The following is a 243,793-nucleotide window of genomic DNA, read 5'->3' on the forward strand; positions in this document are numbered from 1 at the left end:
TAACCCCGAGGCCTTCAGTGATCTGAGGAGCGCGACGGACTTAGCCTTACGAGCTACAAAGGCTACAGCACAGGCCATAGGGAAAAGCATGGCGAGCTTGGTTGTGTTAGAGCGCCACCTCTGGCTTAATCTAACGGAAATCAAGGAGACGGACAAGACGCGATTTCTCGACGCCCCCGTATCCAGCGCCGGCCTCTTCGGCCCTGCGGTTAAGGGATTTTCAGAGAGATTCACCGAGGCACAGAAGGCGTCCCAGGCCATACGACACTTCTTGCCAAAGCACTCCAGCTCTATGTCCAACAAGGCCAAGCCAGCTTCTTCGCTGCAACCAGCCCGACCAGTGAAGCAGGTATCTCAGCCCCACCCCGCGGCAGATACCTTCCGCCAGCCGAGATCGGCTAAACGCTACCCGATGCCCTGACGCCAAGGCCCGCGGCCCAGCGGTGTAAGCGACCCGGTGCCACCGAAGTCGTCCCAGCAAGGATGAAGAGAGAGGGTTCGTGTCTCGCGCTAGCTGGACCGCCCTTGAAAAAACCCGCACTACTTCCCGCAGCTCCCTGTTTAGCTCAGGCGGCTGGGGATTTTATTATTGTAAACAGGCCCGCAGCAGTGAGTGCGCCTCTACAAACAAACGCCGTTTTCACGGCGACCCAAATAAAGCACAAAAAGAGTATGTTTCACAATCACAACTCATGGTTTCACGGTCCCCCTACATTAGGTGGCCCCCTCCATGTTGTAACACTGTCTCCCCCACAGGCAAAAGCTTGTGCAGTCAGTCAAACACTCAATATGTGCACAAATCACAAAATAAGGGTAATAAGTCCCCTCACGGTAGGCGACTCATCCCAAACAGTGGTTCAATCCTTAGCCACAAGGGTGCAGGCCTGGCAAGCCATCCCCGAAGTGTCGAGTTGGGTCTTAAACATTATAAAGCGAGGCTACTCGCTCCAATTTGCTAGCAGACCCCCAAAGTTTCAGGCGGTTGTTGAGTCTTTATATTCAGATAGACCCTCGTCACAGGCCATACTTGAGATTCGCCTTCGAGGGGCAAGCTTATCAGTACACGGTCCTGCCTTTCGGTCTGGCCCTGGCACCCCGTACATTCACGAAATGTATGGATGCAGCGCTTTCTCCTCTGAGACATCAGGGAGTTCGCGTGATGAACTATCTCGACGACTGGCTGGTGTTGGCGCAATCGAGAACAGAGCTAATAGCTCACAGGGATTTGATTCTCGGCCATTTGAAATGCCTGGGTCTCACAATCAATGTTACCAAGAGCAAACTAACACCCAGCCAGAGTATAGTCTTTCTGGGCACAGTTTTAGACTCTATGACGATGACAGCGCGGCTCACACCAGAGCACGCGCTCTCAGTGCGGACGCTGGCAGCCTCGTTCAGAGCGCGCGAACCCTGAAAAAATTTCAGAAACTTCTGGGTCTCATGGCAGCGGCATCGTCAGTACTCTGTTTGGGACTACTGCGCATGCGCCCGCTGCAGCACTGGCTGAAGCGTCGTGTGCCAACCCATGCGTGGCAGTCCGGCAGCCTGCGCATCATGGTGAATCACGGTTGTTTGAAAGCCCTGGTTCCCTGGCGAGCTCAGGACTGGTACCTCAAGGGTGTGACTATGGGAGTAGTTTCCAGAAGGAAAGTGGTGTTTACAGACGCATCCAACCTGGGTTGGGGTGCTCTGCACGAGGGCAAGCCTGTCTCCGGCCTCTGGTCGAGCACGGAGCAGAGCTTACATATCAACTGTCTGGAAATGAAAGCGGTTGGTTTGGCCCTAAAAGCCTTTCTCCCAAACCTAAAAAGTCACCATGTCCTGGTCCGCACGGACAACATGTCAGTGGTGGCTTATATAAATCGCCAGGGCGGCATTTGGTCGAGCAGCCTGTGTGCCATTGCGAGAGACCTCCTCCTCTCTGAGGGCAATGCATATCCCGGGTGTTCAAAATCTGGGCGCGGATATGCTGTTACGGGGCAACACTCCCCCAGGCGAGTGGTCCCTGAACTCACAGACGGTTCGTCTGATATGGAGTGTGTTCGGAGAGGCCGAAATAGACCTTTTCGCCTCGAGATCCAACACTCATTGCAAAATGTTCTTCTCGAAAAGCAGGGATGCGTTGACCCATCTTTGGCCCAACTGCCCCCTTTATGCTTTTCCCCCTGTATTGATGATTCCACAAGTCATAAAGAGGGTCAGGGAGAGCGGGCGCCCAGTCCTACTGGTGACCCCTCTCTGGAGATCCAGACCGTGGTTTCCGGAGCTGATTCAGCTGTCAGATACAGCCCCATGGCCTGTTCCTATGAGGAAAGACCTCCTCTCTCAGGCCAAGGGAACGATATGGCATCCGCGACCCGATTTGTGGGCCCTCCATGTATGGCTCCTAAACGGGTACCCGGGGATCTCCCCGGAAAAATTCTAAACACTATCTCAGAAGCTAGGGCTCCGTCTACTAGGCGCCTATATGCTTTGAAATGGTCAGTTTTTTCCAGCTGGTGCTTGAAAAACTGTGTGGACCCAGAGTCATGTGAGATAGCTGTGGTACTCTCCTTCCTGCAGGAGCTGTTGGACGCGGGTCGCTCCCCGTCCACGCTCAAAGTGTATGTGGCAGCTATTGCAGCGCATCATGCTCTGGTGGCTGGCCAGTCGATAGGAAGAGATGAGCTGGTGGTGCGTTTTCTGAAGGGCGCGAGGAGAATGAACCCCTCCAGACCCCCTTCTGTGCCCATCTGGGACCTGTCTCTGGTCCTGAGGGCCTTAAAGGGCCCGCCATTTGAGTCGCTTCAGTCGGTTGATCTGAAACCTCTCTCGCTAAAGACTGCCCTCCTGTTGGCACTGGCATCTATCAAGCGAGTAGGTGATCTGCAGGCGCTCTCTATGAGCCCTTCATGTTTAGAGTTTGGTCCAGGTGACACTAAGATCATCCTCAAACCCAGACATGGTTATGTTCCTAAAGTGCTCTCAATGCCGTTCAGAGCACAGGTCATTACATTATTAGCTCTTCCCCCTTATGAGGAGGATGGGGAGATTAATCTTCTCTGCCCTGTCAGAGCACTGAGAATCTATCTGGAGCGTTCTGCTTCTTTCAGACAGTCAGAACAGCTTTTTGTCTGCTTTGGTGGCCGATCCAAGGGCGATCCAGTCACTAAGCAAAGATTATCTAGATGGATTGTGGATGCTATATCTATGGCTTATACCTCTCTGGGCCAGGTTTGTCCCATAGATATTAAAGCCCATTCGACTAGAGGCATGGCTTCGTCGTGGGCTTGGTCATCTGGTTTTCCCATTCAAGATATTTGTGATGTGGCTGGCTGGTCCTCGCCTTCCACATTTATGAAATTTTATAACATGGAAGTGTCTTCGCTGCATGCAAAGGTATTGGCGATATGATGAAGGCCCGGCGGGTGCCCGGTCTCGTCTGCATTGTACTGTGCATAATCACACACACATATATAAAACCCACTTGCTGGTTATATTTTTATTATACTGATAGCCCCGACGGTGTCCGGGTTCATTGGTATTATATTAACATATATTTCATAAGACCCGACGGTGTCTGGTCTAATATATATATTTATATAAATGGTTTCGGGCTAGTTTTGGGCTCAGGTATCCTGAGTTCATTTTGGTGACCGGTTACTTTGTGTGCGGCGTTTTGCAGGGCGTCCCCACTGCGTATAGCTACGCAATACGAAGTGACCGTTCGAAAGGGAACTACTCGGTTACTGTCGTAACCTCACTTCCCTGAGATAGGGAACGAGTATTGCGTTGCCAGCCGCACTATAGTAACCAGGTGAGTTGTCGCTTCAGTTGTTGAAACCTGCTATAATGGCGAATTCGGGGCTCTGATATAGGCTAAGGCCACGCCCCCTTGGGGAGCTCTGACGTGCAATGATGCTCATTGGCTGCAGGTCAGAGGTGCCCGCGCCATTGGTTTGTGCAGTTGCTGCAGCACAGCCTATGAGCGAACTGGACGCTCAATGTGCTAGCTGTGCAGCTGCAAATGCGTTTTAAACAAAAGCTTCAGTAAATCGAGGAAAAGGAGTTTCCCCACTGCGTATAGCTACACAATACTCATTCCCTATCTCAGGGAACTGAGGTTACGACAGTAACCGAGTAGTTTGGCAGAATTTTCTTTTTTTTTTTTTACAGTCTGTGGCTCCGAACCATATAGCTCCGAACCACTGATTCGAAACGCCCATCACTATCAGTAATTATTCGGTACAGCAGGTGGCAGTAAGTCTCAATGAAACTAACGACAAGCTCAGAGAAGAAGAATCATCGTTGTGGGGATAGAGAGCCTAAGTCCCTCCCCTTCCGGTCGACCACCATGGGACCTTATTTCGGAAAAATATTGTATGGGAGTCAATGGCGAGAGACAACAAATATTTTGATCTTGTTTGAATTGTGCCCTGATTTACACATATGATGTTTGTCAATTTAAAAGATAAATTTTAAAGTCAAGAAAGTCGCAGCTTGATGTAAAACTGCTGAGGTATAAGACTGTGAAAATACGTAATTACAAAGACTACAAACCCAGAAGGCGCACATGCGACGTCATACCTTTTCTCTCAATGAATGAAGCTAACTTTACTGAAGCTAACGTCTGTCATTTTTTCTATAGTCTTACATTATAATCGTAATGTTACGCCGTCATGCCTGAGTGTTTTGAGCCAGAATACACACATACGAGCAACGGATCTTGTGACGTACATAGTGCGAGACGAGAGATGTAGTTCATTGAGCGATTTTCACATAAAACTAAACGTTACTCTTCTGTTTTATGACAAACTGCGACTTTCTTGACTTTCATAATTACCTTTTAAATTGACAAACATCATATGTGTAGTTCAGGGCACAGTTCAGACGGAATAAAAAGATAAGTTATCTCTCGCCATTGACTTCCATACATATTTTTTCCGAAATAAGGTCCCATGAGCCGGAAGCGGAGGGGCGGGACTTAGGCTCTCTATTGTGTTGTGTCTTTAGCCGTTTCTCAATACCAAGTACGCAAAGTTCGGACTTGAGTCCTTGGTAGTTCGGACTTGACAAGTTCGACTCAGGAGAACGAACTCCCGAGGACGAGAGGACGCAAGTCCGATAATTCTGAAATGGAACAGCGGCGTACTTGATAGTGTCACTCGCTCTGGCTACTCCGGTTATCTCTTTATGTATATCTAGGCTACAAATAAAACAAAATATGTTATAAACCACCACTTTGCCTCTTTTCATTTTCATTTAAAAAAATCTTTAACATAATGGCCACACAAATGTGGTTCAGGCAACGCAATTGATTATCTTCACTGCATATTTATAACAACATGAAATATAAAGCACAACCCTGACTCTTTTTGTTTTCATTTAAAAAATATGATGAATAAAAAACATTATAATATTGATCATTAAAACTAACATTTAGCAAAAAGAGACAGGGTTGTGTCATTTAATTTTATGTACATACAGTGAAGAGAATGTAGGCAACATGTAGGCTATAATAAAATATTTTATGTTTTAAATATATAAAATAAAATGATTTTTTTTTGTTAAATGTCAGTTTTAATGATCAATAATAGCCATTCTAAAAGTATAAGTAGCCTAAAAGGTATAAGAAGCTATACAATAATAAAGCCAACGATTCAGTCAAAGATAAGTCAGCTCTCTAGGCTACAACGTTAAAGTTAAATAGACAAAAGTTAAATAAAGCTATGAAACTTCACTTTGCCCTCAGCTAAAACGTTTTGCCAGGGAACAAATTATAGATTAATGAGACAAATAAAATAAATAAATCGCCCGTTAGATATACACAAGACGAATGTTAAACCACTAGACTAGAGACATCCGAGCCAGCGGCAAGTCAGCAGCACTAGCCGAGGAAAGGCTGTTCTCGGCGGGGTACGAGCGCCGAGCGTCCGATTGCCTGGTTCTCACAACTCCGAAAACGTCAGATCAAATTTTCAAATAGGCGCTATCTTTATAAATAAACCAAAGATTTGAGCTTTAAACAACTACATTCTCGCCTGAAATACTCTTAAAACTACATTTCGTGAGGTGGAGTGATGGAGGGTCTCGTAAGGGCAGGTGGAGTGAAGGGCAGGTGGAGTGATGGAGGGACTCATCCATGGCACCATCTCCAGGATTCAGCTCTGGGCTCCTCATCCTCAGTGCTTACACCAGCCTGCTGACATTTCAGATCCTACAAAAATGCACAAACATAACACAAAAGCAGTCATTTTAACCGTACAATGTCATTTGATTTCAGTATTATTTAGAAGACAAAAACGCTTTTTTTCACAAATGCCGCCATCATCTTTCCTTGCAGGTCCTGCTCCACCACAAAAGCTGTGCAGCAAATGCACAGAAATCAAGAATCAGAAAAGTGCTGTGATAGCTCTGTTTGAAATTACGATAATTAAACTACAAATTAATATTTAAATAGTTGTTGTTATTCATTTCTGTAGTATACTCACTCAAAGCCTTTGTTGGCAGCATTCAGCTTCATGAGCCACTCTCCACCGGATAAACACACATCTGTTCATCTGTCCCTGTAACATCCAGACAAGATTCACATTACCTCTGTGATGAGCTCAACACTACATTTTAGGGATGCACTGATGTGAAAATTGTGGCCGATACCGATAACCGATATTAATATTGCTGTTATGGCCGATACCGATAACCGATATTAATATTGCTGTTATGGCCGATACCGATATTTACCGATGTCGATATCTCTCTATAGAAAACAATTTTTAATGATTATCAAATAAAGAGCTATTTTCCAAAACACTTTTTTTTTTTTACTTTAGAAATGACTGATATTGGGCACCTTTACCTGTATGCAAAATATGTCACACATACGACACACATGCATTATATTGCATTGCATATAATGTGTGCTGGTCAACTTGTCTAAAATTAAGAAACCCTTAGAAAACAGGAAAAAAAAAAACAGGAACATTGTGTACAATTAAGATAGGCTACTTAATTTATTATTCCAATATCCAAATATGATACTAAATACCACAGGGAAAAGGGCTTCTATTTGTGACATGCTGTCTTTGCCTTTGAACATTGCACATTTTAAACAGGACACGCATTAGCTGAATAAATGTTAGCCAATACAAACATATTTATAGAAAACAGTTGACAATGAATAGACAGGAGTCCAATAATAGCATAACGAATCACTTATTCTAAAAAAAATAATAACAAGTAGCCTATAGGCTATAGCCTAAGACGAATCCGACATGGGCTGTGTTAACAGTAAAACGTCCGTCATTTAACGAATTTTAAAAACACAGATGGATAATACAAAATGCTTTCTGACATTTTGATAGAAAAAAAACAAAACAAGCAAGAACAAAATTTAAACTTAGCCCGTCAATTTTTCATTTTACAATTATCTTCTCTCTCTGTGTGCGCGCGTCCGTGTTTGTGAGGGAGAGCTCGCGCAGCTCTGATACAACGGTAGCCTACTTTTTAATCCATAAGTAACGAACACGCTAGTTTTCATACAAAATAAATATGTAACATAATTAGGTAGGCTACTTTAGTTATTATTAACACAATAACGTAACACGGCTACGTTTCTCAACACTGAGAATGAATAAATAAACGCCTGTTTCTCCACTCGCGCTTATCAGTAGGCTAATCCACAAATCACACGTGCTGTCACTTTTGAGAAAAATCAAATTCGAACGGGTATCAAATATCAAGCAATAGGCTATATTCAAATATCTACGAGTCAAACAAGTAATAAAAACTCAGTGAGTGTTTTAGCGCAATTTTCTCACCTCATGGGATCACAACACTAAGAGATAGTAAATCTTTTCCTGGATTTTTTTTGTGCGTTCCCGAGATTAGACCTTCCTTAACATAATGCCGAAAACCCGAAGTCTCTAGGTGGTCTGGTTGAGGAGTAGATAGAAGTGCAAGATTGGTGCGCACAGACGCACAGAACAGAAATCATGAGTTAACAATCACAATTTGTCCGGTGGAAAATTGCGCTAAAAACGATCAATCAAAAATGTGTCATGAAGAGGGAAAAAACATAAGTCGCACTGGACTGCGTTAACAATGTTACTGACGGGACAGTTCTCTGTTACGCACCTCTGAAAGCGGCATTAAAAGATCGCTTTAAAACTTTCACAGAGACCTCAAACAGAAAGCATAAAGCCTGTCTTTAAATTTAATTTCGTTTTGTATTAATTGTATCTTAATTTTGATCAATGTTTCATCAAAAATAAATAAGTAAATATTAGAAAATATTTAATCAGGACATGGAGGCGACGGCGCGTGAACTGAAGCGTGTCTCAAATGAACCGAAACCTACCTGCCTCACAGACCTGAGACATATATAGAAAGCTTGAAACATCTATTTTTAAACAGAACAATTCAAAACGAAAGAAAACAGACTGTTCTCTGCTTATGCCATCTGTATGAAATGTGTATTTCTCTCAGGCGCCTTCACTACTGCTAAGATCGCGAGTCAGCATCGTCAACTTCATCTTCAACTTCACACGTCAAATATCGGCCTGTTCACATCGGCCCTATTTCGACATCGGAACGATACCGATGTGTAAAAAAAATGAATATATCGGCCGATATTATATCGGCGGCCGATATCGTGCACCCCTACATTTACATGTTGAGGTTGTTTTAACTTTTTATCCAACATAAATGTTCCTCAATTTATCAACAGTAGGCTAATGGACAAATAAAATAGATAACTTATGTTTAGTTACTTTATTTGTTCTACAGGGTGGGCCATTTATATGGATACACCGTAATAACATGGGAATGGTTGGTGATATTAAAGTCCTGTTTGTGGCACATTAGTATATGTGAGGGGGCAAACTCCTCAAGATGGGTGGTGACCATGGTGGCCATTTAGAAGTCCACAAACAGGACTTTAATATCACCAAGACACCAACCATTCCCATGTTATTACGGTGTATCCATATGGCCCACCCTGTACATAATAGCACACATACATCATCACTCAGATGTCTATTTCATGTTGTGATGTGCTCTTCTGCAATACTTATTGAAGATTTTCCTGTCAGATGTAAATAGACATTTAAAATAAGCGTCTTTAAGATGTAGGGGAGCGCGGCCGGGGCACAATAAGGCGGGGTTCGTTGTAACACGCTTGTTTTAAATACTTCCGCACATGCTTGGATGACGGAACTTTGTTTATTTACTAGTTGCCATATCAACACTATATAGAAAAAAAAAAATCCGCCAAAATATTTTTTTTTTGGAAGATATCCATAGACATTTATTAAACCATAGCAAAAGTAAATTTCTTACTTAAGTTAATTTTTCATCTCTATTTTTTGTGTTTATTTAAAATAAGACAAATCTGATATTATTTTAATCTCCAAGATGTTATTTAACAGTTGAGATAGTTCTTTAATGCTTCGCTAACTAGCAGAAGACACTAGCAGGGTTTAAATCCCAGTTGTGCAGGCGAGGGAATGTTGTAACACTGCTTTACAATGTGCCCCTATTAGAAATATGCTATTATATTCTATACTTTTATTAATTTTATTGAGAAAACGTGAGAAAAAGGTGAATAAAGAGTCAATGTCCAGAAATTACTAATTATTTATTTGTTTTGAACTATGTTGTATAGCTGTGTTTTCATGTGTTCGTAGTCAAAACTCAAAAATGAGTTTCTATTTAATTATTAAAAATTGCCATTATTTTATATGAAAAAGTTTTTTAATTGTATTTTATTTAGAAAATATTTTAGTTTGTTTTGTATATTTTTTTCATTAGATCAGATAACATTTTAAGCTGCCATATGTCATGTTACAATGTGCCCCACACATGTTACAATGTACCCCACCTATGGGGCATGTTGTCACATTTCACTTCCATTCTTTCGGGGTATATCAAGAAAAAAGTATATACTGTATTAATAAAACAAAAACACATAATTGTACTAGACATGTGGGAAATTAATGTGGGAAAAAATAAATACTCTGAACCAAGTAGATTTACACAAACTGAGAAAGTCAAAAAGCGTTAGGTTGTGCCCCGCTCTCCCCTATATGGCTTATGTAAATCCACTTTAGAGACGTAACTTACGTGTCCTACTGGAGCTCCCCTGTAGCTAACGTTATACATAATAAAACGTGTTTTTACAGCAAAATCACAACTATACTGTACTGTGTAACGTCTTTACACCTTCAACAATTCAACAGTTTACTCTACAGTAGTTCAACACATGCAATTTTAACACAAGGAACGTGTTTACTCACATTTGAAATCACCCGCGTCGCTGATCTCTGCGATGTTTGATAATGCGACGTATCCTCTCGCGTGGCCTCCTGGGATAGAAGAGTGTCCATCGGTTGAGCACTCGAAAATCTGGCCGAAAGCAGTAAGCCATCCGGGAACTTCTCGCCTACTCTTTTATGAATACTGATGTTTCGAACGTACTGCTTTGACCTTCCTTCACGTACTGTTTTCGACTACTAGTAGGAAAGTAGGCATATTCGAACGCACTTAAGTCCGAATCTCGCGATAATACGTCATCCAGGTAATTCTCGCCTAATCTTTTGGATTCGTACTTTTAGCTCGCCTACTCTTTTTCCCATACTGAATAGTAGGGAAGAGGAAGTATGCGGTTTCGGACGCAGTATATGAGTGATCTGCTTCCATCTTATCCCTAATTTTGTGTGTACCTTTTTAAAGAGAGTTTACTATATCTAGGCTATTTATCGAATACCCAAATAAGAAACGATATCAGCAGCCAGACGAGGTGCTACAAGTATTGTTAAGTGAAGTGGATCATCGGACCTTCTCTATTTGTCCGGTTGAAGGTAACGTTACATACATCCGTTCATATATACATCAACATAGCATGTACAACTAAAGATTTTATGGTGAGTTTTGCGCGTTGTCTACCTTAAATGCATACTCTGTCTTAATGTTAAATGAATAAAATCAATGTCGGCGAATTCATCCACTGTATGTGCTGTCCACTGCCATTGTCTTTTAAATCAAGACTTTATTAAAGCGTGAATCTATCTAACAATAACAACGTAAGGGAGCCAGCCTGTCATTAATGGGTTCATTTACCCATGACCTGCTGACTGTTCATTTCCATTTTTAACGTTACATGGCTAACGTTACTTAATTTTTTTTGTTTGTTTTTTAAATCATACCACCGTAACGTTAGAACCATTGCAATGCACATCACAATGTATCATGCGAAAATGACTAATCTGAAATTCAAGTTACGTTCAAGTTTTTGTATGGACTAGGTAGGCTAAGTAAAAAAAAATATTAAAAAAAAGGAAATGAAATATGAAAAAAATATGTGGACCAACATGTTGATCACATGACCAGAATTCGGAGGCCCGTTTCAAAGAACTTGTTATATGTTCTTGCAGGTTATTTAGGGTGCTTCTTGCTCTGCAGTGATGACGTCACTGGTAAGTGCCTCAGCATCTAGTTATAATCATGTCCAACACCAGTCAGATTTGGCAGAATGCAAATTGTGTCATTTTAGAAGTGATGTATAAATTTTTATCTATAATATCATCAAACTGTACAGTTCAGCAGTACAAACTCTTAGAAGTATAATTGTCTCTCAGCCCTAAGAGATTGTTCTTGTTTGCAGGGGAGCAGCAGTTCCTCCACAACGGAGTATGTAGTACGAGTTCCTAAGTAAGATTTAAATTATTTATATATATATTTTATAGAGTGATCTATAAATATGATATGATATATCTTAAAGGTGCTCTAAGTGATGCGACGCGTTTTTTAGGCCAAAACATTTTTTGTCACATACAGCAAACATCTCCTCACTATCCGCTAGCTGCCTGTCCCCTGAACACACTGTAAAAAAACGCGGTCTCTCTAGACACCACACGACTGACAGACAAGAAGTTTGACCTAAAAATATCAAAATTGAAACTACTGCGGAAACAAAGACACCTACATCTTGGATGCCCTTAAGGTATGTTAAAACATACCAAAATTTAATTTCAAAGTGAACTATCCCTTTAAAGCCTGCACAAAATATTATAGCACTATACCAACATATGTAAAGATAAAGCTTTCAGTGTCTTCATTCATTAAAAAAAAAAAAAAAGCAAAACTCGCCTAATGCACATTTCTTTGATCTTAATTTTCTTAAAGTGAACCTTGCTGTATTTTTGTGTAATTACACCGCAGTCTTACTCCAACGAAACGTGCCTGCCGCCGTAAACACAACTTCCCACTTCGTAAATATGAACTTCCCAGTAGGACTTGAATTGATGATAGGCTATATGACAGTCTTGCGAACTTCCTTCCTGTCGCCTGACCGCACTCTCGAGTGGCCAAGACCGCAAGTGTGGGTATTTGGACAGGGCATTGATGAGCCTTTCTTGTCCACGAAACAGAGAGGAAACCTATACGTAACATCAAACGAAAGCTATCGAAACATTCACTGAGCAAGACGAATTAAAGTGTTTTTACTCTTTAGTTTTACACAATTTAAAAGGATTTAAAATGTTTTCATGACTCATGCTAATAGCTTTATTAGCAGTCTGGCTTTTAGGGAGCATTAATTTGCCTCCTATAGAATTTAGGCTTCTATGTGTTTTCAGGTCATTGGTTAAATAGAATTCAGTAGGCCTAATTATATGTTGTTTATTCTTTGTCTGGTACAGTCTACTGTATATTTGACTGTGCTTATTTGACATTTCAAGTTGGCTATTTGAAAGGATAGTAAAAATCTTAAGCGGCCCATGAATAATTATAAGTATTTGATATGGTTTGGACCATTGTGCAATACAGCGGCCACAGTAATAAAAGTTATGACAAAAACCGCAAGACACAAAAATTGGTTAACCGTAAAAAAGGTTAACCTTTTCATCTGTAATGGTCCACAGCTTAATATAGTCTATTGGCTACATTTCTAGTTTAAATAAATTCATGGCATATTAATGGCATTGCACTTTAAACATTTTAAATGCTTATAGCTTTATTAAAATGAGTCCATCAAGAGGTTGTTGTAAAGCCTGTTGCATGAGGAGAATTTGAGGTGGCATGCATCACTGTGCATGGAGTGGCCACAGTGAAACGTTTCATTTCATAAACCCCTTACAATTAACAATGACCTCTTAAAACAGTCCTCAACAAATTAGTGTATAATTGTTTTATGGCGTCTGAAAGAATTCTAGGACGGTAGAATATGACAGAAGGATTTCTTTGTTCTCTAAGAAGGTACTGGCAACATCTGTTCCTCATTATGTGGACCTCTAGGTTAGGATGGGGAATGGTCTCCTATTCTCCCTATAACACAGTGTAGGGTCCTCTTGGCTGCAGATGTGCTTGTGGTTACCAGAAACTGACCATATATGGACTTGTTATTCAATGTATTCGCATATGATGGAAGGTATGTACTCTTATTGGTTAACTCTGTGTAACTCGCCTCATATTCTTACTATATATATTCAGACAAAAGTGCCAATAAAGTGAGATGAGATAACTTTCTCCCTCAGCACTGGGTCATTGAAATAATCTAATCATTTTAGATTATTATCTAAAAAATCTCAAAATTTTTCTTAAAAAATCTCTTACATTTTTAAGTTATACCCACATTTTATATAAACATTCAAACTAGCTCTTTCTGGTATATTAATAAGTAGTGGCATTGGCATATGAAAATTTAATGGTCGCTAATCTTAAAGATAAATGTTTATTTCCTGATACCAGGATCTGACTGAATAGCTCTGTTGTGAGAGGTCTGTTTTTGTGATGGACTGTCTCTCTGTGTATGACGGGGGCACAGTATTTCAGTCAAATACAAAAATATCAGAAGCATCTGTAAATGAATTATCACTATAGTGCATCCATTTGTTAAAATAACATTATGCTCTCACTTCCATTTGGTTTCCAACAATAACCTTGTTATTTTATATATTAACAATCAAAAATAATATTTACTTTGTTTAAACCACACTCAGCAAGCAGACTCAAAATATAGACTGGAACTTAAACACCTGGGGCCTGTTTCAGAAAGGAGGTTAAGTGAAAACTCTGAGTATGTTAACCCTGAAATGAGGGAAACTCTGTGTTTTCTGTTTCAGAATGGGAGGTATGTTAAACCTGAGAAAGCAGAGTAAGTCAAGCCCGTTTCTGAAAGAGAGGTAACTTATACTCAGAGTCAGTTACCATGGTAACTTACTCTGTGAACCTAACCTGGACGGGAGCAGGTTTTCTTCGGTAAACCCCGAGTTTCTATCGGTCTCCTCCCCTTTTTTAAAGAGGAAGTGGTGTTTAAACACCTTATTCATTCTTTCAGTACATTTTTATTAATCACATTAATCTTTTATTAATAAATAAAATATTGCTATTTTTACTGCAGTTTTTTTCTATTTTTTTTAAATAAGATGAAGTCTATATAACTCCTTAACTGGCAACTGAAAATACAGTAGTAGATTAGAGTTACATAATGTAGTTCTAAACAAATTTATACAGAATTAAACTGTGGCATTTACTGAAAATCATTGAACTGTGTTAATCTGTGCACCAGAAGTTGATGGACCCTCCTCCTGCTGTTCTTCCACACTGTGGGGGCGGGGGGAGAGATAAGAATACCCGTTTATACTTAGATTTAAACTTAGATTCTATAGGCTACTCCACATAAAAATGTGAAATAATCAGAATGTGTAGATTGTTTGATGTGTAGACACATAATATTAACATTACCTCTGTAGGCCTCTCTGTGGCAGCAGAAACTCTTTATCCCCATCATCCTGTCAAGATGAGCATTTGGTTGAGTACACTTTATAACACTATTTGTCATAATTTCTGGTGTATTGAGTAGGCGACTTACAACTGCCTAGGGTTCTGTTGGGACAGGAGGCTCCAAAAGACAGATATTACCATCAGAATCTGTTGGGACCAACAAAAAACCCAACCCAAAGTAAAATAAATGGAAATATCAAAAATAACACATATGTAAACCTCTTACATTTTATGAAGGCCCTTGGATCTTTGGGACTGGCTCTGAAGTTCCTCCAGAAATTCCCTCAGCCAAAAATCCTGTTGCACTGCTAGACACTGGATGCTTTAGTTATTTAATATGTCAAATGTTTGTAAAGTCAGGTAGCCTATACACCAGTGGTCTCAAACTCAATTCCTGGAGGGCCACAGCTCTGCACAGTTTTGCTCCAACCCTAATCAAACACACCTGATCCAGCTAATCAAGTCTTCAGGATTACTAGAAACTTCCTTGCAGGTGTGAGTTGGAGCTGGTTGGAGCTAAACTGTGCAGAGCTGTGGCCCTCCAGGAATTGAGTTTGAGACCACTGCTATACACCCATGATGTGCTCAAGCCTTACTTGATTGAATTATGTTTTTATATTTCATTTTCAGCTGCTGCCATGTTCTTTTAATACCTGCAGGATTGTCCCTACATGAAAATTAAAATTAGGTTGAATAACATAGGCCTACTGTTCTTCCAGTTTCACCTCTGATATTATAACAGTTGGGTAAGTTACTTGTATTACTAACTACAAATGACATCTTCTAGCCTGACGTCGTCATACTCAGATTCTAGTCAGAATGTGAGTCTGATACTGCTCCATTGAGCTTTGATTATGGGGCGTGTTTCAACCGAACCAGGAAAAAAAATGCCTCTGCACTCAATTGGATAGACCTACAACCAATCAGAGCAACGGAGTAAGTGACGTATGTTTTTCATTCATGTTTCCGATCGCGGTTCTCTGTTCCTCTTTTAAAATTAATGCGCTGTCGATATCTTCTATAACAGACGCGATGGCGGAATCTACACATGATGTTTTATAAACAAAGTTCAGGAGGAGCACATTCAAATAATCAATCCAATCAACCGTCTACGGTCTACCCTATCAGCATGAGAGGAAACATATATTTATTCACTCTGTCAACTCACCTAACATTCCTTGACAGTTTTCAGCATCCCTCCACTCACTCTCGGCTTGTTCTTCCACAGCCAGGAATATGGGGGAGTACTTTGGGTTCGGGCCGAATACCGAGCCCGAAGCCTCTCCTCGGACAGCACGCCAAATATGTATTTATTCTGACTTATTTGTAAGTGTGAACTCGTGAAATCTCAATTCTTCAGCGGCAGTCATTTGAATTCAACCCAAGCGCTCGTTGATGACGTGGATGATTACGTTACCGTTGCTCATCTGTCCATCATCGTATAAAGCCCGCCCCTGACAATTTGATTGGTCCGAACAATTTTTGTTCGGGCATAATAGCTCCTCAACGGAACGAGTCCAGACCGAACTTCCCGACCTAAAAATTTTGTGGGCGGGGCTAAGTTCGGCTGGCATCCAGGCTAGACATCTTCAGCAGTGTAATTAGATTAATGTAATAATGACTATCTTTATAAAGTATTGGTCTAATTATTGCTAATTACTAAATCCCATATCAACCTCAACCACTTGAACAATACAAGGAGAGACAAGAAACTGCACTTTTAATGCTTTCAAATAAACAATATACAATTTGCATGAATTATTCTTGAATTGACCAAAGTGTGTAGAGGGAGAAGGTTACATTAAAAATATTCCTTTTAAAAATGTATGTTAAATATACAGAATTGTTCTATAGTCTAATGCAATTACATCAGATTTAATTACAGAAGAATTAAGAGTAATCCCTTTAATTAAATTACAGTATTAATGTTCTAATACTGTAAAATTACAGTAATAATGTTCGTACTGGTGAGAAATATGAAGACCTCTTTTTGTCTGGCGCTGTTGCCATGGTGACTCATAATATCTGTGCTCCACTGATAATGGCTTTTATAGTTGTGGTGCACATGCTTAACTCAGAGTCAGTCAACTCAGAGTTGATTGAACTAACTCAATTCAGCTGTTCTGTAACCGAAAACTCAGAGTTTCCCATCTCAGGGTAAGTCAACTCAGAGTTCAAGTTTTAACTCAGAGTTGGTTGAACCTCCTTATTGAAACAGGGCCCAGGATCTGATTAAAAGCTTTCTTGTGAGAGGTCTGTTTTTGTTATGGACTGTCACTCTGTGTATACAGTGGGTGGCTGGGGCACAGTATTTTAGTTCACAACAAAAATGTCAGAAACATCTGTAAATTAATGATCACTTTATCCATGATGTGTTTCTCTTTTTCATCATCATGTTTCACCTTAAGGCTTCACACAGAGAATCTACAAGAAAATTAAAAAGGTATTATTTTTATTTTTATTTTTGAAATTTTTGATTTTTTTTTATTACTTGACCATGTACAGTGTACACCAACTGGCATCACAGTTCAATTAGTTTTAGATCCTAAATGATATATACATTCTGAAATAGAACAGAAATAAATAAAGAGATCTTTAATCATTCCGCTTTTCTTACAATTTTTATTTTTTTTATTAAATAAAAAAGAAATGAAGAAGGGCTTTATAATAGAGTTTGGCTCCAAATGTTCTACATCTTGTACAACAATGTTAAGGGGCAAACCTCAATATGAAATGATCTATGTATGGAGATGCACCTTTTTGTACAGCACTCTACAGCACATCTCCGTTGAATTTACTGCATGTCATGACTCCTGAATATTATCGTTTTGAGTGTGTGTATTTTGATGCCTCTTTCCCTAATATGCCATAATTATTATTTTCCTGCTATATAACCTTTTCAGTTTCACTAAAACCTTTACATCTCCATTTACAATTACACTATTACACTAATAATTTTGTTTGGTTTATTTCGTAAACTTAAATTACTGTGTTTATCATTATTTACATTGAGCAAAAAATATATATATATATCTCAACTTTTGGGAGTAGGCTAAGTAAAACTCAAAAAAAGCCCATTCAAAAAAGAAACAAAATATGAGACAGACACACAGTTTAGTTGGAGTAAATGAGATTGTTCTGTTGATAATCTTAGAGCTGTTGGTATTTAAAATCCAATCTTTATATTGTATTTGCTGAACTAAATATCACAATTAAAATTGAAACTGAAATGGCTAACTGTGACTGTTTATGTAATATGTTTTTAACAGACCGGATAGATTCTTCCCACAAATATGCAGGTGTTTCCTGGTGATACTGTGAAAATGAAACCTCTCTGAGCTCCTGACTGAACTGTTAGAATAACCTTATCCTTTTCTTAGATGCACACTGTCATTTGGGGGCGGTTTCCCGGACAGGGTTTAAATTAAGCCAGGAGTAGGCCTTAATCTAGAATAGTTAATCGTGTCTTAAAAACTGGCTTTCTGTAACACAGATTAAGTACGGATTAGTTACACCTGGATGGAGTCCTGAGGGTTGTTCCATAAAACAAGATTAGAATACAAGCCAGGCTTATTTTGGTTAGTCAGACTTATTGTCGGTGGATTCTGTTTCATAAAGCAAACTTAAAATAGTTCAAACTCAGTTACCCTGGCAACTTATGCTGGGAAACTAGCCTGGTCCAGGGCAGGCTAATTGTCAGGCTAAGCCTCAGTTGTTACACAGATCCTCTAACACTGACCAATAGGAACACAATGATATTACCACTGACACTCTCTCATGCCATTGTTGGACTTTATTAACCACTATTAGTCCAAAAATAAATACACAGTATACAGAAAATCAACTTAAATAAGGCTACAATGATAAATTAGACAATATAGACCTATATATATATAGATAGATAGATAGATAGGCCTAAATACAATATATATACTACAGGTTTTCTTTTTTTACTGGCTGAATGTTTTGTGCCCAAGATTTAATTAGATTGTTTTAAAGATTTATGAATACATTTCTCTCTGGTTTTGTTTGGCAGCTGTAGTACATGTTTATGATTAGAAGAACATTAGAACACAATCTGAAAAAAGCTTTGTAAAGCAGAAGTTAAAATCACAAAATTAAAAATAAATAATTACAAAAGCAGAGCTGTTAAGATGAATCTGAGCTTAGTAATTGACAGTGTATTAGCCTACATTTGATTTACCCCATTACAATAGTCCCTTTACAGTTATTGCTATCATAAAAATACACTTGTAGGTTTAAAATTCTAAATAAGGCACATCTAATGTCCAAATAACAAATATTTTAGTATATATATATATTCTATTATATTCTATTCTATTATATTAATATATATATATATATATATATATATATATATATATATATATATAAAAAATGTACTTTATTATGTCTTTCAATTCAAACACATTTAACACAATTATACAAATTGACATGTTCCTTTAAAGACATAATATTTCCCCCCATTAAATAGTCCTTGTTTTTCCTTCTACTTTTTTTCTTTTGTGATAATACCCACCAACACATAGCCTAAAAACACACATGATTAGAACAATAACCAAAAAGTACATAATTAGACACTTTTACATATGATTTAAGGGGGAAAAGACAAAAAAAATAAAAATAAATAAATAGTAATAAAAATGTAACATTAACATATTTATATCAAACTCTTATAATGACACATAATTCCTAATAGTTATTCAAGTAAAATTATTTGAATATCAAATATTCAATATTAAATAAGTAAATAAATAAAATAACAAATAACTAGAAATAAAAAGGGAGGGAGGGTTATATAAAAATGTAGTTAATGTAGGCTAATATTCCTTTATTTTATGGAATATTCTTTGATTTTAGAGTTGCACATATCTTTTCAAAATGTATACATTTGCTCTTAATTTAATGTTATCCTCTCCATAATGTACTTTAGAAACTAAATCTACTCATTTAAAACTGGGGATTCTTGCTTTCTCCAAAAAATTATTGCATTAAAAGCTGTAATTCTCAGCATTCTAAATAAGTATCATCTTTATTAAGTAGCATAGGTCCTATACCCAAAACTATATTTTGTATCTTTATATATTTAGTTTCTTAAAAAAATCTTCCCTGAATTAGGCTACTTCTGTTCACTGAAGTACTTCTGTTTGCTAGAAGTTCACTGCAACTTATCCAACATCCTAAAGATAAATTATTATAATTAGAAGATATTTCTAGTGTTATAAAATATCGCATATTAATTTTCCAAGCAAAATGTATATTTTAGTCAGAATTATTGCGCTCCTATTTGGCGCGCATGCGCGCAGCAGCACTCGTTCAATATGAAAATTAGCAGCAAAATGGATACATTTGCATGACTTTCTTACATTTACAGATGGAGAATATAACTGTAAAATGTAAGTTTTGCACTGAGGGGGGAAAAAAAACATGTCACAAACGCATAAAACAGCACAAAATATGATGGTGGATCGATTTGATCCACGATCGACCTCTAGGGCTGCTTAAGAAACGCGTGCACACGCAATTATCTAGACTATATAAACCTGGATCAAATTAGTGAGATTGCGTGAGCTTCAATTACCTTTTATGGAACCACTTTAGCCCCAACTTATTTGTTAGGCTCATTCAAGTCCGGTTTTGGAGTTTAATCCCCGCTTTTCTAAGCGTCTTTTTAGTCAGGGGGCCAATTCTGAAAAGGGCTTCCGTTAAGACTTTTGCGGACATGTTTTGGTACAAGCTGTCACCCTATTTTTTTAGTTAGAAGACACCCATAGGTAAGATATTAGGGTGGTTGTCAAGCTGAATTTTTTTTTGTGTGACTTGTACAAGCAATTTCAGGCCAATTTTTTGGTTTCCTGCTCAACACGACATGCCAACAGTAAATGTTAAATATCTCCACAACCACAAGGACCATATTCATAAAAATGGTATCAAATGAAAGCCAACACTCATGGGATGTCTGCTGAAGTGTCAGAATGAACATTTATTGTACAATGTAAGAGACAACAGAACTAGAACATGAAAAAAACTATCTCCGCCTAAAGAGAACCAGTTTTCAAAGTGAATATCAGCTTGGAAACATAACCTAGTATCCCAAAACCTTTATCAATCAGTACCCATATCTATGGGAATGAGTCAAGCCAAGTTTAAAGCTTATAGGGAGAGACAGTGCAATGCTGCACAAGTTATAATACTTTAATGTCAAGGCGGAAATTTAGAACTGTAGATGATGGTCTATGGTGCTATTTGACTTAATTAGTGTACCAGGTTGTAACACAAATTATATTACATTCACATATCACTATAGTTATTAATTCCATCCTAACAAAACTGCTCTCTCACTTCTTTAGGGTTGGGGGTTAGTAACTAGTTAGTAGTAATAACTATGTAATAGTCGTATGGCAAAGGTATGTTTTTCCCCATCAAAGCAGTGGCTCTCAGGTTGGTAGAGGTTGGCTCTCAGGTTGTCAGTCTCATCCCTTTGAGACTGAATGGATTGAATAAGCAAGGTCAAGCTAAGCGCAATGCAAATAATGGTGTGTGTCTATTATATTGCAAAAATATTGCACAATATTATACTACAATAATCTCCAGAAAGAGCACAAAGACACCACTTCCTGAAAAATCACTTCAATCAAAGGGCTTTATCTTGGCTGTATTTTCCATATTTGTCTTGACAAATGAAACATTGTTCCCAATCAATATCTCTTCCTATTTGTTTTTCTTTGGACGCTAGGCTTACAGCTTCCTCTGGATCCATGTTATCTCATCTGAAGGCAAATACATTTTTCACTACACTAGTCTGATTGGTTTCTGAGTGGATCACTACAATGTCCTCTGACATAAGCTGAGGGCTTTGCTATCTAACAAACTTATTAATGCTTTTAGCTATAGCAGACTGTAAAATAGGCTGCTGTGCAGCAAATAAATTAAAAACAATATTTCCATTACACATCTGCACAAAACTTAATTTACCTATTAGTAAGTAAGCTAGTAATTATGAAAGTAAATTAGCCTAGCTATACACTCACCTAAAGGATTATTAGGAACACCTGTTCAATTTCTCATTAACGCAATTATCTAATCAACCAATCACATGGCAGTTGCTTCAATGCATTTAGGGGTGTGGTCCTGGTCAAGACAATCTCCTGAACTCCAAACTGAATGTCAGAATGGGAAAGAAAGGTGATTTAAGCAATTTTGAGCGTGGCATGGTTGTTGGTGCCAGATGGGCCGGTCTGAGTATTTCACAATCTGCTCAGTTACTGGGATTTTCACGCACAACCATTTCTAGGGTTTACAAAGAATGGTGTGAAAAGGGAAAAACATCCAGTATGTGACAGTCCTGTGGGCGAAAATGCCTTGTTGATGCTAGAGGTCAGAGGAGAATGGGCCGACTGATTCAAGCTGATAGAAGAGCAACTTTGACTGAAATAACCACTTGTTACAACCGAGGTATGCAGCAAAGCATTTGTGAAGCCACAACACGCACAACCTTGAGGCGGATGGGCTACAACAGCAGAAGACCCCACCGGGTACCACTCATCTCCACTACAAATAGGAAAAAGAGGCTACAATTTGCACAAGCTCACCAAAATTGGACAGTTAAAGACTGGAAAAATGTTGCCTGGTCTGATGAGTCTCGATTTCTGTTGAGACATTCAGATGGTAGAGTCAGAATTTGGCGTAAACAGAATGAGAACATGGATCCATCATGCCTTGTTACCACTGTGCAGGCTGGTGGTGGTGGTGTAATGGTGTGGGGGATGTTTTCTTGGCACACTTTAGGCCCCTTAGTGCCAAGTGGGCATCGTTTAAATGCCATGGCCTACCTGAGCATTGTTTCTGACCATGTCCATCCCTTTATGACCACCATGTACCCATCCTCTGATGGCTACTTCCAGCAGGATAATGCACCATGTCACAAAGCTCGAATCATTTCAAATTGGTTTCTTGAACATGACAATGAGTTCACTGTACTAAAATGGCCCCCACAGTCACCAGATCTCAACCCAATAGAGCATCTTTGGGATGTGGTGGAACGGGAGCTTCGTGCCCTGGATGTGCATCCCACAAATCTCCATCAACTGCAAGATGCTATCCTATCAATATGGGCCAACATTTCTAAAGAATAAGGGTTTTAAAGATTTTAAATCGAAATCAATCGAAATTAATGCTCAATCTCGATTATCGAATCAAAAAATGGAATCGTCAATGCTGCCACGCCCCCATGTCACGGCAGCTCGGCTTGCCTGTAATAGGTAAAACTCCTTTTCTCGAGAATATTGAAGCCTTTATTTTAAAACGCATTGCTGCTGCACAGCGAGAGCATCATATCTCGTCTGAGCGAGCTGATTGTCTGTGCTGCGGCAACTGCACGAACCAATGGCGAGTTAGCAGTGGCGTACGGTCCAATGGGAGCGCATGGCGCCCTGCCAACCTCGAGCGCGCCAATTTGGACGTGGCTGGAGAGTATAATTCACAAAAAACTAGCCAAAGGATTTTAGATTTAAATCGACTGAAGCGAAGTACCAGATATGAGCGAAATAGCACGGCAAGGCAAAGCAGTACTCGTTCCCTTATCTCTAAGGGAACCGAGGTTACGCAAGTAACCAAGTAGCCTACGTTCCCTTACGAGAACGTTCTGTCGTACTGCGTTGCACACGCTGTGGGAACCCAATTTAAAACACTGTGCTATTCGCCTGTGACTGCTCTGAGGAGTCCAGGGAGCCCCGGGACTATGATAGCCAGGTAATCGGTTATATTGTTTAAGTTTCCAATTGACTGAAAATATAAGTTATTGTTACATTATGTTGTTAATAAACATTTTAAATTTGACAATGTAGTGTGTGGTATTGCGAACAAAGGTCAGATATTATTATATTGCATAAAAGTCTTAAAATGGCATAGCTTGTGCTTTCAATTTATTTTTTTTAAATCGAGAATCGAATCGAACCGTGACTTTAGAATCGAAAATGTAATCGAATCGAGGATTTGGAGAATCGTGACACCCTTACTAAAGAATGCTTTCAGCACCTTGTTGAATCAATGCCACGTAGAATAAAGGCAGTTCTGAAGGCGAAAGGGGGTCAAACACAGTATTAGTATGGTGTTCCTAATAATCCTTTAGGTGAGTGTATGTCTGGTAAGTTTATAGCTAGTTGGAAAACAGTTTAGCTTACCTGTTTCTGGCAACATTTGATGGTAGAATGGTAGAATCTTGAGGTAAATGTTTGTGTAGACAAATATATCAAGTTAATCTGTTGTGTGATTGTGTGATTCACTCCTTTATAAAGTTTTGTTCAGACTGTACTGTTGACACCTGCTGTGATCATCTTCTCTGGATCTGCTGCCTCAATCTACTGCCAAATCACAGCTGCGCTGACACAACAGTGCCCCTTGTGGTGTGATACTCTTGTGGTATTTATTGATTATTATTTTTTAATGATCATGCTTGCACATAAGTTGGATTATATTGCACATTTGCCCAAAATTACAATAGGTAACATGGAAGAAAATGGAAGCACTTTGGGGAAAAAAATCCGCTTTTACCACTTTTAAGAATATAGTGTTAAAATGGACAAAAAAACATTTTCTAAGCTGACAACCTGGCTAGAACACATGTTGAGGGGATAAATATTAATACTGGATAGGTTGTATACTTGTACCAAAAAGTGTCCGACAAAGTTTTAATATCAGTTTTGGCCCCCTGACTATTTGGAACAACCCTCCGAACTAAAATAAACCAGATTAATTTAAAACCAACTGTGCTAATCTGAATTAGCATGATAGAGGTTGCCTATAAAACATGGAATGAACCAAGAAAAACTTAAAATTGCATGGAACTGAGAAGCAAATCCAAGGAAACAATGGAATCAGAAAAAGACTGCAATCAAAAAAAAAAAATTTACTAAACAAGAGCAAATTATTTTTAAGCAAGCTAAATAAACTGCACACACCAGCTATGGAATAAAAGAAAATAAATGCTGGAAGTCTGTTTGTAATGTGTATATATATATATATTTCTTTTTTTTTTTATATATATATATATATGTATATGTATATATATATATTACTTGACATTACTATAATATATCTAATTATAGTTGACATTACTATAATATAGAATATATAATATTACTATTGATATACATTAATAGATGCAACAAACGATTATTTTGATAATCGATTAATCTAACGATTATTAGAACGATTAATCGACTAATCGTCGATTATTCGTTGGCTAATCAGTACGTTTGGAATGATTATTCAGCTTTTTCAATTAGTTAAAACACTGAGTTAAACATATTCTAACTATAATATAAAAAAAGAAAATCACTTCAGCTTTTGAAATGGTTGTTTTACAGTTTTTCTCAGTCGCTTTGGTGCATTTCTCACATCACTATTTACATTTGCACAACAGTTAGTTCAACCTCCACAACATTTAGTCATTTGTGCACATCATAGTAGCAGTTTCTCATTCCTTCCAACAAATTGCAAATGCTTTTGGACATGCATCCATTGCTTTCATACAACTCTCTGCTGTTTTATAACATTATCATTTGCTTATGTCATGTCAGTCAAAATTAACTATACTTGTGAATGATGAATAGTCATTCCATATAAAACTAATAGTCCTCATTTCATTGCTTGAGTCATTACATACAAAAATGTTGAACTAGTTGTCAAAATCTGTCATTTAAAAAAACAACAACAACAAAAAAAATGCTGAAAAAGTCTCCTAAATTGAACAATTTGCAATTGAGCAAGAGATGATATTCGCTGGGATGTAGATGAAATTATGTGACCAGACAGAGAGGAACGTCTGGATGTGCATGAATGATTAGAGTCCTATGTATGTTGTATGTTCAGTTCCAATACAGTATATAGGCCTACTGCAATATTGTTTACAGTTGTGCACAGCTCTACCCAAAGGGGGTTTATGTTTGTTGTAAATAAGGGTGTATTTTTTCTTTTGCACAATGCTGTGAACAAATTAGAATTGCAAAGAGCATATGCAGTAAAAATGTGAAACATACATATTCAGTGTCTTGTACTCCGTTACCTCATACATACAGTAATGTGTAACTTTACTGTATTTTTCAAATGGCTGTGCAAATAGTATTTAGTGCTGTATTGAGCATTTTCAGGTAGTGTCACCAAGATCTGACTTTTATCATTGGAAAACATTTACAGAGTAAACTGTCATAATGAAAACATGACTAAGCCATTTGACTATCTTGTTCATAAACGATGGTGTCAGGACTTTTCATTTTGATGACACTGACACATTCATTGACATAAATACTTGCTTTTGAGGAATGATCTATCCATTTTGAGCAAGTGACACGCTTTTGCAGGTTATCAACTAGGTTTTGCAGTTTGTACTAATTGTTTTGAGAACTGCATTAACTGTTGTGCAAATGTAAATAGTGTTATGAGAAATGCACCAAAGCGACTGAGAAAAACTGTAATGAACTTTGAGCCAACTAAACAGGTCATTCTCTTTAAGTTATCAGATTTCTGTCCAACTCAAATCACACACAAATGCTCTCTAAGCATTGGTTAAATATTCTGTTCTCTTTCAATAGAAAAAAATAATAATAAAAAAAATAATCAGCTGCATTACAGACAAACTTAAACTGCAAACAATTATTATAAGAATAAAATTGAGCTGAGCTAACAGAGACATTCTCATTCACCTTTTAATTTACAGTATAAAAAATTAACTGACATGATATTCTTCATAACATCTCCTTTTGTAAGTCTTCATGAATATGGAACAAAATACAGGCAAGTGATAAGACTGTAATACCTAATAGTGTTATAATAATAAAACAGCCCTGACTCCTAAGCTCGATCAAGCTTTATTCTATGCAAAAATAAATCATCACATTACTGTAATTATATTATTATTGTTAATATCATTGCTGTTATTAGTAGTATTGCATTATCTAATAAAGAGATAATGAATTTAATAAATTCTAATAAATTTACTGCTAGTTATTTAGCTCCAGCTGGAGAACATTCACCTCTCACTGGCTCGTCTTGTGCCGGGGTGTTTCCTCTTTAAGTGCTTTAACATGCATGTTGCGCTCCCGTGAAAAGCAAGTTCCACCTAGCATGTATTGCACACGACAGTATTCTTGGTTTGAAGTTTTGTGAAACTTTCACACACCTTGCTAGTTCGGATTCGTTTGCACTCGTCATAATTCACGCCGTGTTTTCTTCTACCGCAATAGCATTTGTAACGGCTGCATTACACTCTAGCGCAGGGATGGGCAACTTCCGTCCTGGAGGGCCACTGTCCTACAGAGTTTAGCTTCAACCCTAATCAAACACACCTGAACAAGCTAATCAAGGTCCTCAGGATTACTAGAAAATTACAGGCAGGTGATTTTTTCAGGGTTGGAGCTAAACTCTTTAGGACAGTGGCCCTCCAGGACCGAAGTTGCCCATCCCTGCTCTAGCGCTACAGCGCCGTAGCGGTCAAATCGCGATATTGCAGGCTCTTACATTAGGTCACGTGAGATCAAACTACGTTGTCGACAATGTCGACTAATCGTCTCAGCCCTAAAGTCGTTGTGGTGTTCACACTATGTGACATTACGTAAATTATCTGCAACAGGGGGTTACACACTACACGAGCTGACAACAACTGTCACCCAACAACTCTATCTGGTCCCAAAACCACATTTTGTCAAGAAAACATGCGCCAGAAGTGGAATGGGAAATGGCACATTGTCTATTTGAAAATGGACGGCGGGACAAAATTGGCGGTAAAAAAATAATTATATATATATAATTATAATATAAAATATATAATATAATATATACATATATATATACACTCACCTAAAGGATTATTAGGAACACCATACTAATACTGTGTTTGACCCCCTTTCGCCTTCAGAACTGCCTTAAAGGGGACATATCATGCTAAATCCACTTTTTTAGCCCTTAAATCAGGGGTCGGCAATAGGCGGCCCGCGGGCCAAAACTGGCCCGCCAGCAATATTTTCTGGCCCGCCGGATTATTTTGGAAGTCCGTTTTTTTTTTTTTTTTTTTTTTTTTTTTTTTCAGCTTATTTTTATTTTACAATAACGGTTTACAAATAGGCCCCGTGTATCATTCGTTACTTATTATTTACTCGGGTAGCCTATAACACACTGATAAATAATATGTATTAGCCTACCTGATAAAAAATATTTGCACTAAATGCTGCACAAAACTCTTCCACTAGGCTACTTGAGAAAAGCCGTAGCCGCGCGGCGATTTCACCGCCGCATACTGTGTAAAACGCGCATGAATCATGCGGCGCGGGATTCAATTTTAAAATATAAAGACGGTAGCGGTCGGAACTCTGTAGCCTACCTATACTTTGGACGGAGCGGGCGGTCTGACTGACAATAGCCCACTCCCGACATCTTTTGACAGCGTATCCGCACTTCATTCTGACCACCAGGCTGTTTGGTACTGAAACCATTGTTAATAAATAATAAACAACATTATTTTTTTGCAAGGATGTTTGAAATAGTTGGCAGAAAATAGCATGCTTCATTTGTCAGTAGGGCAATATGGTTTTCGTTTATGTTGCTTAACAATTTGAGTGATAGGCTTTGTCCTATTTAATTTATGTTATTTATATTTCATTATTTTTTTCTGTGACATTTTTTACTCTGCTGACAGTAGCCTACAATGTTAAAATAATATTTTATGTTGACACGAACACAAAGCATTTATAATTGTTATAGGCTGCTACTTAATCTCTCAAATTTCTGTTAGAGACATTTGAATGTGAGATTCTGGAAACTAGATCTAAATTTTGCGGACTCGTCAGGTCGGGAAATAATGCGGGTGAACACAGAGTGTATTTTAATTGCTGAATTGAACCTTGTGGGAGCGCGACGAAAAGAAGAGAAAAAAAAACAGTCCCGCGCAGACCTCCTTAAACCATAGGTGTGTATGTGTGTGTCCCGAATAAATAATAATAATAAAAAAGGAATAAAGTTCAAAAGTCGGACTGTAAGCAAATTAGGCATTGCTATTCACACCTTTATTAAAATAGCTGTAATATGTTAACACAATAGTACTTGATCTGTTTAAAATGATTTCATTGATATGCAATGTAGACGTTAAGAGTATAATAATTAATAATTAATAGTTAAGAGTATTTAATTTGTACCCATATAGGGCTACTCCGTGTAGCTGGCCCGCCATCTACTGGCTAAAAGAAAAATTGGCCCGCGGCCAAAGTTAATTGCCGACCCCTGCCTTAAATGCATTTTGTGGTATATTTGGAGTGTTTAGAAGTACAGAAAAGTTGAAATTATTCTCTTCAGGTGCTTCGTTGATATCTTTATATTCTGTTTTGGCCTTATTTTTCAACCTGTTCCGATTTTTCTGTTATCTATGACGTTTGTGAACTATTACGTCACAGTATTTGCAGCGGAACTGCCAAATAAGGACATTGACTTCCAGCCCAACACTTCGAGCAATCCGCCATTTTTATTTCTCGCTGCAATTTTGTAGTCCAAGCTAAAAGATGCAGAAGTAACGAGAGGGTAAGTTAAAATGTTCGGTTGTTGGATGTAGTAACCCACACGCTTGTGACAGGGCGCATGTTTAACTGAAAGAACGAGCAGAGAGAGAGAGACCCTGTCGCGCGCACGCACTCTCTCTCTCTTCGGAGCCAGGCGAAAATGTAAACAAGACACCGTCTCCAAACTAGACGCTGTCTTGCTCTCTCTCCCTCGCACATATTAATCAAAATAAATCGACACGGTGGTAAAAGGTCGGAAGACCAAAGTTTCATGTGTAAATACAGTAACACACCATTGCGATACATCCATATGAAGACGTTGTTCTGCAGGATCGTCGTCTTCATTTTCATCTCGCTCCGGCTCCGACTCTGGCTCGAACATGTAAGGCTGGCTGGACAAGTCTTCCGTTGTTGACATTTTGTTAATAACGTGTGAATAAAAAGTTTCTGTGCCGCTAGATAATCGTATCTCTGCTATCAAACTACAAAAATGGCCGAACGGGGTGGAGTTTCACCTCTGCAAACTGGAGAGGGGGCGGGGTATGAAGTGTCTCAATTGTATTTAAAGAGACCGCACCAAAACGAGTTGCTCTCAGACGCACATCAGAAAAGGGGCCTGTGGAGCTATAATAATGAGGAATTCAGACCCAAGCATTGCAGTTCCGATTTATATAGACTACAAATGTATGATTTATATGTAAAAAGGAACGATTTAAAAGCATGATATGTCTCCTTTAATTCTACGTGGCATTGATTCAACAAAGTGCTGAAAGCATTCTTTAGAAATGTTGGCCCATATTGATAGGATAGCATCTTGCAGTTGATGGAGATTTGTGGGATGCACATCCAGGGCACGAAGCTCCCGTTCCACCACATCCCAAAGATGCTCTATTGGGTTGAGATCTGGTGACTGTGGGGGCCATTTTAGTACAGTGAACTCATTGTCATGTTCAAGAAACCAATTTGAAATGATTCGAGCTTTGTGACATGGTGCATTATCCTGCTGGAAGTAGCCATCAGAGGATGGGTACATGGTGGTCATAAAGGGATGGACATGGTCAGAAACAATGCTCAGGTAGGCCGTGGCATTTAAACGATGCCCAGTTGGCACTAAGGGGCCTAAAGTGTGCCAAGAAAACATCCCCCACACCATTACACCACCACCACCAGCCTGCACAGTGGTAACAAGGCATGATGGATCCATGTTCTGTTTACGCCAAATTCTGACTCTACCATCTGAATGTCTCAACAGAAAGCGAGACTCATCAGACCAGGCAACATTTTTCCAGTCTTCAACTGTCCAATTTTGGTGAGCTCATGCAAATTGTAGCCTCTTTTTCCTATTTGTAGTGGAGATGAGTGGTACCCGGTGGGGTCTTCTGCTGTTGTAGCCCATCCGCCTCAAGGTTGTGCGTGTTGTGGCTTCACAAATGCTTTGCTGCATACCTCGGTTGTAACAAGTGGTTATTTCAGTCAAAGTTGCTCTTCTATCAGCTTGAATGAGTCGGCCCATTCTCCTCTGACCTGTAGCATCAACAAGGCATTTTCGCCCACAGGACTGCCGCATACTGGATGTTTTTCCCTTTTCACACCATTCTTTGTAAACCCTAGAAATGGTTGTGCGTGAAAATCCCAGTAACTGAGCAGATTGTGAAATACTCAGACCGGCCCGTCTGGCACCAACAACCATGCCACGCTCAAAATTGCTTAAATCACCTTTCTTTCCCATTCTGACATTCAGTTTGGAGTTCAGGAGATTGTCTTGACCAGGACCACACCCCTAAATGCATTGAAGCAACTGCCATGTGATTGGTTGATTAGATAATTGCATTAATGAGAAATTGAACAGGTGTTCCTAATAATCCTTTAGGTGAGTGCGTGTATATTGTTTGCGCAATGATCTGTTTAGAAAAAAAAAAGATTATGGGTGAAAGGATGGATAAGCACACGCTGTCAGAGAGAGTTGGAGGTGAGTAAAACATTGTAATGAAAAAGCAGCTGTCTGTTGTGGTTTGGCAACAATGGTTACAAATACAAAAGGCTTTTGTAATATCATAACAAGCTGATCATTGGCTGTTGCTCGTCGCGACACGTGACACCACAGGCTATGGAGTCGGCCAACAGCTCCAGATATTTGGCATGCTAGATATTTGTCTGGCGTTGGCGATGTGTCAGCGAGCGTTTTTGATGCGTCAAGCATTTCACACTTAAAGATTGGCGAGCCCGCAGATTTGCACGCGATTAAAGCCCGACCTGTCGGCGAGCTCGTTAACTTGCAAATCGGGCTTAAAATCCTGTAGTGTGAAAGCCATTATTAAACTCTGGACTAAACTAAATCTAGGACTATTTAAAGCCTTGACCTAGAAAGCAGTTCTCTTACGAGAGGTTCTCTCGTATTGCGTAGTTACTACGCTACGGGAAAGCCTTTCTTTCTCGAGATACTGAAGCCAAAAATTATCCTTAATTTTTATAATCTTGTCAACGCAGTGCGGCAGCCTGCAGACCTAGGGCAGGCTTACTAGCGTGCCCATTGGCTGCCCTGCGGCAACTGCAGCAGCCTACCGCTGAGCCCTTGGCGTGACGTCACGACCAATGAGCGCGCTTGGCGCGCTTAATGCGTCACAGCCCGCGAAAAGGGGTGTGGCTTAGCGTATAAAAGCGGGGCTCGGAGGCTGCTTCTCTGATTTCTGTCTTTTCAGCGAAGCTCTACGCATCGCTGCTCTCTGAGGAAGCCGCCGTCGAAACAAGCGACCAGCACGCCGAGGATCTCAGCCTGAGGACGCCGGCCGCCTTCGCCGCCTTCAGCTTTCCCTGCCTGCTTCGCTATCCGGCGAATATATCCTTTTACTGCTCTGTGTTGTATGTGTTTGTGTGTTCGCCCCGCGACACACTTTGCATCTAAAAGAGCGCGAGGCGTTGTTGCAAATGCCTCGCTCATCCTGTGGCTCGTGCAGAGCCGCGCTCAGCGACGGAGACCGCCACGTGATCTGCGCTCTCTGCCTGGGTTTCGACACGCAGCCCGCGCCCTTCACGGGCGGCTGCGAACAGTGTGAGGACTTGCCGATGTCGACCCTGCGGGCTCGACTCGCCATGTTTCACGATCCTCCACCTTCTCCGGCTGCCTCTTCCGGGCCGCGTAAGAAAAAACGCCGCTCTCAAAGGCCTTCCGAGCCGGTGGTTATAGCTGAGCGCTCGCCGGAGCCCCTCCCGCGAGCCTCGCTCTCTCCTTCTCCCCCGCCCTTCACCGACGCGCAGCGGCCGGCCTCTGCCCGCACTGCCGTCGCATCAGGGGGTGAAGCAGACCAGCTGGTTACTCCCCTCTGTCAAGCCGCGCAAACGGCGCCGCTCACAAGGGATGTCAGAACGGACGGTCACGGGCTATAGCTTCCTTTACGTTACAAGGAAGCTACCCCCCCCCCGGATGACGCACGCCCTCTCCCCCTCTGTTCGAGCCGCGCAAGGCGCCGCTCACAAGGGATGTCAGAAGTAGACGGTCACGGGCTGGCTTCCTTTACGTTATAAGAAAGCTACCCCACGTCTCGGTCGCGCGCGTCACTCTCCGGCCACCTCCGTTTCTCACACATTTCTCAGTCCCCTCCTAGCTCAGGCGACTAGAAATATCTATATTGCAGTAAACGAGCCTGTTGTTATACACGCACGCCTGCAAACAAACGATGTCACAGCACATAATGACATCTTCCCGCTCTCTCTCCCTTTGTTCGAGCCGCGCAACTGCGGCGTTCTCAAGGGATATCAGAGCGGACGTCACGAGCACCGGCGAAAGGAGGAAGAGAGAGTGATTTCGTCCCGCTTAGGCCGGACTTCCTCCAATCCTCGCATATTTCTCAGTCCCCTCTAAGTTCAGGCGGCTGGAAATACTAATACTGCAGTAAACGAGCCTGTTTTAATACACGCGCGCCTGCAAACAAACGCTCGGTCATATGCTCGCACTGACTGGAAGCTCATGTGTGCCCCTGTGGCTCAGTGGCAGAACATTAGGCTTCCGCACCAGAGATCCGTGTTCGAATCCGGCTCTGGCAGCAGAAAAACTTTTTTCTGCTTGCTTCTCCGAGTTCGCGGCCAGCTTTCTTACATACAGAAAGCAAACCCGCATCTCACGGGATACATATTTCTCAGTCCCCTCTAAGCTCAGGCGGCTGGAAATACTAATACTGCAGTAAACGAGCCTGTTTTAATACACGCGCGCCTGCAAACAAACGCTCGGTCATATGCTCGCACTGACTGGAAGCTCATGTGTGCCCCTGTGGCTCAGTGGCAGAACATTAGGCTTCCGCACCAGAGATCCGTGTTCGAATCCGGCTCTGGCAGCAGAAAAACTTTTTTTCTGCTTGCTTCTCCGAGCTCGCGGCCAGCTTTCTTACATACAGAAAGCAAACCCGCGTCTCACGGGTTAAATATTTCTCAGTCCCCTCTAAGTTCAGGCGGCTGGAAATACTAATGCTGCAGTAAACGGGCCTGTTTTAATACACGCGCGCCTGCAAACAAACGCCGAAACACGACGCTCGGTCATATGCTCGCACCAACTGGAAGCTCATGTGTGCCCCTGTGGCTCAGTGGCAGAATATTACGCTTCTGCACTGGAGAACCGTGTTCAAATCCGGCTCTGGCGGCAGAAAAATATTTTTTTCTGCTGGCTTCTCCGAGCTCGCGGCCAGCTTTCTTACATTCAGAAAGCGAACCCGCATCTCACAGGATGGTGCTTGAGTATTTATGAGCGTCTAAACATATGAGCCATCAAAGCATTTGCTCTATAACGCCGATGGTGTTACAAGTGTAGAAAATGTGCCCACTCCCATGTGCTCACTGCTACACACAAAACACGGTCTCCCCGGTAACGCTCACAGAGCGCACTCTCATAAAGCGGACACATGCCGCTTGAGTACTAAGTGTAGTAAATGTGCCCACAACTCTGTGCTCACACCTAGCTGCTGCCCGCTCTATCACACAGTTACCCGGGTTGCAGATCCTCTAAAGCTCACAAACATTCCGGCTCTGGCCGAAGGTGTCATAAGTGTAGAAAATGTGCCCACTCCCATGTGCTCACTGCTTCACACAAACATGGTCCCCATGGTAACGCGCATAGAGCGCTCTCTCATAAAGCGGACACAAGCCGCTCGAGTACTAAGTGTAGTAAATGTGCCCACAACTTTGTGCTCACACCTACCCGCTGCTCGCTCTGCCATTCAGTTACCTCGGGTCGCACACCCTCTAAGCTCCCAAACACTGGCCGTGTCATAAGTGTAAACTCTGCGCCCGCTCACGTGCACGCGCACTCACTTTTAGACATTACAATCCCCACGCCGCTTTCGCGCCAGGGGTGTTTGTCAGCAAATCGCGCTCCATCCTCTGGGACCGAGCTACCGAACGCTGTACAGCCGGCCAATACTGTTTACCAGCCCCCGTGTTCGAGCACCAGCGGCGCGCACGCCGCTCCATCCTCTCTGATACAGGTTCCCCAATCCCGCGCAGCGCGGCGATCTGAACCCAGAGACCATTCGACCCCTAGCTATGCATGCGGAAGCATGGGAAGCTATTCAGGGCGCGTCAGAATGGGTGCTGAGTACTATAAAACACGGCTATTCGCTTCAATTCGCTCGTCGCCCTCCGCGCTTTCAAGCACAGACGGAGACGAAAGTGAGTTCAGAAGCTGCGCACCTGCTTCAAGCTGAAATAGCGAAGCTGCTGCGCAAAAGGGCTATAGAACAGGTTCATCCTTCTCTGAGCGAGTCGAGCTTTTACAGCCGCTACTTCCTCGTACCCAAGAAGGACGGAGCGTTAAGACCTATTTTAGATCTGAGACATCTGAACAAAGCCCTCATGAGACGGCCGTTCAAAATGATCACAACCAGAAAAATCCTCGCGCAGATTCGCCCAGGAGACTGGTTTATCTCTCTCGATCTAAAAGACGCATATTTTCAGATCCAGATAACTCCCCGTCACAGGCCATTCTTGAGATTCGCCTTCAACGGTTGAGTATATCAGTACACAATCCTGCCCTTCGGCCTGTCTTTGGCACCCCGTACATTACGAAATGCATGGACACGGCTCTCGCTCCCCTGAGAAAACAGGGAATGCGAATACTGAATTATCTGGATGATTGGCTTATTCTAGCGCTGTCAGAGACGGAACTTGTGTCTCACAGAACAGCGCTTCTCAGCCATCTGGAGGATCTGGGTCTCTCGGTCACTGGACCAAGAGCTCGCTATCGCCCCGTCAGTCAATTTCCTTCTTGGAATAGAACTGGACTCGGTGGCTATGACGGCCAGACTGTCGGAGCAGCGCGCGCGCCGCATCCGCCTCCTCGCCGCATCCCTCCAAATAGGCAGCCGGGTTCCGCTGAGGACATTCCAGCGTATCCTGGGGCATATTGCCTCAGCTGCAGCAGCGCTCCAGCTGGGCTTACTGCGCATGCGCCCGCTTCAACGCTGGCTGAAAGCGCGCGTGCCCCACCGAGCCTGGGCGGCCGGCGGCTTGCGAGTCAAAGTGAATCAGAGCTGCATTTCAGCCCTGCAGCCCTGGCTGGCAGCCGTATGGTATCACACAGGAGTGTCTATGGGAGTGATTTCACACCGGAAAGTTGTCTCGACAGACGCTTCCAACCTAGGTTGGGGAGCGCTCTTCGAAGGCAGACCGGTCTATGGCCGCTGGTCAGACCAGGAGAATCTCCTACACATAAACTGTCTAGAGATGCTCGCGGTCGAGAAAGCGCTCAAACACTTCCTCCCATTCCTCCACGGTCACCATGTTCTAGTCCGCACGGACAATACATCGGTAGTGGCCTATGTGAATCGCCAGGGCGGTGTCAGATCAAAGACGCTCTGCACCCTGGCGGAACGCCTCCTCGTGTGGGCTCAGCACTCTGCGCTCGCTGAGAGCCGCGCATGTGCCTGGCCACCTGAACGAGGGCCCCGACAGACTGTCCAGGGACAACGTTCCCCCTGGGGAGTGGTCTCTACACCCCCAAACAGTCCAGTCACTGTGGCGCCGTTTCGGCAAAGCGAAAGTCGACCTTTTTTGCGTCAAAAGACAACGCTCATTGCCCAGAGTTCTTCTCGAAGAACGAGGACGCGCTGGCCCAGACCTGGCCCAGCGGCCCGCTGTATGCTTTTCCCCCGGTCTCTCTGCTGCCTCAGGTCATCAAGAGAATCAGGGAAGCGCGCCACACAGTGCTCCTCTTAGCCCCATACTGGGAGAACCAAGCTTGGTTCCCGGATCTAATACAGCTGGCAGACTCAACCCCCTGGCCGATACCGGTGAAGAGAGACCTTCTCTCTCAAGCCCGCGGCTCGATATGGCATCCCCATCCAGAGCGCTGTCTCTGCATGCGTGGAGCCTCAACGATTACACGCTGATCTGCCAGACGGGGTCATGAACACGATCATACAATCTAGAGCCCCCTCTACGAGGCGGCTCTACATGTCGAAATGGTCAGTGTTTAACAGATGGTGCACTGCTAAGGGGCTCGATCCACAGACATGTGGGGTATCGCGAGTACTGTGTTTCCTTCAAGAGTTACTGGACGCGGGCAGGTCCCCCTCCACGCTCAAAGTCTATGTCACGGCCATTTCAGCGCTCTCTGTTCAGAGCTGGGCCGCGCATTAGGAAGGAACGAGTTCGTCATCCGCTTCCTTAGAGGAGCCAGGAGGATGAACCCCCCGCGACCCCCCTCGGTTCCTATGTGGGATCTTTCACTGGTCTTGGAGGCCCTGAAAGCGCATCCCTTCGAACCCTTGGAAACTGTGGATATGAAATACCTCACGCTCAAAACCGTTTTTCTGATAGCACTGTCTTCAGTCAAACGAGTGGTGGAACAGCTCTTTGTTTCGTTTGGCGGGCGCACCAAGGGTCTCGCCGCCTCGAAACACAGCCTGTCCAGATGGATAGTGGACGCTATTGCTGCTGCTTATGCGTCTAAAGACCTGCAGTGCCCATTGGGCATTCAAGCTCACTCCACCAGAGGCATGGCCTCGTCGTGGGCGTGGTCCAGCGGGATTCCCATTCATGACATTTGTGCAGCGGCAGGCTGGGCCTCCCCCTCCACATTTGTTAGGTTTTACAACCTGGATGTTCCCGCCTTGCAGGCGAAAGTGTTATCAGTCTAAGTCTCGCGTATGCCAGCCCACTATCTGTGCGCGGGCTACGTTGTGTGATTTAGCTCTACTGGTTGAGCTGCACTATACAGGGAATTGTCAGTTCGGACCGGCCGTGCCGCTCCTAACCCCCTAGTGTGTGCTTATGTACGGCGCTATCCCTCTGTGGGCCGCCCGGCTCTCTGCTATCACGTTCCCCGGGCTCTCCCTGGGACTCATTCAGTGGATGCTGGGCGCGCACGGCGTTGACAAGGGTGTTCCCGTAGCGTAGTAACTACGCAATACGAGAGAACCTCTCGTAAGAGAACGTTTCGGTTACTAACGTAACCTCTGTTCTCTCTAGAAGAGGGAACGAGTATTGCGTAGCCCGCCGTGCTCGCGCCACGAGCTCATTCGCTTCATGCGACAGAAACCAGAGAAGCAGCCTCCGAGCCCCGCTTTTATACGCTAAGCCACACCCCTTTTCGCGGGCTGTGACGCATTAAGCGCGCCAAGCGCGCTCATTGGTCGTGACGTCACGCCAAGGGCTCAGCGGTAGGCTGCTGCAGTTGCCGCAGGGCAGCCAATGGGCACGCTAGTAAGCCTGCCCTAGGTCTGCAGGCTGCCGCACTGCGTTGACAAGATTATAAAAATTAAGGATAATTTTTGGCTTCAGTATCTCGAGAAAGAAAGGCTTTCCCGTAGCGTAGTAACTACGCAATACTCGTTCCCTCTTCTAGAGAGAACAGAGGTTACGTTAGTAACCGAAACGATTTCTGTTAATCTGGTTTAAAGGGCAATTTTAGTCTAGGATTAGGCTTAATCTCTGTTCGGGAAACCACCCCTTGATGTTTAACAGTAGGGTTACGTTCCTCCAGATGGTAAGTGCAGGGGGAGGAGGAGCAACAATATTTAAAATAAACCAGGGCAAAAGAGGACAGGAAGTCAGGTTAATGTGCAAACTGAAAAGTGTATTTATTACAATATTGGCAAAAGAAAACCACTAAAAAACTACTTTCTCAGAAGAAGACAGCAAGCAAACAAAATAAGGCAACAATAGACAGACTAAGTAATTGAAGGAGCAAGGTTCAACACTAACTAACCAACAATGAACAGTCCTCTCTCGACTGAGGAGGTTAAAAGCCAGACACTGTTCTGGACTCACAAAAGATCTAAGTCGGTATTCAACCCACTGGTTGACTGGACTCACAAAAGATCTAAGTCGGTATTATATTATATCCTGTGCCTACTCACTTAAAAATGTTGGGTTAAAAATAACCCAACGAATAACCCAACTGTGGATTGGTATAGCACCTTCCCAACTGTGGGTTATTTTAACCCAATGCATTGGGTTAAAATACAGTTGGGTTAAAATAACCCAACAGTTGAGTTAAATATTTATTTTTATTTATGACCTTATTTTAATAAATAAAATACACATTGTTTTCAAATACAGATTGTTTATTTGTATAAACAACACATATGTTTCAACAAATATATTTTTCAATTACAAACTATATATTGTGGAGTCTAGGATTTAATGTAAATATACATAATTGTGTACATAAATTCAAAATGCTCAAGTGTACATACAACACACATAATAAATTCAAAACCTATGCAAATATGTACAAACAGAACACATTCAAAACCTACACAAAAATACACATAGCATACATACAATTGTACAGCATACAGCACACAAAAATTCAAAATGAACACTAAATTAAGAACTACACATTAATAACCTATTTAATTCAATAACCCATACAAATATGGAAAGAATACACAAATTAATAACAATAAATCCTAATCACAACTTTATTAAAAGTTCTTCACTGTACACTGAATGCATTGATGTGTTAGTGTAAACATACCTTGAGTAATAAAACTACAAATACATATGTTGACTACTGGACCTAATGATGATGATGATCAAAGTTCTTAATGAGGCAGGAACTCCTCCAGATATATCTCTAGATATATTAAAGTTTGCGTGCTACAAAAACTCCCAAAATGGGTGCAGAGGTCTTGAAGTAGTTTGTCATAGATGTAAAACATTTTTGAAACACATCCATTGCTTGAAATAAAGTCTTCTGTTCAACTGCTTCCACACTGAATATGATAAAAACTTGTGAGTTCTCTTCGTCCCCAATTAAGCATCAAGCCATGTGGATCCGGGCTTGTCTCACTGTTTCTCACTTGTCTCCATCCTTAAAAGAATAAATAATGTTCAGTTGGGCATGCACTGTGACAACATCAACAGTGTTAAATTATGAAAAAGTTACATCAAAGCAGTGCTGTATTGAATTAAATTATGGTCACTCTAATTAGTCATTACACCTGCCGTTAAAGGATTAGTTCACCCAAAAATGTAAATTCTGTCATTAATTACTCGCCCTCTTGTCATTCCAAACCTGTAAGACTTTTGTTCATCTTCGAAACACAAATAAAGATCTTTTTGATGAGTCTGAGAGATTTCTGTCCCTCCATTGACAGCTACACAACTATCACTTATAATCCCCAGAAAGGTAGCAAACACATCATAAAGGTAATACATGTTACTCCAGTGGTTTAACCTCAATTTTATGAAGTGACATGAGTATATTCTATCCCTTAAACATAATTTAAAATTTAAAATTAAGATTAAACCACTGGAGTCACTTGGATTACTTTAATGAAGTCTTTACTACCTTTCTGGGGCTTGAAAGTGGTACTTGTGTAGATTGTCAATGGAGGGACAGAAATCTCTCAGATTTCATCTAAAAGATCTTCTTTTGTGATCCTAAGATGAGAGAAAGTCTTACAGGTTTAGAACGACATGAGGGCGAGCAATCATGACAGAATTTTCTTTTTTTGGATGAACAATCCCATTAACAAGCGGAATCATTGAAGAAAAGAAGAAGTGGACGAACATAAGCCGAAGAGCAGTGTAATTTATCAAACTTGATTTGATAGTGTTGCTTTTACTTACAGGCTTAATGTCATTTAAGCTGCACTTCATTTCAGCATATGTTGGACACACCATTTTTCCATTTGTGAGGTATGGCGATGATGGCAGGATGTCAGGCCATTTCTCCGGGATCATCTTTGAAAGACAAGAAAAAAAATAAAATAAAAAAATATTCCAGTTTTCAACTATACCACACGTGTGTCAACCTAAATTCATATGCACTTAGACACAGCCAAAACAATTTTCCAAAATAAGACACTCCTTCCCTATAGACTATAGAGGGTATGCACTGACGTCACTTTCCCGCCGAAGAGCTGCTGCATGACTGGATTTAATAGGGGTAACTGCGAAAACGTGAGTAAAACAAATGATTATCAGTTTAAACTAAAGGTTGGACTCGATATAGTGTTCCTTACAACTTACCAAAGATCCAGTGATCATGGATATTCATATTTCGTTCTTCCTGTCAGTCCCATAGAGGCTATGCTGTCAGTACCGGAAAGAGAATGGATTAGTTCACCTCTCGAGTCTTCGGGTCTGATTCTTCTGAGTCTTTCATTCTTTTGTCACATGACAGCGCTGGACCATAAATGAGTTACTAATGTTTTAACGGCTTAGATTGGGAGTTGAGGTAAACTAACAGACTGCATAGCCTGAAGACCCAGATAAATCAATTAAAGGTCCCGTTTTTCCTGTGTTTTTGAAGCTTTGATTGTGTTTACAGTGTGCAATATAACATGTGTTCATGTTTCGCGTGTAAAAAAAAAAAACTGTATTTTTCACACAATTTCCTTATCTGTATACCGCTGTTTTCACTGTCCTAAAAACGGGCTGATAACTTCCTTGTTCTATGAAGTCCCTCCTTCAGAAATACGTAACGAGTTCTGATTGTGCCAGCGGTTCCTGTGTTGTGATTCAACAGCAGCTTAGCGCACGTTGCCCGGAAAGGTCACGCCTCTAACCATAACGTGGAGATGCATGCTCTCAGTGTTATTGTAAACATGTCTTTAATTTCAATTCAATTTGAGCCGGAATCAGACCCAGAGAACATAGATGATCTCATTGATCTCTAAGTACAGCGCCCCTGGGAAGGCCAAACAAAGGTGATTTGACTCCGGGAAGAAAATATCAGCGTCTCGACAACATGGCGACAAACACACTCTACAAACGCAACTCTTCCTCTTCTCCGTGGGAGCGCAACAAGACCACGCCCCCTTTTTTTGTGTATTCCTGTAGGCGGAGGTTAGTCAAAAAACTGTTCTAGTGACGTCATTAAAGCAGGAAGTAGAGGGAAGTAGTCCAAACCGGCCGTTCTATGTAGGCTTTGAAAGGGGACTTCTGTTAAATAAAATATCTCACTTGGCACTGAACTTTGAGCTTTATCATTTTACAGGTATTATTTATGCTCTAACAGCAACATTACACTAACTAAAGTTTGAAAAATGGGATCACGAAGAACAGGACCTTTAATCGTTTCTGTTTCTCATAATTTGGCCTCTTCCTTGCATTGCAATTTTTTTCTTATTCTAAATGTGATCAACATTTGATGTGTTTGGGGAATTTGGCTATTGACATAACATTTAAATAAATATGAAATGAACGAAATGACTTGAAAAAAGATTTGTTCATTTTTATGAACGAGATTTAAAGATCCAAGTCAGTAAAATTATCCGAACTTCCCACTACTACGTCACGCGCATACCCTCTGTACTGAACTTCATTAAACTCACCATTCCAAGAAAATTGTGAAGTCTAGGATGTTCTCTAATGATTTCTTCGGTAGTTTTTGTTCCAGAGGATCAATTCCATGCACTGCAGTTTGTTGAGGTGTTGTGTGTCTCTCATGAACTCCTCGACTTGGCTGTGAGGACTTCTTGCTTTTCTTTTGCCACTCAAACATTGTCAGTCATCAGACAGCTCAGACTCTATTGAAATTAAAACATACTGTATTAAAATAAGTGAAGACAGCTGGAAAAAAAAAACATAAGTAATTATCTGTACCTGGATCTGTAGTAGCCCCAGCACTGCACATCTGGTCTCTAATCATTATTCAACTTACCAGCTTGTTAGTAGAGGGACTCCAAGAGCGGTGCCAGATAAGGAAGACATCCAAAATGTGTACTATTGTACACTGTCCAGGACCAAAGTTGAGAACCATTGTCATCCAGTAGCGTAAAACTTTAATTTACTCCTTCCTGTGTTAGAATGAATCAGAAAAAAAGAAATATTTTCAAAAAAGTAAACTAGTCCTTAAAAACTTGTTACTACAGTAAATCAAGGTAATCTGTGTATTGGAAAACATAACAAACTTTCTTTAACTAATCATGAACTAATAGTTTATTTGTTACAAAGTGTTTCTCATGTTTTCCACTTCAATTTTGTTAGGAATATCTGCACTTTTTCATCTTTCTTTCATCGCGGAGATTTCAGCGAATTCAAAGGCTTCTCACCGCATCTCACAGCACTGTTGTGGTGTCGTGTGACCGATGTCTGAGCTCGCGCCGCGAGGCCGAGCTGATAAATGGTCCGTGCACTACGGTTCAGAGCTCTTTCGTTCCGCATTTAGTGACAATTGTAGTCGCACCTGTACGAAAAAAGTACATTACCAGTCTGGAGCACTGCTTCAGCTGTGACAGACCATCACTAAAGTCCCTTAAATTTGCTATCACGAATACCGTAAAACAGGCGTAATGCTAGATAGTGATTTCAGACTAGATATAACTTACTTAGTATAATATTGTAGTAGGTAACTCAGTAGTAGCAACGTACATCTCTAAATGGTTTTACTAGTATAATTTTTAATTAATTATTTTATTTCTGCTTGCGAGCTAACGGGGATAGCTAGGATTAATTTCCAATCCCAGCAAGCAATAGCCGTCATTTCAACGTCTCGGTTAAATATAGACCCGATATAGTCCGGCTATGTGTAACCCACTTTTAGCCCAAATAACATTTAATCTGGATAAATGTATTTTTTTTCCAAAATAACTTGTGAGATGTATGATATTCCATCATGTAAGCAAAGTCTACTGTGATTACAAGTTGTTTGGTTTGCGTTATTTTACATGTTATATAGGTAGGCTGTGCGTAGCCACGATTTAGCTCGTATTCAGACCCGGCTATTGTAGACCACTTTTAGTCAAAACTGATTAATTGTAGTTTTTTGCCAGGCAGTGCATGAAATGGTTGATATTGCATCATGTTCGCATTGGTAATGATATCTACAAGGTGCAATGTGTCATTTCAAGACATGGTCGATCTGTAGTCACGATTTAGCTCCGAATTGGACGGGCTATATGGGGTCTGCTTTAGCCCACCTGGCGAAATCAAGGCAATCTGGTCTACGTACGGCTTGGCTATAGCCCTGATTCAGACCAGCGATATAGTAGGCCTATAAGAGTATTAGTCTTAAAAATGTTTTCGCTCACACAGCTTAATGTTTGCTGTCACACATAAACATAACATTCATACATAACCTACGATATGACTGTCTATCATTTCAAATTAAATCAAATGCATTTGCATTTCTCAACCGCTAGATGGCACAATCGAAACACTACTGAGACATGACTACTGGGACTACTGGCATTGCGCGACTAAGATCACTTTAGCCAGATCTCGCAATAAACATTTCCGCCATTTTCAATTTTATTTTACACGAGGCTGCTGTCAGAGAGCAACGGGCGAGCAACACTCTGAAAACCTTCAAATTTCTACTTCGATGTAAGTATGCGTGTTATTTTTGTTATGTTCATTGTTTAAATTAGTTAGTTGTTATAATGTGTAGAAACCGTGACATTTTAACATTACCATTGCAGAGTAGGCCTACTATTTTTCTCCAACAAGTTAACGTTACCTGCACGTGTTATTGCAACTGTGCCCTTAATCTAAAATGTATCTAAATTCAGGTGGTAAGCATGAAACTATGAAACTTATCATTTTATTATTAAAATGATAAGTTTCATGAAACTATGAAACTTATCATTTTATTATTAAAGATACCAATATATTTTTGTTTTTATATTAGATTAGAGTAAGTAATAATAGTTTTTGATTTAATGCAAATTTTCAAAGTACTTTACATAAAACTTAACAGCAACATAGTGCAACATGAAAAGAAATTATAAAAATATATTTGTTCCTTTCCAATTAATAAAAGGTAGTGGCAAACAGTAAAGTCTTTAAACTTGATTTAAAAGAATTAAAATATGCAGCATACATTCAGTTTTCAGTGAATTTGTTTCAGATATATGGTGCATAAAAACTGAATGCTGCTTCTTCATGTTTTGTTTTGACTTTGGGGATATAAAAGTAGCTGGCTACTGTCCCAGATGACCTGAGAGGTCTGCTCAGGATGGTTCATAATGCATCAGAAGATTAGAAATTTACTTTGGCCTTAAAATGTTAATTTAATAACTAACTGTAGTATTTTGATATGAATTCTTTGACAGACAGATAGCCAGTGTAAAAACCTCAGAACTGGAGTGATGTAATCCACTTTATTTGATTTAAAGACACTGTTTATTGCAAATTATCCAGCAATCAGTCAACAAAGTACAGCAATTGAATATACAGAACATTGTCAATGACTACCATTAAATGTCTTGTTACCAACATTCTTCATAATATATATTTTTTGTGTGTGTTCAACAGAAGAAAGCCATACAGGTTTGGAACCAAGTGAAAGTGAGTAAATGATTACATGATTTTTTTTTTTTTTTTAAGTGAACTACCCCTATAAGTATCTTTTTATGTTCATTAGAGTTAAATGAGTAAGTGATAGAATGATTTATAGGGAAAGTTCACTTTAAAATTAAATTTTGGTATGTTTTAGCTTACCTTAAGGGCATCCAAGATGTAGGTGTCTTTGTTTCCGCAGTAGTTTCAATTTTGATATTTTTAGGTCAAACTGTTCTTGTCTGTCAGTCAGTCATATAATGCAGGTCTATATGGTCACTACCTGAAAGAGCACGATTGTTGTCACGATTTGTTATGATTTCTCTTACATTATGAGCGCGCTTTTTGACGTGCCTACATTTGTAATTAAAAAATTTTGGTCAGCAGGAAAAATTGTCTAATGAACAGTTCTGTTTAAAAATCCATACTGAAATCGAACCAAAAGCCTCGTACAGAATGGTTCAATACGTGTATCGTTACACCCCTAAAATATATGTATGTGTGTATATATATATATATATATATAATTAGTGCATCACCATTATGCAGGCAAAAATTTTCAATTATTGATATTAATTTATTAATAATATTGATATAAATTATATAGTCTCAATCTATATTCCGTTAACTCTATATTGGCCAGCTCTAGTGTGCAACCTAGCAAAAGTGAATGACTGTAATTAGTTAAAAATGATTGTCAACAATGCTTTTCTTGAGCAATAATATTTTTCTTTTTCTTATTTGACAGACGCAGTGATGACCAACTTTCCTTCGGCGAATGGGAAATAAATGAATGGGAAATAAAAAAAATCAATTTCTGGTCATTTTAAACAAGCACCAGGGAGAGCAGGGGGTGGTGGTTATGAATATAAAGCTAACAATTAATTCTTAAATTTTAGTATCTTAAGTTGTTTTACATATTTTCCAATATTTTATGTGTTCATTTTTATGTTTGAATGTTGTCTAAGTTGTTAATATAATTGTTCTAAATAAATCCTTTATATTCAATTAGTTTGGATGGATTTTCATTTATGAGAACCTGTTATATTTGAGTGAAAAGAATCCTTATGCCTCATTATGTTGTCTATTACATGTATATGTAGTGTAATTGATGATTAGTCTATTCTTGGGCTATGGTTAGACGTCTATTAGATTTTCACTGACAGCCCAAAATCAGCCTTGTTTTAGCCTAGACCCATATTGCCTGTCTATTAGACGGATATATGTAGTCGTTTAATAGCTGTCTAATTGATGACTAGTCTATTCTTGGGCTATGGTTAGACGTCTATTAGACGTATAAATATAGTCATTCAATAGCTGTCTAATTGTCTATTCTTGGGCTATGGTTAGACGTCTATTAGACGTATATATGTAGTCATTCAATAGCTGTCTATTCTTGGGCTATGTTTAGACGTCTATTAGATTTTCACTGACAGCCCAAAATTAGCCTCGTTTTAGCCTAGACGTCTGGGCTGTGTTTTGACGGCTATTAGACGTCTATTAGACGCAAAATTGCTTGCTGGGATCGATCTCACTTCCCGGAGATCATTAAAACGGACTAAGGGGAACTTCGTTTTTTTTAAATATAAAATTCAGTTTTAGAGTAATTATATTCAACGTCTCAGTATACAATACTTAATGTTATACATATATAAAAACGATATGACTTACCTTTTATAATCAAGATGCAGCAGCAGCTTCTGTGTTGACTGTCTGTCACTGGACCGTTAAAATTTGAACTGTCGCTGCGGAAACCGTAGGTTATTTAACCCAACGGTTAGGTTATAACTAAAAATAAACCAACGACATAAACAAATGACCCAATAAATTTTAAGATAACCCAACATATTGACCCAATATGTGTAACCCAACGGTTGGGTTACACAAATAACCCAACGTTTTTTACTGTGTAAGATTCAAACTCCTAAGACCCTCAATGACTTCAGACCAGTGGCACTTACATCTCTTGTCATGAAAGCTTTTGAAAGGCTAGTGAAGGATGTACTTTTGGACACTGTACAGGACAAGTTAGACCCTCTTCAGTTTGCCTATAGATCGGGCAGAGGTGTGGACGACGCAATAGGGACATTTTTAAACATGGTTTTTAAACATCTTGAGGGGGCCAAGTCCCTTGTCCGTCTATTTATTGACTTTCCCTCCGCATTTAACTGTATACAGCCCCATGTTTTAGCAGACAGGTTGAATAATACTTATAACATTGATACTGGACTGATCTGCTGGCTAATGGATATTTTAACAGTGAGGTCACAAAGGGTGAGAGTGAACAGTGTCTTATCAGATGTACTTTTTCTTCTACTGGGTCCCCCCAGGGCTGTGCCCTCTCCCCTCTCTTATTTGTTTTATACACAAATGAATGCCAAAGCCATCATGAACGGCGCCATATTATTAAATTACAATGTCCCCGAACATGGTCCTGTAGCGCAGGATTTCATGGATTGGTGCAAATCCTCCTTTTTAAACATTAATGTGGAAAAAACGAAAGAAATGTGCATCGACTTTAGAAGAAATCACACTGTTATTTCCCGTTTTGATGGACAACCAGCCAGTTGAACTAGTGCAGCAGTATAAATATCATACTAAAATAAATACTGTAATCGACAGTAAACTGTGCTTTGAGTCCCAGGTTGATGCTGTGTTTAAAAAAGCACATCAGCGCATGCACTTTCTTCATAAGCTTCGCAGTTTTAATGTTGACACTGTTTTTATGGAAATGTTTTATTCCTGTTTTATTGAATCAGTTCTCACTTTTTCTTTTATCTGTTGGCACGGGTCACTGTCCATCCAGCTAGATTCATCATCAATCACCCCATCAAGGTCGGTCAGAAACCTTGGAGTAACGTTTGATGACCAGCTGACCTTCACAGATCACATTTCAAAGACAGCTCGATCATGCAGGTTTGCACTGCACAACATCAGGAAGATCAGGTCTTTCCTAACTGAGCATGCAACACAACTTCTCGTCCAGGCCCTGGTCATTTCTAGGCTTGACTACTGTAATGCTCTTCTGGCCGGACTTCCAGCATGTGCAACCAAACCCCTACAGTTGATCCAGAATGCTGCAGCTCGCCTTGTCTTCAACGAGCCCAAGAGGGCACACGTCACTCCACTGTTCATCTCTCTGCACTGGCTACCTCTCGCTGCTCGCATCAAGTTCAAGGCATTGACGCTTGCTTACAGATCTGTCACAGGCTCAGCTCCCTCCTACTTTCACTCACTCCTACGAGTCTACATCCCTACCAGACGCCTACGATCGGTCAACGAGCGACGCCTCGTGGTTCCATCACAGAAAGCCACAAAATCACTTTCCAGAACATTCTCATTCACAGTTCCATGCTGGTGGAACGCTCTCCCCACCCTCATCCGGAACGCAAAATCCCTGACAACATTCAAAAAACAGCTGAAAACCAATCTATTCCGTGAACACTTAACCTCTTAAAAACATTTTTTTTTAAAAATCCTTTCCCTTTGAAACATCACTTATCAGGCTTATGTTACTCTGAATAATGCCTGAACTTCGTATTTTGAGCACTCCTTGCGTTGTTGTTGTTTTTGCCTCTTCATGATGACTCGCTTAATTTAGTCCTAATTTGTAAGTCGCTTTGGATAAAAGCGTCTGCTAAATGACTAAATGTAAATGTAAATGTATTAAACAGAAAAATCGCATGCAAGGTATCGTAAAGGTATGCAGCAAAATTGTTGGCACACCCTTAAATGACCTACATGACCTGTATAAGGTCAGATCCCTGAAGAATGCGAGAGCCATTCTGGCTGACCATAGTCATCCCTTGTGGGATGAATTTATGCTGCTGCCATCTGGGCGCAGATACAGTTTGTCGCGATGCAGAACAAACAGATTAAAAAGGTCATTTATCCCGACTGCCATCACCATTGTTAACAATACCCTGTAAATTCAAATTTAAATTATGTTCTTTGGTGGTTATGTTCATTGTTGTTGTTTCATTGTTGTTGTTTGATTGTTATACTGTTACTGCTGGCTGCAATCTAATAAAGTTACCTTGAACCTTGAACCTTGATTTATATAAATATTCCTATGACATAAAATCCATATAGCCTATAAATGTACTGTATGAATGAAAATGAATATTTCAAAAGTATATTTTACATTACACTATAGAAAAATTACAATACTTTTGTCCTAATTTCTTCACTTGCAAGAAATAAACCCTTGAGCTTTTATTTTGGAGAAAACACCAGATCACCATGCTGATCGTGTGAGCAAAGTGCACACTTCTTTTTAAATCACGCAGCACAAACAGAATGACATATTATATAGGCTATATAGGATACTTAATTAAAGTCGTTTGCTGTTTTATAAAGTCACAAAGCCATTTCATGGTTTCGATTTTAGTTCGTTGGCAAAATATAACGCTACATTTATGCTAGGCTATACATTTTACATCTCATGTGTTGGGAAAAGGTAGAAGAGCGAGTTCGGCAAAAGGCGGATTCGAACTCGGGTCGAACGCGTCAAAAGCTACTTTCAAGGACCTCACGCCCTATGCCACTGTAGATATTTAGAGGCGGGTGTCTTTTTGCCAAAAAGACAGGCACTTAGTGCAAATATAATATAATAGAAATAATAATAATAAAATACATATAAATAAAAAACATCTCTTGGTGGGGTGGGGGCTCTCACTGCTGCCCCCAAGCTGTTTACGCCCTGGGCGAGCGCCTAGTTTGCCTATGCTTGAAACGGCCCTGGTGGAGGAGTCCCAGTTGGAATGGAGGAGAAGGCAGGCCGAGGTGGAGCCGGAGGGAGCGAGGACCAAGGCAATGCTGGAAGAAAGAAGGAGCCTGACAAAGGCAGAGGTATGGAGAGACAAAGCACAGCCAGAGGAGTGGAAGACCGTGGTGTAGTAGGGTCAACACCTGACTGACGAACCCCGGCGGAGCAAGTGAGGGCTCGGAACGTTGACGTGGAGCCCAGGGATTCTCTTGCCAGGATGGAGCTGATGACTGGAAGCTAGATTGTGCATCCATGCAGCGCAGTGGGGTGGATAGATGAGTTGGGGTGCTGAAAGGGACCAGCGGAGGCGGGGTCGACACACTAGCTTGCTGTGGTAGAGGAGGTAGGAGAGGGAGGCTGCACTCTTAACCCGAATTAGTTGACTTTACTCGCAAATCGCGTGGAAACCCGTTGCCCTATACCACTTTAGTTTTTACACAAGCTGAAACTAAACATGTTGAGTTGTATTAACATGAAATCCTAACTTTTTACACAAGCTGAAACTAAACATGTTGAGTGGTATTAACATTCATATCAATCATATGGAAAGACCCAGACAATAAGAGATTAAACAGATGAAATGAGGTATATCAATTGTGCCTTTTAAACACACAGGTAAAGCAGCCAGAGAAAAACTAATGTTCAATTGTCAAGGGCAAGAGCCCAACTAAAGCCAACACTTATCACCATTATGGTGACTACAAATTAAACAATCATTCATCAACATCTAAACCTCTGTTAATCCTCAATACCGTCTGCTTCTCAATACTCAATACAATTCTCAATACTCGTCCCGCCAGGTGTAGAGCCCCTTGGACGCACGTTAGACGCGGGTCTTTTCACGTGACCAGGCAGGTTTTTGATTTGGCCCAGGGCCGTGCACAGACATTTTGAGGGGCAGTGGCCTAAACCAAAAAAAGGGGCACTAAGGGGGTGGTTGCTTGTTAACACAAATTATCCAGTTATTACAAAATATACAATTAAAAGAGAAGACAGCACACGCTCAAATACATTTTAGACTTCATTGTAGATGTTTTGATAGAACATCACAATTACACACATGCTGATAATAACAGAAACTATTTGCTGTTTTACATTTTTATATTTACCTGTTCCATTTACAGCAATACTTTTTTATTTGGTACCATGTCCTGAAAGATCTTGATAACCTAATTTTTTATGATTCCCAATTACACATTGGTGATAATAACAGAAACTTTTTACCGTTTTACATTTTGGTATTTACCTTTTCCTTTTACAGCAAAACCTTTCTATTTGGTTCCATGTCCTGAAAGATCTTAATAACCTAATCTTTTATGATTGCGATGTCTTTTTCAATGGCCAGATTTGATTAGACAAGCAGCTAATTCTAAGAACGTGGATATGTTGTACAAGTTGTTAGCACTAGTAGAAGACCAAGAGCAAAACATTACCGACATAAATAAAATAAAAAAATACCAAATGACTAATTTCGCAGATTCAACCATTGTCTTCCATAGCCTACCTGTTATTAATGCGACAGCTTTCGTGAACTGTTGTGTTCACTCTCAGTTTCAAGAGAGCGCCGCAGACACATATAGGGCCCTATTTTAACGATCTGAAACACAAGTATCAAGCGCGAAACGCAAGTAACTTTGTGGGCGGGTCTCGGGCGCTGTTGCTATTATACCGGCGGGATAAATGACTCTTGCACCCGACGCAAATCTAAAATGTGTTGGTCTTCAGTAGCTTCATTACTCATAGGTGAGGTTTGGACGTAACGTGAAATAAACCAATCAGAGCGTTATCTCACATTCCCTTTAAGAGCAGGCACGCTTGTTCCATGGCGGATTGCTATTATAACAGCGGATTTGCCAGACGCGCGCCAGGAGCGGTTCACAGCCGAGGAGACCGACGTTCTCGTCAGGGCCGTAAAACACAGAGAAGTGACATTGGGGATGGAGAAAAACACCCAAATTAGCTTCGGTTTAAACAGGCGTATAATCATTTGGGTAAATGTGTAAGCTAGATTTATGCCTATTTTTTCACATCTTCATGGACACAACAATGATTTCCCTCGTGTGTTAATATTTTTCCTTGTAATAATGTATGGTTTTCAAAGATCTCAGAAACTGCAAAATAGCACCAGGGAACGTTTGCGCCGGAACACGCCTCCTCTTTTCGCTGTGCGTCTGTGGAGGGAAGAGGCCGCTGTGCGTCGGGAGCAAAATAGGAATGATGCATGTGTCGGTGTACGAAGTCAATTGCGCTGGGTGCGAGATAGGGCCCATACTGTGAGTGATGCTCCGGAGCGAGCGGGAAAACTTGGAGAGGATTAGCAGAATCAGCGGAATGCTTTGAGCGGAGCGGTGGGGGTGGGGAAGAGGGGCACCTCAGTCGATGAGGGCAGAGGGGCAGTGGCTCTAGCCACCGGGCCACCCCCCTGTGCACGGCCCTTTGGCCCCTCCCCTTCCTTAAGAAACTAAACATACCAAGTTATCTCTGCTAAACCTGATTAGTTCAATGAATCTTTCAGCTATATAGTACAAACAACTAATGTTGTTTAGTAATGATAGCAGGTTTTTACTAAACATAAAATAATAAGTAATGATCACTCGTAAGTTTAATTAGAAACAAAATCTGGGTTTACAGTGTGGGCGGGAATTCTGGAGACACAGAAAAGTCTGAGCTGGGCGGGACCAGTGGGGATTGGAGAAAAAGGGATACATCCTTTATAAACTCATTCACACCATAACTGTCCACAGAGATCGGATCTAGCATCACCTCGACTGTGGACATGTGGGCAGGGTTTCCACTCCATCCCCTCAAACTCCACGAGCAGCCCCACAGGAACGGTCGATGTAGCCGACACACAAACCTGGTAAGACTCTGGCTCTGGTTTGTCTCTCGCAACAGGCTCAGGTTCTCCGTCTGCGGTGGGCTCATAATCTTCGTCCTGATCATGGCTGGTGGCTGGCTGGTCTCTGGGTGCGGAGTGGGGCTAGCGGTGTCCTCCTCGGCTGGGCAGATGGTAAATGGAGATCCGTTACATACCAGCACCCACTCCAATCTTCCCGTGGACTATCCACTGGTGTGCCTTGGACTGCTCGCTATAAGGCTGGTGTAAAAAAAGACACGGAGCGAGTGGTCTGGGTAGTGACTTTGGCACGACAGGTTGATTAGGTCCCGGGTATGGTCATCCAGTTGGACAGGCAGGTCCATAGGGCAAAGAGCAATAAAAAATGACAAAAATATGGACGTAGTGTCCGTGATGTCATTCGTAGGTTTCTGAAGAGAATTTTTGAAGCCCAAAGTGGGCGGAGCCTGCTGTCGCCATCTTGGCAGAGCGTCACTCCCGGGTAACTGAAAATGGGCAAAGGAGCGGGATTAGCTAAGGTGACCAGACAGCAGACAAATGGCTAGCAAGCAGGCAAATTTTATTTATATAGCAAATAGATCAATGCAGTTCAAAGTGCTTTACAGGCAAAAAAGATACAATAGTAGACAAAATACAATAATAAGAATAAAGTTAAGGATAAGGATTAACTAAGGCATAAAATAACAAAAAATTAAGAAAAACATATGAAATATATAAAATGTATTATAAGATTGTAGAATTGAAATAATCCAAGATATTTGAAATGAACAAAGACATTTGCTTGACTGTTTTTCTACCCCAAGGACCATTTGGAGTTCCTAAAGGCACAGATGGGCTGAGTGATCTTGGCCTGTAGGCCAAAATGTTTGTATTTTGAGGGTCAATTAATTGTCACACCTTTGGTGGGGGAAGTTCGAATTATCTGATTGGTCAGTTTAAACGTCTCACAGTTGGGTTAAAGTCACATGGTCAGGAAAGAATAAAAGAAGATTGAGAAAAAGTTAAACCAAGCATTGGGAAGGCGTTGTATGCGGATGATGGTGCTATATGGAAAAGAGGTAGGAATATAGGAAATGTAATTAAAGGAGTACAAGAAACTATAAATGAAGTTGAAAGATGGTCAGTAGACTGGGGGATGAAGTTTTCAGTATCAAAAACTCAATATATGGTTTTCTCAAGGAAAAAGAAAATTGAACAGATTACATTGAAATGATATGATCAACTGTTAGAAAGAGTGACAGAGTTTAATTATCTTGGTTTAATCTTTGATGAGAAGATGACTTGGAAACAACATATTAAGAAAATTGAAAATAAATGCAAAAGTGTAATAAATTGTATGACCTCAATAACTAAATATGAATGGGGAGCAAGGAAAAGTGCAATGTTATGTATCAAGCCCTAGTACGTTCTAGCATAGATTACGGATGTGCAGTGTATGGTGATGCAGCTAAATCTCAGTTAAAGAAACTGGAGAACATACAATCTAGAGCACTTAGAATCTGCTGTGGAGCTATAAGATCAACTCCTCTAGATGCTGTCAGGGTTGAAATGGGGGAAATGCCATTAGACCTGAGAAGAGAAAAGCTTGCAATGATGTATTGGGCTAACTTAAAAGGTGGTAAGAATCATTGTCCACGCGTAATACTAAATGACTGTTGGGAATACAAAAAGAATGGAGGAAATAGCCTTGGCTGGAAATATGGACAGTGGGTCAAGGATTATGGTATAGAGGATGAAGCAATCTGTCCTAACATGCCATTAAGTGGTGTGGCAGTGTGGAATATTCCTGAACCTGTTGTTGAAATGAGATTATTGGAGGCACGGGAAAAAGCAGAAGAAATATGCAGTAATAGTTATAGAGTTAAGGTTTTTATGAGAGAAAACTTTAATTCTTTTGTGCAGATTTACACAGATGGATCTAAGGATCCAATTGAGCAAAAAGTGGGCATAGGAGTATATTCCAAATTTTAAGACAGAAATAAGCTTGAGGCTAAGTAACAAACTGTCTGTGTACTCTACTGAGCTAACTGCAATTATAGTAGGACTACAATGGACTGAACAGGTTAGGCCAAACAGGATTTTAATTTGCTCAGATTCTTCATCAGCTCTTAAAAGTATAAAATCTACAAAAAGTGATAGAGAAGATTTGTTAGTGGAAATTTATACTTTATTGTACAGACTGAAAATGGAAGGTATAACTGTATATTTTTGTTGGGTGCCAGCACATATCGGGATAATAGGGAATGAAATAGCTGATAAATTAGCAAAAGAGGCATTAAAGAAAAACGTGGTGGAAGTTAAAGTCCCTTTGGGTAGAAGTGAAATAAAATCTGTGATTAAAAGGAAATTAATACAAAAATGGTAACAAGTTTTTTGGAAGATATAGAAAAGAAGAAGTAATGATATCTAGATTAAGAATGGGACATACAGGATTAAATTCAACATTAGCATTAATGGGGAAGCATGAAAGTGGGATGTGTAACGAATGTAATATGTTAGAAACAGTTGAGCATGTGCTTTTTAACTGTGGTAAATATGATGGTCAGCGTGACAGTCTTTTTAATAGTTTTAAAAATAGGCCAGTGAGCGTTGTGGATCTTCTGGGGAAGGGTTTAAGTGACAATCAGATATATAGGGCTGTTTTAACCTTTTTGGAGGTTACAGGTCTATGTTACAGGATATAGAAATATAGGGTCTGAGGGTGAGATGTATGGTGCCTCTTCCTGCCTTAAAGGCTGAGGAGCCCAGTGTGGAAGTTGGAGTCAGCTGAAGCCTGGGCTCTGATCCTTTGGGGTGGGTGGGGTATTAGGCATGGATTGAAATGCACATCTGATGATTCAATATCTGTGGAAGATGTGGTGGTTGAAGTCAGCGAACAGGTTGGGTAACTTGGGTTTAATATCAAGTCAGCTTCAAGGATGAACAAAGCTGTTGTTGTTTTCTTGCCGATGTTCAGATGGTTGATGGTTTGGTTGAACGTGGAATTACGATTAATGATACGTTTGTGCCAGTACTGCCGTTATCGAGAAAATATCGTACTTTAGAACGTTCCTCCGTTCATTAAGTCTTGAAAGATGTGGCAGATTAACAGCTATAAAAATGATTCCGATGGGTCTGAAAAATCCGAATATCAAGCACGTTATGTCTTTTAGACGCTTTATGATATTGAAGGAACAACAAGATCCGCTCAACTTAGTTGTGAAACTTACAAACGAAGGCAAAGATTATACAATATTTATTAGCTCGGATCACATGCGGTGTTTCTTGTGCGGAGAACACGGGCATGTTAGACAAACATGTCCAAATAAACAAACAGATAAGCCGTCTAATTCGCAAACAAAATAATGTTCTTGTTCCTGTTGTTGAAACAGCACAGGAAAACACTGATGTAACCTTAAGAGATGTAGAAAATCATGATATGGCTGAGGAGATTGTAAATCTGGCAAGTAGTGGAGAAAAATCTACTCTGACAATAAATGAAGAGGACAAACAATCAGAAAAAGAGCAAACAGTTATAGAAGATGATAAAGCCGAAGGTGAAAGAGAGGCAGCTGAGGAAGCGGTTTGGAGGAAGAAAGCTATACTCAGATGTCCATTGTGAGTTCAGGATATGCTAATTCTGAAAATGATTCAGATAATGACCTTGGGAGCATAGATAGTCTTTCTGGTGTAGATGATGCTGAAAGATCAGAGTATTTTGGCTCTCGATTGTAAAACAAATCAATGACTTTCTAGATAGTAAAGGAACTCGCAAACCACAAATTGAGACGTTTTCCCTGATTTGAAGCGCTTTTTGGTGTCGTGTAAAATGGCAATGAACAAAGCAACCTTTGAAGAACTAAGCAGACAGAAGTGTTATTGCCTTAAGAAAATTATAACAAAGGTTAAAAAAAACACGGTAAACCATAAATGTAAAGAAGGTTTGAATATTCTTTTCTTTTTTAATGGAGAGAAAAGAATCATGAGCCTGTGTTCAAATGCCTTTTGTCTCTTTATTAATAGTCAGCATCATGGCATCCTTAAACTTTGGATCTTTGAATGTTAATGGGTGTCGGAAAAATTGGAAAAAATCGGGTATAGTTTTTCTGCAAGAAACACACAGATTTGAATAATCAGGTGCAATGGCAAAGTGAGTGGAAAGGCAAATCTTTCCTTAGCCATGGTTCAAATGTTAGTGCTGGTGTAGCAGTTCTTATTTCTTCAGATATACAAATACAAGATAGCAGAGCTGAAGAAATAATACGTGGCAGAATGCAAATTATAGAATTTAAGTTATATGAGTTATTTGTTTCTCTTATTAACATTTATGCTCCTAATGATGGTGTAGAAAGAGTTTCTTTTGTTAAAAAAATAAAAATGTTATTTCAAAAATACCAAATAATAGAATAATAATTTTAGCTGGTGATTTTAATTGTACTCTTGATTACACTATGGATCGGAATCATGTTGAACCTAATCACAATTTGTCTGAAACTCTCAAAACCGTTGTTCAGTTTCACAATCTTGTAGACGTTTGGAGAGAAGCCTTCCCTAGAGATAAACAATACACATGGTTGAAAATTAATTCTAACACAGTCTCTGGTGCAAGACTTGATAGATTTTACGTTCAAAGGAATAATAGAGGAAGGTTTCTTAATAGTAAAATTTTGCCAACATCATTTTCTTATCATCATTATATTGCGGTAGCTATGAGCATAACACAGAGCACTTCATATCTGGCGTTTTAACAATAGATTATTGCAAGATAAGTATTTTTTACAAATTTTTTTTACTCTGTTTTGGAGAGAGTGGAGAGAGAGAAAGTTAAAGTATAAAACTTTAGGCCAGTGGTGGGATATTGGAAAAGTACAGATCCAGCTCTTTTGTCTGCAATATACAAGAAGTCGTATGATGGAACTGAAAGAAAAGGTCCAGTTCTTGGAAGAGCAAATTCTCAAGCTAAGCAGCTCCATCATTGATGGTGAAGAGACAGAAACTGCAAAAATGCTTAAAGTGTACAATTTGATTTTAAAGAATTTGTATGAAGAATGAAGTCATTGTGCATCCATACGAGGAAAATATCTTAATTTAAACAGCATGGATTCTTCTACAACTTTCTTTTTTTCATTGGAGAGGAATATTAGAGAGAAGAAAAATATAGGCTAAATTATCTTAAATTGCCAAATAGAAAAGAGATAATGGAAAAGAAAGAAATAATTTCACAAACTTAAATTTTTTATGAAGATTTATATACAGCACAACCTTGTGACCTTGAAACAACTAATTAGCTTTTATATGGACTTCCACACCTTAAAAAAAAAAGAAGATAAAGCTGAGTTAGACAAAGCCTTTTCATTTCACGAGTTAACTGAGGCTGTTCAGCAGCAATCCTCAGGAAAACCACCAGGGTTGGATGGTTTGACTTCGCATTTCTACAAAGCCTTCAGGTCCCTCGTCGGACAGGATCTGTATGATGTGTTTTGTGAAAGTTTTGAATCAAAAAACTTACCCCTGAGTTGCAAAAGAGCTGTAATCATTCTTTTACCCAAGAAAGGAGCTCTTGGCCTATTAAAGAACTGGCGACCAGTTTCTCTTTTGGGAACTGACTATAAAATATTATCTTAAGCTCTGACAAATCGTCTCAAGGAATTTTTAGCATCCATTATTCACGAAGATCAGTCCTATTGTGTACCAAAGCGGTCTATATTTGACACGGGACATGTTGTATTTAACCGAACTGCATAAGTTTGATCTTGGTCTTGTTTTTTTGGACCAGGAAAAAGCCTTCGATAAAGTTGACCATGAATATCTGTTCAAATACTTGAAGGCTTTGGCTTTGGAAAACAGTTTACTTCATGGATAAGACTTCTGTATAAAGATGTTTATATATGCTGAAAATTAATGGAATTCTGACAAGACCTTTTTTTTCTGGCCTCTTGTACACAATTTCCATTGAACCAATGTTGAGGATGTTGAGAGAGAAGCTGCAAGGATTGTCGGTTCCATCATCTTGCCTCTCAAATACTCCATAAGTGAAATTAACAGCTTATGCCGACGACATCACAGTGATCATTAGATCTGAAGATGATGTTAAACATCTAATCTCCTGCCTCAACATTTATGAGAGTGCTTCTTCGGCACATGTCAATTTGGAAAAAACAGACACTTTATTATTAGGTCATTGGTCGAATCAGAATCTACCACAACTTCCACATCAGTGCCTTTGGAATAAAGAAGGTGTAAAGATACTTGGACTGTTCTTTGGGACTGAACAGTTTATGAAAAAGAATTGGGAAGGACTTCTAGAAAAAGTGACAGGCAAGCTCCAGAGATGGAAATGGATTCAAGCCCAGCTTTCTTACAGAGGCAGAGTGCTAGTAGTGAACAATCTAGCCGCCTCGATGCTGTGGCTTCGTCTTTCAGTGTTAGACCCTCCGAAAGAGCTTTTATCGCAACTTCAAAAAGCCTTTGTTGACTTTTTTTGGGGGGGCCATTATTGGCTTCTTCCAGGGGTTCTTTGTCTTCCTGTTATTGAGGGCGGTCAAGGACTATACTTCATCTAGCCTCTAAGGTGAAAGCCATGAGGTACAAACTGCCCAAAAACTGCTTTATTCTTCGGACTCTGTACCGTGGATCAGTTTTGGTCTTGCCATTCTATGGGGAAAAAACAAGATGGGTTTTGATAAGCAAATGTTTCTGATCTCAGAAAATGTTGTAAAGGACATGTTTAAGATCAAGTTTTATGGATCTGTGTTTGAAGCTTGGAGTTATTTTAAGCCGGAGCGAAAAGAACATTTCGGCTTTAATGAACCACTTTTTCACAATCCCTGATTTTCCCATACTTTATTATGTCTAGCGTTGATATTTCTAGCTTTGGTTTAGCTGGTGTAACTAAAGTTGGAGATTTGATTGATTTGACAAATAGAGAGTGGGTTTCAGTACAACATTTTACTACAAATATTGGAGGCAGACCAGAGTTGATCCAGATCATTGTTGGAAATATATTAAAGAATTTGAAAACATCTTTTCCTACATCTTTGTGGGAATATATAACAAATTGTATGTCTGGTAATAATCATTCAGAAGTTATTTTTCCAGAAGTGTATAACACCACAGGTAGACCAACATGGGAATGATAATGATGATAATGTGAACTTGTTGCTCTCTTTTAAAGGTTTACAAAGCCTTCCTTTTTCTATAGTGAACAAACAAAATGTATATACTGTTTGTGTAAAGTCTTTCTTTGCTGGACAGTTAAGAGAGAGAAGAGATATAAAATGGAGATCTCATCTCTCAGTGACAGAGAATAAATCACCTTCATGGCGGTTATTGTATAAAAACCCCTACCAAAAAGGTCTGGTGATTTACAGTGGCGGATTTTACATTGTGCATTACCAACAAAAGTTTTTCTGTTTAAATGTGAATATTCAGATTCTTCGTTTTGTACTTTGTGTAATGAACTTGACACAGTCTTTCATGTTTTCTGCGAATGTTGTAAATGATCTCCGAATTTTGAGTAGTTTAGGGATAATCTTTTCAAAAACAGTATTTATTTTTGGGTGTAAGTGTTCTCGCGATAAGTGGGACATCTGTACTTTTTCAAATTTTTTGGTTGGTCAAGCAAAATTGGCCATTTGGAAGGCTTATAAAATTGAAATGGAAGGACAAAAAGTTAATATGGTTAATTTATTCAAGGCCTTGGTTGAATCTAGGATAAGATTAGAATATGAATTTAATAAAACGAATTGTAATCTAATGTTTGAGAAGAAATGGTGTGTAAACAAAAGTTTAATTTGTATAGAAGGTGAAGATCTCTTTTTTAAATGGTAATGTTTTGATAAAAAATTATGTTTTTTAGATGTTAAAAAGTCTTTTAATGGTGGAATAAATCACTTTAAAAAAGTCAAAAGTCTCTCTCTCTCTCTCTCTCTCTCTCAAATTTAAATTCAAATGAGCTTTATTGGCATGACTTGTACAGTATTGCCAAAGCATTGGCCATTACATAAGCAATGAACAAATAATCAATAAAGTCAATAAATCAATCAGTAAACAATTGCATGAATACATTTATATAAACAAGAGGAAAAAAAAGAAAGAAAAAAAAACACCTTTGTACATTTGTACCAACATTCAGACAAGATAAGAATGATTCTGACTTTAGTTTTGTCCACTGGCTGACTCTCATAGTTTGTGGCAGGCTGTTACATATTTTGCTGCTGTTGTGATTGAGCTAGAGTTTTCTCCCAAAATATGATTTAATATTTCTGAATTTGGTAATGCCATAAAATTTGGTTCTAGTTGTTGGAATCTAGTGAAATAGTCTGATCTAATGCTGTGATAGTGATCACAGTGTATCAGGAAGTGTTCTTCTGTCTCCACCTCTCTCTGAGAGCATAGTGAACACAGTCTCTGCTCTCTCGGCTGCCATATCTGCCTGTGTCGTCCTCTCTCTACAGCCAGACTGTGGTCACTCAGCCTGTACTTGGTTAGGGTCTTTCTCACTTTATGCTCTTTCACACAGCTCAAGTATTCTGCTGGTTTATAATCTCTTTTCAGGTGTAAATAGAGTTCCATCTTCTTTTGTGATTTAGTAGCATCTTTCCAATAGGTAATGTAATTTTGTTTTTGTAATTTTATAATTTGGTTGGGCCAGATAGTGCTGTGCTGGTCTGGCTGTAGTTTCAGCATCAGCTGTGAGAGTGCGCCCCGGTGCCGGTTCTGCCCTTGACACCGCAGGGCTTCAGCCTGGTATGAGCTCGGGTCACTGCGCTTCAGGTGCTGGTAGATTTTCACAGCTCTTTTTTGGATAGTGATCAACAAGGGGTATTGTCCTAATTCAGCTCTGCACGAGTTGTTTGGTGTCACTCTGTTTACTTTTAGGATGCTTTTACAAATTTGGGTATGCAGAGTTTCGATTTCCTCTTTTTCCCATTTTGAAAAATCTTGGGTTTTGAGAGGTCCCCATATCTCGCTGCCATACAGAGCAATGGGTTCAATTATTGATTTTAGGATTTTTAGCCAGGTTTGAATTGGAATTTCATGTCGAATAGTATTTTTAATCATGTTGAAGACTCTCATTGCTTTTGCTTTCAGTTCATTCACAGCCAGATTAAAGTTCCCTGTTGAGCTCAGTTTTAGTCCCAGATATGCTCTGAATACGTATTTATTTGATCTATTTTGAAAAATCATTTTTTTTTTCTTTGCAAAGTTCATTTCGAGAGCCCACGTTTGATTGAATGTCTCTACGACGTCGAGGAGCTGTTGTAGTCCCTCTTTTGTTTTTGACAGAATGACTAAATCATCTGCAAAGAGGAGACATTTAATCTCTGATTCCGTCAGGGTTGGGCTGGGGGCAGTGGAATTATTTAAGGCTTTGGCTAATTCGTTTATATAAATGTTAAATAGAGTGGGCCTCAATGGGCAACCTTGTCTGACTCCTTGATGTTGGGAGAAAAATTCTGTTCGCTTATTTCCTATTTTTACAGCACATGTATTGTTTTTATACATGGTGCTTATCAAATCAAATGTTTTCCCTCCAATCCCTTTTTCCAGTAGTTTTAGGAAGAGTCCTTCGTGCCAGATCGAATCGAAAGCCTTCTCAAAGTCAATAAAGCAAGTGAAGACTTTGGATTTATTTTGGTATACATGTTTATCGATCATCGTGTGAAGTAAATGTGGTCAGATGTTCTGTGTTTGGGCAGAAATCCAACTTGACTTTTGTCCAGAATTTTGTGAGTTTTGAGAAAGTTCTGCAATCTTATATTAATAATTGAACAGAATATTTCCCCCAGTTTAAATAAGAGGAAACACAAAGGCCAAATTCCCTTAATCATACATCACAACAAATGCAAAATATAAACCTGACAGCCTCTGCTAGAAATCTTATAATGGGCTGTGGTTGGATCTTCCATCAGGACAACGGTCCAAAACAAACATCAAAATCAACACAAAAATGGGTAACTGAGCACAAAATGAAGCTTCTGCCATGACCGTCCCAATCCCCTAAACTGAACCATATAGAAAATGAATGGGGTGAACTGAACAGAAGAAGCACCAACATGAACTTGTGAATCTGAAGGATCTGGAGAGATTCTGTATGGAGGAATGGTCTCTGATCTCTTCTCAGTTATTCTCCAAACTCATCAGGCATTATAGGAGAAAACTCAGATCTGTTATCTTTGGAAATGGAGGTTGCCAAAAGTATTTAATAACAGGGAGCCAATAATTATGACCAGCGTCTTTTGGAGAAAAGCATTTATTTTATAATGTGATTAACCCCCGCTTTCAATTCTTTTACTTCAATGAAAGGTTAGCTTTTTGTGATTTTTTTGAATGAAAGATCAAAAGGATAAACAATGCAGATTTATTTATTTTTTGATCATTTACCAGGGGTGCCATTAATTCTGACCACAACTGTATTATGATTTTTCTTTCAAAATATGTTTTATTCTATTTAATTAGGCCTATTAGTAAATACAAGCACACATCTGTACTGAGGGCAGAAGCAGGAAGAGTTTGGTTCAGATTATTAGCCTACTAAAAATTGCTTTCTAATTTCAGAGTCATCATGGTTTGAATATATAAAGGCTAATGCAACATAAGTGCGGCAAATATTTCTGACCTATAGATCAGCTGTGAACAATAAAGGCGAGATAAGTTTTTACTTGATCCATTTATTCTGACCAAAGTTCTTGATCACATGAACATCGCTGCTTCGTGTGGGTTTTTTGGTCAGTAACTCAAAGGCATCAGTCACTGTGTCAGTTACTTCGACTACTGGGGGAAAGGGACCAAAGTCACCGTTTCCTCAGGTAAGTTATTGCCGTTATTTTCTGTTATTTACTTTTTTTGTTTGTTTGTTTGTTTGTTTGTTTGTTTGTTTGTTTGTTTTAACTTATTTTGAAAGATCAGGTAGTCTTTATTGTCACAAAACTAACATGCAGACGTATTTACAATGTTTACCTCGGTTAACAGTGGAAAGATGCGTTGGTAACGGTAACTAAATAACGCGTAGCTAAAACTCTCCGATTAAAGAAAGTGCGAACTAACGTATCAAATTAAATCGTTTTGAGAACGTCGGCCTAGACAAAATATTGCCTATGAAAATGTATTATTGTGGTTATGGTATGGCTCTTATCGTGAACCTTCCCGCTGTGACGGTGCCTTTGACTACTGGGGAAAGGGAACAGCGGTCACTGTAACATCAGGTAAGAAGTCAAATTAATGAAACAGCTTACGAACCAAACAGCAAAATATGAATCGTTATGCATAGCTATGAAACATATTTCTAGAGCCGATTATTAACTTATTAACAACACTTTTTAGTCAGAGAAAAAAATATCATGGATATTTTGACAATAAATTACGAATGAAATCAGGTTTTAAGGTTGGCTAATATGGAAAAGATCGTTTGTGTTTTTGTGCACTGAAGAAATTAAAAGTATCACTGTGATGCTGCCTTTGACTACTGGGGGAAAGGCACGTCTGTCACAGTGACATCTGGTAAGAAAGAATCCTCTCAATAATCTTGGCACGTTTTAAACATTTGGCTAAATGTAATTTTCCGTTTAGTCCGTTTTGGCTAAGGCTAAATAAAAGTCTAAATAGTTCAATCTGTGGGTTATATAATCATAAATGAAAGCTACTGGTTAAGAGGTAAACATATGATATAGCTGCTATTTTTGTACAATATCCCCTGGTAAAATGTCAGTGTGACAATGCTTTTGACTACTGGGGGAAAGGAACAATGGTCACTGTCTCGTCAGGTAAGAAAAATATCCACCTACCAAATCAAAATCTAATTTAAGTAGCCTACGATAAATGTGTGCGCAGTTATTTTGTCGAAAAAAAAGAAGTTTTTTTACATTAAAGAAACATTTCAATGTCGAGATTTTCTTGTTATGCGATTAGACAATTAAAGTACAATCTGAAGTAATTTAGAAACGCAAATATTCAGATTATGAATAATTAAATTCGAAATAATTGTATTTGTGCATTCAAATAAAACAAGGAATTGACTACAGGTCGTTCAACAGACTCTGAGCGTTGTATTTTTATACTGCACTGTAACATTAAAAAGATATTGTGTAACTGGGCTTTCGACTACTGGGGAAGCGGCACCAAAGTCACCGTAACAAACAGTAAGATTGTATGATTAGTTGCAAGGACATTTGTATCGTAAAAAAGACACAATTTCACGTGTGTTTTATTATTTATTTATTTTTATTATATCTTTAACATAGTTTTCCATTGCAAACTGTCTTAATTTAGCTGTTGTCCATTTCATTAGATTTAAGACTAGGCTACATCATTTTATAATATTGTTCATGTTAAAAACGAACAAAAATACAACAGTAGTTATTCTTAAACGACTCCTTTCGTTGTACATTATTCTCTCATGTGTTGCCTTAAACTGCTCAATAGACGCTGAAAACAGCCGGAGCAAATATAAGACTAAAAATCCTAAATAAACTCTAACGTCTCGTTTTAACTTTATGCACTGATATCCACTAATATAATGTGTATATTTTAAGTTGTTGATTGCATCCCGATATTATTAAATAATATTAATATAATAATAATAATAATAATAATAAACTGGCGTAGCTTACTGATTTAGAAAGGTAGCCTTTATCTGTCAATGCATGAAGAGGACAATTGGAGATTTAAAAGAATGTTTTTTGTTTAACAACCGCTATTCAAGAAATTATTTCTAGCACAATGAAAATAAAATAATAAAATAAAAAACGGAACTTTTAGAAGTGCGAGGGGTGTTTATTTGCAGTATTTTGGGGGCTTTTTTTTTTAATGATACATTTTTCGTTTTTTTTTTTTTTTTTTAATATGATTTCATAGTTCAAAGTTACAAACTGCTATGCAATGCTTTTATTTAAAATTATCTAATGGTTGGAATTTTTATTACATTTGTTTTTTAATTTACACTTCATAAGTTACAAGAACTGTTTAATTTGAAACAAAATGAAAAGTCATTATGCAGTTATTATCCAGTAGCCTAATAAATTATTATTCGTTTAGATAATCTTTTATTTATTAGCCTATGGGCCTATGTCTGATAATAAATATGACTGTACATATAGGCCTATGCTATATGACATACAGCATCTACACTGTTAAAAACAAAGGTTCTTAAATTACATTGATGTTTCCATGGATAACTTTTAACGTCCATGGATCTTTTCCGTTGCACAAAAGGTTCTTTAGATTAGCTATTAAAATGTTCTTCACACTAAGAAAAAAAAAGTTTCTTTTAAGAACTGTTCACTAAGGTTCTTTGAGGAACCCAAAATAGTTATTCAAGGCTATCACTGTGAAAACTCCCTTTTGGAACCTTTATTTTTAAGAGTGTAAGAAAAAAAAATGTTTCCACTAATTTTCTGAAATTCCGAAATTTTATGTTTTTTCGCTACCGACTAAGACTGAACAACAGAGGGGTAGCCTAATCAGTCTTTTTATTCAGATTAGACCAATTTACTTGTTAAAGTAACTTACTTTAAAAAAAAAGTTATGACCAGTCTTAAAGAAGAAGAAAAGATGACTTACTTTCAAGGTAGCCTTAAGCAGTTTATCAACATGGCCACAGGACTCTGATGTAAAGCGAAGATAGCGATGTAATCTCAATCGATTTATTTTTTATTTTTTATTCATTCATTCATTCATTCATTTATTCATTGGTTCATTCGTTCTTTTGACATGGCCTAATAGTGTTGCATATGAAGTCCTATGTTGCGTTATGTTGTAGTTTATTGTCTGAGAAAGATGTAATGTCTCTACAGCTCAACCAGCTCAACCATCTCCGCCGAAGTCAATCTTCGCCCTGTCTCAGTGTTCTGCTGATTCTGCTGGGTTCCTCACCGTCGGCTGCTTGGCCAGAGGTTTCTCACCTGCAGACTCACTCACTTTCAAGTGGAAGGATACCACGAAAGACCTGAATACTTTCGTGCAGTATCCAGCGTTTGGGAGTGACGGAGACTACACCAAAATCAGCCATATGCGTGTGAAGAAAAGCGACTGGAATCCTCAAAACAATTACACATGTGAAGCTTCAAATTCAAATGGCACTTTAACAGCTGAATTAGCTGGTAAGTCACATCTCTGAAATGTCTAACATTTTACATGTTACATTTTAGCTACTTCATGTGTCTCTTTGTTATTGCTGTTGGGTTCAGTGTTTTGTATATTGCTGGATATTGTTTCTTCGTGGAGGCTCATGTTTGAATAGACATTTTAGCACACTCTTATAGTTTTGTCAAATCATTGATTGGATTTTTTTAATACCAATGAACCTGCTTTTATATTTGTGTGCATGTCAAGCAGTTGTCCTTTATCAAAGTCTAATGACAGTAAATGTTTTACACTAGCTGAGAACAGCAAGGCTAAAGATCTAAAAAACATTAGAACAGAAAAGTACATAATATGCTTAGTCCTTTAGAAATACTTTTCTCTGACCTCATGCCAGGGAAAACAATGGCATATGAGATTTCTTCTTGTTTTATAAACAAAAGATAAAGGAAAAAGAAAAGAAAATAATAAGTTAAATATAAATATAGGCTACAACATTTAACATTGACGTTCAAGCTCAAGAGCATCTGTGTGCTTTGCCTAATAAAGCATGTTGCACCAATTGTTTTTTTTTTTTATTTGTTTTTTATTTAGTTTGACAGGGACATTGTACATTAATAAAAACATTCCTGTAAATGTACCAGAATTAGCCAAAGGCTATTTTTCATCCGTAGTCCCTGGACAAGATGTTACAATTCACCCTAAAGAAAATATGATTAAAAATACATAATAGAAAATTGAATCATTACATTTTGAGAAAAAGCAAGCATTTTCTTGCTTTTCATGTCCTCTCTGCTTTCTCCTGTATGTTGCCAGCTCCACCGCCAGATCATCCTGCAACTGTCTTCTTAACAGTATCTACAGAAAAGGAGTTAGAGAGTGGGACAGCAACCTTCTCGTGTTCAGCCCGGCAGTTTTCGCCTAAAAAATACTCGTTAAAGTGGTTTCAGGATGATGAGGTGAAAAATGCGATAGACACCTATGACACAAGTGAGAAGAAGGCCTCAGTAACCTTGTATAATGCCACAAGCATTTTTCAAATCAGTGCCGACACATGGACGAACACAGACGTAAAAGTTAAGTGCGAGTTCGACCACGAGACGGGAAAGCAAGTCAGAGAGGCCCAATATACAGGTATGTTTTCTCTTGAGGATTGTGAATGTTTCTTTATTCATAAGATGTTTACCTCTCTCTAAATCTGTTGCATGTCTGATTTTTGTACATAGATTCTATGCAAGACTGCAGCAATATTGCTGTTGATATAGTCCAAGTTACATCCCTGAAATGTCTAACATTTTACATTTGACAATGTAGCTACTTCATGTGTCCCTCTATTGTATTGCTGTTGGGTCAAGATTGATGATTTTCTTTGAGGAGGCTCATGTTTGAATAGACATTTTAGCACACTCTTATAGTTTTGTCAAATCATTGATTGAACTTTTTTTAATGAACCTGCTTTTATATTTTTGTGCATGTCAAGCAGTTGTCCTTTATCAAAGTCTAATGACAGTAAATGTTTTACACTAGCTGAGAACAGCAAGGCTAAAGATCTAAAAAACATTAGAACAGAAAAGTACATAATATGCTTAGTCCTTTAGAAATACTTTTCTCTGACCTCATGCCAGGGAATACAATGGCATATGAGATTTCTTCTTGTTTTATAAACAAAATTTAAAGGAAAAAGAAAAGAATAATAAGTTAAATATAAATATAGGCTACAACATTTAACATTTACGTTCAAACTCAAGAGCATCTGTGTGCTTTGCCTAATAAAGCATGTTGCACTATTTTTTATTTTTTTTATTTTTTTTATTTAGTTTGACAGGGACATTGTACATTAATAAAAACATTCCTGTAAATGTACCAGAATTAGCCAAAGGCTATTTTTCATCCGTAGTCCCTGGACAAGATGTTACAAGTCACCCTAAAGAAAATGTGATTAAAAATACATAATAGAAAATTGAATCATTACATTTTGAGAAAAAGCAAGCATTTTCTTGCTTTTCATGTCCTCTCTGCTTTCTCCTGTATGTTGCCAGGTCCAGATCATCCTGCAACTGTCGTCTTAACAGTACCTACAGAAAAGGAGTTAGAGAATGGGACAGCAACCTTCTCGTGTTCAGCCCGGCAGTTTTCGCCTAAAACATACTCGTTTAAGTGGTTTCTGGATGATGAGGTGAAAAATGCGATAGACACCTATGACACAAGTGAGAAGAAGGCCTCAGTAACCTTGTATAATGCCACAAGCATTTTTCAAATCAGTGCCGACAAATGGAAGAACACAGACGTCAAAGTTAAGTGCGAGTTCGACCACAAGACGGGAAAGCAAGTCAGAGAGGCCCAATATACAGGTATGTTTTCTCTTGAGGATTGTGAATGTTTCTATATTCATAAGATGTTTACCTCTCTCTAAATCTGTTGCATGTCTGATTTTTGTACATAGATTCTATGCAAGACTGCAGCAAATTTGCTGTTGATATAGTCCAAGTTACATCCCTGAAATGTCTAACATTTTACATTTGACAATGTAGCTACTTCATGTGTCCTCTCTATTGTATTGCTGTTGGGTCAAGATTGATGATTTTCTTTGAGGAGGCTCATGTTTGAAGATACATTTTAGAACAATCTTTTAGTTTTGTCAAATCATTGATTGAACTTTTTTAATGAACCTGCTTTTATATTTTTGTGCATGTCAAGCAGTTGTCCTTTATCAAAGTCTAATGACAGTAAATGTTTTACACTAGCTGAGAACAGCAAGGCTAAAGATCTAAAAAACATTAGAACAGAAAAGTACATAATATGCTTAGTCCTTTAGAAATACTTTTCTCTGACCTCATGCCAGGGAATACAATGGCATATGAGATTTCTTCTTGTTTTATAAACAAAAGATAAAGGAAAAAGAAAAAAATAATAAGTTAAATATAAGTATAGGCTACAACATTTAACATTGACGTTCAAACTCAAGAGCATCTGTGTGCTTTGCCTAATAAAGCATGTTGCACTATTTTTTTTAATATATTTTTTTTTTTATTTAGTTTGACAGGGACATTGTACATTAATAAAAACATCCTGTAAATGTACCAGAATTAGCCAAAGGCTATTTTTCATCCGTAGTCCCTGGACAAGATGTTACAAGTCACCCTAAAGAAAATGTGATTAAAAATACATAATAGAAAATTGAATCATTACATTTTGAGAAAAAGCAAGCATTTTCTTGCTTTTCATGTCCTCTCTGCTTTCTCCTGTATGTTGCCAGCTCCACCGCCAGATCATCCTGCAACTGTCGTCTTAACAGTATCTACAAAAAAGGAGTTAGAGAGTGGGACAGCAACCTTCTCGTGTTTAGCCCGGCAGTTTTCGCCTAAAGCATACTCGTTTAAGTGGTTTCAGGATGGTAAGGAGGTGAAAAATGCGATAGACACCTATGACACAAGTGAGAAGAATGCCTCAGTAACCTTGTATAGTGCCACAAGCATTTTTCAAATCAGTGCCGACAAATGGACGGACACAGACGTCAAAGTTAAGTGCGAGTTCGACCACAAGACGGGAAAGCAAGTCAGAGAGGCCCAATATACAGGTATGTTTTCTCTTGAGGACTGTGAATGTTTCTATATTCATAAGATGTTTACCTCTCTCTAACTCTGTTGCATGTCTGATTTTTGTACATAGATTCTATGCAAGACTGCAGCAATATTGCTGTTGATATAGTCCAAGTTACATCCCTGAAATGTCTAACATTTTACATTTGACAATGTAGCTACTTCATGTGTCCTCTCTATTGTATTGCTGTTGGGTCAAGATTGATGATTTTCTTTGAGGAGGCTCATGTTTGAAGAGACATTTTAGAACAATCTTTTAGTTTTGTCAAATCATTGATTGAACTTTTTTAATGAACCTGCTTTTATATTTTTGTGCATGTCAAGCAGTTGTCCTTTATCAAAGTCTAATGACAGTAAATGTTTTACACTAGCTGAGAACAGCAAGGCTAAAGATCTAAAAAACATTAGAACAGAAAAGTACATAATATGCTTAGTCCTTTAGAAATACTTTTCTCTGACCTCATGCCAGGGAATACAATGGCATATGAGATTTCTTCTTGTTTTATAAACAAAATTTAAAGGAAAAAGAAAAGAATAATAAGTTAAATATAAATATAGGCTACAACATTTAACATTTACGTTCAAACTCAAGAGCATCTGTGTGCTTTGCCTAATAAAGCATGTTGCACTATTTTTTATTTTTTTTATTTTTTTTATTTAGTTTGACAGGGATATTGTACATTAATAAAAACATTACTGTAAATGTACCAGAATTAGCCAAAGGCTATTTTTCATCCGTAGTCCCTGGACAAGATGTTACAAGTCACCCTAAAGAAAATGTGATTAAAAATACATAATAGAAAATTGAATCATTACATTTTGAGAAAAAGCAAGCATTTTTTTGCTTTAAATGTCCTCTCTGCTTTCTCCTGTATGTTGCCAGGTCCAGATCATCCTGCAACTGTCGTCTTAACAGTACCTACAGAAAAGGAGTTAGAGAATGGGACAGCAACCTTCTCGTGTTCAGCCCGGCAGTTTTCGCCTAAAACATACTCGTTTAAGTGGTTTCTGGATGATGAGGTGAAAAATGCGATAGACACCTATGACACAAGTGAGAAGAAGGCCTCAGTAACCTTGTATAATGCCACAAGCATTTTTCAAATCAGTGCCGACAAATGGAAGAACACAGACGTCAATATTAAGTGCGAGTTCGACCACAAGACGGGAAAGCAAGTCAGAGAGGCCCAATATACAGGTATGTTTTCTCTTGAGGATAGTGAATGTTTCTATATTCATAAGATGTTTACCTCTCTCTAAATCTGTTGCATGTCTGATTTTTGTACATAGATTCTATGCAAGACTGCAGCAAATTTGCTGTTGATATAGTCCAAGTTACATCCCTGAAATGTCTAACATTTTACATTTGACAATGTAGCTACTTCATGTGTCCCTCTCTATTGTATTGCTGTTGGGTCAAGATTGATGATTTTCTTTGAGGAGGCTCATGTTTGAAGAGACATTTTAGAACAATCTTTTAGTTTTGTCAAATCATTGATTGAACTTTTTTAATGAACCTGCTTTTATATTTTTGTGCATGTCAAGCAGTTGTCCTTTATCAAAGTCTAATGACAGTAAATGTTTTACACTAGCTGAGAACAGCAAGGCTAAAGATCTAAAAAACATTAGAACAGAAAAGTACATAATATGCTTAGTCCTTTAGAAATACTTTTCTCTGACCTCATGCCAGGGAATACAATGGCATATGAGATTTCTTCTTGTTTTATAAACAAAAGATAAAGGAAAAAGAAAAAAATAATAAGTTAAATATAAGTATAGGCTACAACATTTAACATTGACGTTCAAACTCAAGAGCATCTGTGTGCTTTGCCTAATAAAGCATGTTGCACTATTTTTTTTAATATATATTTTTTTTTATTTAGTTTGACAGGGACATTGTACATTAATAAAAACATTCCTGTAAATGTACCAGAATTAGCCAAAGGCTATTTTTCATCCGTAGTCCCTGGACAAGATGTTACAAGTCACCCTAAAGAAAATATGATTAAAAATACATAATAGAAAATTTAATCATTACATTTTGAGAAAAAGCAAGCATTTTTTTGCTTTTCATGTCCTCTCTGCTTTCTCCTGTATGTTGCCAGCTCCACCGCCAGATCAGTCTGCAACTGTCGTCTTAACAGTACCTACAAAAAAGGAGTTAGAGAGTGGGACAGCAACCTTCTCGTGTTTAGCCCGGCAGTTTTCGCCTAAAGCATACTCGTTTAAGTGGTTTCAGGATGGTAAGGAGGTGAAAAATGCGATAGACACCTATGACACAAGTGAGAAGAAGGCCTCAGTAACCTTGTATAGTGCAACAAGCATTTTTCAAATCAGTGCCGACAAATGGACGGACACAGACGTCAAAGTTAAGTGCGAGTTCGACCACAAGACGGGAAAGCAAGTCAGAGAGGCCCAATATACAGGTATGTTTTCTCTTGAGGACTGTGAATGTTTCTATATTCATAAGATGTTTACCTCTCTCTAACTCTGTTGCATGTCTGATTTTTGTACATAGATTCTATGCAAGACTGCAGCAATATTGCTGTTGATATAGTCCAAGTTACATCCCTGAAATGTCTAACATTTTACATTTGACAATGTAGCTACTTCATGTGTCCTCTCTATTGTATTGCTGTTGGGTCAAGATTGATGATTTTCTTTGAGGAGGCTCATGTTTGAAGAGACATTTTAGCACACTCTTATAGTTTTGTCAAATCATTGATTGAACTTTTTTAATGAACCTGCTTTTATATTTTTGTGCATGTCAAGCAGTTGTCCTTTATCAAAGTCTAATGACAGTAAATGTTTTACACTAGCTGAGAACAGCAAGGCTAAAGATCTAAAAAAACATTAGAACAGAAAAGTACATAATATGCTTAGTCCTTTAGAAATACTTTTCTCTGACCTCATGCCAGGGAATACAATGGCATATGAGATTTCTTCTTGTTTTATAAACAAAATTTAAAGGAAAAAGAAAAGAATAATAAGTTAAATATAAATATAGGCTACAACATTTAACATTTACGTTCAAACTCAAGAGCATCTGTGTGCTTTGCCTAATAAAGCATGTTGCACTATTTTTTTTAATATATTTTTTTATTTTATTTAGTTTGACAGGGACATTGTACATTAATAAAAACATTCCTGTAAATGTACCATAATTAGCCAAAGGCTATTTTTCATCCGTAGTCCCTGGACAAGATGTTACAAGTCACCCTAAAGAAAATGTGATTAAAAATACATAATAGAAAATTGAATCATTACATTTTGAGAAAAAGCAAGCATTTTTTTGCTTTTCATGTCCTCTCTGCTTTCTCCTGTATGTTGCCAGGTCCAGATCATCCTGCAACTGTCGTCTTAACAGTACCTACAGAAAAGGAGTTAGAGAATGGGACAGCAACCTTCTCGTGTTCAGCCCGGCAGTTTTCGCCTAAAACATACTCGTTTAAGTGGTTTCTGGATGATGAGGTGAAAAATGCGATAGACACCTATGACACAAGTGAGAAGAAGGCCTCAGTAACCTTGTATAATGCCACAAGCATTTTTCAAATCAGTGCCGACAAATGGAAGAACACAGACGTCAAAGTTAAGTGCGAGTTCGAGCACAAGACGGGAAAGCAAGTCAGAGAGGCCCAATATACAGGTATGTTTTCTCTTGAGGATAGTGAATGTTTCTATATTCATAAGATGTTTACCTCTCTCTAAATCTGTTGCATGTCTGGTTTTTGTACATAGATTCTATGCAAGACTGCAGCAAATTTGCTGTTGATATAGTCCAAGTTACATCCCTGAAATGTCTAACATTTTACATTTGACAATGTAGCTACTTCATGTGTCCCTCTCTATTGTATTGCTGTTGGGTCAAGATTGATGATTTTCTTTGAGGAGGCTCATGTTTGAAGAGACATTTTAGAACAATCTTTTAGTTTTGTCAAATCATTGATTGAACTTTTTTAATGAACCTGCTTTTATATTTTTGTGCATGTCAAGCAGTTGTCCTTTATCAAAGTCTAATGACAGTAAATGTTTTACACTAGCTGAGAACAGCAAGGCTAAAGATCTAAAAAACATTAGAACAGAAAAGTACATAATATGCTTAGTCCTTTAGAAATACTTTTCTCTGACCTCATGCCAGGGAATACAATGGCATATGAGATTTCTTCTTGTTTTATAAACAAAAGATAAAGGAAAAAGAAAAAAATAATAAGTTAAATATAAGTAGGCTACAACATTTAACATTGACGTTCAAACTCAAGAGCATCTGTGTGCTTTGCCTACTAAATGTTGCACTATTTTCTTGCTTTTCATGTCCTCTCTGCTTTCTCCTGTATGTTGCCAGCTCCACCGCCAGATCAGTCTGCAACTGTCTTCTTAACAGTACCTACAAAAAAGGAGTTAGAGAATGGGACAGCAACCTTCTTGTGTTTAGCCCGGCAGTTTTCGCCTAAAGCATACTCGTTTAAGTGGTTTCTGGATGGTAAGGAGACAAATGCGATAGACACCTATGACACAAGTGAGAAGAATGCCTCAGTAACCTTGTATAGTGCCACAAGCATTTTTCAAATCAGTGCCGACACATTGAAGAACAAAGACGTCAAAATTAAGTGCGAGTTCGACCACAAGGCGGGAAATCAGTCAGAAGAGGCCCAATATACAGGTATGTTTTCTCTTGAGGACTGTGAATGTTTCTTTATTCATAATATGTTTACTTCTCTCTAACCTGTTGCATGTCTGATTTTTGTAAATATTTTCTATGCAAGACTGCAGCAATATTGCTGTTGATATAGTCCCCCCCTCCCTTGAAGACATGCTGAAAAATAGACGAGGAGAGCTGAAGTGCATAGCTTCTGGAGAAAATCTAGGATTCACAAAAATAGAGATTAAAGCAAATGATTTCATCATCGCTGAGGCATCAGAGGAAGATGTCAAGAACAGTAAAAAAGTGGAACTTAAAGTCCCTATAGGCTATGAAGAATGGAGCAATGGCACAATATTTACGTGCACAGTTGAACACTCAGTCCTGCAGCCCAAGGAGAAGACGTTCTCCAGAGAAAATGGTATGTTTTACTCTTTTTGTAAAATATTGCACAGTTCTTGCTTCCATAAGGTCTCTTAATAGGCCTATATACAGTCTTCATTACAATTGACAATGAAGTTTATCAAAAAATAATAACAAGAAGAAAATGAGTGACTCAGTATTCTGGTCTTAATTGTGATCTTGTCTTACTAGGTAAAGAACGCAAGAGACCCTCTGTTTACCTGTTAGCACCGCCAGAGTACAAAGAGGGGGAAATGGTGACCCTGACATGTTATGTGAAGGATTTCTACCCCAAGGAGGTGTTTGTGTCTTGGCTTGTTGATGATGAACCTGCGAATGGGTACAAGCACATAACTAGCCAGCCAATGCAGAATGATGAATACTTCTCGGTCTACAGTCAGATCACAGTGGATACTTCCGAATGGAAGAGTGGTACAGTCTACAGTTGTGTAGTGTACCATGAAACCATTGATGAAAAAATGCGCGTACTGACAAGATCTATTGCTGATTATACTGATAAGCCAGTTGTAATTAATCTGAATACCCCTGCATCCTGGAATAGATCGTTATGCATGTGATGTCTTCCTGTGATGCTTGTTGAGTGTCTATCTTGTTCATCTTGTGTTTCTTTTTGTTTTTGAGTTACATGTCCATAATTGTAAGTGTGTTCGTCTTTAATGTTTGTGGCTTCTTGCTTTGTGAGAGATTTTCATGCATATCACATTTAGTAAAAGACTAATAAAAAAAGAAACTAAGCATATTTCCTGTGCACTTAATTTATGTTATCATGCCAGTTTTACATGTGTCTGTCCCTGTGTATATGTGAGCATATAAGGTCACAAAGACATCATACCATAACATCACTCCAAATAAATTGAAATTTAAAAAATGAAAACATTAAACAGTTCAAATAATAATACATCGAAGTGAGACATTTTAAGAGTAGGCTACTTTAAAATATATATACTTACAATTTTTAAAATAATTTTATTCAGAAGACAAAGTACCATTAGCAGGCACATAAAACTCTAAATAATGAGAGTAAATGCTTATTGGTCGGTGTGTGTATATTGTATGTCATTTGAACTGCTTGATATTATGATTACTCAGACACATAATGCTCTCCATTTTTTATAGTTCAGGGCATAGAGAATGATAATTCTTAGTCTCATCGGTTCATCTACAGCATGCCAATACACATTCACAACTTCTTTGCCGTTTTGATTGATACATTCATGGTCACCTTTTTTTAAATATTTGATTTAATTATGTAGTAAGCAGGTTAAGATAAATAAATAAAAATCATAAATTTTCAGAAACGATATGGTTCATTAAAGGTTCTTTGTCCCTCACAAGATTCTAATTGGTTCAATTTGACTGCATATTCCTGCCTTTAGTCCACCTGTCTAATTTTAAATAAGGATGGACAGGTGAATTGATTAAAATCTTCAAAATCCTGCCTTTAGTCTATTATTTTTTTAATAGTTTAAAATCATCACAGACACAAGGAATATGCCAGACTCTTATACTCAGCTTGTGTTGGACAGTGTCTGAATGTGAATGTGTTCTTGTTGGTTTCCGCAGCGTGGATCGTGTGGATAGAGCATCCCCTGTCTGAACCCATTGATACAGATGACAGTGGCAATTCAAACACTGCTGTAACCTTTGTTTTCCTTTTCCTCATCACCTTGTTCTACAGCATAGGAGCTACTTTTGTTAAGGTATACACTTTTATACACTTTTTCTAGCTAATTTTCAATTGAGGATAAACATGAGACAAGATTTTATAGGAGCATTTGAGTTGGTTATCATTTGGAGAAAGATTGGCTTTGTGTTTTTATTGACATTTATTTTATTGATATGTCATGATTCTGCCTTCATGTCCTAGATCTCCCTTGTTTTGAGGCAGGATCATGACAGACCCATGTTTTATGTGTAAGCACATGGCCATTTGTTTTGGCTGTGTGCTTGCGTTGTCTTGTCACCTTACCCCGCCCCCTTGTTATCTCATCTTGTAATCATTAGATTGTTGCTTTCACCTGTTCCTGATTAGTTTGCTCCCTATTTATTCCCCTCATGTTCTCTGTCCTGTGTCGGTACATTGTCTAACTTTGCATGTTATTCATTGTGAAACCTTGTGAGTATCCTGTCAAGAGTATTGTCTAGAGAAAGTTCTGTTTTTGCTGTTTGTTTGTAGTCTAGTTAATTGTCTGAGTCATAGTCTAGTTTAGTCCCTCGTAGTCCTGTCTTGTCTTGTTTTGCCCCCTCGTGGGCTTTGTTTTTCCTGTTATTTGTACAATAAACTGTGTTGCTGTGACTACTGTCTGCAAGTGGGTTCATCTCCACACACCCCCATGACATGATCTATGCATGTTAAACAGAAATTGTTTTCATTGCTGTAATTGGTGTCAAATTATACTTTCAGGTGAAATGAAAGATCCCTTTAAGGACATGATGCAAGGCCTTTCAGAAGAACAGCTTTAAGACTATGACAGTTATTCTTTTTCTTTTTTTTTGTAAATATGTGATTGTGCAGCTTGTTTGTTTTTAGATTTTACTTTAATAAAAGAAAGAAACGATTTGACTTCTCTTGTTTTTTTTTTTGTTTTTTTTTTGACATCTCAAGGAAAAAACTGATTTGCATGATAAACTAATGTAGCTCTAAAAATGTTTATATACACTGCCACTAGGTTTTGAATTATTTTCCTCATTTCTGAATATATAATAAACTGCACATTTCTTAAATCCAATCCTTAATTTTCTCCAAATCTGCAAGACTTTGTTCATTGGGTGACTGAAGCACGGCATCTTTGTGTGACTATTTGTAAGTGTGAAATTTCATGCTGCAAAGTATATTAAAACATAAATCGCATAACAGGAGAGTAATTTTATGTAAATGGAAAGGTGTCTTTCCTGTGCAGATGTGCTAAACCCTGTCTCAAAGATGCAGATGGGTTTCAGTTCTGCTTTTGGTTGCTATTTCAGCTTGACTGTTACTTAACGCTTCCATCTGCTATTCGCTATGTTTTCTGAAGCATGTTTTTTCATCTCCTTTTCTGTCCATCTTTTTTTTCTATTCCAGTATCTGCAACTTTAAAAACTCTCATGATGTAAATAACCACCCACTGAAGCATGAACAGGGCGTATCATATTGCCTATTTGAATCTATTGAAAAAGACTAGTATTCGTATGATTGATTAAGATTTTCATAAACTTTGTACCTCTTATATGTTCTGTTTAAACCACATTGCAATTGATTCTTTCTTTGTTTCAATAGTACAACGTGTCACTCCTCCCACTATTGCTCTGCTGAGTAGAGAGGAAGGTGATAGCATCGTGTTGCAGTGCCAGTTGAAGGATTATTACCCAAACAATATTACTGTACAATGGCTTAGAGGAGATCAGCCTGTCAGGGCTTCTGAAAATAAAACGTTGCAGACCACTGATAAAGGGGCAAACACCTTTACTTACATAAGTCAAATATCTATCGGTGCTCAATCTGAAGACAAAAATTACACTTGTAAAGCCAGCCATAACTATAAAGATTTCAAGCTAGAATATGACATGTGCATGGGTAAGTTGAAAAACAAAAAAGAAGATTAATCATATATGACAGTATAATTATTATATAAGCATCATCATTCTATGAATCTAACTTTATTAATTTCACATTTACAGCAAAGTCTGTGTGCAAACCTTCAGTCCAAGTAAAGAGAGCCCCTCTCAGAGACATTTTGAAGGAGAACAAAGTCACAATTTCTTGTATTGTTGAAGCGCCACACAACACTGAAGTGTCATGGTTGGCAGACGGCACCAGTAAAAACGGCACCAGGGCTTCTAAAGACCTTCTCAATACAACTGTGAGCAACTTGACTTTGTCGAGAGACGAGTGGTTGAAACTGAAGACCATTGTTTGTACTGCTAAACATCCATGTTTCACAGAGAACAAAACAATTCAAGCTGGTAAGTTGTTGTTTTTTTTGCACTGATCAAGTGTGACAATTTAGGTTGTGTATTAAAATGTATGTTTGATCTTCAGATGATATGAAGAAGGATCCTGTAGTGATGATCAGGAGGAAATCATCTCAGTCAGGCACTGCTTTGCTGGAGTGTGTTGTAAAAGATCTCCCCTCTGGTGAGGTCTGCATCAACTTCCAGGCCAACAGTACTGCTATCTCAGATTTCACTTGTGTGGACTGGACCCCTTCTGAAAACATTTGGTCCCTGACCACACATTCTGCAATCCCTAGTGAGCACCAGAAGAAGGGAAACAGTTTTACCTGCGAAGTTCACAGACTCTTCAAAAACTGGACATCAGATCCTGCTGGTAACCTTTTTGGTAGGGAACATTTAATCGGTAACACTTTACAAAAAAGGTCTTGTTTGTTAACATTTGACATTAAAAAAAATACATTAGCACTGGTCCGGGTGTGTGTGTGTGTGTGTGTGTGTGTGTGTGTGTGTGTGTGTGTGTGTGTGTGTGTGTGTGTGTGTGTGTTCACAACTCACTGCTCCTAATGTGTGTGCACTAACTTGGATGGGTTAAATGCAGAGGACAATTTCCGAGTATGAATCACCTAGAGTTGGCCTTACATTCACTACACTATGTTTTAACTTTTTACAAAACGTATTCACCTTTGTTTATTTTAGTTAATAACATGTCCATGATAGTTCACAGTGCATAATGTTAACAGATACAACTTTTGATCTTAAAAAATGTATAAGTAAATGTTGAGATTAGCATAAACTAATATTAGCAAATGCTGTATACTTATTCTTTATTGTTAGTTCATGTTAACTAATGTAAGCAATTAAAACCTTCTTGTAATTGTGTTATCATTAATTATATCGGAGACATTAATTCATGGATTGAAATTAATTTTACTAATATATGGATGTATTATGTTTTCTTCACTGGACATTTGATAACTTGTGTTCCCCTTAGATGATCCTACCATAGAGCTTGTTGTTGTTCCCAGTGTGGGTCAATCTAGTTCAGAGCCACAAAGACTGCTGTGTTCTGGAAAAGGATTTGACCTGAAGATCAAGTGGCTTTCAAAATCTACGGAGAAACCTGACAAAGCTTTAGAGGTCTCAGTGATGGAAAATGGCTCTGTGAAAGTGGACAGTGAGATATTGGTGCCACAGCAAGAGTGGGATCAAGGGGTCACTTACACCTGTCAAATTATCGATGAACCCAGTGGGAAAACTGCTAATAAAAGCACCAGTATTTGTGCAGGTAAACACGCCTCATTTGCTCTCTCTCTCTGTCTCTCTCTCTCTCTCTCTCTCTCTGTCTCTCTCTCTCTCTCTCTCTCTCTCTCTATTTCTCTCTCTCTCCCCCTCTCTCTCTGTCTCTCTCTCTCCCCCTCTCTCTCTCTCTCTCTCTCTCTCTCTCTCTCCCCCCCTCTCTCTCTCCCCTTCTCTCTCTCTGTCTCTCTCTCCCCCCCTCTCTCTCTTTCTCTCTCTGTCTCCCCCCCCTTCTCTCTCTCTCTCTCTCAATATGAGGTCAAAAAAAAAAACTTGTAAAGCCTAGAATATGACATGTGCATGGGTAAGTTGAAAAAAAAATGAAGATGAATCATATATGACAGTATAATTAGTATATAAGCATCATCATTCTATGAATCCAACTTTATTAATTTCACATTTACAGCAAAGTCTGTGTGCAAACCTTCAGTCCAAGTAAAGAGAGCCCCTCTCAGAAACATTTTGAAGGAGAACAAAGTCACAATTTCTTGTATTGTTGAAGCGCCACACAACACTGAAGTGTTATGGTTGGCAGACGGCACCAGTAAAAACGGCACCAGGGCTTCTAAAGACCTTCTCAATACAATTGTGAGCAACTTGACTTTGTCGAGAGACGAGTGGTTGAATCTGAAGACCATTGTTTGTACTGCTAAACATCCATGTTTCCCAGAAGAGAGCAAAACAATTCAAGCTGGTAAGTTTTTTTTTTTTTTTTTCACTGATCAAGTGTGACAATTTAGGTTCTGAAAACCACATATTGTGTATTAAAATGTATGTTTGATCTTCAGATGATATGAAGAAGGATCCTGTAGTGATGATCAGGAGGAAATCAGCTCAGTCAGGCACTGCTTTGCTGGAGTGTGTTGTAAAAGATCTCCCCTCTGGTGAGGTCTGCATCAACTTCCAGGCCAACAGTACTGATATCTCAAATTTCACTTGTGTGGACTGGACCCCTTCTGAAAACAGTTGGTTCCTGACCACACATTCTGCAATCCCTAGTGAGCACCAGAAGAAGGGAAACAGTTTTACCTGCAAAGTTCACAGACTCTTCAAAAACTGGACATCAGATCCTGCTGGAAACCTTTTTGGTAGGAAACATTTAATCGGTAACACTTTACAAAAAAGGTCTTGTTTGTTAACATTTGACATTTAAAAAAAATACATTAGCACTGGTCCGGGTGTGTGTGTGTGTGTGTGTGTGTGTGTGTGTGTGTGTGTGTGTGTTCACAACTCACTGCTCTTAATGTGTGTGCACTAACTTGGATGGGTTAAATGCAGAGGACAATTTCCTAGAATGAGTCACCTTGGCCTTACGTTCACTACACTATGTTTTTACAAAACGTATTCACCTTTGTTTATTTTAGTCAGTAACATATTCATGATAGTTCACAGTGCATAATGTTAACAGATACAACTTTTGATCTTAAAAAATGTATAAGTAAATGTTGAGATTAGCATAAACTAATATTAGCAAATGCTGTATACTTATTCTTTATTGTTAGTTCATGTTAACTAATGTAAGCAATTGAAACCTTCTTGTAATATGTTATCATTAATTATATCGGAGACATTAATTCATGGATTGAAATGAATTTTACTAATATATGGATGTATTATGTTTTCTTCACTGGACATTTGATAACTTTTGTTCCCCTTAGATGATCCTACCATAGAGCTTGTTGTTGTTCCCAGTGTGGGTCAATCTAGTTCAGAGCCACAAAGACTGCTGTGTTCTGGAAAAGGATTTGACCTGAAGATCAAGTGGTTTTCAAAATCTACGGAGAAAAATTACACAGTTTTAGAGGTCTCAGTGATGGAAAATGGCTGTGTGAAAGTGGACAGTGAGATATTGGTGCCACAGCAAGAGTGGGATCAAGGGGTCACTTACACCTGTCAAATTATCGATGAACCCAGTGGGAAAACTGCTAATAAAAGCACCAGTATTTGTGCAGGTAAACACGCCATATGTGACTCTCTCTCTCTCTCTCTCTCTCTCTCTCTCTCTCTCTCTCTCTCTCTCTCTCTCCCCCTCTCTCTCTCTGTCTCTCTCTCTCCCCCTCTCAAATTCAAATTCAAATGAGCTTTATTGGCATGACTTGTACAGTATTGCCAAAGCATTGGCCATTACATAAATGGACATTACATACACAAATAATCAATAAATTCAATAAATCAATCAGTAAACAAATGTATGAATACATTTATATAAACAAGAAAAAAAACAAAAAAAAAACACCTTTGTACATTTGTACCAACATTCAGACAAGATAAGAATGATTCTGACTTTAGTTTTGTCCACTGGCTGACTCTCATAGTTTGTGGCAGGCTGTTACATATTTTGCTGCTGTTGTGATTGAGCTAGAGTTCTCTCCCAGAATATGCTTTAATTTTTCTGAATTTGGTAATGCCATAAAATTTGGTTCTAGTTGTTGGAATCTAGTGAAATAGTCTGATCTAATGCTGTGATAGTGATCACAGTGTATCAGGAAGTGTTCCTCTGTCTCCACCTCTCTCTGAGAGCACAGTGAACACAGTCTCTGCTCTCTCGGCTGCCATATCTGCCTGTGTCGTCCTCTCTCTACAGCCAGACAGTGGTCACTCAGCCTGTACTTGGTTAGGGTCCTTCTCACTTTATGCTCTTTCACACAGCTCAGGTATTCTGCTGGTTTATAATCTCTTTTCAGGTGTAAATAGAGTTCCATCTTCTTTTGTGATTTAGTAGCATCTTTCCAATAGGTAATGTAATTTTGTTTTTGTAATTTTATAATTTGGTTGGGCCAGATAGTGCTGTGCTGGTCTGGTTGTAGTTTCAGCATCAGCTGTGAGAGTGCGCCCCGGTGCCGGTTCTGCCCTTGACACCGCAGGGCTTCAGCCTGGTATGAGCTCGGGTCACTGCGCTTCAGGTGCTGGTAGAACTTCACAGCTCTTTTTTGGATAGTGATCAGCAGGGGGTATTGTCCTAATTCAGCTCTGCACGAGTTGTTTGGTGTCACTCTGTTTACTTTTAGGATGCTTGTACAAATTTGGGTATGCAGAGTTTCGATTTCCTCTTTTTCCCATTTTGAGAAATCTTGGGTTTTCAGAGGTCCCCATATCTCACTGCCATACAGAGCAATGGATTCAATTATTGCTTTTAGGATTTTTAGCCAGGTTTGAATTGGAATTTCATGCCGAATAGTGTTTTATTAGAAACGATATGGTTTCTCTCTCTCTCTCTCTCTCTCTCTCTCTCTCTCTCTCTCTCTCTCGGGATTGTGGGTAGCGGGAAGATTGCAGGTGCTTGAGCACGCGTGCGAAAACTTTTCTGTTTTTCCTTTTTCAACTTTCATTGTTTATAGTCATTCATAAATTGAACGAAAGGATTGTTATAGTATTTACCCGCAGACTGCGCATAGTGCAGGGTTGCGAGTAATAATGGAGTCAAACGACGCTTTCTCACGGCTGACTCTCAAACACGGATTCAAGTGCATGCCGCAGGAGAACATGAACATTGAAGACGTTCTGCTAGCCGTCAGCCAGAAGGTTAGTGGTTCAAACATTTAGGGTGTACTCACACTAGCCAGTTTGAACCGTGCCCGAGTGCGTTTGACCACCAAAGCGCGGTTCGTTTGACTAGTGTGAGTGCTCCGAACCGTGCCCGGGCGCGGCTCGATTAGCCGGCCCTGGCCCGGTTGGAAGAGGTGGGCCAGAGCACGGTTCAGTTGGACTCGGGCGCGGTTCGCATGCAGTGTGAGCGCTAACCGTGCTGGAGCACGGAACAGGACGCGTGACGCAAACCTCCTCATACGAGCAGCACGATTACGTGAAAATTTTCGTGCCACAAAGGCGATAGATCTGTTTAACAACAGGCTGTGAGAGGGCTGTGGACCAAACGACTCAAAATTATCCACAAAGTAAACAGAGCGATGGACTCAGAGCGATGCGCCGCTCTTCCTGTTTATCCCGAAACCGTCACACCATAATGACGTAAGCGTGCTCCGGCACGAATGCTGAAACCCTAAGCCGTTTCTCAATATGCGAACTTGTCTGTACTTGTGTTCTTGTGGACTTGTGAAACGTCATCAGTCGCTGCCCTAGTACTGTTCCAATTCAAAGTTCACATCTAGCCAAGTCCAGTTCGAATCCCCGGATGTGTTCTTGATCCGCCCCTTTTACCGAGGATGCATCGAGAGGTGACTTGTGCGGACTTCAGACAGCCAGGTATCCCAGAATGCATCTCACACCAACCAGCAAGCGTCAATAGCAGAGGAGAAACCCCGCGTAATTTAAAAATACTGCTATAATTGTGTCACAAAATGTAGTTTTAAGAGTATTTCAGGCGAGAATGTAGTTGTTAAAAGCTCGAATCTTTGGTTTATTTATAAAGATAGCGCCTATTTGAAAATTTGATCTGACGTTTTCGGAGTTTTGAGAACCAGGCAATCGGACGCTCGGCGCTCGTACCCCGCCGAGAACAGCCTCTCTCGGCTAGTGCTGCTGACTTGCCGGTGGCTCGGATGTCTCTAGTCTAGTGGTTTAACATGAGATATAAATCGTCTTGTGTATATCCAACAGGCGATTTATTTATTTTATTTGTCTCATTAATGTATAATTTGTTCCCTGGCAAAACGTTTTAGCTGAGAGCAAAGTGAAGTTTCATAGCTTTATTTAACGTTAGTCTATTTAAATTTAACGTTTTAGAGAGCTGACTTATGTTTGACTGAATCGTTGGATTTATTGTTGTATACCTTTTAGGCTACTTATACTTTTAGAATGGCTATTATTGATCATTAAAACTGACATTTAACAAAAAAGGTTATGTCATTCTATTTTATATATTTAAAACATAGCCTATACAATATTTTATTATAGTCTGCATGTTGCCTATTCTCTTCACTGTATATACATATATGACACAACCCTGTCTCTTTTTGCTAAATATTCGTTTTAATGATCAATATTATAATGTTTTTTATTCATCATATTTTTAAAATGAAAACAAAAAGAGTCAGGGTTGTGCTTTATATTTCGTGTTGTTGTAAATATGCAGTGAAGATAATCAATTGCGTTTCCTGAACCACATTTGTGTGGCCATTATGTTAAAGATTTTTTTTTAAATGAAAATGAAAAGAGGCAAAGTGGTGGTTTATAACATATTTCGTTTTATTTGTAGCCTATAAAGAGATAACCGGAGTAGCCAGAGCAAGCTGAGTGACGCTATCAAGTACGCCGCTGTTCCATTTGTAGAATTATCGGACTCGCGTCCTCCCGTCCTCGGGAGTTCGTTCTCCTGAGTCGAACTTGTCAGTCCGAACTACCAAGGACTCAAGTCCGAACTTTGCGTACTTGGTATTGAGAAACGGCTCATGTGAGTGCAGGCCAGTGGGGGAGTGGGGAGGGGGGACAATCGTACTCGGGCCCGGTTCATGGCAACCGTACCTAGTGTGAGTACACCCTAAGTCAGCTGCCAGGATGAACAAAGCACTTGTTGTTTTTCTTACTGAAGTTGATATGGTTGATGAACTAATCGAGACAGGGCTTGAGGTAAACAATATGTTTTTACAATTACTGCCACTATCTAGTCCCTCCAAAAAAGTAGTTCTTTCCAATGTACCGCCATTTATAAAAGATGAAACTTTGAAAGAAATACTTCAGCGTTACGGTAAAATAATTGCGCCGATCAGAATGATCCCTTTAGGACTCAAAAATCCTGACATAAAGCACATTATGTCCTTTCGACGTTTCACTTATATAATACCGAACGCACAATATGACCCGCTTGAAGTAGCGATAAAGATATCAATCGAGGGTAAAGATTACACAATCTTTATCAGCACGGAACAAATGCGCTGTTATGTTTGCGGTGACCATGGTCATGTTCGGCAGACGTGCCCCAGATCTCATAACAGTGCAGGAGAGAACAGCTCTAATGTGCGTGAAGAGACAAACTCAAAGCCTCAAAACCGAGAGGAAAATACAAATGATGGCAAACAATCAGAACAGAGAGCTGAGATTTCTGATGTAAGTCAGTCAGAAAACGCATGTTCTCAGTCTAAAAGTAAGGAAAATACGAGTTTACCGCAAAAAGACACAGAAAAACAAAGTGTTGTGACAAATGAAAATGAATCTGAAGAAGGGAAAAGTAGTCAGTGGTCAAATGTAAGTACAGATAATATCCTGTCAGATGATGATTCAGATGATGGAAGTGAAAGTGAAGGGAGTTTTTTTGACATGGAAGAAACCGGTTCACAAGCAGGGTCTTTAGAAACGAGTGATACAAACTCCAGACTATATTCTGTAAAACAAATTAGTGTCTTCCTTGATAAAACTAAAGGTACCAGGAATCCCCAGATGGAAATGTTTTTTTCCAGATTTGAAAGGCTTTCTTGCCTCCTCCAGATATGTAATGACAAATGCAACTCTTGAAGAATTCAATAGACAAAAACGATATCGCCTCAAGAAAATAATGACTAAAGTGAAAAAGACGATCCAACGTAGCAATAAAAAGGTGTAACAGGTTAGGATGAAGCTTGCAATAATGGTACTCAGCTGCATTATTTTTTCCCTGTTAATAATTATGGCATCCCTGAGCATTGGTTCTTTAAATGTTAATGGATGCCGTAGTGTAAGGAAAAGATTTGCTCTTTTTAATTTTTTAACTTTAAAGAAGACAGGTGTAATTTTTTTACAGGAAACTCACACTGATAAATATAACCAGCCAGAATGGCTTAGTGAGTGGAAAGGGCAAGTTTTTCTCAATCATGGGTCAAATGTCAGTGCTGGTGTTGCTATTCTGATATCTGCTAAACTCCAAGGGCAGGATTTCAGTATGATAGATATTATACCTGGTAGAATGCAACAAGTAGATATTATTTAGCAAGGTTTATCTTTTTCTTTTATTAATGTTTACGCCCCTAATGTTGGTTCTGACAGAATTGAATGCTTTAGAAAATTACAAGAAGTGATTAAAGGAATTCCCCAAGAAAGAGTAATCGTTGTAGCCGGAGATTTTAATTGCACTGTTAATCATACAGTTGATAGGAATCACGATGAACCTCACCCAAAATCAGCAGAAGCACTTAGAAATGTTTTAAAATATCATGCACTTGTTGATGTGTGGAGAGAATCGTTTCCTAAAGAAAAACAATATACATGGTTAAAGATGAGTTCAAAAATTATATTTGGAGCCAGGTTAGATAGGATTTATGTTCAAAAAACTAAGAGACAGTATTTTCTTAATAGCAGTATTAGTCCCACACCCCTATCTGATCATCACTACATATCTGTCACGGTCACAACATTGAATACTCATAACAAATCTTACTGGCACTTTAATAATAGATTGTTAAAAGATCACTCTTTCGTGCACTCTTTTACTCTTTTCTGGAGAGCTTGGAGAGAGAGAATGTCACAGTTTAAATCCTTAAGCCAATGGTGGGACATTGGAAAAATCCAGATGAAGTCTTTCTGCCAACAGTATACACAAAATAATACGAATGAAACTAAAAAGAAGATCAAACGTTTGGAAGATGACATTTTAAAGCTAAGTAGCTCTATAAGTGGAGAAGATGGGGAAAGTGAAGATCTGCTTGAACAGAATACATTTATTTAAAAAAATCTGTATGAAGAAAGAGACCAAGGAGCAATAGTTCGAGCAAAAATTGCTCAACTTCACAACATGGACACTTCCTCAAAATTCTTTTTTGCCTTGGAAAGGAAAGTTCGAGAGAGAAAATCAATTGATCATCTTAAACTACCCGATGGGAGAGAGACAACAGATAAAAAGGAGATTATCCTACAAGCCTTGTCATTCTACGAAAATCTTGTCATTCTACGAAACGTATTCTTAATGATGTCCCTAAATTAAGCGACGATAACAAGAAAGAACTAGAACTTTCACTGTCATTTGAAGAATTAAGTACAGCTTGTGAACAACAATCTGCTGGACGATCCCCAGGGTTGGACGGTTTAACATCTGAATTTTACAGAGTTTTTTGGTCACTTATTGGACCAGATTTACATTCTGTTTTTACTGAAAGTGAAAAATTGAAAGTTTTACCTCTTAGTTGCAGAAGAGCCGTAATAACTCTATTACCTAAAAAAGGTGACTTAAGGTCCTTAAAAAACTGGCGCCCCATCTCAATTTTAAACACAGACTACAAGATACTCTCGAAGGCATTGACGAATCGGCTGAAAGAATGCTTGGCTTCCATAGTCCATGAAGATCAATCATACTGTGTTCCGAAACGCTCCATCTTTGATAACTTGTTTCTGGTGCGTGATCTACTACAGTTAACTGACATACACAAGCTTGATGTTGGTCTTCTGTCACTTGACCAAGAGAAGGCATTCGACAGAGTCGACCATCACTACCTCTTTAAAACTTTGACTGCCTTCGGGTTCGGAGAGAAATTCATTTCACAAGTTCAGCTACTATACACTGATGTATACAGTATGTTGAAGATTAATGGAGTTTTAACAAGAACTTTTCCAGTGTGCAGAGGTGTCAGACAAGGCTGCAGCCTTTCTGGACTTTTATATACCTTGTCCATAGAACCCTTGCTGAGACTTTTGAGGAAAAATCTACATGGCATTTCAGTTCTTAATCCTGATATCTCAGAAGTAACTACCGTAAGCCTTACAGCTTACGCGGACGACATCACCGTGATAATACGATCTCAAGAAGATATTGAGCACTTGAATATGAGTCTTGACCTGTATCAGGAAGCGTCTTCAGCACAGGTGAACTGGAATAAAACCAATGCACTACTTCTGGGCCATTGGCAGGAAGAAAGTCCACCTCATCTTTCTCAAATGTGTCAGTGGAAAACAGATGGTTTTAAAATTCTTGGAGTCTTCTTTGGTACTGATCAATACATGACAAAGAACTGGGATGGAATAGCAGAAAAAGTGTTGGGGAAACTTCAGAAATGGAAGTGGATTCAACCTCAGCTGTCCTATAGAGGAAGGGTATTAGTTATTAATAATTTGGCTGCTTCGATGTTGTGGCATCGTCTGTCCGTTTTAGACCCTCCAACAGACCTTTTACAACTACTCCAGAAACACTTTGTGGATTTCTTTTGGGGAGGATATCACTGGCTGAATTCAGGAGTCTTGTGTTTGCCAGTATTTGAGGGCGGTCAAAGCCTTATCCATCTAGTCTCAAAAGTGAAAGCAATGAGATTACAGATAGCTCAAAGACTGCTTTATGATCGAAACCCTCAGCCATGGATTATGTTCAGTTTAGCCATTTTACGGAACACTGGTGGAAGAGGACTTGACAGACAGTTATTTCTGATGTCAAACGAAATGTTTAAAAATGTATCTTTTACTAGTTTCCATAAGAATGTTCTAAGTGTCTGGAATCAATTTAAAACGGACAGAGAAGAGCATTTTGGTCTTGACGAACCACTTTTTTATAATTCATGGGTTTGCTAAAAAGATATGTCAGATACCGAAATTAAGAATTTTGTTTCAGGAGGTATTTCAAAAGTAGAAGATTTAATTGATTTAGAAGAAAGAAAATGGAATTCAGTACAAGAAATTTGTAGACAAGTTGGGGGAAAATCTGAGAGAATTGTTGGAAACATCTTAAACAAGCTGAAAGAATCCTTTCCAGTGTTACTTAGACAGTTTATTGAGAGGTTTTTGTCTACTGGGTTAAAGCAATGCCTCTTCCCTGAGGTGTTTATTACTCCACATAGTTATCAAGATGTTAAAGAAGAAAGACCGCTCCTTTCCTTTCGAGAGCTAGAACATGAATCATTTCTGGAAATAAATAAAAAACAATTGTATATTGTATGTGTTAAAATTACATTTTCTAAACAACTAATAGAGAAGAAAGATACAAAATGGAGAAGTTTCTTATCTGTATCTCAAGAACAGTCACCTTCTTGGCGGTTGTTTTATAAAAGTCCTTTACCGAAGCGCTCAGGAGACCTGCAGTGGCGTATTTTGCACTGTGCAATGCCAACAAAAACCTTTCTGTTTAAATGTAATCCTGAAATATTACTAGTTTGTAGTTTTTGCAATGTATTAGAAACAGTTTTTCATACTTTTTGCGAATGTCAAAGACTGTGTGCTCTCTTTAGTTTTTTAGAGGGTATGTTATCAAGTCTTGGTTGGGTTTTTTCAAAAACAATATTTATTTTTGGGTGTAAATATTCATGTTCTCAAAGAGAAAACTGTACTCTCTCAAATTTTTTGATTGGTCAAGCAAAACTATCTATTTGGAAGGCATATAAAATTGAAAATGAAGGAAAAACTATTAATATATTAGCCTTGTTTAAAGCTTTGGTTAAATCTAGAATTAAATTAGAATATGAATATTATAAAATGAATGATGATATGTTAAGTTTTGGAATGAAGTGGTGCTTAAGCACAAATTTGTTTTCTTTGGAGGATGGAGAGTTACTTTTCCCGTGGTAGTATACGGAGCCCCCCTAGTCCCACTTTGGCAAAAAAAAATTATTATAACTATCTTGTGGCCTCAAGATAGTAACTCGTGGCCTCAAGATAGTATCTCGTGGCCTCAAGATACTAACTCGTGGCCTCAAGATAGTAACTCGTTGCCTCAAGATAGTATCTTGTGGCCTCAAGATAGTAACTCGTGGCCTCAAGATAGTAACTCGTGGCCTCAAGATAGTATATCTCGTGGCCTCAAGATAGTAACTCGTGGCCACGAGAAAGTGAGTTTTTTCAAGGCGAACGTTCCTTTTAATGTTTCCATGGCGACGCGTCACGCGATACACCGCAGCCACAATAGGGTATATGTCGAACGTCGCATGACGAAACCGGAAACCTGGTCTCATCGCATCCGCTTGTCATAGAAAGTGTTAACAGCCGTATGAACTGACGCCGATATCTATGGAATTTTAAGGTAATCAGCTAACCTACCTATCTCACTTTGTTATTGGCGTTTTATTCTATTTAAATATCTAAACGTTAGTGTGAAGATTTTTTTTTTTTTTTACTTTTAAATATCGATCTTCACATGCGAGGGACATTGGTTATGATCATCTTTGCTCGCTCCTTTTAAGTTATCTTGAGTAAAACAGTAAAAAAATGCAAGAAGCACATACAAAAGACCTGAACCGGAAGCGATGCGTTCTGTTTTCCGGTTTCGTAATGCGACGTTCGACATATACCCTATACTGTATGACAGATGTGTCGCTTTTATTTAGCTTTTCCTTTTTTATTCAAAATATTCACAAACTTGCTTACCATGTCATCAACTAGCCCCTGAGAGTACGGCGCCACATTTAGAATGTTCAGTGCTGCCAGATCCAAACTGTGCTTTCGCGCATTGGCTGGCGCTGAGCCAGAGTCGGACGCGTTCATCACAACTAAGCAGTTTTTTCAACTTCATAATGTTTATTTTTGGTTTCAGATATTTAAATACACATAAGCATGAGTAAAACAATACATTTGGAGTTTGTAAAACACACTGATGTCTGTGGAAGCAGCAATCACAATCTATTCAAATATAATTTGCCGACATGTGTTATTCATATTAGACAAACATAGTGCAAGACAAGGAACTATAAAGTTTACTCTATTCTTCTCAGTTCACCGGCCACTTTCTTGCATTTATTTCGGGAGAAACTGATGAATTCACGTGCTGTAAATCCGACGGACAACATTGCAGCGCCCATCATGTTATTATAGATCAAGATTATTTATAAAGGTTTTTAAACGACTAAACACACTCACTTACACGTATGTGAGAATCGGAATATCATATAGGCTTGATTACATGGTAAGCAAGTTTGTGAATATTTTGAATAAAAAAGGAAAAGCGAAATAAAAGCGACACATCTGTCATACAGTATTATTGTGACTGCGGTCAATCGCGTGACGCGTCGCCATGGAAACATTAACATGGAAACGTTCGCCTTGAAAAAACTCACTTTCTCGTGGCCACGAGTTACTATCTTGAGGCCACGAGTTACTATCTTGAGGCCACGAGATATACTATCTTGAGGCCACGAGTTAGTATCTTGAGGCCACGAGTTAGTATCTTGAGGCCACGAGTTAGTATCTTGAGGCCACGAGTTACTATCTTGAGGCCACGAGTTACTATCTTGAGGCCACGAGTTAGTATCTTGAGGCCACGAGTTACTATCTTGAGGCCACGAGTTAGTATCTTGAGGCCACGAGATACTATCTTGAGGCCACGAGTTACTATCTTGAGGCCACGAGTTACTATCTTGAGGCCACAAGATAGTTATAATAAAAAAAAATTGACAAAATGGGACTAGGGGGGCTCCGTAGTAGTAATGGGAAAGGTGTAAAGGTATATTAAACACCTTTTTTGTTTTAATGTTATAATGTCAAATAAAAAGGTGTTTTAAAAGTAAAAAAAAAAGTCTCTCTCTCTCTCTCTCTCTCTCTCCCCCCCCCCCTCTCTCTCTCCCCTTCTCTCTCTCTGTCTCTCTCTCCCCCCCTCTCTCTCTCTCTCTCTCTCTCTCTGTCTCCCCCCCCCCCCTTCTCTCTCTCTCAATATGAGGTAAAAAAAAAAAAAAACTTGTAAAGCCAGCCATAACTATAAAGAGTTCAAGCTAGAATATGACATGTGCATGGGTAAGTTGAAAAAAAAGAAGAGTATATAAGCATCATCATTCTATGAATCCAACTTTATTAATTTCACATTTACAGCAAAGTCTGTGTGCAAACCTTCAGTCCAAGTAAAGAGAGCCCCTCTCAGAGACATTTTGAAGGAGAACAAAGTCACAATTTCTTGTATTGTTGAAGCGCCACACAACACTGAAGTGTCATGGTTGGCAGACGGCACCAGTAAAAACGGCACCAGGGCTTCTAAAGACCTTATCAATACAATTGTGAGCAACTTGACTTTGTCGAGAGACGAGTGGTTGAATCTGAAGACCATTGTTTGTACTGCTAAACATCCATGTTTCCCAGAAGAGAGCAAAACAATTCAAGCTGGTAAGTGTTTTTTTTTTTTTTTTTTTTTTTGCACTGATCAAGTGTGACAATTTAGGTTCTGAAAACCACATATTGTGTATTAAAATGTATGTTTGATCTTCAGATGATATGAAGAAGGATCCTGTAGTGATGATCAGGAGGAAATCAGCTCAGTCAGGCACTGCTTTGCTGGAGTGTGTTGTAAAAGATCTCACCTCTGGTGAGGTCTGCATCAACTTCCAGGCCAACAGTACTGATATCTCAGATTTCACTTGTGTGGACTGGACCCCTTCTGAAAACATTTGGTCCCTGACCACACATTCTGCAATCCCTAGTGAGCACCAGAAGAAGAGAAACAGTTTTACCTGCAAAGTTCACAGACCCTTCAAAAACTGGACATCAGATCCTGCTGGAAACCTTTTTGGTAGGAAACATTTAATCGGTAACACTTTACAAAAAAGGTCTTGTTTGTTAACATTTGACATAAAAAAAATACATTAGCACTGGTCCGTGTGTGTGTGTGTGTGTGTGTGTGGACATGTTTTTCTACACCGGTGGGGACTTAAACATGAATGCACACAGACTCATGGGGACTCGTGTCACCGTGGGGACCTAAACTGAGGTCCCCATGGGTACAAAAGCTTATAAATCATACAGAATTAGTTTTTTTGAAAATGTAAAAATGCAGAATGTCTCCTGTGATGGGTAGGTTTAGGGATAGGGGCAGTGTAAGGGGATAGAATATACAGTTTGTACAGTATAAAAACCATTACGTCTATGGAGAGTCCTCACAAAGATAGTGCACCAGACGTGTGTGTGTGTGTGTGTGTGTGTGTGTGTGTGTGTGTGTGTGTGTGTGTGTGTTCACAACTCACTGCTCTTAATGTGTGTGCACTAACTTGGATGGGTTAAATGCAGAGGACAATTTCCGAGTATGAGTCACCTAGAGTTGGCCTTACATTCACTACACTATGTTTTTACAAAACGTATTCACCTTTGTTTATTTTAGTCAATAACATATTCATGATAGTTCACAGTGCATAATGTTAACAGATGCAACTTTTGATCTTAAAGGACAAGTTCGGTATTTTACACTTAAAGCCCTGTTTACAAATCGTTTCTGATGAAATAGAACGGTTAAGATAAAATTTTGGACAAATGCTTCTGTCCCGAGAATTTTAGGTTTCTTTCACTTTCCCCCCCACCAGTAGACTGGGTGTATAGGTGCACTCGAACACTCCTTCCTAAAACACATTAAACTTTCGTTTACAAAGACGTGAAACTCACCGAGTGGTCAGGGGTGTCCACTGATATGCTCACACAAAAATCGCTGCAAAATATGTTTTCCAACAGGTTTTATCGTAGTTTTTGTCTCCTCCATTGACTTGCATTGGATGTGCTGTGAGGTACGGTATTACTCCGCTGCCGGAAACTGAAATGGGGTTCAGGGGTTGTTTTCTTCTTCTTCTTCGTGTTTTTTTTTTTTTTTTTTTTTTTTTTACGGCAGATCGCAAACAATGAAATGCCAGTGGTTTGCTTGCAAAGGTGCATTATCGCCACCAACTGGGCTGGAGTGTCTATTATTCAAGCTCTCAACGGAAGAATCTACGGGTGTGAGACGTTTGGAAAAATAGGTCCACAGTTTTACAACGAATGGTAAAACACCTGTTGGAAAGCATATTTTGCAGCGATTTTTGTGTGAGCATATCAGTGAACACCCCTGACCACTCGGTGAGTTTCACATCTTTGTAAACGAAGGTTTAATGTGTTTTAGGAAGGAGTGTTTGAGTGCACCTATACACCAGCCGCGGCGGGTCCGGGCCCACCCATTTTCTACTATGGTTTTGTACGTTTCTTCATTCGGATCTATTTGCGATCCATTCCATTCTAAACAAACAACGCAGTTTACATGCTTTGTCCTAGTTACATTATTAATTAAGATAATAATTAATAAATGCACGCATAATTATCAGTGAACTTGATAAATATTGCAGATGCATGCACAAACAAATGCCTTTCAACTTGTGTGTGCAAAATTCAGAATAAAATGAATGTGCAGCAATTTGTACAAATAGAGAGTCTAGGTCTACTATACGTGTTGTAGCCATTAAATAAGCTTATTTAGTTTAATATTTGTTAAAATATTATAATGTTATTTTTTAATTTATGTTGATTATGAAAAGTGAACCGCACACACGAGTAGCCTACGCAATATCGAGAGACATGGAGCGGGTCAAACATGATTTTGACCACTTAATTAAGTTTTGTTTTGCAGAAAACGATTTTTTTAAGTGAATTTCGTTTTGTATAAATTGTATCTTAATTTTATTTATATTTTTTTTAATCAACCAATTGCCAAATACCAAAAAGGCTAGCAGACAACACAATCATGGAGGCGCCCGCGCGGTCACTTGCACTGCTCGTAAACAGGAGCGCATCTCATCCTAACTTAACGAAACTCAGCATATGCCTCACAGACATGAAATATATCTTAAGAAAGCTTGAAATGTCTTTTTAACAATTTAAAACGAAAAGAAATAGTCTACTCTCTGGTTATGTAATGATGTGCATTTCTCATAGGCGCGTTCACTAGGCTACTGAGATGGCGATCGTCAACTTCATCTTTACAGCTGTTGTTGCTGTTAATAAACTAAAAATAATAGGCTTATAATTTTATTAAACAATAAATTAAATGAAATTTTAATTGTATTAAAAAATCACACCAAAAAAATCCTGTTTATCAATAGTGTGTGTGTCGGGAAAAAAAAAAAAAAAAAAAAACCCTCAAAAACCCCACTGTCAGTGTTTTGTAAGGAACAGGCAAATATGTTCAATATAGCAGGAGACATTTTAAATTGTTAACTAATAAAACAGTTATTTTTTTTATGTCAGTGTCGGCTATGAAGTTGACGACTCGCGATCTTCGCAGCGCCAGAGAGAAATGCACATTTCATTTCATACGAATTACATAAGCAGCGCAGCAGTCTGTTTTCTTTCGTTTTGAATTGTTCTGCTTAAAAAGTAGACATTTCAAGCTATCTATATGTCTCAGGTCTGTGAGGCAATAGCTACCTATTATAGACCTACGCTGAGTTTCGGTTCATTTATGAGACGAGCTCCAGGTTCGCCAGCGCCTCCGTATCCTGATTATCTATTTTCTAATAGCCTATATTTAGCTACTTCTTATTAAATCCAGACAATTTGTTGATGAAACATCGATTAAAATTAAGATACAATTAATACAAAACGAAATTAAATTTAAAGACAGGATTTGTGCTTTCAGTTTGAGGTCTCTGTGAAAGTTTTAAAACATTATTTTAGTGCCGCTTTAGAGCGCTCACGTCAGTAGCGGAGAGCTGTCTGTTACTTTTTTTTGTGTGTGTGTGTGAAATACATTTCTAAAAAAATGCGACTTAGTCCAGTGCGGCTTAGGCATAGCCTATGTTTTTTTCTTCCTCGTGACGCATTTTTTGACTGATGTACGCGACTCCGAAGCGAAAGAAACCTAAAATTCTCGGGACAGCAGCATTTGTCCAAAATTTTATCTTAACCGTTTTATTTCATCAGAAACGATCTGTAAACAGGGCTTTAAGTGTAAAATACCGAACTTGTCCTTTAAAAATGTATAAGTAAATGTTGAGATTAGCATAAACTAATATTAGCAAATGCTGTATACTTATTCTTTATTGTTAGTTCATGTTAACTAATGTAAGCAATTAAAACCTTCTTGTAATATGTTATCATTAATTATATCGGAGACATTAATTCATGGATTGAAATGAATTTTACTAATATATGGATGTATTATGTTTTCTTCACTGGACATTTGATAACTTTTGTTCCCCTTAGATGATCCTACCATAGAGCTTGTTGTTGTTCCCAGTGTGGGTCAATCTAGTTCAGAGCCACAAAGACTGCTGTGTTCTGGAAAAGGATTTGACCTGAAGATCAAGTGGTTTTCAAAATCTACGGAGAAAAATTACACAGCTTTAGAGGTCTCAGTGATGGAAAATGGCTGTGTGAAAGTGGACAGTGAGATATTGGTGCCACAGCAAGAGTGGGATCAAGGGGTCACTTACACCTGTCAAATTATCGATGAACCCAGTGGGAAAACTGCTAATAAAAGCACCAGTATTTGTGCAGGTAAACACGCCATATGTGACTCTCTCTCTCTCTCTCTCTCTCTCTCTCTCATTGCAATGAGGTGCATATATCTGTGCACAATCTTATAATTCATGAAAGAATGTTGTAGTTTCTTCCTTACCTGTAATATCTTAACAAATAAATTTACCGTCCAACAGTGATTTCACCTTCCAGTCAGCAGTCAGCGGTCTACCTTCAAGGTCCTTTAAATCATGTGAGATCTGGCACACCTCTGAATTTGACCTGTTTGATTGTTGGTCAGAATGTCAATTATTTCTCCATCCAATGGAAAGAGAATGGAACCGTTCAAAATAGCTTTCACCAAACACATATAGATCATGCCAATGGTACTCAAAGCAAGAAAAGTATTTTGGAGGTTTCATATAAACAATGGAATAAATATGCTGTCTTTACCTGTGAGGTAAAGCATTTGTGCTCTAATGTCTCACAGCAGCAGAACATCTCAAAAAACAGAGGTAAGCACTCACAGTTCTCAGCCTTCTGTTAAAGAGTTTTATCTTTACTAATTGTTGCCAAATGTTCACAGACCCCAAACAACCCATTGTGAGGATCCTCAGACCCTCAGACAGCGATCTCTCTGGACAAAATCCTAGCCTTCTTTGCTTCATCAACGGTTTCTTCCCATCTGATATCTCTGTGCAGTGGCAACTAAATGGGAAGCAATTCAATGAGTCTCACTTCACTAACAGTCCTGCGGTTGCTCACACTTCAGGAGGTTTTTCAATGCATAGTGCCCTTATATTGCCTGCATCACAGTTGAGAGAAGGCGTGTACTCTTGCATTGTTTCTCATGAGTCATCCCAAAGTCCATTTATCGCAAATTTGGAGAACTTGTACGGTGGGTGCCATCAGATCGATCTATCTATCTTTCTATCTAGAAGACAGTAAATATGAAGATGGCAAATACAACAGAATATATTTGCAATACATATACCTCTCTGTACACTCTATTATCTGATCTGTTTCTCTCACTGTTTTTTATTTATTTATTTAGCCTCTTTGATCCACTCTGCTCCATCTGCAAAGCTACTGCAGGGTGCTAGTGAGCTGGTGTGTCTGGCGTATGGTTTCAGCCCTCCTGCTATCAACATCACCTGGCTGCTTGGAATGGATGAAGTGTCTGCCCACAATGACACCAACCCCGCAAAAGGCCCTGATGGCAAATTTAGTATCCGAAGTCACCTGCAGCTCTTGCCTTCAGATTGGGCACCTGGTGAAGTGTACACATGCAGGGTCACTCATGTAAATGGTACCCAGTTGCTTAACATCTCCAAAAAATCAGGTATGCAATATTTCATGCACTGAAACCAAAGTTTATCAAGGAAATAACTGAGTCAATAAACTTAAGAAATGTCATCATTTTCAAATGTGATCTTATTGTTTCCTCGGTTTGCATTTTACAGCATTATTTGAAGAGGCTATATATATGAATGAGAACAAACCTGAATATATTGTGCAGGATACCATTGAAGAGACCTGGAATATGGCCTGTGCCTTTCTCACCCTCTTCATCCTCTCTCTTCTCTATGGGTGCACAGTGACATTGGTCAAAGTGAAGCCTAAATGAGCAACATTTGGTGTGTGTGTGTGTGTGTGTGTGTTTCATGGCTTCTGGCTTCTTTTGCTTTTAGTTTTTTTAGTTTATTAATTTTCTTTAACTTTTCTTAGCTGTGCAAAAGTGATATGGTACAACTTTTGGCCTTGTGGACATTTAAATGTAATTAAATAAACAAATGTTTTAACACTTTTTACTAATTGATTTAATCTGTCTATTAAGTGTATAAACATATCACAGGAGATTTCTGTCAAAGTTCCACTGTATCTCAAATTGTGCATTGTGAGAACATTCTGTAACAAAATAAAAAAAATTGAAATAAAATTGTGGAACTCAGTTGTTTTGCTAAGGCTAATTTCACTGCCAGAATTTTAGATTTGACCCTGTTTAAAAAATATTTACACACTATTTGAGTAATTTGAGAAATTACAGCTTGAGTGAACATTATGCAAAATAAATAAAAAATATTTTAATTTCACTCTTGATTCAGTAATGTAATAATTCAGATTTTTACGATGGATTTTCATGGTTTAAAATTAAAAGTTTGGGACAACGGATAAAGTATCTAATAGCTAGTAGCTTCACAGAACATTAAGTAAAAAAAAAAAAAAAAAAAAAAAAACGAAACGTGGCACTCTGGTGACTAGGCTACTAGCCAGGGGCCGTATTCACAAAGCATTTTCACTAGGAGTACTCCATAAATCGCACTAAAAGATTTTAGCTAGGAGTTTTCTCTTAAAAGTTATTCACAACGCCTTTCAGACCTACTCTTAGTAAAGAAAAATGACAACTCCTAAACTAAGAGTGAGTCTTCGTTGCTATGGATGACGTCATTACTCATGCACGAGCTTGACTGAAGTGACCACCTTGGCTGATGATTGTAACGCGGGAATGATTCCAAACACCTCCCCTACGATGATGATTGACAGGTGACAGGTCTGAGAATGCGTGCGCTAAGTGCGAAGGACGGAAGATGATGAATAACTGTCAAAAAAATTAGGAGTCCTAAAGTTACGAGTGACATGCCCATTATTTTTAGGAGTTGCTCCTAAATTCGCCAGTTAGGAGCTACTTTTAGCCTTAAAATTCTTTGTGAATACGGCCCCAGAACGGTAAAACACCTTTTACAAACCCATTGCAAATGTTTTATTGAACGTTAAATCTATGCAAATAACTATATCATCTAATAAGATTAAATATCAAGTGCCGGTGTAATCAATTTTCAGGGCATGTTTTGTTTGTTCCATGGCTCAGCTAAACAGGTCAATAAGAGACGATTAACTACTTTTTAATTTTACTAATGTACCATTAAAACATCTACAAATGTATAAAACTTCTAAGAAATGCTCTTAAGAATAGTCTTAAGCTTTGACTTAAGTGTCAGAAAATACTTAGTAAAGAGTAGGACTTTTCTAAGAGTAGGAGACTTTTATAAAGCAGCTAAAAGCAACTTTCAGTAAAGTATAAGACTGATTCTTAAGTGCTGACTGAAGTGGCACTTAAGTGTTGTGAACTAAGGACTACAGTGATGTCAACCCAAAATGGCCGCCCTCAACCACTGAATCAGCCAATAGTGAGCCTGCAAGGGTGAGGTCACTGCAGCATGACACCAATCATTTAATTTTATTATAATAAAATAATTTAATTAAGACACTTTAATATTTAAATTATTTTTTTTTTTTAATGCTTTGCATTGTATAAAATTTTCGCAAATTAGTATTTATGCTGTGGAATCCTCTTCTGTTGATGTGTGTCTCCTCATTTACAATTATGCAAACATGAGTTCCATAAATGGATCCAACAACTCAGGAAAGCCCGAAATACTCATTAAAGTGGCTTTATTTTGCTGCGAGATTTGCAAAGTCAATGAACTGCCATACAGTAGTGGCCAAAAGTCAGGCAAAGGAAAATGATCAGATTCACCCTTTATTCAAATATTAAAAATGTGTTAACGATTTTGTACGTGTATTGTGTAGCTGTGCTTAGAGTCAATTGTTTATTTGTGATAACACAATGAAACATGCCAAATTGTACAGACATAATTTTTAGCCAGGCTGTCAAACAAATGAACAAGAGAGGACAATGAAATATTAATAACTGACTATGTGACAATGTAGCCTATAATTTCTTTTTTCTCCTGTAAGCTTTTTTTTTTTTTTTTAAACCTGTAGCTGTAGTTAGGCCTTTTTTCAACAATATTATTGATCTGCCTGCAATGACACCATTGTCTCTGAACTGAACTGAGCTGAACGAAGACATCACTGTTTTCTCCAGAGCGACTGTATAATGAACTAAATAGATAACTAATGACTAATGAGCTTTTACAATGGAAATGAATCATCATCGAACTTACTTAAGCTGTACAATGGCACTATGTTCTTCTAGAGCTGCTGTACAGCCCAAACTAACTTTGTTGCATTATTTTCCTGTTATCACTTTAAAGCTGCTTTGAAACAATCTGTATTGTAAAAAGCGACTTGACTTGAAATAATTTTGTCAGATAAATATCTTCACTAAGTTTATTTTTATATTTATATATTTTAAAAAAATGTAAATATGAGGGATGAACAAAACACCATTTTCCTCATATTTTGATGGTTTAAGCAAACTTGTAGGGTCATTAAAAAATTAAAAATAAAAACTGCACATCACTTTTAGCCACTACTGTATTTGATGTGGTCAGTGCCACAATAGTGCTATTGAGACCCTGCTTACAGTGGACTGATGAGCTCAAGTCATCACCGGTGCACTGCTGCTTTTTTTCCAGTCAGCAACAATGTAATTATTACTTTCCTTTCATTTCATTGCTATAAAATTTCTTAAAAGTCAGTTCGAAAAAGGATCCCTTGATGATCAAACTTTTATTGTTTGATCAACTCCGTCATCATTTACTGTAACTCCAATACATCATATTTTCATTGAAAAGTGCGTGGCCTCCTCCTCTCTGCAGCCATCTTGTTACTCCTAGGTTAGGAGACCTCTTCAGCTCTCTTAAATAATTTAGGAGCTGAGACCTAGTCTTGACACTTAGGAACCTTTATGAATCATACTTATTCTTAAGTCTAGGAATAAAAGTAAAGTGACGTCATTCTTAGAATTTTGAGAGACTTAAGACTAAAATTTTACTCTGAGTGGCTTCATACATACGGCCCCAGGTAAAACCGTAAAACCCTTAGACACTTGTTCAATGGTTCGCCGCTGGAGGGCGATCTCGTGAGTCCGCATGGTTCATGGTCTAACAGAGATCATCGCCCCCCAGCGGTGAACCATTGAATTTTCGAAACGTTTCGAAACAGTTATGGCGTTACGAAGCCTCATTCAGAGCTCGTTTACGGAAACAATGTGAGTTTGGTAGATTGATACTTATTTTTATTTTTTACAGTCTATGGCTCCGAACCACTGATTCGAAACAAAAGATTTGTAAAGGTTTCGAAGCTTAAACGCACATCACTAGCAGTAACTATTCGGTACAGCAGGTGGCAGTAAGTCTCAATGAAACTAACGACAAGCTCCGAGAAGAAGAATCATCGTTGTGGGGATTGTGTCTGTGAGTGTGAGCTGCTTCCATCTTATCCATAATTTTGTTAGTGTACCTTTTTAAAGAGAGTTTACTATATCTATTTATCGAATTCCCAAATAAGAAACGATATCAGCAGCCAGACGAGGTGCTGGTACAAGTACAAGTACGAGGTACAAGTATTGTTAAGTGGATCATCGGACCTTCTCTATTTGTCCTGTTGAAGGTAACTTACATCCGTTCATACATACATCAACATAGCACAACAACTAAAGATTTTACGGTGAGTTTAGCGCGTTGTCTACCTTAAATGCATACTCTGGATGTTAAATGAATAAAGTCAATGTCGGCGAATTCATCCACTGTAATAAGGATATTGAGAACATGTGCTGTCCACTGCCATTGTCTTTTAAATCAAGACTTTATTAAAGCGTGAATCTAACAATAACAACGTAAGGGAGCCAGTCTGTCGTTAATGGGTTCATTTACCCATGACCTGCTGACTGTTCATTTCCCTCTTTATTAACGTTACATGGCTAACATTACTTAAAAAAAAAAAAAAAAATCATACCAACGTAGAACCATTGAAATGCACATCACAATGTATCATGTGAAAATTACTATTTATCTGAAATTCAAGTTACGTTTTGTATGGACTAGGTAAGTAACACAATCTGTACCATATGCTGTGTACCTTGAAAAAAATATAAATAAATAATACTTATAATAAAGAACACTCATGATACGAAGAATCCAGTCATATCAGCTGCCAAATAAAAATTATGTTTCTTTTAATCAAAGTTTTATTTTACATTGAGCGAGTCGCTTCATGTGGGCCAACATGTTGATCATGACCAGAATTCGGAGGCCCGTTTCAAAGAACTTGTTATATGTTCTTGCAGGTTATTTGGGTACTTCTTGCTCTGCAGTGATGACGTCACTGGTAAGTTGATTTGGCAGAATACAAATTGTGTCATTTTAGAAGTGATGTATACATTTTTATCTATAATATCATCAAACTGTACAGTTCAGCAGTACAAACTCTTAGAAGTATAATTGTCTCTCAGCCCTAAGAGATTGTTCTTGTTTGCAGGGGAGCAGCAGTTCCTCCACAACGGAGTATGTAGTACGAGTTCCTAAGTAAGATTTAAATTATTTAAATTATATTTTATATAATTTCAACTAGAGTGATCTTTGTAAAAAAAAAAGAAAAAGAAAAAAGGGTTTGATATCTGATCTCAGGTCTTCTTACTTTCCCCAACAGAAACACCAGTAAGAAATACAACTTAATGGCTTTCAATGCTGGTGATAAAGTCAGTTGTTCTACATGGACACAGGTAATCTAGCTTTGGCCACTACTTTATTCTATGCCATATTTTCTTTCCTGTCTGTTTCCGTTTGTTTTTTCTTTTTTTAAATTGTGTATCTATCCATCCATCCATCCTGTTTAGGCTCGTATGGAGCGGGACATGAGCAATAGGCGTATATATGGTGAGGAGGAGACTCAGGATGGGGCGGCAGGCAGTGAGTTTGGAAAGAAACAGAGAGAGGAGTCACGGAGAAAGAAGTATGGCATTGTTACGAAGGAGTTCAAGGTGGAGGACCAGCCCTGGATCCTTAAAGTTAATGGCAAGGCAGGAAGAAGGTACATGTCTCTGCTTTTATTCTTTTCGTCTAGTTGCCACTTTCTTGAGTAATTCCTGAGTGTTTAGCTACACGTTCTTAGAATGATTATGCTTAATAAGCAAACAATTGCTGTTCTGTCACATTATTCGATGTTAGGGTCCTATAATTTTCACAATGTGGAAAACATGGACGGAATCGTGGAATCCAGTAATAAAATAGAATTTAAATAGAATTTCGTGGAAGTTGGCAAAATTTGGATGAATAAATCAAAAGTAGGGCTGTACACTTAATAAAATTACAATTATGGACTAGTGTCTATGAATATTACACTGCAAAAAGACTGCAGTGTTTCTCATACATTGATTTATCTGTGGCGGCCCGCCACAATATCAACATTGACTGCCACAAATAGATTTCAGTGCTTCTTATTCATTAACTGGACTGTGGCGCCTGGAAATATATTTAAACTTCTCATAATAACATAAAAGGCCTAGTCTTTTATGAGTACTGTGAATTTGGACATACTTTGTCACATACTGTTTTTCGCCTACTATATAGCAGGGAAGTATGCAATTTCAGATGCAGCTTGTCTGTTAGCGCTGTGCAAAGAGAAGTTTGCACTTGGCTGATGCAATCAGCACGTGATCAGCTCTGTGTTTCAGTTCACTGTGTGTGAATGAATGCAGTGAACTCTAACTGTGTTGAGTTTAGCATGCATTTGGGAACGTAGAGAGCACCAGTTATGCATTATTATTTGATGTTTTACATCAAATGATGATGCTTTACAATGAACTCTGTTAGAGAGCAACATGGCAATTTGTGTCTGTCACTTTTACAACATTTCAAATCCCTCAGTTCTCGCCATCTCCGAAAAGCCAAGCCAGTAGCGATTCTCATTTTATTACGAGCTCTGTCGCGTTCTCTTTTTGCCAGCAGACTCTACTCTGCTCAGTGTTTGTTTTTAAACGTGTGATTCCAATATGTATGCCATTTCCCATGAAAACCATCCTGTCGCATCTAAAATATAAACACTTATAACAGGCTTACCATAGTGAATCAGGGTAAGACAAAAACATGTTTTGAAAGGAGGAGTGATGATGTATTGATGTATTGTACATAGTGTACCTTTAAGGAATACCACACCATTATTCATCCATACTTTAATAAACCTCTGTTGTAGCATTTAGTTTGAAAGGAATTGTTCAAGTTTCACTTGATTACATTTTAAAAGATTCATTAATTTGTTGAAGTGTTATGCATTTATTTGATTACCACAATTTTTGATAACATTTTTATGAAGTAGTAAAACATAGAATCCAGACAAATGAAAACAAACAACACAGAATATCAGAAAGAAATCATACACATTTTATATGCACTGTTATTGTTAATTTTAACAGATTGTTAAAGTTTTATGAATTTCGTTGATTAGATATCCCTTTTGATTATTACAGTTTCATTAAACCACTCATATGGAATGCAGAAAGATTTAAACAGAAAACATGAAATTTGGGAAGAAATAAAACAGAATCCATATGGCCAAGTGTGTTTATTCATGGCGTGAAATGTGTTTATGTGTTGCATTGCCTTTGGACAACACCTCATGTTCCCCTCTACCACTCAGATTCAAGGGTCTGAAAAAAGGCGGAGTCACAGAGAACGCGTCCTACTACATCTTCACGCAGTGTGCCGATGGTGCATTTGAGGCGTTTCCTGTGCACGCCTGGTATAACTTCACACCGCAGGCCAAACACCGCACGCTCACAGCCGAGGAGGCAGAGGAAGAGTGGGGCAGGTGAGGGCAGGTTGAGTGGTTGCGTTCATGGGAATAACCCTGATGGCACTCCTAGAGAAGCAAGTTTGAACCTCAAATATCACATCTGCTTATTTTTGCATATAGGAGGAACAAAGTGGTGAACCACTTCAGTATCATGCTCCAGCGACGTTTCCGAGAACAGGAGCGAGGAGACGATGATGAGGAGGAAGGAGAAAAAGGAGGGAAGAAAAAGAAGAAGAAGGGAGGCAGGGGTGGAGACCTGCGCATACATGACCTCGAGGATGACTTGGAAATGAGCAGCGATGAGAGCGACGGCAGCAATGGAGAAGGTGAGCAAAGGGTCTGAGAGGAAGAGGAGTGTCACATGTAGGACTTTCTGAACTAAATGTCTTCTTTCAATGCAGATGATGAAGCCAAGTCGAAAGGTAAAAATGACAAAGGCCCCAAAGGCAAGGGAAAGAAGAAGAAGAAAAAGGGCAGCGACTTTGAAGGATTCGAGGATAGTGATGATGGCGACTTTGAGGGGTTGGAGGTGGACTACATGTCTGATGAGAGCAGGTGACTCCAATGACGCACAAATCTTTATGCACAGTTACTGTTGCCACATGCAAACAGCCCTATTTTCATGGTCACTGCAGTCTAATCATTCTCATCTTCCTTTTCTTTGCTCTAGTTCTGAAGAAGAGGAGCAAGAGAAGACCAAGCCCAATAAGGGAGAGGATGTCCCTAAAGGTTGGTGACTAAAGGGGTTTCCCCCCTTTGTTTGCAGGAATGTACTTTCATTTAATGCAGATATTTAATTTGAGGCAACTCTGTGAAGCTCTAATGGCTTTCTTTCAGGAATTGATGAAATGTCTGAAAGTGAGGAAGAGAGTGAGGAAGAAAACAAGAATGAGGAAGATGCCAAGGAGGAAGAAGAGGAGGAAGATGGAAAGAAGACACCAGTGCAGGTGGAAAAAAAGAAAAAGAAAGGTAAAATCACTCAAATTGACAATTTCATTGTATTTCACAATGGTGATTATTACATTTATTGAAGTCTAGTTGTGCCACGTAAAAATTAAAATAAAATGGACTCAACCATTAAAAAATTATATAAAGCATTTTTTTAAATGACAGATGCATTTAAAAGCTGACAAAAAATAGACATTCATAACTGTTTAAGTAATGTTTAAAATTTTAGATAAATGCAATAGTAATGCATGAAATAACTTCAAATGCAACTTATAAAATACATTTTAAAAAGCATTACCAAATAGCTTTTCTTAGTGATTTATTTCTGTTTTTGAATGAATATTTTGATCATATTTTTTAATTGTTACTCTTAAAGTGAAAATTTTGTCATAGTTTACTCACCCTCAAGTTGTTCCAAACCTGTATGAGTTTCTTTGTTCTGCTGAACACAGAAGAAGATATTTGGAAGAGTGTTTGTAATCAAACAGATCTCGGGCCCCATTGACTTCCATAGTAGGAAAAAATATATACTATGGTAGTCAATGGGGCCCAAAATCTGTTTGGTTACAAACATTCTTCCAAATATCTTCCTTTGTGTTCAGCAGAACAAAGAAACTCATACAGGTTTGAAACAACTTGAGGGTGAGTAAACGATGATAGAATTTTCATTTTTGGGTGAACTAGCCCTTTAAGGCCCATTTACATGAATGACAATAACTGTAACGATAACAATAAAGATATAGTTTAACATTTTTTTCGAAATGTAAAAGAATGGCAGAGTACACACCACAACTTTAATAATGATGACATAGAAGTGATATTGTTCCAGAATGATTTTTTTTTTCTATCTGATGAATGATAAAAACATTGACAACAAATCAGAATCCATCCTGCTTTAAAAAGAGGCATTTAAACAGCAGACGATAAACTGCAGTGTGCACAAACAAAGTTACCGTTTGTGGATGTTAAAATAGTTATCGTTATTGGTACCTTTTATCGGTATTGTTCTTGGTATTAGTATTACTATTAGTATTGTTGTTTTTTCATTTTGTAAAAATCATTGTGTATGTTGTTTTAGACAGCAGTGGCGAGTCAGACAGTTCCGAGGACAGTGATATTGAAGGAGAGGCAGCTTCAGCACTGTTCATGGTGGTAATGGCCTATATTTGCGTGTATGTGCGTGTGTTTGGGAAAGATAATTGAATGAGAGGGAGAGAGTGAGAGAAGCTGTTGTTGTTTTTCTGATGGGTTTTCATGTGGATCTGTGGTACAGTGCTCTCTTGTTGTCTCCCCTCTCACAGAAGAAGCGCACACCTCCTAAGCGAGGGGGTGGGGGTGGGCGAGGATCAGCAGGTAGTTCAAGAACAGGAAGTCGACCTGGCACACCTTCTATCGACAACGCTGCCACTTCAAACACTCTGCGTGCCGCTGCCAACAAACTGGAACAAGGTACACTCAAAGAAACTCAATTTCAATTAAATTAATTACATGATATGATGATTAGTTAATTGATTTATTCACATATATATAATTGTGGAGAAAAGTAAAAATAGAGTTATTTTATATTATTATATTACAAATTTTTTATTGTATTTTTGTATTTATTTATTTGGTTTAATGCTGTTATTGTTGTTTTTACCTTTTAATCACACTTTGCAGTTAAAGGGATACTCAACCCAAAAATGAAAAAATTTCCTTGTACACACTAATACGTTTTCGTTTGAACACGCATATTTTTCTCTTAGTTTTAGCCTCTGTCCCAGATATACATGACTTTCTTTCCTCAGATAAACACAAACAAAGATTTTTGTCCCTATAACGCAAGTGCACGGAACCTCCAAAGTGAATGCAACGAATAAAATACTATAATTTTCTTTTTTAAACTGAAGCATCACTTCCAGCCGATTGTCATAAGATTTCACGCTTGACATAAATGTCAGCATGTTGTGAAACATGACATAAGCGTGTTGTGAATCTCACACGAGAAGTGCCGCGGAAGCACAGGACCGTCAGTCTTGAGCAGGTTTCACAATGAGCTTGCACATTTATTTTTCTAAAAACCTATAGTTTCTGTCTATCTGAAGAGAGAAAGTCATATACATCTGGGACTGCATGAGGGAAAGTAAATGATGAGAGAATTAATTTTTCGGTGGAGTATTCCCTTAGCGCATTAATACGACATTACGTTATATTATCTGCCTAGTTATATTATTTCATCTTGTCTGTGTCTCTGCACTGCTAAGGTTTAAGCAAAGTTTTTAGCAAACTTAATTTTTACGCTCTTCTGTCTCAGGTAAGCGGCAGACGACAGTACCGAGCTCAGAGACTCCGGCTGCGAAGAGATTAAAGATGGAGCCCAGCCCTCAGAGCTCTTCAGGGAAGAGCACACCCCAACCAGTATCAGGGAAATCCACCCCCAGCTCCAGGTACTTTTTTTTTCTCAAAAGGGGCTTTCGCACCAGAGGAACCTTTTCATAGTTCCTAGAAATAATGGTGGAAGTTCACGGATTTTGGCATGTTCGCACCGCAGGAACTAGGAACGATTTTAGTTTAAGGAATTCCTTTTGGAGGAACTAATTTAGCTCCTACTTTAGAGTAGGGTCTAAACCAGCACTTTAGGAACTATCAGTGACATTAGTGTACGCTGAGTGGCCGAACGCACGCGAATCACCAGCACCCGCCATTTTTTAAAAAAGCTGTTTAAACGCACAGATTATAGCCTATATATTTACTCCACACACTAACTCTACAAACATGGAAAACCGTGACAGATGGGCCTCTTAACCTTAATGCTGAAGAGAAAATCCAACGCAACTTTGAAGTATAGCCTATGCCAAACATGATTATGTATTTCTGCTCAGCCAGCAACACTGGACAGCAACCACACGGCATAAACTAAATGTAAACGTAAACTAATGAACACGGAGAATGCGAGCACTGCTCAGGCTCCAGCGCCGTCAAAATAAAGGTCTGTCGCGCCATCAAAATAAGTCACAACAACATGGTGCGAATGCAATCAGGAAAATGTTCCTAAGGGAACCATTCGTTCTTGAGGAACCAACCTGGTGGCTAGTTCCTAGAACTTTCTGGTGCGAAAGCCCCTTATTGTCAGCATGAAACAATTCTTACCTATTGTTATATATATCCAAGTTAAACGGCTTCTCGAACAAGAAAAAAATGTAGGGTGGGGCATGATTTTGTCCATTGGAAATTGATTGGATCGTTGGATGGTTGTGGTTTGCTACTGCTGTGACGTCATGCGAGTGACGGGTTGTTTCACCATTGCACCAGTAAACGGATCATCAGTGAAGAGATGTCACTGGAAGAGGGATGGGAACTTATTTTGATGAAAGATTTGGAGGGCACATTCATTTTATTTCATGGTGAATTTAAACCTTCCCTAGAGACTCTCCAGATTCAGACAATCTTCAGCTCACTTTTTTCCCCAGCTATGGGTCCCATCTTTTCTCCATTATCCTGCTGTGCAGTCCATTTCCTCTATTCAGTGAAACTTGGACCCAGTTACACTTACATTAAACCATGCAGTGCTGTAGTAACAGTATGCCACTGTGTGTGTATTACACCCATAATTCAGAGTTTATGCTAAATCTCAACACATCACACATCTCCAACGTATTGCATACCTATTTTTCCCTCCGAATTGCAGACAAGTTCTGCCATAGTCACAAACCATATTATGTCTTGCTTATTTCATCAGGCATAAATAAAATCCATTCTTCCATCTCCCCTTTAGTGATGTACAGCTGACAGAGGATGCCGTGCGCAGGTATCTCATCAGGAAGCCCATGACCACTAAAGACCTGCTGAAGAAGTTCCAGACTAAGCGCACAGGCCTCAGCAGCGAGCAGACAGTCAACGTGCTTGCCCAGATCTTGAAGAGGCTTAACCCAGAGAGGAAGAACATCAATGAGAAGATGCACTTCTACCTCACTGAGTGAACCCAACCAAGGAGAGAGTGAAACACTGAGCGCCCATCACCAGCAGCCTCTCCTTTTAGAATACAGCTTATTTAGTTCAAGACCTATTTGGTCCGAAACTTCCTGATTTTCTTGCTGTCATTTTGCTTTTAATCATCCAGCATTTATTAACAGTAGTTCTTAAATACTGTTAATTGAGTTACAGATGAGAGCGCTGGAGGTCTAAAGAGTAAAACGATGAAGAAAATGGTGAGAAGAAAGATAGGAGTATGTTTTTGTATATTATAACGGATATTGGAAAGATGTGTTTGTAAATTTCACTTGCCTCTTAATGACAAGTTTAGTATCAGAGAGACACTGCGTAAACACCCTTCTTTCAAGATTCTTTTCAAGAAAACTGATGAATTTTGAAAGGGACTCTATCCAGAGAATGCAGCTGCAGTTGTGGCTTTTATTGCACATTGATTTCTTATTTAACTGCACTGTTTAAAAGCTGTAAATGTTACAACTTTTGCAGGAGTTTTTTTCTCCTTGGTAGTACATTAAATTTGTTTAGAATGAATACCAGTGTTTGTGCTCATTTGTTATAAATGCAATATTCTATGCAATAGTATTTTTTTATTTGAAGAAAGCCACAATAGTGGGTAGCAGAAAATATTTATTCATAGACATTATAAATAGAAGCAGTTTCAATGATTTTCCTTTTCTCATTTTACATTATAAATTTCATAAGTCATATCCCTCCCCTTCATAATACTCCAGAGGTATTTAAACCACATTTCAGTGAGCTGAATGTTACCAAGTAATGCTACCAGTTGTTTCCACGTTTTATTTGTGGTTATTCCTGGAAAAATGCAGTGTTTCCAAGACAGGTGCTATGATCAGTCCAGTCTTAATTCCTTTACACAGGCAGGTTTCGACAGATCACAGAGATGCGGCGATGACGTGGAATCTTGTGTCCTGAGAAAAAGGAATCTTGATCTTTCAGGATTTCATGGGTGAATTTAAAACGAGCATCATCCCTGTTGATATAAACAAAAAGTGTTTTACAATTTTTGAAATAATGTTCACATTTTGTGGTAAGCAAAATGTAGTTGACATGTAGTTGTTCTGTGGCTGCAAATTATGTAAATAACAAGAAAAAATGAAATATGTTGGGTAACTACCTTAATATATAAAGTGAGCGCCGGCTCAGAAGCAAGTCCACCCAATCTGTGGAATTATTTTCTGGTACCAGACGCATAATACTATCGGATAACAGGCTCAGCCCTGCAATAGTGCTTCCGCAGAACTGACAAGAGAAAGCAACGTTCATGGAGAACAGAGATAATGTACAAATAACTTAACTGTGGAGAACGATACTGTACAAATAACTCAGAGGCAGACCTTCACACTGTCAATGTGGGGTTTGATATAGCCCTCTTTGTCCAGGTCCAGAACATGAATCGGCCCGAGCAGTGGACTGCCTTCAGGAAATGCAACTACTCTCACCCGCCTCAAGATGCTTTCACACTTAACTCCCCACTGCAGCCGTTCTGTTTCTCTGTAGCCGTGGATAGCCTGAGTGGGAAAGAGATTAAGGGTGATGCACAGCCTGATGCGTGTTCAAATCCTGGAGGGCCACGTTCCTGACTTTCTTTCAGACATGCTTGATTCATAATGTCTCTGATGAGTGAGAGCATAGTAAGAGCATTTGACCAAGGAATTGGAAGATGGGGTGAAAGTAGTTAATAGCCAAACAGCAGAAATGTTACAAATACAACATACTAGAAATATGTTTACAACATTATTTGGTATTAGCAACACGAGTTGCATTTAATAAATAGGTATATTTTTTACTATGTGTAAAAACATGTCAATTAATTTGTGTTGTTTAATGAATATGCAAGTTGTTTAAGATTTAAATTATTTTTTTTCAACAAATTGAACTAGTCCACGTGAAATACGTAATACACGAAAAACGAAATAAAGTCCCGCCTTTGTTTTTCTATGGCAGTATTTATTTATTTTTTTGGTGGAGGGTGGGTGAATTGAGTTGCACTACCAAATGACAGAAACGATTGTTTCCAAGCAGGTTTCCCAAACACTTTCCTCTGTTCCGTTCTTCAGAAGTAGCCCCGCCCCAAACTCACGGCATTGGAAGAGAGCTGACTGATTGGTCTTTATTGGCCAACGCGCGGTTCGCGCTCAAATTCTGCTTTCAGGGCTTTTCCTACACATAATTATTTCAACGTTTTCAAGAAGCAGGTTGTGGGTTCACTTGAAAGGTACAGGTAGGTCGTAACTAAACTCAAGAAGCATTACCCATGGCCTACTACCAGTAGTACTACTAACGTTAAGCAGCAATCATAAACAACTGTTAAGTTAAAATACCAGTAACAGTTACGTTTTGCCATGAAATGACGTTGGATGTCAGTATGTACACAGTATAGCTAGAAACACGTACGTGTTACTTACATCGTCCCAGTGGTCAAATTCATATCGCTTTTTTCTAAGGCCTGGTTCTACTTCTTTAAAAATTGCATTCTCCTCTTCTTCGCTGATGAAGTTCTGCCTAACTTCAACTTGTCCACGCACGGCGGACAGAATTTCCTGAGACGATCCACACAACCATTTACACTCCTCTTTGCACTCGGGCCCTTTTCGTAGTGCCGAGTTATCCGTTGAAAACCTATACAATAGGGGGCATTGGAGAGATTTCCTCTGTACTTGTTTCCCTACTCTAATTAGCAGTGTCATACTGTCGAGGACATATGAGGACGCCTTTAAAACAGACAATATCCACAATTTCAGCGGACCGGTGTCTCTACTGTCAATGACAAGGCGCCATTTTTAATTCGCTAAGAATTCTGGGACTTGAAGTATTTCACTCAATCCTCTTTATTCGAGCAGTAGTCTACCATTATATTGTGCTCAACGAAAAAAAAAAAATCCGATTTTATGGGAAATTGTAAATGTAAGCAGCAATTGTAATCCAGTAAAAATGCTAATTTTAGAAGTTAAGTTACACAACTAAATAAAAATAATTTTAATTTTACAAATATTATTTCATTAGTTTTAGAACTGTGTTATTTATTTTGCAAATGGAGCTGCTTGCAGCTACATACCTAAACGAGTTTCATTTGCGCAATGCAGTTTTCATTGAGTCAAGACAACATGACACTAATCTAATTTCTAATTGCAATGCCGCAATTTGTACACTAGGGGGCACCATATGACTGTTGCTAGCTGTGATAAATACAGGGGAAAAACCTGTAATTTTCAAATTGATGCCAAGGTATCAACAATATAAGTACGGAGCAAAATATAAAAAGTACATAATAAAATAGCAATGAAAGCAAAACATCAATTATAAATACACAATACTTTGAAGGTCAACAAGAGGTGACGTCACCCAACATCGCTTATAGCACCTTTAAACATTTTCAAGTATAGCCTATGCTTTAGCCGGGTATAATCTATGTAATAATTTGAATGAGATTTCTTGGTAACACTTTATTTTACAGTGTCCTTGTTACATGTTACATGTACTTACCATAGTAATAACAGTAACTTATGCATAATTACATGCAACTAACCCTAAACCAAATCCTAATCCTACCCTAACCCTATAGTAAGTTCATATAGTTAATTATTATTACTCACTACTTAAATGTAGTTACATTGTAACAATGACACCTCAAAATAAAGTGTAACTGATTTCTTTAACCTTGTTAGTTAATATGCATTTCAAAGGCACAGTCCAAACTTTTTTCCAATTAATTTAGTCAACAAAGTTCTCCCAATATGACACCGCATGTGGAATTGTTACAAGCTCCTTTTTGGAAAAGAGACCTAATTCTAAAGTTAGGTGATTAAAAGAAACACATGTATTGTATATTTTCTCCCGTCTCTTCCTATTTCCTTCCTCTGCTAATATCTCACCTGTCCAAAAGTGTCACAATACAATCCAAATCAATTTCTAAATGCCCCCCCCCCCCCCCCCCCCCTTCAGATTATGTCACTGTTCTTTTAGACGTTTAGGTTTTTTGAGTCTCTCTCTCTCTCTCTCTCTCTCTCTCTCTCTCTCCCTCCCTCACACACACACACACACACCACATTGACTGGTTTCTCTCATCAATTAGCCCGCAAGACTGTAATGATGGTAATTATTTGTAATTGTAATGGTCAGGCAGTGCTGTTTGTGGCAGTGAGAGGGCATTAAACAGTCTGAAGGTAAGTGAGATTTACAGGCAGTAAGATGTTGAGTGCTGATACATGGCTCTGTGGAAATGTGCAGTAAATTCAAGCTGTATCCACTACAGCAAAGATTAGAAGATTGCAAAGCCAGGAATAACTCAGAACATATAACCTCATAGAATAGTGCGTGTTTCTGTAGCACTTATGTACTGGTTTACATTACAAATTAGCTAAGCTGTGACAGTTTTATAAACATAATATACCCATTGCTAAGCTCCACCCCCTTTAGTGATCGTTGCTCTAGCTTTAACAGAACATCCTATAGAAACTGGAAATTTGTATTAAAATAAATCGTGAAATTTGCAGTCTCTGCCGTTTTAAATCACCTTGCTGCTAAATCATAATTGAGACAACCGCTTCTCAGTCAACTGAAAAGAGGGAAAGCCTAATTTGAAAGTGACTATAAGTTATATATTGGGGAACACAACTGTTCATAATGTTTCTATGATGGAAACAATGTTTTGCCATATTTTTGGTAGATCATCCAAAACAGATCGTCCATAGATTTACATTAGAAAAAAGCAGAAGCTTGTCTGAGAAAATGGTGGATGGCGACAGTTCTTAGGTAGTATTGGTCAGTAACATTTTTAAGGTGGGGCTTAGAAAAGGGTCAGTTCTCAAGGAGAAATCAACTCTGAACATTCACATACACACACATGCAGACAAACACTGCAACATATTTATCTCACTTCCTGAGAGGTCTGTTTGGCTGCCCTCCAAGCCTGTCCTCCTGCAAGAGCCTTCTCTCAATGGGCTTCATGACTGACAGCAGCTGATCTAAAGAACACAGGAAACAATTTAAGCCTCCAAGATTCAGAGAGCTTGTCAAGTGACTATATATTGCTCAAATGATTGTAATGTAAATTTAGTTTGATTTCCTGCTGGAGAGGTACAAGTCATAGAGAGGGTGCAGAGAGAGGCCTTGCTCACACAAATGCATACTAACTTTTTGAAGTATGTTGATAACCAAACAAAAACACTGAGACATTTCTCAAAATATATTTTATGTTCAACAGAAGAATAATAATAATAATAATTTTTTTTTTTTTGGAATGACATGAGGGTGAGAAAATGATATTATTGATATTCATTTCTAGGTGAACCATCCCTTTAAGTGGATGGGAATCATGATGTATCAGACATTATTGGCTTTGAGTGGAAAAGAGACACTGAGCTTGGGAATCGAGTGAGAGGAAGTAGATCATAAAGAAGGTATGACAGTTGAGTGAAAACATATATTGTGACGACTTCAGTTCTGTCCTTTAGTGAAGATGCTGGCCTACTTAACACTTTAAGATGTTTGGAGCAGTTTACAGGCACTTTGATACAATGTTCAATTGCAGTAAGCAGATCAGCAAAGCCTTTTTTGGTAGTTTTACCATTTATTTTCACAATAGTTCCTTACAGATTGTCAAACGTCATGCTATCATGTTAATCCAGAAACGTGTTTATCTCCTGTTGGTGCTTTACATGAGACTGTCTATGTGTTAGCAGAAGGGGGTAAAGGGAAAGAAAAGAGAGATGGATGGAATTTTTGTCAGGGGCTTTGGGGCTTTTAATAATTCTACGCTGTTTAAAAATGTATTATACCTGCATCAGGCTCTTCCCAAATAAAGCACGCTGCTCAAAGGACGATGGCCCACTTTACGCTCACACAGTCTCAGTATCACATCTACATGGCAACATATTCATCTTTGTCTCTTACCTATAGCAAAAAGTATCTATTATGTGTGTTTTCATTTTGATAGTATAAATTGTGTTTATGAGCTTCTCTAGTGGTCTGGTCTGTTTATAAACTTACTTAGCAATCATGTCTGCAACATTCTTATTTTCTCTTGTAGGCCTACATGTTTATGGCATCTGACACAGTAACATACAGAAGGCTGATATATTATGGTGTGGCTTGTTCCACTGACCAGCAGGATATATATCTGGAAGATTAAGGTTAAATAAGGAGCAGAGAACCTGGTATACATGCGCTTTATGAATTATTCAACTTTATGAGTCACTGAGTTTATCTTCTGCTGCACAGAACAGCATTACACACAGCAGCATTACTTCAGAATTCTTGATCGGCCCTGTGTTTGTATGTGCTCGTTTTAAACATCTCTTTGTCACCAATATATGCAGTCACACATTTACACTTTGTTGTGAGATTTACATGTGACAGTTTTATGAGCACTTGAATTTCGATTGATTTAATGACAATTTTTACACCACATTTTCTCTGAATCTGAGCGTAGTTGACCAAACTAATCAGTCAAAGAACGAATCATAGTTTAAGAGACCCAAATTCATTCATAACTCAATTTTGACAAAATATATATTTATTTTGTCTTTGTCGAGCAGTGTAGTGAGATATCTTATTGACTTCTCTCTCTTTCTGTCTCTCTTTGGTTGACTGTGTGCTTTGTGTGTGCTGCTGTGTTAGATTAGTGTTGCATGCTTTAATAATGCACTAAGGGAGGGGTGTTTCTGCTTGGCAGCAGGAGAGAGGCTCTGACATTCAAAAACAGTCGCCTTGTGAACCCCAGCTGTGTGACAAGGCTGACACAACAGGGCTACAGCACCACCCTACAATCAACCCCATTCATAATCGATACATTATCCCACGGTTTCATGGACAAGGTTTAAGCTATTCCCAGACTAAAATGAATGTTTGAGCTGTCTTAACTGAAAACAACTTGCACTGACGTAATATTAAAATATGTCAGTGCCATTGTTTTGTCTCAAGATGCACACCAGTAATGTTTTTTTCTAAGGCATGTTCAGAAAAGCTACTTAGATCTATCTCCCAATTGAACTAAGGCCTAGTCCTGGCTTAATCTAAACCCTGTCTGTGCAACCGGGCCAAACATTCACAATATCAAGAGACAATTCATTAGGAAGATTAGTGTTAATGCAAGAATAAATTAATTAGATATACATATACATATCTTTATCTTCTAAATGGCAAAAAAAGGGCCCACTAAAAGATACTGTTGTTTTAAATGTTTTAGCGATGTGCAAAATTCCTGCAGAGGATTTGATCAAGACAAATCCTGCTCATCATCTGTCTTAGAACTGACAGCTGCAGTTAGAAGCTGCTAGACTGTGTACAGTCACTAAATTGGCAGCTTTGATTTAGAAAGATAATGAGTCCTGGTTTGTTGTTTTGTGATTGATTCCTTTATAGAGATGTAGCTAGTCTTTATATAGCTTTAAATTTGCATGTTTTTTTTTTTTCTCTGTCCAGTTTGATTAATGAATTTAGGCCACAGTTTGGAGCTCTGACTCACCAATTCTCAAGGTTGTTAATTTGGAATAGTTTAAGGGTGATTTTTACAAATCATTAAATTAGCATGTTGCACAAAATAAAGGTATAAATTGTAATCTGTCCACACATTGATCTGCATCAATTGTTGCCAAGCTAACACTTGGCTGGTATTAGTGTCAATTACTTATTGAAATTTGAGTAGGAATTTGTTGAAAATCGACCACTCTTTTATCTCATTTTTAATAGTCTACAAGTTTGTTATTGCAGGACATATATAAATGTTTTTTTTATATTTTGTATTATAATCATTTTGTATTATCATAATTTATTTTATTTATATTCGATTTAGGGATTCATATTTTGAAATAATCAGTTTGACCCTTATTAGCTGTGTCATGTTTCAGCACCATGGACAGCTACACTGACCGGCGACTTCGAGGCGCTTCTGTCATTAGATCGGTGCTCTGTGCGTTTAGTGAAAGATAAACACTTTGTTTGGTATTTCATTAACCCCCCCAATTATGATTTAACAGCAACGTGATTTAAAACAGAAGAGACTGCAAATTTCACAATTTCTTTTAATAAAAACAGCAGATAAAAGAGACACCTTATTATTTACGTTTCAGTTGTGTTTTCAAATATTTTTTCAATAACAACAAAAGTTAGATTAGTATTGTGCACACACTGTGTAAGCCCTGTACACTCACTTTACTGCCGCTTAGTCTGACTGTTCAGAGATACATGAGAAAATAGTCTGTCAGCCGCTGTTGATCTGTTGACTGGAGGCTGGTGCCTGCTGGAGCTCTTGACCCCCCGGGCTCTTCTGAATCTGGACCGACGCTAAACGCATCACATACGGTTGATCACAGGCGTGCTGGTTCAGACAGCGAACAGCCTACTGCACAAGATCAAGGGATGAGCAGAGAGCCAGACCAGAGCTCTCCCGTGAAGTTCACCTTTTTCGCAGCAGTAGCAGGCTGTGTGATATTGTGGTATTTCTTGCTTTATTTCTGGAGCCTTTTTAACGCTTTTAACGCTAAGTGTGCCCAACATTGGGATAGAATTGGGCATTTAGGAGGACCAGTGATGTAAATACAGTACTCTTCTGCTTACCTCTTCCTGTGATATCTAAAAGGTACATATGGGCACTGTAAGGTCGCGCGGGTCTATTGATTTTTGCACTCGCAAAACAACCGCGCCCTAAACGGTTTACTCTAAACCGAATTGCTCTTGAGGTTATACTCACTCACTCACTCACTCTCAAACCCGCTTTTTTTTAAACGCGTGGATGTAGCCTACTAAACATTTAGCCATGTGCATAGTAGGCATAGGCATATGCATGTACTTCCATACTGCATGCTTTTAGTATTTACAGTAACAAATTTGTATGCATCAAATAAGATGGTATAATAACATTCTACAATTAGTGACACAGGCTACACTTTGAAGCTGTCAAAGATAGTATCTAAAATGCCATCCCGTATGCTTGTAACATCTATTTTGTTACGGTAATTTTGTGTAAAGTAGCCTACTGATGTAAAATTCACAGCTGCCATTTGTATGGCAATATTATATATATATTTTTTTTTACTTATTTTAATTTATTTTATTAAAAATGGTGGGTGGGTGAGTTGAAGAGGGAGAGTTGTCAGCTGTACTGACGGGAAATCTCCTTCTATTAATTCCGAAATGTCTGCGTCCAAGATTAGCCTGTCGGTCCTCGCCCTGCGTGTCTTCGCAAAGCGCATCCGTTCCCCAGAGACGCACGTTTGAATGCGCAGCTGTCTCCCGGCGCTCACATCCCGACCACTTGCACAAACAGCCCATAACCTGACAACGCGCTGTCAGTTTTGTTACGTTCCGTTATCAAAGCTGCACAATCTCTCTTTTCATGTGGTAAAGGCAGGTGAGCTGAGAACACATTCAGTAGTGGCTGAAGGTACAGGTACAGACGAGTTGGGAGGATAAATTAGTCAGTGGGGTGCGTGCGCGTGCGTGCGTCATGCGCTGCAAGAAGAACTGGCCAGAGCGCTAAATTGATCAGTGGCACATTATAGCTTTAGCTTGCCAGCTGATCGGAGCTAACTGTTTCGTTCGGCTTGTGTTTCACAAGCTGATATCCTGCGAGCCCCCACCCCACATTCGTTCTCAGCTGCCTCCTCCCCCTCTTTTTTGTCCTCAGGGGCGCTTGACGGAGAGTAACGAGGCTAACAGACAGCTCAACATTGGCAGAAATAAGAAATAGAGGGATCCGAGTCTTCTCACGAACGGATTGCCTTCGGGGAAGATGAGCAGATCCTACGCGGCCCAGAGCCCAGTGCCGAGAAGCAAGAGCGGCTATGGGGACCCGAAGATGTCGCCGTTGTCCCCTCGCGATTGATGCTTCTACTTTCTGTCAATGTGTCCCTTCATTGGATTTTACGACGGTTGGATTGGTTCTTTTACACTTAAAATGCCAGTAATGGCTCTGGCGAAAAGGATGACACCTTACTAGTGAGCACAGGGGGAAAAAAAATCAATCGATTCTTGTGATGATCTATTTTTGCATCCGAACAATGTGTCGTAAAGAAGAGGAAAACAGAATTAATATCGGATCTCGTGCATCTATCTGTAGCAGAGATGCAAATCCATGCGAGTAAACGTGAGCGCGAGGTGACCGAAGGCAGATTATAGCTACTGTGCCAAATATTGCGGATGTTGCGAAATAAATAAATAATCATGTTTTTATCCTATTTCCCTCTGTTTTAAATAGATATCCATACTGTGATAATCAGAATGAACAGTTAAAACTGAACTAAAACCATTGTTTTAAATGTTTTCATTTCTGTTCACTTGGTTATCACAGCTAGATCGTATAGCCTAAATGATTGTAGCTATGATAATTACAACCTGAATTTTCAAGGAAAATCACGGGAGAGAGTCCGCTCTGGAAAATGAGGATGGAGCCACAGAAAACGAGAGATGTACTCAAAAATGACATGGCCGTGGAAATATGTTGATTTAGGACATACAATGAGGTGATGATGGACCATTTTGTGTGCTGAAGTGTGAAACGAACCTGAACTGCAAAATATAAGGCACGCTAATTTTCTCCATTTTGTTTGTTTGTTTTTTGTTCGTTTTATTTTTCGTTTTTGCCTAAAATTTAACCATCAGCTCCTGGAGTCTACCGCGTCACATATACACGCCAGGAAGACAAATGTGTACTCCAGTTATACACGTATTAAGTTTTGAAGCAGATGGGATGTAATGTGGTGTGGTCGCGTTGAATATTCGCCCCCTTTTTTCCTGCTTCGTGAAGACTGGCATTTGGAGTCTATAGAATGGCTCGGTTCGGAGATGAGGTGCCGTCCAGGTATGGCGGAGGACCGGGACACGCTCAAGGGGGACCCGGCCGCGGCGGCAGCAGGCAGGGTGGCCCGCCGGGTCAGAGAATGTACAAGCAGTCAATGGCCCAGCGAGCCAGAACTATGGCCCTGTACAACCCTATACCGGTGCGACAAAACTGCTTCACTGTCAACCGATCTCTGTTCATCTTCAGCGAGGACAACTTTGTGAGAAAATACGCCAAAAAGATCACCGAATGGCCATATCCTTTTAAACCCAGTAAGTGAGTACCTTGGGGCCTCCAGTTGCAGGTATAGTGCACTTGAGTATGGCATATGTAAGGTCACTTGAACATGCCAAAACACGATAACGATGAATCACATTACTGCAGGTTTAATGATGGCTGTGTATAAAAAAAAAATGCGCGGGAGGTCAGTCATGATTTTAGTGGGACTTTTCATTTGAGTGTTTTCAGCCATTCATTTGTCAAGCTATTTCGGTGTACGAGATGGATTGAGTCTATATCTGGTGTGTGTTCGCTGAGTTACGCACGGGTGTGAGGTGAGCTTTGCTGTGTGACGATAGCGGGCGGCGCTGTGGCTCGCGGAGGCTTGCTGATGTCAGCATGTGCAGTCTCTCAGCTCGGTCTCGTTCGAGAGAAAGCGATGGCGAAAAGGGAGAGGTGAGGGGAGGGGGAAAGCCACCATTTCCCATATTCTAAGAGCTCCAGGAGGATACGGGATATGTATGTACTTGCATTTTTCATAGGATCATTTTTTAAGACAAAAAGCAAAGGTTTAGTCTGCAGAGAAGAGGAAGTTGTTTAAGCGATATCACACAAGCAGTTATACAAGGCCGCAGGAAATCAAAGCAGTGCTGATGTTCAATACAGCATGACTGTGAGCGTGACATTGTTTTTATACAACAGCTAGGAAACATGAAGCATACTTTATAATGAGGAACTAGTGTTTCAGACAAAAATAGGCTAGTTATCTCATTATTAGTTTATGCCAACACATAGTTCCAAAAAAATCAAGCTTTGTGTCATCTGTGACATGACATGACTACTTCCAAAATCCCATACTGTTGGAGTATGTACTGCATTTAATGAAGAACTTTTTTTTACTGATAAAGTATGATTTATATATGCATGTATCATGACATCAACCACATGTAAAGTGTCTATCAAATTTTATATATATATATATATATATATATTTTTTTTAATATATTTATTTATAATATTTTTCACCCAGTGTTTTATTAACACAAATTAGGACATACTTGTTTTCGTATACTAAGACACTGTTACATAAAGCCTGCACCTTAGGAATGCTTTATGTACGTAGGTTTGAGTTATGTGTGAGTTTTCCTGAAACATGCACTTGGCTCGTTTATTAGTAGACCAGTTTTATAGTTGTATACTATGTGTATTTATTGTTGAAAATGAAATACTATGCCCTGTACCTAAGTCTATTGTCATCATGTGCTCATGACACCCTTTTGGAAGGGATTTGGCAAACTTGTTCAAAAGCAGGGCATGTAAGATGCAATGAGCAGATGCACTGAATATGCAGTTTTGACTTGGTATGTCCTGAGAAGGCCATGTTTCACCCCAGATAGTTCACTGAAGCTTCCATCGAAGAGCATCCACTTTATTGTTACATTAGATTGGATGCCCCAGTATAATGGCAGAACAACCCTATAAACACTAGTGTTTTATTTTTATAAATCTTTAGTTACTGGAAAAAGGCAGAAGATGTTCACTCTCTGCCTTTTCTAATTGGTCTCTTAGGATTTAAAATCAGTATATGTGCACAGAACTGCACCCACACACACTTCTCTTTTGACACTGTATTTTAAACTACCAGAGCTTTCAGTGACCTTTAACATTGCACTCGACCTGAAAGCCACTCTTTCTATAAGCCTCATTCTTCTGATTTATCTCACGGAAACATCTAATGAGGCCTTGTGATCCAAAGTCCTTAACTTCTCTGCTTTTTCAGAAGTGTTTTTCAGATGCCCACATAGTATAGCAACCTTTTTAATATTTAATATTTGTATCTTAAGTTGCTGATAAAAACATTATGCATTTTAGAATTACAAAGTTGAAGAGTGTGCCGCATGTGAATGTAGATTAGATGAGAAGATCAATTTATGGTTACCAAGCATTGCATCCTTTCTTTCACTCCTCTCTGTAGAGATAATGGAACTCTAAAAAGACATTGTCTCAGCCTCTTTTCGTTTATGGGCCGCATCTCTGCACTGTAAATGGAATGTAACCTTATAGCTGTATTTTCTAATTATAGTTTCATTGACAAATATGAAACTGCAGCCTATCTGGAGTGCAGATAAGTATGCTTATCTATCCGATGAGACCTTTAATATGTGCTCAGTTGGTTGTCTTAAACATGTTAAAACATGCATCTAGTCATGAAACATTTTTGTACCTGTGGTCTCATTTTAGTAATAGAAGCGCATGAATGTATTCACAAATAAGTTGTCTGAATGTTCTGAACTCATAATTAAACCGTCAGATCTAGTTTACCACCAATAAATGACAGATAGAAACGAATGAGAAATTAATTATATAAAAGAAACTATAAATAGATGATTTGGAGAAGGCAGAAAGAGTGGTTGAGTGGACACCAGAGGGAGACAGACTGATAGAAAGAAGCTGTCTTGAGTCGTGAGCCCTTGCAGTTTTCTTCCATGTGTAGAAGCAGTGATCTACATTCAGTCTGCAGAATTTCAATTATTTATTCCCCCTTTCTTTCCCTTTCTCTCTCAATTCCTCTTTCTCCCTCATTTTTTTAGTGAACTACTGTTTGCTTGACTGGCATACAATTGTTTCAATGATGAAAAATAGCAGCATTCAAATCGAGCTACTTGTGTGTTAGAAGGTGCTGACATATCCAGATCTACCACACGTGTTTCTTAGAATCATGGTACAATCTGGCCGTTTTCTTCTCTTTTTGTCATTTTTTTAATAAAGATTCTTTTTGATCAAGCACCTGCTGAAGTTATGTGCGCACACTACTTTGAATTGACAATCTGGTAAACACACACACACACACACGTTTTCATGTTTTATCGGGACTTTCCATAGATTCTTATACTGTACAAACTGTAGATTCTTTCCAGTAACCCTACCCATCACAGAAAAGGTTTTTGCATTTTTACATTTTCAAAAAACATCACTTTAGTATGATTTATAAGCTGTTTTCATCATGGGGATAGAAAAAAAAAATGACCCCACAAGGACAAGGAATTTCAGATTTTCAGACATTTTGTCCCCATAACTTGGGTTTACCAGGACCACACACACACACGCACATTTTTTCTAACATATCAAACCTTTTTCCTTTTTTTTTATCACAAGCATGTCCCTTGCTCTCTCCTTTTCTGAGGTTCTCGTCAGGCTAAAAATAGCGGTGGACTGAAAGATAAGTTCTCAATGGCATGTTCTCCTTCCCTCCTGCTTTCTGCCTCCTTGGAGTCAGTCCTCTGTTGTATGCATACAGATGGGCCACAGACAGGCATCGCTGTCTAACCGCAACTCCAATGCCAGTTTGGAGGAGAAATGGGGACTGTAGTTTTGTAAGAGGGCTACATAGTGTCTTTAAAATAAAAATGTGATAGAAAAGAGGACAGGCCTCTTAGACCACTGAATATGCAGTTTTTAGTGCAAGCATGTCATATTTGCTAAAAAAAAATTCTTCTGTCTATTCTGCAGAATCTGGAGAATTATAAGCAACTTATTTAAAGTAGTTATGTATTATGTGCTATTGCTGGATTATAATATTGACACTTCCTGGCAGTTTATGTTTATTAATTCTAACTCTTTCTAATAACTTGTGTCTTATGTGTTTTTATTATATTTGTGTATTTGCACAAATGTGTACAATACAATACAACACAACTATTTAGTTACCAACATTCTACAGTTGTGAAACACAAACAATGTGGTTACAGTAATTGTTATTCGTGGTTTTATGTTGTACGTAGACTGTATGTTTACTGCACATGTGTGTATGTATCTGAACATATACATACATGTGTGATCTAATATGAAAGATATATTCAGAGAACTGAAGGAAAAAAGGAGAAAGGCTCTAAAAAGTGTAGAGACACTGACTTAAAAAAAAAGGATGAAAGGAAGTCAGTTGGAATACATTTAGGAATAACAGAGTGACAGGGAGAGAGACTGCCTGCCTGACTAAATTATTTAGGATGCAGGCATAGTTGCACACACCTAAATGCAAACATGCCACAAGGCAACAGTAAAGCTTATGGTTTTCACTTAAAATTGTGACAAACACTTTAATTTAATTTTATAACACACATCACATAATTAGATCATTAACACAGCACAGGCTTCATTGGATGTTTCAGATCTTCTTCTCCCCTGGTTCATAGCATCACAACATGTTCCTGTGTGTCTTAACACTGTGTATGATGGGATATGACTGGACGATTAGATTGTCCCTTCATTTTAGATCCTCTCTTCCATCTGGGCAGCAGGGAGTTAAATGTGTCATCCTACATTCATTCACACAACCGTCACTGTCTCTGTCTCTGCCAGTCACCCCTCTCTCTGTGTGTTTAGGCAGAGAAATATTGGATTGGGTAAGGATTCAGTCATTTATAATGTGTTTGAAGGGAATTAATCTCATACATCCATGGGACCATTTAGTTAAAATTACTGGTAATAATACATAGATTCTGGCACATTTTTGGTGCATAGTGAACTGCTTTAGGGAGTTCAGTATGAACCCAATTTTTGTTTTTAAGTTTATTTTTTAGTTCACCCAAAAATGAAAACTCTGTCATCATTTACTCACCTTCATGTCGTTTCAAACCCATAAGAATTTTGTTCATTTTTAAATTCATATGGATTACGTTTACAGTGTACAGTTTTTATGAAGTTGGAATTGGTTTAGTTACATGGACTTTCAGTGGAGAGACGGACATCTCTCAGGTTTCATTAAAATATCTTCATTTGTGTTTCGAAGATTAACAAAAGTCTTATGGGTTTGGAACAACATGCATGAAGGTGAATAATTGGTGACAGAATTTTAATTTTTTGGTGAACTAACTCTTTCATTTTTAGGAATTGATGAAATCTATTCTACAGATTGCTAGATAGGGTGTTTTAAACTTTGTGATGCCTAAATAAAATGTATGTGTTAAAAGTATATTAAAAGTTTGGGATCAGTCTTTTTTTTTTTTTTTTTTTTTTTAAGAAATTAACCCATTCAGCAAAGATGCATTAAATTGATTAAAAGTGACATTCAATTTATAGTGTTATAAAATATTTCTGATTAAAATAAATGCTGTTCTGTTGAATGTTCAATTCTATTCAGAAATGTCTCCTGAGCAGCAAATCATCACATTAGAATGATTTCTGAAGGATCATGTGACTCTGAAGACTGGAGTAATGATGCTGAAAATGCAGCTTGGCAAAATATATGAAAATCTAAAACAGTTACTTTAAATTGTAGTGATATTTCACAATATTGCTGTTTGTACTGCATTTTTTAACAAATGCAGCCTTGTTGAGCAGAAGAGACTTTGTGTTACCACTGTTGTTTTAAACTGCTCACATTTTGATTTCTACTGTGCTTCACACAAAGGTGGATAGAAACGTGTAGTGAGAAGGTGTGCAACAACATTTCTGAAAATGAATGTCTACATGTGAAATTTGAAATGGCATTCAAATCACATTTTGGCATGAGACCTTTTGTTTTCAAATTATAAGAGCACCAGTCTTGTTGTTTCAGCTAAGCAATGCGTGTATATGTGCATGTTTGTGTTTGCCTTCCAGGTCTAATCTGGTGGTTTCATACCTTCTAATGTCTGGGTCTAAATGAGTGTAGTCACCCGTAGTGTTGCAGCCTCACACTGCTCAGCTGCTGCCGCAGACCGGCAGACGAGGCTACAAAACCCACTAGTTAAAACGCTTTCACTCCTCCAAGTGCACAAGGCTGTAATCTAGAGAAATCCGGAATTCTTTACCTGTCTGCCTTTGCTTACTCACCCTCATACTATGTAAGGACTGAGGCGTTTCAGTGAAAAGCATGGAATATATCATGCAAGTGGTCCATACGATTTCTGAACCCTTCTGAAATCATTTGATGCCTTTGTGTAAGGAACAGACATTTTAAACTATTTTTATAATACTTTTATTGTGATTTTGTGTCCTTTTTGAGGCTTGAAAGTTCCAGTCAAATTCACTGTAATTGCATGGAAAAATAGCAACCAGTAAAAATCTTTTTTTTCCATAGAAGAAATTCAGCCATACAGATCTGGAATAACATTGACTTTCCCTTTAATTAATTTTTCAAAATGACATTTGCCTTTGTGTTGATATGTACAGTATGTCAATGTACAATGTAGCAGGTGTGTATAGTCAGTTGTTTTATTGGCATTGCTTGCGTCTTAGGCTAGCATTGCTCTTCACTACCCACTCATGTTTTTTTCCTCTTTCTCTCTGGTTCTGTATCTTGTGTTCTAGTAGTGAATTATTCAGTTCTGTGGCTGGGTGGTATGTGTGTGTATATGTGTGTGTGATGCTGACTTGGGAGAAATCTATTTTGGGTGCAGAGTGAGGAAAAAAATGTGGTAGCTTGAATTTTCATGTTGGTGCTCGTGTCACATGTTGCTACTGCTATTGCTGTTGCCACTCACACACACACACACACACACACACACACACACACACACACACACACACACACACACACACACACACACACACACACACACACCTTTACCTAATACCTTCCCTCTACCAGATAGACACACAAAAACATAATACTGATACCACCGCTCTCCACAATGCTGCTATATATATATATATATATATATATATATATATATATATATATATATATATATAAAATAGCAGAGTAAGGGCCGCAGTAGTATCTGCACGCTGCTATAGCTTCTCAAGTTGTTGTAAAATATGTTATTTATACAAGTTTATTTATATAATTATATAATTTATTATATTATATTATATTATATTATATTATATTATACACTACTGTTCAGAATGTGGGGTTGGGGATTTTTTTTGAGGTCTCATGCTCACTTGGGCTGCATTTATTTGATCAATAATAAAAACAGAAATATTGCTAAATATTGTTACAATGTAAAATAACTGTTTTATATTTTCATATATTTTTAAATGATTTTTTTTTCTGCGATGTCAAAGCTGAATTTTCAGCATCATTACTCCAGTCTTCAGTCATGATCCTTCAGAAATCATTATAATATGCTGATTTGCTTCTCAAGAAACATTTCTTATTATTATCAAAGACAAGTTAAAGTTAAAGACTGTTGTGCTGCTTATTTTTGGGGGAAATTCTATTTTTTTTTTAATTAATATTTTGAATAGAAACTAAAATAAAACATTGATTTGAAATACAAAGTCTTTACTCGTTTAGAAATGTAACTTCTTGAATTTAATGCATCCTTTAAATAACATTTTAAATGTATATTTACAATATATGTCGTTTTATTTATTTATTTAGTCTCCCAACACAGTCAGACAATAACAAGCTGTTTTTCATGTATTTGCTGTACTAGCCGTTGAGGCCAAAGGGGAAATATTTACTTTGAATAACCTCCCAATACATAAATTAACATGTTTGAGTGATTATTATAAGAAGGCTGATAAAGGCATTAAGGGAAAAGTGTTGCATAGTAATTCCTATAAAGATAATAGCCTACTGGACTTTTCAGTCATATGTTTATACTGCTTAAACACACACACACATAAATGGTATGATTGCTAATCCTGTCCTAACAGACTGATTTCTGAGCACTAGGGGTATATAAGGGGCAAATGAGCGATTAAAGTGAGGGGACGAGTGTTAGCACTTGTAACTACATGACTATCTTTCATAGCTGCATAAAGAGAAGGAAAAACGCTGCTGTTTCTAGTTAATAAATTATTCAGGCTGCAGCTCCAGATTGCAAGAGATAGAATTAGAAAAGCAAACAGCCTGGGACCTTACAGCCAGATGAGGAAATCAATACATATTTACATTTCACTGGCTGGGCTTCTCTGGTCGCTCTGAAGAGTGCTACGCCATCTATTACTGCTAATTACCACACTAGTGATTCTCACACATATACACTCACTAACTGACTGACATGCCCACTGAGTCGCTCATGTACTCTATTAGTGGATTAGCGTGCAGTATAACTGTCTGTCTGATTGCTTCAACTCATTTGGCTTCTGTGTGTGATAAGTTCTGAAGTGTCTAGTCAGCCATTTTGATACTGCTGCTTGTATAGGATTTTGTAGTTTGCAACTCTTCAATAAAAGCAAGTAGTGGTGGGGAATGCTAGATGAGCCAAATTTGACTTACTGTACATTTTAATTGCAAGGGAACATCTACAATTCTGCAATTTTTAGTTGCTGAAACGATTACGAAATGACAAAGGCACAAAAGGAAAGTTCACCCTATTTATTATATGAAATGCATGTTATTGATTTTATTGTAAACGATTTATCTGTGCATGTTTCTTTTTTTTTTTTTTTTTTGGATCTTTTAATTTTTAATCAATATGTCGTCTGGTGACTTTTCTCTGTAGACTTATGCTGAACTTCTACAATCATTTAGTCTGCTTAAACCCCACCCCTGCAAGCTCACGTTTACCTGCCTTTCTTTTATTCAAGTGTAATGCCCAGATCTCGAAATGCAAACAACAGCTAATGCATATTACCAACATTTTGACCTTTTGCCTACGTTTTAGCTTTTTTGATTATCCGTTATACTTGGATGCATGTCAGCACACAGAAGAAATGATTTGCCACTACAGCTTTTAATTAGACTTTAAATTAGTCTAAATATTGAGCAATTTTTGTGCCTTTGTATTGTTCCAAATAAAAGTACTGTAAGAAATTACATCAATTTATTCACAGCCTTTCTACAGGTCTGTAAGCGAAGTGTTTGGACAAACGTCACTTCATTGAATAACTTTTGCTGTTTAAAATCATGTAATCCTGGTTTGCGTGTCCTACTGTCCTTGTGGTTTGTTTTGAAACAGATCTTGGGAAACGGTAATTTATGGTCTTTTTTTTAACTACTTTTTTTTTTTTTTACTGCTAAATCGACAAGATAAAATTTAGATTAAAAAAAAATAGTGGCAGTGATGTATGGCTTTGTGGTGTGTTCCAATCAATAATATATGAGACATCAATTAGTATTCTTAATTAGTATTTTTCTCCTGTGTTTCTGTTAGGGAACAGACTCGCAGAGAGATAGCGAGTACACAGTTAAATCGGTTATTAACAAGTTTAGTGCACAAGGTGAGTATTTCAGCAAAAATCAACAGAGAAGACATTGAACAGTCCAAGGCCTGGTGAGTTGCACAACACACACAAACATGCCAGTTTGTTGCTGTATTTAAAGGATTAAGGATGTGTATCTTTCTCTTACGGGTCTAGTAGGCAAACACGAGGGAAACTGGAGAGGGAATCCAAGGAGATGGCGATGTGGAGAGAGTCATAGAGGTAAGTATCACAGGTAAGGTAATCATCCAGTACATCGGGTAGTCCTAGTCGTGGACCAGACCATCATGAAGAGTGTGGTGCAGGTTTTTATGGTGTGGAGCTAATGAGGGTAATTGATGGCAGGCGTGGGTGATGGTGGAGTGTGTGCAGGTGGGAAGCAGAAAGGATTCTGGGAAATGAAGTGCAAAGGTGACAGCTGAACGTGACAGTACTCCCCCTACAGATATAGGGAAAGGACCACCATCTCAATCACGCCTGAACAGACAGGAAGAACAGGCTCTAGACTTTCACTCACATGAACAGACTTAGGAAGTTCACTCTCTGGAGTGGCCTCAGGGATTCTACCCACCGGAACAGACTCTGGGATTCCACTTACTGGAATGATCTTGAGAATCTCATTCACTGGAATAGATTCAGGGATTTCAATCTCTGGAACTGACTTGGGGACAGATTTTTGGATTACATTCTCAGAATAAGACTTGGGAAAATTACTCCTTGGAACAGACTTGGAGATTATATCAGGAACGGACTCCGAACAGTCACTCCTTGGAAACGACTCGGGGATAATACTTTAAGGAACAGACTTGGAAATTACATTCTCAGGAACAGGCTTGGGAATTACAGGAAGGATAAGTGGTGTTTTGGAGGTGGATCGACTTAGCAGGAGTGCATAGAGAATATATTGCTCCAATGTGCAGTATTTAGCATCCTAAGGCATCTTAGAGTACAATGGCTCATCTAAGCCTCCATGAAAAAGTGTCATTAGCAATTCATCATTAAGATACACTGTGGAGGACAGTTCTAAGAATTTCTCTGCATATAATACAGTGAGGAAAATAAGTATTTGAACACCCTGCTATTTTGCAAGTTCTCCCACTTAGAAATCATGGAGGGGTCTGAAATTGTCATCGTAGGTGCATGCCCACTGTGAGAGACATAATCTAAAAAAAAAAATCCAGAAATCACAATGTATGATTTTTTAACTATTTATTTGTATGATACAGCTGCAAATAAGTATTTGAACACCTGAGAAAATCAATGTTAATATTTGGTACAGTAGCCTTTGTTTGCAATTACAGAGGTCAAACGTTTCCTGTAGTTTTTCACCAGGTTTGCACACACTGCAGGAGGGATTTTGGCCCACTCCTCCATACAGATCTTCTCTAGATCAGTCAGGTTTCTGGGCTGTCGCTGAGAAACACGGAGTTTGAGCTCCCTCCAAAGATTCTCTATTGGGTTTAGGTCTGGAGACTGGCTAGGCCACGCCAGAACTGGCTGTGTGCTTCGGGTCATTGTCATGTTGGAAGACCCAGCCTCGACCCATCTTCAATGCTCTAACTGAGGGAAGGAGGTTGTTCCCCAAAATCTCGCAATACATGGCCCCAGTCATCCTCTCCTTAATACAGTGCAGTCGCCCTGTCCCATGTGCAGAAAAACACCCCCAAAGCATGATGCTACCACCCCCATGCTTCACAGTAGGGATGGTGTTCTTGGGATGGTACTCATCATTCTTCTTCCTCCAAACACGTTTAGTGGAATTATGACCAAAAAGTTCTATTTTGGTCTCATCTGACCACATGACTTTCTCCCATGACTCCTCTGGATCATCCAAATGGTCATTGGCAAACTTAAGACGGGCCTTGACATGTGCTGGTTTAAGCAGGGGAACCTTCCGTGCCATGCATGATTTCAAACCATGACGTCTTAGTGTATTACCAACAGTAACCTTGGAAACGGTGGTCCCAGCTCTTTTCAGGTCATTGACCAGCTCCTCCCGTGTAGTTCTGGGCTGATTTCTCACCTTTCTTAGGATCATTGAGACCCCACGAGGTGAGATCTTGCATGGAGCCCCAGTCCGAGGGAGATTGACAGTCATGTTTAGCTTCTTCCATTTTATAATGATTGCTCCAACAGTGGACCTTTTTTCACCAAGCTGCTTGGCAATTTCCCCGTAGCCCTTTCCAGCCTTGTGGAGGTGTACAATTTTGTCTCTAGTGTCTTTGAACAGCTCTTTGGTCTTGGCCATGTTAGTAGTTGGATTCTTACTGATTGTATGGGGTGGACAGGTGTCTTTATGCAGCTAACAACCTCAAACAGGTGCATCTAATTTAGGATAATAAATGGAGTGGAGGTGGAGATTTTAAAGGCAGACTAACAGGTCTTTGAGGGTCAGATTTCTAGCTGATAGACAGGTGTTCAAATATACTTATTTGCAGCTGTATCATACAAATAAATAGTTAAAAAAATCATATATTGTGATTTCTGGATTTTTTTTTTTAGATTATGTCTCTCACAGTGGACATGCACCTACGATGACAATTTCAGACCCCTCCATGATTTCCAAGTGGGAGAATTTGCAAAATAGCAGGGTGTTCAAATACTTATTTTCCTCACTGTACCTCCATTGGACGGCAATTTTGGGAGAGGGATAGGGCGGAGTAGAATGCTCATGGTTGTGATGAATCAGCGTTGATGCTGTCTGTTACGGTCTGGTCTTCTGTTTGGGAACAAACTCACAGAGAGATGATGAGTACACAATCAAATCGTTTAATAACATGTTTATTGCACAAGGTGAGTATTTCTGCAAACATCAACAGAGATGAAGATGCTGAAAAGTCCAAGGCCAGTTGAGTTACACACACACACACACACACACACACACACACACACACACACACACACACACACACACACACACACACACGTGCCAGTATGTTGCTGTATAAGATTGTGTACTGTATCTGTCTCTTACGGGTCTAAAAGGCAAATACGAAGGAGACTTGAGAGGGAATCCAAGGAGATGGCGATGTGGAGAGAGTCATAGAGGTGTAAGTATAACAGTCCTAATCATAGACCAGACCATCATGAAGAGTGTGGTGCAGGCTTTTATGGTGTGTGGCTGATGAGGGTAATCGATGGCAGGTGTGGGTGATAGTGGAGTGTGTGCAGGTGGGAAGCAGAAAGGATTCTGGGAAATGAAGTGCAGAGGTGATAAGTGATCGCGGCAATTTTATCTCGATTAGCTTTGTGAGAGAATGTGTGGATAACGTACCTTACTTGCTCCCATGTTTAAAACCTGTCTTGTTGAAAACTTTAAATGAAGTTGCCATATGACTGCTAATCTAACTTGTTTACATCAGCTAGTCTATCAATCAGCTTGATTGGATGGAGGCAGTTCTGAATGTGAGCTTAAGGTCAAACATGAGAAATTGGTGAGGTTTACGAGGACTAAATGATTGGAGAATTCTGGTATATGTCACCAGAGAGAAGTCTCTTTTGAAACTTCACTCTAGCAACACTTTTAAAACGATTCATATCTTAAAATATGTGTCTCTCTTCTTCTTCTCTTCCCTGTGTCTGTCCTCCACCTTCATCTCTGTCTTTTGGTCCCATTGCAGATTATATTCTTTTCCTTCACTCAGTCTTCTTGTCTCAACTTGTCTCTCCATCTCTCTCCATCCATCTCTCTGTGGAACTGTGTGTCAGACGGCCGTGCTGACTGTGCAGACTGCACTCGGCTGAATGAAGATTGGCTGATGGAGGGAGATGATGAATTCACAGGTTCAGTGGTAGAGGTAGAGAGAGGGAGCAGCCGACTGAGGGGACAATGCACACAAGATTGAGGGATGGTGAATGAGAGATTGACGAAATGCATAGGGCGCTGGGAGAGTGTGAGAAGAACAGATTCAGAGGGAAAAGATGAGTGCAAGACTTTTGAAGGGCACTTGACACACTCACACATACATTTTCAGCATCATTACTCAAGTCTTCAGTGTCACCTGATCCTTCAGAAATTATTCTAATATGCTGATTTGCTGCTCAAGAAACATTTCTTATTATTATCAATATTGAAAACAGTTGCGCTGCTTGATATTTTATATATTTTATATATCATATATTTGATATTTGACTTTTGTAACATTATAAATGTATTTACTGTTACAGTTTCATACAGTAATACATTTTAATGCTTCCTTGCTAAATAAAATGAATTTTCTTCAACAACAACTAAATCTGAACCTAAACTTTTAAGCGGTCATGGAAGTATCTTTTTTTTCCCACTGAGCTCTATGCAGTTTATTTTGGAATTGCATTTTCCACAACCGATACATGCACTGATGTCTTAGAATTTGGTGAAAAGTAGGTATCTTAAGAGGCAGCAGAATGACCTACCATGTTAAGACTCCTGCATTATGTGATTTTTAGTCATGACCTCCTGTACCAGCTGTGTAACCTCATTCTTAACAGGAATGACCTCTCAGAGCGTCCAGATAGCATTCACAAGGCCAGCGCCGCTGAGGCCACTTTAAACACACTCACCCAGACAGAGAAAGGACAGTTTCTCCCTTCCTTTGTCTACCACTTTCTTTTATCTCAATGGCATTGCTATATATAGTTTTGTGCAGAGGGAGGAAGGTGGGTTCATAATTCATAACAGTTTTCTGGCGGGGCACATCATAGCATTGTCTCATATTCATCCTATCTTTAAATGGGCGCCTTTTTCACAATGAAGGTAGAGTGAGCAAGAAGGGTCTTCAAAGCATCAAAACGCACGCTGCGGTCACATCACACTCTGCGGCCATATCACAAACACTGGCCTCTAGAGCAGGAACAGGATGTCCATTCATCCACCCTACTACAGAGGAAGAGTGCGTCACTTTCCCTTTCATCACACCATCCCGATGGGTGTGTGAACGCACACACTCCCACACACAAACAGTAGTATTTAAAGTAGACACTAGAACACACAACAACACTGATATCATTATGCATGCATGTGGAAGAACATGCACACACACTCGGAGCAGAGGCCAGGCAGGCTTATTAAAAGGCACAGAGTTTGTTAATGTGTTGTAATGCTGGACGGGCTGCCGGGTATTACAGGAGCTGGAGTCTTTACTGTACAGATCCTGTGAAAGCCTGCCAGATCTTTCCTTCTCTCTCTGCTTCGACAGATATTTCAGCTTATGCCACACTGAAATGAATCATTCCCTCTTTTTTTCAGTAATGCCTTATGCTCTTTTACACACTACAACCTGTTCATTCTGATGGTGATTTTTGTCTCTGGAGGTCACCAGGCTACTGTGATATGGGCTGTAATAAGTGTTGTGTGTCATTCAAAGATGAATTGAGAATGTCTTTTAAATTCCTGAATTTGAATTGAGGTAGCAAACAGGATGCAGAATTCAATTGAAGGTACAATTAAAATGAATTAACATTCAAAGAAATTCATATGGGCTAACTGTAGATACTTCCTCATTTTTACATCCCCGCCCATGGACAGTCGAATCTATAGAGGGTTATTAACAAAAAGCTAGTGTAAGGCTAGGTTTATCACTGAAAATTGTGTCATACTTTGTTTACTCTTTAAACAGCATTATGGTAAAAATGGAACACTATGGCAACAGCTTTCATACCAGTAAGCGACAGAGTTTTGCATCGGAACTGAAGGAATGGCAGTTTCTTTCAGTTTTTCTCCTCAGTTTGGCCCAAAACACTGTGTTTTTGGTAATCCAGTTGGAAATGTTCACTATAAACAAAGAGCTTTTTCCATCTCGGTGTACTCTCCATATTTACGATTCTTTAGGCACTGCCTACAATGTGCTGAATCCTTCACTGGAAATAAAAAAGTAACTTTCTAAACGCTCTTTGAATTCTTGCACCCGGATACAAGTCTACACCACTATAACTAAAGTTATATATATAAAAGTTAAGCAAGGCAGTTTTTGACTCTGGTAAGCGTATCCATAGCAGACTGGTTGGAGTGGCCTTGGATGGCAACACACTCAGTACATTATGGGTGTTGAAGTTATCCTACCTATTTAAAGACAACAGTCTTTTTTCTTTGTTTTCTCTTGTCAGGTAGCAATGATTTCAACTGCATTGGCAGCCAAGTTTTATTGAAAGTCCATTTGGCCAGTGGTGAACAGTGTTGGGAAGGTTACTTTGGAAGTGTATTAGGTTAAAGTTACCGTATTTAAAATTTATAAAGTAGTGTAACTATTTCAATTACTTTATTGAAGTAATGTAACTGATTACATCTGATTACTTTTCTAAATTTCTAATAACTGTTTTCAACTGTTAAAAATGTTCAAACATTTAAACCAGGCAGGGTTAACCTTACAGTACTCAACACTGATTACTGTTGGACTTTCAGAACCTTCATCACTTGAATCAGCCACCACAAAATCAGACTTTAGCTCCTCTTTTTACTTTGAGATTGTTCTGAGGTTAAATACAGATTGCTTGATGAAACGGACTTTACATTTCCAGCACTGGAATGCATTTTTATCATTTGCCATGGTGGCAACTCTCAGACAGGTTGTAGCATAAAGCTTTCAGCAGCAATGTGGATTGATATAACTGGCAGACGTGGTGCCCTACAAATTCAAACAAAAGAGCCAATCAAAAGCATCAGAATAGCATTACTTTACTAAACAGACTTTAAATGCCAGGAGGCATCGTGCACATCAAAAACAGGTAAAGCAACAAATTAATATTATTTAACATATCCTATCTTTTACAGAAATTATTCAGATGTAACCCCTTTTGTAATTGTTAACATTTTCATAAGCAACTCATTTAATTACACGTTTGTTTTCTTAGGAACTGTAATGGATTACAGTTACATTTATTTTGTTACATGTAACTAGTTACTCCCCAACACTGGTGGTGGTGGTGAAATATCCCTTTAATGTGCCATTAGCTTGTTGCTTTGCTAAAAGTCAGCCGTATAAGTTACAAAGCAAGTCACCTTTATGGAATTTGCCATGATAGCATATAAGCATAAAAATACACAACTCACAAATAAAAGTAGTTAGTTTTTAATTAGGTAGTTTTTGGTACTGAATTATCATTTTTATTGATATTTCTCTCTGGAATTATTTTTGCACTGAGCTCATAGTAAACCCTTCTGGGATTATGTTATGTAGTCATGAAGGATGCATTCTATTCTGCCTTAGAATTAGCCCAAAACGAGTGGAGCAGCCTTTGCATTGGGAGTGAGTCTATGATGAATTAAAATTCACTCTATTTATTCTCTAAATGCATGGTATTGATCTTATTGTAAATGAATCATCAGTGCATATGTTTAGCACAAACAACGGCAAGCTCACAATTAGATCAGCCTCCATCCAATGAACAACCAGTGGATAGAAAGCCTGTATTTTATTTTATATTTTCATTTTCGATAATCCGTTTCACACAGATGTATGTCGCAATAGAGAATAAATAATTTGTCGACTTGAAATTGCTTTAAATGGCAGCTCACTAGGTTTTGAAACAGCTTGTGTGTGTGACAGTCCTGCTAGTCGTATCCTACCCACTCTTAAGTTCTTGTGTTTAGTGAGCCAAAGAGGCATGTCACTTTGAATCACAAAGGCGGCTATAACCTTCTAAGCTCATACTGACTCTCAACACACATGCACACATACACAAATTGGCCTGCAGTAAATACGAGCGGCGAGTGATGAGGTCATTTAAAGCATACAGAATCTGCCTGACTCATACTCATCCACTGCGTGTGTTACTTCAGCATGAATACCAGCTTATTTGCCACAGGCTCAGCCAGCCGCACAAGGAGATGATGTGAGATGTTGTTTGGCCCATGCATGATGCTACATTTACTATTTGAAGTAGTTTCAAAGTGAGATGGGACTTGATTCTCAGTTGAACTCCGCAAAATCACTGCTGTATTTGACTTGACCTGTATTTAGCACAAGGAGCTTAATGTGATTTTGCTAAGTAATCCAGTTAGGGCGACTGTTTGAATGTCTGCTCTCTCAGAATCAGATGTATTGATTCTTCACTGATGTTCACATACCCGTTGAAGTGTCTGTAAGATGTTTAGCATTTTCGAAAAATAAAGGGATTAAATCTTGAAAAAAAGATCATACAACTTTTTTTTTTGTGCTGCTCTCAAGAAACCTCAAAAAATATTTACATAGCTTATTCCACAATACAAAATTATAACAAAATTTACAAGAATGATCCTTTTCCAATTTGTATATATTATAGTTATATTGTGTGTTGCTTCCTTTTATATTATTATTATATCTTATTATATTAATTTTAAATATTGTTATTTAATGTAATGTTAAAGTTTTAAATATGAAATTATAAATATGCATATATTATAAATATTTATATTTTGTCTTTTGTCTATATCATTCATAAACTAAAAGCAATTTGTACAAACCCACATATTCTGAAAGGGGTATGTAACTGTTGTAGCATTCATGTTGTTTTGAAAGTTTTCCTTGACCTGTGATTCTCACTCCATTTGAGTACATGATCCTGGCTACCATCATCGCTAACTGTATTGTCCTAGCTCTGGAACAACACCTTCCAGATGGGGACAAGACCCCTATGTCAGAGCGCTTGGTGAGTTGCAGTTGTGTTTATCAGTGTTTCTTTGTTTCAGTATACTGTAATACCAGAATCTACATAACTCAACAGAAAACACAATAACTAATAACTAATTGGTCTCTGAAATCATTCTTTTTGAAGAAATCCAGTGGTTGATTCCTGTTTACACACTCTTGTTTCTCTTTGTCCATCCCTTTGTCTTCTCTCTCACAGGAGGATACAGAACCTTACTTCATCGGCATTTTCTGTTTCGAGTCAGGCATTAAGATCTTGGCCCTGGGCTTTGCCTTCCACAAGGGCTCTTACCTACGTAATGGCTGGAATGTCATGGACTTTGTAGTTGTGCTTACTGGGTAAGTCAGAACAAACACATCTGCATTCACTTACAATAAATTGCACCCACTGATACAGTTGTTTGTCACACTGCATAGTTTTAGCACCCGGTTCACTAGGAATTATGCAAATCCAATACTAAGGAAAATTTCTAAATTCTCTTCACCAATTTTGATGTCACAGCAAAAACCTGTATGCTATTAAGCACACTCATTTTTTTTAAGAAATAAGTTCTGTATCCATATTCGGAGGTCATCTGTCAAATATGACCATATTTGAAAGCATTGTGTTGGTACCGATACTGCAGAAATGTTGGTATGGACCCTTTCCACATTTCCAGGGATTGTGTTTTGTACTTTAATGCCAAGGTAATATAACATAAAGTATAGCATAATAAGAAGAAGAAGAGTAAAAAAGAAAAAAAAACTTTACTACATTTGCGATGTTGATAACAGTGCAAATGCATCATCACAGTCTGTGAAAAGGGTCCATTGTTGTTACTGTTTTACTGTGAAGTACTTTTGCTGTCCCTGCCACATGCTTTTTATGAACAGTAATGGCAATAATTGCACCAGTCAGATAGCACTGACTTACTCCGTGTCCTAACCAGACGCAATGTGATAAGATTCCAGCGACAATTAATTTGTCTGTCCACACTAGACGCGACGCGACTGCGAGATGCATCAAAATCAATCAAAACCCACAGCCAATCAGAACAGTGTGTGGGCATAGTCTCGCGGCAAGTGCACAGTACCAGAGAGTAATCTTGATGGCACTCGCAAGAAAATGGATAAGTAGGCTACATAATCAAATTCACAAATATTACACCATTTAAACATTAAAAATACATAGGCTACTGAGTTACTAAAACAATCTTTGTCAAAGAATACACTTGTTTGTTCACAGTTTGAACGTTCTTGTTTCCATTTGTTTAATTTCAAGATCTGAGATGAATTATCCATTGTTGCTTTTACAGCTAAAAAGCTGGGAGCACTCTAATGACATCGCATGCTTTCAAAATGAAATAAAGCACATAAACAGTACCTGAGATTATCATATTGCCACACTTTGGGTCCTATCTTGCATCCAGCGCAATTGACTTTGTACAACGAAGCATGTATCATTCCTATTTTGCACCCGACACACAGCGAACTTTTCCCTCCACAGACGCACGTTGGTAAATTAGGGAATGAACTTGCGCTCCCGGGGGCGGTTCAGCGAAAAGAAAAGGCGTGTTCCGGCGCAAACGTTCCCTGGTGCTATTTTGCAGTTGCAGAAAACAATTCTGCCACAGACCAGGAAAAACCTAGTCTAAAGTCAGTGGCGTGTTTTCAGTGGCGTGTTCAGATGCTATTTTAAGGGCGCATGCTTGGCCATAATGTAGCGTGTGCACAACGCGCATACACTTTGCTTCTCTCATCTACACACAGACGCAGAAGTTGCCATTTTTGCAAACTATACATAGTTACAAGGAAAAATATTCTACATGAGGGAAATCATTGTGGTGTCTATGAAGATGTGAAAAAATAGGCATAAATCTAGCTTACACATTTACCAAAATTATTATATGCCTGTTTAACCTAAGCTTATTTGAGTGGATTTCTCCCATCCCCATACAATGTCACTTCTCTGTCTTTTATGGCCCTGACGAGAACGTCGGTCTCCTCGGCTGTGAACCGCTCCTGGCGTGCGCCTGGCAAATCCGCCGTTATAATAGCAATCCGCCATGGAACAAGCGTGCCTGCTCTTAAAGGGAATGTGAGATGATGCTCTGATTGGTTTATTTCACGTTACGCCCAAACCACACCTATGAGTAATGTAGCTACTTCAGACCAACCCATTTTAGATTTGCGCCGAGATCCGCCCACAAAGTTACTTGCGTTTCGCGTTTGATACTTACGTTTCAGATTGTTAAAATAAGGCCCTTTGTGTTTGTTGTTCCAGCGCGACGTCGCATAAAAATAGAAAGCGTTTCTAAAATAGAATCGTCGCGTGTCGCCGTCGCGGCTGGTTAGGACAAAAGCTCTGATTAAATTGGAAAAGATACCTTTTATCGCGCTGCAACCATCGCGTGGCGTGTAGTTAGGACACGGTGTTAGGCACTCTATAATGATCCTATTTAGAATAGAAAAAGGTGTGTTTGTGCTGAAAAGAATGACAAAGACTTAATTTTAATACAACTGATGCAGATTTTACATTTTCATTTATGTTTGAACTACAGGAAAGCTTAGATAATGCCTGGTTAAACTGGATTAAGGGTGGCTAGTGAATAAAACACAGGTGCAAAAGTGGTGCCACTGTTTAGTGAATTTACCCAGCAAGCTTTTTAAATGTCTGTGTTGGTATTTTAAATATACAAATAAGCCATTTGAAATATTGCCTACTGTTATGTTCTGTTTTTAAAAAGGTTTATGGGGGAATGCTTTTGTGAATTTGGTTTATTTTACGTGAATTCTGCATGTGTTCGTGTTGACGTGAGTGTGTATGTGAAGTGTAACCGCACGGCGAGTGATGTTGTTCTCCTGACCTAATGAGCTCATGGTGAGCTAAGATCAGAGCAGCACTGTGGATACAAGCGGTGAGGACACACTACAAATGTCACCAGAGAGAGAGAGTTTGACAGAAAAAAAAGAACCATACAGAAGGAAGAATGATTGGACAGCACAGGGCTGTAGACAATCATGATTTTTGCAAAGGAGGAAGGAAAAGTATAACTTGAAAATCTGATGGTTAGACACTTAGATTTGCTTTTGCCTTATAATGTCGAGCTTGCAGTATACTCATTTAAAAACATGAACAATATAATGAACAGAACAATGTAATGCACAAAACACATATTTGATTTATTTTAATAAGTTGTATTCTTGTCCAAGCCTGGATAAAAAACACATAGGGCCCTGGGGCTGTAGCAAACCCAAGGGCCCCCTTCATGGTAGTCTATCTTGGTGCCACAACGTTTTCTACTACAGGACTAATTCGTATTTAAATTTTTTTAAATAATAATCAAATCTCCAACACAGAGTGAGCACACAATGGCCCTCATTTATCAAAAGTGCGTACACCAAATTTCCAGCGTACACCTGGCGTACACCCAAAACCACGGTGACTTTGAGATTTATCAATATGGACGTTGGCGTACGGCACGCTCAAATCCTACGCCAGCTCAGGAGGTGGTGTACGCACGTTTTGAGTGCGGGAATGCGCAGAAAAACAATTCCTAACACCACAAAACGCACTGACAAACTAAAAGATATAATATATTATGACCCACTGTAAAAAAAACAACAACATAGTAATTATAAACTTAAGTGTTTATTTTTGTGCAACATGGACTTCAATGTTTAATTTGTGTGAATTTACCAAAGCATTTGATTTGTAGGCATATGTATTCCTTAAGTTGCGAGCCTGTGCGCTTTACCTGAAGTTTCAAGCCTTGTTTATACTTTCGCCTGGCTCCGCAGCGCGAGTCTCCGCAGACTGCGCGCGCACCTCCCCAAACGGACGAGGTGTTTATACTCGACGCGCTCGCCGTTACTATTCTTTGAAACGATGGTTAGGCCAGGGTTAGGCCCGGCAGGTGTGCACGGACTGGGTTTAGTAATGAAAGGCTTTCAATGACCAAAAAAATAATTCAGACTGACAAAATAATAAAAATGTCATTCTTCTTATTTTAAATAATAATAATAATAATAATACAAATAATAATAATAACGACATTCTTCTTCTAAATAACAATAAGCGTCATTAATAATAAAAATCTAGAAATCAATTTTGTTTCTTTCCACTTCCCTTTCGCTTTCTCTCTCTCAAAGAAGTTTCTCTTCTTTGCCGTCTTCCGTGTGTCCATGGCGTAAAATGAGGGCGTGGGGGGAGCGGAGACTTGAATATATAGGGGCGTGTTATTCTAATGACGATCGATTTCAGCCGCGGCATTTATCAAGGGCAGGTATTGCGTACACCAGAATTTCAAAGGTACGCACAGCTTCATAAATCAGGCGATGAGAGGAGTGTAAGCATAATCTTACGCCAATATATACGCCCGTTTCTACGCAAGAATGATAAATGAGGGCCAATGAGTATAAATATTCCAGGCTTCAACACATTAAAAGCATAAATGCATTTTCACTAGATATGAGGCCAAAGCAAAAAGATTTCCAGAAACAGCAACAAATTTTGCACATTTGTCTACTGTAAGGAGTTTACTTTAAATTGTTTTTAATAGTCAATGTAGTCTGTTTAAAAAAGGAGTAATGTGGGAAGATTTCTTGGCATATGTGAGGACCCTGGCTGCAGAGTTCTGAATATATTGGAGCTTATTTATTGTTGTGTTGGGTAAGTCATAGAAAAGAGAATTGCAGTAGTCTAGCCGGAAGGCAATTAAAGCATAGACTAGGGTCTCTGTCAATATCATTGATATTTAAAAACTAACGTAAACTTGTAATATTCTGGAGGTGAAAGAAGGCAGATTTGGTAAGAGAGGAAATGTGAGGGAGGAAGGAGAAAGAAGAATAAAAAAAATGTGTTCATTAGATGATGAAGAGTAAAGGCTCAAGAACTGAACCCTGGGGAACACCTTGTGAGACAGGGGTGGTAATGGACTTAGCCTGAAGTTTTACTGGGGTTAAGGCCTTTAAATTGGAATAAATTAATTAATCAATGAATAAATAAATGACAGAACCAAATAATAATAGATATTTTTGAAAATACTGCAAATGTGTTTAACAACTTTAATATTGCATTATATTGCAGGCTCTTTATTTAATATTTAACTTCAATTAAAGTTTATTAGAAAGGAACATATCCACACAGAAGAAAAAGTCATAGCTTCATCCTTAATTCATGGGATCCAGGCTATAAAGCTCTTAAATTCTAAATGAAAAGTTACCATAATTCTTGCATAGAATCCAGGAAACTATAAAGCATACCCAGAAACAGACCGTGTTAGCTTCTGATAGGCTGAAGCAAGGCATTCACAAGCATGCAGGAAGTATGGCAGGGCGACGCAGTGTCTCGTTCCCTCTTCAGGGAACCAGGGTTACATACGTAACCTGAGACGTTTCCTTTCAAGGAAACTCGAGCTGCGTTTAGACGCTGTGGGAACACTTTATCCACAACGCCATAATATCCAATGCCTGTCTGTGTGAAGTCATAACACACACCAAGAAACAAGTACTCTAGACCCTGGAGTGGGGCCTAGATCCAAGTTATAAAATCTCACAAATGTGTGCGGTGAGGACCAGCCTGCCGCATCACAATTGTCATGAAGGGAGACACCCTACAGTAAAGCCTTTCAGGTAGCCATACTTCTGGTAGAATGAGCCACAGGTGAAGGCTGACCCGCCGCTTCATAAGCAAGTGAGATAGCCTCAACCACCCACTTGCTCATTATTTGCTTAGATGCTGGGTACCCTTTCCTAGGTGACCCGAAACAGACAAATAATTGATCCGACCTTCGCCACAGGGCAGCTCTGTGGACATAGGCATCCAAAGCCCGAACAGGGCATAGCAAATTTTTCCTGATCTGATGATAAGAATGGTGGAGGGCAGAAGGCCTGTAGCATAATGGGGCCTGCAACATTAGTTGGGACCCCTTGGAACATAACGCGACCTAGGGTGAAGGAAGGCTTTCACCATACCAGGTGCAAATTCCAGACACGAAGGAACAACCCACAAGGCTTGCAAGTCTCCAATTCTAATTCTCCAGATTTAACCAAAGATGCCTCTCCGTGGCCACCAGGGCTGCCATAGACCGGCCTACTGATTTGGCCGTCTCCTTGGTGGCCCTAAGAGACAAATCTGTTGCGCAACGCAATTCTCGAATTGTATCAGCGCTGACTTCCTCACTCTCATCCATGTCCCTTAGCAGGTCAGCCTGATATGCTTGCAACTGGACATAGTATGTAAGCAAGCTGCAGCCTGACCTGCTGCCAAATACGCTTTACCCACCAGTGCTGAAGTGGCTTTTAATGGCTTGGTGGGTAACGTCGGGGCTTTTAGTGACGATGCTGATTCAGGAGAGAGATAGCTCGCAAGCGTCTCTTCAGCCCGAGGCATCGTCACATAACCATGTTGTTTTAATCCCATAATATTGCTATAGTTGATGTTTGTGGGTTAAACACATGATATGACACTGGCTTTCTCCACGACCTCGACACCTCAGTGTGGAGTTCGGGAAAAAACAGCAGTTCCCGACGAGGAGGCTGTGATCTAGATGGTAGAAATCTTTCATCTAGTAAACTTTTCTTTTGAACTTCCTGTTTCTCGGCTGGCCACTCTATTTAATTTAGCGACAGCACGAGTCACAACCTCTATAAGCTCCTCATAAGCAGGGGTTTGAGGTGGCGAATCCTCAAAATCCCCTGCATCAATGCTTACAACATCCAGATCCTCAGAACTGGATAATTGTAGCACTGGTACCTCGCATCAGGGAGAAGAAACCGCAACGCATGCTTCTCCCTGAGACAAGGCACTGAATCTGGCAGGTGAAGGCAGAGATAGGGCTGGGCCCATCTCAAACCCCTCTGTCAGATCCATTTGCGAACCCCAAGATGTGCGTCGCCGCTGTGCCTCAGCAGCAGCGGGACCCGCACCCTGGGGAACGTGAACCGAACCGTCCTCCTCAAAGAACGCCCAGCGGGAGCGGAGCGTCCTCACGGACAGCTTATCGCAATGCTCACGGTGAGCCCCCTCGAGAACTGACTGGGCATGCTCCACTCCCAAACAAGCTACACACAGTTTGTGTGTGTCCCCACCCATAAGGAAACAAGGGCAAGGGACAGGGATTGTGCAATGACAAAACAACACCAAATAGACAGAGACCGTATCACAGAGAGCGCTTGCTGCAGACACAGAAGCTAGCGTGGTCTGTTTCTGGGTATGCTGAAGCTATTTCCTGGTCTGACGTCACCCGCCTATGACGTCTCGTCACACCATTGGACTGATTCTACACGTGCTTCATGCCACAATCACGCAGGGGCGTTCCCACAGCGTTTTGACATACTCGAGTTCCCTTGAAAGGGAACTCCTTTATTTTTTAAATGGCTAGATGTTTTTATGATTATTTTAATAGGGCATTAATTCAGGTATCCAAAACATTTCAAGCGAATAACGAAAATTCAGTAATGGACTGGGGTCTCATTTATAAAGCGTGCGTATGCACAAAACGGGTCTGGAAACGTACGTACGCCAGTTCCCACGCAAAGGTTGTGATCTATAAAAAACAAACTTGACGGGAGAATGTGCGCACCTTTAAGCAAACTTTGAGCCGTGCGTACGCACAGTCTGGAGACAAAGGGAATTGGCGACACCGATGGTGAGCTGGAGTTAAGTGTATTTTTGGTCACTTTTAGACAGAAAATCTAAAGAAATTAAACATATGATAATACAAATATAATTTCACTCACCAAGCCTGTCACTTGAAGCAAATATCCATCCCTTCTTAAATGTCCGCGCCAGCGAGCGTGTTGAGCCGTTTAGTGAAACTGACGCAAATAACAGTTTAAATAAATAAAATAATGATTTAAACTATGTTTTACTTCTGATATAAACATTTAGATTAAATATGCCATTCAAATTAATGGAGTTAAGCACTTAAACATGAAATCATTACTGAGAAGTTACAACATTTTTATATTCAAATTCAGTCAATAGAAATATTTGTTGTGGATGCGATGTTTTTGAACACTTTTCCTGTGGCATGCTGTGTTTAAATGTTTTAACCACAGAGATAATTTCTTATCATGATAATACAAGATTGTCTGAGAAAATAGTTTCGTGCAAATAATGCCCAAGGCCTATCTGTTTACATTAAAAATATAAATCAATTAAAAATACTATTCGGCCAGTGGAAAAGATTGAGAAAAACTTTCTCTGAAATGTATTTTACACTATTTGATTTATGTATTCAAAAACAAGGCAAGGATAGGCAACTACTTGATTTTTATTAATGTAATGTGTCTTGTACCGTTAAACGTTATCACGTGGATGAATAATCATATGCAAATGATATGCAGATGAGGATCTGCATAGTAAAACTAGGCGTTGTAAGCTCCATATATGGTTATTTCGGGGAGGAGACGCATGTACGCACAATCTTCTGCTGACTGGGATTTATAAAGTGAATTCTGCGCAGGTTCTGGCGTACGAACGGTTTTATAAATCTGAATATTTTTTTGCGTACGCCATTTTTGGCTTTCGGGCGCACGTACACTTTTAGTAAGGTTCCTACGCACAGTTTTATAAATGAGACCCCTGGTCTGTGTGAAAACTATGTGAAAATTAATTTACTTATTGTTTAGTAACCCTGAATTTGGCATGGACACTGTAAAAATGAATACGCTATATCTAATCAATAAAATTGTGGCAACAGATTACAAGCAATATTATTAATTAAATTCAACAAATTAGAATTGAGTAATAATTAATCAAATTAATTCCTTAAAAGTTAACCATTTAAAATGAGTAAAATTTACAAAAAAAAAAAAAAAAATGTAAAAAAAATTTTTTTTATTGCCAACATTGAAGACACCTGATGTTAACAAGCAGAATCACTGAAGGAGAAAACCGTCATTTTAAGTCACCATTATGGTGATCAGTGTGTGTTTTAGTTGGGCTTTTGACCTTAAATCATTTACTTTAGATTTTGTTTGGCTGCTGTACCTGAGTTATAACAGCCAGATGAACAATGAGAAAAGGTGATCTGATGGTGTTGGTTGTGTTTTAACATAATCATTATTTCACAATCATTTAACCTGAATCACTGAACTCATATAGAGCCCAACTTCTGAGTTAGGTTTACTTTATTAATTATAGCAGCTCTGTCCTTGTACAGCATAATATCTTTAGCCTTTTCAATGAAATCCATATGATCAAATCAATTAAAAAAAAAAAACTTTAAAAAAAAGTTTTTATGTAGGCACACACAGACATCAAGAATTCACCTATGAATCTCAGCAATGGTGACAATCAGATCACCTCTGATCATAAGCTCATTATTTATTTATTCATGCAGCAATGTATGATGGGAGCCATGAATGAGTTTTGATTGGTGGCACCCAGAATGCACTGCAACATGCTTTATAATTGTCACCATTGTTGAGATTCACAGGCTGATTATTGATGTCTGTGTGTCTAAAAACGAAATCATGATAAAAAAATATATTTTTTGTATATGAGACACGTTTAAGAAATCTTTGGATTACATTGTAAAAGTTCAAAATATTATGCTGTGCAAGAACAGTGCTGCTATAATTAATAAAATAAACCTAAATTGGTAAATTAGGTTCCAAGTAAATTGGGATCTATATGAGTTCAGAGATTCAGGTTAAATGATTGTGAAATAATGATTATGCTAAAACACAACCAACACCATCAGATCACCTTTTCTCATTGTTCATCTGGCTGTTATAACTCAGGTACAGCAGCCAAACAAAATCTAAAGTGAATAATTTAAGGTCAAGAGCCCAACTAAAACAAACCCTGATCACCATAATGGTGACTTAAAATATAGGGTTTTCTCCTTCAGTGATTCTGCTTGTTAACATCAGGTGTCTTCAATGTTGGCAATACATTTTTTTTTTTTTTTTTACAAATTGTTGTAAATTTGACTCATTTCAAATGGTTACCTTTTAAGGAATTAATTTGATTAATTATTACTCAATTCTAATTTGTTAAATTTAATTAATAATATTGCTTGTAATCTGTTGCCACACTTTTATTGATTAGATATAGCGTATTCATTTTTACAGTGAACAGGCTTTTACATTTAAGTTGATGTTGCACTTTTAAGATAATCAGAATGGTTGATGCCAATACTGAGGCTCAGATTCTATAATAGTTCATGTGCACCAGTTAAATTTTTCCCAAACAAAATTGTTCTAAAAACAGTTTTAAACAGTTAATATATATATATATATATATATATATATATATATATATATATATATATATATATATATATATATATATATATATATAAACGTGCGAACGTTTTGAGAACATTATTAAAGACCAGATAACATTCTATTAATGTTACTTGGAGAATGTTTGTTGAGAACTTATGAGAGCCAAAATGTTAGTCAAAGTTCTGAGGAAGTTCCCTGTTAGCTGGGTACCCTGCTGAATGTGATCTTATGAGTTTCCTGATCTGCATCTGATGGTAATGATAATTGTTCAAATGTTTAGGGCAGTTAAGGTTCTTTACTGATTTTTTTAAAGATGTAAATTATGCTCAAAAAGGCTGCATTTTTTTTTTTTTTTGATGAAACATTGTATTACCCGAGTAAAAACAGTAATGTTGTAAAATATTATTTCCATTTGAAATAACTTTTCTATTTTAATATATTTAAAAATGTCATTTCAACCTTTGATGGCAAAGCTGAATTTTCACTACTCCAGTCTTCAGTGTCACATGATCAATTATAATATGCTGATTTGGTGCTCAAGAAACATTTATAAATACTGAAATTAAAGAAATAGAAAGTACAAAAGAACAGGATTTTTTTAAAATAGAAGTATTTTTTTAAATGAAAAATATTTTTAATGTCAATTTAATGTCTTACCTGAAACCCTTGAATGGTATTGTATGTTTCTGAAAAAAATACTGTGAAATTGAATCTATAGTGTTATAATGTCTGCACTGCCTATCATTTTGCAGTACATTACTTCTCTAGCATATGTTCTAGCCTTTCCATCCCTCTCTGCATACATCAGATTCGCTCCCATATCCAATTTAGTTTGTAATTTAGAGAACTAGGAACTGAAAGGAGAGGTGCTAAAAGGTTGGCTCAGGCAGATATTGCCACTTGACCTACAATCCACAAGCTTGATTGATCAACCATTGTAGCTCAGTTAGCATGATTACTAACATAGAACTGCTGGATCTCATCATGCGTTGTTATTGGTAGTTTAACGCATGGTGGGTGTTGTGAAAATTGAAAAATGTGCAGGAGGTAGATGTGTGGCAAAAACATTTATCATGTGACGTGCTCCGTCACATCAGCAGTGAACTGATTCTCAGCTCTGTCATATTCTGAGTTGTACTGAAGAGAGGTAGAAGTGCAGAGTTTTCGTGCGGTTGTGTTATTCTAAGAACCTGGTGCCTTTTTCAGTAAACTTTTGTAAGATTTTAAACGTTTTGTTAGACAAATAAATGTGATGAATAGCTACTTCAGGTAAATTTGAATAAGTTAATATAACATTAATAATTATGAGAAAACAGGGTTGATTCTAACAGGGTTGACATTTTAAGCCTTGTGCTCAAGGTGAAATTACAAGGTGTTTCATAGAGAATTTAAAGCTGATATTTTTGCAAATTTCTACTTTTGAATGACCAAATTTTACTGTACAATGTCATTGTTGTAGTTTTGGCATATTCATCTCGTCCAATTATGTAAAACCTAACAAAATAAAATGTTAGGTGAAAATATGTATAGTAAGTGTCATAATTATTTTAAAAGGGACAATATGATTGATGATAGAACAGGATAGATGTGCAACCTAAAGACACAAGTCTTATTAGCACATTGTCAACTAAAATCTTAAAATATATACAAATGAAATGCTAATTTATTATTAAATGCTATTATTATAATTTTTTATTATTATTGTTAATTGTCAATTTTTATTAATTATTATTTGCATATTTGATGTTAGCAAAGAGAAGTTTGCAGACCGAATATAAATATTCAAAATAAAAACTGTTGTCAAACAAGTGGCCCTTATTTAAGGACAAAGGCAGTACTGTACTGTACATGGTGGTTATAGTGCATTTCTCTCTGAAAATCGGAGTAAAATGGGCCGTTCCAGACATTTTTATGAAGAGCAGCACACTTTGATTAAAAAGTTGCTTGGAGAGGGTAAAATATATAAAGAAGTGAAGAAAATGATAGGCTGCTCAGCTAAAATGATATCAAATGCTTTAAAAGGGCAACCAAAACCAGAAAGACGTGGAAACATAACCTACCATTCGAATGGATCGAAGAATAGCCAAAATGACAAAGACTCAGCCAATGATCAGCTCCAGGGTGATCAAAGCAGATCTAAAGTTACCTGTGAGTACTGGCACAAGCATCATGATATGGGGATGTTTCTCATACTATGGCGTTGGGCCTATTTATCACATACAGCAGATCATGGATCAGTTTGAGTACATCAAAATACTTATAGAGGTCATGTTGCCTTATGCCGAAGAGGAAATGCCCTTGAAATGGGTGTTTCAACAAGACAACGACCCATAACACACCAGTAAGCGAGCAGCATCTTGGTTCCAGACCAACAAGATTAACGTTATGGAGTGGCCAGCCCAATCCCCGGACCTTAATCCAATAGAAAACTTGTGGGATGACATCAAAAATGCTGTTTTTGAGGCAAAAAAACCCCCCCAAGAAATACAGTGGAATTTTGGTATGTAGTGCAGTTGTCCTGGGCTGGAATACCTGTTCACAGGTGCCAGAAGTTGGTCGACTCCATGCAACACAGATGTGAAGCAGTTCTCTGAAACCGTGGTTATACAAGTAAATGTTTGACTTTGTAAAGCAAAATGCAGACACTGCAATTTTTTTGAACAGCCTAATATTCCTTTTTCTTCACTTTCTATAAAGTAATAACAAATTTGATTAAAAATTTTTTTATCTTTTTTTTACACATATTCTTTTGATACGTTTTGATTTCGAATAGAATGTGCAGTGTTCTCAATGAAGTTGTGTGTATTGAAATAAGTTATAAGGATTTTGAGCTTTACACACTTTTTTAAACACACTGATATTATTTTGAACACAAATGTATGTATTTGTGTTTATATGTGTACGTACATAATGAGATTCTCCTGTTTGATCTTTCAGAGACTGTGTGTGTGTGTGTGTCTGTGTGTAAATGGGTCAGAGGGTGTGTTGGCTGCAGTAGGGAGGAGAGCTATAGCCCTGTTTGCTGCAGCCATTTTCTCTCTACTCACTCTATTCTTAGTCTTCATCATGTGCACAGTGAACGTTTGAAGTAGGCTGAGCAATTGTTCAGTTTAACAGATGTATGTGCATATTTTCAGAATTCAAAATCGAATAAGATGGACAAATAAATACATAAGCAAGGGTGAAGGAGAAAAGGGAACCGGGTAAGAGAAGCTGTGGCTGGTGGAATGAATTTCAGCGTGATCTTGGGTTTGTCTTTCCATGTTTGAGAGAGGAGAAAGAGAAGAGAAAGGGAAAGATGCAACCGGAGAAGCAGTAGGTTGGAAACAAGCAGTGGCTTGTATGTGTGTGTGAGAGAGTGAGACTAAGAGAGAGGAGAAGCAGAGCAAGCCAATGAAATCAGTCTATGCAGGAGCTGCTGCAGTAACCTGTTTTTCACTACTGCAGATGATCAATCATCCAGCAAAACCTTGAGACACAAGAACTTTCTCTTTCCTCACACACTCACATGCTGGTATTTTCTCTCTGCTCACAGCTGTTCTCTCTTTGCTGTGGAAGGTAAATGGCGGATGCGTCTTTCAGTTGAGGAGCACTTTGAAGATGAAATGATATGTCCCCTCTCTACACCTCAGCTCTGGTCCTTTGATATAACACACATTAATAGCCCTTTCTCTTTTTCCCTTTTTCTCTTTATTTTCCGAAAGAAATACACTGAACAACACATTGAAATCTGATGTAAAACAGCTGCAACATGAAGCAGAGAGTGCACAAAAACATCATTTATGCACACAGTGGTCATGGTTAAATGATGAAAATAGCCAAAGCATTGCAATAAGACCTTCCTGTACACCAATGGATTAGCTGTTCCAAAAATATGAATAATTTTCTTATGAAATATTTGATTGAGGTTGCATCCAATAGTGTGAAATGAATTCTAATTATATCTAATATATATATATATAATTAGATATATAATTAGAATTCATTTCACATTACTATTGGTAATATATAATATAATATAAATTATCTCAAATTAAACCTCACATTTAGGTGTAACATATGCATTTGTTTTAACATTAAATTCACTTTTCAAAACAAATTATGCTATTTATTATGCAATTTATCACATATATTAATTATATGCCTTCAGTTAGGGTCATTGATTGTACTTGTATTACCCGAGGAATTTATTAGTGTCAAGTTCACCCTACTCAGTCAACTGTGTAAGTCGCTTCTGATTAAAGTGTCTGCTAAATGTATAAATGTAAATATGTGTGTGTGTTACCTTGTGTGGACCTTATGTATTTAGTGAGTTAGTTAGTTTCAACTTTATTGTCCACCAATGGGGAAATTCTCCTTTGGCTTTTCATAAAAACAAGTTATACACAATATTACTGTGTGAACATTATTCTCAAAAAGAGTTCATTTCCCCAGTCCCTTCATTTAATATTCTAACTGCCACTGGTATAAAATAATGTTATTATATACTTTTTTAGGGAATTTTGGGACCTTATACTTTCTTCCAGATGGAAGTGTTAGAGTTAAGTGGGGTGTGGATTCAGATACATCCCTTCTTATTTTTCTGTGTATTGCCAGCAAATACAGTTTATCAATATGTGTTCGCTGGCGTCCTATTATCCTTTGCAACTTATTCTTATTCCTCACTCCTAAGTCACCACACCAGGCTGTAATATTAAACATTAAAACTCTTAACATGACTTTCACATACCATTTCCAAAACGGATTGGCTAACATCAAAACTCTTTCAGAACAACCTTTGACTTGCTTTCCTTAAAAACATGCACAGAGAAATAGGAAAACTAAAATGATCCTTTTAAACTAAAGTCAAGACAGTAACGAACAATGACGTTGATTTTTACCATATCAATGCGAGCGTGAGTCCAATGATGAAACACTGGAAGAACTAGTTATTCAACCCGAACCTCCATCGCAAGGACGACTCGAGCAGGACATTTCTCAGTGATGCACTATTCAGTTTGAGGTACATTATGAGATGTTGCAACTTTAATTCCTCACCATCAGCATTAACAAGTGCATGTCCATCAACAAACTGATTATTTTACTTGTACTCATTTATTTACCAAGTATTTTTCTAATTTATTGCGGTGAACATGAGGAAACTGTATCAATAACAGTGCATACATTAGCCGAGGTCTAGCGTGAATGACTGATGAAACATAAACGTTGGTAAAACAAATCTTGCTCCATGCTTAATATTTACTCAAAGTAGTGAGAATGACAGACAATCTGCATTAATAGACACAGTTTAAGGTATTAGTGGCCCACAACTAGGGTGACCACCATCAAACAAACCAAATTTCAAGTTTGAGTGGGACAATGTGGGACATGTTACCAACACTAAAACATAACCTGAAACTGTTATACAATGTCTATTTAACTTAATAAAAACATTTGTATTCTGCATTTAAGCAGATAAAAATACTTGGTCTTTTCTGGAAGGGACTAAAGAACAATTACATCACAATGTAACATAACATGTCTTTATTTTACGTGTCATTTAAATTCAACATCACTGTCCAAATGCAGCAGGCATCATGCAGATAACTATTTTTGAAACAGTTCTGACCAAGTCCAACTAAAATCCAACAAAATAAATAATGAACAAATAAAATATAAAACAACATGAAATTAGTTAATTGAGATTTAATATATTAAGAATATATTAAACCAAAAACTTTCATATTTTTAGAAAGGATATGAATTAAAACAACCACAGCAGGCAACAAGTTGATCAATTCTGTTAAATTAAAATTTTAATTTACTGAATTATCCATTTGTTTTCTGACAGGGAAGGGAACATATGGAACGATTTTTGTTTTCGTTTCAAATTTTTCCACATTTTGATTGATAGCCGTCACAACCTACTAGTGACCGTGTTTACTCCTTTCTTTTCAACCATTGGATAGGATTTAAAAACAGCGGTTGTAATTGTACTTCTGACGAGACGCTGTTAAATATAGTTGAAAAACTACGCCGCAAAAAGAATAAATAAAATGCTTTCTTAAAAAGGCAAAAGAACGCATGCACACTTTCTTAATATGATAATTAAAAACCAACAGACTGATGAAAATGCGGGACATTTTCTCAATATGCAGCGTGCGGGACAAGGGGTGAAAATGCTGTGCGTTACAACGCAAAGCGGGTGGTCACCCTACCCACAACTGATCAGCAGAAGAATTTCAGTTAAGACAGTAATAATGTTAGTTAACCAGTTAGCAGGAGACCAACACAATATAAAACTCAAAACTAAGTATTTTGAATACCATCTTTTTAGAGCAAGCGGTTTGCGAGATGAATTCTGAATTGAAAGATGAAAGATGAATTTTAACCACTGATTCTTCTCATGCTCGTCCTTGGGCAGTGAAAAAAAAAAAGGCTTTACCGTCACATTGTAGAGCACAGCGTCTTCTCGACATGATGCTATTCAGTATCCACAGGAATCAGCTGCAGTGTTTGAAGTTCAAGTTTTCCCTGGTGTCTGCGCGCGCAATAAGTGGGCGGGCAATATGCTAATGTTTCGTCTTGATGTCACAACGAAACGGCTTATGACTCCTTTGAAAAACGATTCATTTCATTGACTCAGTCGACTCTTACTTTTGAAATACAATAACTTTATATACGGTGGTGCACTTTCAGATTTAAAACTTGGCAGGATGTTTTCAATCACTAAAGGTGATGATACACAGGGCAACTTTTTGAGCAATGTTGCTGGGCAATGTTGTCATCAACGGGCAACCAGATGAGACACAGGGCCCACGACCAATCTAAATTATCCAGATAGAAATGTATTGCCCATTTTCAATGGGAAAGATTGCCCAGCAACATTGCTCAAAAAGTTGCCCTGTGTATCATCACTATTAGAGCCATGTTACACACTACATGAAAGGTCCTTTTCAAAAATCCATAATAGGGGCACTTTAATATTTCACGGTGACTAAACATGTTTGTTTTCCTGCATATGTATGTAGAGATTATGCTATGGCTATTTAATTTTGTAAAAACAATATCTTACTGTGTATTGGACATATTGCAGAGTATGTAGATGCTGTATGTTTTTAGATCCATCAAACCCCTCCTTTTGCCTTGTTAGCACATTGATGCTAAGATTCTATCAATGAGAAATGGCTCTTGTTCCCATGGAAACAGTTATGAATGAGAAGGGCCCAGTAACCGTAGAAACTGTCTGAATGAGGAATTGCCAGTTGCTATGGGGATATGGTGTATTGTGAGGAAGTCTGTTGTGGGAGTTGTCATCCTCATCGACTCTGTGTAAACAAACAAAAAGAACGTGAATGTGTTTTTGACTTCACTGCTGCTACAGTATTCATACAGTTTTGGTAACTAAACGGTGTTTTGACTAGTAGCAGCACTGACCTACCCTTACGAAAAAGAAGTTTATTCAAGTGTGCTATTAGTATACTTCTTTTAAAGGGGGGGTGAAATGCTCATTTTCACTCAATCTCCTGTTAATCTTGAGTACCTATAGAGTAATATTGCATCCTTCATATCTCCAAAAAGTATTTTGTTTTATTAAATTTTTAACAGAAAGATAGGCTGTACCGAGTCTTTCCGGAAAAAACCGGGCGGCTGGGGGCGGGCCGTGTGGGCGAAGCTTAGCTGTGCTAACGCGCCAAGCTAGTGACAACACACAGAGACATTTGTTCAACAAACAGTTTTACTCACCGTCCGGTTCCAACGCACGACCGCGAACCTTTATCATTGTGACTGCTCGATCCTTAAGCATTAGACGATCTGCAAATCCGTAGATCTGGGCTTTGTTTATAAAACAATCATCGTCGAAATGCAGGGAACAACAGTCTTTACACAACTCCGTTTATGCTCAGGAAAACAAACTCCATCCACGGGTTCCTTAACGCTGGGTTCTTTGGGAATCTGTGCAGGGTTGTCTTGCCCTGGCAACCAAAAACACACTTCTTTGGTGACATTGACTTCCCAAAAGCCGGGCAGGGCGCTTTGATGGCGAACTGCTTTCACTCTCTTGCTCTAGTCTACGAGTGCGCGCGCGGCCGCGATCTTACCGGAGAAGTGCCCTTAGGACCCATATAAGGAAATTCCGTTACATCTGACGTCACACATACCCATACTCGAAAAAAACTTTCCGAAACTTGTGACAAACCGGAAGGAGTATTTTTGGAACAAAAATACTCCTTCAAACGTACAACTTAGTTTTTGAAACTTTGTCCATGTTTAGCATGGGAATCCAACTCTTTACCAGTGTAAAAAACTCAGTATGCATGAAATAGCATTTCACCCCCCCTTTAAACTAAAAAATAAGAAAGTATACTTTCAGTCTACTTTTTATGTACTTCTCATAAATATACTCTATGTACTTCTCAGAAATATACTTCAAATTCCACTTAAGTATACTTGACATATACTGACAGAAAAGTCTAAGTATATTTGGCCTATACTTGTTGATCGAGATATACTTAAAAGTATAATTAAGTATTCTAGGTATTCTAGGCTGTGTTTACTATTTTGATTGAGTAGCTTATTAAATACTTTTTTTAAACATAATATTACACACTGTCTTATAAACTAACATGTTCAAGTTTATATAGTAACAAGCTTTTGGGTGGAATAGATTATAGAGTAAATAAAATAAGCATGGAACTGAACCTGATCTTGTAATTCCCTTATGAAAAATAAGTTTATTCAAGTGTTCTATTAGTATACTTCTTTTCAACTAAAAAGAAGAAAGCATACTTTCAGTCTACATTTTATATACTTCTCAAAAATAGACTTTATGTACTTCTCAGAAACATACTTAATTACACTTGAGTGTACTTGACTTATACTGAGAGAAAAGTCCAAGAATATTTGGCCTATACTTGTACTCAATCTTTTGATCAAGATATACTTAAAAGTTTAATTATTCAAAGTATACTTGGCTTGTAGTTGTGTTAACTCTTTTGATCGAGTAGCCAGATACTTTTTTAAGTATATCAAAATATACTTTTTTTTTTTTTTACATTATTTTTTCATATACAGTCTTATGAAACTTACATTGTTTAAAAATATTGATTAAAGTATTGATATAAAACAGATATGTTTCTAATTCTGCGTATCTGAATTTTTGTATAGGCTAGTCCACTAATAGTGCACATAGGAATTTACTTTAATACTACTTTACTCTTTCCCCACCATTGACTGAATTTTCCAGCTATCCATGTTTTCTCTGTTATACGGTAGGGGGCGCTATGACACATCTTCTAGTATAGAATCTCCGGATCAAAACACAGGAGAAAAAGAAACTGAAACAAGTGATATTGCTCACTCAAATGTAAAATAATGTGATCATTAAACAGCTTGTAAATCAAAACTGCTTAATGTTTCCAAATGAAATGAAGTGTAAACCATGAAGAGAAATTGACTGTGAAGTTGTGGGGGTGTTGGACTCGATCTACTCCATCTGTGTTTTGATCACATTTCTGAATCTGATCAAGGCGTAGTCTTTGACAAAAATGTGATTTTCTCAACTTTTTTGTTTAAAATGTTGCCTTTATTTATGAAACTTGCCAACATTCAAGTGTTGATAAAAAAGGATGCATGAAGCTAATAAAATGTTTTTAAAATTTAAGTACAGTTAAAGGTATTTTTCAAGTATAAAAAATAACATTTGAACATAGTAATATACGCCTACTGCAAGTGTAAAAATTATATATAAATAGTAAACTTTAAGTATAATGTTAAGTTCACTTAAAGAAAACTTGTACTAAACTAGTAGTTTACTGAGAGTATACTTCAAAGTATACTACAAGTATTAAAATAGTAAACTACTAGTATACCCATTAGTTCACTTGCAGTACAAATGAGAAACGCAATTATGAACTAGTTGTGCACTTAAAGTTTACTACTGTTACACTTATAGTACACTTAAACATATACTTTTATATACTAAAAGTGGGCCAATTTAGTCCCAAGCGGTATTAAAATAGTACACTTACAAGTTTACTACTAGTACATATTGACATTAGTATACTTACTTCATAAAGTATACTTAAAAATATACTTGAACATTACTTAAGTATACTTCATAAAATGAACTTTAAGTATGCTTCTTTTTCGTAAGGGTACATTAACATTCACTGCTACAAAAAACACTGCCGCTTTCTCTCACACCTAGCCGTACACACATTCTCCCACACTCACAGTGTGTGTCTGGGATTGTGGTGAGATGGATTGGCACATGTCTCCCTGTGGGCCGCCCCATGTCAGTGCAGTGTAAACACCTGTGAATTCTCCTCTGTATGCCATAAACCCAATCTGTCAGATTCTTTGGGGTCTCCACTGTAGCCCACACACCCACGGTTCACCTTACTGAACCTCCTCAAAACAGCAAAGCCTCTCTCTTAGCACACCAGTTTAGTGGATGAAACAGTTTTATGTATACCTTTACAACAGGGTCTCATTTAAGGGTCTCATTCTTAAATTACCTGGGGGCTTTGTGCTAGGTTGTGTTCTCCAGTAAAGGCAACAGATTTTATTATTTTATTTTATTTTATTTAAATATTTAATTTAATTGTGTTTTGTTTTGTTTACATGCATGTAGGCCACGGCACCAACATGTTCACAGTGTTACAACAGATTTTTGTTTTGTCTTGTTTTTGTTTTGTCTTTAGTTTTGTTTTGTTTACATGCAGGTAGGCCACGACACCAACATGTTTACATTGGTTGCAACAGAGTTTTGTTTTGTTATGTTTTGTTTTGTTTCAAAATGTGCACTAAAATTGTAAACAGCAAGACAAATAATCTGTGTTTTATGAATGGTTTAACTTTAGTTTCAGTTTTTTTTAGGGTCATTTAAAATGTTAACTCAAGCATTAGGTCATTTTATTTGTGTATGTGTATGTTTGTTAATGTGTATACATGATGTTAATGTGTATGAGCTGTGAGTCAGGATTTCCCCACATTGTGTGGACCAAATGTCCCTCAATAGTAAAACCTGAAATTACCTGCCAACAGTCTCCATAAGGATTTTTTTTATTTTTTATTTTATTCTTAAGGAAAATATAAGGGTTTCCATGAGGGCTAGATTTAAGGTTACAAATCAGAAATATCATTAGCTCATTATAAAACAGTAGAAGTCAATGAAAAGTCCCCACCCTCATAGAGAAATAAGTGCGTTAGTGTGTTAGAGAACGGGAGAGAAAGTGTTGTATAATAAGTCAGGTACAGCTGACAGTGGTGGCTCTCAGACTGCAGCTCTATAAATAGACGAGGAGAGATGGGAATAAATCAGCCAGTCAGCATCTTCCTCTCACTCTCATCCAGCTCCTCCCCTCTCTCTGTTCCCTCTTCCTCCTCCAACCCCCTTTGGCTCTCTTTCTTCGCCTCCCCTTTTGCTCTGTTCATTCTCTTTCTCTCTCTCTCTCTCTCTCTCTCTCCCCTTTCTTTCTCATTTGGCTTTCTGTCCATCCCCAGTAATTTACATTAATATTAACTGAATTACTAGTCTTCCTTCAACCTCCATGATTGCTGCCTCTCTGCATCTATGTCCTTTGCTTTTTTTTTTCTTCTATGCCCTTAGTTGCTTTTAGTTTGTTCTACTAAAGACAAAGATGATGGCAGCAGCTTTCTTTAACAGTTGACACTCATATGAAAGCAGTTTTAGACAGGTTAAAATATCTCAATGGACATTTTACTAAATGTCATGCACAATGAAGCAAGTTTAGGTTGTCAACTGTCGTCAAAAACAGGCTTCGTGTGGCAATAAAACTGATATTTTGTTGCTACATCTGTGGGTTTGAATGTTGATTAAAATTCCTGTGTCATATATATGTTTCATTATCCATGCTCTATTGATTCAGTTGGATTCGCGTCTTTGTTCTTCTCTGCATGTTATCACTAAAGAGAATCAGGTTCCAGTGACTTTCCTGCACAAATAAAGGTCATATGAATACAAAGCAGCGGTACCCATATTTGTCTCTATTCTCTGCGCATGGACCTTTGACATTTGCGGGGGGACGGGCAGTGTGTGCCATCCTCTCTCAAACCATTAATGCCCACTGCTTATCGTATTTGAGTCCATGATTCACACACTGTAGCATAGATGTCTGACCAGGTGAAGCCTTAATACAGTAATTTATGATTTTAATTTTGTCAGTGTTCAGAATGCTAATGCCCAAAATTTAAATCCTAAATTACTGGATTAAGGTTTCACCTGGTCAGACATCTACTGTACGCTACAGTATGTGAATCATGGACTCAAATACGATGGGTAATCATTAATACAATCATTTATGATTTTAATTTTGTCATTGTTCAGAATGGGCATTAGCTTAATCTCGATGTAAACCGATATACATGAGTTCTGTTCATGCACCTTTGTCTCCATTTATACACGTTTTTCTCAACAAAAAAAAAAATCTAAACTGTCAGTAAAAGTCAGTCCTCGTGACTGACTTTGTGTTGTCTTGGTCCTCTATAATTCATTCTGTAACGTTATTTCTCTCCAGAATACTGTCAACAGTGGGCTCAGACTTTGACCTGAGGACCCTGCGTGCTGTTCGAGTGTTGAGACCTCTCAAACTTGTGTCTGGGATTCCAAGTGAGTAACATATTTGTTCCAATTGATTCAATTTGATGTATTATATGTAGGGATGCACCGAAATTTCGACTGTCGAAAATGATCGAAAATATAAGCCAAAAATATGCCGCCCCATCCCTCCATGTTCAACGCTCAGGTTCCACTCTTGCGCAGCATGTTTTGTAACCTTGCGAGCAGCTCCACTTCCGAAGGTGCACAACTTCGAAGCGACTGCTCCGCTCCATGTGTGCGCTGCGCTTTCTCCGGCCCAAGCGAACGCTCCACATGGACCGTTCACACTCACCGGAAAAGCAAAGTCCGCTCAAATAACATTGAGATTGAGACGTGCTGAGATTAAATTTCTCTGTAGTAGTTTCTGTGCTGTACCATGGTGTGGTAAGCCGTGCTGGGTAACGCTGGTAAAATGACGATACCCTCTTTTTCACCGATCCGCTCCCTGCTATCTGCTCACATGCTCTGATAACAATAGCTTTCTAGGTCTATACTTTATTTTGATAATTAGTCAAAAAATAAATCTATTAAATCTGATTCTGTTTCATAGTACTGAATTCAGAATAATATAATAATATATTGATATTAATATATTGATAATTAATATTATTTTAATATAGGCTTATTTTCTGTCCAATTTTTGTGTGTTACTTTAAAAGTGGCTTATATTTTTTTAAAATTCAGATTTAGTAAAATTATTGAATTTAATCATTTATTTTTCGGGCCCAGAATTTTCATTTCAGTGCATCCCTAATTATATGCTATCTGTACAATGAAAGTGGATGTGATTTGTACTCCTAAGCTCCAAAAAGAACAAAACAAAAATGCATCGCACTAGGTTTGAAGTCACTGAAGCGGGCTCTCTGCGAGTCTTACAAAAGACTTAAAAAGTCTTAATTCACCCTGACACAAATTATAGGCTTAAAAAGGTCTTACATCATAGGAGAACGTTATATATTCATAGTCATGGCATTAAATGTTGCATGCATTGCAAAGAAAAATTGATATCCTCCTAAGTATTTTTGTCCTGTTTTCCAATACAAATATCTAAAATCTTTAAATCTAGATACATTTACTTGAAATGCAAATGAAGTCTTGAAAAATTATACAAAATTAAGTGAGTTTATGCTTAGGACAAGAGCATACTATATCTATTAAAGAGTTACCAAACTTCCACTTGAATTAAGTTGATATTTTTTTCTGAGCACATTGGCAGATATTTGTTCTTTTTTTAATCATAAACTTTTTTCATAATCAGTTTTACAGAAAACAAGATTTCATATTTTGTCATTTTGTATCTCAGTAAATGCATCTCGATTTAAGATTCTTTAGATATTTGCACTGGAAAACAAGACAAAAACACAGAGGAAGAATGTCACTTTTGTGCAGTGTGATCAGAAAGTACAGTAAAATATATTCCATTTTCTAGTGGGTGGAAGCAGAACAAGTCAAGCTTTTTTTGTAAAATTAATTAAAAAGTAATCAATATCTGTTGAAAGTAGTATTTTTAAACTGTGAAGTGTTGTTAATCCAACTCATTGTGTTTCTCCCTAGACATTTACATTTAAAGAACATATTGACATAGTGTGTTCCCTTCAATCAATTCCTTAAATTTTCTTTAATTGGTCTTAAAAATGCCTTAAAATGTCTTAAATGTATCTTCAAAAAACCTGCATAAACCCTGCTGATGACAAATGGCATTAATTCTTGCATGTCACGTGACCAATTTGATCGGTTTAAAAATGCAACCGCAACTGTGATTTGAGGGCTTGGTGTAGGGGAAGATTAAATATCATTATATTCATCGTTCAAAACTATCTCATGATCTGAGAAGACTTGAATATACAGTTCATAAGAATTGCTTTTATATGCTGATTTAGTATATTTGAAGTATGATGATGCACAGTTTACATGATACATTTTGTGCCATATTACAAGCTTTCAAGTTTTGTAATCCAATTTTATGCTGCAAAAACAAACACTAAAACCTCTGACAATGTCAATATGCTTGTTCTCTTCCCTCTAGGCTTGCAGGTTGTTCTCAAATCCATTATGAAAGCCATGATCCCACTGCTGCAGATCGGTCTGCTGCTCTTCTTTGCCATTCTCATGTTCGCCATCATTGGTCTAGAGTTCTATATGGGCAAATTTCATACCACGTGCTTTGACAGAGTCACTGGTAGGTCACTTAGTGCCAGTTTTGGAGAGCATGGAATGTCACAATCACAAGTAGCACAATTTAATTAATTATGAAAGAATTCACATTTTTCTCTATCTCACACCCTATTCTTTCTGTCAGATGAAATCCGAGAGGAGTTTCCTTGCGGGAATGAAACTGGCGCTCGGCAGTGTCCTAATGGAACAGTATGTAAAAAGTACTGGCTTGGACCTAACTATGGTATTACCCAGTTTGACAACATCCTGTTTGCCGTGCTCACAGTCTTCCAGTGCATCACCATGGAGGGCTGGACTGACCTGCTATACTATGTAAGTCGCATTGCAGCACTTGACTAATGCCACAGAGCTTCCTCGTTTCATTTTTGGATTTTTGACCTATGCTTAAATAGACCCTTAAAAGAACAGACCAAGATAAGAAAGAAGCAATTATTTATTTTTATTTGATCAAAGGTGATCAAAATCTTATTTTAGGAATATGTCATTTTTAATAAGGCTAAAGGTATGTTTTTCAATGACTGAAATGACATGAATACTGAAAAATATGATTGAAAAAATAAGATTTTTTTTATACACTTCATGGACACTGTTTTCTATTTTAATATATTTTTTAAAATGTGACTCATTCCTGTGATGTCAAAGCTGAATTTTCAGCATCATTAATCCAGTCTTCATAGGCTGTGTTTACATGCACAACTTTTGTTTCAATCAGACTGAATTCATTCCGATTGATGAATCTGAATGTGGTGTTTACATGAACGCTAAACATGTGATCGGGTTGATGTGCACATTTACTGTATATGTCACAAGCTTCAAATCGAAATATTTTTTTGACATGCGCACACTGAACGAATATGCAGAGTTTTCCACTGTTTGCGCAAAATAACCACTCTCCTACATTGGTTCTTTATTTGTTTTAAACAGCAGACTTAATATTGATCCATTTCTGACATAATTTGGAGACAATGACATATGAACCGTTGTATCATGCTGCTTAAATTTGTCACGCAGTAAATGCCCCTCCCCACGCCCAAAACCAGTCTTCTGTCAATGAGAATCCAAAAGAACAAGGACTGGTGGGACGTTGTCCTGCTCCACTTCACAGACGCAGAGTGAAAGGAGAATTTTAGAATGACTGACGGGACACTCATTTATATGACAAGAAGAACAGCTCGTTCTGCGCGTCATACATCATTATGCTATTTCTATGCCACTGCACATGTACAGTCCTTTCAGTTTTGGTTTTCAATCCAATCAAGTGTTTACATGTCCCCTCGATCAGATTAGAAAAGGAAAAAAAACACCCCTTTCAATCCGATCGAAATTTCATTCGGATCGAGCTCCATCGGATCAATTAAGGTGTTTACATGAGGGCTTTTCAGTTTGATTGAGCCATCAATCCGATTACTAACAGATTATTTGGTTGCATGTTGTAAGGCCTGCCCAATCGATCCAACGACAGTTTCCAATAAGCGGGTGAAGGTTTACTGCATGTTACTGTCTTTTCAGCGTGGCAAAGTAATTGAATTCCAATTAAACTTTTATCTGAGTCCATTTTATCACGACCTTGAATTTAGGTTGGAATGCCAATTGGTTATTGGTCATATAGTTTAGCAGCACATTTGATTATTCTATTTAACGCTTTACTTTATATTTTACCCGTTCATTTGGAAGCTGTGTCGCTTTGAGGTCCTCACGCCGGCCGTTTAATGCGGGTCTCACGATCACAAACTCGTAAGTTTTGGTCACTAAACAGAGGTAATTTGCTAATATCTTAGATGGTCGCATTCACGCTTACACAATCAAATATATTTTTTGTATAGCCACCCATGGTCAGTATACACTTGAATTAAAGTAACGGTTTCTTTAGACAGAGGTCATGGCCACTACTACAGATATAAGCCGACCAATATTACTTCTCTGATAGTAGCTTTGGTTTGGTCATGCCATGGTTTCCCACATACACTTAACTAGAGGAACATTACATTAAACAGATCTATTAAGGTGTCTCACTCTATTTAGGGTGGTCGAGTAACATTTTGCTGTCCTAAACGAAAATCTTTCCTTTTTGTCTTTACAATTCCAGGTACACTTGAATTAGTGCCAAATATTAGCCAGAACTCTAAAATCACAGTTGGTGTGTGCCCTATGCTCCACTCAAAACTGGACTTTAGTCAGTCACTAATCTGACGCAGATTTGCAGGAACATACGCATTCGCTTAATCTACTTGGGAAAATAATTTCAGAGCAAGTCATAATAAATCCAAATGTAACAATTTATTTTTAGTCAGGTAAATGTATCATGCCAATTACATAATCGATTCAAAGATAATCAATACAATAACATCAAATGCTCAGAGATAAAGAGAAAAGATGTATAAGCTACCTAACATAAGAAAAATACATGATGCTGAGTGTCTTGAGGACATTCAACATCACAGGCTGATTTACATGGGGGCACACCCACAGCAGTTAACAAGATATCTCTTAACTCTTCACACGTTATTACCTTTTTGGTTTACTTCTGTGGGAATGAGACCTTTGTACCAGTCACACTGAGACATTTCAAATGACACCAAACATGTATGTGGCGAGCAGGACGAGGCCAAGGGCCGTGAGAGAATGGCGCGAGGCCGGCGACGTGATTGCTGATGAGTAACACCTGTGCGACGCACCGGTCTCGTATCTCTCATGGAGGAGCGACGATGGTGAAGGACGAGAGAGGACCAGGCCTGGACTGTTTTATTTTTGATGTTTTGATTTATTATGTGTGGCGGCAGTCGTCCATGAGGGGTTTACTTTCATTTTACTTTCATATATATATATATATAAATATGTGTGTGTGTGTGTGTGTGTGTGTGTGTGTGTGTGTGTGTGTGTGTGTCTCTGAAACCCTCCACCTTCCCCACCTCCACCTGTATAGAACCTATATGATATATGCTATTTGTGCATCTATAGTATGATTTACATAAGCACTGCAGCATATCAGCATATGTATTGGCAGTAGCAAGTTCCAGTACTTGCTCTGCAGCAGCGTAGCAGATCTATTCCGCTAAGACCAAATACATTAACATTGTCATTTCCATTACCATGCTAAAATCTTCAGAGAGTTGTCATGATATATATATATATATATATGTGTATGTGTGTGTGTGTGTGTGTGTGTTCTATATATACTATATTTTTGGTGCATGATCACTGTACTTTTGTCTCAGATGGGTTTGAAATTGGAGGGCCTCATCTTTTCACCTGGACATCCTGTATTATCTTGGTTTTGATTAATCCTTAGTGTAGAGGATTACTGATTTCTTCTACTTCAAGATTATCAGAAAATAGCCAATCTTAGGGACTGAATAGCCCCACCTAATCCACATCCCTGTTGCCTTTCACTCACAGACATACAGTAAGCAAAATCTTGCCTATAGAGTCAGAGGCGGTGCAGTGCATTTATAGTCTTATCACTTGTGGCCAGCCTGTCCACTCTGAACAGACAGAGCTGTTTCCGGTGAGGTGAGATTTGCCGCCCTCTACGACAGAAAATAGGGCAGTGATGTCAATGCCATGTTCAAGATTTCCACATACTAATGTTGTTACATCAAGGACCAGTTTAATCTCAATGCCACGTCAATACTTCCCACAAATCAACAGCAGATTTACCTGAAGAACTAAAGGTTTATTTTAAAAATGATCTTGGCAATGAGAAATAAGTCTGAGGGTGGTGATTCCACATGACTAAGGCTTGCAGGTCTCCACAGCCCAATAAGATGTCAACATCTCTTATTTGGTCTTACTGTATTTTTATACTTGTTTTCTTTTTTCATTACTCTGCGTCTCGCCGCCTCTAAACCCCTATTTCTACTTGCCCCAGCTTTTTTCTTCCTCCTGTTTCCCCCCTCTCTCTGGTGAACAGGGCTCTATATATAACACACCCTGCTCAACTGAAGTTATTCTTACAGCTGCTGAGAAAGAAACCTATGAAAATTTAATTGCAAAAAAGCTGCAGTACATACTGGGGCTTTCAGAGCTCTCAGACATGGAGGAGCGGATGAAAAAGTAGTGGGGCAGATTAAGGGAGACAGAAAAAGGGGAAGGGAGGAAGACTATGGTTCATAGTTATGACAAAATGACATTGTATATTACAAATATAGATTTTTTAACGAATTGCTTTTGTTTCTCTTTTGTTAGTCGCTTTGGATAAAAGTGTCTGCTAAATGCAACAATGTAATGTAAATGAAAATACAATACGAAGATCTCAGCACTATCAGCTGGTTAATGAATGAGCTATTTTAAAATATCTTTAAAGGAATAACTACTGTAGTTTACTTTATTTACTCATCCCATTCCAAACTCCTGACTTATTTCTCTGTTTTTTTTTTGTTTTTTTTGGAGTGCTAAGGGAGATATTTAGCAGAATGCCTCAGCTGCTTTTTTTCCATTTAAGGAAAGCAAATGGTGACCTTAAAACTAATATTTTAGTCTGTCCCTCATAAACTATTGTAGGCTTTAGAAGACTATAAATACAAAGTCATCTGGCCTACTTCTATGACTTCTAACCTTCTGCCGTTAGTCTAAAGGTCTGGCGAGACTAGGTGAATGATGACACCATTTTCATTTTTGGGTGAACTATCCCTTTAAAACAAAAAGTGTGCTCTTGAAATGCTCCAAAACCAAATTGTGCAGACATTGTGACATCATCTGCGTTTCTCCTAAAGTAGTAATTGTGGGCTGTTTCAATCTGGGCTTTTGTAGCTTTGGTTCCTTCCCTAGAGGCAGTCAGTGGAGCAATGCCATACAAGATGGCTGCCCATTTGTTCCTCTCTGCAGTGGCAGGGTGCAGCGGTGCCGAGCACTCAGCTGTGTGTAGCACAGATGAAGCAGCCCCAGCCAGATGGTTGCCACTATCAGGTTGCACATCGCATGGTACGTGGTGTCCTAGGATCTGACACGGTACTGTCATAGATGTTCTCATCCTCTGTAAGCAGTAAGCAGGGTCATATTTCAACTTTCCGTCTCCCAAAAAAACAAAACAAATCTATTAACAATCATATGTCTTCCTAATTGACACCATTGGAAGAGAGCTGTTGAGAGTCTTGGGAAGGCAAATGCAAAGAAAACCAGATGAACAAACTGTACTCTCAGCTGGAGAGAGAAACATTTTTGAATGTGTGCTTCATTGTACTGACTGGGCTGTTTTATGCCGTTACAGAGCAATGATGCTTCAGGGAGTGCATGGAACTGGATGTACTTCATCCCCCTCATCATCATCGGCTCTTTCTTCATGCTCAATCTTGTGCTGGGTGTGTTGTCAGGGTAAGAATCCTCTCCCAGGGAGTGTGAGCTCTTCTCAAAATCAGCTGTATCGTTTTTTATTTTTCATGTCTACACTTTTGGTGCATTGTCTAATTTGCTAATAAATTTCAGTGTTTATGATATTTGTGTGGATTGTATATGAAAATATGCAGTGTGTGGATATTTTGTGTTAAATTCATTATTCAAAAATTCAAGTTTATTCTATGTTTTAAATTACATTTTGAATCCCAGATTTTAGTGCTACAGTAAGCATTGTTTAAGTGAGGGATAATCCACAGAAAATGATTTTAATGCACAACATGGCGGCAAAAAGCTAATGCTCAGCTAGCCATGGATTATCCTGCTTATACCATGGTCATTTGCCATCATTGACAACTTAAAGTTGTTATTGATGTTTGCAGTGCAATATTTGACCGGAAGGATAAAATTTACAGTTATTTTCATCAGTTACAGCTCGTTAGATCTAGCGTTCTACCCGCTTTGAATCAGACATAGTGATAAAGTAGTGAATAAGAATACATTTATTTGAATGAATAAATTATAGCATTTATTTAAATTAATTATCGAAGGAGAGAGAGAGAGAGAGAGAGAGAGAGAGAGAGAGATGTGTACCTGTGTCTGTTCAGCGACTCTCTCTATTAACAACAAAGCTGTGAGTTGAATTACTTAAAAATAGCAATGTTACCCCCTCGTTGCTGCTGAGAAATTTAATGTAGTGAAGCTGTTTTATTACTAAACGTCGCGGGGCAGCATTGATAACAAGTTTCTGTGGTCCTGAATGTTTCTGTGTGTCTCTCCGCTCTGTGTGCAAGTGACGTGTGTGTGTGTGTGTGTGTGTGTGTGTGTGTGTGCGTGCTTCAATGAAAACAGCGCATTAATATAGAACAGTGATTAAACTGACTTGGAACTTCCTGTGCATTAAACGGTTTTATTGCCAGCCAATCAGAATCGAGTATTCAGACAGACCATGGTATAATACAGTTTAATTCATCAGTTACCTATGTACCCACAGATGATGTTCACTCAGAAATATTTAAAAACACCAGAAGGACATCACAAGCTTAAAATGCTTAAAATTATTAATTACGGAGAATTTGTTCCCACGATATATTCATTTGTTCCCTCGTTTTTAATTTAGTTAAATTGTGGCCACAAATTAGTACAACATGGCCACATTTTAACTAAAATGAGTGCATTAATTAAGTCATGGGAACAAGTTCTTAATTCCTGATCATTATATTTGTCATTGTGTAGGCCTCCATAGTTAAGCAACCATGGCAAAAAGGCAGTTATCCAGTGATCCATCTCAAAATGTTTAAAAAATGTCCAGTTTATCTGGAATTGATTAGTCACTAGTGTATATGTGCATTTTGTGTACATCTGTTGATGAGCATTTTTTCGCATGCATGTGTGTATGTGATACAGAGAGTTTGCGAAAGAAAGGGAGCGTGTGGAGAACAGGAGCGAGTTTCTTAAGCTGAAGCGTCAGCAGCAGATAGAGAGAGAGCTGAACGGATATCTGGAGTGGATCTGCAAAGCAGGTAAATGCCATAGAAATAGCCATTAAATACTCCAGAGAGAAGCTAAAGCCAAGAATACAGATAGCAGCTTGTCTCTTTTGATACGGATGTCTTTACACGTGTTCATCTCAGTCTTGGAATGTGCTGATAACGTACAAAATGTTTCATCAGGCATCTTTTACTCAATAGAAATTGTCCCCATTTTCATGACTTTTGCAGTGGTCTGATTTGAATCTTTTTTTCTTTTTTTTTATTGTGTACAGAAGAGGTGATTCTGGCTGACGAGGACAATGACCCAGATGACCGGATGCCCTTTGACGGTATTTACTTGAACTCCTCTATCCTTCCTTCCTTTTCATCCCCCTCTCCTCCTCTCTTTGCTCCCTCACTGGGACTAGGTGTTGATTTCCCATTGTAAAGGAAGAGAGATATCAATAGCATGTTGTCTTTGCTGAGGGGGTGAAATTGTATACTTCATGTCCATAAGCACAGTTAATGCAGTGTACATGAGAACATTTACATGGACCGTCCATCTGTAGCTCACAGCAGAGATGTGATTTCTCAACTTCATATTTGTCTATGATCCATATAACAGACACACTACACTTCCTAGTTGTCTCTTCTTTTCTTCTTTGTTTAATTCTGTAATTCTATAATTCTGTGCCATTGAGTATTTTAGGCTGTCTGAATCTGTGTGTATGCTGTGAGTATGATCAATTAGAAATGAGTGATTATGGTCTGTTACACAGGCTCAAAGAGGAGGCCCACAATTAAGAAGAGTAAAACAGAGCTGCTCGATGCAGAGGATGGAGATGGAGATATAGGTGTGCTTGAGAGTTAAACATACACTTATACATTTATATAATGTAGGCTGTAGGCTCAAGAGGTGATCAATGGGATATTACCATAAAAATACTAAAATAAAAATACATGCTAATGCTTGGTATTCTTTGAAAGACAAACCATGGTATATTAATATAGAGTTTTGAAATATATGTCATTAGTACCATGGTAGTATTACATATTTTTAATTACAAAATATATTATTAGCATAAAAATTTGAGTGAAAAGCTGATTTGATAAATTAACCTGAATTTCAGAATTAGTATAGTATCTGCTTTTTTGTGTTGTTGTTGTTGTTGTTTTTTTGTTTTTTTTTTCCTTTTAGAAATCATGTGGTTTTTTTTTTCCCATTAGATTTTTATTGAATTTTATCGTGTCCTGTTTCCCTGCCGCTTGGCTTCTCTGTTTCTTTATGGTCCGTCAGGTTCTCCATTTGCACGGGGCAGTCTGAAGAGCTCGAAGCTGGAGGGATCTTCCTTCCATAAAAAGGAGCGTCGACTGAGATTCTTCATTAGGCACATAGTGAAGACGCAAACATTCTACTGGACTGTGCTATGTCTGGTGGGACTCAACACACTGTGTGTGGCTGCCGTGCACTATGACCAGCCTGACCTGCTCTCCGATTTCCTCTGTAAGTCTGTTCACTTGTCCATTCACTAATCTGTAACACAGAATCTGCTAACTTTTCTGCATTTTCTCTGCACATTGTGTGGGGAAAATCTGTGGCTTTATAATCTGTGCAGATGTGCTTGTCAGCAGTTTCAAATCTGTGAAGTTTCTTTCATTGTCTGTAGATAAAGGAAGAGAAAATTCCTTTTCTTTATTTTCCTTTATGTTCTATTTTCTAAAGATGTTACTCTGTTTCTCTTCTTTTATCTGAGTTTATTCAATAGGTGTTAGAAAGTATTATGGAGCCCAAAAGTATTACATTTTGGACACTTAATGTCTGAATGCCAATTTCATCACATTAATAATTGACATGTTCTACTAGTTTGACTACTATAAAGTGTCCTAATCGTAGTTTTGAGCAGTATATCAATACGTTTTTATCATTTGAAACCAAAAACAACAACTGTGTGTGCTCAATTAAAAAAAAAAGAAAAAAGAAAAGAAAAGAAAACTCATATAATGCATGATACATTTTAAAATTGTCTGCATTTTGGGTCACTAAAAGCCTTGGTTATTCCTGTGGTATTCTTTCTTTTCTTCATATCTTTGTCCTTTGCAAACACTCTCTGTCTGTTTTCGTCTCTCTCCTCAATCCAGACTTTGCTGAGTTCATCTTCCTGGGGATCTTTATGGCAGAGATGTGTATTAAGATGTATGGGCTGGGGACTAGACCTTATTTTCACTCCTCCTTCAACTGTTTTGACTGCATCGTGAGTTTCTCTTGTCTTTTGTTCTATTGTCTTCTTTTAGTAAATCAGAACATTTTTGGAGGAAACCAAAAACATTATACCAGCTTTCGAATCATTCCACTCTCAGGTCTTGATGTTGATATAGTTACTGAAATTAGTTTACTGAAATATAACTAAATTTAGTTATAATTCATAATTCTCTGTCACTGCGCTGTAAAATAAATTGGTTTCTTAATCAGTATTTTAGTGTTGAAGACTGATGATTTTCAAGCAAAATTGTAAAATAGTACAAGAATATGTTGAATTAAGTTTATTTATTTGCTTATTTAAATTTGACATGGAAATGACAAAAATTATACCAAAAAATATCACAAGAGAAAAGATGCTTTGCACCAGATTGAGATACTAGATAATTTCCATCAATATGCATTTTTGTTTTTCAAGATATTAAGATGTTAAAACTTAATTCAAGATTATTTTATCATGTTATTTTTTACAAACAAAAAAATCACTGAATAAGAAAATAGAAGTAAATATGTGATAGTGTTTTAGCATGGTTCAGTGGGTTTTGTTTTGTGGCTTAATGTTATTGAATGAGCTGTAAATGTGTGTATTTTATTTATGTGTGTCTATTTGTGTGCGTGTGTGTGTGTGCGTGTGTGTGTGTGTGTGTGTGTGTGTGTGTGTGTGTGTGTGTGTGTGTGTGTGGGACAGGTCATTTGTGGCAGCATTTTCGAGGTGCTCTGGGCTATGATCCAGCCAGGAACCTCGTTTGGAATCAGTGTGTTACGAGCTCTCAGGTTACTGAGGATCTTCAAAGTGACCAAGTGAGTCTCTCACGTCTCGAGTCCTATGTCTGTCTCTCCGTCCCTCTCTTTGTCGAGTTTCCTATTTACCCTTCAAGCTGTCTCAAGGACAGAGGGCCCTATTTTAAAGATCTAAGCGCATGGTCTAAAGCGCACGGTGCAAGTTCACTTAGGGCGTGTTCGAATCCACTTTTGCAAGTTTAACGACGGGAAAAATCATCTACGGGACAAGCCGGATTCCACCATATCTTTATGTACACAATAATAATCTTTTACATTGTAATCCTTTTATTTTAAATATTTGGCATATTTTTGTGCTGCTGTGCATCCCTGTGTGTTTAATAAGAAGAGTGTATGCGCGTTGTGGACCTGCCTATAGGCGCACAATACTAACGCGCTCATTAAATAACAAAAAAAATATTGCGCCATTGACTTTAGACCAGGTTTCAGTTGATCAATGGCACAGTCTATTTCTGTTGCCTCAAAATAGCAACACGCCAACAATGCCCCAGAACACACCTCGTATTCAGACCAGCCATCATGGGCGCACAAATGGGCGCAAAATGCATTTGCTATTTAAACAACGTGGCGCAGGACGTGAAAATGATAACTGCGTCGGACTGAAACTAGCAAAAAACACTTGCTTGCCGCTGCATTGCGCCGGCTGTAAGATAGGGCCCTAAGTATCTTAAAAATCTTCTCTTTTACCTTTCTCAGATATTGGGCATCTCTAAGGAACCTGGTGGTGTCTTTGTTGAACTCCATGAAGTCCATCATCAGTTTACTCTTCCTCCTTTTCCTCTTCATCGTGGTTTTTGCATTGCTGGGCATGCAGCTGTTTGGAGGACAGTAAGTATAACACTAAAATTATGGCATTCACTTTTTTTTTTTTTTTTTTTTTTTTAAATAAAATAAAATTCAGGCTGACTTGGTGCCATAAATAAGATATAGAAAATACTCTGTGTAACAATAATATAGCAATTTTTTTGTCTTTTCAGGTTTAATTTTGAATCTGGCACACCACCAACAAACTTTGATACTTTTCCTGCAGCAATAATGACGGTGTTTCAGGTGAGTAAATGTGCCCATCAAATTGTGCAATCATTCGGTTTGCTTTCCATGGCTTTTTGATGTTGGACCTTTCTGTGTACCTCAGATCCTGACGGGTGAAGACTGGAACATGGTCATGTATGATGGGATTGAGTCTCAGGGTGGAGTCAGAACGGGCATGGTCTTCTCAGTCTTCTTCATTGTTCTTACACTCTTCGGCAACTGTATCCAAATGGATAATATATCATGCTGACATACTGTTTGCACAGTTTTCTACACCAATGAAGTATTTATGTTGCTTAACACCTCTGTGAACAGATACTTTGCTCAATGTGTTCTTGGCTATCGCTGTGGACAATCTGGCCAATGCACAAGAGCTGACCAAGGTAAAACCACACATAGGGTCAGATTTACTAAACAAGGCAAATTAGCGTGAGAGCGCAATCCCATAAAAGCGCTGATATGAGTGGAAAGCTCTTCTCGTCATCGACTGACAATGTGCACAACCGCAGCCAGATCATTTCCATAATGACCAACGCAATCTACCAAGTGTAGCGCAAATTTCCGTCTGGTTTAAGACGTGCTTTTTTGGGCCTTCAGTAATGGCGCAAATACCAGTAAATTGACGTGCGCAAACCTTAGTAAATCGCGTTGCGTGATTCATTTAAATACTCTCCTCCCATAAATTTTGCATCCGAAAAAGAAACTCCTACAAATGCAAATGCAATAATATCAGCCGCAAAAATAACTGCCCACGCCTTTTCAGCGCTATAGCGCTCAGTATGAGCACTTTTGATGACCATGTTTCTCTCACTCTTGTCTTTCTCTTAGACTGTTTATCCTTCACACTCTGCATCACATTTTAATCAATATGCTTCATGTTTCTCTCTATGTTTAGGATGAACAGCAGGAAGAGCAGGCAGCCAATCAGAAAATGGCTCTTCAGACGGCGAAGGAAGTAGCTGAGGTCAGCCCACTGGCTGCAGCCAACCTCTCCATTGCTGCGTGAGTATCTCTCTCTCATTCTCTCTCTCTCTCTCTCTCTCTCTCTCTCTCTCTCTCTCTCTCTCTCTCTCTCTCTCTCTCTCTCTCTCTCTCTCTCTCTCTGTCCTGCAGCCACATTTTGTCTCCCACAAATTTTTTGTCCTCCTTATGTCTGTTTTCATGTGTTCAGATTATTTGTAGCTCTTGTATCAGCCACATTAACACAGAGGTCAATCATAGACCCAAAAAACCCTACTTCAATCTAAGAATTTTGACTTGTTTTGGTTTCCATCCTTTTCATTGATGTTGTTCTAATCCGAACCTTAAATCACATAGAATACAAACATTTCAACATTACCGTTCAAAATATTGGTGTCGGTAAGATTTTTTTTTAAATTTTTTATTTAAAGTCTCTTATACTCCCCAAGGCTGCATTTATTTGATCAAAAATATAGTAAAAACAGTAATATTGTGAAGTATCATTACAATTAAACTGTTTTCTATTTTAAAATGTAATTTATTCCTGTGATGGCAAAGCTGAATCTTCAGCATCATTACTCCAGTCTTCAGTTTCACATGATCCTTCAGAAATCATTCTGATATGTTGATTTGCTGCTCAATAAAAAAATGTATTTATATTATCAATGTTGGAAACAGTTGTGCAATATTTTTGTGGAAACCATGATAGATTTTTGATAAATCTATATGACTCTTTGATAAATAGAAAGTTCAAAAGAATAGCATTTATTTTAAATGGAAATCATTTGTAACATTAATTTCTTTTGCAGGCCCCAAATTCACAAAGTCACAAAGACGCACGTTTTTTTGTTTTTTTCAGGCCAAATTATTTAAAAAAAAAAAAAAAGTGACCTTGTGAATCACATTCTACCCTGCTGGAAATTCAGTTCAACTTTGTAACTGCATTTTGGAACATAGTAGCTGGATTCTAGCTATTTTTATTGTTTGTTGGTCCAAAATCACATATAGAACCTTAAGGTTTAAGAACCTTAAACAACATACTTTTTTTCCCTGTTATATTTGGTGTCATACATCTATAATGTAATCCTTTGTCCTACAAGATCATCTGTGATCCTCTCACAGTTATATACACACAACTTACATGCAGAGACACAGACCGAATGAAGAATATTCAGGTTTGTCCGTGTGTGAATTTATTCAAGTATTTGTAAGGAAAAGAAGAGAGAATCAGGAGAAAATATGTGTATTAGCGAGGACAAGTGTGTGAATGAGGAAGAAGAGCAAAGAGATGTTCTGTGTTTCACACATGCTGTTTTCCTCCTCAGCGTGACAGTAAACTCTGAGCGTCTTGATGCAACAGAACACTTTCTGGACTGGTATTTATTCATTTATACTCTTTCTGTTTTTTTTTTTAAAACGCCTCTCTATTCGCCCCACACCTCCCACTCTTCTCCCATCAGCCTTTTCGACATGTGCATTTCCTCCTCGGTTCTCTGTGCTGCTCCCCGCTCTGTTCTACAGACCGCTGGGTGGGATGGGACGGGTTTGTCACTCCTCGTCTCTTCTTCTCTCTTCATCCTGCTACTCATCATCTGCTGTTCTCCTCTTATCTCTTTTTCTTTTTCTCTTTCACATGCTTTGCTCCAAGGGTTGGGCGCCTGTGATGTCTTCACTCCCAGAATTATTATAGTTATCTTATTCCTGTGTGTGTGTGTGTGTGTGTGTGTGTGTGTGTGTGTGTGTGTGTCTGTATGTGTGTGTGTGTGTGTGTGCGCGCATGTGTGTGTGCGTGTGTGTGTGTGTGTGTGCGTGTGTGTTCTGTGAGTGAGTTTGACCCAGGCGGTGCAATCATCCTCTTTAACAAATGGTAGTTGGTAGCTTGTAGGTGGGCATTTTCAGCCTGTGGTAACTGCAGCAACCTCACTTTTCCCTCTTGATGATTACTAATCTCAGATCTACTATAAATGTCTCTCTCTATCTCTCTCTCTTTTCTGCAGTAAGGAGCAACAGAAGAACCACAAAGGTTGTAAGTCAGTATGGGAGCAGCGCACTAGTGAGTTGAGGCGACAGACCCTGGTGAACAGCAGAGAGGCTCTTTACAATGAGTTGGAACCTGAAGAACGCTGGAAGGTGAGAAGAAATGATAAAGAAAGAGATGGATATAAATATCAGTTAACAGCTGATTTATCAACATATTTATCGTATCGGTCGATATTGAATATTTAACTGTACTTTGCTCATTTCCTCTATTTTAAATTTTAGATTAGTTTTGCCATCACCTAACACTCACTTAAAGTGTATATGTGTATAACACAAATAATTTAATAACACTGTTAAATGTAATCTCTTAATGAATATCCATTTTTCTATCCAATATCCAAGCAAGTCTCGTACTCCCGTCACATTCGTCCCGATATGAAGACTCACCTGGACCGGCCATTGGTCGTGGACCCTCAGGAGAACCGCAATAACAATACCAACAAAAGCCGTCCGGGTGATGGCCAGCCCCAGCGTACGCATCAGCTCCTGCACAAACAACCCAACTTCAATGAGGGGGAGAGTGGAGGAGGAGGTGGAGGATCTGGGCCCTGGCCAGCATTGGAAAGAGGGGACTCTACAGGATCTCGTCGGAGTCTTTTGGGCTCCGAGAACCATGGGGAGGGTAGAGAGTCTCACCGCAGACATCAGCACGGCGAGCGCTGCAGCCAAGCCCGTCAACATCGTAAAGCCCCAGAGGAGGATGGAGAGGGTGGAGGGAGGAGACACAGGAATAAGGGCAGGGAAAGAGGACCTGAGTGTGAGCATATAGATGGAGGAGAGCGTAAACACAGACGTCATCGCCATGAGGGCGAGGGAAGGAAAGAAAGAGGAGTGCGACACCGCACCAGGAAGTGAGTTCCATAGAAATGAATCTCTGGTAAAAAAATTTTTACTATGCTCTAGTTGGACGTGTTTGACAATTGCACTCTCATCTCGCATCTTTCAAGTGCCTTGAAAAATACAGTTCTTAAGTTACATGAAGTTAAAAAACTCCAGTAACCACTTGCAAATCAATTTATCATTATGGATTATGACTTTTTGCGCTATTTGCCTGCAGCAGTTAACCAATATTCAGATCTGCGGTTTAGGTGAGGTCATTTTCGGCATTTTAAAGAGCTGATACAGGTTTTTGGATCACAGTCATGGAATTTTAATTTTACATTTAACTACATTCTTAAAAAAATATAAAAAATGTCCAATGAACAGTAGAGTACATTTATTATTATTTTATTTATAATTTGATAATTGTTCATTCTTAGCGAATTCCTTCCTGAGGTTCGTAAAGAGCATGTCTTAAACTTGAACTAATCTTTCTGTCTTCTTTCATCAGGGATGGTCATGGAAGTGGCCCGACTCTGTCCACGACCCGTCCCATTCAGAAGACTCTGTCCAGGCAGGACAGTCAGTACAGTGAGGACCTGGACAATGCCATGAACAACAAGCTTGCCACCCAGCCACCTAGTAACTCCACCCCACATGATAGTCTGCTCAATCTGGCCAACAGTGCCCACAGTGCCGGCCTGGCACATACTGGCACAGAGAGCAGCCTCATTCTCACCAACCCTTCCTCTACTACTGCTAATGTTGCTAGCACTGGACACCTGGGCATGAAACCTGACTACACTGCTGTGGACATCCCCCCGATGTTCCCCTCCAGTAACGCCATCCTACAGGGTTAGAGAAAGAGCTGAAGAGGATAATTGACCTTTTTCATTTGTTGAATCATCTGTCTTACAATGTTTCCTTTTGTCACATCTCCACAGTCAATAAAAATGCCAACACTGAGCCCCTGCCCAAGAAGGAAGACACAAAGGGTGATGATGATGATGATAAGAAAGATGATGGGGGGCCGAAACCCATGCCACCCTTCTCCTCAATGTTCATTCTGTCTACCACCAACCCGTGAGTGCAGTCAACTTGGTGAAACTTACCAGTTAACTTCTAATTGGCACTGTGACTCTGCAGTTAAAGTGAATGTGAATTCAAATTTAAATTCTGCTATTTAATGACCACTTTTTAAAGTTTAATCAATTCCAATGCATAAAAACAAATCCTGTCCCCTTTTTCCGTAGTTGAATGTACTGTTTCTTTTATAAATTCATCCAAATATGGAAGTAGAATGGGTTGCAAACACTGATTGATGTCTTTAAACAGTTTTTTTAATGAAATTAAATAAGCTTTCTATTGAAAACATTCTCAATGTTGATGTAGTTGTTGTTTTTGCTACTACCTGGTCTATTTTATGAACATGTGTTTTAGATTTCGGAGGTTGTGCCACTATATCGTCACGCTCAGATATTTTGAGATGTGTATTCTGCTGGTCATTGCGATGAGCAGTATTGCCCTGGCCGCTGAAGACCCTGTCTGGCCCGAATCTCCCCGCAATAATGTGAGACAGTCCCACATCTCAACATCCTATATTTATGTCTATGTAGTTCAGTCCACTTTTGTCTACTGGACTAGTAGCCATCTCATCTATCTATCCGTCCATGCTTCTAATCATAAGCCAATCTATCCGTTCATTCCTCCATCCTTTCATCTGTTTATTTATCATTCTTTACATCCATCTTTGCATAATTGTCATAAAGAGTTTGCTTTTCCTGCTGACATTGTATTTCTCTTTTGTTTGCAGGTCCTGCGATACTTTGACTATGTGTTCACGGGTGTGTTCACCTTTGAGATGCTCATTAAGGTACACATCTGTCCTACTGTCTGGGCTATGATGTTCTGTCACTCTTATATACATTATACTACTCTATATTATACGTAAAGGTGCAGTAAGTGATTTCTGAGAAACACTGTTAAAATCATCCCAAACAAACACACCCCTCCCTTCATTGTTTAGTCCCCAAAATGCACGAACACACAATGCAAGAGTGCATGTCTCTTCATCATAGCTGCAGCAAAGCAAAACAAAGATGATGAATGAATGACAAGGAAGAACAAAAAGTACACAAGAGTATATACAAGTAAGAATCTGTTGTTAGTCGCCAGCAGCACACCAACTCCAGACGAACAATGACACCCAGAACTGTCCTGCTATAGCTAACATTACAACAACAGCATATCTTGGTTCTGTAAAACATAGCAGAAATAAACACAACCTCTGTGTTCCTTTTCATGCCTTCCCACCTAGGTCTCTCCAGTGCTGGAAAGCTTTTCTAATGTTACTGCGGGTCCTAAAGCTCTTGCCTGATCATAACCCTTCCTTTTCCAGTGATATTCCTCTGAGCTTTTCTCTTTTGAGAAAACCAATCACAGTTCGTTTTGTTCCGCGTCATGTTTAGGGGCGTGAAAATATAATGTCATTGTCCTTACAATAACAGACTGGCATGCATCTAATAAAGGATTCATCCAAGAATGTTGTGCAAGTTTACTGCATCAATGGAGCCGCGAACTTCACATACTTTTGAAAATCCAGCATTTAGTTGATCCTGGTAAGCACTCATTGTCTCAGTTGTAAACACAACGGCTTGCTTCTTCCACGAGGGGTTTTTGACGTCACGGCATTTGTTTCCTGGCGGACCGTCAAAGAATGCAACACAAAAGTCTCCCGGACATCCTGTAGAATTCAACCAATCAGATCACGACTTCGAAGCTCCTGAAGTGTTTCCAGAAAAGTGTGCCAATTCATCAGACGTTTAGCCAATGGTCCATGGGCGTAACGTCTGAGGCTGAGACTATGCGTTGTGCTGCTCGGTCCGATCCACTTTCAACAGTTTCTCAAAAATGGCTTATTGCACATTTAATGGTGTGTTTATTGGTCTCCACGTTATCATTACTTGAAGTATTATAGGCTTCAAATTAATTTAAAGTACATAGAGTTGCATAGGGTACCCATGATTAAACCTGAAAATGTCAAGACATTTTTAAATGATTATATCATGGAAATTTAATACAATATTTAAGAAATATCTTTTTTTTATTATTATTAAATACACATTGAACACATTTTGCACTCAATTACATCACTCTATAGAATAATCATTAAATCCTAAATCACTAATATCTGGAAAATCTTGGAAATTCATTGGCCAAATGGTCTGTGAACCCTGAATGTAATGGAATTTTAAATTAACACAAAGTGCCTAAATATACAATACCATTCCAAAGTTTGCAGTCAGTAAGATTTTTTTAAAGAAATTAATACTTTTATTCACCCAAGATGCATTTAATTTGTCAAAAGTAAAAGTAAACACATTTATAATGTTACAAAAGATTTATTTTTCAAATAAATGCTGTTCTGAAGTTTCTATTCACCAAATAATTCTGAAATAATTTATCATGGTTTTCTCTAAAATATTAAGCAGCACAGCTGTTTTCAACATTGATGATAATAATAAAATAAATGTTTCTTGAGCAGCAATTCAGCATATTAGAATGATTCCTGAAGGATCATGTGATGATGCTGAAAATTCAGCTTTGCCATCTCAGGAATAAAATTACATTTTAAAATACATTAAAATAGAAAACAGTGATTTTAAATAATAATAATATTTCACAACATCACTGTTTTTGTTGTATTTTCGATCAAATAGTAGCCTCGGTGAGCACAAGAGACTACTTTCGAAGACATTGAAAAATCTAACCGACGCCAAACATTTGAACGGTCATGTATTTAGTAAACATTTGCTCTCTGTGTTTCAGATGGTGGATTTAGGTCTTGTCCTGCATCAAGGCTCATATTTCCGTGACTTGTGGAACATCCTGGACTTTATAGTGGTTAGTGGTGCCCTGGTGGCGTTCGCCTTCACGTAAGTGTCATCAAGGCTCCAGCGCTCATGCCTCACTCTGCTCTCCTTCCCTGCTTGCTGCCTCTCCTCGTCCTTTCCCGTCTTGCTCCCTACAGGTCTAACACCTGTGCAGTTGACACCCTGGAGCGCCAGCCTGCTCCCCATACAGCCCAGCTCTCTCTCTCCTTCTTTTCTTTCTCACCATTTCTCTGCCTTTCTCTCCTTCCCCAGTTCTCTGCCTTTCTCTCCTTCCTCAGTTCTGTGCATTTGGCATATCTTGACCCTCTCTTTCCCTCCCCTTATCCCTCCCCACATTTAGCCCCAATTCTCCTTTTGGAGATTTCTCACTGCATCTCCCCACCCTGCCCCACCATGCACCACATTTGCGCAGTGCCTACCCAGTGGGTGCACTTGGGCCCATTTCCATGAGGGTGATGACCCTGCCTGGGCACCTGTAACCCTTTAGTGCCCAGGACTCTCTGGAGCATCCAGCCACACTCACCTCAGGTATTTCTACTCCCCACCTTCTGTGCCACATACCTTGCTGGAACCAAGCATGAGGAAAACAGATAAGAAGGAAGAGACGAGAGCAAGAGGAAAACATTCAAGGGACCATATGCTACACTTTTGTATAATTTATAAGTCCATTTACAATTAATTATAATTAGTTAAAACTATTTAATATACTTTTTCATGACCATTTCTCACTCTAAATGGCCTTTCACACCAATGAACGATTAGCCTACTATAACTATAACTATATAGTTTTGATAAGCATTCTAATTCTATGAGAATATAGAAGTTCACACCACAGCTATAACAATAGCACAGTGTAATGATATCGGAACCCCTTTAAGAAAGAAAATTTTCCAGGTGTGGAATGGTAAAAACATTAACAGCCAATCAGAATCCATCTGACTTTATTGACTGCGAGCATTTAAAGCGACAGGCGACAAAACTTCAGCGTGCGCTTATAATAAACAGAAAATTATTGTCCATAGGTTTGGATGCTAATATAATTATAGTTGTAGTTGTTTTTATTGTTATCGTTCTTAGTGTGAACAGACCATAAAGCAGAATTAAACATACTTGTGTACCTCTTTAAATAAGACATATGTAAATGACCCCTCTTATGATTGGCAGATCTGTTTACATGTGAAATGAGTTATAATGCTTTTCCTTGGGTTGAGGGTTTGCAGTTGGGTTGAGTATTGTGATTTTATTTATTTTTTTGTAGCAATCCATTCTAAAATGAGCTGCTCAAACTGTTAAGATCAGACTGAAATTATCAGGGATCTTGTTAAACAAACTACTATAAATAAAACCAGGAACAAAGAGGGAGGGATTTATGTTTAGCGGTCAGGAAAGCCGACAAGAGACAATAGGAATAATTGTGAATGACTGTTACAGGTTGTGTATCTGATCTCATTGGAAACATTCAGCCTGGCTACAGGTCTGAGAGAGTTCTTAAAATGAGGGAAAGGTCAGAAAGGTGCATTTGCTACTATGAAACTGGGGAAAAAATGCATGTGAATGGCTTTTTTCCAGGCTTAGTAAAGAGCATGTGATTGGATTCTGGAAATCGACATAGTCAGATAATCTGAAGTGCAAGCATGAATGGAAGAAATATGATGAACCTAGATCAATTGTTTTTTCTTCCTAAAATACCAGAATCTGAACGCTTTGAAATGGTAATATTATATGGTCCTGTATATGTGTTTGTGTACATCCTCCTCTGTCCCTGAACAACTGATGTTCTTCTCCACAACAAAAGTCCATATGCAGTGCAGTTCTAGACTGACACGGGTCTTTAGGTGGATATACACACGACATGACACATGACATGTACCATGCATAGAACATGTGAATGGCTGTGAGGTAGAAGAATTAATATTTACAAAGACCTGTTCACACATGTCTGACGCGACTAAGTGTAAAAGTGTAAAATATTCGGAAATCATTTTGCACAACAGATGTGTTGTCTGATGCCGAATTTCCCATGTTCATTGAATGTATTTCAATTCAATTCAATTCAATTTCAGACTTGTGAAGTCATTTATAGAGATGCATTGTTTTTTTTAAATGTTTTTATGCCACGTATTAATACTTGGTGTGGCCAAAATGTTATACAGTATAACGTATGGCCTTTCTAGAACTCAAATTTGAGTTGTAACATTTAAAGATAAAATAAAAATAACATTATTTGTGAGGACAAATTGAGCTTGCAATCTGCATTGATTTTCTTTCCCAGCATGGCTTTCCTAAAGAAACCCCCTTAAATCTTTAAGCATCATGGTTCCTTTTCCCTTTGACTACCAATTCTATTCGACCCCACTTCCATTTGCACTCGCATCTTTAGCTCCAGCATGAAATACTGTAAGTGTCTTATTAGGTTATTCATATAGAGGCATTTGGATGTGCCTGCATTTCCCTTAGAAAAATACTGTACTCCTTCCTATCATCGCTAGATTTTCCCGTTTCTCTTTCTCTCCCTCCCTCTCTCTCTCTCCACACAGCGTAGAGCGCTCGGAACGGCAGGCGCTCTGGGGTGACTGGCGCTCCCTGGCTGAGAGCGTGGGAACAGTTCCCATATCTCTGCTATCTCTCACAGAGTCTGTTTTTAACCTTTTACTCAATTTCAGGGAGTGACTCGTATGTGTGTGTATATATCTGTGCATGTTTATTTAGTATTTTGTGTACAGGGTCCAAGATTAACACTTATAGAGAACGCCAAATGTGGTCTCTATTTATGACCTTTAAGTTCTTCTCAATTTACCCACCCAGGGTGTTATAAGTTCATTTTGGACCCTGTTTGTATATACGTATTTTTGTATTTGTATTTCAATTGTTTTAAGTGTTTACACTAGATTAGGTGTCCACATATAACCAAACTAAGAGGTCTGCCACTATTTTGTGATTCTCTGTATTCTCTGTCTCATATGGATGTTGATCCTGCTTCAAAAACCCCATTCTTTCCCTGTGCCTCTGTTTCTGTGTGTGTTCTGTGTCTTTGTATGTGTCTTTGGCTCTGTCTGTCTCTGTCTTCCTGTCTCTGATCATCTCTCAACACCTACAGTGGAGGAGGCGGTGGGGAAGGAGAGGGGTAATGTCTCTTTCTTTCTCCCTTTCCCCTCTGTTTGCTCTAATTGCCTGTCCTTCTCATTACACGCCTGTCCTCTTCTTCTATAGACTGATCTGTCTGTCTGATTGTCCGTCCAAACGTCCTCTCACCACGTCCCTCACACATAGGACACATGCCAAGGGCGAGGTCATGTCATTCTTTAGCCAGCTGCAGTAACTCAATCTTACAGCTTATCAACTCTTGGTACAATCTACAGTATGTGGACACCTAAATGTGTTAACATACGTGTTTGTGTCTATGTGTACGTGTGTGTCTCTTTGTTTCTGGGTCGGACGTTCGAAGACGTTGTCTGAAATGTCTAACAAGTGTGGTATGACTGATTTACAGCAAGTAAAATAGTCATGGAAACTTGACTCATTCAGTGAAATAAGTGCCTTTTTAATTGTGGAAATGCGACTTAGATTCACTGTAAAAAAATTCTAACCTCTCCAAGTCAAAATTTTCTAGTGACTGGTCACATCTAAATTTTTAAATTGGCCCAAGTGCAATTCTTGTTGCAATAGTCTGTTAACATTGGCTCAATGAGAAATAATACGTCAGACTAATTGAAAAATTTAGATGAGACCAGTCACTAGAAATTTTTGGCTTGGGGATGTCATTTTTTTTACAGTGTTTATAGAGATTTATAGAATGTTTTTAAGCACGAATAAATGTCATTGTGATTATTGTATTATTACTTTTTTATTACATTATATTACTTTTACATGTAGTAATTACATTTATTTTTTATTAATTTATTTAAATTGTAATATATTTAACTTTTTTAGTTATTAATACTTTTTATATTTAAAGATTTTGTAGTTAGTAGACTCCATCAGATGACTGGACACAGGTGGTCCTTTCATGGAATGACTCCCTTACAGACTAATACAACTAGATCTGGACATGATAAAAATCAGCAGATTAGACCGATGCACTTTGCCGATGCACAGTAAAATTTTCAGGCCCGTGTAAAGCAGTGAAACAAGACAACACAGAATGCATTAGGACCTCTTATGGCTGAACAGGGTCTTTGCCCAGAAAGATAATACCATAATGGGATTACAGACAATCAAACTGCTCACCTCCTAGAAGGGCACTGTCCAATTGAGATGTGTATCAACATTTTGATGAATGCAAGATCCAATTAGGCAGTCTATTTATTGTGGCAAAAAGTCAGCTGAGAGAGAGAGAGAGAGACTGCGTAACTATTGGCAGAACTGAAAAAAATTGTAAAACAGTGAAACAATTGACCATTTGCTTTTATAAGCAACAGAAATAAAAGACACAAATTTTTAAATACCGTAGTTAAATTATATATATTTGTGTTTGCATTTTTTTTTGCCAAGCAACATGGCAATAATATATAGAATGTGTGATCACTGGTTTGTTTTTGCATATTACACTGGCTTTGAATGCAGCTCATTCAATCAGAAGTGAGAGTCGTAACCATCTTATTATATTGGTTTTGACGTTTTTCTTGGTTGACCACTTAGTATACAGTATAAAGGTCTCTGCATAAATTTCTCATTCCTACTTACTACACACCTTTCAACAGGTGTACTTTAGTTTTACTTTTGGGGTTGATTGGCAAAAAGACACATTGGAATAGGACAGATGCACTGCATGGTCAAATATAGCATGTTTGAGTAAGTTAGTGGCACAGACAGTTCTAACTAAGTCCTCTTTAGTGATGAGATTGATCCAGATCATCTCTAGAGAATGAAAAGAGATGAGTGAGACAACGTCTCTCATGCCATATAGAGAGATGTTTGTTGAGAAGGTCAGTGTTTGTTTATGCCACACAGTTGCACACATGTACAGTTTTAAGCCTGTTATGACTAAAATGTATTTGCCTTGTGAACTGCTTAAGCTGACAGACTTGAGCTTGCTGGCAGTCTGTTTTTGTTCTGTTGTTTACACAGCATTCTGCTGTGTAATCTTTAAGAAAGAAAATGTATTTGTTATTTCTAAACAGTTTTTGCCACAGTTTTGCACATAAAAGTAGCAGTCTATGATAGTTTGTGCATGTAGAATAAATCTCTTTGAATCACATGCAGACTCCAGCAGAGCTTTGGGTCTCCATTGCCTTGCAGGTGAAGCGCTTATGGTCATATGACTGTGCCATGTGACATACTGTTGTATGTGACAGTATGAGCTTTAAAGTACCGGTACTTGATCATGAGATCATGATGAACAAGGAGGCATGGCAACTAACTGCGATGAAGTCACATGCAGAATGGCACTGCATGTTTACAACTCTTCCGTTCAAATAGATTTAGATTTGTGTGTGTATGTTAGCTAGTCTCAGCCTCAGACGGCATGCCCACAGACCACCCACAGTTTGTTCACTGACTGCCTGATGCATAATATACACAAAAAATGGCAACTTCAGGCTGAAATCAACAGTTCAAATCTGGTTGGCTTGATTTATGATACTTTCAGGAGTCATTCCGCACAGGATTCTTATCAGTTCACTGGGAAACAAACTGTTTAAATGGTACCAAGTTAAGCACTTTTAAGGAAGAACTAATGAGTAGATTTGCAAAAGTTTAGCAGGTTAGTGCTATTAAATCTTCTGTTTGAGATTTGTTTGACTTTGAACCAGAAGCACATTTTCCGCTTTGTTTTCTCAATTTTGTCTGTGAAATATGAATACTTAGTACTACAAGCATTTTCCTTGGATTTTTTTGCATTTCATTTGAAAATGTGAATTCATTTTCTTTAGTGACTATTACGGTATAAAGTGCAACAGTTCTTGACTACCTTTTCTGCGGCCTTGGATCTGGAAGTATCTTTCCCATTCATTTTTCTCATAGGAATAAAAAATAAAAAGTCATGAGCCAAACCAACCAGCTGCAAGGTGAATCACAACAAGAACTTTGATTTGAAGCATAAAAAAAATGTATTATGCAAAAAAAAGAAAGATACGAGACACTTAAAGATACTTAAAGTGTTTACGAATGACATAATCGAATTGGAAACAACAGATACATATAAACCTAGTGATTTAAAGATGTTTATTGTGTATATAGAAACAATGCGTATAGTTAATATTTAAGTAGTTTGAGAGAGGATGAAAGTGCTTCATGGGAGTAGGTGGCCACTAAAAGTTTATAAGTTGTTGTTTAAAATCAATTCCCCCTGGAAAAAATAAATTGAGTTTTTACATCCGGAACCTGACTGCTGCACAGCATTGTGGTAAAATGTATTTCAAATAACCCCGCCCCTGAACATCACGTAAAACCAAAACAGACTGTGGTTGGTCGGCTTACATGTCAGTCATGCAGTCACTTCCTGCCTAAGTGGGCGATTCTTGGGCAGAATAAGCTGCCAAGAGGACCAGACGTTTTGCCGCAAGTCAAAAGTCTGGCTATGTAAGACTAAATGTCCTTCTGGTGTAGTATATAGTTAAGAGTTTTGTAAGTTACATAAATGGTAAGTGAACACAGATGTATCGGTGTGTGGATTTGCACTAGTATAATAATTCACAAGCTTGCATCCTTATTTCTCTCTTTTTACTGTATGTGTCTCATATTAATGTATTTCTTCCTTCAAACTCCCTCTCTCCCCTGTGTCTTTGTGCGTGTGTGTGTCTGATTCCTTTCTCATCTCTTCAACTGCTCACACCTACAGCGGAGGCAGCGGGTAATGTCTCTCTCTCTCTCTCTCTCTCTCTCTCGCTCTCTCTCTCTCTCTCTCTCTCTCTCTCTCTCTCTCTCTCTCTTCCTCCTTTTGCTCTTAATGCTTGTCCTGGCAATAGCTTTCCTCTCTTTCTTTTTTGGATTTGTCTCTATGTCTGTCTGAAAGTCACCCATCTCCTTCTATCGCTCTGTCACTGTTCCTGTGTTAACCACCCGTGGGCGATCATTCAGTCCACACAGTCCTGATAAGGGGGTTTGAGAGGTCCCTCACCTCTACACCCGTCACTCTAACAGCAATTCTCTGATGGACGCTTGTTTATGCTTGACAGTGTGTAACCACATCTGCTGAGAGAGCAGGATTCGGCACGGCACTGGAAATCTAGAGCACTGCCCTCTATGCTTGACACTGAGACAGAAGAAGAGAAGAGAGGACAGGGAAGACAATAAAGATGCAAAATATATATATATAGAAAAAAATCACATTTTATACGGTGAGGTCCAAAAGTGTTATTTAAAAGTGCTATTTAAACTTGGAAATAAACAAAGTTAGAGGATTTAGACAAGTTATAAACAAAGAAAAGTAACTTAAAATATTTTAGTTTGCTTTGTATGAAGAACAAACCAAATTTAAGATTTGTTATATTTGTTAATATTAGTTAATGTATTCGATTATTTGATATCATAAACAAGGTTGTTTACACCGTGCTGCCTTATCTCGTATATTGTCTCTATTTGGTGCATAAATCTTTTTAATTATTTTTAACACAAATGTATCATAAACTAACAATTAACTATTCTTTTACAGCATTTACTAAACTATGTTCATGTGCTTATATACTGTATAGTACTACTGTTCAATAATTTGGAATAAGCATGATTTAAAACAAATACTATTATTCAGAAAGGATCCTTTAAATTGATCAAAAGTGACAGTAAAGACCTTTACATTGTTATAAAAATAATCTATTTCAAATAAATGCTTTCTATTCATCAAAAAAATCCTGAAAAAAAGTTCCACGATTTCCATAAAAATATTAAGCAGCACATATTAGAATGATTTCTGAAAGATCATTTGACACTGGAGACTATAGTTTTATACTAATTAAAAAAAAAAATCACTTTTGGACCCCATTGTATGTGATGCAAGTATCAAAAGCATTTCTGTGATATAAATTAGTTTACAACCACACATTTCCATTGTTTAGTCTTCATTGTACAGCTTTTGCATTTAGTTTGCTGGTCACTCTGCCATCCAACAGCTGTACACACATCTGGTGGATGGCTGTGCTCGGGTACCACAATAGCGACGTGCAAACTGTGATAATATAAGCCAGAAAGTCTTCAGATCAACTATCTTCAGGGTGACACGGTTCTTCACACTACAGAGCCAGAAGCTGGAGGGACTGGATGTGTGTTTCCAGGTCCTTTTATATGTTTATTTTTTGTGTTTGCCAATGGACAACCCCAAAAACAAGAAAGAAAGAGGTTTGGCTGGGCATTCCACAGTGGTGATGCCTGAGTCTGCTCCGTATGTTTCATGCTGTCATCATGGCAATGTAATGAAACCAGCCATTGTTCCTTGGGAAAAGAGGTACAGTGGTGGTTCCATCATGGGCTAAGACGGTACAGTGGATATTACATCCACTGAGCTAGTATCCAGTACAGCATGAGCAACATCAGCGAGCGTGTCTGAGAGTGCGTGTTGACAGATTGACTGAGTGCATGTGTTTTAGTATTTGTCTTTCCTAAGTACTGTGAAATGGGCTTGATTGTCTGCCTACAACAGGCTACATTCTCAGTGAGGAGGAGACACAGACGAGATTCCTGATTGGCTGAGAGTAAATGTGTGGATGTAGCAGGCATGTTTCATTGTTTTAACAGCCTGAGCTACTAACTCACCCCTAAATTGTGTGTGCAAGACCAATTACCCATGTAGCCTAATGCCTTCTGCCATTTCACTTTCTAACTGTGTGTGTGTTTGTGTTAATTTGCAGAGGAAGCAGCAAAGGGAAAGACATCAGTACTATCAAGTCCCTGCGTGTGCTCCGAGTTCTGCGGCCTCTGAAAACCATCAAGCGTCTGCCCAAGCTGAAGGTACCTCTATGTTTGGCTGTTTTTTCCTGTGTTGTGTGTGTGTGTGTGTGTGTGTGTGTGTGTGTGTGTGTGTGTTGTGGTCAGAATTAATGGCACCCCTGGTAAATATGATCAAAAATGACTGTAAAAAATAAATCTGCATTGTTTATCCTTTTGATCTTGCATTCAAAAATTTTGCAAAAATCAAACCTTTCATTGAAGTAAAAGAATTGAAAGTGGGGGGGAAATCACATTATGAAATAAATGTTTTTCTCCAAAACACGGTGGCCATAATTAATGCAATATAATTTTTTACGAGTAAAATATCTCTGAAGTATATTAAGAGATTAATATTTACCTTTTTTTAGCAAACCAGGGTGACTAGGAACATGAAATTGTCTAGCAATGACTTATTGTTTCACAGGAGTTTAAATATGACGAATACACAAAGGCCAAATTCCCTTAATCATTCATCACAATGAGTAAAATCAAAAGATTGTTGAGCATCACACAATAGAAAGTGGCTGTAAGAAAATAGCTAAAGAATTGAAAATCCACATTTTGAACATCAGGGCAATAATTAAGAAGTTCCAATATGTTACGAATCTGCCAGGAAGAGGACGTATGTCTATATTGTCTTAATGCACGGTGAGGAGGATAGTTTGAGTGGCCTAAGACTCTCCAAGGATCACCGATGGAGAATTGCAGAGATTACTTGAGTCTTGTGGGGTCAGAAAGCCTAAAAAAATATATCAAACAACCCCTACATCCCCACATGTTGTTTGGGAGGGTTTCAAGAAAAATCCTCCTCGCTCCACCAGAAATAAACTCCAGCATATTCAGTTGTCAGACACGGCTGGATCTTCAAAAGGGACCGGATTCTATGGTCAGATGAAACAAAAAAAAGGGCTTTTTGGCAGCAAACCCACCAGATGTGTTTGGTGCAAACAGGGATAAAAAGTACCCCATGCCTACGGTTAAATAAACTGCAGGATCTTATATGTTGTGGGCCTATTTTTTTGCTGGAGGTCCTGGACATCTTGTTCAGATTCATGGTATTATGGATTCTAGCAAATACCAACAGATAAAAAAGATGGAAAATCTTCCATCAGGACAACGGTCCAAAACAAACATCAAAATCAACACAAAAATGGGTAACTGAGCACAACATGAAGCTTCTGCCATGACCATCCCAGTTTACTTTAAGTTGAAGTTTACTTTGCAATACTCCGTTTCAAGTACATTTTACAGAAACAATATAACACTGAATTAAGCCATGCTTTTGAAGTGTATGCTTTACTTAGAACATATCAGTAAATAATACAGTAGATATTGTGCTGACACCATATCTACATAATAGAAGGAATGTAATACCCACCAAACACAGATAGCTCAATGCTTGGTTTACAATAACGGTAACATTCATTTAATCATTGTTGAGTATGAATGTGTCATTTTGAGTGGAAACTCCAGGTGTCACAAAACAGAAAGTTACCTAACCTAACAACAAAAGTGATAAAACAGTGTAAATACAACTGGAGAACATTGAAAAATGCTACCTTATTAATTATTCATGCCCCAGTGCATGATGGAAACACCAGTACCAGAAAGTTGAGTAAGTTTTACTTAATTATATAATGTTGACATATACCCTTTAATTTCTACAAGCTTAAAGGTGGGGAAAGGGATATTTGAAAACTTTTCCAAAAAATAAATATTGGCAAACTTGTGTAGCCAATCAGCATTAGCAGTATGACGGTGGAGGAGAGAGAACGAGCAAGAGGGAGATTTGAAGAAAGACTGCAGTGCAGAAGTTGAGATGAGACACAATACAAAAGAGAAAAGCTCAGAAGAAATCACTGGAAAATGAAGGGTTATTACTGGGCAAGAGCTTTAGGACCCGCGTTAATATTAGAAAAGCTATTAGAAATTAGAAACGCTTCACACGTGAGTAACACTGGGTTTGTGTGTCATTGTTTATCTGAAGCTGTTGGCAACTAACAACGAACTCTTGTTTGTAATTACTATTATGTTCTGTACGTTATTTTTTTGTTCATTCATTCATTATCTGTGCTTTATTTTTGGTGAAGCATCATTTTGTTGCGCTTATGCAATGATACACAGACATCCACTCTTGGATTGCGTGCGTAACGGAGGCCAGCTAATGATAGTCGCGCTGACGATTGCTAGAGAATGCGGTGTTTAGCGTCATTGTTAGTGCACTCGCCTCGCATGGGGGCGATCACCGACCAGGGTTCGAAACTGACACGGAGCAGGGCGGTTAGGATTGGAAGGTGAGTTTTGGAGGCGGAGCAATGAAGAGAGGGATGTGTTTGTTTGTCCAACAGCGTTTTTGAAATATCGCTTACCCCACCTTTGAATTGAGTACTAATGTTGCTGTATTTTAGAAATGTTTTTTGTTTTGTTTTCAGGTTACTGTAATTCTGCTTCTGGTTTTATGATCATTTATTACCTTTATTGTATTGTATTTGTACATTTTGATTCTGTTTTGTCATATCTTATAAGAGTTATGTTCTGCTATTAGGCTATATTTTAATATGCTTGATTAGTATTATTATTTCAGTTGACTGTAATTATGTTTTTGATTTTATGGATATTTATTAGCTTTGCTAATGCTGTGTTGGTTTGTGTTTTGTCTCACGGAAGGCTGAGTTTGTGTTCTGCTTACAACTTGCTTTCTCTTCTCTGTTTTGTCTATTTTCAGGCTGTCTTTGACTGTGTGGTGAACTCTCTGAAGAATGTGTTGAACATCCTCATTGTCTACATGCTGTTCATGTTCATCTTTGCTGTGGTGGCTGTGCAGCTCTTTAAGGGCCGTTTCTTCTATTGTACTGATGAATCCAAGGAGTTTGAGCGAGATTGCAGGTGAGAGAAAACACACACAAACACACTGATGAACAGACACATTGGTGTGTTATTCTAAAAGCATTTTGTTGTTAGGGGCGAGTATCTTGTCTATGAAAGAGATAACGAAGTGCGGGCGCAGAAGCGGGAATGGAAGAAATACGATTTCCACTACGACAACGTGCTCTGGGCCCTTCTCACCCTCTTCACTGTATCTACGGGAGAGGGGTGGCCGCAGTATGTACACATCTCATTTCCTAACCTAATTTCCAGTGTATGCACCCAAAGTCTGAATCAATTAGTGAAATTGCTTCTGTTTTGTAATGCAAATATTTTCATCACAAATTACAATCTGAGTGAATCTGTAAGTTTTACATGGTGTATCTAAGGACTCGTTACGATTACCTACAAGATTCCACAGTATCACATTGTAGCAAATCACCCAATGCCTCCCATTTGCCACTCTCCAGGGTGCTGAAACATTCAGTGGATGCGACCTACGAGAATCAGGGCCCGAGCCCAGGTTACCGGATGGAAATGTCCATCTTTTACGTGGTGTACTTTGTGGTCTTCCCCTTCTTCTTCGTCAACATCTTCGTGGCTCTCATCATCATCACTTTCCAGGAGCAAGGAGACAAAATGATGGAGGACTATAGCCTGGAAAAGAATGAGGTGAAGGACTTATCAGATGGAAGGTTTTAAAAGCTAAAAAATCTGTCTAGCTCATTCTTTATGCATAGCGCTGCTGGCGTTGATCTCATTTATATGGAGCATCATATTAGGCAGATTTTCAGCTTGATTAACCTTACCGTATCTGTTCTATTTTCAGAGAGCTTGTATAGACTTCGCCATCAATGCTAGACCGCTCACACGTCACATGCCTCAGAACAAGCAAACGTTCCAGTACCGCATGTGGGAGTTTGTGGTGTCTCCTCCATTTGAATATACCATCATGGCCTTGATTGCCCTCAATACCATTGTCCTTATGATGAAGGTGTGGCATTGTTTCTCTTTAGTACATATTGCTTTATATATTTAGAGCACTGAACCAGACTTCCAATGTATAGTAAACCCTACATTTTGTAAAACAAATGGCCTGGGATATACCCAGTTACCAAATATGGCAACAGTTTAATACAGATTAAATATGTTGTGTGTGTTTAGTATGATGGAGCATCACTTGCCTATGAAGCTGTGTTAGGCAACCTGAACATAGTGTTCACCTCACTTTTCTCCATGGAGTGCATTCTGAAGATCATTGCCTTTGGAGCGCTGGTGAGTATACTTTTCTATAAGTGTGTGTTGGGGGTCCTGGTAAACCCTATGTTGTGGGGATCAAATTTCCCCACAAGAAAGGCAATACAAGAAATTGTTGACCTTGTGCGAAAAAAAAAAAAAATTATCCCCATGAAGAAAACAGCTTGTAAATCATATTAAAGGATATTTTTTTCTTCTTTTTTTTTTTTTTGAAAATGTAAATGTGCAGAAAGTTTTCTGAGAGAGTTGTGTTTAAGGATAGGTTTAAGATTAGGGGAGACAGTTTGTACAGTATAAAAATCATTATGTCTATGAACTCCCATAAAACATGGAAAGCTAATGTGTGTATGTGTGTACCTACTTATCCATAATTTGAAGTGAGCTAAACCTGACAAAATCTCCCAAAACCTGCAGAAAATGCAGAATGTTTTCTGTTATGATTAGGGTACAGTATTTATAACTAGCTGTATATAAAAACAATAGAAGTCTATGCAGCGTCCTCATTTAGAGTAAACGTGTGTGTGTGTGTGTGTGTGTGTGTGTGTGCGTGTGTGTGTGTGTGTGTGTGTGTGTGTGTGTAAAATCAACTCTCACTAAGCACCAAATGCATGAAAAAGTATTTTGACTTTTTTAGAAACTGCAACATAATACACAATTTCAAATTGTAAGACACAGGCCTACTAAAAAAAGAAAATAATCTTTTGCAACTTGCGCATCTTCTATAAACGTTTAAAACTTACAATCATAATTTTTTATATATATATATATATATATAAATTTGGCACACACTGAATATTCCCTGCATTAGGCCAACAAAATGAAAATATGATGAACAAAATCACAATGTGCTTCATTTGTGTGAGAAGTGCAGTTTGACTTGAGTGGCACAAGGACCTGTGCTGTTTGTCACAAAAAAAGATAAATAATCACAGTCTTTAAGGATGGAAATATAGGCTGTATATTTTTTCACAAAAATAATTAAAAATACAGTTTTATTGCCCGTTTTCTTACCTTGCCATTGCCAGGTGTGGCAAAAAGTCAATTGTGGGCCTTATTTGTGTTAATTTACCTGATTTTGTGTGGAGATACGGTTGCAGAAATGGGGGAGGGGTCTTTAAAAATCATAGAGGTCAGAATCAGAATTGTATGAGCAGATTTATGAACAGATAGAGCATGAGAGAGGGAAAGAGAGCGCAATGAGGTAGTATTCTGACGTAGATGAGAAAAGGTTTGGGACATGGAAATACAGGACACAAAGGAAATGGTTGTAGTCAGCAAAAAATCATCCAAGAGACGCACATGAAGATAGAGAGCTGAAGGGCACATTGAAGTGATTAGGAGTGGAAAATGGACAAAGAAAGAGATTTCGAGCGAAATGAAGATGAAGGGTATGATGACGCGTGTTGGATGCAAAGAGTTACACATGATCTTTGCACTTGTGCCTCTGTTACCATGCAGCTGGTGTACTGAATGGCTCTAATGCAGTGTTTTCCTGCAGGCACTCACTTGGCAGCTCACAAAAAGGCTGTTATGTTCAGCATCTGGGCCACTAGTCTTTTAGGCATCCACCCTTTTTTATACAATGTGTGAGGGAGAGGAAAACGCAGCGAAGGCTGAAATGGGGAAGGGAGCTGTTTTATTAGCATCAGAGAGCTCAAATAAATAATTTGCTCGTTTTTTCTGTCAGCGGGTCACTGAGTGTATGTGTGTGTACCAAATGTAATTTTCCTTTAGCCCTACTGACAAAAGCATCTGTGTCTTTTTACCACAGAACTACTTCAAAGATGCCTGGAACATCTTCGACTGTGTGACTGTACTTGGCAGCATCACTGATATTTTAGTCACAGAGCTAGGGGTAAGTGTGTAGCAGAAGGGCTGCCATCTGTGCGTGCGTATGTGTGTTTGTTTGTGTATCCTGTCTGTACGTTGGTGTGTATTTCCGTATGTGATTGAGAGACTCTCAGCAGGATCTTCTCTTGCTCACTGAGGTGTAAGGAACTCCTAAAAGTCTTATATAATCGTCCCAGTTGGTGTGTGAGGCAGATCAGTGAGCCAGCGGTGCTCATCGGTGACTTTTCCAGATTAGTCATTTATCCCAGAGTCAGATCAAACTGACCTACCAGTGTAAAAAAAAAAAAAAAGGTAACCCTTTACTTGAAGGGGTGTGCATAAGACTGACATGACACCTTCATAATCATGACATGACACAAATATGGCATTGTTTGAGATGTCTTTGTTATGACAACTTGACATAAACCAATACATCATAACCTGTTATAAATGTGTCATAAGAAACTACTTAGCTTGTCATGTTTAAGTTTGATTAATCTGCTATGTCATGTTTATGACATATTTATGACAGGTTATGTTGTCTTGGTAATGTCAAGTTGTCATGACAAAGACACTGACAGGTTATGATTTATTGGTTTATGTCAAGTTGTCATAACAAAGACATCTCAAACAATGTCATCTTTGCATTAAAAATTACATAATTGAGCGAATGATACTTAATGACAGTTGTCCTCCTTCATATCCCTCCTTCATATTCATGACATGTGTCATGTCATGATTATGAAGGTGTCATGTCAGTCTTATGCACACCCCTCAAGTAAAGTGTTACCAAAAAAATATAGTTAACAATAAACTCTCAACTATTAACATATATTTATGATCCAGCAAATGATGATGACCATCTCTAAAAATGAGTGCAACATAAGATTGTGGGTTTTTTTTTTTTTCTTGGTTTCGACCATCAATACCTGCCATTTAACTGTTGTACAGTTTAAAGACTCTTTACAGACTCTTTAAAGACCTCATGAAATCTAAGTTTTGAGACTTTCAAAATCTGTTAACTGTGAGGTTATTTATATGCTAGTTTGCACCTAAATTTGGCCAAATGAATCTTCACATATACATTCAAATCTACACATTCAAAAAGTACTGTCTTTCTTTTCTAGGAAAACAGACCAAAGATATTGATGACTCATCCTGCATTACACAAATTTTTGTCCTATCAAATGCTATCTAGACTGAGAATGTCCCACTCCCAAATGCGACTAGCAAATCATAGTTGGGTGTAATGTAACTAAAGTGTGTTGCCTATCATATGGCCCTATCCCAAATGGCACCCTAAACCCTTGCGGTCTTCCTACGAGTCCGCACTTTCATAACGTAATGCCTCTGCTGCGGAGCTCGCATCAGTGTGGGCTCTGCAAAACTGTGCATCGGGTGCGCATATCAGCTGCAAAGGGGGCGCTCGCGAGCACCCTTCTGACACCTAAAATGACCAATGGGACACCCTACGGTCTCACGGACTTAACGGACACGCACACATGGCAGCCATTGTAAGTCCACAAGACCGAAAGTGCATATGAAGTGTGCCATTTGGGACAGGGCCTATGTAATAAAAAAGAGTTGTTAATTTAGTTAGTAATTGTATCATTTATTGTTAAATTTCTTTAAAAGCCAGTAGGCTTTAGTTTATTTCACAGTCTGACAAAACCATGATTTACTACTTGCTATTGCACAACAATGGCAGGTTGCATTAGAGGGACATTTGGCATTCTAGAGAGCATTTTATTGGACATACATTTCAGTCATCAAGACTTTTATTCCCATCAAAGAAATGTGAATATTTAATTTTATTTAATTTTTTTCTAGCTTTTAGGATTACACAAGCATATCGGTGACCTCAATGCAAACGCACATGGGCTTTTGTTTTAAATGCATGGGGTCTTTTAACAGAAATGTGATGTGAAATAACTTGACATGATATTAATAACACAGTGATTCCTTAGTCTAAGGCCCAGTCCTGTATCTATAGATCTACCTGGATATTTTACATCACTGGTCAAGCACACCTGCCAGTAACCTTCAGTGAACCATCTGGACCCGGTGTGCTTTGTTAAAGTTGTAATTAAAGTCTGAAGGAAGTCAGATCTCCAGTTATCCGACTGACAAATAATATATGTACTGATAAAAGCTTAACAGCAATTCAAGCTGCATTGAAAGCATATATGAAATGTGCATCATAATTTTAAAAATGAGATGGTTTTGGTTATAATCAACCTTTAGTTGGATCAAAAAGTTTGTTGTAAGATATGCATAAATATAATTCATTTCTTGTTTTATCTTTTCTTACATGCTTTCTTTAAACTCTTCTTTATGGCGGCTTTGCCCTCTGATGACTCCATCCAATCAAAATGCACTATGAAACTCATGTGTATATCCATGACCTGACCTGACCAATCACAATGGTTGTTTAATCAACCTCCAAAAATACTGCTATAAACCATGCTTCTGCAACATCTACATGTAGATGGTTTGTAATTATTATTTTTTTTGAGTAACTAATGCATCTGTTTCCCTGTGGCTGATGGTGATGATGATAATGATGCATGTGCTCGAGTCATGATGACCTTTCACCCCTGCTTGTCTGATGATATGACAAAACCCCTCTCAGCTGAGGTGTAATTGATCCGTAGCACAGTTTGGTAAACATTTGGTGTTTCTCTGCAGGTTTCCTGAATGCATGTTGCGCTCAACTTTTTTGTTAATAGGGAACGCTAGTAATTATTATGTTTCTGACACTGCATCTTCATACAGTCATATAGACATCCAAATACATCAACACACACAGATGTAAAGATACTGAAGGCATCTAAATATGTCAGTTATGAAGGTAGAGATGGAGTTAAATCCACCTTGAGCTCATACTCTATATGTTTCCCTGTATTTCTGTGCTGCTTAAAAGACATTGAACAGTCATTTCTTCCCCTCAATTCCTGATGATTTCATGTGCCAAAAATGACAAAGTACAACATTTTACCACATCTGACTGAAATGTGTCCTTTAACCCAGCACGCGTGTCCCTTCTCTTTGCTAGTGCCCTCTGTTGGTCATTGTAAGCTATTAATGTGGTTGGCATGATTCCACGTGAATCTACAGATCAGTGCATTTGGTTGACTGAAGCAAGAAGTTAGGGTCTGTGCACTCCCTTCCCTAATGAGGATGTTTAGACTCTTACAATAATTTATTTTATTATTATTATTATTATTATTATTATTATATTTTTGTTTGAGTTGCTGCCTCCTCCCTCTTCTGTCTTTCCCCTTTTTCACCATTGGATATGATGAGCCTGTTCAGTCTTGCCAGTTTGATATTTGTTTTCTGGTTTCTCCTTGTTTGATTTTGCTCCTTCCTTCCTTTTTTTATTTGTTTACAATTTGTAATCAAATGTTTCAGACTGACATAATTTCTTTTCTCTCTGTCTGCCTATCTCTATCTCCTCCTCTTTCTCTACATCTGTCTGCTGCTTCCTTTCTCTCTGTGTAGAACAACTTCATAAATCTGAGTTTTCTAAGGCTCTTCAGAGCTGCTCGTCTCATTAAGTTGCTCAGGCAGGGTGAGACCATACGCATCCTGCTCTGGACCTTCGTCCAGTCTTTCAAGGTAAAATTATACACATACAAAGAAGTGTGCAACCACTGTTTTCTGAGACTTTGTAGTGCAGCATACACACAGTGTTAATCTCATCAATGAAATTAATGGAGAAAATGTGTATTAACATAGGTTGGTTTTGTTTAAAGGAACACGCCACCGTTTTTTGAAATAGGGCTTATTCACCTTCTTTCCTACATTTAGATAGGTGGGCAAATGCATTTCTGTCTCAGTGCATGCATTGTTTTAGATTGACAGGGTCGGCGCTAGATTAGCTTAGCATAATGAATGGAATCCTTTGTTGCCAGCTAGCATGTCCTGAGTAAAAGTGATATAAAAATAAATAAAAAACACCTAATTACTTCTTGTGGCCTGCGTATTCACAACAAGTACAAATAGCGATGCAGATTAACACTAGGCGATTTGCTATGCAGATATTGACTTGGGACTATATTAGGGGGAAGCACTGCTACTTGGGCACAGAGATATCACGCCTATTGTGAATACGCAGGCCACAAGAAGTAATTAGGTGGTTTTTTTTTATTTATTTTTTATATCACTTTTACTCAGGACATGCTAGCTGGCAACAAAGCATTCCATTCATTATGCTAAGCTAAGCTAGCGCCGACCCTGTCAAACTAAAACAATGCATGCACTGAGACAAAAATGCATTTGCCCACCTATCTAAATGTAGGAAAGAAAGTGAATAAGCCCTATTTCAAAAAACGGTGGAGTGTTCCTTTAATTCATCAGAGATTAAGAAGATGTGAATAAAAATGTGCATTGTTAAGATAAATAAACAATTTTAATTACAGAATGCTGTTCAGGAAAATAAAAGTGAGAAAGAAAAGGAAAAGTCTAGAAAGAATATTATTCTTTCAAATAATCCAATTATAGCCATTATGGTCATTAATTGCCCTGCTTGCGCTGGTGGACCATTGGAAAGCGTGTAAATTAACTCACCTAATCAGATAATTGTATTCATCATAATCACATAAAATTAATCACACATCATAAACTGGATGATTCATTTCAATTTGAACAAAATGCCGTGAATGCACTTAAGTAAACTTGTGATTTGTTACGATTTAGTCAGGATGTTAACGCCAAGCGAGCATATTTACATTTACAATGAGACTTACGCAAAAAAAAAATAAAAAAAAATAAAATGAATAACTAAAGCATATTTTTGTCAACTAAAATGGTAGTATGTTTTGATTATCGAAAGACGAAAATGTAACAAATTGTGTAAAAATTAACATTGCATGCATCTCTTGTAGACAAAATGTTAACATTCTGACAATACAGTGCACATTTCTCCTCAAACTTCCAGTAACAGGTTTTCACACACATTTAAATGTTGATTAATTTTGACTTATATGCTGTGTTTAGGCTCTGCCGTATGTGTGCCTACTCATCGCCATGCTGTTCTTCATCTACGCCATCATTGGCATGCAGGTGAGTATGTGAGAGAGTGTGTGGGAGGCTGCACAGTACATACTGATAATAGGTAAATGGCTATATTTGAAGGTAGTGGGCAATGAGATTTTTATTTTGTGTTTCACAGCTGTTTGGGAACATTAATATTGATGAGGAAAGTGAGGGTGCCATTAACCAGCACAACAACTTCAGGACTTTTTTCCAGGCCCTAATGCTGCTCTTCAGGTTTGTGTATGCATCACAGACTGGCTCTGTGAAATGTTGTGTGTGTGTGTGTGTAACATACACTTTCTAACCGTAGTTCAACTCTGTACATTTGTAGGAGTGCTACAGGTGAGGCATGGCATGAAATCATGCTGTCATGTCTGGGAAAGAAGAAATGTGATCGTTTATCTGGTAACACGGAAGCAGAATGTGGGAGCGAGTTCGCCTACCTCTACTTTGTCTCCTTCATCTTCCTCTGTTCCTTTCTGGTGAGAATGACAGCACTGTTGTTGTTATTACAACCATTGCACTCATAGGCATAATATACTGTGGAACATGTCACCACAGCTGGTTGCAATGTCGGATTTTGTCCCTGCTGTTAGCTTGTAGAAGATGAAAGGATCTCCAATTGTTGAGCAGAAGTTTTCATTTCTTTAGTTAGTATTTTATTATATGAGAGGCAATCGGAAACTGGAATTTATAATTTTGATGTTTTGCTGAGTGGTCACTGTTTGTCATCAGTGGTGAACAGTGACTCAGACATGTGACATACTTCTCTAGTGCTTTTCCATCTGTTCCAATAAAATAAACAAAACTAAATGCAAACAAAATATGAATATGGGTTATTTTAAACAAATATTTGGTCGTAATTTGTATTACACCGCTAATCCATTGACCTATCAAACTGAGAGGCAGCATGATTACTGTAGTGAGGGCTAGTTTTATCTATAAAAAAAAAACTTTTTTTACAACGTGACTCCCATGATTGTATTGTATTATTATTGCTTAAAAACAGAAATATAGTCCTATGTACATTTGGTGTGTAATATACAGCTCAACTCATCAGACCTTTGATTTACATGTGTGTAGATGCTCAATCTTTTCGTGGCTGTGATCATGGATAATTTTGAGTACCTGACACGTGACTCCTCTATCCTGGGACCCCATCATCTGGACGAGTATGTGAGGATCTGGGCAGAGTATGATCCAGCTGCTTGGTGAGCCCATGTGCACTTGCATGCATAAACACAACATTATATACTACTCTTGTATATTTTGTAAATAACATACTAATTCTAAGAAAGTACTAATAACTTGTTAACTCGAAGTGAAGTTATAAATTATTGAAGTTATTTTATAAATGTATCTCACTAAACTCAACAATGCACTCTTGGTAGTTTTGCATACTGTAGATATACAACTAACATTAGTTTGTCAATAACAGGTTTCTTGGTAATTAATAGATAATCCTTGTAAAAGACCATACAGTCTTTTAAAATACATGCTGTTTAAAATGCAGACTTGACATGCTCTGACTACAACTTTTTGAATTTCTGTGGCCCCTGAATTTCTGGACAGACCATTTTTAAGAGACTATTTTAAGAAACACTTTTTGATCTTGTGTGAAAGGCAAGAAATATTAATTAAGTGTCTAACTATACATTTTCATGCATGTGAATAAAGCCTCTGTCCTATATAATGCAGAACACATTGGCCCTCTCTTATGTGTTCGACTGGAACGCTTCGTTTTTGACATTGGTATAGAGCCGTGGCTTCTGGCACAGTCTTTAACGTACAGAGCCTGGCTTCATTGTATCCTACCTTGGACCAAACAGAGGGGAGAATACCACAGCACCAGCTGAGAGAAAGGGATCATGGATTTGAGCTTCTTAGCTCTGTTAAAATCCATCAATCCCCCCCAAACCCTCCTACGTGCCCTTCTGTGAGTCCCAGTCCTCCCACTCTGGAATACTGCATACTGCAAGCCAAACTTACTGTGCCAGCCCCCATCCCTTCTACTGAACACGCTAAGTTTCCCGGTATCTGCATTCCAGTGCCTGTCACCCTAATGTTGTGTGTTAGACAATAATGTAGGCGGGCAACTGAGCGTATATATTCAGAGAAGAAAAGGAAGGTCTGAATCTTAACTTACAAGCAGGATTAAAGCCTTGTTAGGGAAATTATACTCAAAAGATTGAGGAGAGTTTGTCTTCCAGTGATTCTTTTCCTGAACGGCAGGATCAGTCTGACAAGTAAGATAGGAAGAATTAAAGAAAGAGAAGAGAAAGGAAGTAGAACAAGAAGGAAGGAAAGAAGGTGAAGAAAAAAGGAAGGAATGAAGGCTAAATAAAAGGAAGTAAAAGGAAGAAAGGTTAAGGAAAAGGAAAGAAAACAAATGACTAAAGGAAAAGAAAAGGAATGAATGGAAAGAGGGAAGGAAGTAGGAGGAATGAATACAAAGAGAAAGAAAGGAAAAGTGAAAAGAAGGAAGGAATGGAAAGATAAAAAAGGAAAAGTGGAAAGAAGGAAGGAATGGAAAGAGAAAGAAACAAGTTAAAAGAAGAAAGAAATGGAAAGAGAAAGAAGGGAAAAGTGGAAGGAAGGAAGAGAAACAAATAAATGATGGAGAAGAGAATAGAAGGAAGTAGAAAGAATGGAAAGAGGAAGAAAGAGTGAAATGGATGAAAGAAGGAAAGTAACAAGAAAGTAAGGAAGGAAAAATTAAGAGGAAGAAAAAAGGAGGAGGGAAGGAAAAGAGAAAGGAATGGAAATAGGGAGGAAGGTAAAGGAAGGAATGAAGGAGGAAAGAGAAAGGAAGGAATGAAAACAAAAGGTGAAAGGAAAGGGGGATGAAAAATAGAGGGGAGGAAGAAAGGAAAGGAAAAATAGGAAGATAGTAAGAAAAGAAAAACATAGAACAAACTGAAAACTGAAAGGAATGAAAAAGGGGGGAAAAACAAGAAATGAAGTAGAGACGGGTGAGGAACCGTGTGCGAAATGACCAGACGCAGCCTAAAGATTTGACGACACAAACGGGTGACGAGCAAATAAGAAAATGTTTGTGTGATTCTGTGCTTCTTTTTCTGTTCTTGTGCTCTTCTTCCTGCCAATGTCTCTGTTCTGAGTTGTGTTCTCTAACTTCCCTGTATTCTTCTTACAGCGGGCGCATTCATTATAAGGATATGTACAGTTTATTGCGAGTTATCGACCCCCCTCTGGGCTTAGGCAAGAAATGTCCTCATAGGGTGGCCTGCAAGGTTTGACTTCCACTTAAAAACTAATATTACCTGCTAGCATCCAGAATGCAATGAATGTCGCTTACCTCCTCTTCTTTTTCTTTTCAACAATGTTTTTGTACTCTCACCATTTCTACTTGCATTCTACTTGATATGACAATGAGAATGTGCAGGACAATGCCGACACTTACAGGAGCATGAAGTGCACTAGTGTGTATGAAACAAGCAAACGAGAAAAACACTAAAGTGAAAGACAAACAAACAAAAAAGAAACTAATCAGCCATCTTTGATTTTTGTTTTGCTTGCTGTTGAGGCACGGCTAGGCCTAGCTGGTACGGTAGCGTGCATTGTTCTGGGTGGAGGGGGACAGAAACTGCATTGACATTAAACTTCACTACAATGCCCTGACAGCAGCGGGACTTTATGCCTGTTCTGAAGCCCCCCTGCTCTTCTATGCAACTTGCCCCATTGCATAGAACGCCGTTTTAACACTCAAATGTTGAGCACCTCCCCCTTCCCCTTCCCCACAAATAAAACGATCATCAGTTTTACGGCAGCCTAGTTTACCAAACCGCTCCTTTCGTCCAGGCCAATAACCTTCTTTTTGTTCTGTTCTCCTCCCTTCCCACTTTCCCGTCTCCTTCCTGATCCCTTCTTTTTTGATTTACTCCTTTTCTTCTTCTCTTTCTCTCTCCCATGCACATTTCCTTTGGTTTTTTGTTTTATTTCGGTTGCCCAGTGGCAGAATCAGTTACAGGGATATGTATGAGATGCTCAGGCACATGTCTCCTCCATTAGGCCTGGGGAAGAAGTGCCCTGCACGGGTTGCCTACAAGGTAGAGGGCCTCCGAGTGGCCAGCGCTGTGTCTGTACTGTTGGTGTTTTCTCTTTTTATTTTCTCTCCTTCTTTTCCTCCTTCGTTGTCTGACGGAGGCCGCTATTGTGATTCTGGTGGCAGGGCCGGGTTCGGGGGTGTTAGGCTCAGACGGGCCGATCCACAGGGAAGCGGGAACGGACAAACCTTCTCAGCACTTTTGCACCGTATAAAGACATACACTAGCGCACTCTCATGCAGGTTTTAAAGCTTTAAAGAATGAAATGTAAAGGTTTTTACAGTCTACATCATCGATACATTAAAGCTAAATGCATATGCTTTAATGTACAGCATTGATCAATAAGTTAATTTAAGAACTGTGTATGACAATAAACACAAAAGCTGTGTCCCAAATGATGCAGAATACACTTATGCACATACACTATGTACTCTACCGTCTAGTGTATGAATTTTATAAGGTTATTTTGTCATCCAGCATCATAGTCTGATAGCCCCTCTGCTACTTAAGGAAAGCTGCGACAGTTGAGTGCATGTAGTGTCTAACATTTCACACTTTTTTCAGTTAAATGAGTGCATCATCTGGGTATTTGAAGTGCACTTTTTCTAGTTGGGATTTTCAGTGTGAACACATCACTCACACTATTTAATGTACAAAATGGCATAGAATAGTGCATAAGTACACAAATTGGGACGCAGCTAAACACATACACATGAATACTGTATATTCACATCATCATGCACACACACAGGCACACACACACACACACACACACACACACACACACACGCTCAAATACACACCCAAATGTGCGTGTGCAGCAGTGGTTGGAAGGCCTGAAGGGCTTAAGTCCTCCGAGTCCCTCAGCTCTGTGGATGCCGCTCTCTTAGGGACCCTTTCCTCTTGGGACCAGCTCTCTGTCTCTCTTTTCGATTACACACAGATAAGCAAACACTCACATATGCACAACAACGCACATATAATCCTTGGGTAGCGTTAAGGCAGTATGATGGTCTAAGTCATTTTCATACAATGTAACTCTTTTGCACAAAAAAAAATCCTTTTCCCACTGCTCTTTCTTCTGTCAATGCAGTTCTAATCTGTTTCCAGCCCCTCCTCTTTACATTCTGCCAATCATCTGCATGCCCCGCCTCCCAGGCCACTGGACCCTCCCACAAGATACACTGTTAGCTTTTTCTCTCTTTCTTCTTCTCTTTCTCTGTCTGTCCGCAAGTGTACACTGACATTTCACCCTTGGTCAGTGAACGACAGCTAAAAAGTGCAGGAAAGGAGATCTGCGCCCTTAGTGAGCCCTCAACAAGACTGGGATCTCCTTTCTCTTACTTTTGCTCTGCCCACCCTTCCTTTTTCTCTGCCCCTTTTGAACTCCCATTTCGTTGTCGGGTAAAATATAATGTTCCACAGAGTTTTCAATGATCTCCACCAACATAGACTTGTGGTGGCAGACCAACAATCTCTGTGCATTCAATCAGACAGGTCTCTCCCTGTCTAATGTGGTCTCTGTCGCCGCCTATTCTCAGTGGAATGAGGAACAGTGACCAAAACCATTGCATTCACCCTCTTTCTCCGTGTCAAATATTAGGGCCCATAATAGAAAATCACCTGGAGAGAATGTGACCAGCCTGTGGTAGAGCTTTCTTTTCTTATGTTTCCTGTAGCTTTATCTTACACTTCATTATCTTTCGCCCTTGGATTTTCATGTAGTTTTCGAGCTCTCTTTAAATTTGGTGTCACTGTCACTGTCTCTGTCCTGTCTCTTTCATCACTACCATATCCACCATCCAAACTCCTCCTGTAAAAGCTGTCAGTCCTAAACCAACTTCCTGCTCCGGTACTCCTCTCTGGCAGCCCTCTGCTTTTCTCTTTATCTGTAGCATTAAAGTATTACCTTCGCGCAGCAGGTAGCTGAATCCTCACTCTTAGCTCATCCTCTTCGCAACAACAACTCACAAAGCCATTCCCTCTTTTGTTCTTTTTTTTTTTTTTTTTTTTTACTGGAGAATGCTGCTCTAACCTAAACCAATAGCCTGCACCCATCGTTTTTGCATTGAGAGACCAGAGAATCTGGATCAAGCTCTTGTTTTATCCAGTAGCCCATCTATGATTGAGTCTCAATGACAGCAACCACTACTAAACCTAAATGAATGAGCTGAAATGAACCAACTAGATGATGCTTTCAGTGTTGGCTGCTCTGTTGCTTGTCCTGTGATGCATGTGACTGCATGATGCATGCTGGGAAAGAGGGTGGTGGGGGGTGGAGGGTGAGTGTTTCTTCTGGGATGGAGTGGGACGGGGAGACATCGGGTAACATGGGTGATTGCATAGCATAGGGTGTCATGGTATCGGAAGGATTGAGGTAACATTTAACCCTGTGCAATGCAATTATGACTTTCTGTGTTTGAGTATAATCTTTCCCCAGACCCGCACAGGATGAATTATACATTAAAACACTGACATTTACGTAATGCTGTTTTAATTTATTACTTCATCCTCTGGTCTGAGTTTAATATGTGAACCTCCTCCCGTAAAAGCTCTTTGACTGACAGCTCAGATGCTAATATGAAAACAAGATATACCATTGCACAGATACAAATTCGATTTGTAGCATATGCAGCCCCAGTTTCATTGACATCTAGATCAGTGGTTTTTGACTGGTCTTGCTTCAGGACCCAAATTTTACATCAAAGGGCAACCCAGCTACAAAACGTACAAAACATGTCCTTAAAATCAAACATCAGCGTTGACACATTGATTTAGTATGATTTGTTTTACCTAAGTGGCACCTTACCTTATGTTCATGATTTTTGACAGTGAGGTCCTGTCACACAATCTGTCAATGTTGGCAATATAGAAATATAATTGCACCAAATTACAAATGAATTTGCAGAGAAATAAAATACAGTTGGATTAAACAAACTTTGAGGTCAACAACAAAAGATGGGAGAATTATTTCCTCCTCACTTTTAAAAGTTGATAAAAAGTTTTATTTGTATTATGTTTTAAGTGTCTGTGACCCAATTTAGGGTCCTGATCAACCAGTTGAGAACCACTGATCTAGACCACAGAATAATACTTTATAATAAAATTGTCCTCTTTTGTCATGATTACCACACTAAGACAGCTCTAAATGAATTATAAACTGAGTGTCAAAAGTCACAGAGCTAACCCTGAAAATCCCTCCTCCTTTCTCCTCCCATTCCCTCTCGCACACCAAAAGCACACCCTACCCGGAGGTTCAAAACACACACATTTCAGTGGTCCTGCTCTTTTAACTGCCCCTGATTGGCTCTCCACAGAGACTATTGCGGATGGATCTGCCGGTTGCCGATGACAACACAGTGCACTTTAATTCTACCCTTATGGCCTTAATCCGAACTGCTCTGGACATCAAGATCGCCAAGGGTGGGGAAGGTTTGCCACCCCTTTCTTCTTCCTTCCCTCATTCATTCCTCTTTATATCTTTCCTATGTTAAGTAATTGTAGACTTTTCCTCTGTTTGTGCCTAAATCTGTCTGGTTAATGTATGGTTAATATATTTGCCTATAGCGGTTTAATTACAGTGGGGGTCAAAAGTCTGAGATCCAAATTTAATTTAAACCTTAAAAATTTCTGGTGAAAAAAGAAAAAAATCTAAAAAAAAAAAAAGAGGCCTTGTAAGAAAACTTAGGAACCCCACTGACTCGTAAAATATAATTTGTAAGATTTTGCACACAGTACTTTTACATAAGATTGGACACAACTTTGTTCAAACCATAACAAAAATTGTGTGTGTTTGTGGAAATTTGTTTGCATATGTGTGTGTACGTGTTGTGTTGTGTACCTGTTGCTGTGTAAATAGGAGGTGTAGATAAACACCAGATGGATGCTGAACTAAGGAAGGAGATGATGGCGATATGGCCTAATCTCTCTCAGAAGACTCTGGACCTTCTGGTGACGCCACACAAGTGTAAGTTACCCAGGAGGTTGGTGTGTCCACAGCGTTTCTCTTTTACCACCTGAGGACAGCTTCTCTCAGTCAGCCCACTCACTGCTCTGCACCCCCTGATGGTCCAGGCCTGCACCCTTAGTTTAGAGTAATTTTAGGACCTTATGGATATAGACCACATACTTTTAGATGGCAGACTGATCACAGAATGAATCGCAGAAAGTATGTAGTACGCAAATTGGATAACGGTGCAAACATAAAAATAGATGCAATGAACCAAGGCAATATTTGCATAAATATACCTTTTTTTGTTTTTGTTTTTTGCGAACAGCCAAACTCGCAAACTTTCAAAGTGTACTCCTTATGATAATGTGCGCAAACACTGACTAGAAAGTTTTGTCCTTATCCAGTGTCCAGATGTTAGCAATTAGCACTAATTTAGTTTTGGTTATCTGGGAACGTATATTGTTGTTGTCATCACCAGTATTTTGTTGTTGGTCCACCATGTACCTTTTACACATAAAACCCAAAATATACTTTAGAGCAGTACAAAAAAACAAAAAAAACATTGAAATATGTTTCAAGGACACCTGTTGTATTTCCGTTATCTTTAGCATGTTTAGCTCCTCCACTTCCGCTATGTAGAGAAAATGCAACTTAACACAAAAACATATTGAGTGTATATTCAAGTGCTACAAAAAACAGTGATAACAGCCTTACTTGTACGCTCTAGCTCACTATGCCTGAGATCAGGGGGTGCCTTACTATAGATCAACCCTCTATAGATGTCTTTTCACTACAGGGGTTATGATGAGATTCCTGACAAGATGTACATAAAACAGTATTAAAAAATTTGTATTGCACCACTAATATGCAACCAATAAGATGTATGTGCAAGCTTGCCGGTAAGACATGCTAAATGCTTACTATCTTATGAGACTTGCTTAAAACTAGATAGCCTAATGCTTGCTAGATGCTCCAAAAAAGCATGAAATAGTGAGGTGGCATTGCTGTCACACAATAAAGCTTTTGGTCAAATCATAATGCTAGTAATATAAAAGTACGTTTCAGATGAGTTTGCAGCCAGCATGTAATAATTTAGAACGATTTTGTTTGATGCTAATTTTATCTTCATTGTTCTATGCAGATCCTATACAGAGGTGGTGACCATGGCTTTAAACACCACTAAGCATGGCATGTAAACCTAGTCTGAAGTTACTCTTAGTAACTTCTCCATGTGGACTCGGTTCAATAAAGTGGCAAAGACCATTTTTTTGGGAGACCGTTTTACCTTGTTTACTGTATCTAGGAGTTATGCTGTAGTTTGGTGTCAGTTCTTGCAATACGTTGACACTTAAAACAGTAGAAACAGTAAGAGTATTTAAAATACTGATCATAAAAATGAAGTGCATAAAAAGCCCAATTTAGCCATTTTAATCAGTCTGCTTGTGAAAAGACCATTGGCTCTGTGTGTCGATTTGACACTCTTTGTTTGTGCATGTGAGTTTGTGCATCTGCGTTTGTCGTGTGCATGTCCCGTCCTCACTCCCATCCACCTTGCTCAGGGTCCATCTCACCTTGTCTAATCGTACAGGGTAACTTGTCCATTTCTCAGCAGCGACAGACCTGACAGTGGGAAAAATCTACGCTGCCATGATGATCATGGAGTATTATCGGCAAAGTAAAGCCAAACGGACTCAAGCTCTCCACGATGAGCAGGTATGCCGTCTTCCTCTCACCCTGCAGTCAAAACCTCAATCCACAATGAGCTGTGACAAGCAATCCTCAACTATGCTAATTAGTTATTTTCACCAAACTCTGTGGATGTGCCTCTATTTAAAAAAAACCCAAAACATTCTTAGTTATTACCAATTGAGATCTGCAGCCAAAACTCTCACCTTCAGATGGAGAACCAGTGAAAATGTGCTGGATCCTTGCTGCTTGCCACAGTTAATGTGGAATCTGAGAATAAACTGTTCTTCTCTATCAAATTTGACAATGTACTCACCCTCTCTTTCTAATTTCATGAATGTGAGTGATAACTTTCTTGGTACTTACTTAGTAGTTCAATAGATTTAACTGGTTTCTTTGCTTGGACCTTCATCATGACTATTTTTATCCAAACTGTTGATCGTGATGTTAGCTCAACATTTTACTGTTACTAAGAACAACCATTTGACATTAAAGCACTACATTAACAAATGCATCTCTGCCACAAAATAAGATATATATGGAACGAAAGGTGAAGTGTCTAATTTCTGCACCACTAGTGTCACCAAATGGATCAATGGACAAAAGCCTGCCCCAAACACAATTTAGTAATCTTTAATCAAAATCATCCCTCCCCTCAAGAAACATGTCACTCGCATGAGATCACAGCAATTAGCAAATTTCAACAATCCAATCAATTCCACATTGACAAAATCTAGTCCCGCCCCACATTTTTCCCCCTCTCATTCGAGATGCACTTATATATGTCATATTAGGGGAGAAAAGTCAATCGCAATTTCTGTTTTATGTCGACTTCAAGCTGGGACAAGAAAAGTATTTTTACATTGATAAAATTACACACATCACCTTTAAGCTCTCTGTGGGTTGAAAAATCAGGCCTTCTATACTCGGTTGAATGCACAATGTATTTGTTGTGCATTCAAAGTAAACAGAAGAAACGGAGTAATATATGTTATGACGTCTTTGTCCAGCAGTGCTTCTTAACTGAATTGTGAATTTTGAAACATTTTAGCTGATCTCTTTAATTAGTGAAAACAACTGTAAGGACTGAGGGAATTTCATGAAGAAATGTTATCTCTCAAATCATCTTCCTTGGAAAACTAGACTTGCAATCGTAATTTACAGATTTAAATCACATCTGTGCCATTTGTGGCATCTATCCAAGAAGTGAAAAGAAATAGGATAAACCTGGGGATTCTTGTAATAATGACCCTTAAAAGGTGTTATAATTTTGAAAGTATTGCATTGTATGATTGCCCTCTTCCACATAAACTTCTAGATTGATAATTCATTGCCAAACTTACTGACTGACATAGATAATTCCTCATTTTATGAAGTCACTTGCAGTGGGTGGTTTATTATTTCAATATCTAATGGGTTGTTTTCATTTTGTCCATTCATTCTACCAACTGAATAACAGAATAATATGTGTCCTTCTATAATTGAATCCCAGCAGTTTACTATATGACTATTGATTATTAGCAGTTACCATGATTTTGTTTGCTGAAGGAGTGTACAAAATCATTGTTTAGGTTTTTTTTTTGTTTTTTTTTAGCAGTCAAACACAACACTTTGATTTCCTCGTTGGTTTATGTGAAGATGGTTATACATGTGTTTTCATTGATTATGAATATTAGACTGAATATTAAAGTTTAATGCAACATGGGCCTGGTCTACAGTTTAAACTGGTTTGTTCTTGTGTGATCTACAACTCTACATCCACATGAAAGTTGGCCACAGTTTCATAAACATGGCGATGGCCTGTATACAATCTCGGTGGTAACCCATGATGTTTCTTGTGGATGTAGCAGTTTACCATTGAGCTTGCTAAGCTTTTCCTCATACAGCCTATCTCCTAACTCATCCATTAGATAGAGTTAAGTAAAATGTGCATGTTGTTCACAGATGATTTATATTTCTTTTATCAGCTCTCATTCAAATTTTACTTCCTGTCATGAGATTTTAATATAAAACCTGCCTTTACATTCTACATGCATTTTGTGTTTCTCGCTGGATTGGTTGATTTTTTTTCCCCCTTCATTTTCCAAATCTCAAGGTGTCATTTTTGGCTGGTGGAACCAATGATTTGCTTTATGGGTCAAATACACACAAGTGTTAAAAGTACCTTTACCTGCATAAACTGTTGCATAATATTTTTATATAAATATATATATATATATATATATATATATATATATATATATATATATATATATATATATATATATATATATATATATATAGATATATATATATATATATATATATATATATATATATATATATATACAGTATAGATAGATAGATAGATAGATAGATAGATAGATAGATAGATAGATAGATAGATAGATAGATAGATAGATAGATAGATAGATAGATAGATAGATAGATAGATAGATAGATAGATAGATAGATAGATATAGAGATTTTTTTTTTTTTTTTTTTAAATCAGTAGTCATTCGGATTGATGCCGTTTCTATTGAAACAGAGCAAATAGCCTATACGGTTTAGTTACATCACAGCTATGTGGCTACTTTTTTTACTCATTTTGGAGGTGGTATTCAGGGACATTCTCTTTCTAGAAAACATTTGATTGGACATAAATCTGTGTTTTACAGAACTAGTCATCAATATTATCTGTTTTAAATGTGTACACTACCATTACAAAAGTTTGGGGTCTGTGGGATTTTTTATTATTTTTTAAAGGGATGCATTGACAAAATATAGCAAAACAGTTTATTATAAAATATTATTACATTTTAGAATATATATATTTTTCCATATATTTTCAAATGAAATTTATTCCAGTGATGGCATTTACTCAGCATCATTACTTCAGTCTTCAGTGTCACATGATCCTCCAGAAATCATTCTAATATGATGATTTGCTGCTCAACAAATGTTAATTTTAATGTTGAAAACAGCTGTGCTTCTAAATATTTTTGTGGAAAGTGTGATATTTTTTTCAGGATTCTTTTATGAATAGAGATAATTTATTTGAAATACAAATCTTTTGCAACATTATAAATGTATTTACTGTCCATTTTGACCAATTCAATGTGTCCTTGCTGATATAAAATTAATTATATATATATATATATATATATATATATATATATATATATATATAGTTTATTTATTTTTTTAGCTGAGCCTAAACTTTTGAATGGTAGTGCGTATCTGCTAAAAGTGAATTCCTGTCTACGTTATATGTGTACACTTGTGTATAAGTTACTTCATAGCTAACAATCAACCCAATCTTGATATTATCGGGGTCTGCTGAATGACACCAAGATTTATCATCACTGTTTAGCAGTCAGTTGGTTACAGACACTTTTCATTTACTGGGACAATGAAAGTAAATGATTTCTCAGCATGGTACCATCGACAGCTTTCAGGCAGTACAACTCACAGGATAAATCCATTTACCCATAATGCTCCTGGAATGCCTCCTGACTGACCGCTGCTGGATCCCCTCCCCATTCGCACATGGGATGCTTAGCATCCCATGTTTTTCCCCAACCCCATTTTCCCATCAGCTTGCCTGATACCAGCTGTAGGCCATGTTGTATCTTACACAGAATCGAACGCCATTAATGTTTCAGCGTGTGGAGCCGCCGTCTCCAAGCCAGGATGTGGGGCAGGGACTTACTGGCCTTCCTGAAACTCAACTGCACCCAGCAAATCATCTGTGAGTAGCACCCTCTCCATTTCCTTCCCAGTCTCTCTCCCCAAGTATTAAAGTTTTTAGTGTAAATTTCAGTGTTAACAAATTACTGACATAAATATTAATAAAGGGTTTTTCTTTTATTATTTTGTCAATGATGACGAAACAGAGACAAAAAAGAATTACATTAATGTGTACATTATGACAATAATTAAATTATTTTATAGTAAATTATAGGATTAGAGGAATTATAGCAAAATATCAACCATTTTTGTTTAGGAAAAATCCAGAAAGAATATAAGTGAAAGAGTTTCAATTAACCTAATCCCAGTCAGTAATGACAAGTATTCATTCTAGTTAGAATAACATTTATTTAAACTAATAAATATGACATGATGACATGTTGAATTCAAATTCTGGCCACTTTTCATTCTCTTCTTTTTTATAATCCATGACCAATAAAACAAAAACAACAAACGTTAATGAAGATCATTTTCCCTCTCCTTGACTCTAATGGACATCTAATGAGAAAAATCATCTAAACCACAATGCGCATCAAACCAGAGCCTTGAGCCCTTCAAGAAATGTAGAGAGCTTGTAAACTGACTAAATATGTGTGTTGTCAGGCCTGTTGATGAAAGGATACCGGAGAGCCAATCATGGGTGACGGCGCGAGCTCAAGAGATGTCTCAGAAAGCAGGCAGCTGGAGTCCTGAAGGCCAACACCCAGACGACACAGCAGATAACCACAGACAATCTCAGGTACACAGAGCCTGCCCCATCTCATTTACAATTTACTATTAGGGTATTCATATAAATGCTTGAAATTATGGTAAAAAAAAAATTAGTTTAGGTTAGTGCATCACTGCATTCTTAACCTCAAGCATTACCAGATTAATATGGTGGTACAACAATAAATACAAGTAAAATTGTCCCCACACACTACTGTATGAGATAAAACAATAGTTTTCTAAATGTGAGAGCCACTATTTCATTAGTTATGAATTCTACAGCAGCATGCTAACTCACTCACAGCATGATAATTATTTGTTAGAGCTCAGGACGTTCATGTAGTGTCACTCCATTGGACGTCGCAGTGGATCGATAATATTTTCTCTGCCTTTTTAAGATAGCATATCAGATATTCAGTCTTTTGTGGAGGGTATTTATTTGAGGGTGTTTTTCATAACCATGAATGGCTGGTCTGTCTATCCCTCATCCATGTGCATCTCATTGGCAGAGAGCAACAAAGCACCTTCTCTGTTGCTGAGTAAAAACTGAATTCAGCAGACTTACACACTCTCTTATTCTCGTCTATATTTCCCCTCAGTCTGTGTGTCCATCTGTTATCGTTTATTTTATTTTATTACTCTCACATGTCTGCTTTGTACGGTGAAGCTCATGTCATGGAATATATGCATTAATATTCAGCTGTCTGGGAAGGATGTTTAAACCCTTCCACAGTTCTGAGTGCCATTGTACTGTCAGGAGTTGAGACACTCCTGCCCAGCTAAACTATTTATTAAATTCATGACTGGAACAGCAGGTGTTTTTATCCTAATCTCATCAATGGGGAAGGCAACTTAAGTGATTCATAAGAAGGAAGTAACAAAAGCTACAGAACAAAGTCCCCAAATTGCTTGGAAAAACAAGATCTTCTGAGCAGATACAGTGAGAAACAGTGAGAGAATATAGTTCAGTGAGAAAAAAAAATAAATAATAATTATATATATATATATATATATATATATATATATATATATATATATTTATATTTATATTTATATTTATATTTATATAGGAAAACCTTAAATGTATAGTTCACCCAAAAATGAAAACTGAACAATTAAAAATACCCTAATTTAATCACCCTCATATTGATCGAAACCCATATGACTTGTTTTCTATGGGACATAAAGAATGACTTTTTGAAGAATATCTTAAGTGTGATGACAGTGAATGAGGACATTCAATCCCCAATGACAAAAAAGAGGATTCCCACATGGTCCATAAAACTAGTGCACTGTAATCTTCTGAAGCCATAATTTTGAATTATAGTGCACACATCATTGGAGCAACAATTTGAGCAAAGATATGACTAACCCTTTAACAAAAGTCCATATATGTGAGTCAACAAAAGAGATGTGTGTCCATATATTTCAAGTTGACGCCCTATATCCTGTTTTAAAACTATTTGTGAAAGAGATACAGCGTTGTTTGTAATACCAACATCTCCTGATCTTCTCCGGATAATCTTGTCATCGAATCCCTGCATGTACTTGATAACAGCATCAGATCACTTTATGCAAACCCAACAGCAGTGGCGTGTAGAACAGAGGCTGGGGCAGGACTGTCCTGCTACTCTTGCATCTCCCCACAGGGTGAAGGGAGAAATGAAGGTGGAGATGTCCTCCTTCCATCCACTGTGCTTAGGCCTGCCTCTCAGGCTCCTGGCATTCCGCTCTTGCCTGCTGTCCCTGGGCAGTCATGCATGGTCTCCCTCTGTTTCTGCAGACAGTAGAGATGAGAGAGATGGGGCGGGACGGTTACTCGGACACTGAGCACTATCTGCCGATGGAAGGCCATGGCAGGGCTGCTTCCATGCCTCGACTCCCAGCAGACAACCAAGTGAGCGCCTCATCCTGTCATTCCTTTGTGTTTCCCCCCTTCCTTTTCTTCTACCCCCTTTTCACATCTGTCTTTCCTTTCCTGGCCCTCCAAACAACCCACTTTCCATTGCTGCCTTTGCATTAAACAAATGTGTCCATTGACCAGATAAAGCAAAGAGAACCCATTATAGCATCTGCAATGGATTGATGTCCTGTACAAGCAAGTGTGAGGGTGAGTTACAAACAAGTGAATTATGTTAAGTCACTAATTCCTAACCACTCTAAATGGCTGAAAGATGCATCAGATCAAGTATACAGCGATGCAGTTTCTTGAGTGGAAGACTGGAAGTTGGTATAGCAGCCAGTTGGGAGCAGTGACATTTTTTAACCGGGTATGCTGGGTGGCGCGTTTTGTCAAAAATGCACCTGGTACAGAAACTTTAGATGGGCTTATAATAAGCGAGACGCTCGCGTTCGCTCTAGACAGAGTGTTAGCTGCTCAGTTGCTTGCTCTCATGACACATAGCAACACAGCTAAAGTATTCCTTATATGTTTGACCTGTTATTGAAAGTAGCCTACATTTACCTGTTAATGCCTTCACATGCACCCGTAAAAGCTTGAGTTGTGTTTGAGTTGAGTCAGGTGCGACTTGCAAAAAGGCAGTTTTTTAAACCATATGAGAATGCGGGACAATGATGACGATACATAACAACAGAGCGTAGGCGCCAAAGCTGTTCTAGATCCGCTTACCCGAAACCCTTCTTAACTGGCAGATTTGAAGAAAATTTCCATCGTTCGTCAAATAAATAAATGACAGAGAGTTACATACGTATTGCAAACATTTCACCATGTAAGCTTTATGGTACACCTCAAAAAAGGAAATTTATAGAAATGTATAATGTTAATATTAAGTAGCAAGTCCACGAATGGCTTGGGTATGCAGAGCATTCGCAGCCTGTATGGACCGCACGTCCCTGATAGCAGCATATATTACATTTTCATTAGAGACTTAAGTCTAGCTGTCCAAATACTTAGTGTCATGTTGTGTATCAATCTTCATAACAGATAAAATTCTAAAGAAAAAAAATTGCCTTTTAATGCTGTGAATTAATAGGAAAACATGTTGGGCCCAGAACAGATCCATGATCTTCATCCGCATACCTGTCATAAATATGCATTTTAAGTTTCTGTAATTATCAGAATATGTGTTTGATGTGATGTATTTAAGGATACATATTTTTTGCATTCAAACACTCTCTTATTGTAATTGTCTAGATATATGATATCTAGCATATTACAACATGCACCCTCTTTACTTATGATGCATATTTGATGCAGGTCTAGAACAGGTAGAATTTGTGTGTATGTGTTTTTCTTTTCTTTTTTCCTTATCATATTTCTCACCACTCGTTCATACAGACCCAAATATACACATGTCCTTGCCACAGAAAGCAGTTTTATACAAAAAGCAGTGTGTCACACAAATAGGACATCTGAATGCTCTGTGTTCATAAAACACAATACCCAGATGACATACTACATTCTATGGGATTTTGTAGCACACTTTGCTATCCCATGTTGCTGTGGGAACTGAGAAGCTGAGAGATTAGAAAAGTAATTTTTTTTTCTCCCTGAATTAATCATCTAATCATGCTGTTTCATTATAGAATATGTCTTTTCTTCTCTCTTTCTCGTTTTCTTTTCTCTTTAAATTCTTATTTTCCTTTTTGGGTTTAGCTAACTTTAGCTAACTCAGTAAAGAAGTTACTCAGTGTTCGTACAGTATCTTTACAGTATTTTTCTATTGTAAATTAAGCTTTGCGTTTAACTGTATTTACAGTGCAGTATTACTTTATATAAGTGCTAAAGTGTATATAAATTCTGTTTTGCCCAAGTTTGAACTGCATTTCATTCAGGGTCTTAAAGCTCAGTGGAATTTGATGCTGAAGCAAACAGTGACTTGGGAGTTGGTACTGAGATGTGGATTTGTGTGAGCATGTGTATGTGTGTGTGTTTATATCTCCCAAGTTTATGTATGTACACTGCCGTTCAAAAGGTAGGGGTCTCTAAGATTATTTTTTTTTTTAAGAAATTAATTATTGGATTCAGCAAGGATGGATTATATTGATCAGAAGTGACAGTGAAGATATTTATAATGTTAAACCACGAAAAATATTTAGCAGCACAACTGTCAATCATCATATTAGAATGATTTCTGAAGGATCATGTGACACTGAAGACTGGAGTAATGATGATACAGATACAGATCTGAAAATACAGATTCACAGGAATTAATGACATTTTACAATATATTCAAAAAGAAAACAGTTCTTTTAAATTGTAATAATATTTCACAATATTACTGTTAAGCTGTAATTTTATTGCAAATAAATGCAGCCTTGGAGCATAAAAGACTTCATAAAAAATTAAAAAATAAAAACTTATCGACCCCAAACTTTTGAACAGAACAGTGTGAGAGTAATTTACATACATTTCAGAAACCAAGTATAAGAGAGTTTTGTTGGTGTGGTCTCATGCTATACGTACTGTATATGTGTGCAGTGTTGTAGTAGAATACCTCTCTATGGCCACTGTGTCTTGTGATGATCACTGTACCGTTCCTCACCGTATCATTCTGTGTGGTGTACTGTGACGTGTCTCTAACACTGCCTCTGGCCCTCAGTTTGTGTGCTGCTGTGGTAAGTGTCTTTTTCCGTCTCCACTGCTTCTGTGTCTAACCAGGTTCTCTGTGTCTTTCTTTTCTCTCTTTATTTATATATCTCTCTCTCCTTATTCCCTCCCCTCTTTCGCTCTGTTTTTGGCCTCCCCATCCTAATTACTGCATGAACCCCATCTCCACCTTTTTCTTCTTTTGAGTGCAATCTCTGTTTCTCTCTCCTTCTCTTTCATGCCTGGGGTCACCCACTGTTAATGTGCTTTGTCTTGTGTAAATGCGGCCCTATGTGCTTCATATGTGTGTATTTGTATGGACATATTTTTGGCGTGTCTTGTGCTTTTATGGAAATGGCTGTATAGCAGCCAAGGAGGAAAGGACGGCACCGGGGAGATAATCTCACTGTATGTGCAACCTCTCTCGTTCATTATTACTTTTTTCTCCGTCATCACTCTGTTTGACCCTGTCTGACTCTAACATCTGTCTTTCTGTCTCTCTGGCCAATTCTCTGGAAATCACATCATGTGTGCCCGAATATTTCATGAGAAAATACTAGAAAAAACGTTCAATACTGTAACGTTGTTGTTGTTGTTTTTGTTTTTTGACATTAATTTTAAAAAAAAGAAGAAATTATTAAAATACCCATTATTTCAGCCATTGTAGCAAACTTAATTCAAAATGTTTGATGAAATAATAGTCAAAATTAACTGAAAAAATTAAGGCAATTAAGGAAGAACCATATGTAATATTTAACATATGTATTTAAAAGAAAATTATATATATACACAGTTGTAATCTAAATTATTCAACCCCCTTTGCAAATCAGGTTTATTGGCAAAATGTACAGACTTTACAGTCTGTAACAGACTTTCAGCTGTTTGCAATGAACAAATCAAATAAAAGTAATTGAAATAGCTCAACACAACAAATGTTTCAAGTGGTTTCCCCAAATTCAACTGAAAATACAACTTTTGATGACTTCTGCAATCTCAAAATTATTCAACCACTTCATGGCAAGCATCTTTAGTACTTAGTGGAACACCCTTTTGCTGTTATGACCTGCTGCAAACGAGATGTATAACTAGACACCTGGTTCTGGCAGCGTTTCTGAGGTATCTTAGCCCATTCCTCATGAGCAATGGCCTCCAGTTCAATAATATTCAGTAACCGCCTTCTTCAAATCCCACCAGATATCTTCTATAGGGCTTTTCACACTGCGCTTAACTCTGGGTTACCGTTGTTCTAAACACCGCTTTTAACCCTGGGTAAAGGAGCATTTCACACTTGTAATTTAGATGCGGGGTTAGCACCACTTTTTAACCGGGGTTTTGAAACCCTGCTCTGGAGCAGTGCAAGCACCTCTTTTGCGGTGTTATCTCCACTTTGCGGTGCCGAACTTGTACAGTGCGAAACGATGTGGTGTTAGAATGTTACAACTAGATGCTTAGCAACCAACAACCAATCTTACATTATGCGCTTTGGGCAGTCACTGAAACAACGTGCGATGTATATAAACAGTCGTTTCTGCGTATGATAGGAAAAATATCAAAAGGCGATGGAAAAAGCGACAATTGGAGTGAAGGAAAAAAACTTGATATTACAGTAAGCAATGTGCAGTGGCGGCTCCAGACAATTTTGATTGGGGGGGCAATGGGGGGTCCTGGGGCCTCATTTATAAACGTTGCGTACGCACAAAAGAAGGCGTACGCCGCTCTCTACGCAATAATTGGTATTTATAAAAAGCAAACTTGACGGGAAAATGTGCGGTCCTTCACGCAAGCTCTGACCCAGGCGTACGCACAAAAACGGGTGAAATGAGAAATGGCGACACCGTCGGCAGATGGAAGAAACACGTGAAAGTGTGTGAAACTGTAGATCGTTGTGTAAAAGAAATGGCAATACTGCCTCTCATAAATAACATGAAGATTTCACAAAGCAAGTCTTACAATTAACAGTCTACACAAACACCCGTTTGATCGATCTGCAGTGTAAAACAAACAAAATCAAATGAAGATTACAACAGAAATGCAATTTAACACATATTTGCTAAAAGAAAAGTGAAATATGTTCTGCAATAATATTGGCATGTTATGCAATTCATCATCATAACACATCTGTAGCTTGTCAGATGCAATCAAATGGATGGTAATAAAAAGCCATGATGCCATCACAATACGTAATGACGCACAATGGCTGATCATGCGCTTCACGCTTGCGCGTGAGTGAAGTTACGTTTCTTGGTTTTCCTCTGTGTTTGCCATGATTTCGCAATCGATGAATATTAACTTGTTTCACGGTCTATTTATGGGCAACTATGGGCGTGACATGAAGCCGCAAAAGCTGCGCTACATTTAGAATTGATTGTGATTTATTAAGGGAAAACTGCGTAGGATGTGCGTGCGCACGGTTTTATAAATCCGAATATTTCTGTGCGTACGCACGTCCTATGTTTCATCCGTACGCCACTTCTGACGCAAATCCTACGCAAAGTTTTATAAATGAGGCCACTGGTCATTTCAAGGGGGGTCTCATGAAAACCAACAGAAAATACAGTGGACACGGCTAATAACTACATATTACTGCTACTAAACAACAAAAACAACACAGCATATCAACTACTTTGTTTTTAATTAATTAATCAATTGCAGTTTGCAAACAATATGCTCGAACTTTAATTGCCATAGCCACACCCATGACAGAAAACATATTTACAAAATAGTATCTATTCTCTATGGAAGCTTGTTTCCGCCACTGAATAATAAATAAATAATAATAATTGCGACTTTTTATCTCACAATTCTGACTTTTTTTCTCACAATTGCGATATATCAAATCAGAATTGTGACTTTTTTCCTCAGAATTGCGAGATATAAAGAAATAAAGTTTCAATTGCGAGATATAAAGTCGCAATTCTGAGAAATAAAATCGCAATTGCGAGATATAAAGTCAGAATTGCATGATATAAAGTCGCAATTGCGTGTTATAAAGTCAGAATTGTGAGATATAAACTATTCTGAGGTAAAAAAAAAAAAAAAAAAAAAGTCCCTTAGAAAAAAGTTCGGTATTTATGGAAGGGGCCACCGGAGGAAAATAGGGGAGGGTCATGTCTTTTTATTCTTTGTTGAGGGGAGGGTCATCCAACTTTTTTTAGTCTAGGGGGAGGGTCACCCAACTTTTATATTCATTAAAACAGCAACATTTCAAAGTGGCTTGTTTGGTGCTATTTTTTTCCATTTAGCTCCATGTTGATCTCGCGTTATCAGCCCCCCTTCGATATCAGATAGGTCTGACCCAACAAAAATCCAGTTTGGCGCTGTTTGACAGTGCGCGCTTCAGTTCGCGCTTAGAAAAAGTGCATCATGTCAGAACAGAATGCCAAAGAAATGTTTACCCGGCAAAGCTTTAAAGCACGAGCAAATAATGAACTTTTGTTAAGTGCAGTGTCCTGTGAGTGTAACTCTACCGCTGCATTAACATGTGATGTGAACGTACGTCGAGTTTAACAGTATTGGGACTGAGGCGCCAGAACTGCTGATAGAATGTGCGCTGTAGCGCGATACTACCATATTTTAGTTTCCATTCTTATTTTGTTTCCACGATGTGTAAGATGTAGGGCTACCACCAGCCGCGGCGCTACCATTGGGCCCGGGTGGGCATTTAGGTCCGGGCCCACCCATTTTCTATAGCCTATGGTTTTGTACGTTTCTTCATTCGGATCTATTTGCGATGATCGATCCAAATTCTAAACAAAAAGTTTACATGCTTCGTCCTTGTTACATTATTCATTAAGATAATAATTAATAAATGCACGCATAATTATCAGTGAACTTGATAAATGTTGCAGATATGTTTTACATGCATGCACAAACAAATGCCTTTCAACTTGTGTGTGCAAAATTCAGAATAAAATGAATGTGCAGCAATTTGTACAAATACAGAGTCTGTAGGCCTAGGCCTACTGTGTTGTTACCATTAAATAAGCTCATTTAGTTTCATTTTTGTTAAAATATAATAATGTTATTTTTTCATCTATGTTGATTATGAAAAGTGAACCGCACACACGAGTATACGCAATATCGAGAGACATGGAGCGGGTCAGACATGATTTTGACCACTTAATTAAGTTTTGTTTTGCAGAAAACGATTTTTTTAAGTGAATTTCGTTTTGTATAAATTGTATCTTAATTTTAATATATATATATTTTTTTATCAACCAATTGCCAAATACCAAATATAGCAGACAACACAATCATAGAGGCGCCCGCGTGGTCACTTGCACTTCTCGTAAACAGGAGCGCATCTCATCCTAACTTAACGAAACTCAGCATATGCCTCACATACATGAAATATACCTTAAGAAAGCTTGAAATGTCTTTTTAACAATTTAAAACGAAAAGAAATAGGCTACTCTCTGGTTATGTAATGGTGTGCATTTCTCTCTATAGGCGTGTTCACTACTACGGAGATGGCGATCGTCTACTTCATCTTTACAGCTGTTGTTGCTGTTAATAAACTAAAAATAATAGGCTTTTAATTTTATTAAACAATAAATTAAATGAAATTTGTTTATCAATATTGTGTGTGTGTGTGTGTGTGTGTGTGTGTGTGTGTGTGTGTGTGTGTGTGTGTGTGTGTGTGTGTGTGTGTGTGTGTGTGTGTCGAAATAATTTGTCCGCAGCTGCTCCAAAAAAAACAAACAAAAAAAAACAGTCAAAAACCCCACTGTCAGTGTTTTGTAAGGAACAGGCAAATATGTTCAATATAGCAGGAGACATTTTAATTGTTTACTAATAAAACAGTTATTTTTTATATCAGTGTCGGCTAGACAGATGAAGTTGACGACTCGCGATCTTCGCAGCGCTACCACATCTTTAAATCACTATTAGTAGGCTATTATTTAAGTTAACATAAAATACATAGACCTACACCACAAAAACTAGTTGAGGATAAATTCGTTAAAATTGGGCGATTCCAGTGAATGGACGTGACATTTGCAGTCAAAACTTAAAATAAAAATTCTCAGAAAATGCATTTATTTGAAACGTCTGAAAGGAGTCAAGACATTAGAAAAATATCAGTCTACACATGCGTTTTATATTTAATATGAGGGAAATACACATGTGACGTGACACAAACAAATCTTTAACTTTTAGGTGGCAAAATATTTTTTAGTAATTCTATAAATTACACTGTGCAAACCAAAATATATATACCCACCGGATGAATAAAGATCGGCCTCCACAGAAAATTAAATTTGATATTATTTTTATTTTATTTTTCGTGTTTGCATTTATGTGAAAAAAAAATAAAATAAATAAATTACGGACGTGACAGTTCTCCATTACGCACGGACATGACTGCTCTGAAGCGACTTTAAAAATTGCACAGAGACCTCAAACAGAAAGCACAAAGCCTTTCTTTAAAGTGAATTTCATTTTTTTTTTTATTAATTTTATCTTAATTTTAATCAATGTTTCATCTGGATTTAATAAATAAGAAGTAGTCTAAATATAGTAGAAAATAGATAATCATGACACGGAGGCGCGGGCGAGTGAACTGGACTCTTAAATGAACCGAAACTCAGCGTAAGGTATGCTACTTGCCTCATAGACCTGAGAAATATATAGAAAGCTTGAAATGTCTACTTTTAAACATGCAGAACAATTCAAAACGAAGGAAAACAGACTGCTTTCTCCTTATGAAATGTACATTTCTCTCTGGCGCGTCCTGAGAAGATCGCGACGCATCGTCAACTTCATCTTTGCAGTAGACACAGAAAACACTTGTTTATTAAAAACAATTAAAATGTCTAGCTATATATGACATATTAATAATCATTACTTTTGCCGGTTCTTTGTGACAGCTTTTAGATGCTTTATTCGCAACGCCACCCACATGTTGAACGCGTCACACCACATCAGCACCGAAAACATGATTTTTTTTCAAATCTAAAATAAAAAATCGTGATACGAACCGAATCGTAGGTTTGGTCTATCGTTACAGCCAGATGAGAAAGCAAGAGTTTATGGTTTAAAAAACAAACAAACAATGGCTATCTGAACATCTTTGCCAAGCGCAAACCAGTACAGAATTAGGCTAATCAATAAATTATCGGGGAGGGTCATGCCTTTTTTCACAATCATTTTGGAGGGTCATAGAAAAAATTATTGCTGGCGAAGGGAGGGTCATGTCTTTTTTGACAACAGATCTCAAAACTCCTCCGGTGGCCCCTTAAATAAATAACGAACAGTCCCTTAGAATTCCCTTAGAATTGGACTTTATATCTCACAATTGTGAGTTTATATCTCACAATTCTGAGAAAAGATGTCAGAATTGCGAGATATAAACTCGCAATTATGTGTTATAAAGTCAGAATTGCGTGACAGTCGCAATTGCGAGAAAAAAATCAGAATTCTGACTTTATAAGACGCAATTGTGACTTTATTTCACGCAATTCTGACTTTATATCTCGCAATTCTGACTTAATAACACGCAATTGCGACTATTTCACGCAATTCTGACTTTTTATCTCACAATTGCGATATATCAAGTCAGAATTGTGACTTTTTTCCTCAGAATTGCGAGATATAAAGTCAGAATTGCATGATATAAAGTCGCAAATGCGTGTTATAAAGTCAGAATTGTGAGATATAAACTATTCTAAGGTAAAAAAAAAAAAAAATACTGACTTTATATCTCGCAATTCTGAGAAATAAAGACAGAATTGCGAGATGTAAACTCGCAATTGTGAGATAAAAAGTCGCAATTATCTTTTAAAATGTTTTATTCTGTGGCGGAAACAAGCTTCCATAATTATCATACTCTCGTTATTATTCTCATATTATTATACCTTTTGATTGCCATACTTCTGTCCAGTTTCCTTCTGGCATCTTCTCTGCTCCTCTTTTGTCCAACAAAGCGATCCATTTTTAGCTTCAAGCTATAGCTGTAGCAGCTCTTGCGGGCTCGCGGCAGCACCTTGAACGCAATGACGCAAGGCGCAGCGACGTTCATGGGGCGTCGCAGTGATTCTTATGTTTATATTTTTTTATGTCAAATAAATTATTAATTATTATTTTTCTGCGTAGTTTGAAGAGAAACATTTTTAAATCTTTATCCCGGATATATATATATTTTTAATCAGGAAGGGGGTGGGGGGTCAAGGCGTTTTTTGGGAGGGTCTTGAGACCCCCCAAGACCCCCCCTGGCGCCGCCGGTGGCAATGTGTAACATGAGGATGCGCAATGCTAGAGCTTTTATGTAAGCAGGTCACATGCTGTGTTCGTCTAGTCAGTAACACTGACACTGCAAATATGCAAATAAGGACTTTAACCCAGGGTTTAGGAATGTGCAGTGTGAAACTGCAGCTTATGAATACCCAGGATTAACTGTTATACCCCAGGTATAGTATGAGCAGTGATAAACGTGAATAAAGATAACCCAGGATTCTGTTTACCCAGGGTTAACTATTTCAAGCGTGAAAAGCCCTTATGGGTTTCAAGTCAGGTGACTGTGATGGCCACTGTAGAATCTTCCAGGACTTCTTCTGCAAACAAGCCTTGGTGGAATTTGAGGTATGCTGGGGATCATTGTCCTGTTGGAAGGTCCAATGACCCCCAAGCTTCAGCTTCCTCACTGACGGCATGACGCTTTCTCCTAGGATTTCCTGATACTTCAATGAAATGATACTTCATGGGTATACACCACCATGCTTAACTGTAGAAAGAGTGTTCTTTTCAGCAGATGCTTCATTCTTCTTCCTCCAGACATATCACTGATCCATAGGGCCGAAAAGATCCAGTTTTGTTTCATCGCTCCACAGAACAGAATCCCTTCTGTGGCTTATTTAAATGAGTTTGAGCACTTTTCTTGTGCTTTTGGGTCAGTAGTGGTGTACGTCTTGGAGTTCTGGCATGGAAACCGCATGCGTTTAGTACTCGCCTTACTGTGCAAGCTGAAACCTGAGTGCCTGTGTCCACCAAGTCTTGCTGCAGGTCTTTTGCAGTCACTCGAGGGTTTTTCTGAACCTGTCTTCTCAGAAATATGGTTGCATATGCTTGAGACAAATCCTGTTTTGCAGATTTGTGCTATTGTGAGGGATTCTATTCAGGGGGTTGAATAATTTTGAGAATTATTTTTTGCCAATAAACCTGATTTGCAATGGGGGTTGAATAATGAATGTGTATATGTACATATGTATATATATATATATATATATATATATATATATATATATATATATATATATATATATATATATATATATAGCATTATTATTTGTACAGCACAGACATATTTTTAGATTTGTGTGCAGATAAAACCACACAAAACTCCTTGTCTGCCTCCTCCTAATTTATATCTGCTATCTTTGTGCTTTGCAACACTCATTATGTGCTGTGCTCATGTGCATGTTACATGTATATGCATATGTCTCCACAGTCTTTGTGCGTGAGTCTGCAATTATCTGTGCTATGACTGTGAGCGTGTGACTGTGTTGCTGCGCAGAGATGTACGTTTTGGTTTTCAATGTGTCACTGGGAGAAAAGAGGGACTTTCTAAGGCGTTTTTTTAATTTTATTTGTTGTTTTATTATTTTTAGAAAAGTTTGGATGTGTTATTGAGTAACACTTACATCTATACTGGAATATAGTTGTTGAATGCATGATGAAGGAACAACCACTTGTCCTCAGGAAATAAATAATATAAATGAAAACATATAATTTTAAATAAAAAATAAAAAACCTAAAAATATAATGCTACTGTGATGGAAGTGGGTGAGAAAAAAATAATACATGTTGCTTTCTATAAAATGCAAAACTGTAAGGTAACATTCCTCTACACTGTTTATGTTTTCAAAAAAAGAGAAATGAAAATTGACTTGCTGCACTCTCCTAGTCTGTATTTGCTACAGGTTACACATCAAAATGGGTGTATGATTTCTATTTGTATCAGATTTCTACAAATGAATCAGTAACTGAAAACTCTTCATGGTATGTAATGTTCCATCCACGACTCTAGGTGTCAGTGTTGATGGTGTTTGATAGTGAAGCTGCACCAAAACAGTCAATTTCATGCTTTTTTGAGATGGAAAGGCTCTAATCAGACTAGAGCAAAGGGTCCAGGGCTTGAGCCACTGCAAACCACCCCACTCTGCACGTCCCTCTTCCTAGACCATATATGTGGTGTTGCCCCACACATTCTCTCTAAAGCCTGGACAGCCCCCTCTCTTCACTCTTTGCGGTGTGCATGACTGTGAGTGATGGATAGAGGGGTCTGCTGGAAGAAATGTGCTTCTCTCAAATGTTGTAGTAGAATGTTTTTATAACCAATGAGTATTTTGACTTCATAGATTCAGTCCTGGATGCATGCGGGGCACGACCTTTTGCAGCTATCTTTCAGTTTCTCTCTCTTTTTTTCATATTTTTTCTATCTTTCTCCTCTTCTCGGTCTCTGCATGGTGAATGGTGATTTTGTTTATTTGTTCGCTGGTATCGGCTGAGTGTGTTCGTCAGGTCATACACAATAAAATCACACCAACTCCCAGACCTGCAGAATTTAACACAAGTTTGAAGTCATCATATTGCCCATTTACACCTGGTATTAAGATATGTTTGGGTAGATAACAAATGGTCTGCACTATCTACAGATGTAAGCAGGGTGATTGTCTTGTTTTCCAATAAAAATATCAAAAAATATCCTTAAAACAAGATCAATTTACTTGAGAAGCAAAAGTATGTAAAATAGCATGACTTGTTGTTTTTGGAGATATATCCATTAGTCTTCAGTGTCACATGATCCTTCAGAAATCATTCTAATATCCTGAATTGTTGCTCCAAAATCTTATCAATAATTGTGCTCCTTAATACTTCATGGAAACTGAGAGATGTTTTTTCAGTTAAAAAGAACAGCATTTATTTAAAGTAAAAATCTTTTGATTTATTGTATCCTTGCTAAATAAAAGTGTGTATGTGTATATATATATTTTTTATTTTTTTATTTTTTTATTTTTTAAATCTTACTGACCCCAAACTTTTGAATGATGATTCAAGTGATGTGTATATTCACAAAATTGTATACTGTTTCCCTTATATTATCAATATATTATATTATCAAAAGTGGCCACAGGAGACTCATAAGTCTCAGCTGACCACTTGTGTCGGGATCACCCGAGACGGATGTTAATACCAGGTGCAAACAAGGCCGTACATTCGCACGACCATCTGCCTGCCGTTACTAAATACTACAGAAATGAAGCTCCCTTCTCAAATCTTCCAGACCCATCTATTTCCAATAAACAGAAAACTCTCTCTTCCTTCGCTCCCTTTTCTTTTCTCTCCCTACCTCTTTCTCTGTCCTGTGCCGACTCTTTCAGCAGACCATCACCGATAACAGTCCTATGAAGCGCTCAGCTTCATCTCTGGGACACGGGCGTCCAGGCCGCTCATTGCGGGGTGAGGACTACGCCATGGAGAGGGTCATCCCAGAAGAGGGTCACAGACATGGGCATCGCCATCGAGACCGCAGTCACCGCGCGTCAGAGCGGTCCCTGAGCCGCTACACTGATGCTGATACAGGTCAGAGACGAAAGCATATATGGGCCATTCTACAGAATTGGTGAAAACTGCTGTCCCACAACCAAAAAAAAAACACATTTAAAAAGCATTTAAGAGTTAAAATTTTAGATGTTTACAAAGATCCCTCTATTATCTTTTGAATCCCACAGTATAATTTAAAATATCAGTAAGCTTAATATACAGTACCAGTCAAAAGTTTGGAAACATTACTATTTTTAATGTTTTTGAAAGAAGTCTCTTATGCTCATCAAGCCTGCAGTTAAAAAAAAAAAAAAAAAAAAAAAAACAGTAATATTATGAAATATTATTACAATTTAAAAATAATGGTTCTCTTTTTTTAATATACTTTAAAATGTAATTTATTTTTGTGATGCAAAGCTGAATTTTCATCAGCAAGTACTCCAGTCTTTGGTGTCTTATGATCCTTCAGAAATCATTCTAATATGCTGATTTATGATCAATGTTGGAAACAGTTGTGCTGCTTAATATTTTTTTTTATAACCTGAGATACTTTTTTCAGGATTATTTGATGAATAAAAAGTTAAAAAGAACAGTATTTATTTAGAATAGAAATCTTTTGTAACAATATACACTACCGTTCAAAAGTTTGGGAACAATAACTATTTTTTTTTAAAGAAATTAGTACTTTAATTCAACAAGAATGCGTTAAATTGATAAAAGGTGATGGTAACGATTTATATTGTTAGAAATGTTTTTATTTTGAATAAATGCTGTTTTTATGAATAAATGCTGTTAACGTTTTACTCATCAATGAATCCTGAAAAAAGTATTCCAAAAAAATATATTAAACAGCACAACTGTTTCCATCATTGATAATAACTGAGTATCAAATCATCATATTAGAATGATTTCTGAAGGATCATAAGACACCAAAGACTGGAGTACTTGCTGATGAAAATTCAGCTTTGCATCACAAAAATAAATTACATTTTAAAATATATTAAAAAAGAGAACCATTATTTTAAATTGTAATAATATTTCATAATATTACTGGTTTTTTTTTTTTGTTGTTGTTGTTTTTTTTAACTGCAGGCTTGATGAGCATAAGAGACTTCTTTCAAAAACATTAAAAATAGTAATGTTTCCAAACTTTTGACTGGTACTGTATAAAATCATCATTTATTGGGTACTTTCAATTGGGAGGTGGCTGTCCCGAACCCTAACCCCTAAATCTCAGCTTGTGAAAATGATATTGTCATTTATTTTGTATTTTATTTTTAAATCACTAAAACTTTAATAAAAAAATGTTTCCCACATTTTCAAGTGACTACCGAAACAGTGTGTGTTTTAGTCCATTGGCTGAGACTGATTTTAACCACACCCCTACATTTTTGATCAGGAAATATTCCTGTGTGCCTCTCTCTCATAGCTTCTCTTTCATTGTACCATCATTTTGAGGGAAATGTGTTCAAAAGTCTGAAAATCTGTGTGTAACTTTAAGGAACGTCACTACCAAACACCTTTTTTTCTGCAATTAAGCAAACTTTTTGGGTGCTATTCCATAAAATTTTGTTTTTATGTGTGTACAACTGTTCAGAACTGTGCTAGATAACCATGTGCGGGGTTATCATCTTTGAACTAGGCTCATAAGTATCTTAAATTGTCACTACCGAAACATTTGGTTAAGTTTCGGTTGTGACATCATGGTTTTTTGAGTATTATTCGATAAAATTTAGTTGTTGTGTGTGTGTGTACAACTGTTCAGAACTGTGCTAGTTAATCATGTGCTGATTAGCATCTTTGAATTAGGCTCAAAAATAGCTAAAATTGTCACTACCGAAACAGTCATGACCATAACGTCATCATTGTTTTGGTAGTGACAAAAGCATAATCATTTATTTGGGGGAAATAAACAAAACTTTCGTACAGTTATGCAAATCATTAGTATCTTGGTATGTTTTAGTATGTGAGTTAAAATTCTGTAATGGATTGTGGTCGCTACCAATACATGTGCCGTCATGACCGAAACATGGATGTTTTGTCTAAAATAAAGTATATTGAATTATCAACTAAGATGTTATTATAGTGTTTGGTTCAATGTATATTCAAACTAATGAATCCTTAACTTTGAAATCAGTATGATTAACTTATTCATAATACAACAAATCTTATAAATGAAATATTGTTAAAATTGTAATTGTTACTGATTTACCTGTGAAAACTTTTTTTTAAAATAGCAAAAAATATGTTTACAAGGTAGATGTAAACAAAATATGAATAGGTCAACATAAGCCTTCTTATTAAATTATTTATTATTGTGTTTCGGTAGTGACAAATTTGGGGAGAGGAAAAATAGTCCAAAACCTTCTGAAAATACAATATGATAATTAACTGCACTAGAAATGTGTACCTTGGATATTATACAATTTGCATATATACAAAATTTGTGGAAAAAGACACATTTTTGCAAGACGTTTCCAACTCTGACTTTGAACCAGTTCTGTAGAATGGCCCATATATTTCTGTGTATAACAGAATAGGAGAAGCTAATACTAGTACCATTTTTCTCTCTCTGGCTGTGGCCTAGCAGGTCTTGGTACTGATCTCAGCACCACCACACAGTCAGGAGACCTGCCATCCAAGGAGAGAGACCGGGGCCGGGCCAAAGACCGCAAGCACCACCATCATCACCATCACCACCACAGTTCTGTAGATAAGGAGCACTACGGACATGAGAGAGAACGAGGGGACTACAGCCACAGACAGTCTAGAGAGGGAGACCGCCGCTGGTCCCGCTCACCGAGTGAGGGCAGAGAGTGCCTGACTCACAGACAGGTGGGCAATTCATTCATAATGAACATGTGCTCATAATGAATCTTATCACAGTTGAGCATTTCTGCAGCACTGAAGTAAAAAAAAACAAAAAAACTCTTAATCAGTATTTTTGTCTTCACAGTTTTCTGGTAAAATGATCAAAGCATCCTTTTTTCTTTTTTTTTAAAGGGGGGGAAAAGTTACATTTACAAAGAAAAAAAATCCAGAAAGTATTTACAGTGCTTCACTTTTTCCACATTTTGTTATTTTACAGCCTTTTTCCAAAATGGATTAAATTCATTATTTTCCTCAAAATTCTACAAACAATACCCCGTAATGACAACATGAGAGAAGTTTGTTTGAAATCTTTGCAAGTTTATTAAAAATGAAAAACGAAAAGAAAAAAAAAATAGCCTTTGCTCAATACTTTGTTGAAGCACCTTTGCCACCAATTGCAGCCTCAAATCTTTTTGAGTATGATGCTACAAGCTTGGCACACCTATTTTTGGGCAGTTTCTCCCATTCTTCTTGGCAGAAGCGCTCAAGCTCCATCAGGTTAAATGGAATTGCTGCATTCATCTTCCCCTCGATCCTGACTAGTCTCCCAGTTCCTGACACTGAAAAACATCCCCACAGCATGATGCTGGCCAGGTGATGAGAGGTGCCTGGTCTTCTCCAGACATGACGCTTACCATTCAGGCCAAAATGTTCAATCTGTGTGTCATCAGACCAGAGAATTTTGTTTCTCATGGTCTGAGAGTCCCCTGGGCGGGCTGTCACGTGCCTTTTACGGGGAGAGACGGGGCTGCCGTTTGGGCCACTCTACCATACAGGCCTTGATTGGTGGAGTGGTGCAGAGGTGGTTGTTCTTCTGGAAGGTTCTCCTCTCTCCACAGAGAAATGCTAGAGCTCTGTCAGAGTGACCACCGGGTTCTTGGTCACCTCCCTGACAAAGGCCCTTCTCCCCCAATCGCTCAGTTTGGTCGGGCAGCAAGCTCTAGGAAGAGTCCCGGTGGTTCCAAACTTCTTCCATTTACGGATGATGGAGGCCACTGTGATCATTGGGACCTTCAGTGCTGCAGAAATTGTTCTGTACCCTTTGCCCGATCTATGCCTCGATACAATCCTGTCTCAGAGGTCTAGAGACAATTCCTTGGACTTCATGGCTTGGTTTGTGCTCTGACATGCAGTGTTAAGACAGGTGTGTGCCTTTCCAAATCATGTCCGATCAACTGGACCGATCAAAATTTGTAAAGATTTCAAACAAACTTCTCTCACGTTGTCATTACGGGGTATTGTTTTGTGTGTGTGTGTGTGTGTGTGTACGAGTTTTGCCCAACTTTGAACTGCATTTCATTCAGGGTCTTAAAGCTCAGTGGAATTTGATGCTGAAGCAAACAGTGACTTGGGAGTTGGTACTGAGATGTGGATTTGTGTGAGCATGTGTATGTGTGTGTGTTTATATCTCCCAAGTTTATGTATGTACACTGGCGTTCAAAAGGTCACGAAGATTTTTTTTTTTTTTTTTTTAAGAAATTAATTATTGGATTCAGCAAGGATGGATTATATTGATCAGAAGTGACAGTGAAGATATTTATAATGTTAAACCACAAAAAAAAAATTAGCAAATATATTTTATAGATATGTTTCTTAAACAGTAAATCAGTATATTAGAATGATTTCTGAAGGATCATGTGACACTGAGTAGTAATGGAGTAGTAATGATTTTTTCTTCCCAAATCTATTTTAAGAAAACTGTAATTTTAAAATGTAATATTTCACATTTTGTTTTTTGATCAATGAGAAATGAGCATAGAAACTTCTTTCAAAAACATTCAAACAAACTGTGTTTTTATTGTTTTACTGGAAAACAAGACAAAACAACTGATTGGGAAAATGATTAAATGATTTTTGCAGAGAAGGCATGTTTCTTGTATTACAACAGGATGTTTAACTTAAAAGATCCATGTTTTAGGTCTGTTGTTGAGTCATTTTATGCTGTCTGTTATCTAAATAATATTGTGACAATATCTGGTCCGGCCCAAAAATGATGTGATCAGTTTAAATTTCAGTTTCATTTGAATTGTCATTAACTAGCCTAGTTTGTCAAGAACAAACCTGAAGTTATTTTCACAGCTGCAACAGAATTCAATTCTTTTTGTTTTTTGTTTGTTTTTTCTTCCTTGTGTCCTCTCTTTTCCCTGTGATATGTTGCTTAATTTTGGTCGTTTATTTTATGGCTGTTTGCATCGGTCGCTTTGCTCTACTGCTTTGCAATGTCTCTCATTCTTGCATCTCTCTCTGTCTCTCTCTCTTTTATGACTGCGCTCTCTCCTCTCTTACTGCGGTGTGTGTTTGTGTGTGTCACCTCCTACTGTCTTTCTTCTTGTTGTGTGGTTAATTTTGTGGTTCTGTTTTATTTGCCTTGTTCCATTTTCATGTAGGGCAGTAGTTCAGTAAGCGGCAGTCCAGTCCCCTCCACCTCCGGGACCAGCACTCCCCGCCGCGGCCGGCGTCAGCTACCCCAAACCCCTGCAACGCCCCGGCCCCACGTCACCTATTCTCCCGTGGTCCGTAAGCCCATCGGTGGCACCCCCCCTCCCGGCCAGCAGAACCGACTCCCTACCCCGACCTCCCGGCGGTTCAGTCCGCCTGGCCCCGAGCCCCCGCTTCCCCCTCACCACCACTCGTCGCCTCCCCACCACGGCTCTCCCCGCTCCTCCCGTCATGCGCACTGGGGCCCTGGTCCTACGGAGAGTGTGGAGGGCGACGGTTTCTACGACGACCAAGACTACGAGTTCAATCACAACGAGCCTCCATCTTACGAGCAAAGCCCTGTGCAGGGCAACCCTCACCCACATTCCCCCAGGACTTCCCGCCACAGCACCCCCTCTCAGGGCCACCCGCGGCGCATGCCGAACGGCTACCGTTCGTCCTCGCCCTCTCCGCACCACCACGCCCCCACCCACCCGGGAACGCATAAGCCTCCTCATCCCAGAGGGCCCAGGAAGGGCCTCCATGAACCCTACAGTGAGACTGATGAGGATGACTGGTGCTAGCCTCTGGGACGGGGAGGGGCGAGTCCTTCCGCACTTTTCTGGAACGGACTGCCACCACGCAGAGCGTAGGCTCACAGTAAAACAATACTCTCGCTGGATTGGCAGATCTGTCCGGGGAAACACTTGGCAGTGCGCTGAATGTCCACAGGGGAAATCAAGGCATGATTCGTTTCTTTCTATTTCTTGTTTCTTTTCCATTTCCTCTGCTGCCAAGTGTTTCCCTGAAAGCGACGGACCGCTGACAGTGAATATGAAGACAAACGAATATGAAATCCTGTTCCTAGCCTTTTTCTGAAGAATACAAAAAATGTTTTGATAAGGAGGAGGAATGTCTGAACTTTTTCCCCCAGGACATTTCATGCAGTCCCTCCGGAAATGAGACGCTACAAACTCTTTAGCACTCGTTTAAAAAAAAAAGGTGGATCACTTTTTATTTCACAGAACTTGACTGGAGATTCGTTTATTGCAAAAATCAGTCCAGATGCTGGGAAATATCGATGAGTTTTATCATCTATGTTTACTGTTAATAATTATCCCAGTTGAGGGGGAGGCGTGCGGGTAAGTTGTGGGTGGGAGATGGAGGTGAACTCACCTGAACTAAAATAGGAAAGCCCACCCTGCACTTCAGCCCCCCAAACGCAAGAAAGAAGAATCATAAACAAACAGACAAAACAGGAGAGAAAAACGCAAAGCTCCTCACTATTTCTTCTTCTTCGGCTTCGTCTTCTGCTTCTCATTGGAAACACTGGAGTTTGAATCTTCTGTTTCACTGCCCAGCTTTGTTTGAACTCCTAAAAAATAAATCCTTTGGAAATCCTGCATGATTGAAAAAAAAAAAAAAACAAGTTAAAAAATACACAGAAACTTTGGATAAAAGGGGGAAGGGGGGATAAATTCTTTGGCTCCTTTGTCATGTCCGTGACGTTCTTTCTCTCTCCCGTCGACGCCCCCCCGTCTCTCTCTCTCTCTCGACTCTCTGAGATCCCTCTCTCCTGAGGGATAGGGGAGATGAAGCCATTGCTAACGTTCAAACTACTAGTAAAAGGGTGACCAGAGAGATGTTCGCAGTTTTGTTGTACCAGATTTGGTGCCAAATACCACATACAATAAAGATTGTGAAAACAGATAGCACAATTACTTTTTAAGCTTGAGACATTTGATAACATTTTATTTACATTCCTCTATCACTGTATAGATAATTTGCTCACTTGCACAAAAATGCAGATATAGTAGCACATAAAATATACAAACATATAACAGGCAAAGGATGAATAAACATGCTCTTCCAGTCTTCCAGGGTACATGCAGAGAGAGAGAGATATATGGGGGGAGAAGAGAGAGAGAGAGAACCTCTCCATCTTTACATATGATTTCATGTTGATAATGACAATGTGTGTATAAAGATGATCACATAAATAAGTAATGATAAGTGATGATGAAGATAATGATGATGATGATGCTTTTAATTTCATTTTCTACCTGTTTTTGTATTTGACTGCCACTCTTTGTATTGCCATACTTGTTTTCATGTGAGTTTTGTGTAGATGGTGTGTGGAGCTCTGTGATAGTGATCCATTATGGGCCATGACAGAAACCCATCTGACCTTCAGCTGACGTCCTCGGTAGCTCGACGACTTGGACTGTTTCTATGGAAACACTTTCTCAGCCATATCAGTGAGCGTTAATGACAGTTTGAAGCATGCATCTGATCTCAAGTCTCTGTAACTGTGAACACTTTTTATCAAGAAGGAAAAAAAAATGAAAAAGAAAGTAGAGGAAGAGCTGACTAGTTATCAACCATTTTGATAGAAACATGATATAAACGTCTTAGAAGACGTTTCGATATTAAAAAGAGCGTTTAGATGTTAGTTAACAAGAATCAATTAGGTTGGCGTAAAAATCTTATATTTTATAAAAATCTTTACTGTCATAAATCTTCCTTTTAAATGCTGATTTTTATTTATTTTTTTATAATTATTTATTAATATTTATTTATTTTATACCTTTAAGCCAGTTGTTTTCAACCAGGGGGCCAGAAGTAAACAATGACTTCAATTATTAAATGAATTAGTTTTGATATATTCAAATAATCTAATCGCATAATAAATTGTAGTTAATTAAAACTCCCCCCAAAAAGATACAAAACAAGCAGCTTTGTCATGATTATAGAAGACATGCCAGAAATGGGGGGCCTTCAAATCAAAAAGCTTGAGAACCATTGCTTTAAACTGACCTAAAAAAAAAAATCCCTAAGACATTTCAATGTGTAGGTAAATGTGAGAAGGTAACTGAGCTCCACTACCTCTACTCAATCAGCAGATGGCGCTGTGATCCACATTGTTCGGCAGCCAGAGGTTCTGGCTCTGTCAGTCTCACCTTTTTCTGTTCCATGTTTGTCAATGACCTGTACATTGAGAGTCGTAATATGTGTCTGTCACCGATGGTGCACCGTTCTGTGTTCAGGAAATGTAACACAGCCAGTCAAACTGCACAGGAACATGTAACACAGCCAATCAAACTGCATGGGTGAAACAATGACCGGGCCTTTTCTGCCAAAACTTGTCTCTTGTGTCCCACTGATCTTTGTGTCTCTTCGGCCCACATTACCATTGCCATCTCAGTATTCTTTACGAGGCAGAATCCTCTGTGGAATGACTCCGCATACACAGACACGCTGCCGATCGAGTCCAACTTTGCAGCATGTGCAAATTAGACGCTGTATGTAGCATTTACTACCACATTTTCACGTACAGTCCCACTTGAGTGAGTCCTGTATGTAGCACTACTGATGAAATTGTGGCTCTCCTTTAAGACTCTATGTATAAGTGTGCCCACAACTGGTGAGTATTGTCTTAGAGGATGTAAACACAAGATACAGAATCCAAGTTTCATGTCTCCCCTTGCTAGTTGAGCATTACTAGATTCTGTGGTCATTGTTTCTTTGAGAACTGCATTCTTATTACTGAGATTAATCAGTGCCTTATTCAGCATTATTTAGACTGCACGTCTCTTTACACATTTATACAGCTGCAGTGTGTTGGTTTGCAGTGAAAAACAGTCTTTCTCTTGATTTATTTTATCCACAACAGGCATTTAGCTTGAGTGACTTGAGTTTTTATATGGAGAGTATCTATATGCAATACAAACCCGTTTTGAGTTGCAACAGGCGTATAAGGAAATCATGTGTCTGTGTGTTTGTGAGCAATGTGTGTTTGTATACGTTTGTGATCAGGTCCATGAGGATGCGTTTGACAAAAATCAACACGTGAATGATTTTCAGTCATCCTAATTTGCATGCATGATGTTCCCTCAGCGTCTTGCTGTGTGTGTGTGTGTGTGTGTGTGTGTGTGTGGCTGTGAGGTAAAAGACAAGCGATTGTCTGGATAGGACATCGACATTTCTCATCGTCTGTCATAATTCATCGTTACTAACAACCTCATGTTTGGCAAAACAAGTGACACTTAAAAATACAATGCCGATGTGGGAGTCACACTGTAAAAAGAAGAAACTAAAAACACGCAAGGTTTTGTCAGAAAAAAAAAATGTAGAAAAGCATTTACCTCGAGAACTGCATGTGCAATGTGCATGCCACAGCGTTTGATAAAAAGTCATCTGCAGGAATTCAAAAAATGAAATGTTTTGTAGAAAAAACACGAGTACAGATAAATCTTTTTTAAAGTAATATATTCCTTTATGCTCTATTTTTTAAAACAAACAAAAAAATTGCATATTCTGGGGAGGAAAATCACTTTGATGCAACTTCAGGTTGTTAATTTCTTTCTGTTTCTAGCTGTTTTTCTTTTCCTTTTCTGCCAACTAGAAGGAGAGACACTTCAACACTATGTTCAGGGCACGACATTATGACTACTGTCACACACACACAAAAAAAAGAACGAAATAAAAGAGTCAAGAAGAAAATCTTTGCTGTTGTGCGCAAAACTCTTTTTAGTTCTGAAATCCCACATGTTCATCTTCCTCTGCTTTCACTGTTTTGAGTTTCTGACTCTTACACAATTCCAAAGGAATGTGCATTTGGCAAACCGGGTCATGATTGTGAGTACATGAGTGAGGTTACACAGAGCTGAATGCATCCTCTTATTCACAGAATTTAAGGTTTAGCCTTATCTGACACATAGAGGGATCAGACCACAGGAGTAGTCATAAGACCTCCAGGGCTTCAGAGGTGAAGTGCCTTGCTTAAATTGAGTATGGTCAGGAGAAAGTGCTCTGAGCAGGATTTAACACTTTCCATTCTTGGTGCTGCTATCAGTACCCCACTCACACTGCTGACAAATGTTTAAAAAGTATTTCTTTTCATATTTTTCTCTCCGTTTCCCAATTTTTATTACAAATTATGGTCCTTATTTTGTCCCACTTGTGCTTTAATGGCAGCGCCGTTTGAGCCACAAGCATGATGATCATGTTATCCAGCATGTTTTTAAAAGCATCTTGTGAGCTTCAGTGGTAATATGAAAATCAAATACAAAGAGTTAAAGGGGGAAAAAAACTCACCCTCATGTCATTTCAAACCTGTATGACTTTATTCTGTGGAATATAAAAGAAGATAATTTGAGAAATGTTTCAGTCAGGTTTTTTCACTGTATGTCAATGGTAACCAAAACTGTTTGATTACTAACAGTTTAAAAAAATATGTTTGATTGGAACGGCATGAGGGAGAACTATCCCTTTTAAATGGTCAATGTTACAAGTTAAATAGCTGAGTTAAATATTTTTTTTTCTTATTCTATATTCTTATAGTTTTAGGCCTGGTTTCACAGACAGGGCTTAGATTAAACCAGAGTAGCTTTTTTTTTTTAAAGTAGCTTTTATATATGCCTTATAAAAACATTACTGTTGTGCGTCTTGAGACAAAACAATGGCACTGATATATTTTAAGATGTGTCAGTGCAAGTTGCTTTCCGTTAAAACAGCTCAAACATGCATTTTAATCTGTGAAACTGGGGGTTAGTGTATTTCCAAGGCTAAATAATAATTTTAAAAAATCATAGATTTTTAATGTGATCGCCGACTATCCCACATATAAATTATGAGGCCGCACATAGGCAGAGCGTGTTGGCCACGGGTCATAAAATTAACTGGGGCTTTGGCCAAAAATGCACCTGCACATTTAAACTAAATCTATAAAAATAAAGTTAAAATCAAAATTTAATTTAAAGTGTCGATTGCAGCATTGCAAGGTGCACTGCGTAATATTTAGGAGGATCTGTTGACAGAAATGCAATATCATACATAACTATGTTTTCAGTGGTATAAAGACCTTACATAATGAACCGTTATGTTTTTATTACCTTAAAACGAGCCATTTCTATCTACATACACCGCGGTCCCCTTACATTGAAACGCGCCGACATGTTTCTACAGTAGCCCTAAACGGACAAATGTTTCGTCACTATGTTGTACTTTGTGCAAAGAAGCTAGCTAAAGCTAGCACAATGATGAACAAG

The 243,793-nt window shown here is 38.4% G+C and overlaps 4 protein-coding genes and 2 long non-coding RNA genes across 17 annotated transcripts; 4 read left to right on the forward strand and 2 right to left on the reverse strand.

Moving 5' to 3' along the window:
• The first annotated feature begins 4,267 nt into the window (after positions 1-4,267).
• LOC307154587 lies at positions 4,268-11,685 on the forward strand. Its single transcript, XR_013820393.1, has 4 exons — positions 4,268-4,302; positions 10,653-10,835; positions 11,409-11,450; positions 11,639-11,685. It is a non-coding gene; the product is annotated as an uncharacterized lncRNA (long non-coding RNA).
• Positions 11,686-38,858: 27,173 nt separating this feature from the next.
• Positions 38,859-42,838, reverse strand: LOC307166605. The gene is made up of 4 exons (XR_013822661.1): positions 42,424-42,838; positions 42,095-42,289; positions 40,386-40,499; positions 38,859-39,624 (listed from the first exon to the last, which is right to left on the reverse strand). It is a non-coding gene; the product is annotated as an uncharacterized lncRNA (long non-coding RNA).
• Positions 42,839-64,237: 21,399 nt separating this feature from the next.
• On the forward strand, positions 64,238-99,568 carry LOC307154338 (uncharacterized protein). The gene is made up of 23 exons (XM_079864181.1): positions 64,238-64,410; positions 66,439-66,744; positions 67,541-67,858; positions 68,764-69,075; positions 69,981-70,301; positions 71,207-71,518; positions 72,426-72,746; positions 73,655-73,966; positions 74,663-74,980; positions 78,639-78,935; positions 79,040-79,324; positions 79,401-79,700; positions 80,307-80,600; positions 81,018-81,305; positions 81,400-81,699; positions 82,270-82,563; positions 93,248-93,535; positions 93,639-93,938; positions 97,364-97,657; positions 97,816-98,133; positions 98,205-98,516; positions 98,673-98,960; positions 99,082-99,568. The coding sequence occupies exons 1-23, from the start codon at positions 64,392-64,394 to the stop codon at positions 99,243-99,245; spliced, it is 6,561 nt and encodes a 2,186-aa protein (XP_079720307.1). The 5' UTR covers positions 64,238-64,391; the 3' UTR covers positions 99,246-99,568.
• Positions 99,569-102,517: 2,949 nt separating this feature from the next.
• gtf2f1 (general transcription factor IIF, polypeptide 1) lies at positions 102,518-111,604 on the forward strand. Of its 4 annotated transcripts, none has more exons than XM_079864421.1 (15): positions 102,739-102,780; positions 102,875-102,976; positions 103,653-103,693; positions 103,844-103,890; positions 104,015-104,087; positions 104,202-104,395; positions 106,001-106,171; positions 106,277-106,482; positions 106,558-106,711; positions 106,827-106,885; positions 106,994-107,125; positions 108,183-108,253; positions 108,406-108,553; positions 109,398-109,530; positions 110,859-111,604. In XM_079864421.1, the coding sequence occupies exons 3-15, from the start codon at positions 103,682-103,684 to the stop codon at positions 111,061-111,063; spliced, it is 1,605 nt and encodes a 534-aa protein (XP_079720547.1). In that variant the 5' UTR covers positions 102,739-102,780; positions 102,875-102,976; positions 103,653-103,681; the 3' UTR covers positions 111,064-111,604. The 4 variants fall into 4 exon arrangements, with proteins under 4 accessions (XP_079720545.1, XP_079720546.1, XP_079720547.1 ...); XM_079864422.1 differs by having other exon boundaries at positions 102,749-102,780; positions 102,875-103,033; XM_079864419.1 differs by lacking the exon at positions 102,875-102,976 and having other exon boundaries at positions 102,518-102,780; positions 108,183-108,256.
• A 40-nt stretch (positions 111,605-111,644) lies between these two features.
• On the reverse strand, positions 111,645-113,886 carry alkbh7 (alkB homolog 7). Its single transcript, XM_079886795.1, has 4 exons — positions 113,500-113,886; positions 112,429-112,602; positions 112,209-112,333; positions 111,645-112,064 (listed from the first exon to the last, which is right to left on the reverse strand). Exons 1-4 carry the CDS (start codon positions 113,779-113,781, stop codon positions 111,944-111,946), a joined length of 702 nt encoding a protein of 233 aa, XP_079742921.1. The 5' UTR covers positions 113,782-113,886; the 3' UTR covers positions 111,645-111,943.
• Positions 113,887-121,265: 7,379 nt separating this feature from the next.
• Positions 121,266-242,251, forward strand: cacna1aa (calcium channel, voltage-dependent, P/Q type, alpha 1A subunit, a). 9 transcript variants are annotated; one of them, XM_079865371.1, is made up of 49 exons: positions 121,266-122,125; positions 139,669-139,775; positions 139,974-140,113; positions 162,517-162,608; positions 164,626-164,778; positions 164,899-165,086; positions 169,981-170,084; positions 171,510-171,625; positions 171,868-171,924; positions 172,354-172,428; positions 172,872-173,078; positions 173,714-173,826; positions 174,520-174,632; positions 175,329-175,460; positions 175,610-175,682; positions 175,768-175,885; positions 175,980-176,047; positions 176,560-176,666; positions 177,950-178,000; positions 178,622-178,754; positions 179,010-179,515; positions 179,995-180,338; positions 180,428-180,566; positions 180,924-181,053; positions 181,297-181,356; positions 183,312-183,418; positions 190,155-190,166; positions 192,157-192,256; positions 194,961-195,121; positions 195,197-195,337; positions 195,571-195,772; positions 195,930-196,094; positions 196,265-196,375; positions 198,129-198,212; positions 201,692-201,808; positions 203,189-203,254; positions 203,364-203,461; positions 203,559-203,709; positions 204,311-204,438; positions 206,382-206,478; positions 210,609-210,723; positions 211,151-211,258; positions 212,853-212,956; positions 216,574-216,659; positions 217,262-217,397; positions 219,150-219,263; positions 232,292-232,493; positions 235,045-235,289; positions 237,713-242,251. In XM_079865371.1, exons 1-49 carry the CDS (start codon positions 121,861-121,863, stop codon positions 238,325-238,327), a joined length of 7,056 nt encoding a protein of 2,351 aa, XP_079721497.1. In that variant the 5' UTR covers positions 121,266-121,860; the 3' UTR covers positions 238,328-242,251. The 9 variants fall into 9 exon arrangements, with proteins under 9 accessions (XP_079721497.1, XP_079721493.1, XP_079721495.1 ...); XM_079865367.1 differs by lacking the exon at positions 190,155-190,166 and having other exon boundaries at positions 179,007-179,515; positions 216,550-216,659; XM_079865369.1 differs by lacking the exon at positions 190,155-190,166 and having other exon boundaries at positions 179,007-179,515; positions 216,550-216,659; positions 232,295-232,493.
• Positions 242,252-243,793: the final 1,542 nt, after the last annotated feature.

This window comes from Squalius cephalus (genome assembly GCF_949319135.1).
Source record: "Squalius cephalus genome assembly, chromosome: 1".
Classification (NCBI taxonomy): Eukaryota; Metazoa; Chordata; class Actinopteri; order Cypriniformes; family Leuciscidae; genus Squalius; species Squalius cephalus.

Bases quoted from the DNA above. Each gene is read 5' to 3' on its own strand.
- cacna1aa (XM_079865367.1), top strand. From the start codon at position 121,861: ATGGCTCGGTTCGGAGATGAGGTGCCGTCCAGGTATGGCGGAGGACCG. The intron at 176,048-176,559 runs GTAAAACCACAC...CTCTATGTTTAG, and splicing joins ATGCACAAGAGCTGACCAAG to GATGAACAGCAGGAAGAGCA. The intron at 181,357-183,311 runs GTACACATCTGT...TCTGTGTTTCAG, and splicing joins CCTTTGAGATGCTCATTAAG to ATGGTGGATTTAGGTCTTGT.
- gtf2f1 (XM_079864419.1), top strand. From the start codon at position 102,726: ATGAAACTAACGACAAGCTCCGAGAAGAAGAATCATCGTTGTGGGGAT. The intron at 106,712-106,826 runs GTGACTCCAATG...TCTTTGCTCTAG, and splicing joins TACATGTCTGATGAGAGCAG to TTCTGAAGAAGAGGAGCAAG. The intron at 106,886-106,993 runs GTTGGTGACTAA...GCTTTCTTTCAG, and splicing joins GGGAGAGGATGTCCCTAAAG to GAATTGATGAAATGTCTGAA.
- alkbh7 (XM_079886795.1), bottom strand. From the start codon at position 113,781: ATGACACTGCTAATTAGAGTAGGGAAACAAGTACAGAGGAAATCTCTC. The intron at 112,334-112,428 runs GTCTGCCTCTGA...TTCTCTTGTCAG, and splicing joins CCCACATTGACAGTGTGAAG to TTCTGCGGAAGCACTATTGC. The intron at 112,065-112,208 runs GTAGTTACCCAA...TTATATCAACAG, and splicing joins CGCTCACTTTATATATTAAG to GGATGATGCTCGTTTTAAAT.
- LOC307154338 (XM_079864181.1), top strand. The intron at 79,701-80,306 runs GTAGGGAACATT...TGTTCCCCTTAG, and splicing joins TCCTGCTGGTAACCTTTTTG to ATGATCCTACCATAGAGCTT. The intron at 98,517-98,672 runs GTGGGTGCCATC...TTATTTATTTAG, and splicing joins AAATTTGGAGAACTTGTACG to CCTCTTTGATCCACTCTGCT.